Genomic DNA, 288,358 nt, shown 5'->3' with positions numbered 1-288,358 from the left:
AAAAATGAATAAATGCAATCCCCGCTTTCAATTCATACTGTGCATCCTGTAATAAATATAGATATTTACTGTGCCCCCTCTATTAAATAACATCTTCCCTTTATTAGATATATATACTGTGCACCTCTCTATATACCCCCTCAGTATATAGGTATCCACAACACTGGAGCCCTTCCCCCAGTATATAGGTAGCCAGCACACTGCAGCCTCAGCACATTAAAAAAAAAAATACATACCACCTTACGATGCTCCCCGTTGCTCATCTTCTCACCTCTTCTTCAGCTGTAGCACAAACCTGCTCCGTATGTTCTGGCTGCACGTACACTATTATGTGATAGTACACACAGAGCTGTGTCACTCTACTAGAAGAGGGGAGTGCCGGAAGGTGAGTACTGGGGGCTGTGGGAGGTTGCTGGCGCCTTCAGGCCTAATGTCTGGGAGCAAACTGTTCTAGTTGCAGCAAATCAGAGTTTAGCTTTCATTTTATAAACTTCTGTGGTAAAATGAAAACTGAGCACTGATTCGTTCCATATAGACCTCCCTGGGGCTATGACAGGGTACCTTGACATGCAGTAGTATATGTAGCATATACATCAGGAGTAATAATTGTTGAACACATGAATAATGTTCAAAATAAATATATTTCTAAAGGTACTAATGACAGGAAACAAGCCATCCATTCCACACAGGCAAAGAAACCACAGTGAACATGTTAGTTAATTATGTGAAATAATGAGAAGTGCCACATTAAAAAGGTATCAGTAATTAGATAGCAATTAGTAAATAAGTAAATGGTATCAAATTGTTCAACTGATAGCCTGTAAAAAAGTGTCTCATTACCAAGGTACCACACAAGAAACATCTTTTGGTGGGTACGACCAGGGAGCTGCCGCAGGACCTACACAATCTTATTGTTGCTAAACATTCTGGTGGTTTTAGCTGCATAGCAACTCATAAACTACTGAAGGTTACAGTGAGCACTTGTGGGGCCATAAAGCAACATAATTTCACTATAAACCTTCTATGACCATATGATCCCTGCAAGATTTCGGACAGAGGAGTGAAAAGATTTGTCAGAAGAGCCAAGGACTACTTGTGGAGAGCTAAAGACCTGGAATCAACACTCAATCTCCAAATTCTGTATATCGTGTATGCACGCTCACCAGGCAAGACTTCATTGCTGAATAAAAAGCATGGTCAAGGGCATTTAAAGTGTGCTCAGCAATATTTAGAAAAGCCTGTGATGTCCTGGGAGAATACAGTCTGGTCAAATGAGATCAAAACTGAACTCATTTGATGCTATAATACGCACTGTGTTGTAAGGCCAAAAAAGCGCTGCATATCACACCTATCACACCATACTAACAATACAGTTTGGAGGTGGGAACATCATGGTGTGGGGCTGTATTTCAGCATACACCATTGTCAAATTTCTAATAATTGAAGGAAGGATGAATTGATAAATGTGCTGAGACAAACTTGATAAAAAAATCAGCATTAAGAGGGTTAAATACATTTACAGCCACTGCCAATGCCTTCTGGAGTACTTCGTTTTCACCAGCTGTGAGATATAAGAGAGGTGCAAATTGCATAGGTTAAACATTAACGAAAATTACTGGAAAATCATTTGTACACCTTGCAGGTGCCGTTTTCATGGGCAGTGGGATATTTAGAGAGCATTTTGCAAAGAATTTGACCATTCAAACAAGAATTCATCTTTAGAATATTTAAAAATCTATGTCTAATAACACCAATTACTGTTATTAGTAATTAGTGTCTCTCTTTCACCTCAATCCCCCTTAGATACTTTTGCATATTTTTCGGACTATAAGGTGCACCGGATTATAAGGCGCACCTTCAATAAATGCCTGCTGAAACGTCTAGGATCATATAAAAGGCGCACCTCATTATAAGGCGCACCTGATTATAAGGATGAATGACCAGCAGGTGGCAGACCTGTGCACAGTACAAGGCAGCTGTTGTCTGTCAGTACGGTGCATATATAAGGTGCCGTCTTATCAAGAGAAATTACTGTTGGTTTAGTGATAATCATAAGCTTGGCTTCAGAAACTGCTAACAATCAGCTTCTATCTCTAGGTGTAGATGCCACTGCTGGTGAAATGTAGAATTACACTATATAGCTAACCATCTCTCTGGTCTCTATAGTGATGTATACTCTCAGTGGAGGTCATAATAGCCTAAGCAGGACCGATGCAATAGTGTTGCATCTACTCAGCCTCTGCCAAATGGTGATCCCATTGAAGTAACTGTCCCTACAAGGGACCATCACTGGGAGAATAACCCTGAACATGAGCACTACTCCCACTTTCACAGGGGGTGTAACCAGAAAACATATCCCACTGTATCAGCATACAGTGCTATATATCCTAGCCCTCCATTGTAAAGACATATGGGGAATCCACCTTGATATCCTTACAACAGAGGGCTAAAATGTGGTAGGAAAGTAGCCTGAGGGTGTAGTCAGACGTTGCAGTTAAAATTACATCGCAATCAGCTTTGAAGAGGTTTTAGGTGCAGTTTTGTCAATTGAACAGGTGAAAGACATGAACTGAACGAGTGAATGACATTTGTGGAGCAGGTTTCCCCTTCAAAATCAAATTCACTCATTCAGTTCATGTCTTTTTACCTGTTTAATTGACAAAACTGCACCTAAAACCACCTCAAAGCTGATTGTGATGCAGTTTTAACAGCAACGTGTGACCACAATAGCTACATTAGATTGTATTATATTCTTTGGTGTATTTAAAATACCTGTATGAAAATCTGTCGCCTTGTTTTTTTTCCCACACTTTTACTGTCGAGGTGTGTTCTGTGCTTTACCTGTACTCAAGATGTTCCAGTTTGTCCAGTAATTTTCATAGGCAAAACAGAATGACAGACAAGAATGATTGCTGCTCTCTGCAGCTGACACATAACACTACTTCAGCCTATATATAAGTTCAGATATTTATATAAGCCTTTGTACAGACAAGAAAGAAGAAGTATTTGTGGTTTTGGGAGAGATCAATGTCTTTATAAGAGCTTGTCTGTCCTTTGCCAAAGTCTCTCAGTAAATCCTATATACATTTTTATATTTGAAAGTTGTAACTTAATATCTTTGAATTGAAAAGGTTTAAATATTCCAGAAATGTATGAGAAAGCAGTTGTGTAATTCTATCTGATCATCCTGAACCATCCTGAGTTAGTGCCCTATTCCCACAAGGCACCAATGCATCAGACAACCAAGACAGAAATGCTAACTGGCCAAATACAGCGGACTTAACTAGGCAGATGGTTAAAAATCCAAGGAACCTACCTTTATGTTTTGGAGTGTGGGAGGAAACCCATGCAAACACGGAGAGAACATACAAACTCTTTGTAGACTCTTTGACCCTGGGACTTGAACACAGGACCCCAGTGCTGTAAGGCTGTAGTGCTAACCACTAATCGTGCCACGCTGTTTTAAACCTTTTTTTTTCCATAAAAACAAGGACATAAGAAGCTAAAAGAAGAGCAGATCCTGACAGTGGGGACACTCATCTGTATGTCAGAGTGCTTGGTGGACAATCCTTCATCCTGGTGGTAGATGAAGACAGTAAGGAATATGGGCAATATAGAGTATTTTCCTTTCATCTGTAGTTGTCTAGAGGTAGCCAGAGCCTTGTAGACTACAGTGACTGACAATTTTAACGGATGTGTTGCTAAGACCAGATTAAAGGTCCCAGTAGTATGGAACACCTTAGTTAGGAAGCCACCCTCCCCCCACCATATATATAAAGGCTGCAATGTATTATAAACTGTTTTATATAAAATAAGAGATATAGGGATATTAGAAACAATGGTATTTTTAGTTTTAGATTCATAGGTTCATAACTGAATATCTTCATTAAACCACTTCCAATTGTGGCCCACGACCAACCAAATAATAATACCACCATACTGTTACTAAATAAAAGTACCGTAAGACCAATATTCCAAACAACACTGCAATGCCCAAATGATACCCCATATAGGTGACACAGCATTACCACAACATAAAGAAAAAAAACAACATACTGTATATATTCGAGTAAAATTTTCAGCACAATTTTCATGAGGGGCGGTTTGAGGTGCTGCTTCTTCCCCAGACCGCCCCTCCCACACCATAGTCCAGTGGTGGCGAACCTATGGCACTCAGAGTCATTTCTGTGGGCGCTCAGACCAGGACAGAGTTGACCAAATAGGACCAAATCTTCCTGCAGTCCGAGGAAAGAGATTCTGCTCTCAGAGCTATTTTATAGCTGTTTGGAACTGTATGAAAATTGAGAAAGTGTATCGCGGTTTAAAACACTTTTTAAACTGTATAGCCGGCGCAGGGAGGTACGCGCTCGGCGCTTACCATGCGCACGACCACATAGGAAGTGAAGGAGAGCCGTACGCATGGTAAGCGCCGAGCGCGTACCTCCCTGCGCCGGCTATAAAGTTTAAAAAGTGTTTTAAACCGCGATACAGCGGTTTAAAACACTAACAAAAATAAGCACCGGCACCAGCTCACCCTGAGCTGGTGCTCAGTGTTTTCTTCTAAAACCTGCCACTTCAAGTGGTAGGTTTACTTTAATATAGCAGGTGCGATGTTTGTAAGTCAGCAGTAGATCATCAAGATGGTGTCAGTTCTTGCTAGATTCCTCTCTGTTGAATCCCATGGAGGTAGGTTGTCTGCAGGTGAATTAAAATAAAAGTGTATGCTAAAAAAATGTTATACATAGGACACAAATCTGGAAAAATTGGACATGTGAAAAACCACATAGGAAACAATGGGTCTGTTTCCTATCTGATAATCACGGGCAGTGTACGGAAGTCTATGGTCCGGTGTATAGAAAAATATCATGTTACATTGTTTCTGTGATAATAAGGGACTGCCATCACCTTGGTAACAAGTCATTTTCCCCTGTAATCTTTATTCAAATGAACAATGGAGAGGTTGATACAACTTTCATACTTTTTGTATCACATTTTGGTAATGCAGGTCTCATGTCTGTCACCACTAGAGCTCTAGTTCCGGGCACAGAACATTCGGCTACACTTACACTATGACGTGGAGAAGTGCAGACGCGCATCACGCATACGCAGCGGGTGCGCGCACGTCTTGCAGCCGGGCACTGTCACGTAGCAGTGAGGCGACCTGTGAGCGGCGCCCGCGCCACATTTCCTATGTTTTGGATTTCCCGCCCGGCGCAGTCAGCTGGAGGTGATGTGTGAGGTACGGAGCCGGCGCCGCACTAGTGCTCTATATTACTGGTAGTGTGCGGATAGTGTCTCTATGAGGAGGCATGGTGTCACCAGTGTAATGTATGGCCGGGGGGCTCCCAGTACATGTCTGTCCACCGGTCTATATACACGTTACTTCACTCATTTTCAGGGCTTGCTCCATTTTTATGAACTCCCCCTTGCACTGTATATTGCACTAAAATTACACGTGAAAACAACCAAAATCCATAAAAGTTCTGCTGCAGCTGCTCTGCGCTGTCCTGAGACATCACTGCTGCTACCACAGACACAGGACCTTTCCACTATTTACATCATGTAACATGGGGTTGTGAGCAGGGCTCTAGCTGATGTCTGACATAGGAGGCTCACAAAACAAAGCTTTTGTTCCCTTTTATTTAATTTATCCCCAATATATTGTGTTGCACTTTTCAGACAATGTAATTACTCTGTATTCCACTCTATTGTTATATCCGTACCAGAGGAACCTGTCACCCCAGGAGTTTTAGTTCTCCTGCACACAAACCTGCCTGGTCCGTCAGACGGTGTGTGCTGATGTCCTATTCGTTCTTGTTGTGACCCCTATCACACAGATGGAGCTACGGAGGACACCTTTTATGATTAAAGGAGTTTTCTAGATTTGCATATTTTTTGACTACTTTGCCTAAGAATGAATTTATACTTGCCTCTCTTTGGTGCTTCTATCCAATGAAGCTTCTCCCATCACACCAGCCTTTGGCTCTGGAATTTATTAAGCTGTAATAGGTGGGTGCTGTCATCGTATGCCAGCGATGATTGTAGGAGCTGCACTGGATCTGCTAGGGATAAGTATACATTAGTTGTTGTTTTTTTCACAACACCCAGGGATACACATCCATTGCATTTTATGGGAGGCATTCGCTCATAATCATTGTTATTTTCCTTTCCTGAAATGCTAAGACTACGAGCTAAACCTTGTGTCTAATTGTGTACTTTTGTGTTAACCAGCAGATCCCCTGCATTATTTGCAGCACAGAACAGAGCGATGTGGTAGAAAGGGCGCATGTTAGAGCAAGTGATCGGCACTGTCTGTGTGAAGATGAATATTTCTGGAAGCAGCTGTGGAAGCCCAAGCTCTACTGAGAGTCTTACACCTGGAGACTTATTTAAGGAATTATGGACAAAGCTGAAGGATTGCCATGACAAAGAGTTGCAAGGTGACAAAGAACTTGATTCTGATAATTTCATGTATTAAAGGGGTTTTCCCACAAAGCATGTTAGGCCCTATCCACAGAACAGGGGTGTCAGTGATAGGAAACCCCCCAGCCCCCCGGATCACGAGAACGGTGCTTGGTAATCTCCATCAGCTCCATAGAGATGAACGGGGCAGCCTGTGCATGAGCGACTGGCTGCTCTGGTCTTCTTGGAGAGCTGATGGGGGTACATCAGACCCCCGTTCTCATAATCCGTGGGGGTCCCATCACTGAGACCCCCTGAAATCAGCAACGTCGATAGGGCCTGTAGGTCGTGGACTGCCTGTAAAATGGTAAACCTTTTACAGGCAGTCCCCGACTTACAGGCGACCCCTAGTTACAGACGGACCCCTCTGCCCACTGTGACCTCTGGTGAAGCTCTTTGGATGCTTTACTTTAGTCCCAGGCTGCGATGATCATCTGTAAGGTGTCTGTAATGAAGCTTTATTGATAATCCTTGTTCCCATTATAGAAAAAATATTTTGAAACTCTAATTTTGTAACTCAAATTTTTTACTGGAACTAAAATTATAAAATTTACGGTTTCAAGTTACCGTATATACAAATTAAACTTAAAGGGGTATTCTCATCTGGGCATTCACATTCAGTTTCACTAATCTTCCATATATAAACATTTCTTCAATTAGATGTTATTAAAAAAAATGTTCCTGTGTGAAGATTATTTCTCATAAATGTAGTCATATGGTCCCTTAGAAACGAGATGGCTTCCTCGGATACGGCCACCTCTGCTGGAGAGATTGCACAAATAAACAAAAAGGTTTTGTATATGAAGTGTCCGGGAGTTACTGCATGTCCCTGATCGCTGAATCCAGGTGGTCCGGCAGGACTTTATAGCGCAAGTCTGGCCACTGCTGCCAGAGTGTGAGGTGGTCGTAACCGAGGAAGCTATCTCGTTTCTAAGGGACAACATGGCTACATTTATGAGAAAATATCTTCACACAGGAACATTTTTTTTAATAACATCCAATTGCAGAAATGTTTATATATGGAAGATTAGTGAAACTGAATGTGAATGCCCAGACAAGAATACCCCTTTAAGAACAAACCTATGGAGCCTATCTTATATGTAACCCGGGGATTTCCTGTATTTTATTGGATGCTTATCAGGAATAGAATATTTTGTAATTGCCCCTGGATTTGTGACTTTTTCATGCTTTGTATGTCAGAAAATTGGTGCTCTAAAAAACTAAGAATACTGTGCAGAAAACTTTCCGCTGTAAGAGAGAAAAAAAAAGTGGTTTAATATATAAATAACTACGCAAAACCGCATGACTGCACAATTTTTATTTTTTGATTGTTAAAGGGGTAGTCCAGCAGAAAGCCCTGCTTTGATTTCCATTTGGTGCATAATTCATGAGTTATAAACAAATCCTCTACAGCATTCTGTGAAACATCTTGCTGCATAATTACTCTAATAGCTGTGTGTTTCCTGGTAAAACTTCTGTAAAAAACAAAAACTGTGTCTATTAATCGTAAAAATGCTTTAATTTTATTGCCTTTTTAATTTTATGTTATACATGCATTTACAAATAATGACATAAAGTGTGTTCGGGAGACAATCATTTTATGTGTAACAAAATGCAGCTAGCAATTAGATATCACTACAATCAGTAGATATTTATTTAATCTACAGATATACATGTTCTGTTTGGATGTGGTCACTCTGCACCAGTTTGATTTGCTGTATTCACTTGTGTCCAATGCAGAAGATTAATTGATTTGCTACTAAATCCGGTTGAATCTTGAAAGTGTGAATGACTGTCTTTTTGTTTTATGGATGCCTTGCCACCTGTTAAAAGGAACCTGTTATCTTTCACAACCCTCTTGCCCCTTGACAGCTACCAAGAGCATCCTTTTGGCATCTGTGAGGCATGTGTGTTTATATATGTGTATATTTTTTTATGCATGGGGCTAAGTGGGGTATGCCACTTCCTGATACAGCCAGTCCCCTACTTAAGAACACCCGATTTACAGACGACCCCTAGTTACAAACGGACCTCTGGATGTTGGTGATTTACTGTACTTTAGCCTTATGCTACAATTTACAGATATAACAGTTATTAAAGGCGTCTGCAATTAAGCTTTATTGTTAATCCTGGTTCTTGTGACAATCCAACATTTTTAAAGTTCAATGGTCACAGAGACCAAAACATTTTGGCTGAGGTTACAATTATAAAATATACAGTTCTGACTTACAAATTCAACTTAAGAACAAACCTACAGAACCTATATTGTACATAACCCAGGGACTGCCTGTATACACTAGTATGTATTAATTATATTAGTGTGATGTGAATGAAGCCTTGTCTCTAGTGTTTTTTTTCATTGCCTCTGATATATAACTAATTTATTTTTTTTATTTTAGAGCTACTAATGAAAATTAACAAGCTGAAAACACAAAGATGTTTGTAAGTTTTAAGGCTTGTAATTATATAAAAAAATATCATTTAAGTTCCTTTTTCAATTCTTCCATTCTTATATTGTATTTCTTATTCTTTACTATCAAACATATCAATTTATTGAAAATCCAAAATATAATTTTGTATACAGTGACATTCAGCAAATACTTGATCAAAGATTACCAATTCCTAACCATAGAAACTAATCCACAAGGTCATATAAGTACAATACATACATCATATTCAGCTCAGGTTCCCAGCTTTCTTATTCTTTATCCCCTTAAAGACACTCGCTGTAAAAGTAAGGCGCGGTGTGGGTGCATTGAGAGGGTTCACGGGCTGAGCCCTCTCCATAGCTAGTAAGTCTTTGCTGCATATTGCAGCAAACGCTTACCGGTATCACCCGTGATTGGGCGCATAGGCACCGTCATATTGGTGAAGATCGTCGCTCCCCATGACGTAATTGGGGAGTGGCGATCGATTGCCTTGACAGCATCGTGTCTTCAAAGACCCGGGGCTGTCTCGTTTTAACCAATTCAGAGCGGAGGAAAATCCTCATACTGTAGTATGGCAGTATATGGTAGGATCAATCAGACAACCTAGGGTTAAAGTACCCTAGGGGGTATGAAAAAAACTTAAAAAAAAATTATATTAAAAAAACCCCCTAAAAATTCAAGTCGCCCCTCTTTCCCTAGAACTAATAAATATAAACAGTAAAAATCATAACCACATTGGGAATTGCCGCGTCCAAAAATGGACGATCTATCAAAATATAATTGGCACTTTTTTGCCAATTTGAAAATTATTAAAAATTCAATAAAAAGTGATCAAAAGGTCGTACAGTCCTAAAAATCCTAAAAAGTCCTAAAAACTTAATTAAAAGTTGCACAAAATGACACCACCCACAGCTCCGTACACTCAAGTATGAAAAAGTTATTAGCGCCAGAAGATGGCAAAGTCCAAAGTTATCCCCGTGATCGCACCAACCCAAAGAATAAAGTAGACATGTCATTTGGGACGCACAGTGAAAAATCCATGCCCACAAGAAAATGGTGCAAATGCAATTTTTTCACCATTTTCACTGCATTTGGAATTTTTTTTCCCAGTACACAGTATGGAATATTAAATACCATCACTATGAAGTGCAAAACAAGCCACCACAGAGCTCTTTGTGTAAAAAGTTATAGATTTTGATGGTGGGGAGTAAAAAATGCAAATGAAAAGACAAAAAATGCCAGGTTGTTAAGGGGTTAAATTATATTGCAGTCTTGGTAGGCCCAGGAATAAGCTATCATGTTTGTCTCTCTGCAGCCAATCAGTACTACATATGCACTTACTAGTAATTAGGAACCTGCCTGATGACCTGTAGATGTGAGCTATCTTGTACAAAAAAAGGCATACTATAATAAGTGTATTATATGAAAATATTCTAATAATTTGTTCTATTGTATTTCTATTAATCCTGTGCTTATAAACTTTGCATTTCACATGAATTCAGTCCATGATGATATTGATGATGAATATTATGAAAGCTCTTCATTTTGTGACTTAATGCATACCACACCAAATGCCTGAATTATTGTTTGCTAGAGACTCCTGACAAGCGCCTCATTGTAGATACAATAGCTGTATATAGGCATTCTTGTTCTCCCTGACCCTTGCTGAATACCTGAGGTTTAATATTTCAGTGCTGATAACCAGAGCGACAATGAATGCCTTATGTTTTTCCAAACCTTCCCATTCACTCAAATGAGCTCAGAGAATGGGTCACAAACCATGATTGCCAATGCAGTTCTTTGCCAAATTATCATTCACTTTACTTGAAGCAACCTGGAAAACATATTTTAACATATCGAGAGTTTTTTTATTTTATTATTAAAATTTATTATTGGGCAATGATTAGCAAATGGTAAGTAATTTAATAACATTTTTAGGATTTAAAGTGTAGTGAAATTTGTTGGTTGTGAATTCATTTGTACAGGGGTTAAATTAGTTTTTATTTTTGTTTGTATAGTCAGTAAAAAGTCTGTGTGTAATGTCGCTTATGCAGATAAGTTTTCCAGGAGGGGCAAGGAAAACCAGGCCTCTTTTACTACCTTAGAGAAGGTGATCTAATCGAATGGCGCACTCTGGGGTATTGGTAAAAAGTTTTTATTGATGATCGATTTACAAGGTCTTCAAGTCACAACGCGTTTCGGGGCACAGGGACCCCTTTGTCAAATGAAAAAGACTGATGTCACAGGTGATAGAGGACCTCTTTTTTTTTGCCCAGGGACCATCTGTAGACATAAACTTTTTTCAGGGACCTGTGGTTGGGGGATGCGTGCTAGTGTCATAGTTTCGTAGCCAAAAATGTATGTTTGCATGCTCAGTTCACTATACTTGTAAATGTAGTTGAGTGATATCTTTGTCTACATAGGGATGCACAAAGACTTGAAGAATTTTACACTAAAAACCAACAGCTAAGAGAGCAGCAGAAGGCGCTTCATGACACTATCAAGGTCCTTGAAGACAGGTGTGTAGCCTTTAAAAATATCCATACATATACAAATAATTATCTACAGTGGGGCACATTTCTAAATGCTGTTAATGGTTAATAAAGTACTTCTAAAAAGCTAAATCAAAAAAGTATAAAAACAAATGAAACAACTGAAAAATTAAAGGTGAAATCCCTTCTTGCAAGTGTGCTACAAAAGGCAAAGATCGCCAGCCAATGAATAAGAGGGCGCTTATAAATAGTATTTAAAGGACTTAAAGGGAACATTTGCAGAGAGAACAACTTTCTCCTTTATGTACAAAGTGTAGGGATTACTATATGGGAAAAGAGACAGATGTCATAGGAATAGTGAATGAAATAAACTGTTTTGGGAATTTGAAAGGCCTGCTTTTATACCGTATATACTCGTGTATAAGCCTAGTTTTTCAGCACATAAATTGGGCTGAAAATACCTAACTCGACCTATACTCGAGTCTATAGAAAGAACACTATACTCACCTTTCCGACGCCCCCTGCAGGTCCTCTTCTTGCTTCAGATGCTCCGGTGCCTCTTTGCGTCCTTCAGCTCCTCTTTGGCTGGCAGGCTATATACTGGGGTGGGGGTGGGGTTGACTATATACTGCAGGGGCTGGCAGACTATATACTGAGGGGATGAGCTGGTTTAAGACTGCAGGGGCTGGCAGGCTGTATACTAGAGGTACTGGCAGGCTATATACTGGGGGGGCTGGCTAAATACTGCAGGGGCTAGTCGGCTATATGCTGTACTGACCTCTAGTTACAAACTGACCTCTGGATGATCATTAGGCTTCAATAAACAGCTATAGCAGTTAGCAAAGGTGTGTGCAATTAACCTTTATTATTAATTCTGGTTATTATGACAATCTAACATTTTTAAAATCCAATTGTCACAGAGACCCAACAAAAATTTGGCTGGGGTTACAATTATAAAGTATACAGTTTCAACTTGCATACAAATTCAACTTGAGAACAAACCTACAGAACCTATTTTATACATTACCAGGGACTGGCAATATACTGGGGGATATGGGCTTGTCAGCTTTATTCTGGCTGGATGCTGTGACCAATGCATTTCCTATTTGGGAACCTTCGAAACTATGAATCTTGGACATTTTTTTGTGTCTGGCAGAGTGCATTTAAGAAAAGTTTTGAAGACAGAAGTTGGGGCGACATTTCGAACCTTAAACATATTAGAGAAAATTAGGCAAATAAGAGCTGTTTTGAGTGAAGCGTAGACTGAGAGCAGTGTAAAGTCTGGCACAGGGTGGTGGCGTTTCCAATAAATAGTGGGTTTATTGAGGGGAGATGTCTTAGAATCAGAGAAGCCTCCAAATAATACAAGATTGGTCACAGGGCAGACACCAGTGGGACCCAGCTGACTAAATTGGCGTATTATTGTCAACCAAGTTCTGCCATTGTGTTCAGTTGCTTTCTTTGATATCACTTCTTATCTGGCTTGAATAGTTGAAGTTGTCTGTGTAAATACATGTGCAAAGCAAGTTGTTAGTTTGACATATGAAAGATGCATCTTAAAGCAATAAGTGTATCGGTGAAATGGTCATTTTTGTCTGTTTCATGTAGCTTTGGTGCTGATGATATGATTGTTACTCTTTTTTTTCCTCTAGATTACGGGCTGGGCTTTGTGACAGATGCGCAGTAACTGAGGAGCACATGAGGAAGAAACAACAGGAATTTGAGAATATCAGACAGCAGAACCTGAAACTCATCACAGAGCTTAGTGAGAACTCCCTTTCCCATTTATTAATAGTGTCCTAAACAACCAATACTGTAATATTAAGTCAATTATATATAGTGCACAGGATCAGAACTGTTTCCGGTAATAGTTCTACTTCAGTTAAATTCAACTCTTGAACCAATGGCTATAAGCACACATTATAGACCAACACCAAGTTTCCTAGAATGTGCTGTAACATGTTTATTGATTTCTTAATGCAGTGGACGAGAAGAATGCATTACAGGAAGAAAACAAAAGGCTTTTGAAGCAATTGGAACAAATGCAGAAGTCTGCTGAGTGAGTATCTCAGTATCAAGTTATACATCAGGGCAGATTTATAAAGTGTCTCAAAGTTAGATGCACAGTTAGACCAGGCAGTCTTATGCTACACCATCAAAGTGTATAATGCTGTGTGAACAATCTTGCATAGTATAAAACATTCTTGTTATACGACTGCTATTAGTTTATACTAGAAAACTGCCTAAAACTGGTGCATTTGCATAATTTTTGCCACAAAGACTTTTCCCAATGAAGCCAGCGCCTTTTTGGAACACACTCTTTTCTTGTACTAGTCACATAATGTATGTATACGTCCCCATAGACGGCAATGGCGGTATGGCGGCAGTATGATGCCACACATGTGTGGCACTGATCCGCTCCATACACGGGGAAAAGATGCATGCTCTATTTTTTCCCCTTCTGTGCTCCGCAGTTTTCTATGGAGGGAGGTAGGTTTATGCCGCCGTGTGAATGCACCCTTAAAAAATGATGAAATAATTGAAAATGGGACATTTGCATAACCCCTTTTTCCATACAGCCGTGGCCCTTTTTCCAAGGTCACTTCCCATTTTTGTTATACTGTACTTGTCATAAAATATATAGATCAAGGCCAAATTACAGCAAAATGTTGTCAATAGCAGTAAAATCTGAACTTTGTGTTTTATAATAATTCCTTTTAATTATATAGCGCTTACAGATTACGCAGCTTGCCAAATATTTATAAGTGTGACTTCAGGCCAATTTTTTTGTCCCTATGACAATTGGATTTTCAAAATTTATGGTTGGCATGGGACAAAGGATTAACGATAAAATTTTAGTGAAGACGCCCATGATAACTCTTATGCACTGTAGCCTTTCATTAAATGAGCATCATTTGTAACTAGGAGTTGTCTGTGAATCAGGTGTTCTTAAGTTGGGGACTGCATGGAAAGGCTGAAATATAAAATTAAAAAATGAAAATGATGCAACGCCCTGATACATTTAATAAAAGTGACACCCCACATTTTGTAAGAATGCCCTCAAGCACTGCATTTTATGGGCACTTTCCCATGCATCATTTTATAAAATGAATTCATGCAAAAAATGGCTGAACCTTGGACATATGACTTCTCTCCGGTTGGTAAGGAAGGTGAAAATATTGTTCACTACTTTGGTGTTGCAACAAGCTATGATCTTCCTTTCTGATGTTGCTTTGTGTCACCTATTCCTCCAGGTATCAGTGAGCACGTCTTTTCATTATACTTTATCATAGTTTAGTCCCTTAATAATAAAAAAATATTGATGAAATAACTGCGTTGTGAATTGGTCATGGGTTTGTAGAGGAAGCTGACAAATTTAGTATTCTAAGAGAGCTAGACAGATGTAACTTCAAACAAAATAATATCAATTAGTCTCCACTTGTTGGATAATCCCAGACATTGAAAAGTATTAATCCTAACAGTGTAAAATGCTTTTTGTCCGGTCTGTTTAAGGGGCACAGGGGAGGGAGTTTGTCTATGGAAAGGCGGGAGGGGTGGTGTGGGATTGGGGAATTGTTTGTATATCTTTAAAACTGTTGAAAATCAATAAAAAAGGGTAGTGTTTTTTTTTTTATTTAAACAGAAAATGTATAGTTCATCATCAAAGTTTGCTTTGCACACATCTGAGTGATTATGTGACGGAAATATGTCTTAATATTTAGGTCAGAAAAAAAGAGGCATGAAGAAGTTGTTGGAGCAGATGATGGTGTGATCCCTGATTCACCAGTCTGTTCATTCCCTATAAATGTGGTCAGCAGGATGCGCAGAAAAAAAATAAACAAACACGTGCGGTATACAGAACATCTACAGGATGATTCCAGTGCATCACAATGTGCAAATAGTAAGTGAGAGTCTCTGAACCATAGAATAAAAAAAAATTACCAAATAAATGTGGAAATGTTTTATCTGAACAGAGCTGCACAATATGGTGGCGCTATGTAAAGCATTATAATTAATATTAATGTTTGACATACAGAACAGGAACACAGCATTTTCTTTGTGTACATGGAATTTTGAAATAATACATGCTTTCACACGTCTTTTGGTGTCTTTTATTTTTAAAGAGTGGCTTGCTGTTAGTTATGCTGTGTATCTGACGTAACAAAGACACTTTAAAATAAGAGTTAAAAAAAATAAACTTCCACAAATACAAGTGGGACCAAAGACTCCGTGTGCTGTCACATGTTAGCGCTTTGACTCAGTTTAGAAATCGAATCAAAACGCATGGGGTGGGCCATGGCCTATTCCATATGCATTTCTATCCAAACGTGTGCAATCGGCAACCAGTTCCCGGTGTCTTGTATTGTCTAAGTGCCGGACACCGGGTGCTGGTTACTGATCACATGCGTTTGCATAGAAAGGCATATGCGATCGGCTGTGGCCCGCCCCAATGCGCTTTTGACCACACCCTTAAAGGGAACCTGTCAGGCAAATCTAACCCCTAAAACCCAAGTTCCTACTGCATTTTCTGTAGTGAGTGTCTATGTTGATGATATTGAAATGAGTCGGTGGCTCCTGTGATTTTATAAAATGACCCCCTCTGCATTTTAGTTTTGTGAGTTGAATCAGCTGGGTGTTCCTGAGCTGTCCTGAGTCAGGCTGTAACGCTCCCCTGCTCTTCTGTCCTCTTATAAAAGCACCTCCTGCTAAGCTGCAACACAGACACCAGAACCAGTGGCTAACAGAGGGGGTTGTCTATGTCCTCTACAAAAAAGGCTAAGTTAGCTCTAGCACTGCTTGCACAATCGGTAGTATATTGTGCTATATGTTGTATGAAGTTCAGTTGATAATAAAGCATTTGTCTCTTCCTGCATTTGGCAGTGTTTCTTAATAAACTTCCCCTCTATACTTGCACAGAGAGCCGATAGATAAAGAGAAGTTGTTTAAGAGAAGCTGTAAATTAACCCACTCAAAATAAATGCTTCTTTACAAACTATGATTAAAAAGCATTGCCCTTATCCCTAAATCTTTCCTTTCTATGGCTGCAATGTGACAAAAGTCCTGATTCACAGGTCTATGGGTGCGTTCACATGCGGCAGTAACGCATCAGAACAGCTAAGAGATTTGCCTGATAGCTGTTAACATGACATTGAAAAATGCAATGTTATTTGAGGTATAATCTGGCAAATCTCCTCTTAGCTGTTCTGGTGCGTTTAAAAATGCATGCATTACTGCCACGTGTGAACGCACCCTATAAGTGCTATGAAATTCTTCTCTGTGGAACATATAGAGCTCTGTTACATGTTACTTGAGCACTTAGTCATGTGACCTTGATGACATTGTCACACATTGTCAAAGGTCCTGTTATATCTGCAACGTCTACCCCATGTTTGTATTTGATACCATGAAATCGGAACAACCTCCATTGGAAATGGGGAGAAGTAGAAGTCCATGGAGGCTGAACAGATTACATGCATGGTGTATAGTTTGCTAATGTTAGCAGGCTAAAGGTCACATGACTTGCGGGGAAAAAAGGCAGGACAAACTTTTTGATGCCAGGGAATATAACATAAAGTTGACTTCTGTGGATGTGAGGGAAACCATTTTTAGCTAAAAGAAGGGTGTCAGTTACCTAATAGGGCTCTATAGGAACCGGTCACTAGCTGTATGTGTGAAAATGTGGTGACAGATTCCCTTTAAAGTTACTACTGATACTCTTTTTCAACGTTAAACATTAAATATCACCAGCACTATTTTTTTTTTTAATATATAAAATAACAAAATGTTTTAAGGGGGCTTTTTGAAGAACTGAAGGTAAACCTTTATTCATGATGTAAAAAGTTAGGGGTAAAATCTAAGAGCATGCAGCCAGATTTCTAAGCTGCTTTGCTTATTCATTGAACTTGTACACAAGAATAACATTAGCGCAATGCAAATTGTCAAGTGGAAATATTTGGATGAGAGTAAATCTGATCGCTCTGCTCAATGCAAATATAGATCTAAAAATAATTCAAGTATTTGCCTGTAATAAAACCAAGTGGAATTTTTGGGAGATGAGTGGAAGTTGACATTAATCACTGTGACAACTTCCGGTGACTTGATACTTGTATAACATTCTGTTTACTAAGAGACCACTATAACCACTATTGCAGGTATTTTCCAGCAGTTTTAGTCTTTGGCAAAGGCAAAAAGAGTATTTTAAAAAGAAAGCAAGAAATTCTCAATGATTCGCTGCAGTTTCTGGTGCAACCCAACTTCTCTGTCTTCCTTCCCTATCAACAGAATATAACAGCTTCATTATTCATTGGCTGCTGCTGTGACCCATTGTAATCATATTTAATTGCTGATGAACTCTTAAGTAAACAGACCTTTCAATTAGTTTTGTTTATTTTTCTCCCTCAGATACTGGACAAAGGATATTTACGTCCACCCAAGTAAATACAGGAAAAGAAGAAGCCATCTTGGTTGCTGATACCTGTGCATTACAATTATCCCCTCTTCCCAGTAAGTTTTCAACTGTAAAGTTGAAAAGATATATAATCGTATAAGGTGGTGTTTACCAGTGTGGCTTTGGTTAAATAAATGTAACTTTTTCATGCTCTGTGTCCGATATATTGGACTCAATGGTGATGGCAGCTCAGCTCGTAATCAGATATGAGCCGAACAGCTGAAACCCCAGTGCAACACTAGCGCTCGCAGTGAGCTCCCATCGTGGTGTTTAACCTGTCAAATGCCGTGGACAGAGAACCATCGTATAGCCACCACATCGTACTGACCCATTGAATAAAATTAAGATGTTTATTAGGCTATATGGTGAATGCCAAAAAAAGTCAAAAAATCAATTATAACGTTTTATGCTTTTCTATTCCTCTACCATCCCCCCCCCCCCAAAAAAGTTATGTTTTCAACAGTGGGGAATAACCAACCCCAAAATCAATGGAAAATACATCTCATCCCTCAAAAAATTGCCCACACTTGGCTCCACTAATGGAAAAACTAAAACTTTCTAGCCTACAAAAGGCCGTCAATGAGGAAACTAAAATCCCTAAAGTTGTATAGGATAAAACTGTAAGCTGCAGGGCACTCCTTCCCTACTACGGCTCGCTGTGCAGTCGTACAACAAGTAACATCCACAAGTGGAGTGTCTCCGACCTCTGGAGAAATTGCATAACAAAAGATGGATTTTCTCTTTTTATATTTTCCAAATGTGTACATTTTAGGGCTAAATGAATGCGTTACCGACAAAATTGGACCATTCTAAATTTCATCTCCATTTTGTTTAAAAGGTTTAAAAATCCTCCTAAAATCCGTTTTAAATAGTTTGAATGGTGTACTTTTGGAAATGGGTGGATTCTAATAATTTATATTTCAAACTCATTTAAAACAAAAATGTAAATGCAGAAATTTGGGGGGGGGGGAGGAATAATAAACTGTTCCATTTGTAAGCTGTCTAACGTCATATAGGAATAAAACAACTTTTTAAAAAATGAGGAAAACTTAAAGTTGAGATATGGGCAATGTAGTAACTAATTTGGGTGCTACAACTATCCGTCTCAAATGTAGATAATTTCAAATTTTGAAAATGTACCTTTCGCAAAAGAATTAGCAAACTTTATTTTTTCATAAATAAACGCAAAACATATCAACCAAAATTTACTACAAGCATGAACATTCTCAAAATCATTTTAAGTTGGTGTTCAGAGTTATAACCATATAAAGAGACATGCCAGATTACAGAAAAGAGGCGGAGCCTCTTTTTGAAGGGGTTAAAGTGACTTCTTTTGTTTTGACTTATGAATACTCTAGTTGAGTACAAAGCCTTTGGCTCATGGTTGGAAAATGCACCAGACTATACATGCTGTACATACTGCATGGGCAAATTAAAACCTCATCAACAAGTTTTTTGTGCATGGCATAACAGATTTTCTGTAATGTGCATGCTTTCGCCACTGTTTTACTTACTTACTTTGAACAGTATTTGCAGTATATTGTAAAAGCCAGAATGTGGAACCCCAAAACAAGTACAAATGTTTCTCTTTATACTTTGTTTTTAAAGGATCTACTCTTGGCTTTGGCTTACAAATGCGTTTAATTGATGATTGCTTGATATTTTGCTGAATCCAGTGAAACCTCTCCAAATGACATACTTTTTAAGACCACCCCTATCCAGACTAGATACATTTTTAAATAACACCATATATTATACAAAACTAAAAGGATTATTTGGACTGTTAGCCAGTGGATAGCCTGATGACTCTCAATTTTTGTCTGCCATATTTTATATATATTGATCACCTTGTTTAAGGAACACCTCCCCTAGAAACTACTTTTCAATGGCTGACTAAAGGCTTTACTGTAATGTGTATATATGTGTGGTTATTTTTTATCTTAATTATTTGTATGTTAATGTGTAGTTTGCTGTAATAATATCTATGATCTTTAATTTGTGTTTCACCAGCAAAGCAGGAGATGGCCGACTTAACTCCTGAGAAACCGGTCTTTAATTTAGCTGCTGTGGTAGCAGAGACTATTGGCCTTGATGCTAATTTGGAAGAATCTGTAAGTTCTTGATTATCATGTTCCAAACTACTATTATCCTCTGCTTTTTGTTTGCTTTAGTTGGGGTAACCATACATCTTAAGCCCTTTGCCCACAAGCGAGTTTGGTCCAACAAAGTTGTTCTGTGTACGGAACAAATCCGAATAATGTACAGTTAATTTCTGGTTCTGGCTTTTACCAGAATATTTTTTTTCTAGCTATCAAACCTACTGTAGAATTGCTGCACTGAACCTGACATCTTTGTTCATTGATTCAGTGATTCTAGATTTGGTTTGGCAATTATTAAGTGCACAGACCGTTTGTTGGACCAAACTCACTTGTGGGCAACAGGCTTTAAACCTATTCCTTCCCGACTCCTCTTTATACCTATTCCCACACAGTTAAGTTTGAAGTGCACGGATATCAGATGCTGCCAAACACTTCTATCATAAGCTTATGCTTAAGAACAAGGAATGGGGCATTTCTATAGGCTTGATTGTCAAAAGGACTTGTTCTGTATATTAAATATTATATACAGATGGTCCCTGAATTAAAGCGAACCTGACACCACATTTTTCACAAATACAGCTAGTGGCTGGTTCCTATAGAGACCTCATAACTGACACCCTTCTTTTAGCTAAAAATTGTTTCCCTCAGATCCCCACAAAGTCAGAGTTATAAACTGGCCTGGTATCTATGCATATTTAGGGTGTTGAGGGATGTGGCCTACTGCCATGTGACCAGGGTGACATCACAGGTACTTAAGCCTCTTAACATTAGCAAACTGTACCCCATGAACACATCTCATCACACAAAAATTGCATCAGCCTGCATGGAATTCTACTTCTCTCAATGCAGGCTGCTGTGATTTTATGTGATATCGTTGGCTCTGATTTCATGAGATGTATGCTGGGTGTACAGTTTTCTAATGTTAGGCTAAAGAACCTGCGATGATGTATCCCTCCTAACATGACATTACTGCTGCATGCAGAGATAGAAAGGGTCGGAGCTGCTGGATTCAGCCAGAGGAGGCCACCCCCACATGCTATAGACATGCTTAGACACCAGGAAAAATTATAAAGTTGAATATATATGGGACTCTGAGCAGAACAATTTTTAGTTAGTTAGTTACTAGGACTCTATGGGAACCTGCCACTAGGTGTTTTTGTGAATAATGTGCTGACTGGTTCCCTTTACGAACAGCCAACTTGCAGACGACCCCTAGTTACAGATGGACATTTCTGCCTATTGTGATCTCTGGTGAAGCTCTCTGGATGCTTTATTTTAGTCCCAGCTGTAAGGTGTTTGTAACAAAGTTTTCTTGATGATCTTTGTTCTCATGGTAACACAAAATTTTGAAAATCAAATGGTCACAGGGACAAAAAAAATTTGTCTGCAGTTACAATTATAAAATATACCTGTTCTGACTTACATACAAATTCATCTTAAAAACAAACCTTAAGAACCTATTTTGTACGTAACCCAGGGACTGCCTGTATTACATTACAGATGTTTAAAATAAAATAAAATTATACAGAGCATTATGTGAATTTGGTTGAAGCCATGATCTAGTCGATGTTTATTATAGAGTAAACCGAAAACTAATTCAATCCCAGTACATAAATACTTTCATTGAGTTTTATTTTTGCCTGCTAAATGTTGTTTAACATATGTCATTAATAATGTTTTTACTTGTGCTTTTATGAAAGCAATCCCAGAGTGTACTAAACAATTTAAGGACCGATGCCGGGGCTGTTCAGGTACTCGATAAGCATGAGGAACACTCTCCAAGTGAGTTAGAGTAAGTTCTGTGTGCTGATCCAGTTTACTAATCCATTGCTGCTTTGTTTATTACCCTTCGACTGCTTGGTGTAATATATGTTGTGATATTTCTGCTACTATATGTCCTCCTAGACGAGGATTTCTTTTCTGATCTTCTGGAGTTTTTTGTTTTGTTTGTGGTTATGAAATTTTTAATGCTGTTCGTTTTGTTAACTTGTGTTGCTGAGACCTGCTTTGCCGTGGATCAAAGTTGAAAGTGCTTTTGACTATGTTAAAATAAAAACTTTCTGATCTGTGGTACTTTTGCCATAAGTACAGCTTTCTGAAGCAGTCATGTAACTTTCCATTGAATGGTTCTCAACCTGAACACGGGAGACATCATTGGATTGCCAGCTTTGCAGTAATCCGAATAAAGAACCCCTCTACACAAAACGCTGGGCACCTCTGTGCTCTCATTACAAAAAGCATTGCCAGGGAATAAAGGCTAAATTGCAGTTCATATATCCAAACCAGTTCCCTACAATATGCTTATGAGATGCAAAAATATTGAAATAAAGCTGATATTGATATACTGGCTTGTCAGTAATCCCATTGCATGTCACTAGACTTTATTCATCATGCTTTATGGATATGGAGCTATCTTTTAAGGTAACACTGAGTCTTGCTTATCTCACCCTTAATATGGTGAAAAATGTAGTAATGATATAATTATTAAAAAAAAATCCACAAGAAAAATTATTTAGTATAGGAAATGCATAAAATCCATATCTGGGCGTTTTCATGTTTTAAAATTGTGGCTTCTGAAATAACAAAATTCAAACATAAAAGCAAACATTGGTGCATTGGATGCATGTGGTTACATAGTTATGTGCTCTGTTTTGCAGCTTTGACTAATGAGTTATTTTTTTGGCCCAGGTTCACTGAGAATACACAGAGTAATCCACATGATGTGGAATGGGACACTCAGCGTGTTTCGCCAGTATTTGGAATGGCTGCTCCGAAAATTGAGACCACTACGAATACTGATAATGGCTCTTCTCTCCTTCCTATTGGAATCAGTCTGAAGTCCTCATATTCTAACAAGTCTTCTGTCCATGTACTGACAAAGGCTGAAGATGCTTCCTTGGTGTCAGAATACAGGGCAGAAACAAGCTCAGTGATCAGCCAGTGCTCGGGGAACAATCAGCAGTCTTTACGCAGGAGTCCAAGTGACTCTGTGATCAGTGGATTGACTACTACTGATGCTTTTATGAGCAAAGACCATGTGACTCGTGACGCATACAAGCAAACTGCAAGCAGATGTGTCAAGCGGAAAAAGGTAGAGAGTGAAGGAGATACAAACTGTGAAACTGCATCTGTTAATAAAGAGAATGACTTTCCATTGAAAAATGTCAATGGCATTTCCCTCGACAAGCCCCTGGACCTCTCAGATAGGTTCTCGGGTCTGTGCCCTCAGGAGAAAGGCAGAGAATATCCTAGAAGCAAAATGAAACAAACTTCCATACAAGAAACTTTTAAATTGGGCACCAAAAGTTCTTCGATGGGATGTAGTTCTCCGGGGAGTTATTTTCAGTCGAGGGAGGGCTCTCTTCAAACGTTAAATCATAAAAAGACCAGAAAGGGCGACTGTTCTGCGAGCTGGATACAAGATGATGGTGAAGGAGTAGAGGAAGATAGCCAACTGTTTGGAAATAAAGAGGTATTGTTGTTTTTTTGTTTTTCGTGGTACATGACCTTTGACAAACAATTAAAGCGATGCTGTTTTGTAGCAGTCCTTATAAATTCATATAGAATATATATTCTGCTCTATGTGACTGATGTTCTTCTATTACACACTATTTCACACTGTGTCTTACAAGCTATTCACAGATTCATTTAGGCCTAAACAAAAGACCTACTTTCCAGAGTTACACCTCCCCGGTGTTCTTGAATTGCAATGTGTCAATGCAGCCTCAAGTAGCTAGTGATCATGCCCCCCTTCTTTGTTTTGTCAAATCTGATTGATCAAGATCTCACTGCAGCTCAAGCCGCAACTCTTTCACACACAATCCAGATATTAAAATAGTGGAGTTTACTGATGAATAACCTAAAGAACCGAGGAAAAAAAGCAACATTTTATAATTTCTGTCTACATTGAAAATAATTACCCCTATAACCCTGAAAGACTTTAAAAACACTGTATATATTTTTTTGGGGAAGGGGGGGGGGGGTAATTATACAGTTGTTTCACTTATATACATATTTATTTACTGGTCTGTAACTTTGACAATCCTTTCTAGGAAACAGGAGTTCATGTGCCAAAAAGGCCTAATAGGTCCATCGACAGAGGGTACAAACCAGCATCAGTACTGCAGCCAAATCCTCACCTTCTTCAAACCAGAGACACCGAGAAAGGTATATCCATCCGTCTTGCATTTTCCCCTCAATTGTTTTTTATGGGAAACTCTGAGTAAGAATATATTATTGAAATGAGCAAACCACTCCTGGTTTGCGCATCAAAAACTACATCTGAAACCCTGAACGTGTGAAAACACTGTAATCTATCTATGGATCTGCATTGAATTGAAGTTTAAAAAAGGCTCTTCCCGTTTTAAATTGATGTTAAAAAGAATGAGGAGAGAAACAGAGTGTATCCTTTATATCTCCCAGTAGAAAAAGCTTTATAGGGATTTATCAGATCCTGGGAGTTCAAACACTGGAATCCCCAGAGATCAGGACGACCGAGGACAAGAAAAGTTGCTGCACATGTGTGACCGGTGTTTTCAATAGACCTTGTGTAGGCAAGATTTCAACTAAATACACCTACACCTAGGAAGCGCTAGTCTCCGTGCACTGTGACGAGCACTCGCACCCACCAGGTGGGTGGGGAGTGGCTAGCTATGTTAGGTGTGCATAATTAGTAGCTGAAAGAGTGCCGGGCCACCTGTGTGACGTCCACAGGAGCACCCGGCGCATATTTTAAATCTAGATTTTTCGCCGGAATAAACGCATTTCAACACTATTCAACGTATGTTCCGGAGTCCGGGCCAGCAAGTGGGTGTATTTGTTTGAAATCTTGTTTACCCCAGTGGTAAATTTCCTTCAGTTGCCTAGCAAAATAAACAGCAAAGTTGTCATTCAGAAAATGAATAGCGTCCAGTGTAACAAAATCTAGGAAGCGTCTGGGAAAATATAGCTTTACTAATGTCCCATGACTGATTTGTATCTGATGGGTGTTGTGTTATGCTGACTTTGTGTTTGATATGGTTGAAATGAAGGCTAATTCGGCTCTTGGTGCCTCTCTTCATGCTCCTCTTCAGCTACCATCACAGGGTCGGGAGGTTAGTATTTACAGAAAACCTAAAATACAAAAGTCCCATTACTACGTGACATACGTGTATGAAATGTAAATGGTTTAGTAGCTTCTCTTCAGTCTTCACAATGTTAAAGGTGGATTACCACCTTACATACTTGGTGCCCTATTATACTTTTTCAGGTGGTTATCGGTAATAAATGCTCACACAAATGCTTGTTGCCAATAATCATCTTATAACCCACTCATCACCTGCTTGATTTTATCAGAATAATAAAAAAAATAAATAAATAATTGTTTCCTTGCTGCACGTCTGCTGGTTGTGCTGCTGGCCAGAAATGACAGCACATCGCTCTGGCAATCCTTTCTTCTTCATCTTCTCTGCATGAGTCTATGAAAACTGACAGGAACTGAACAAGCTCTGCTAAGCTCCAATTCAGAAGTTCTTGGGGTCCCATAGACCCACCCATATATAATCAGAATAATCATTTTGCTAGGTGCCCTGTACATTTTAGTGATTGGACTTGGTGGTGGTGGGGGGAATAAAATAAGAAAAATGTTTGATGAAATGGATGGCATGGTAGAAGTGCTTGGAGGGGCGTAATGCCATGATCTGCTAACCCCAACCCAAAAGGACATCTGACACATGTACGTAAATATACGTAATATTGATAAGTACGCCTGCAGTACTGATCATGACCTCTAGAAAGCGCTGGTGGTGCTTTGTATAGGCTCATTTAAGTGCTAGTTTTCCTTCAAAAATAATTTAATGAGTGTTTTTTAGAGGACTTTTTGAATGGTCAGTGTATCATGCCAGATCCTGTATCAGTGAAATATTTTCTGTGATGGTGCTAGAAGACCATAACCAGGATCATATGTAGGTTATAGAATATCTACAAAACATTATCTTTTTCCTATCTTTCAATGGTCATTGAAGTTGTTGCAAAAATAGAACATTAATTACAATAATATTTTCTTTTTAAGACCTCGCTTCTGTAGAGAACGTGCAGTGGAGCATTGACCCAGGAGCAGACCTTTCTCAGTATAAAATGGACAATACTGTTGTAGATGACAAGGTAAGGAAATTAAAAAAAAAAATCCCCTTTAATTTACTAATGGCCTATTCTCCGGGTAGGTCCTGTATAACCAATCATTTGGGATTCATGCACTTAAATGGGAGTAGCAATGCAGTATTTTGATACCGCTGCTTTCTGAGACCTCTCACACTGACGTTTTCTTGGGATTGCTCATAAGTATCAAAAATGGCCATGGGGCAGCAAAAAATCCCTTTAAGGCACATACTATTCAGCTTTCACAAATAATTTAATATATCTCCTTTGACAAGGATGAAAACCACATCAATCCTGAATTTGAAGATCTGGACTACACCTATGTCAGTGACAGTATGCTGTTAAAAATGAAAAATCAGAAGAACGCAGATGACAGTCTACGTAAGTCATTTCCATCTGGTGATGTTTTTATTGTTGAAATTATAATTAGCTGATGTGTTTGGTAATGGTTTATTTTGCAGATGAGGAAACGGAACATGACAGTTTTGTAGAAATGTTTGACAAGACTGAATGTGATGAGTATGTGTCGTATGCTCAAGATCCAAGCTCTACCCAGAGGATGGACTGTAGGGAAGAACACTGCGATGGACCTGTAATCCTCAACAAGGGATTGGTGAATGGAAAAGGTCAGAGATGCTAATTAACCTGTTAATTGTTTTAAAATACAAAAAAATTGCTAACTGTTCTATTTTGTTATTTATAAGTAATACTATAACTTGCCCCAGGCATTATGTGTACAGCACTTCTACATCCACACACTTGGATACCTCTGCTACATCCAATCATGCACTCAGGTCTTTAGTGCGTCTGGTGACTCTGGTATAATTTATTGTCATATTCAGGTGTTCCATATATGGATTATTTTTAGACCCATGTAGTATCTGCACTAGCAGTATGATAAGCAGAAGTTATTGTATTCCCGGCCTATATTATACAGTGGGGAAAATAGGAACTTGATCCAAGGTCAACTTTGCAAGTTTTCCCACCTACAAATAATGAAGCAGTCTGTAGTTTTTATTGTTGGTACAATTCAACTGTGAGTACAATCTAAAAAAATCCAGAAGATTACATTGTATGATTCTAAAATAATTTAATTACAGTCAATGAAGTGTCGCTGTAAAATAGTGCTGAGAGCAACATCTTATAAGTGGCCTGTGACTGTGGGAAAATGTAATGGATTTGGTCCTGTTTGGTGAACTCTGTCCTGGGCTGATGGCCTGAGTGCCCACAGAAAGGGCTCTGAGTGCCACCTCTGGCACCAGTGCCATAGGTTCACCATCACTGGTCTAGGGGCAGTCTCCAGGCCTGAACCCAAACAGAAATCTTTGGAGGAAGCTGCAATTTAATGTTGCCCAGAGATACCTGAAAGCTCTCTATAGAGTACTGGGCCAAAATCCCTTCTGCAGTGTTTGCAAACATATCACGGCCATGTTAATGTACCCTTGGTCCTAAAATACAGGAAACACCTCTGTAATTTGTTTCCGTACCAAATATCACTTTCTGTTTTTCTTGTTATTTAAAAATCATACAATTTGATTTTCTGGATTTTTTTTTTTTTAGATTCTGCGTCTCACTGCAAAAGTTTACCTACAATAAAAATTAGACCTCTCAATTCTTTGTAGGTGGATAAACTTGCAAATACTTGGGGTTCAAATACTAATTTCCCCCACTGTAGATGTACTTTATCAAATACATTTAGTGTTGGTTATTGCACTTCATACACATGTATTATATTTATGTAATGTAGCAGAACCTAGTATGTGGATATGGTACATATGTCTTTTTTCAGTCTGTGACTGTATTTTTTGTGTGTACTGTAGATTGCATAAAATTTGTATTGCTTGGTTAAGAAATTAAGTATTGTGCTATAGTACGTAATACTATATTTAGTTTTTGCTTTGGAGTATTTGGGCATGATGGCTCTAAATAAATAAAGATTTTTATTATAGGTAATAATCATCTCCTGGGTAGGCCAGGAATATCTGTTTTAATAATATTTTTGTTCATCTTGACTTTTAAAATACTATTTTTAAAATGCGTATATCAATCTGAAGTGCTTTGTGGGGTGTAAACAGAGCCCCTCTGGGTCAGGGAATAGTGCATAATCTACACACACTTAAGATCCACCCACTGCTTCATCTACACCATCATGCAGACATCACTTGTTGCTCCCGCAAAGTCCGGCTATAACTTTAGCAGCCTCAAAGTGCATGCACAGAACCTGAGGAAGATGAGTGATGTCTACCACACAATATGGGGGTAGCTGCGGGCTGTTTTGAAGTGCTGCGGGATGGGAGTCAATTATGCCCCGGTGTCTGAGCTTCGAAGGCCTCTCTTAAAGGGGTATTCCAAGGAAGACAAAATGGATGGGAACACACCTCAATAACGCATTCTCGCAGAAATAATTTTAACCGGTCACTATCAGTACTGTTGTATTTTTTTGGTTGCCATTGGAAACAACCATAAACTCAGTCCTATGACCCTGAAGGTCTTCCTGTCTGCACAGATTCCTCTCCGATGAACGCATAGCTCCTGTACTGCAGGAGGGGGAGGAGGCACTTTCTGTTCAGTAGTGTATAGAGAAGACAAGATAAGTGTCTTGATCCAGGGCGTTGGGGCATTGCAGTGCTATGTGTATGTTTGGTTAGGTGAGATAGCACAGCTGATTTTGTCTTATATTCATCTCATGACTCTAATCTGTCTCATGTCTCTTTTTCTATGTGTCACCAGATTTTGACCACCCTGAGTAACAATGCCTGCTGATAAAGGGTTAAACATCCCCCCTCCATATCATCGAAAATTAACTGCCACTGTACCTTAATTACAGACATTTTTCTGATATACAAATTAGCTTTTCTGACTCTTGTCTCCTGGCTCTGACTCTTCTCCTTTCTCAGGCTGGCAGTGAACCACGCCCCCTTATTCTGACTGACAGCTCTGGGTTTCTTCAAATCACTGCTCTGTCTCTTGTACTGGGGGGGCAGTCTGCTAATATTCAACTACAGACATATAAAGCTCTGTGTACAAATGGGAAATATTGTGTCAAGTTTTTTACACTGTGCCTTGAGTTAAATTAATTACATCAAATCACAGCATCCTCCATGGAGGATGGAGAGGTGTAGAAGTCCAAGAAGGCAGCTGTGATTTGGTCAGATACATGCATGGGGTACAGTTTGCTATTATTAAGAGGCTAAGGACCTGAGATGATGTCACTCTGGTCACATGACATGAACTGTAAGCAGGCATTAGGCATGTGGAGTATTAGATGGGAGGGGCCGGTTAATAAAAGATAAAGGGTGATTTGTGTGGATGTAAGCGAAAAAATTTGAGCTAAAAGAAGGGTGTCAGCTTGCCAAATCATTCACTGTCCCCAATGGGGCTCACAATCTAATCAACCTAGCAGTATGTTTTGCGGTGTGGGTGGAAATCTGAGGACCTGGAGGAAACCCACGCAAACACAACATACAAACTCTTTGCAGATGTTGACCCTGGGACTTGAACCCAGGACCGCAGCGCTGCAAGGCTGTAATGCTAACCACAAAGCCATTCCTTTAAATGTTTTACTCGATTTATTCTCTTGTGATATATTACTTGGTGTGCCTAGTTTTATATTCTGTTAACAATGTGGTTTTATTTAGGAAAATCAGACAAAGAAGAAGCTTACTATAAGCAGAAGGCATATGTAGAGCCCTATGTACAAGATGTTGAAATGTAAGTTAATAATCAATATGGACATAAACTATAGTAATTTAAAGACAATGGGGGAGAAATATCATTCTGTCTACCACAGAAAACTAGAGTTAATTTGCACCTGAAATGCCGTGCCGCATTCATTGAAGGTTTTAGACTATTTTTAGGCAGTATTCCAACTCGTCCAAAAAAGGGGCATCTCCTCAGTAATAGGGCTGAACGATGCATTGAAATTTCAATACCTTTACAGTTTTCACAGAAGCAGAACGGTTCAATAATAGGATTTCATGCTGTGTGCGGGAAAAGGAGAGATCAGGGAGATTGTGTGCAGCCACTGTGGTGGTGCTCAACGTTCCTGCACTGCCCAGATCTGTTATTCTTTGACCTATTATTTGATTGCAGTGTTTTAGCACACACTTACAGTGCTGGTGGTGCTGATAAAGTTCCCCACTCGAACCCTTCACATTGCTGAGCAGCCTCCAGCCACCCTGAAGCTGCAAAGATAGAGCGTTCAAGGCTGAATAGAAGCCTTCACTGCAGGAGCTGAGCAGGAAGGGGTTAACCTTCCTCCAAGCTCCACTGCTGAAGAGAACATCCCCCAAAGCAGTGAGGTGTCCTAACTGGCACATGGGGGATGAGTGCAGACCAAGGCTTCCACAGTCTACCAGTGGCTCTGCATACAGCCTGTACTAGGTCTCAGGGAAGCAGGGCAGCCATCAGGTCAGTATGCGTTTCAGGATCACACTTAACTCCTTCAGGAAAACCATGTTTTTAACCTTGTTTCCAAGAGATATTAAGAGAATAGTTCATAGCAATATTCGGCATCCCCCGAAAGTGGCATGGGGGGTGCCCATCGTGAGGGAAGAGGGAACGACTCACTTAATCTCGCTCGGATTTAAGAATAAAAACCTAGTAGTCCTGAAGTGTTAAGGAAGTGTAATCCTGGAAGGTATAAAACATGTCCCACCTCATTGCCCTGCTTTGCATAGGTTTACATTGATAATACTGTATTACAATAAACAAGCAAATTGTATGGTTGCTTGCTTGTTCATAGTGGAACTAGGAAAAAGTAAAAAAAAAAAATACAAATTAAATGTCCCACTGCCTCCATTAGATAGGAAAGTCGCATATAATGGGGAAAAAGTGAAAATCCTCACATAAACCCTACACATATATTATTGGCAGGTCTGTAAGGACCCGAACAATAAAAATGTATCATTATAGAACCTGCACTATGAACGTCATAAAAAAAAGGCCAAAAACATCTTGTCACCCCAAAAAAGTGATGCGGCACCATATGCTCCGTGTGCCCTTAGCCGGGACAAGATTGCGGCCATATATATTTATATATCCCCCTACGGTCGTATATATGTTCCCATACGCTCGTGTGAATGCAGTCTTACATGTTATTTCAATTACATGTTATTTTTAGTTATCAGGATTTCAATGCTTAAAATATTTCTGCTACTTGTTTTGAAACAAATAGTTTTGTGCATTTGTTTTATAGGAAATTTTCTAATATGTCTGCGCATACAGTGTTAAAGGGGTTGTCCGAGTTTTGAAAAAAAAAACTATAGGTGGCCGGGAGCAGGCTGCTTAAAACAATAAAGATGAACTTACCTTCCGGTGCCCTCCAGAATCCAGTGCTGCTGTCGCTCCGGTCCGGGCGCCATGTAAACAAACATGGCCGCCGGAGCAGCGCTGGATACCGGAGGGCACCGGAAGGTAAGTACATCTTTATTGTTTTAAGCAGCCCACTCCCGGCCACCTTTTTTTTTTTTTTTTTTTTTTCTTCGGAACTCTCGGACAACCCCTTTAATGTGAACATTTACTAAAGAACATAGAATTTATGCATTTAAGAATTTATTTTATTTTTAGTTTCTCTGCCATTGCATTAGCAACTTTTCTCTTTACATACAAGTTATGATTGTCTTGTCTTGGAGTAAATCTCAATAGCATAAAGTTTTCCTGTGAAGGGAGATGCTTTTAATCATCTTGTTAAATGTCAGTCTTTCGCATTTAACAGGTGAAACGATAGCAATGATGCCATTGTGCATCTTGTAAGTTCTGCATTATCTTAATAAATACAAGTAGTGCCTTTTCATTCTTTCTAGGAAGAAGCCTGTAGTGGATTTCCCTCATATCGAAGTTGTGCGAAATAAAGAAGAGAGGAGGAAACTGCAGGGGCACACTTGTAAAGAATGTGAATTGGTACGTAAATAGATTGTCCTTACCTGACATTCACACGCTTTTTTTTCCCTTTCTACTTCGAGAAGGCTTAACCCCTTAACGACCAGGCACTTTCAAAAGAGATATTTAAAAGAGATATAAATAATAAAAACAACACTGCCCGCATCCCTTAGTGGTAACGAGCAAGCTAATTAGGACAGTCTATCACCAGTCTATTACCATCTGTCATACAACCGATTAAGACTGCCCTGCTTCCCTGGGCAATCTGCGGTTTCAGGACCTTTGGCGGACTTTCAAAGGTCCTAAAATTGTTCTTGTGTACATATTTATTGAGAACAGGAACAAGGATTTTATGAGTGAAGTCTGTTATTATAAAATTTGGTGGGTGATTTGGGTGGCAATGGGCCCCCATTGAATGAATTGAATGCCCAAAATGCCTTTATTATAATACACTACATGTTTTACCTGTACAATTTTCTCAGTACTATGCAGACCTTCCAGAAGAGGAAAGAGCTAAGAAATTGTCAGCCTGCTCCAGGCATCGATTCCGCTATATCCCACCTAGTACGCCGGAAAACTTCTGGGAAGTGGGATTTCCTTCTACCCAAACTTGCAAAGAAAGAGGTAAGTTTTCTTCTCTCAATGAATATTAAAGGGATTTTTATTGGGAATGTATCTATGTTTCCTACTTTGATCATGTATGGAAAGTTCTCCTACTTACCATATCAGTGAATGGCAGTGACTTGCCATGGCTCGAGACACATGGGAGAAGTTCACTGCGGGTCATTGAAGCAGCAATGCAGATTAAATTGTCTTATCACTATCACTTTAGCACATGTGCCTCCATAGATCTCTTCCTACACAGATATGTGTCTAAGCATAGTTTGTGAGTTTTTACATAATACAACTCAACCAACAGACACCTAGAGAAAATTTTGTAACTCGGGAGGGGAAACCGTTTTCAGAAGGTGAAGCCAACCCAATCTGTTCCACAGAATTTTAACTCTTTTGTGTCCTGAAACTTATGTATTGCAAACCTGCAGTGTGATTGTCTGCAGTGCTAATATACAAGAGCAGAATAATGCAACAAGTATTGACACTTGCTTATTTCCTTCTAGGAGGCAGACAGTTCTATCTTGTAGCGATAATTATGCATTTAAGTAAATTGTATCTTTTTCCATTGGCTTGGAATTCATTTTAAAGCTTTTAATAGTGAAATGGTCCCCCTTTAAAGGGGTTTTCCATCTAAACAAGTTAGGCCCTATCCTTTACGTGGGAAAACCCCATTAAAGGTAAACTGGTGCAGTGGACATGCTCCTACATCTCTAGCCACCAATTGGGCCATCGGTCACAGGTGAATGAACTGTAGACCTTTTAAAGTGCAAAATTTGTGATAAAGGTGTAATTAAGTCATCTTCAGTAGAAATTGGTTAATATTAGCTCTAAAGTGGCTGACCTGTTTAATGGCAGACTTCCACCACTGCTGTTGTTCTGTAAACTATGGACTGACAATGCTGCTGGGGACAGGTCTCCTTACATCAAAGTCATATAAGATACAAGCAGCGCTAAACAGCAGCGCTAATAACTGTAATCATGTTTGCAGTTTGTTTAGTGAAGAAACAGGGACTCCTTGCATCATATATGGTTATGATGTACGGAGTACCCTTCCCAGCAGAATTTTCAGTCTGTGACACAGGACTCTGCACAGTCCGTGGTTCATGGGCCAACAATGGCAGTGTGATACTGCTATAGGATGGCCACAGATATAAGACACAAGTGTTCTCACTAAATCTTAACATCTAAGAGCAGCTCTTGGGAAGATTGTAACGTTGTGATTAACTGTGCTTAGTTTTCCTCCTATAGGTTACATAAAAGAGCAGATGTCCCCCTGTCAGAGACCAAGGAGAAGGCAGCCGTACAATGCAATGTTTTCCACAAAAGGCAAAGAACAGAAAATTTAAGGCACATTGCTCCTTCTTTCAGTGTGTGGTAATTTTGTTATAAATGTTTATATTCAAGCAATTTTATAGTTGCATTTTAGTTCATAGTAAGCACAGGCAAGGATGTATATATTTAAATTATATTGAGACCTAAATGCCAATGCAGCTGTAAACGTTATAAATCTGCTCACCACTAGATTGAAGAAGGGGGTCAAATAGCTGCACGGCCCAACACAAGGACCGTTCTCAGTCGTGGGAGCATGGCCTCCCAAGTACATGGAGCAACAGTACTCGTGTATCCATCACTCTATCCACTAGATGGATATAATGGAGTACAGCTCTCCGTCCCTTACAAGTGAATCAGGTCATTGCCACATTGTTGCTTGGGGGAAAACCCCTTTAAAGATGCAGACTGTATACACTGCACTTAGTGGGCTCTGTAGGATTCATATGTAAAGCTTGCTAAGCACTATACTTGATTGTATGAATAATGTACGGTTTATTAATGCTAGATTAAACGCAAGCTGAAATATTTAATATGTATATTTTTACTTTTATAAATGTGTTCTTTGTATTTTAGCACCTTTATGATGAGTATAGGGTGCTTTGCACTGGAAAAAATACACAGGACTATAATAGAAATAAATTGTAATTAATAAAATTGTATTTTCTTGTTCTACATGTGTGCTTTTTTTTTCATTGTCATTGGGAATCCCCATGCATAATGCAGAATACTAGAGACAGCGGGGATAACCAGAGTTAGTCATGTACAGTAAGTGCACAAAGGGAAAGCAATTGTTTAGCTGGAAGCCTGCAGGTTTCTGTCTGTAACTAATCTGTCGCAGGTCAAATATATATATATTCATGCTCTATAACGTGTTCTGTAATGTTCGGGGAGCAAATTAGCCAATAATTCACTTGAAAATGCAGGTTTTGGTACATGCTTGAACTAGTATAGGCTGCTGGATGCACCGTGACCCTAGTAAATTAAATACTTTGGTGGCCTGTTCCAGTTTTAATGCTTTCTGATTGAATATTGCAATATTACAGTTATTATTTTTAAATTCTAGAAAATGTCAGGGAATATTAGAATTCAAATCACCAAAAGTCAAAGATACAATATTTAAAAAGATTTGCTGACAAATGCCTTTAACTCATGACGATGGAAGCTTATTAGTGTATTGAATGCAGTGGAAGCCTGGGATCGAGGGACTCTGGGGGCAAGGCTCCAGGTCCCAGAAAGAATGATAGGAGGTAGAGACAAAGGAAGAGAGGCGTAGCTATCGTGTGATATCGTAATGGTCAATTAATGTAGAAGAGTAAGTGAAGACTCTCACCTTGATGAAGATGGTATAGGCATGTAATGAAATAGCTACCAGCAGCTGCCACTCCTGGGAGACCACGTTTGCCAAGGACCAGGATCCTGGAACGATGTGGAATGGAGGAAGAGCCCGACGAGAGGTTCAGGAAGGCGCTTGGTGCAAACAGCAGACGTAGAGATCCAATGGATAAAGGAATCTCTTTTATTATTGTTAAAAATATTTATCTCATAAAATGAGCATATGCATAACGTATTAAAAATACAGTGCGACGCGTTTCAGCTCTGGACTAGAGCTTTCATCAGGCATGATGAAAGCTCTAGTCCAGAGCTGAAACGCGTCGCACTGGCATGATGAAAGCTCTAGTCCAGAGCTGAAACGCGTCGCACTGTATTTTTAATACGTTATGCATATGCTCATTTTATGAGATAAATATTTTTAACAATAATAAAAGAGATTCCTTTATCCATTGGATCTCTACGTCTGCTGTTTGCACCAAGCGCCTTCCTGAACCTCTCGTCGGGCTCTTCCTCTATTAGTGTATTGAAACACTGCTGTGACACAGACTGGGTAGAAATGTATGCCTACTGCTTGGGCACCCAAGGGTGATGGTGGATCTTATGTGCCTGTGTTTTATAAAAGAACACAATAGAAGTCAAAGGACTTGATTATCTGCTTGATCTCGTAATTTTCTTCTTATGTTTGGGATAACATTTAGAAAATTTGTAAACCAATTCCCAGTTTTCAATGGATCAGCAATAAACTTCAATTCACATATGGTTGTCCAGAAATTAAATATGTTCAATTGAGAGACAACTTTAAGAGACATTTGTAACCAAGTATACAATCTTGTTTTTTTTTGTTTGGTGTGAGGCTTAAATCTAAATGGGTGTCCAGTTTCTGAAAAATGAATGTTATTGTTTGCATTTTCCAATATATTTTCTGTACCCATTCCCCAGTTTCCTAGATCTCTCTTTGCTGGCATTCTACATCTATGTGACATCACATGGCCACAGACTGATTTCTATCCACAGGAAGTGAACATTGAAACTTCCTCTAGAATAACTTCAAGCCAAGATCTAGAAAACGGTGAAAAAGTAATACGGAAAGTATATTGGAAAGTTCTAGAATATATTCTTGTACAAAAAATATAATTTGTTTGCATAACTAAACCGATTTGAGATGTTTGATGCTATTGATTAGGCTATAATAATAAACGGCATCTGTAGACTTATCTCAAAGTCCGTCCTCTGTTTTCTTGGTTGTATGCTTAGTTTAAGTGAAACTGCAAATTAATAAAGAAAAAAAGCTCTTGCAGCTCACCTTTCCATATGTTTGGAGTCCTGATTTTGGTTACTGGCTTGTGGAATGGAATGAACGTAAGTTTTGGCACACATGGGAGTGCACAAGTGAATCTGTCTGGACTACAGGTGTGGTCATCACCGAATAGGAATAGAGTAAAGGGAAATTGCAGCACATCCTCTTGTAAAAAGTATCAAACTTTTCTTCGTTAAAAAGCATCATGCAGTAGTTGGACTAAAGCCTACACGTTTCGAGCATATTAGCAGGCATATGCTCGAAACGCATAGGCTTTGGTCCAACTACTGCATGATCACTGTATCATAGATTTCTTCTTTTTTTTTTTTTAAGTTTTCATATAAGAACAAATAACAAACAAGTACATTACTTCAATAAGGTGTCCACAGTAAAAGGACGAATCATCTGTACAACAAGATATGCAAGAGAGCAACGTACTATCCACGATACAGCAACAAAAAAGACCCCTTCCCCCCCCCCCCCCCTTATCCAATGAGCTGCTATTATTTTCCCAACTTGGTACAAAGCCCTTTGTATGCCTGAGAAAATTGGGTTGGTTATGTCATCTACATTCAATATGATGGCTACTCTTTGGGGCATCGCTGTGGTTGATGGCTCCAAAGTCCATAACTTATTTTATTTTCTGGTTACTGAGTTCCTTTTGAGCTTATCTGTGGTACTTCCCAGTGGCACCAATTAATATTTAATGCAAATTACTAAAAAGTTGGAGAAAAAAATCTACAAGATAAAGGATAAAGAGTGGTACTTAGGTCCTAACATCCGGGCACCTTTTAGTTTGGACGTAGGGGGGCCCTAGTTGTGTGAACAGCTCAGAGCCCATGGGACACTTAATCCGCACTGGTCGTGTTAAGCTTATTTTTCTACTGTTGTCCTCTAATAATCCTACTTATGTTGAGTCTAGAAAGTATCTTATCTCCTAGATCCACCCATTCAAAGTATATACCTTGCCAAAATAGTTATGAAAATAATGTAGAACATCCTCCCCAAAATTGCCATTTTTAATTTGCACAATAATCAAACTAGAACATTTTTTCCTAAATGTGCTAGCAATGTATTGTACTTGGTTTTTCACCCTAAAATAAACCACTTATTTCTACAAATAAGGGAAGTGCTATACACTTTTTGTAAGTACATGTCTGCGTTGACTCAGAACGCTATTTTTTTCTGTGGGGGAGGCTCAGCATCTCGATATTCCCTCTCCTCTTCCCTCTTCAACACCCCTTCCCTTGGAAATAAAAATTAGATTTAGCAAACTAAATTGCTGCCAAATATTTTCTTATTCTCCTTATGCTTTTTCTAAATCAAAAGATTTCTCCCGTAAGGTTTTATCCAGTAAATTTGGGCAATTTAAAAAAAAAAAACTACGGTATCTACGGAATCAGAAATCCAAAAGTGGTATTGTTTATTTCTTTATTCTCCATGCTGAAAAAGTTAATAAAATCTCATCAATAATCTAGATGCCCAAAAATGAAGTCTCTATAAGGTGCATCACATCCTGCAAAAATAAGCACTCGCATGTCCACATTCCCCCAAATTTTCACATTTTTAAATCTGTACAAGGTGACAATGCAGAACTGCTCTGCTTGGTGACACCCATGATCAGTGCTAACACCGATCGTGGGTGTTCACCCATCAATTGCCGCATGCGTGTGGGCACCGCCATCTTGGCTGATTTTTGCTCCCCGTGATGTCATTGTGGAGAGGCGATCCATGGCTATGACAGCCTCTGATCACACAAAGAGCCGAGACACTGTCTTTTTCCACTATGTATTACAATGTGTGATTTGCACATTGTAATACATTATGTGTGAAATCCCCATATACTGCCATACTGTAAGGAAACAAGCCCTTATACAGCTCTTTACATGGAAAAATAAAGTTATGAATTTTTGAACATGGGGAGTGAAAAATGAAAATGCAAAAATAAATAAGGGTCTGGTCGTTAAGGGGTTAAATAAACCCAAGACACATGTTTTAACTAATACAAAGTACAATCTGAAAATTACCTGGATGTATTCCAAAATTCTAAACACTTAAAGTGCCGCATATAAAAGTTGGAAAAAAGGGCTGTGTTGGGTGCAAAATGGTGGTAAAGGAAACCATCAGAAATCTACCTATTACGGCAGATATGATGGTAGGTTCCTATTAACCTATTAAACCCTAATCTATCATTGTCGACGTGCACCCATGTATCGCCACTGATAACAGAGAAAATAGATGTATATATATGTATATACAGAAATACACAATTCCCAATAGAATGTTTTTGCAGAATGTAATGGACCATCCTGAGCACAGGTGTAAACTTAAGCTGTGATTCACAATACATTCGTGTATATAGCACTAACGGTTGTTATGATCAGTGTGTCCAGCAGGTGGAGGCACAGACCGGTTCCTCTGCACTGTGTTTTCATGAGGATATTGTTTGCCAAGATTTGAGGAAACATCAAACCCTGATGGATATTTGCAATATTTGTATCTTAAAAATTGTTATTGTGTAAGGTTTAAATAAGATTTTAGCTTGTAAATACATTAATATATTACTATATCATTATTAGCGTATGTGTAGGTTACATTTGTATACATAGAACAGCTGCTCCATGGAATACAGGAAAGACATAGTATAAGCACATCAGCACATCCGTGCAGCAGGCGAGCTCTATATGACGTCAATCTACTTCTCAAACACTTTGTAACACCGCACCAATATATTACTATAATCAGAGTAATGCAGTATTGGCAACGTTGCAAATTCAACCAGAATAACTGGCTCAGGATTCCCCCAAAATTGTGCCATATGCCAGGTAGTGTACTGCCCTGTTCTCTATGATCCTCTTGTCTGCAATCATGGAGCAATTGCCTCTTTGTTTAGCTTTAATAGGCACAATATAACTGCAGCCGTCTTAGTTTAGATCAGTGGTTCTCAACCTGTGGGTCGGGACCCCAGCGGGGGTCGAACGACCAAAACCGGGGGTCGCCTAAAGCCATCGGAGCCGCAATTTTACTGTGTTTTTACTGCGAGTTGCATGGATTGGGGCCACCACAGCATGAGAAACTGTATTGCGGGGTCACAGCATTAGAAAGGTTGAGAACCACTGGTTTAGATGGTTATGTATTCCATGTTCAGATTTGTCTGGTGATACATACAACATGTGGTATATAAGTTGTTATATTTATCTACTTTGTATCTTCTATGATGATCCTACATTATATCACTATATATTATGTGTACTTTAGTGATACATCTTCATATCATTGATGATTGTTGGGGTGTGCCACCTGGTTGTACCCAGGGGCTAATCAAGCCTTTCTGCTGCCTAAGGAGAACCATATAGAGATGCCCCCCCCCCTTTCATATATGTAATATATCAGGGAGAGTGAGGACCAGATCCATCATATTGGTTTGGTGTGAAAATAAAGCAATGCAAAATAGATAAAGTGTGCCGCCATGTAGTATAAAATGTATACAGCGTGCCACCATGTAGTATAAAATGCATACAGTGTGCCGCCATGTAGTATAAAATGCATGGCGTGCCGCCATGTTGTATATAATACATGAAGCGTACCGCCATGTAGTATATAATACATAGAGCATGCCGCCATCTAGTATATAATACATAGAGCGTGCTGCCAGGTAGTGTAAAATCCATACAGCATACCGCCATGTAGTATATAATGCATACAGCATACCGCTATGTAGTATAAAATACATACAGCATGCCGCCATGTAGTATAAAACGCATACAGCATACCACCATGTAGTATAAAATGCATACAGCGTGCCGCCATGCAGCATAAAATGCATAAAGTGTACCGCCATCTAGTATAAAGCCAAAATTTGCTATTATTTCAGGGCTTATATATCACTGACCAATACTGCATAAACATACAGCATATATACACACATACTGAGTATACAAACATCAAATACACATATACAAACAGTATATACAGAATATATACACACTGCACATACATACAGCAAATTTACACTATAGGGAGTGGGGGAACTGCTCCATACTGTTGCGGCGTGCAGGGGTGTGTGCCGGCGGGTGGGTGCAGGTGGGAAGGTGGATGTGGCGGACGCCGGGTAGGTAGAAGTGCTGGCGGACGGGAGGATGTGGCGGCCAGCGGGAGGGTTCATGTGCCGGCCTGGGGGTGGGTAGATGTGCCGAGCACGATCCCCCCCCCCCCCTCGACCAGCAGGAGGTGCACTGCCTGAGGTGAGATTCTCAACTAATGGCAGGTGTGCCCAAGGTTGTACCTATTGGCTCATCTGGGATATTCCCTTTTATGCATTTATTCTTATGAATAAATCATGCCAGGCTGAATAAGGAAAGAATACATCTACAGAAGGTAATATTACAGAGGTAGATACCAATAATCCACAAAGGCTAAAATTAAATCCACTGACTTACATGTGATGTCTGGTTGGAGTTTCTTCTTAGGTATTTTCATTTAGGCCAGACCCCTTCTTCTTCCAGCCATGACTCACTTTTTGTGGAATTGATAAAATGTACATCTTTTTCTTCTTGTTTTCTGTCATCCTCCAGCTGTACCCAAGCCTACTACCAGAAAAGATACTGTGCTGAGTTCCCGTATTGGAAAAAAGAACAATAAGTTGGAATTATCTGTCGTTCACATGTGTCCCTGGGCTAGCCACATTATCCAGGCCTCCTCCAGTATCAGATGCAAGGGGATCCTTACGTCCCTGACAGATGTGGAAGCATTACCGGGGGAAAGGGTCACTGTGACGACCCAGGTAGGTCTCAGCACTAAGACCACTCTACACCTGTGCTACAAGGACATTACACATTACAAGAACAGGACAGCACGGTGGCTTAGTGGCTAGCGTTAAAGCCTTGCAGCGCTGGGGACCTGGGTTCAAGTTCCAGGGTCAATATCTGCAAATAGTTTGTATGTTCTCTCCGTGTTTGCGTGGGTTTCCTCCAGGTCCTCCGGTTTCCTCCCACACTCCAAAACATACTGGTAGGTTGATTAGATTGTGAGCCCCATTGGGGACAGGGACTGATCTGACAAGCTCTGTGCAGCGCTGCGTAATCTGTGTGCGCTATATAAATAAAGGAATTATTATTATTGTTACAAGAATGCAGGGCTTGTTGCATTAAAATGGATCTACTACCCCCTGACATTTTTCTCCATTATCACTGCCTCAAGAGTTACGTCTTCCCTGGTTCAAGTGGCTTTGTGTATGATGCAGACTGGGTATGTAAGTATAACAATTTCTTTGTTTTGCCTTGCCCTGCTCAGACGTCCATAGTTAAAATTTGACAACATCTAAGTGCAATTATCATGTTTCCTGTATTTGTGGATTGCCCTTGGTAGTCCAGTTTCTAACATGCTAAAAATATACTTAAAGTAAATCTACTACCAGGGTCAAGGATTGTAAACCAAGCGCACACACATACATACATGCAGGCAGGATCCTCTCTTCTTTTAACTCTTCTTTACAAAAGAAAGAAAAGGTTCAATAAACAGCTATCGGCTTATTTTCATAATTTTACAGCAATTTTTTTTTATCAAAACAAAGGCATAAAATGCTAAAAGAAACTGTTAACCCTTAGTGCTCACACAACAGTGCTTATGTAACTGTTTCACTGCTGGTCTACTACTTATTCCATGCTACAACTGTTCAGTGCAAATCCATGTAGATTTTATTAGGTTTTAATTGTTTGGGTTTTTTTTAGTACAAAGAAAAATGTTTTCTCTTTTATGATATTCTGATGTAATACATTTTTCATACTTTGGTGTAGTGAGCTGTGTATGGTGTCATTTTTTGTGGGATGAGCTGATGTTTTCTCTGCTACCATTTTGGGGATTGTACAAACCATTTGATCACTTTTTATTCAATTAGTTGAAATAATGTAATAAAAGTGGACATTTTTTTATATCTTGATTTTAATATTTTTTTACTTTTGGGACACAGTATCTTTATAGCAGTATATTTTTTTACTGTATGTTCAGAGCCCCTAGTGTACTTTAACCCTAGGGGTCTGTTCATTCCTACCATGTACTGAAATACAGCTGTATTACATACGACCCCTAGTTACAAACGGACCTCTGGATGTTGGCAATTTACTATACTTTAGTTCTAGGCTACAATAATCAGCTATAACAGTTATCACTGGTGTCTACAATGAAGCATTATTGTTAATCCTGGTTCTTATGACAATCCAACATTTTAAAAATCCAATTGTCACAGAGACCAAAATAATTTGGCTGGAGGTTACAATGATAAAGTATACAGTTCCGACTTACCTACAAATTCAATTTAAGAACAAACCTACAGACCCTATCTTGTATGTAACCCGGGAACTGCCTGTATATGCCGATTTTGCTGGTGACCCACTGTAACACATCTCCAGAAATGACAGGCTCTGGTGTCTCACCTAGACTCTGGGCTGTCATGGAGACAGATTGTGAATCCTCTTCAAACATCCTTGATGGCACGTTACTAGTACATCTTTATTGTTAAGGTTATTTGTAGAGTTGCTTCAGCTTTTATTTTTTATTTTTATTGCTGTTACAGTGTTTGTGCTTCCAATACCAAAATTTGATTGTAAGCGCCATAAGAGAACTGAGTGATGTGAGTGCACTTTATAGTGGATAATAAATAGTGATAACTGATAAATAATAAGTATTCTGCTTGGTATTAGCTACATGCACACAGCTTTATAAATTGGTCCTTGAAGCCTTCCACTAAATATTTGCACTTGTGCTTTCCAAACATAGTATATGGGCCATCTGCTGAAATCCAAGGCCTATGCCGACAGCGTGGGAGGGCAGCTCCTGGAAGTTACATTTCACTTCAGTTGTTTAGAAATGTAGAGTAATACTGGTAACACTGATTACTCCAAATATGGTTTACAATTGTGGAAAACGATATTTCTTTGTAGTAAAATATTAAACATCTGCTATTAAAACACTGTTATCATTATCGTACATGATATAGTAAATGTTACAAGTGATGACACATGTAGAATGATAACACACCCAATGCACGGTATATGTATCACCTTTTATCCTACAGCTGAGTGGGAGAGCCGGCATCTTTTTTTGCGGGGTGGGTATACTTGGCTAGCACCTCTGTCTATAGCATGCTTCCACTATAATTACGTAAGGTCACTCTCGTGGCATGTGACTGTCTGTGGAGCACATTGTGACACATCTCAATGATTTCTAGCCTCTATGTGCTGTAATTGTAATTAGCTATTATACTAGCAGGGATGCAGGGGTCTGTTGCTGTGGGTAAAAACTTTACTGTCCAGCGGAAAAATTAACATGTTTCTAAGACTGTGACACTGCCCCTGCAACCATTAAACTTGACTAATCTCTGGCAAAATATGACTCTTCTTATTTTCACATGACTTTAGATGATATTTTTTCTATAGGTAAATGGGAAGGATTTCACTTGTAAGAGGGAATTCCAGAATGAATCTCATAACCTACCTGTGGGGGCAAGTATTTTGGCTACATCTGTTAGATTATATCACCTGTACTGTCTCATCTGATCTATCTGGTCTATTTAAAATGTAGACTCCACCTTCATCTCCGAGGCAATTCTAAGAGATGTTCTTTTATCAGCTCTTCCTCAGGAAGGGACATGACAGTTTTCTAGTGCATTCACCCAGTGATTGATTTTCACATTATGTTTTTTTCTCAGAAAAATTGTAGAATAACCTACCATCAAAAGTGTTGAGGACAGAATTTTGTAAAGAAAACTAAATTAAAAAAAAAAAAACATAAAAAGGAAGAGTGTAAATTTCCCTGCCATTATCAAAAAATTCCATCTAAAAAAATGTAGCTTTTTAATTTTTTTCCCACATTATTTCAGTGACTGTGGGGACGGTACAAAAATATTGCCATATTTTATTATCTGTAGTTCTCCTGTATCTCTTAAGTTCCAATCCTAATTACACTTTAGTGCTAAGCGTCCATAACCGGACATCACTGAGAGGGGGATGTTCACATGCTAATGTGGCCTATCCGGCCCCTCAGTTACATTTTGTAAGTGGCTTATCATTAAACCTTGTTACTCTCCATAAAAAATTGTTACAATGGTACAAATACCTCCAATTCGTACCCCGTTCTCCATCACCCCATACCAGACATAAGGTGGCTATACCCAGCAGTGGAATTGTTATGCAATTTAGTGAGGTGATACCTCACGAAATTTTCTTTTTTTTTTTGGCTAAATTAATGTATTTTCAGAAGAATTTATACATTCAGAAAGAATACCATGCCAATGTCACGGGTGCCCCTGCGACATACGTCTTGGGTCGCAGGCACACCCATGTACCCGGCTCTGTAAAATTCAAGTTAGAGATTAGAAATTAGAGAAGGCTTGTCTGATGCCCTGTGCGATTATCCTGATTTCCCTTTGTGACTTCGACCTCACTCCTGTGCTGCCCGTCCTGACCTTCCGCTACGTTACGGCTCTGATCTTGTCTCGACCTCCTGCATGTCCCCGACCACGAATTTGCCTTACGATTCTGTACTTCACATTGGCCACCACCATGGACAAAGTCGCACCTGTGGAACGACCTGGTGGTACCTCCGGAGAGAGGGGGTATCACCGGAAATCCAGGCTTTAAAAGTCTAGCAACTCCTCCCCTGCCCTGTGTATTTTCAGAGAGACTTTACAAGACTTGCAAATTTTATGGTTAATTAATCAACATAACACCCAGTGAATAAAAAGATCACCACCTCTCTTTTTTCTTTTTTAGCTACACCACGTGCAGAATACAAGAGTGTCAGGAAAAGAAGGGAGTCCGATGAGTAATTAGCGATTACTACCCCCTCTCCACGACAGCACCACCAGAGAGAATAGCATAGAAGAGCACCATTAAGGTAGCGACAATAGAGTATAACATCCTACGCCCCAAGCAAAGCTCCTGAGCACTTGCCCCATCCAGACAATAGTCATGAAAGAAAACATGGGCGAGAGGACTATGTGGCTGCTCGAGAAATCTGGCTAATTGAGACCTTTGGATGGTATTGTTTCCAATTTTCCACTTATTCTAGTACCTACTTAATTGTCCTTTTGTCCTCTGTATTTAAATTGAGGTGACAACTATAGGGTACGTTTAACCGTTTTTGCTGATGTTTGATATGTGTGGGCCTATGAGAGCCACTTTTGCTCAGCACTTATAAATATTTGGGAACTAATTTTCTTTAATTTTATTTATACCACGATAATTTGTACCCCGTTTGTTTATTGCCCTTACTTTGCCTATGTCATTTAAACGCTACTTTTTACAATAACAATAAACTATGAGATATTTTTCTATTTGGGATTGTGTGGTTTTCATGTTTTTGGTGTTGTCTCTTCAGTGTAGAGAGGCCTAAAATTCCCTTTTCCCCCCTCTCACCTTAAGAAAATGTTATCGTCTATATTCTGCCACAGTCACTTACTGTACAGTCTGAATGTTCAGGCTGCGGCGCCTATCAATCAGTGACTTAAAGCTGCCATTGGTCATGTACTTCATAATGAAATAGGTGTAGTGCTGTATGACAAAGCAGGAGGCTATAGTAAGGAAAACACTTTATGATTTGTCCTCTCTGGTATGAAACAGATTAGTTTGTATAATAAATTGTATCTGTCATGGATAAGATGACTGAAGCTTTGGCAGAATTGCACTAGGATGACAGATGAAGGAACTGTCGCTCTCACTTAATGTCTTCTATATCTTCCCCTTTGATGACAATTTTTGAGGCCTGCTGTTACACCCAAAGACAGCAAGACCTGAAATCGAAGAGCGATACAGTCCTCATCGCCCATAGTAAGATGCAGATATGTCAGTTTCGCCTTCTCAACTGTCTTTACCCAGGAAAATCCCCTGGTGGAAGACACAAAGAGGAATAATGTAAATTCTTTTTATAATGTCAACAGTTTAACCCAGGAAGAGGTACGGCGCCGCCTTGCAACCACTAAGATAGATAAATCACCTGGGCCAGATGGCATACACCCCCGGGTTCTGCATGAATTATGTACGGTGATAGACAAACCGTTATTTTTAATATTTGAAGATTCACTGAGGACTGGTTATGTTCCACAGGAATGGCGCATAGCAAATGTGGTACCAATATACAAAAAAGGATCAAATAGTGATCCTGGAAACTACAGACCCGTAAGTCTAACTGCTGTGGTGGGGAAAATATTTGAGGGGTTTATTAGAGATGCTATCCTGGAGTATCTCACTGTGCACAACCTTATAACCCAGCGTCAGCATGGGTTTATGAGAGATCGGTCCTGTCAGACTAATCTCATTGGTTTCTACGAGGAGGTAAGTTCAAGACTGGATCTGGGGGACGCTGTGGATGTTGTATATTTGGACTTTTCAAAGGCATTTGACACCGTGCCACATAAAAGGTTGGCATATAAAATGAGACTGCTGGGAATAGGAGAAAATCTGTGTATTTGGGTAAGTAATTGGCTTAGTGATAGAAAACAGAGGGTGGTCATTAATGGCACATTCTCAGATTGGGTTGATGTTACCAGTGGAGTGCCACAGGGGTCAGTATTGGGGCCACTTCTTTTTAATATTTTTATTAATGACCTTGTAGTGGGTTTACACAGTCAAGTTTCAATATTTGCAGATGATACTAAGCTGTGTAAAGTAATAAATACTGAGGTCGATAGTTTAGCATTACAGAAGGATTTGTGGAAGCTTGAGGGATGGGCAGAGAAATGGTTGATGAGGTTTAATGTAGATAAATGTAAAGTTATGCACTTGGGCCATGGAAACAAAAAGTATAATTATGTTCTAAACGGTCAATTACTTAGTAAAACTGAAGCTGAAAAGGACTTGGGCGTATTGGTGGATGGTAAACTTAATTTTAGTGACCAGAGCCAGGCGGCTGCTGCTAAAGCAAATAAAATTATGGGATGTATCAAGAGAGGAATAGATTCTCATGATAAAGACATAGTTTTGCCCTTATACAAATCCCTGGTCAGACCACACATGGAATATTGTGTACAGTTTTGGGCACCAGTGTATAAAAAGGATATAGTAGAGCTGGAACGGGTGCAGTGGAGAGCAACCAGGATTATTAGGGGAATGGGGGGACTAGAATACACTGACAGATTAAAAAATTTGGGATTATTCAGTTTAGAAAAAAGACGGCTGAGGGGAGACCTCATTACAATGTACAAATACCTGAACGGACAGTACAAGGATCTCTCCAAAGATCTTTTTATACCTAGGCCTGTGACCAGGACAAAGGGGCATCCTCTACGCCTAGAGGAGAGGCGATTCTACCATCACCATAGACCAGGGGTCCCCAAACTACGGCCCGCGGGCCACTTGCGGCCCGCGGACCGTTTCTATCCGGCCCCCGTCCCATCCAGCGCCGAGCCCCGGGATCCGGATTTGTTATTTGGGGGCCCCCGGGCTGGCGCTCCAGTACGGCAGTCAGGCCGTATCCAGTTCGGCAGTCGGGCAGGGGCCTCCGTCCATCCGGACAGGAAGCTCCTGCCCGTCACTGAATAGTGCTCGATGCGGCCGGAAACGGGCGCTCGAGCACTATTATTGCAGGTGGAGCGATGTGGCCGGAAGACAACCCCAGCGCACATCGCTCCTTGAACCTGGATGCGCGGCCGCGTGATTACGTCATCACCGCGCACCGCGCACCGCTTCCTGGCCGGCAGCAGCCACAAGAAAGAAGACGCAGGAGCCACAGGTAAGTACAGGGTTTTTATTATTTTTTAAAAACCGCAGTAGAAACATTGTGCCCTAATATATGAAATTATGGATTATGGGGCCATTATAGAAAATAATAATGGAGGGGCAGCATAGGGAATAATTATGAGGAGCAGGATAGGAAATAATTAATTATGAGGAGCAGGATAGGAAATAATAAATTATGAGGGGCAGCATAGGAAATAATTAATTATGAGGGGCAGCATAGGAAATAATTAATTATGAGGGGCACCATAGGAAACTTGAAGTGGCAGGTATAAGAAGGACATACCGAGCACCAGCTCAGGAGCCTATTTTTGTTAGTGTTTTAAACCGCTGTATCGCAGTTTAAAACACTTTTTAAACTTTATGGCCGAAGCTGCTTCGGCGCAGGGAGCTACGCGCTTGGCGCTTACCATGCGCGCGGCTACTTAGGAAGTGAAGGAGAGCCGCGCGCATGGTAAGCGCCGAGCACGTACCTCCCTGCGCCGAAGCAGCTTCGGCCATAAAGTTTAAAAAGTGTTTTAAACTGCGATACAGCGGTTTAAAACACTAACAAAAATAAGCTACGGCGCCAGCTCACCCTGATCTGGTGCTCGGTATGTCCTTCTTATACCTCCCACTTCAAGTGGTAGGTTTCCTTTAATGGTGGGGGGGCAGCATAGGAAATAATTATGAGGGGCAGTCTAGTAATTAATGGGGGGGCAGCATATTTAATAATTAATTGACCCAATTAATTCATTAACTGGGCCAATAAATAAAATAGTTCACAAAGGGGTGCAGTATATTAAATAATTAATTGAGGGGGGCCCAGTGTATTACGGATGCAGTCGGATGTACCGCTAGCGCTGTAATTTCTTATTTTTTTTATTTTTAAACTTCAGTCCGGCCCTCCAACGGTCTGAGAGGGACAGTGATCGGCCCCCTATGTAAAAAGTTTGGGGACCCCTGCCATAGACAAAGGTTCTTTACTGTAAGAGCAGTGAGACTATGGAACTCTCTGCCGCAGGAGGTTGTTATGGCCGACTCTATGTACAGGTTCAAGAGAGAACTGGACGACTTTCTGGAGAGAAAAAATATCACGGGTTATGGGGATAAAACATTTATTTAATTCTTGAAGGTTGGACTTGATGGACTTGCGTCTCCTTCCAGCCTTATATACTATGATACTATGATTTCTCTGCTAGCCACTTGATTTTTGGCCTCCCTTACCTAGTTACCCTTATACTCATTTAGGGGGAGTTTTATCTGCGCGTCTACACCAGTTTTCTGTCGTAAAAGCACAGAAATTAACGCAAATTCTTGCGACTGCGCTACTTCATGCCATGTGGGCGTAGAGGGGACTGTCCCATACCCGTGTACTTTTTAAAAACCTGCAAACTTTAGTTAAGGTTTTCACACAAAGCTACTCCAGGTTGGGCCTTAATCATATGCGGGCGCACAATAAATTCCCCCCATAGTTTCCATCCTATAATCATGCATTGATTCAGATTATTGTAGAAATGACAGTGGGGGAAATACAGTATATCTGTATAAAAACTATGGATAACATGCAAGTTTCATATCAAATTAAGATGTAATAAAAATATATAAACCGTATTTCTGGAAGTTGTTCTGTCCGATAGAAGGTTAACCCATTGCTGTGAAGGTGGTGCTGGGTCCTTGGGAATAAAATATGGAATATATTTTATTTAGGAGGTAAGCAGAATAACACATAATATGTAGTTTGTCTCTAACATATTTTAGAGTGTGGCCTATACAAGCAGAGCCCAGGTTACATACAAGATAGGTTCCTTAGGTGTGTACTTAAGTTGAATTTGTATGTAAGTCGGAACTTGTATATTTTGTGATTGTAACTCAAGACATTTTTTTTCTGTCCCTGTGACAGTTGGATTTTCAAAAATTTGTGCTATTATGGGAAGTCAAAAAGGCTTCATTACAGACACCTTACAGCTGATCATTGCAGCCTGGGACTAAAATAAAGCATCCATAGAGTTTCACCAAAGGTCACTGTGGGCAGAGGGGTCGGTCTGTAAATAGGCGTCGTTTGTAAGTCAGTTGTCCTTAAGATGGCGACCGCCTGTATGTGTAATATGTTCTGCCCATTAGGCATGTTTTATCACTTTTAGCTCTCTTTAGCTGCTAATTGGGCTGGGCACCGACCTGTTAAATTGTCGGCCACTTCCTGTGACCCCTGCTAGATCTTTGTGCCTCATAGCCATAGAGAAAGCTTCCCATTGCGATTCTTGTGTATCATCCGTTGTGACCTTCTGCTACGTTCCTGACCTCGATTCTCTGCCGCCTGCCTTGACCTTATGCTATGTCCTCGACTTCGATCCTTTGCTGCCTGTCCTGACCTTCTGCCTGACCACGACTCAGATTCTGCTTGCCGATTCTGTACCTGGCCTTGGTCACCAACGCGGGCAAAGATGCTCCTGTGGAGCGACCTGGTGGTTAATACCGGGTGCCACTTAGACTCCACTCCCAGGTGTTGGCTGACTCGCGGTGGTTCAGTGGGTCCACTACCACCGACCCTGGTTCTGGTAGCTTCATACTGGAGCGGTTAGAATTTCTATGAAGGCTCTGTAAGGAGCAGGGCTGGTATCTGCAGGCAGTGTGTCTGGACAGCAGGTCTCAGACACATCTGCTCATCACTCCATATTAGAAAGAACTCTCTAGAACTTTCTAGCCACAAGTGATTTTATGAACCTCCCTTGGGAGGGAGCAATTTCCATTATCCAACCAGGGACCTTCTTACAATATGGAATTAACAATTATTAAACATGACATCCTATTGGTCAGAATCTAAACATTTCCTACCCATGCAGATGTTATGCAGGTGCAATACCAAATATAGACAGAAGATGGAATGAATGAAGGAATGAATATATTATGTTGAGGTCAAAGGACATGTTCTTAAAGGCAACTTTCTATTGAAATACACAGACTGCAGAATTAGCTGGCCATGCTCACCTACATCTGGAGGGCCATGGAAGCGGATATAGTTCCCAATGTAACTACCTGACAGGCCGTTACATATCCATACACAATCCTCATAGCATATTAAAGGGGAGATGTTTAACATGATAACCAAATTGTGTTTCTAGGTTCCAGGGCTCAGGAGATATAGGCATTTGAAATGTGCCCCCTCCAATCTATCAGCTGAAGGCAGAATATAGAAGGAGCTATAGAAAAGACTTCGCTACAGTTTGCAGAATTGTAGAAGTACATGCACCCTCTGCATTTGTAACTTGGGGAAAGGGTGATGGGATGTACATAGTTATAACATATTTTGGCATAAGTCTATTCCGTTCTAGTACTTGACAAATGACAAAAAAGCTTATTTTTCACATTTGTAGTAATTTATTGGCTATTTCTATTAAAAAAAAAAAAAGAAAAAAGAAAGAAAATATGTAATTAATAAAACTATCCTATAGAAGAAGCGCATAGCAGAGCTGCAAAAATTGCCCTGGACATTCTAGCACCAATGACCCTCAGTCGCGAAGGGGTTAAAGCAGTGGCATCACTTGAGTGAGTGCTAACTTCTACCTCACAGGCCTGAGATGTCATGCACATCTGTCACATGGCCTGCTTATAGTTTAACCCTTACTTTGCCACCTTTTACTCTTTTTTTTTCCGGTCAAGTTCTAAAACCTGTAACTTTTTTCATTTTTCCATGAAGGTTGCTGGTTTAGGACTTTTTTTTTTAGTGGAGTGAGTTTCACTTTTTGGTGTTTTCCATCTGTGGTGGTAATTTATCAATTGAATTATAGTAACTTTCTGGAGAAGAAAAAAAAACACCCTTTTATTTCTTACTTCTAGACAATCCAACTTGAAACCCTGGCACACCAACCTCACCGAACGTCATTGGAGAAATCTCTCTCCAAGGAAAACCTCATACAAGCAGACGGTCTTCACCCACAAATCTGCACTTTGTTTCTGCTAAAAAGACAACGTCCACCTCCACCCACCTCTTTTATTTCAGAATATGGGGGGGGGGGGGGGGCAGGATATTAGGTAATTGACCAGTATACATCTATTAGAAGTTCTGCATCAGTGTCTTGATATGTAAAGTGAAGCCTCCTGTCTTTTACCTCATGAGCTGGACATTCCTGGCCATAAAGCGGCCATTTTATGGACAGGAATGTCTGGCTGATGAGGTAAAAGACAGAAAGCAGTGCAGTACTATTAATAGATGTATATTGGTAAATTACCTAATATACTGTCCCCCACTTACACACATTACAAAAAACATGAGATAAAGTAGCCAACCCCTTTAGCCACTGCACAGTCTTCTCTGCTGCACTATCGCCTTATCTTACTATTTCCATTTGCTTCAGAACTTCTTGAACAACCTGATCATCGGGAACTATGTTCCTATCTTTCTTCAGACTTGCTCTTTGACTTCTGCTTTCCCCCTCCCACTGTGTGACATTACAGCAGGCAGAAAGACGGGAGGAAGCTCTGAGGTAGCATCTACAGCCTAAGGCTACATTCAGACGATGTATGCCCGCCATACCGTAGTACGGCGGGCATACATCGGCGCTGTGGAGAGGAGCAGGGGATGAGCGCTGCTCACCCCCGCCACTCTCCATAGGAAGATATAGCGCACAGCGCCATATTATGTAGAAAGATAAGACATGTCCTATCTTTCTACGGGCAACAGAGTAGTACGGTGCCGCACGTGTACTGCACCGTACCGCCATACATGTACTTCGTCCCCCATACATGTGTGTGAATGCAGCCTAACAGCTTGTGGAAGCTAGGGCATGGAGGGGATTTGGTAACACCCCCCAGAGCCCTTCTGGCTCATAATAATAATAATTTTAAAAGTTGATTTTAGAAGGAAGGAGGCCATGTATCTATGAGCAGGTGTCCCTGGTGCATGTTACTACCTCTGTGTGAGGTGCAGCTCATGTATCTATATAGTGTACATGATATTGTGCAGGATATGACAGGCTGTGCAGTGACATTGCTGCCATTAGCCTGCACTATGCCCATGCTGATAAGGAGGACGGAGCAGCCCTTGAAGGAAGTGGCAGCCCCTTGCAGCACACTACACGGGAGGAAGGATCCTGTGACAGAGATCCCGCCCCGCTCCCAGCGCAGCCGCCCTCCCGCCCGTGTCCCGGTGCACCGCTCACATGCTGCTACACTCCGCGCTGCCCACACATGCGCCATGGCCACTGCCAACTGCAGTAATGGGCTCATGCTAGGAGGTGCCATGCAGTCCCCAGGTGCCCACAGCCTGGAGCACATTAGGAGGCAGCAGCAGCTCATGGACCCCCGCAGGAGGCAGGCTGCCCTCTCCTTCCTCACCAACATTTCTCTGGACGGGCGCCCCCTGCAGGAGTACAGGGCAGTGCAGGAGGCAGGTGCAGCGGAGGACGGGGTGCAGTGGCCGGGTACCCCACTACCTGCCACCCCTAGAGCCAGCTGGGCCTCCCCACAACTTGTGTGCTCGGCGGGAGTACTCCGGGAGGATGAGGAGGAGGACGTGCACGGCTCAGGACTGGAGCTGGCAGAGGCGGAGGACGCCTTTAATAGCGTGCCCATCACAGCTGTGGCCACTGTCAGCAGGGGGCGCCTCAACTCCTTCACCTATGGCATCCTGCCCGCTGCCCTCACCAGGGCGTCCTGCCAGGACCCGCTGCAGGGGCTCTTCTCCAGCGCCATGGACATCCCCCGGTCCAGGTGAGGAACCTTTACTCTGCAGCATGATGTCACTGGGTGTGTATGACGTCACAGCACAACCCCCTGGTCTGTATATGATGTCACCTCTTCACCGCCCAGATGTGTGCATGACGTCACTTGTTTAGTGAGTACCAATCATTCTCTCTGGGGTGAACTGGAGGCAATTTATACTGTGTAGTGCAATGTATATGGGATATAGAGAGAAGTCCTCTTGTTCCTTATGTTCCTCTGTAATAAAACTGGCCATGTGACTTGGAGTCTTTACCTGTCTAATTAAAATCCCCCAAAAATCATACAATTGGTTTAAAATATAAAATGTCATTGACTGTACAGTATGTAATAAATATCTGAAAAACTTGGGTCTTACCCCCTGTACCCACAGGATGGGGCTCCCCTGACCCATACTGGAGAGGTGGGTGTGCTTGTGTCCCACGCTCCATACATGTCTATGGGAAATAGCTGTCACTGTTTGCTCAAGGTTTTTTGCCTAAATCCAGATCAGCAGTCATGTGTGGCCACCCGCTAGATGGGGGTTAGGCAACTCCTCTTCTTCATTTGAGTTTACTATAACATGTCAAATTATACCCATGGTTATCATGGATTTAAGACCCCTTCCACACTAGCGTTTTTCACGCGCAAGTTCTGCGCGTGCTTTTGACGCGCAGAACTTGCATTGCACTCTGTCCCATTGTTTCCAATGGGTCTTTCCTCATTTGCGTTGTTTTTCACGCGCGTGCTTGCGTTTGTTTTGACGCGCGTCAAAATCGCAGCATGCTCCACCGTTGTTCGGAACGGTGCGAACAAAATAGCATGTGAAGAACAATATATATGTGTGTAAAGAACACATTGCAGATGTTTCCATACATCTGCAATGTCTTCTTCACACACATATATATTGTTCTTCACATGCTATTTTGGGCGCACCGTTCCGCGCGTATCTCCCGACAAGTAAGCAGATGTGCCGAACATCTGTAATCTATTCTTCACTGTGTTCTTCACTGTGTTTTTCACTTAAATGATCCTGTGTTCACTGTTTTTATTCTATTCTTCACTGTTCTTCACATCTGCTAACTTGTCGGGAGATAATATACGCGCGCGGAACAGTGAAGAAAAGATTGTAGATGTTTGCATACATCTGCTAACTTATCAGAAGACATTCTTTTTCAATTAAATAAAGCATTTTATTCCCGAACCATGGTACCTTTGAAAAAGTCCCATTGACTTAAAAAAACGTGCGTGAAAAACGCACCGAAAACGCAAAAAAACGCGAACGACACGCACGTGAAAAACGCAAAAACGTAATGACTCCAAGGAAAAATGGAACAAAAACGCAGGCAAAAACGTCAGTTTTTTCACGCATTGCACCCTGACGTGAAATGCAACGCTAGTGTGGAAGGGGCCTAAGGGTTTTGCCCATGAAAGAAAGTTTTCAAATTTTAATCCCCTATTGATATTTACACAATAAAGATCATTTTTACTTAACAATTTTACTCAGTCTTATAGCTGTTTTAGCTCCTATAACTCAGTGATGGTCAGTGTAAGATTCCAGAGTGTGGGCGAGGACTTTCTAAGAAGACACTTCATGATCCCTCTAGTGCTGTGAGATGCTGTGTGGTGACAATGTGGTTAGATTATCAGGGTCCAGGTTTATCTACACTTTCATTTACCTTTTGAACATTTTACTTGTATCTGACACATGGAAAAAGAGAGATGAGAGATGATAAGATCCATATAAAACACAATGATACACTCCGCTCTGCTAACTCACTTATAACACACAGAATCGGCTCTGCTATACACCTCCCTACTCTGGATAAAGACCTTATCTTTCCTGTAGCTTGTAGAGTAAGTCTCTGCACACAACTGCTGGGCAGCAGCAAGTGCCTGTGTCTGAGCTGGTCTTATAATGCAGTGGGGAGGGACAGGAGGCAACAGAAGCTATTCATGAAAAGAACCCGACTATAGTTAGAAGATTTACAGTCGTATCCAGGAGCAACCAACAGACCAGGACTGGCAGAGACAGGTTATAATTATATCTGTGAAATGCTGTATTTTTGTTAATAACAGTGAATTAGAGAATGTGTTATTTTGTTATCTTGAGTATATTTAACCCCTTGGAGCTCTGTGCAGTAGCTTTACGGCGCAGAGGTGCAGGGGGTGTAGAAAGAGGGCTCACAGGCTGAGCCCTCTTTATACAGAGGTGAGGTTTGTTGCATACTGCAGCAAACTCCCCCCCCCCCCCCACTAATAACCCGCTATAAACTCTTCCGATGCAGACAGCGGTGCGTGGGCAATCTTGGATCCTTTCGTCGCTCCCCCGAACGTCATCGGGGGCCGTGATCGTTTACTATGATAGCCTCGGGTCTTCGTCAGACATGAGGCTGCGTGGTTTCTGCAGATTCGTTACAATGAGCCAGTGGCTCATTGTAATGTATACTGTGCAGAAATGCAATATACTGCAGTACAGTAGTATTGCAGTATATGGTAGGGACGATCAGACCATCCAGGGTTCATGTACCCTACAGGGTTTAAAAACTAGTAAAAACAAAGTTTCAAAAATAATAAAAAAGTAAAAAACCATGTTTTGCCCATCTCCTCTGTAAACCTGCATACTTAGCCTGGTCAAATGCCTCATGTGTTGTGAATGGAAGAGTAGGCAATGCCGCTCTGAGGCTCCAGCTCATCTACCTAAAGGAAAAAGGATTGGGCAGATCAAATCATACCCAATAATTATTTCCCTCGGAAGCAGATGTCGTAAGGACTCCATACACAGTAAATGGTTGGCTGGACCCAATATTTGGTGGGTTAGGTTGATGTACAAGTCAATTTCATGGAAAACCCCTCTAAATATATAATAATAATAATAATAATAATATATATGTATCTTTTCATGGTAAGGAGGTTGAGGAGGCAGCTCTGATTATTACTGGTACATAATAAACTTCTCATTGGGAATGCGCCAAGTGATTTCACTGTTGAGTAGAACATGCGAGGGGAGATACTCCATGAACTGTGACCCGCTCTGCAGATGTAGTCGGCTCATTACCAGTGCTGTGCACTCCAAGAATCTGCAGAGCCATCTTAATTTGTTGATTTACATACTCTGCAGGTCATAACTCATTTGTTTTCTTTAACCCTTTCTGGGTTTTGTTGCTTCAGCAGTTTAAAAACAGAATTGATGCTGCTCCATGCAAGGGTTAATGTTGAAGAAATCTTATTAATTGTTACAATGGTTCTTGCAGGACTTTCCGTCTGTTTTCTTCACAAATAATGTTGTACCTAATGCACCAGAAATCCTCATCGCTATAGCGCTGTGTGTATTGGGTTATGATTCAATTTACACCAGATTTATCACTCTCAATAACATCCAACATACCTTGCATTTTTTTAAAAAAATCATTTATACCTTGCATTTTTTTATGAAGTTGCCTATAAAGGTGTAGTGGATATTCAGAGAACAGTTAGTAGCCACCAAGAGAGGCACCGTGACTGTGGTTATCTTCTTATATTTGTTTTCTATGGCCACCTTCCTTCTAAAAATCAACTTTTAAAATGTATGCTAATGAGCTTGAAGGGCCATGAGGGTGTTACCAGAACACCTCCGTGCTGTTGATTCACAGGCTGTCACATAATATTGATAATGGCCTATTGTATTCTTCACATTTGCAGACCACTGACCTCAATGGAATTGGTATACAAATAAAACAGGTCTCGTTTATTTATTTTTTTCTCGTGATGCTAAGGAAACCAGTGTTTTGCCTCTTTGTCTATTATTTTTATTCTTTCACAAAAGAAAAACAAATGCCATACAGACCCGGGAAATAAACAGATAAAATACAGACACAAAATGTACTAAAAACTTTTTTTTTTTTTGACGCACAACAAATACGCATTTGTTTGTTCTGAAGCCTCTGCTTTGTTATTTTATCTGTGCGCTTAGGGTTATTGTCTTGTTGGAAGATAAACCTTTGTTCCAGACCAGGTCTCCATATCATGATGCTGCCACCACCATGTGTCACTGTTGGGATTGTATTTGGCAGGAGATGAGCAGCGCCTGGTTTTCTCCACACATACCGCTTAGAATTAACACCAAAAAGTTCAATCTTTATCTCACTAGACTAGAGAATTTTGTTTCTAATATTATGGGAGTCATTCATGTTTTTTTTTTTGCAAACTATGCAGGCTTTCGTATGTCTTGCACTGAGAAAAGCAGTCTGTTGGCACACTCTGCCCTAAAGCCCTGATTGGTGGAAGGCCGTTGTGATAGTGGAGCTCAGCCATAGTGATTTTGAGGTTCTTCTTTACCTTTCTCACCAAAGCTATTCTCAAACAATTGCTTAGTTTGGCTGGAAGGCCAGGTCAAGCAAGAGTTGTAGTCGTCCCAAACTTCTTATATTTAAGAATTATGGAGGTCACTGTGCTCTTAGGCACCTTGAATGCAGCAGAAATTCTTTTGTAACCTGGGGCAGATCTGTGCTTTGCCACAATTCTGTCTCTGAGATCCTTGGGCAGTCCCTTAGACCTCTGTGCTCTAAGATGGACTGTGTGGTCTTACATAGACAGGTGTGTGCCTTTCCTTATCAAGTCCAGTCAGTTAAATTAAAAACAGCTGGACTCCAATGAACGAGTAGAACCATCTCAAGGACGATCAGAGGGAAAAGGACAGCATGTGAATACTAAAGATCATATGATATTTCAGTTTTTCTTGTTTAATTAGCAAATTTACCTGCATTTTTTTTTGTTCTTGTCCAGATGAGGTGCAGAGTGTATATTAATAAGCAAAAAATTTATATTACCATTTGGCTGCTATGAAACAGAGTGAAAAATTTAAAGGTCTCTGAATATATTCCATACCCACTTTACATGCAGCTCCAATACGTTTTTTACAGATCCATTACCATAGAAAAGAGGAGCCATAGCCACAGTTTTTTGCATGTGTGAAAAACTCTGTAAAAACTGATCAAAAACGTGCCGCTACTTTAGTCATAAAATAGACTTGGGTCTTTATGTAAATAAAGCACAGGTGCTTTAGGGGTGTCACCAGGGCCGCCACTAGGAATTTTGGGGCCCCCTTACTGGAAGATTTTTATGCTCCCCTCCACCGGCGTCCATTCCCACATTGATACATAACATTGTATACACCATTTTTTTAAATTTTTTAAGCCATAAATACCTAGACTCTGCAAGTGCCTACTCAGTATATAGATAGCCCCACCAGTTCACAGCAGATGCCCCCTTTGATGAAATATCCTGCCAGATGCCCTCCTTTGATGAAATATCCTGCCAGATGCCCCCCTTTGATGACTTGTCCACCCCACATGCCCCCCTTTGGATGACTTGTCCACCCCACATGCCCCCCTTGGATGACTTGTCCACCCCACATGCCCCCTTTTAATGTAAAGTACATAGCAGGGCCCTGTTGAAAAAAAAAATACTCACCTTTGGATTCTTCTCCCTGGCCGCTCAACTCAGTCTTCTCTTCTTCTGGCCTGGGCGCATCACTAGGAGGCGGCAGTGTCGTGGTTGTGTTACATTATAGTGTAAGGGGAACACAAAGCAGGAGGCAGGCACTGCTAGAGTAAGGTGTTCTAGTGTAAGGGCCCGTGCTGCACCTACACCACTGCGTCATGGGGATGCGCCCAAGCTGGAAGAGGAGAAGACGAAGCAGCTGGATAGCGAAAAAGAAGCTGAAAGATGAGCATAGGGTTTTTTTTTTTCCTTGCATAGGGGCCGTGTACTGTGAGCCCCTTGGGCCGCCCTTTAGACTGGAAACCTGGGGGCCTTGGAAAACAGTCCCATTAGGCCCCCCCCCCATGATGGTGCCCCTGGGTGTCGCCAGAGCTCTTCCGGGTTTTCATATCTGTGCAGTGGTGAAATTTTGGCGCGAGACACATATGGAGCAGGAAGGTGGGTTACAACTGCTTTCAGGGGGGGAGGGTAAGAGAGCCCAGATGGTACACCTGGTAAAGTATACATATTGTTGAAGTTGGTGTGGGTACAGTAACATCTTTCTTGGTCCTCCTGATGCTGTTAGGTTAATTTTCGTTTCCTATAAAAGTTACAACTTATAATATGTAGTACTTTACATCAGGTAACACCATTTTACATTATAACAGTCAATATCCCATACAAATTACGAGAGCCATTCCAGTAGGTGAGTTGATAAGAAGTAGGAGAAACTGTAATCAGGATTTCAATTTCCAAAAAGAAACCTGAGACTTGGGGGCTAGTGGTTACCCCGAATGGTCACTCAATAGAGCAAGGGAAATAGTCTCACTCAAAGAAAGAAGGAAATTACTTCCCCAAAACAGTAAGACAAATATTCCTGTAATGTTATTGCAATGTAGCTTACAGTGTAATAAAATTAAACATATTATTCTGTTGTACGAGAATAAAAAATTGGAACACATCTTAAAGAACGCATGTGGGATAGTAGCCTAAAGGTGTTGCACCCTTGGTAACATCCAATCACCATCCATTCTTTAGATGTGGTTCCAAACAATGTTGCACATGTTCTTTCATTACAACTAAAAAGGCACAAAAAACTTTTTTCTTGTTAAACAGCATCTCACATGAAATAGTGACAATGTTTTGTATGTCAGAAATTGTACCATATGTTATATTTTTGGGTTGGGTTCCAAATCAGAAAATGTAAAAAAAAGTATTGGAGCTTATAAATGAGGTTGGAAATCAGGAAGTCGGAAATGTTAGCGGAGCTTCGGCACATTTTCGTAAAATGCACAAATTGCCCCCCTGGTGTTAGCTATTTGCTTACTTGTGTTTAATTCATTATGTGCAGTTGCTATAAATTTTTAATAACATATGATATGATTAGTAACCTCATATAATTGATTACTGAACTTTAACTTATAACTTGAATATACATCTGTCATATGTTTTTTTTTTTTTTTTTTTTATCATGTAATGAAGAATTATTAATATAGCCACTAATATAAGAACCGATCCAATAGTGATTATACAGGCGGTCCCATACTTATGGATACACAACTTACAGACGACCCCTAGTTAAAAAAGGACCTCTCTGCCCCGTGACCTCTGGTGAAGCTCTCTGGATGCTTTACTTTAGTCCCAGGCTACAATGATCAGCTGTAAAGTGTCTGTAATGAAGTTTTATTGATAATCCCTGGTCCATTATAGAAAAAAAAATCAGAGAAATCCAATTGTCACTGGGACGAAAAAATAAATTGTCTGGAGCTACAAATATAAAATCTACAATTCCGACTTCCATACAAATTCAACTTAAGAACAAACCTAAAGAACTTAACCTGGGGACTGCCTGTACTTATGTATTGAAAATGGATATATGTAAATATGGAGTATCTGTATCATCACTATTGAATATATCAACTAATATGTGTTTGGATACATTTGTTTATTTTCATGATAGCAGCCAATATAGGGAATGAGATTAGAATATCATAGACGCATGACAACTGTTGCAACGCCCCTTTTCCCAGAAAAAAACATCAAAACAAACCAGTCCACTAAATATTCTACATAAAGCAGCTATTTCTATTTATTAAGAAAAAAAAAACCTCCATGCCACCACAAGAAAAGTTCTTTTGTCACAAAACACTAAATTACAAAGAAAAAGAAGTCGTGATGAGACGAAAAAAGACGCATTGAATTTGGTTTGATGAGGGGACGAGGGGCGTTGTACATTCAATGAAGTAAGATCAATCTGAAAAAAATAGTAATAAATAAAAGTAAATACAATGTAATAAATCTTGTAACACTATTCAACTACATCAAAAGGGAGAGACAGATGTTAAAGCAGACTTAAAGGGGTTATCCGAGCTTAGGAATAATTTAGGGCCAGGCTGGGGGGGGGGGGGCTATTTAAAAATAATAAACTTGTACTTCCCTCCACCTGCTGATGTCCTGCACCACAGTCCGTCTGATCTGTGCACTGGTTTGTTTACAAGGGCGCACAGGGAGCTTTAACGCTGAGAGATGGGGACGGATGGGAGGAGCCGGCCGGAAGCTCCCTGTGCACGGCTGCAGTGCCCCTGTAAACAAACTGTTTTTTTCTCCGACCGGCCCCTCCAGCCCCGGAAAAATCCCAGTGGGTCATATGGGCCCCTGTGTGTGTATGTGTGTGTGTATATATATATTACACTCACCGGCCACTTTATTAGGTACACCATGCTAGTAACGGGTTGGACCCTCTTTTGCCTTCAGAACTGCCTCAATTCTTTGTGGCATAGATTCAACAAGGTGCTGGAAGCATTCCTCAGAGATTTTGGTCCATATTGACATGATGGCATCACACAGTTGCCGCAGATTTGTCGGCTGCACATCCACGATGCGCATCTCCCGTTCCACCACATCCCAAAGATGCTCTATTGGATTGAGATCTGGTGACTGTGGAGGCCATTTGAGTACAGTGAACTCATTGTCATGTTCAAGAAACCAGTCTGAGATGATTCCAGCTTTATGACATGGCGCATTATCTTGCTGGAAGTAGCCATCAGATGTTGGGTACATTGTGGTCATAAAGGGATGGACATGGTTAGCAACAATACTCAGGTAGGCTGTGGCGTTACAACTATGCTCAATTGGTACCAAGGGGCCCAAAGAGTGCCAAGAAAATATTCCCCACACCATGACACCACCAGCCTGAACTGTTGATACAAGGCAGGATGGTTTCATGCTTTCATGTTGTTGACGCCAAATTCTGACTCTACCATCCGAATGTCGCAGCAGAAATCGAGACTCATCAGACTAGGCAACGTTTTTCCAATCTTCTACTGTCCAATTTCGATGAGCTTGTGCAAATTGTAGCCTCAGTTTCCTGTTCTTAGCTGAAAGGAGTGGCACCCGGTGTGGTCTTCTGCTGCTGTAGCCCATCTGCCTCAAAGTTCAACGTACTGTGCGTTCAGAGATGCTCTTCTGCCTACCTTGGTTGTAATGGGTGGCGATTTGAGTCACTGTTGCCTTTCTATCAGCTCAAACCAGTCTGCCCATTCTCCTCTGACCTCTGGCATCAACAAGGCATTTCCGCCCACAGAACTGCCGCTCACTGGATGTTTTTTCTTTTTCGGACCATTCTCTGTAAACCCTAGAGATGGTTGTGCGTGAAAATCCCAGTAGATCAGCAGTTTCTGAAATACTCAGACCAGCCCTTCTGGCACCAACAACCATGCCACGTTCAAAGGCACTTAAATCACCTTTCTTCCCCATACTGATGCTCGGTTTGAACTGCAGGAGATTGTCTTGACCATGTCTACATGCCTAAATGCACTGAGTTGCTGCCATGTGATTGGCTGATTAGAAATTAAGTGTTAACGAGCAGTTGGACAGGTGTGCCTAATTAAGTGGCCGGTGAGTGTAGGTCTCCAGATTAGAGCTTACTATATAGATACAGGGTCAGAACCAATCTTACAACATAGATATCAGCACCAAGTTAACAGAACCAACCCTACTACATAGAAACAGCAAAGGAACCAAGCTTAATACATACAGTAGGAACAAAAGCACTGTAGCTAATATAGTCTCAGTGCCCCCACAGTAGCAAATGGTCACAGTGCCCCCCACAGTATCCACAGTGCCCAACCAGCAGCCACAGTACTGGAGACCCCGAGAGCATAAAAATAATAATACTGAAGACACCAATGCAAACAAAAAAATAAATCTTCTCCTTCCGTGGCTCTTCTTCTCTCATGCCTGTACCGAATTGCAGCTTCTTCTCTCCTCCATGTGCCGCTCTGCTCTGCATCCCGTGCTGGTTGTATCTAGCGGCATCAAGACCCAAAGCAGAACTGTGCAAGGAGCAAGAGGGGACCTGGAAGCAGTACAGTACTGCTGACAAGTGTCTTCTGCTCATGTCCTTAACCTGAGGAGGAGTTTCAGTGACACAGTGCATCAGTGAGAACTTCTCAGCTGCACTCACCGCCACCTGGCCTCTTGCATGAGTTATGCAAGTGCCCATTGGACTCCTACTGTCAACAGGGTGCGTACCGTAACTGATAGCTTGACAGGTCACATGCACCCCTGATCGCACTTTTAGTTGAGATGAATATGTGCTGCACTTTATGTACATGCTGAGTAGTGTAGCTCTTCTGCTAAAGATTAGAGTTGCAAGAAAGAAGAAATGCAAGCATTTATGTCAGTACTGCTAGAGTGACCTGGAAAACAGGACTGTGGAGTCAGAGTTGGTGACCATTTTGGTGGAGCTGGAGTCTAAGTTTTGGATATTGAGAAGTCAGAGGTTTGGCTTATCAACTCCACAGCCCTGGTGCTATCTACTGATTAATTGGATTGTACACAAACAGTCGGTTTTCTATGGTCTCGTAGCCAAATGCCTAGGAGCACATTTATGGAGCAGGTCTTACTCCTGACCTTGTTTGTGGCAGAGGCAGTATGCTGTACTATTATTGACCTGTGAACTGAGCTCATACGCAGATGTCACAAGGGACTCTTGGGTTATGAGTGTATGGAGAGAATGTACACATTTTTTATAGTTCATAATTAAGAAAGCCTTCAAAGTAAAAACCTTGTCTTATGGGCCCAGGACTAGTGGCATGGTCTGTTATGCCCCAGCTACTTGTAGGTTACTGAAATAGTAAAATTACAGGGGTCCCGCTTCACACACAGTTTATACGGTACAAAACAAAAGTGCACATCCAAGGAAGACTGCTGTGTAAGTGCAGATGTTTTTCAATGTAGTACCTAGAACACCCAGTAGAGGGAGAAGTAGTTCTTTAAACAGGCGATTTGGGCAGTATATTGGGGAGATCCATCCCATTATTGCACACGTGCAGTAGACATAAACAGGGGAGGGGAAGAGAGGAAGCATGTCATCTGTGATCCCGCCCCGCAGCCAGCAATAACAAGCAGTGCCTCGCTGCTGCTGCTGCTACTGCTGCTGTGTGCGGCTCTGCTGCTATGAAGCAATCCTGCAACCTTTGCTGATATTTAGGAATAACTTACAATGGCCACTGCCACCAGCAGTAAAAGCAGTCTCAATGGCATGATAGTGGGGTCCATGCAGTCTCCAGGCTCCTATAGTCTGGATCACATTAGGAGGCAGCAGCAGCGCATGGATCCTCGCAGGAGACAGGCTGCCCTCTCCTTCCTCACCAACATCTCACTGGATGGGCGACCCCTGCAGGCAAATGGGGCAGCAAGGGAGGGCACTGCATGTGCAGTAAGCAAGATTCGACAGACTTCTCCACTTACAGACAAGGGATCTATGCAGAATACTTGTATGAATACATTACCTGCAACTCACCAACTCCTCACACAACACAGCAAGGCAGCATTATTCTCACCATCAGGACCCTTGTCTTGCTCAATGGGTGGGAGGCAGGAGATGATGGAGCATGAGATGCAGGGAAAGAAACAGCACTTCGGTGAATATGAGGAGGAAGAAGAGGAAGATGCATTCACCAGCACTGCTCCAACAGCAGTGTCTACAGGGATCCCTGTACCACTATCTTGTGCGGGTAGCAGAGGCCGCCTGAACTCGCTCACCTCTGCTATTCTGCCAGCTGCTTTTTGCAGGACCTCTGCTGCTTCCGTATTTAGCTGCAGCGACCAAATCCAATGTGGAAGCAGTAGTGCCTTTGAAATCCAGAGGTCACGGTAAGCCACTATTTACAAATATCTAGAAGTGAACCCCTTAGTGACCAAGCTCATTTGCGCCTTCATGACCAAGGCCTAGTTTTCAAAACCACCATGTGTCACTTTATCCAGTTATAACTCTATAAGTGTTTTTGAATTTATTTTTCCGTGACATTTTGGCTGATATGTTTAGCATTTATTCGTGGAAAAAAGTGAATGTGTTAAACGTTTGGAAAAAATTTGCTATTTTCAAACTTCAAAATGTTTTTGCTTCCCAAATTAGTTACTAACTAACACTTAGCATATCTCGGCTTTGTGTTGGCGTCATTTTATAAGTGTCCTTTTGTTTTATTATGACGCTAGAAAGACCACAAATCAAACAGCATTCTCTCAAATTTTTAAGAAAATTTTAGAATATATATTTTTAGGGACAATTTTATAGCGGTTTACAAAGTTCTGTTAATAGAACCCCCTTCCCCGTATCACCCCGTTCTATTAACTTCACCCCTCAAACTATTCAAAACTGCAGGTAGGAATCTTGTTAACCCTTTATGTATTTTACAGAAATTCAAACAAAATGAAGGTTTGATTTGAAATTCACTAATCTTTATCATTAATACATTTATTTATTCGCAAAAGTTAACCACATAAACTGAATAAAAGTAGAAAATGCACCTAAGATTATATTGGGCAGTTTTTTTTCGAGTAGGACGACACCCCACATGTGGATGTAACCTGCTGTCAGGGCACATGAGGAAGCACAGAAGGGAAGAATCCATTGAGCTTTTGTAGGGCAGAATAGTTTCAGGTGCCATGCGAGTTTGTAGACATTGCAGCCAATTGATATATATATATATATATATATATATATATATATATATATATATATATATCACTCTGCACACCATCTTGACAGAAAAAAAAACAGAAATGTAGATTTTTTTTGCTAATGTATGAAACAGGTAAAACTGAAATTTCACATGGTCATAAGTATTCAGACCCTTTGCTGTGACACTCATATTTAACTCACATTGGACAATAAACCGATTATACTTGATTATGAAAGGCGCACACACCTGTCTATGTAAGACCTCACATCTCATAGTGCATGTGAGAATCATGAGGTCTAAGGATCTGCCCAAGGAGCTCAGAGACAGAACTGTGGCAAGGCACAGATCTGGCCAAGGTTACAAAAGAATTTCTGCAGCACAAAAGGTTCCTAACAGCACAGTAGCCTCCATAATCCTTAAAAGGATGGTATGACCGCGACTCTTCCTTGATCTGGTCGTCCAGCCAAACTAGGAAATCATGGGACAAGAGCCTTTGGGAGAGAGGTAAAGAAGAACCCCAAGATCACTGTGGCCGGCCTCCAGAGATGTAGTAGGGAGATGGGAGAAAGTCAACTATTACTGTGGCCCTCCACCAGTTGTGGGTTTATGGCAGATTGTGCCAACAGAAGCCTCTCCTCTGTGCAAGACTTATGAAAGCCGCATACAGGTTACAAAAACTCTCTCAAGCATCTCTGGTGAAAATGGCTTCCACCAACATTCACCATACAATCTGAGGGGACTGGAGATGGTTTGCAAGGAACAGACAGAGTACCTTCAAATCCAGGTGTGAAAAACTTGCATCATAATAATAATAATAATAATATTCCCGAGATGTCTCATGGCTGTACCAGCTCAAAAGCTGCTTCTACTCGATACTGAGCCAAAGGGTCTGAATACTGATGACCATGAGATATTTCAGTTTTTCTTATTTAATAAATTGTCAAAAATATCTGCATTCCTGTTTTTGGGGAGCAGAGTGTACATTAATGGGCACAAAAAGAACTTTTTTTTTTTAATAATTTTTTATTAATTTTAACATAAGACAACATAACAAGTATTCCAATATTGTACTATGACATATGAAGCACACAACAAGACTTTTGGTTCTTGTGTCATCTGGTAACTGGCTCGATCTTCCTCTTATATATATTATATATATATGTGTTGTTTGTATTATTCTTGACATACACGGTGGTAACAAATTTGTATAGTTGGTAGGAATAACATATAAATTGATCTAACCTTTTAGGGCTTTATTTAGGTCCTTAACAACATTTTTAGGGGGGGTGGGGTGGATGGAGGGTATAGGCAAGCTATGATTCCTGATACTGGTGACAAAAAAAGAACTTTTTTTTAATCTATTTGGCTGCTATGAAACAGTGAAAATTTTAAAGGGGTCTGAATACTTCCCGTATTTACTCAATATAGGTAATAAAGGTAAGATAATTTATTAATACCAATAGGAAATTTTAAGCATGACATCACCTTTATTTGTTCTTATGTTTTATATGTAAAAACATGTGTATATAATCAAAGTATTACAAGGTCAGTTCGACATTCGGGTATGGCTGCCTAACCTGGACATATTGCCGGTCAAACTGCCATTCTGGAAAATTGACTTCTCCCCTGGACTGCCCCTCCCAATCCCAGGCTACATGAGGCAGTCATCGACTCCTAGTCCCGCCCCCTCATGAATACGCCGGGCCGCTTTGAGCGCGGTCCTGTGTTCCTATTGTACTTCGTGGAGGGTTCCGATAAAGCTAGCAGTGTATCACTGATAACATTTTTAAATATTGACATTGATTACTTGGAAATGGTGATAACTACATCTAAATCAGGAGAGTGGCGCCTATAATAGGTGAAGTTGCTAATGGGAGGTGAAAGGTCCTTTTTGTTATTGTCGGTACAAAATGATTACAAGGTTCGGCATAGGCAGTATATTTATCTTGGGCAAAGGAATAACTGTACACAAACTACATTTTCTAACCTTTGCAGAGAGCCAATGTAGAGGTTGTCTAGAGCTCTGTTAGGCTATGTCCTGGTAGTATCCAGGGCCTGCTGCCACCAACTGGTGTTGTCTCTATGTTCTGTTCTAGTAACAAGTGATCGAGGCTATAGAATCTGTACATTAGGTTGATCACATTTAGTAAGCAGTGGCCCATAATCCCTGTCAAGCTTCTTGTCTTCAGAGCAGACCGGCCCACCGGATTCTACCAAGTCTATGTTCAAGCCCCCTCTTGATGTTAGCGCACATTTAAATATACATGTGGGAAAAGCCATAATGATTGTTATGCAAATAATGAGACCGACATTGCTAAGCAGTTACCTGTAATCTTCTGTTATGATACTGCATCGGGTTCTGGCCCAGCTTGCAGAAGGTAAAACCTTCCAGCATTGTCCCATACTGGCTCCTGTTCAGAGATGCTAAGCATTGCATTCCAGAGTGTTAAATACTAATCAATAAATATTCTTGCAAATATTTTAATGGAGTTCCACAGTAAGTTCATGGTAAGAATATTGGAATTTTTTTGATCTTATGGCAACAATCATTTTTATTGGGTTATTATCTAGACATGTCTACTAAATACCGTACTAATGTTGTGAAGTGCCTGCAGTTGATAGGTTAGATAGGTCTCTGATCTCTCAAAACCTTTTTCTGTGTTGTTTAATTTGGAATATCAATTTTTTTATTTCGCTTTATAGATGTATATATATATTATGTGTGTATATGTCTATATCATTTATTTTTTGGATGGGGGGGTATAGTTATTTACTTATTTTTTTTAAATTAAATTAGCCCATGTTATGATTCGAGTGTGGCTGGTTGTTTTTTATTTATGATGCCATACAATAATTGTGTGTATCTGACCTTTAAAGTTCCTGCTGATCCAGGGATCACTTCACTCAGCCACCTGCAGTGTAGAGAGCTGGCTCCTTTATTCTAAGGATTGTGGTGGGGGCCTAGGCTGTTAGCCCCCCACTGACATGGCAGCAATATTCCTTCATGCAGCAGTGAAGACCATATGGAGAACCATCCCAGTAACTAGTATCTATAAAAGCTTTTATTTTGTATAAGTAATAAAACTTAACTAAAGATCTAAATTTAAAGGGGTATTCTGCTGGCAGCTATACCACAGTATAGGACAGTGGTGGCGAACCTATGGCACCGGTGCCAGAAGTGGCACTCTGAGCCCTTTCTGTGGGCACCCAGCCTTCACCCCAATTTAGAGTTTGCTGCATAGAACTCAAGGCTTTCCCTTGTGATCCAATACAGCACAGGAAGTGCAAAGCTCAGTGCTATTTTATCCTTGGCTGCCAGGACTACAGGAGGAGCCAGAAGGTATGGATAGAGACAGATTATTGTTGAAGCTCCTGCTCTGGGAACCCTAATTCTTCCTCTTCTGGGGACCCTGGCGGGAAGCTACAATCTAAATTTCTCCATCATCTTTCTATTGTATTGGTGAACTCAGGACGCCATTACAATTAAAACCTGCAATAAGTTACTGCTTAAATTCTCATGTTGAAACTTTGTGACATAAGTGGGTTTTGGTTGTAGCTTGGGCACTCTGTCTCCAAAAGGTTCCCCATCACTGGTAAAGGACATATCCTGCTAAATGAAGTCTATTCCATCATCAAAAGAATAGAGCAGCTGGTTACATATGCTTCCTGCTGCTATAGTATTTGGCTGGCAGAGTTGGAGCAGCAGCGCACGTGTCGAATATGTCGCATCATTCATTGTCGGGTGCCACAGACACTTATTTTGGGATTGGTGAGATCCCTCCACACAGTTCTGTGGATAAGGCATATCCCTTACCTTTTACATCTACCGGTAAATGGAGAAACTCCTCTTACATAAACTCAGACTGCGTTGCACACAAACAGGTAAAAAATGTATTATTTCTTTTGAAAAGTGGAGACTGTAAAGCTATTAAAAAAAAACAGGCCTGCATTGTAAAGAGCATATTAAAACTTGTAACCATGTGACTTGGAGGCCCTTATAGTGCAAACATGTTGATGCTGCACAAAAAATTTTTTCAGCAGGTAACATTTTAAAAGGGTATTTTATTTGTAGAGGAGGAGTATATAATTTTTAATGACATTTGATATTTAATATGTGCTGTATAGCAGAAACGCTGCAGTTGGTAGACTGGTACCATGTCTGGAACAAAAGTGAGATTTTAGGTTAGGCCATCAACCCCAGTCAAAACTTGGGGCTGGAGTACAGATGCTCAAATGTGCTTTTGCAGGCAATGAGTAAACCCATAGAAATAAATTGACACTAACCTGCCTTCAAAAAGTTGGCTGGAAGGTGGATGTCTTTACATACTAACTCTAGGCCACTAGTCTAAGGCTACATTCAGACAATGTATGCCCGCTGTACCGTAGCAGAGTGCATGGAGCTTCAGAGGGAAAGTACTTTCTTTTTTAATTGTGCCCTCGTGGGAACCTCATACAGGGCGATTCTGGGCACTAAACCACCGGTCCATAAGGACCTGTGGGTGGTTTAGTGCCCTGAATTGCCCTGACAAGTTCTCTTTAAATATTAAGTAAGAAGATTTGTCTACATAAAATGTGGATATTTTCGGCTGCGGCTAATAATGCTGACATTTCACCATTACATCAGCCTCGCAGTGTAGAAAAACATCAGGTGACTTCAGGTGTACTTAGCTGGCATTCCTATTTTTATGACACCTTTCTAACCCAGTTATGCAGAGCAGTAAAACCAGTTTTCTTGGTTATGATTTCTTAGAAGCTACATATACCATTAATACATTATATCAATAATTTCCTACCTTTCCTTGTGCATACATTAGTAACCCCTTATTCCATATGTATGAGATAGGAAATAAGGTATAAATCAATCATTTGAAAAAAAAAATAGAAATACTCACCTCTGCTCCTCTTGATGCTGATCCCAGTGCCCTCCTTCACTAGTCTTGACATACCACGATCCCTTAGAAAATAAACGTATAATTAGCAGCACAGAGCACGGGGACAAGATGTCCGGCACTCCAGGCTGCTAATTATGCTTGTCTTGGCCAACTCTCTCTACCATGCTGGGAGCATGGGAGAGGAAGGTGACATCAGGCGAGAGGCATTCATAATTGGCAGCCTGAAGTGCCAGACATTTGTCCCCACGCTCCTGGCTGTTGATTATAGGTTTCTTTTCTAGGTGATCTGGCTTGTCAAGACTAGCGGAGGGTGACATCGGGATCAACATCAAGAGGCGCGGAGGTGAGTATCTTTTATTTTTTTTTCAAACGGTTGATTTCCTTTAAGATGCCTTACAGCTCTATAGATCCCATTGTACTGCTCTGACAAATAACTGAAGACTGGACATTTCCTTTGTATTATTAATAAAAAGCGGTTTTAAGAGCATTAATCTATATATTTAAATGAGACTCGGCCAGTGGCGTAACTAGGAGAGGCTGGGCCCCATAGCAGCCCCTTCCCCTTAAAAAAAAATGGACATATGTAGGCTGCATTCACATAAACGTGTGCCTGCCAGGCTATACGTTCTTGTGAATGTACCCCTACACGGACATATTTATACAATTACACAAATTTATACACTGATACATATACACCTTTATATACTTATATACACACAAATAAAGTTCTACACGTGTATAGTTGCACCCATATACATACAAGTATACACACACATTTATGTACTCATATACATTTATACACTAATACAGAGTGTATACAAACTCTCACAGTATATACACTGACCATATATACACATACATGCAGTATAAAAAGACCAAATAAACACATACTGCATATACATACAGATACATACATACTATATGCACAGCATATACAAAAACACATATATATATATATATATATATATATATATATACACACAATAAATACAGCATTTGCATCTATGCATATATACACGGTATATTCATATATATACACACCTATACACAGTATATTAATAAACACAGAATATATATGTATACGCAATATACACAGAATATGCATATATACACAGTATATACACATACACAGAATATACACATACACAGAATATAGATGTATATACACATACACAGAATATGCATATATACACAATATACACAGTATATACACATACACAGAATATGCATATATATATACAATATACACAGTATATACACATACACAGAATATACATATATATATACAATATACACAGTATATACACATACACAGAATATAGATATATACACAGTATATACACATACACAGAATATAGATATATACACAGTATATACACATACACAGAATATAGATATATACACAGTATATACACATACACAGAATATACATATACAGACAGATAAATACATATGTATTTACTTACCTTTTAGGATGTGTAGGTGGCAAGAGGGGGGGTATGGGTGTGCGCGGGGGGGGGATGGGGGGTGCGTTCGCCAGGCGGGAGGGCGAGGGGGGTGCGTTCGCCAGGCGGGAGGGCGAGGGGGGTGCGTTCGCCGGGCGGGAAGGAGAGGGGGGTGCGTTCGCGGGCGGAAAGGAGAGGGGGTGCGTTCGCTGAAGCGGGAGGGAGAGGGGGGTGCGTTCGCTGGGGCGGGGGGCGTGGTCATCAACTTTGCCTCGCTATGCAGGGGGTAGGCGGGCCGCGGTCACCTGTGCCGGTGGACGGGGAAGGGAGGTGGCTAGCGGACGGGCGGTTTCAGGGACTGGGCAATCCAGGAGTGGTGGGTGGCCCAGGAGAGAGGTGGGCGGTAGCCGGGACACAGAGGGAGGGGCCCGGGGACGCGATCTGCCAGGTACCTGGCAGTGCACTCCCGGACCACTTGGCAAAGCACTGCACACAGGGTCCGTGCATCCCCGGGCCCCTGAACCTCATGGGCCCCGTAGCAGCTGCTACGGCGGTAGTTACGCCACTGGACTCGGCAGTGGAATTGCATTAAAAATTTTATTATTTATCCATATTCCATTGGACATAAAGAAGAACACTAATGGAATATATATATATATATATATATATTTTTTTACATTTTTTTTTCCTTTGACCTGCAATGTAAATGTAAGCCTGGACATTGCATTATTGCAATAATGATTGTATGTTCAACCAATATTACATGCCCAAAGCAACCAAATGGGCAAGTCACAAAGTACATAACAACCCCCCTGGGAGGCGCAGTAATTATAATGCAATCTGCACTTCGGGACAGAACAACAAACTCCTGTAACACATAATTTGTATGCAGATCCATAGCTCATGGAGCTACAGAAGTGAAAGCAGTGGCCTCTTATTGAGCTTGTACACCTTTCTATTCACCTCTGCTCTGCCTTGTCGTTCCACACTGGGTGCCATGATACTATTACAGCGGTTACAGGTTTCTTCTATGATATAATAAATCATTCATAGTTGTCCATGGCTATAGAGGTATTTGCAGTGTCAGAATACTGGGGCAGATTTATCAAAAGTGCCTTATCAACAAAATTGCTGCAGTATAAGACTGTCTAGTCTTTTCACCTCCTATTAGTTGCTTATTTCATGCCAGAAACCTGTGACAAAATTCTCTCATGTGTGAAGACATGCCCCTTTCACAGGCCACTCCCCTTTGTCACACTACTTGTAGCAGTGCTTGAAAACCCTTTATAAATGTGGTGTGCACAGTTTTTAGTTACAGCGGAATTGTATCAAAATCAGATTTATAAATCTGGCCCAAATGGCGTAGAAGCCCTGAAAATAAATGCAAATACTAGCAATCTTCCAGAACTGCCGATTATTTCCCCCTCTACTCCAGCTCCCCTTCAGGGGGTAGGAAGGGGCGTGAGGCCGGGGTGTTCACTTTCAAGTGATTGCATGCTGCAGAATATTTCTACTCCAGGTAGAAATAAATGATGCGCAGTCGGCCCTGGATACATAGAGAGGTAGAAGTGGCGCTGAAGAGGCCGCGACATGAGCGCCTGTGCACGATAGATAACTCCCACTGTTCTTATGATAAACTGGACAGATTTTCTTGTTAGCTGGTCTGAAACGAACATTAATATCAATGTAAAAAAATTCAAAAATGCTCTGCACTCCTATTGCCATGAGGTTTTTGAGGACAGGGGTTAATTTGGTGCGCTGTTACCCAGTACCAGAAGATCTGCTGTGTAAGCACCAGCATACATAAATGTTGCAAAGATAGCATGAGTATATTACATTCAATGCTGGCACATGTAGCCTTGATTTGGAGAGATTGATAAGTGCTAACATTAAAACCCACAATAAAGGACATTGGGGCAAATTTTTTGCTGATTTCACTGTGGACATATTGGGATAAGACGCTTGTGATGGCTCGCAATATATCTATACTTGTTCTATATGAATTCATTTGTTTCATTCATAAGACTTCCAGATATAAATTATGTTTAATTTTTTTTCTATGATACAGTCTGTTCAACTTTACAGGGACCCAGTAATTAAAGGGATCCATTCTCACTGTAAACCCACCTCATACCGTGATAACATAAGACCATATACTGTATTATTGTGGTATAATAACCCCGTTTTCTGATTTCCAAATTTCCCAGTATCTCGTCTTTTCTGAATATTTTACCATCTTTTACCATTTTGTGTATCAAAATAAAGCTAAGTCTTTTACCTCCATAGAGGTTGAACACAGTGACCGCATTGATGCAGTAAAGCTCTTGCACTTGTTCCATCTTTCTACGACAACATTGTCACTGGAGATCTTATAAAGTCACTGACATGCTTTGTTCTCTAATATTTCGTGCCATTTAGACTTGGCTGTACTTCATGAGACATGGACAAGCGCTGGCTATTGGATAAATAAATGGCTTTGTGTAGCTGAAGGGAGAATGGAAGGATGAAGATCAGAATTTTGGCCAGGGAAGAGGAGTTCTCAGGGGACTTCATTTTCAGCCCATTCCATAATGATGATGAAAAGAAACTAAATTGGGAATTGAGCATTTGTTAAAGGTTTTTTTGGTTCATATTAAAAATGGACATTGACACATAAAAGGACATCTACCATCAGTTTTACTACATACATTAACATTTACAGGCTCAGATATATGCACCTAAGTATTGGACTCCTTTAATAATTGAGTACCCAATATTATTTGGTGTATAAATTGAATATATATTCAAACAGTTTGGTAAAAAATAATGTTCTGTGCTATTTGTGAAATCCCACATGCCACAAGGATTTGGGAAACCACCAATAGGCTAATTCTTGTGTCCTGTACTACCCTAACAGGTTCTGTGTTATTTGAAACAAAATGTAGCATGTTTACATTTTTTCTCTATAGTTCCTAAAATAGTTACCGTATATTCCGGCGTATAAGACGACTTTTGAAGACAGAAAAATCTTCTGTCTTGACTGCACTCCAAATTGAAAGTGAACAAACGGATGGGTGCTTTATTAACCCAAGTGCAACGTTTCAGACCCTATTCAGGATCCTTTTTCAAGGCTTGGGTGCAGCCTCTTTTCTCTTTGGATTATTATTGTCTGGTGTGTCAAGACCAGTATTTTGGGATCTGCACCCACAGTTTTTTCATGCTTTTTGGTGCTGCTGGACTTCTAATATTTTTTTATATGTAAACTATATTGAGCAAGATCTCCAACATCCACCAGCTTGATGATGTCATTGTAGAGGTGTGGAAGAGGATTCCAGTGGCCGTAACCTGTATAGCTCTAGTGACCTACATGCCCAAAGTAGTTAAATAAAATCTACCATCAAAATCAAGCCTGATAAACCAGGGGAACCTACTGTCATATATTCTCTGTTGTCCCATGAAAAGACTGAATGAAATATTTATAAATATATAAGCTGTGCATATTTTTGTGTGTGAATAGTGGTGGATACAGAGCTGTTACAAATACTTTCTCTTGTTAAACAAGTATCACTTTCTTATCTTTGGCTGCATTAGTTCATACACTACTCCTACCTTGCTATCATTTTCCTATTGACAGTTAAGAAGTAAAAGACTTTTTTAATGACATAGGATGCATCTACCTACATCTCCCCTAACATTTTAAATAATTTTGCAGCATCCAGTCCAGTCACACAGTGAATTTCTAATGTATATGTAAATGCACTGATAGAAGAGTTGGCAATCATTGTATGCAGCTGGGGTTATCAGGACCTTCGCTATCTTTCCCAAGAGTCCTCTCAGATGCTATGCTTTGTACCCAGAAATCTGAACCTAAATATCACTAAGCTCAACTTCTCTACCTCTGTCATATCCTATTTTTTAGAAAGGGCAGCAGAAATCCCCTTTCAAAATGTTGATCTATGTAAAGTAACTAAAATACAACAGTAATACAGGTGCCATTATTCTAGGACATTTAATATAGTGACATTATTTGTGTTGAGCCCCATGAAGTCCTGTGTTTAAATAACACTCCATTCCGTAGTGCAGTGTGCCTTATGTATCTTTATTTTCCAGATGTTCTGTGCAGCTTTTCATTTATGTGTTACCTTTTTTGCTTACTTTTGCAACTTTTTAGGCACAAAAGTACACCTGGTCCAGGGCACGTGTCGAGGAAGGATTTTTTTTCATGGACCCTGTTTTAACATGTCCATTGGAAGTATTTCACATGAGTAAAATAAAACTTTGCACATAAACCTGTTGAGCATTTTTTTTTTTATTTCATAAATTTTGCATTCACATTTTATTGAAATGTATTGGTTACTTCTTAGGGTGCAGTCCCATGTGGTGTTAACGCATGCGTTTTCGAACACCTCACAACAACTGAGAAGAGCAGATTTTTGCATAATTACGTTGCTGTCAACACTGTGTTTACAAAAAAAACAACATGTTTACATATAGTTAACACACATTTAGTAAATTCCACATTGACAGCAATGTTATAAGGCAAATCCTCTTCTCAGTTGTTGTGATGTGTTTGAAAACACCACGTGTGACCGCACCATCAAATGTCGTCATCTCCCTTGCGGTTGACTAGAGTGCTTAAAAATGCAGGCCATGGCTTCAAATCCAAAATTTACAGTAATGTCCACTCCTGTATATAAACCCCTTTACATGTCCATGTGGATTTGAGACATTTTCAAAAACAGGAAAAACTAAAAATGAATCACCCGCCAAAAGTTTCAATAGTACACCAAAGAAAAAAACTAAGATACATGCCTGCCATTTACGCTTATGTGATTTTTTTTTTTTTCGCATGAGTTGTTCTACTTTATGACTATTAGAATACAACTTTTTGTGTTTTTTTATTTTAATGCCCTATTTTTAGACATAAATGTGTTTTCTTTTCACTGATTTATGTCTTTGTAAGGAGAGGAAAAACTCTGTGGCAGTCTGAGCATTAGTTGTGAAAAATAATAGCTCTTTGTGCTGGTATAGGCAGACATGGATGATTTGACCTTGAATCTCTTGTCTGAGCACCCGCCTGCATACGCCACTTAGAAAAGCTGGTAGTGGGAGTATTTTGACTGTAAGAAAATAAAAAAATATACGTGCAAATTTAATGTTTCATCTAATATTAGGTCTGAATGCATTTGAGTTAAATCTTGAAAAAAAACAACTTTTTCACAACTGATTCGAAAAAAAAAAAAAATGAATCTGGAATCTGGTAATAGGTCTCCTCAGTTGTTGTTCACCCCCTGCCACTTGCCTTTTCATTTAAGTGGTTCAGTTTGTGCTGTTTTTTTAACTCTTACTAGGCTTTTATACATTATACATTTTTATAAAGGTCACAGCCTCTCAGGAGATGTATCACTGGGCTCCCCATGTGAGCAGCAGCTGGCACACAAACTGAGCAGCTCACTTCATTCAGTTTTGTTACTTGAGGCTGCCTTGTTATAACATAGACATGTGTTTTCTGCGATGTTTCAGGAAGACATATCCATTTATTTGTCAGTCATTCCCAAAATCCATCTTGAAAACAGATGATTCCTGATCCCCGTGCTGTTACTGCTGAGAAGGGAGATACAGACGTGCATGTTCTTTACATTCATGCCGCATAAGAAATTAGAAAATAATTGGAGCTGCGTATGAGGTGTATAGTTGGGCCTCCTGAATGCCCTCTGCAACAGATCTGCAGAAAAACTAGGTGCAGATTTTCAGGTGGCTTTTGAGAGAGAAGAAATCTGCTGTGGATCTGCAATAGAAAATTTGGTAACTCCAGATTTGAATATCCGAATATTATGTCAATTTATGTAATATATCATTAGGCAGCTTCTTAGGAGAGTTCTATGACTGTACCTGGAGCTCCGCTGCCTGTCAGATTTATTAAAGGGACTTTGGGCCTTTAATCTGTCTGTAATGTCCTTCAGTTCCACTTGCTGTCTGGGGCTTTTACTTATTTTTTAAGTTAATAAAAAGTTACATGCTGCAACTTATGCATTTTGCATGTCAGCAGGGGACTGTAGTAACTATGTGACCTTTTAAAAAAAGTTGCAAGTCTTAAACCCTTAAAGCCGTTTCCCATGAAAGAAAATTCTCACATCTTAATCCCCTAGTGATGTTAACACAATAGATATCATTTTAACCCTTTAAAATTACAATGTTGCTGTTTTAACTCCTATCACTCTCTTGGCTGCTCAGTGCATAATTGCAGATTGTGGGCAGGGAGTCTCTAAGCAGACATATTATGATCCATCAAGTTCTGTCGGGTAACAATGTGGTTAGATTTTCAGGGTACAGGTGTATATACACTTTCATCTGGCTTCTGACATGGTACTAACACACAGACACATAGAAAGAGAGCTGCATGAGAATACACAGAGGCTGATAGACCATTACACTGTTACACTATCAGCCTGCTACATCTGTGTTCTTACAGATATGTGCCTGCCTCCCCCTTCCCCTGGATCACTTATCTCCTTGTAGTTTGCAACTTCTCTCTTCTCACAAATCGGGAAGTGAATTTTTGATAGTCTCTGAGCCTGTAACCACACCCCCTGCACGGAGCTCAGAGACACTCGGCAAGCACGGCAAAATCCAAGATGGCGGCCCAACCCTAAAGTCAAATGTTAAAGGGTTGTGTTTAGGGGCAACTGAAATTGTGTACACTAGGACTGATCGAGGCAGGTTGGACTTATATCTATGAAATTCTGTATTTTTGTTAATAACGGTGAATTAGAGATGTTATTTTGTTATCCTGAGTACATTTAAGAAACTTGTCTTCGTGGGAAATACCCCTTTAATGACTTTGCCATTTTGCACCTTGTGGCCCTTTTTTGCAATACTGACATGTCACTAGTGGTCATAACTTTGGAATGCTTTAACATACCCAGGTGATTTATTCGTGACACGTTGTACCGTATATACTCGTGTATAAGCCGAGTTTTTCAGTACAAAAAATGTGCTGAAAAACGTCCCCTCGGCTTATACACGGGGCTATTAAAAAAAAATGTCCCACTTTAAAAATAAACAACTTATATACTCACCCTCCGATGTCGGAACGGCTCCCCCATGTCCCCAGTGTCAGCGCTTCCCGTCTTCTTGCTTCTGTAATGGACGCGTCCATGTTTTCTTCCTGGCCGCGCATACTATGACGTCAGCAGCGGCCGCGTCATAGTATGCGTCTGCTAGAAGAAAACATGGCCGCGTCCATGCCGGAAGAAAGAAGACGGGACGCGCTGCGATCGGGGACAGGCAGTATACTACTAGGGGCTGCTGTATACTACATGGGGGCTGGCAGGCTGTATACTACTAGGGGATGCTGTATACTACATGGGGGCAGGCTGTATACTACTAGGGGATGCTGTATACTACATGGGGGCAGGCTGTATACTACTAGGGGATGCTGTATACTACATGGGGGCAGGCAGTATACTACTAGGGCTGCTGTATACTACATGGGGGCAGGCAGTATACTACTAGGGGATGCTGTATACTACGTGGGGGCAGGCTGTATACTACTAGGGGATGCTGTATACTACATGGGGGAAGGCAGTATACTACTAGGGGATGCTGTATACTACATGGGGGAAGGCAGTATACTACTAGGGGATGCTGTATACTACATGGGGGAAGGCAGTATACTACTACGGGATGCTGTATACTACATGGGGGCAGGCTGTATACTACTAGGGGATGCTGTATACTACATTGGGGCAGGCTGGCTGTATACTACTGGGGGCAGGCTGGCTGTATACTACATGGGGCTGGTGGCTGTATACTACTGGGAGCTGGCTGACTATATACTACAGGGGGCTTTCTGGCTATATACTGGGGGGGGGGGTTTGACCAATGCATTTCCCACCCTCGGCTTATACTCGAGTCAGTAGTTTTTCACAGTTTTGGTGGTAAAACTAGGGGTCTCGGCTTATACTCGGGTCGGCTTATACTCGAGTATATATACGGTACTTGATGTTGTTTGAAAAAATTAAAACAATATAGTACTTTAAATAATTTGGTACTTATTTATGGAAAAAAAAATTGAAATTCAACATTTTTTACTTTTTGGAAAGTTAGTCATATCGCCAAAACAACTTGATAACTAACATTTTCTATATGTCTGCTCAAAAAGAAAGGAAAAATAATCTACAATAAAATGGTCACTTGAGGGAGAATGATGCAACTCATTGGCATTGTTTGATGTGTAAGGCCTCCTGCACACGATTGTATGCAGCCTGTGGAAACGGCCCCGTATGTCGATCCGACGGTCTGGACATCTTGTACAGAAGGGGAGTCCTTGCATTATACCAAAATATGATGCATGGACTTCCTGTCTGATGGCGGGACTTTGGTGGTGGCACTGTTACACTGCTAATGTTAATACATAGCAGGGTTTTAATTAATTAGGTCAAGCATAGAACTAATAGGCCTTTATAAGGGTGTTGGCAGAATCCACATCATTACAGGTTAGTTATGTGATGCTGCTCACAAACACAAAAGGGTCTGTGTAGTCATAAAAGCTGTGGATGTGTTAACAGCCGCCACTTAATCTGTCAGATGTTCTGGATGTTCAAGCCCCGATTACATAAGATCTGCGCGGCGCTGACAGCTTCTAGTGTGATACATGGAAAGGGGTTGTTGTCTTTGGGCCGAGCCTACACTTATCTACAAGCCTTATTGTCCATGCATGTGTATAATTCCCATACAATGCGGAGCTCACGCCTCCGGCTCACTCCCGAGCTGCCGCACCTCTTGGCAGGTGTTGTGCTGTGATAAAAGCTGTTCCAGCTCACATGGATATATTCGGGATTGCCACACACTTCCTATGATTAGACAGTTGCTAAGTGACAGAAGAGAGTTATAAGTATCCACTTAGTGGTGTTCGTCTCGAATACTTTAGAGTTACCATAGAAATGTTTTATCTTCCTTACATAACATGTTTCTTGTCTGAGAATTGTTATTATAAAACAAATTGAGGTGTTATTGGTGTTTATTCACTTCAGATTTCTACAGACCAAAACCAAGAAGGACATGTAATAAAACAAAGCCACAAATACATGACTTGTCTCTTGTTGGTGAGCTGGTTATGATCCTGTGTCACGTAAGGCCTGCTTGTACAATGTGATCAAACTAAAGATTCAGTTCAGGGGACACTGGAAATAAAGCCATATTTAATTAAAATCCCCAATGCTCCTGTGTATCTGTGGAAGCATTAATGGTAGGGAGTACAGCATTTGACACTGAGGGACAAATACTTATTGCTGTGGTAATAGTAGGGAGTACAGTATGTGACCACCAAGGGGCAATTATTTATTATAATAGTAGGGATTATATTATGTGACCACTAAGAGGCAATTATTTATTGTAATGGTAGGGAGTACAATATGTGACGACTGAGGAAAAATTATTTTTTGTAATGGTAGGATGTACAGTGTCTGATTACTGAGGGGAAATTATTTCTTGTAATAATCGGGAGTACCAAATGTGACCATTGAGGGGTAATTTATTGTTATAGTAGGGAGTACAGTATGGGACCACAGAGAGTAGGTGTTTGGCTGCATTAATATCCATCACTAAAACACATTTGCAAACAGGGATCATTATGGGTCACTAGAGTTGGTGCTATAGCATTGGGAGACTTTATTGCCAACCTACTCCAACCCACAACTGATTAATAATAATAATAATTCTTTATATAGCGCACACAGATTATGCAGCGCTGCACAAAGCATGACAAATTGGTCCCTGTCCCCATGGGGCTCATAATCTAACAGTATGTTTTTGGAATGTGGGAGGAAACCGGAGAACCCAGAGGAAACCCACGCAAACACGGAGAGAACATACAAACTCTTTGTAAATGTTGACCTGGGTTGGATTTGAACCCAGGACCCCAGCGCTGCAAGGCAGAAGTGCTACTCAGTCAACTGATTTATTATGTAAATTCAGAAGTGCTAGATGGATGTATGAAATGCAACTTTTCAAAAAGTTGCAAATGTAGGCACGTCCACTCCAGACATTAACTCCTCATGTACTACATTTTTTGAGCTGTCAAAGCCACTTTAATATATCTGATGTATAAATGAGTTCCTATACCACTTTAACTATTATTACATCTTTTTTTTTATGTTTATTTTTATACATCTATACGAAAACCCTCCACGGCTACCTGTGTACGTTGCATGTTAGTTGTGTAAAAATAGCTTTTAAACTGGATTTACCAGATAGTAGAGAAACGGACAGATGCACTTGCTTCATGCTTATGATAATGCCTCTGCTTTCAGGAGGAAATGGTTACAATTCCAGTTACTTTTACCGCAAACTAATGACTCAGCAGGACAAGAGGTTTGGGGGTTTAGCAATGTTTTATCTAAGTTTTATGGCACTCATGATTTAGCCTAAGAATGCAGCCAAGAAAGCTAAAAAATTATGATCTGGATTCCAAAAGAATAAACTACGGTAAATTAGTGCATAAAATGGTCTGAAGTTACAAAATATTTGTTTTTATATTTGTTGAGCTGCTGACCCCCTATTTGTAATGAATGCAGTCCAGTATGTGGGATGCTGTGTGTTGAAGCTCTTCGACTCTACTTCTCCCATTTGACCTCGTCTTTCCACAATTTACTTGAATATCCAAGGCAGCGAGCCAATAACTGTTTGTTTTCTTCCATGTTGACACAAAGCAGACATGTTGCAAGTTTTTGTGAAGTTGTTGAACTCTGTGTTTCCAAGTCACAGACCCTTATCAGGACAAGAGCTAAATATAGTGTTAACACACAAACACTTACAGTTTAATGATATGTAGGAAATAAGCCAATTAAGCCTTGTTTTCCTGTGTATTATCTCCAGGAAAATGTAAAGGATAAGTCACTAATGACAAGGAGAACATGGCTATCCTGGCTGAATCTGATGGAGGAGAGAAGTTTCTGTTTTTTGAAAGCATTTTTGGGTCTGGGAAAATAAATCCTTTTTGTATATCAGTTCAACGCTGTGAACTTCTGACAATTAAATGTGTGCATCTTAAGCTTTCATTTTTTAGGGGTGGAAATATGTCTTTGTAGTGGACCTACCGTTCTCATCACCTCTCACTTTTTAACTATCGGTTTTAGTTTTTCGGTAGAATTACATTACACTGATGCATCAACAGTTAATTTTGAATAAAATTCAGCAGGTTATATTTACACCTGATTTCAGCAGGTACCATTAGACTTCCCTTTGGTAATAGCAGGAAAAAAATAACTAAAATGTTTTTCGCCATAAATAACGGACAGGGAAAAGGGAACTGTATTTCTTTCATCTTCCCTTTTTTGTTTCTGTTACCATCTCCTAAACCAGAATATAATGGAAAATGCTGACGAAGGTGTGAACTGTGCCTAAGTCAGACAATTTATTATACTTGCTGTCGGAAATCCCATCAAAGACCATTACAATCTGCTTTTGCTTAGCCTGAAGTGGCTGATTACTGAGGACAATGTACATTTCAATAACAGTGGAATTGTACATAATAAAAGCATTAGGCTTAGTGTCCCTTTAAATGGATGCCACCTCATGTAACAGAGTTTCCACATTTATCGTTGAGATTACATCAGACTTTTGTGCCTCTTTGCTGCGATCAGGTCTCCTATTTTGGTTTGTTTTAAGATGAGTTATACCGTGAAAAGGTAGCAGATCGCATGAATAAAGAACAAATACTTAGTGTTAAAGCCAATCATTGTCAGTTCAGGAACTAGTGCACATAGTCCAGCTGAAAGCATGTGTTGACAGGATAGTACAAGTGAGAGCAAAATAAAGATTTGTATTGAAAGAACAAGCCATTTGTCAAGTTTTGTCTGGATCAGATCCGTTCTGTGTTCCACATCACAAGTGCAATGCAAACAAATTTGTCTTCACCTTCTTATTAAACAGAGGAAAATGTAATAAGTACACAATAAATGTCATAGTAAATTCATCACTAAGTGACGGAAATAAATTGGGTGGTGTCAATAATGTATATTGTAGTCACACACTACGTAAATATGGGGCAGAGGTGTCTATGATAAGCTGACAGAAAGACGCCTGTTCTTATAATAGCCATCACAATAGTTCTCCTAGGTGAAACATTTTAACTCATAATAAGTTAACAGTAAAACAAAGCAGGACTTGCATCTTCTTTTCTCAGCAACTCCCATTCTATCCCACCCCATCCCATTTTGGCCTCTCAATACTATTATGCATTCAGAGCATAGGCGTCTAATTGACGGTCCTACTCAGTGATTGACAACTGCCATGCACACAGATCCGGTAGATTGGCAGTCATACTGAGTAGGAACACCCACTGGTCTCACAAGCCCACAATGAGCAGATGTTTCTTAGAAATACAGATGGGAATCAGTGCTGTTCCTTCTGCTCTATATTATGCTGTTAGCAGATGAGCCTCCACTTTCATTGTAATGGGTTATTTTTTTTTAAAAAAGGAATGAACATTCCATTGTGTTACACCGGGGCTGGGCATGTTTAGGACCTTTTTAAGAAAAGAATAAATAAGATAAACAAATTGTTCTTATTTACAAAACGCCCTCGCTTTGGTTAGAAAAAAAAACATACGGGTTTCAAACTCAACCTGAGACGCATATTTTTTTTGTTGATACTTTCAAGTGTAACTGTAAAATTATAATGATTTTACAGAATTATTATATGTGATTCCCACTTTAAAAACAAACAGAATAATGCCTACTTTGTGCTGCTCACTCTTTTCTTTCCAAAGTTATGGGATTTTCTGTTCTGAAAGTGTTTGACAAAAATCTTTCTCACCAGAGGTGAAGAGGGTGGAGACTAATGTCTGTCTATGCCCTCAAGCTGAGGCCAGTTAGCTTGCCCACAGATTCCATGATGCCTTGTGTTCTCTCGCAAAGTAATTTAGCATTAAATCCATTTAGTTTTCCACAAGTAAATGCACTGAATTCTGCACAGTGCACTTACAGGTTGTATATGGTGACAGCCTGGCAGCTTTCATCACATGGGGGAGCAGGGAACATGTAATAAGTGGAGGAAATCATAAGTAAACCAGTTACATGAAGTCTATAGCGTGTGCTGTGTGAGCACTAAGGGTTAATAGCTTATATGCACAAACTGCCCACTGCAAGGTGGGGGAAGGGCTGCAGCACCAGGTGAAGAGAGAGAGAATGTTCTGTAGAATCACAGACTGGGATGGAGGGACTGATGGGAAACAGGAAAGATCTTGTATCTTACTATTTTGTTCAGGAGACATCTGTATCCAAAGTCTTGAACACATCCAGCTTTGCTACATACACAGAGAGATCTCTGTCACATGACCACCTTATCTGTGAGCAGGAAGCAGCAACCCCTCCCTTTCCAGGAGTCAGTAGAGTTTGTAGGGTTACTATGGATTCACAGGGAGTGTCAGCATAGGCAGAGGAAGAAGCTACTGCAGCACTGAGGTAATCTGAGGGGTATAACAAAGAAACTGATTCATATAGGTAACAAACATAATAGGAAAAGTTCTTTTACATCCCAAGATCTATTGATTTGTGGAAAAAAAACTTTACAGTTACTCTATAATTATTAAATCTTTGAAGTATGTTATTATTCTTCTCATGCATGACTTTGTATTTTTTATATTATCCTTTCTACAGTACTTTGCATTGTATCTTCTGCAGGCGACGTCTGATCTCTCAGCGGTCTTCACTGGAAACGCTTGAAGACATCGAAGAAAATGCTCCTTTACGGAGGTAAAATTTCCTACTGTTTCTGATCTCGTCTGATCTTATTATTCAAATGTCAGGATTTATAAAGAGATTGTTCATGAATTTCACTAGTGTCCATTTCAGGTTCAGGTACCTGCTGAATTCTACTGTAATGTTTTTGAGTAAAGGATCAGTTCTTCACATCCTCCTTTCTTTGAGGTTCTCCGAAATAGTGGTATTCTTAGCACAGGTAATCTGTATTACTACTGCAATGCAGAAACATTACAATGTGCTCCTTCTGAAAACAAATGGCTTACATATAAAAAACATATTCATTCCCATTCCAACCAATGAAAAGATGGACAATCCTTTGTGCTCTGTGCACCCGTTGCTGGGTTTAAAGGCCTAGAAGCCTATAGGATCCTTAGTACAGTGATCAGTGTATATATAGAACAGAAATACGCATTTGTCATTTTATAAATATTTACAATATACAGATTGTCACGAACCAAGTTGGCAAAATACACAGCGAAACCGAACTCTTTTGAATTATGGTAATAAGTAAATATTATATTGATAATATTATCTTTCAATTTAAATTCAGTTTTTTCTGCCTGCATTAAATGCCAGCTCTGCGGCACAGCTTCACCCTACTACCTGGGCATCTTGATCTCTCTGTAGTTCTACAGGAAGAGGGTTTGAAGGGAGGAGGATTTGTAACTGCGACTATAATTTGATAAAATGAATAAAACTTCTACTTTTCTGTGTTCCACGTGCGCTCGCTTTCTATTGTTGGCATTACAATGAAGAAAAGGAAAATCCTCTGCTGTTAGTGATAATATTACAATGTTCAAGAGTTGTGATTGTTCTCTCCTGGCCCGTGTGGCTTTGTGCCGTACCCTGCTATTGTCTGTGAAATGTGACTAGACTGCAGCCATTTGTCTGATTTTTTTTTTCCTTCCTGTCTTTGTGTAGAGATGCCATGAAAGATCTCACTTTAGGCTTTAATTGCCTTATTTTTCAGATGTCGGACTCTGTCCGGTTCACCCAGACCAAAGAACTTTAAGAAGGTCCATTTTATTAAGAACATGAGACAGCATGACACAAGGAGTGGCAGGTAACACCACAAACACACATTTCCTCTGTTTGTAATCTCGAGGAGCAAGGTAGATTACATTGCCTTATTGTTTGTCTCTTTTGAGAAATAAATGAAACTTAAGCCAAGGTTCACGTCATTGCAGATTCTGCAAGTAAATAACAGTTTCCTGAAAAATGGAGCATAGGTTACAACATAGAGTGCACCAAAGATGATAGAATTATGTAATCCATAGCCACAAAACTAAATAAAAAGGCACAAGTATTCTTTATTTTTCAGTGGTTGAAATATAATAACTTAGATATATAACCAGTTCAGCCACACCTACTGTTTCAGCTATTACTACCTGCCGTCTGTGTACCATGAGCTGCTAGTTTTGTGCTATACCTGGCCTCTCAGAGGCAGCTTAAAAGCAAACCTGTCATTAGGATTTCACATTTTTGCCTAATGACTGGTTCCCATAGCCTTTACAATACTAATTCCCAATCTGCTTTTTTAGTTAGCACTACTTGTGCTTTTACCGCTCTCCTTCCTCCACCCTCCCTTGTGCCAACATGAGTGGACCGTGTGCTGCTAGCAAATCTCTGCCTAAGGGAGGGGGAGTTGTGAGAGCAGTCTGACGACAATGATGATGACACTTGGATCTGTAGCCTTATAACAGATGACAACCCCCCTTCCCCCCCCCCCCCCCCCGACACAACCCTGTTTTTGTTTGCAGGGATCCAGGTATACTTTTATGTACTTTCAAAATGTGGATGTAAGTAATCTTTAGGTGACAATGTAAAATCCTGATGCCAGGTTCCCTTTTGGGTAAAAATTAGTGGAGACATAAAGTGGGAAATTTGGTCATGGGTTGTTACCTTGTGCTAAATGAATATCAAAGTATTGCGTTCTGATCAGTTATCAATTTTAAAAGCTGGAACAGAAAAATTTCCTTGATGGTCATAGTGGTCATAGTAACCAATGGAACAACTTCTTCCTTATTGCTAGAACTGTCTGCCATGTTGAACATACACTGGTGTAGCACTTTAATCACTTATTTCACATTTTACTCGCCATTTCTCCTCCTTTACAGTAAACACGATGCTGCAGTGATCACAGTCTATGTTATCTAGACTGGTAGCAGTTAAGGGCTTCTCCAGCAGTGTTATAATAACAAAATAGCCAATACTGGCCTATTAAATTCCCCTGCAGCTACAGCATCAGTTGTAATATTGCATCAGTGATCACTTGGCATATCACCATATGACTATTTTAATTTCTGTAAGGATACATATTATGATCTTGGCTTTCTCACACATGAACATTTGATGTGATATAATCAATGTCATGTCCTCAGATGTATCTGTTATATTACAAGATCAAGTTGTAGGTGGTATCCATTGTACTGCATTCAGCCGCAATCTGTGCTTGCCATTTGTTTTTATGACCTTTTTGGTAAAAAAACAATATGTAGCTTAGCTCTAAATGCTCCAGGGGCATCACTAGAGCCCCTGCTGTGTATTACATAACCCGCCCTGTGTACTCCATTGCTGATTTTTCTAATTGTCAATGTTATATGATCAGAGCCTATGAACACATCCACCTTGTCGCTGTGTTGACACATCACCATCACTGCCACTGAACCATCCTTATTTATTCACATCCGTCTTCCCTGATTGATTTTACAGAATTGTCCTGATAAGTGGGAGATCATTTTGTAGCATATTTTCGGTGCTGCCATATCGAGACTGCACACATTTTGGGTAGGTACCATTATTATACTTCTCGTGACCGCATGGTATAGAGCAGGAGGAAAAGTAGATTGATTTATAGTTTTGTGGGGAAAGTTGTAGTATAACGTCATGTATTTGTTTCATTTCCAGCACTGTCTATGCTTAGGTGTCCAGTGGGGCACTCAATTTGCTATAAGTATACATGCAGTGAGATATATGTAAAATATCATCTTCTGCTCAATCATTTCCTACCAAAAGATGTATCAACTTGTTCAGCTCCTCCTGCTCTATAACATGCTGCCTACTGACAGAACACTATATATAACTGTGCTCAGCCCTTCCTGCTGTATAACCTATTGTCTGCAAATCAGTCTGTATGTTCATTGTGCAAGACTCAAGATGTGTTTTCTTTCTCCAGTCAAGCAACTTAAAATGATTTGTGCTTTACAGGTTTAAATTTTACTTCTACAGAAACAGACATACAAATTAAAGGGGTTATCCATTTTCAGCAAATAATTGATATTGTTTGTGTAACAGAATTTTCCAATATACTTTCTGTATCAATTCCCCATGGCTTTTTAGATCTCTGCTTGCTGTCATTCAACTGAAAGCTTCATTGTTTACTTCCTGAGGATAAAAAAAACAGTCCCTAGTCATGTGATGTCACACAGGTGCATGTATCGTTGTAGCACATAGTTCTGATTACACTCTGTGACATCACACGACCATGGACTGGTATTTGTCCACAAGAAGGAATGAATACATCTTCCTGTTGCATGACAGCAAGCAGTGATCTAGAAATCTAGAAAACCGTGAGGAATTGATACAGAAATGATATAATTTATTTGCTGAAAGCGGTAATCCACTCTAACCCCTTAGGGACGTGGCGCTTTTTCGTTTTTGCATTTTCATTATTCACTCCCCACCTTCAAAAATCTTTTTTATTTTTCCATGTAAAGAGCTCTGTTTGGGCTCATTTTCTGCGTAACAAATTTAACTTCATAGTGATGCTATTTATTATTCCATGCCGTGTACTGGGAAGCGGGAAAAACATTCAGAATGCAGTGCAAATGATGAAAAAACGCATTCGCACCATTTTCTTGTGGGCGTGGATTTTACAGCTTTCACTGAGCGCCCCAAATCACATGTTTTTTTTATTCTTTGGGTCGGTACGATCACGGAGATACCAAATTTATAGGTTTTATAATGTTTTCATACATTTAAAAAAATTAAAACCTTCTGTACAAAAAAAAATTCTTCATTTTGCCATGTTCTAATACCTGGGTGGTGTCATTTTTTGCGACTTTTGATGACGTTTTTAATGCTTTCATTTTGAGGACTGCATGGGCTTTTGATCACTTTTTATAGAAATTTTTATATTTTTCAAAATGGCAAATAAGTGGCATTTTCGACTTTGGGCCAATTTCCATTACGGGGTTAAACGCTGGGAAAAATCACTAATATATTTTGATAGATCGGACATTTTGGGATGATACCTAATGTGTTTATGATTTTTATTGTTTATTTATATCAGTTCTAGGGAAAGGTGGGTGATTTAAACTTTTACTTTTTTTTTACTATTTTTTCATAATTTTTTAAAATTTTCTATAGCGCCCCCTGTAGAATGGGATCTCTTGAAGTATAGTGAGACTCCTTATGCAGTGTATTTCTGTTGAATTAGCCCCCAGATGTCTTCACACTGTGCCACCTGGATACATATACATACAGCTAGGGCTGTGGAGTCAGAAAGCCAAACTTATGCACATGGAGTAGAGAATAAGGTGTAGGGAGGAGAAGGAAAGGAGGGGATTCATTTTTTTATGTGCTCTGGGGTCTCCAGTATTATGGGTTTTATGCTCCAGGGCAGTGGCGTAACTACCGGCGTAGCAGCCGTAGCGTTTGCTACGGGGCCCGTGAGCTTCAGGGGCCCGGGCAGTGGCACAATCACAATGTCTCCAGACTGCGCTGCATTTCCATACCCGGTCTGAACGCCGCCCGGGCCCTGCTATACGGCGCATTAAGGTAAAGATCAATCCCATGGCCCGCCCCCTCTTTATCCCGCCCGCCCCAGAGTTTCTGACCCATCGGGCCCTGCCCCGCTGCTACTGCGGCCGCCCACTAAGCTGCTCCCACGGCTGCCAGGCCGGTACGGCCTGACCGTTCGCAACGCTGTTTCCGCGGGTGCCCGGTCCTCCACAATGCTCCCGCGGCTGCCCGGCCGGCATGATGCTCTCGCGGCTGCCCAGCCAGCACACTGGTCCGGGAGCTGCCCACCGGTCCTCCACACTGCTTCCGCGGCTGCCTGGCCGCCACGATGGTACCCTGGTCCCGCGCCCGACACACTGCTCCCGCAGCTGCCCATCCGGCCTCTACACTGCTCCTGTGGCTGCCTGCCCTGCATAATGTACTTATGGCCACGCGGCCGGTAGCCTGGTCCTAAGGCCACGCGGCCGGCACACGGCTCTCGCAGTGTGCCACCCACCCTCCACACTGCTGCCCGGCTGGCATGATACTCTCACGGCTGCCCGGCCGGCACACTTCTCCTGCAGCCGTCCGGCCGGCACACTGGTCCGGGAGCTGTCCGCCGGCACTCAATGCTGTTCCTGCGGCTCACCGCCCTCAATGCTGCTCCCGCGGCCGCCCATCCTAGCACCCTGATCCCGCGGCCGCCCTTCCTCCACACTGCTTCCTCGGCCGCCATGTTGCTGCCGTGGCTGCCCGGCCGGCTCACTTCCTAGGCTGGCAGGATGCCTAACCGACCCACCCCACTACACATCAGCCGGTCTGCAAGAAATGTAAGTCCCTAAATATGTGTGTATAGTTAATGATTGTATGCTATATATGTGTATGTGTGTGTATATGCTGTGTGTGTGTATGGTGTGTGTGTATGCTGTGTGTGTGTATATGCTGTGTGTGTGTATATGCTGGGTGTGTGTGTATATGGTGAGTGTATGCTGTGTGTGTATGCTGTGTGTGTATGCTGTGTGTGTATGCTGTGTGTGTATGCTGTGTGTGTATGGTGTGTGTGTGTGTGTGTGCGCTGTGTGTGTGTATGGTGTGTGTGTGTATGGTGTGTGTGTGTGTGTATGGTGTGTGTGTGTGTGTGTGTGTGTGTATATAGTGTGTGTGTGTATATAGTGTGTGTGTGTGTGTATATGCTGTGTGTGTGTATATGCTGTGTGTGTGTATATGCTGTGTGTGTGTGTATATGCTGTGTGTGTGTGTATATGCTGTGTGTGTGTGTATATGCTGTGTGTGTGTGTATATGCTGTGTGTGTGTATATGCTGTGTGTGTGTGTGTATATGCTGTGTGTGTGTGTATATATGCTGTGTGTGTGTGTATATGCTGTGTGTGTGTATATATGGTGTGTGTGTATATGGTGTGTGTGTGTGTGTGTGTATATGGTGTGTGTGTGTATATGGTGTGTGTGTGTATATGGTGTGTGTGTGTGTGTGTGTATATGCTGTGTGTGTGTATATGCTGGGTGTGTGTATATGGTGTGTGTGTGTGTATATGGTGTGTGTGTGTGTATATATGCTGTGTGTGTGTATATGCTGTGTGTGTGTGTATATGCTGCATATACTGAATGTGTGATTATATGCTGTATGTATATGCATTTTGTGTGTGTATATACTGTATATATGCACAGTATGTGTGTATATAAACAGTATGCATGCAACTTTGATGCATATATACTGTATGTATGTACAGGGAGTTTGTATATACTGTATGTATTAGTGTATAAATGTATATATGAGTATATAAATGTGTGCATATGAGTGTATACGTATGTTTGTGTGGACGAGTGTATAAAAGTGAGTGTAGAATGTTATGTTGTGTATTTAAATGTGTAAATGTTAGTGATTGTATAAACGTGTGTGTATGTATGAATATTTTTAAGGGGGGCCCAATGCAAAAATCTGCTATGGGGCCCTGCTTCTCCTAGTTACGCCACTGCTCCAGGGGGTCTCCAATATTATTGTCTGCTATGGGGTCTCCAATATTTATCTGCACTAGGGCTCTTCAGTATTATTCCTTTCATGCTCTGGGGGTTTCCAGTATTATTGTCTGCTTTGGGGGTCTTCAGCATCAGTATTTGTTAGCTCTGGGGTTCTCCAGTATTGTTAGTCTGCTATGGGGGTCTTTAGTATTGTTAGTCTGCTATGTGTTCTCCTGTATTATTATGTGTTATGGGGTTCTCCAGTATTTGTCTGCTCTGGGGGTCTCCAGTATTTCTCTGCTTTGGGGTCTCCAGGATTTTAAGCCTTCTATTTGGTCTCCAGTACTATTATTGCCTACTCTGAATTGGGGTGGTATTCATTGCTGTACTGTGGCATTTATAATTTCTGTGTTGGCATTTTGTGCGGTACTGTGGTTGTTGGTGCCTCTAGGGTGCTGGCTACTGATGTTGCCCCTAAAATTGAGTAGTATGACAGTGTGGCGCTTTGACCAATAAATGTTGTTCACTGGCCTAAATCCTTAGATCAGGAAGATAACAGACATTTAAAAGAAATTTCTATAAATTATTATATGTTTTTGGCATTGAAGTGGATACTTTTTAATCCAACTTCATCAAAATAGCCTCCGGCTCCACAACTTTGACTCCACAGCCCTGGGCACAACACATTCCCTAATAAAGTCTCATACAGTGCCCCCATTTATGAATAGACAGTACCTCTGCTATAGAGTACTGCCCCTTCATGACTTTATTTACAGCCACCAAGCTATACAGTTTCCACAAAAATGTATTTACAGCACTGCCTACTGACTTACTATAAAGCAAGCCTCTGCTGTACAGCTTTAGAGTACACCCCCCCTCAATAAAGTGCCCCTATACATCACCCCCTCTATAAAGTATTCCTCCCCCTCCATGTTGCCTCATACTGTGCCAACCCAGTAAAGCCCACTCACTCAATGCCCTCCTACAATGATACAATGCCCCATACAGTTCTTTCAAGTACAGACCCCCTACTCCATATAGTCCCCCCTTACATCACCCCCTCTATAAAGTATGACACCCTCATACTGTACCCCAATACAGTGCCTTCCAGCACACTCCTATACCTGATTAAAGAAAAGCAGGGCTCTAGGTGCTGAGGAAATGTCCTGGGTGCACCAACTGCCTCATTAGCATATGGATTAAATTGGAAATATCTCAGAAATTGCAGAATGGACTGAAGTGTGCACTATGTTGAATATCACAGTGCATTTCTTTACAACATGCTGCCTTGAGTCTCTAATGCTTGGCAGAGGTGCTAGACTCCCTTGGATAAAGGTAGCTAAAATAGTTTTTTCTTCTTTTTTTTTAATGCAATGGATCACAGAAAAATGTTAGCTGTTTTTGGTGAGGAAACACTGTCCTAAGCAGACAAGTGTAACGTCCATTTATCACAGTATGACAAGCCAACATCTGCTGGGTAGCAGCCCCTTTTTTACAAGCCTAACCGGAGAATGTAGCGAGCATTTGCAGAGTTTTGTGTGTGTACTAGCAGACATTCTTACACGCGCCGCATGAACTTGTGTCTGGAAAAGCAGCAGCAGTAGAAAACATACAGGAAATTATGCGAACTGCTAATCCATTCAGCGAGTTCTTGTGGTTTATGTTGTAAATAATTTACATGGACAGGACATTTGTGCTACTATAAGAGAAACATGGCTATTTCCTTCCACAAACAGCACCATACACAGGCTGCGTGTGGTATTACAGCTGCTGCACACAACCCATGCACATTTGTGGCGCCATTAAATATAGGATTTTTTTAAAGACTGTAAATGAGCCTGAGGGGCTTCACCCTCCATTAACACCTATGGTGCCTGGAGCCCCTCAGGCTCATCTGCATACAGTCTTTCATCCTGGTGGTAGATGCCCTTCAAGAGTCTTCTGAGTCTGTTTGTACATGTCGTTCTTTATGTGTATGTTAGGGTAATATTTATTTTTTTTTAATTTTTCATACCATCATGCATTCACTATCACGCATTTAGTGTTTAACAAAAATTTTAAAAAAGACATTATAACACTAGGGGCATCTAATGTAAGGCAAATGATAGCAGAGAAATACTTGTCTAGGTCTAATTTTATCTGAAGTAACTTTTAATTATGATATTTTGGATCATTTATGTGGGTTTTTTAGTAGCTCGTCAAGTTTTCCTTATAAACACTGTGGTTGTGACTCACAGGTTGTCAGAGGGCAGCAAAACAGCCACAACGCTCAGTTACCATGAAAACTAATGCTCAGGAGAAAATCTCCCTGATTTCCAGAATGTGAAGTGTAATTCTGTACAGCTACGAGTTTATTATTTGGTTGAAAGGATGTTATTGGCAACTGTCTAGTACCTATATCCCTAACCTAACAAATATGGTTAAAGGAAATCTACCATCAAAATCCATCATGATAAACCAGGGACACTTACTCTTAGATCCAGACACCGTGATTGTGGTTATCTTCTTATATTTGTTATCCACGGCTGCCTTCCTACTAAAAGTGTTATAATGATGCCAATGACCCCTCAGTGCTGCAGCTTCACAGGTTGTTACAATGAGTAGATCAGGGAGGAGGGATAGAGCAGGGGGAGGAGAAACATGTTCTTCTCATTGTAACAGCCCATCCCGCTCCTGTTCTCTGTGCCCTGATCTCACACCATTGCGCCAATTCACCTGCTCCATCAGCATGGTCATGAAAAATCTAGAAAATAAAAGCGTTTTATAATATAGGATATATAATCTGTTTTAAACCCAAATGTTTCTTCAGTCTCATGTTTTTCGGTTGTGATCTTTTAGCTGGTGATGACTAAATCATTTGTTTTGTTCGCTTTGCTAAATATTTAATCTGCCAGCTAAATAATTCATAGCCTGATGTTGTAACTTTACCAGTGAGTGCCTGGCCGCCATCCTGCTGTGTGTTTTACACTTTCCTGGGCGGCCTGAAAATGGGAAAACTAATATTTGTCTTGTGTTTTAGCGCAATGGTATAGAATTCAGCAGACGCACATTCCTGAACAGGAAAGTAATGGGATCTGATGCAATTTATTCAAGGTCACAATTATTTAAACATTGCTTTCTTCCTTCAAAGGTAGTGCTGGTAACACAGCGACTCCCTCACAGCAAGATTAATTCATAGGAATCAACATACATTTATGTGCCCGGATTGTGGTTATCATCACATGATCTATCTCATTCATACTTCACTGACACATACCGGGATCACTTAACTAAAGTCTGTTTTCCTTTTCATGGTATCAGTGGAATATCATTTAATAATAGAACGCTTTCCGAGGAATCCGCTCAAAGTGGCCAGGTTTATCGATTATTATTTGTCCTTTTCATTGAAATACTCTTAATTTGGGCTTTATTCATCCTTAGTTTTGGACACATTAGACACTTGCTTCGGAAAATCAGTGTACACACTGAGAGGAGGGGATTTATTACGACTGGGGGCATCTGGTCCCCGCCACCAGCTTCTCCATTTTGGTAGATTGTGAGCCTGGATTAATTCTATCCCAGGTCCTGCCTGTCTTAGACTTTCGATTTAGCCTGCACCAGCTATAGCAAATGCTACTGACCGGGGTGTCCTGGGACCACTCCCCAGCCCCTCCAAACCTCCACATCCCCTAACTAGTCACCTGGTGTAATGGTTACATGGCGGGATAAAAACTCACAATTCTTGACTGTGTGTGCCTTTTATTGCAACTTTTTCATGGTGTGCACGCTTGAAAACTGGCAGCCATTATAACCCCCCCACTAAATTTGTTCATAGACCCTTATTCACATTGGCGGCCTGCAGTAGCCAGCCTAGGAAAGGGCTGAGACGGAGTATTATAACTGCTTTTCTATGCATATCATAATTTTTTTTTTCATAATTCGGAGTCTAAGGGGAACTAAAGACTTCGTTTTAAATTCTTCCCAAAAATGTTTTGATCCCCTAAAAATCCCACTCAACCCCCAAAAATAAACCTTCAAATGGCTATGGTAATAAAAAAAAGTTATGACTTTTGGATAGAGATGGTTAAGAAACAACAAAAAAACGCTATTTAGCTCTAAAACATGCTGGTTTTAAGGTGTCACTGTGGAAATTGTGTCAAAAAAAAAATAAAAAAAATAAATATATGTGTGTATATATGTGTGTGTGTGTGTGTGTATATATATGTGTATATATATACACATATATATATATATATACACACACACATATATATATATACACATATATACATACACATATATATATATATATACACATATATACATATATATATATATATATATACATATATATATATATATATATATATATATATACACATATATATATATATATATATATATATATATATATATACACATATATATATATATATATACATATATATATATATATATATATATATATATATATATACACATATATATATATATATACACATATATATATATATATATATATATATATATACACATATATATATATATATATATATATATATACACATATATATATATATATATATATATATATATATATATATACACACACATATATATATATATATATACATATATATATATATATACACACATATATATATATATATACACACATATATATATATATACACACATATATATATACACACATATATATATATATACACACATATATATATATATATATACACACATATATATATATATACACACACATATATATATATATATACACACACATATATATATACACATATATATATATATATACACATATATATATATATACACACACACATATATATATACATATATATACACATATATATATACACATATATATATATACACATATATATATATACACACATATATATATACACACATATATTATAGAGAGAGAGAGTATGCTGATGCCTGGGCAACAAAAATAGACTGTAAGCTCTTGCTATTGTTCCATATAACCATGTTCTAACTTTGTAATGTCTTACTTTGTCTCTATATGGATATATACAGGCAGTCCCCGGGTTACATACAAGATAGGGACTGTGGGTTTGTTCTTAAGTTGAATTTGTATGTAAGTCGAAACTGTATATTTTATCATTGTAGTTCCCGACAATTTTTTTTTTTTGCCCCAGTGACAATTGGAGTTTCAAATTTTTTTGCTGTAATAGAACCAAAAATTATCAATAAAGCTTCATTGTAGACAATTTTAAGCTGATTATTGCAATCTGGGACTATTTTAAAGCATCCAGAGAGCTTCACCAGAGGTCACAGTGGGCAGAGGGGTCCGTCTGTAACTATGGGTTGTCTGTAAGTCGGGTGTCCTTAAGTAGGGGACCGCCTGTATATGGAAAGCTCTGCAGAAATGTATCAGCACTAGTTTAGGTAGTAGTTTAAAGGATTTATCTTACTCTATTGTGTTTGCACACAACTAGAATCATTGTAAAGAAGATCAATTTCATATATTGTCATTATGTTACGTAACTTAATATTTCTTTGTAAGCTTTTATTTCCTTCTATTAGATTCATTAAGATGATAGGAACCTGTCAGGTGATTTCTGCTGCTCTGTGTTAGAGCATCTTATGAGAAGCTGGGTTCTTGGATATAGGTTTATTTAAAGCCAGATTTCTGAGTAAAAAGTAACGGCCTCAGAAGGATTTTTGGAATACTCCAGTCACACACATTGAATTACATCTCTACCTGTATCAGGGCAGGATGTACAGGATGTCAATCATTCTCCCGGGGTAGCCGGACTCTTACCTTCTCTCCTAGGAGTCCTGCTCTAGATTGTATAATCCTATAAATCACGAAGCTCGTCGTCTTTCCCTCTGTCATAGCCACTGTCATATATTGGGTTGTATATGATATAAATGTAAGCCATGTGTTCTCACACTGTTGTTATCAACCTAGGGACTTAAAACTGGAAGGCACAAGGCAGCGACATTCCTCCGGTGGAATGAATACAAGGGAAATGATTCTTGGCCTTGAAGGAGTAGAGCTTGGAGCTGATGGGAAGGTGAGAATGTAAGCATTGCTTGTAAGATTAAGAAACATCATTTGCACACAGGTTCCAGGTTGGTTTGGAATAGTTTCAATGTTTCTTTCCCATCTTGTATTCACTCATTCTCATCATTTTTGCATTCCCTGCTCTTTATGAGTTACAATTTCTGATTATGTAGCGAAATCCACTACGAAAGGGGCAGACGAACCTGTCCTGTGGAAACAGACCTGTATGTTGGTCCAGTCTCACAGTCTGAACACATTGTAAAAGATAGGAGTCTACATCTCCTAGAAATGTGATGCAGTGAGTTCAGTCTTTCAGCTGAATTGCAGTGTAGACATGTCTTACATTTCTTGCAGTACCGGTGCTGTGTTCAGTCCATGGAGTTGGGCCAACATATGTGTCTGCAGCTGACCTTGATCTAATCTCTATAGTTTAAGACCTGTCTGGAGGAACATGACCAGACATGCATTGGGATGGTAGAAAAGCTCATTACTATGTATTCAAGCCCGTTACCCACAAGTGAGTTGGGTCCGATTAAACTTGCACTTTCCGCATGTGGAATTTTCAAGATCACAATTATGCAAATTTATTAGAAAGCAATCTTTAGTTTCTCTGGCAGAAAATTCTGTTAACTATAGAAAATTCTCCTTTTCCACTCATTTTCAGTAGTTTGAGGTTCTGAGTCGATTGAATCCTATTTACCTTTCTAATCTTCTAATCTTAGTAATTTGGTAAATGCACTCTGTGTCTAGCAAGACAATACACTGAGTTATGTTATTATGAAATGGTAAATTCCTAATGCTTAACCAAAATCATGGAATTTTATAACACAGCATACAAGGTCACCGTGGATTTTCTCAGAGCCATTACATCTACTGCTTCTTCTTTGGAGTTCTCGTAGTAGTCGTAGTTGTCCCCATCTGTATTTCTAGGCTATTAAAAATGAACTAAACAACAAGGTTCTATTATAGGGAGGGACCCCGGGAACGCGCCCTGGGGCCCCATCACTTTACTTATAAAGGGGCCCTCCCCAGCAATGTTAGGAGTGATGAAAGTAGCGGTGTCACTGTGCCACACGTGTGCCTGCCTCGAAGCTGTGATAGTGAGTCCCCACCCCGCCGTACTCAATTGGATTCTGCATGCATGCTTTGTTGGAGCTCCGCTGTGATACCCGATTCCCCCTTAATACCTAACACTGGTTGGCTGAACTGGTTGCCAGCCAAGTCCTAGCTAATCAGTGTTAGGTTTACTTCCTCACGGATCCGTCGGCCAGAGGAGGAGAGCGAACTCTCAGGAAAGCAGTGGCACGTGGGACTGGCGTGGTGACTAGGACTAGCAGTCAGCCTAGATGCTGGCTCAGGGGCAGTAGTACTAACCCCACTGCCACTGTGCCAGCTGGCTGGCCTAGCAACATGTAAGTAGGAGAAAATTTAGAATATTAAATTTTCAATAGTAATGTGTACTACTGGGCATCACACACAAACCTATATGTGAACTGTGGCATGTAAGATGCTAAGTGTTCTCTTGGTAGAATTGAATAATGTCAGTAGGTTTCCATTAACTAAATAGAAACTAAAATACGTTTCACTTTGGCCATTATTGTCAAAGTATACACAATATATAACACTAGCGCTTATAACAACTATTGTATACATCTATAGCCGCACCTATCAGTGTCCTCCGTCACTTAGTCCAGTTTTATCACTGTATGAACCACTACAATAACTAAAAATGAATCTACTCCTGTTTCTTCCTATACAGTAGGGCAAGAACATTTACATTGTCTTTAAATATTTGTTGGAAAGTAACAATGGTTTCTTCTCTCCAGACTGTATCATATACACAGTTTTTGTATCCAACCAATGCCTTTGGAGCCCGTAGAAACACAATAGACTCCACTTGCTCCTTTTCTCAGTTTCGGAATGCAAGTCGCAACCTGACCCTCGGAAGAGCCAACAGTATCCAAGGGAGCATTGATACAGGTGATCTGATCACATATGAGACATACCTTACTCTGCTGGAATTACACTTGAGCTATCAGTTTCTGCACTTTACTTGCCTTATAACATTTACTTTTTAGCTGGATATATCATAGGCACTGTGTAAGTAAAATACTAATTCAACAGTGTTATGGAGGATGACCCTACTAATACAACATCATCTAATCCTTGTGTCATGTTCAGTCAATAAAGTTGGTTTACTTTGCTGCTTCTGAAGGAATTAACAGTAAATCACCATTGCTTCAATCCACAAACCAGTAAAACATATGATAAGGGCAATGTGTCTTAATGCAAGTGGGAATTTTGCCTTCCGTGACATTGGATAATCCTGGATTCTGCCAGCTTGAGTTCACCGGACTAACCACAGCCATTTCTTCCCAACTCTTCGAAAGTGAACTGAGCAGCATTACAATGAAAAAGTCCCCACATTTAGAATAAAAATGACCTCAAGCAACTCTTGAAAAATGAATGTTGTGTCTTTTGGCCACCATATTTGTGGCGTGCAGGGTGTGATACGTCCTCACCACTATGTCATTTAGGCATTTGGCAGATTTATCTATACGCGGGCATCTAACTCCAGTTTCTTTTGTCTTTTGGGTCTTTTGTTGTATTTTGCACATCCGTTTTACTGTAGCAACCTAGACAAATTGGTAAACGTGGTTTCATTGTGACACATGAAGAGTTAATGTCTGGAGTTGATTTGCAACTTTCTAACTAAAAAGTTGTAACCAGTTCCAAAGTTTTTCGGCACTACTGGAGGAGTAGAGCGAATGTGCAGATAAGCTGCACTTAGGACTCTGTCCACCACATCTGGAGTCACATGATTCGTGAGTAGGTTGCCCAAAGTAACAAGTGGCGTGGTTTGGCTCACAACAAACTTGCAACTTTTTATGGAGACATTGTAACAACAGGAAACTGATGGAGCTTCAGTGAACCCCCCTCCCTCCATATAAGTTTATTTAGGCTGATTCTTCTTTTATGGCTTTCACCATACAATTTAGCCTATTAAATAATTTGCCTTTAACTGTTGTGTCTTTATATTTTTGTTTGCACAGGTAGCGAAATAGGAGACTTCACAGAGTATGATCCAAACCTCCTGGATGACCCTCAGTGGCCATGTGGCAAGCATAAACGGGTTTTAATATTCCCTTCATATATGGTGAGTGATTCTGCGTCACTTCATTCTACCATGTTTTGTACATTTTTAATCGGTTTTGGTTACTTTTTTACAATGTAGATCACCAGAAGGTAAGGATATGAATAGAGGAGCCACTAACACAGCATCCTCCCACAAATGTTAACGTCCACAAAAAACTATTTAAAAAGTCAGTGCTCTACTCCTACAGCAATAGGCAGTTCATGCAGTCACAAAGATCCATCCCTGACCTGAAAAGGTTAGTGAGATCGAAGATTCATTGGTGATCCTGTATTCCCTCACATTTCCTATGGAAAACACCACCCCAATCCACCTTGGTGTCCAAGACTAGCCGTAGGACGTATACATAGGAACAAATGGATCGTGCGGATCACCAAAGTATAGAAATAAATGATTTACTGTTATACTCGCTAACAAAGGATTGCAATTTAATCTTTCTTTCCTGACCTGAAGGGGTTGGTTACGGTCTGATGTTACCGGGGTTAATCCAGTGACTATTAATCAGCCTCAACCTTCCAGAAATCTATTTGACGCCTTCACAAACATTTCAAAACGTAGCAGTAATTTTTTTTTAAAGGGTAAGTTCCCGTGTGGCTGTGAAATTTTTGCAAAACTGTCTTTTCTGCAGCTCGACCAACATGAGTGTCACACGGTTGTTGGCGCATAATTAACCCTTTCGTGACTGAGCGTTCATACCTGAATGTCCAGGTCAATTTTTGACATTCTGCTATGCGCTGAGACTTTATCTCGATAGGATAGTTTTATTAATTACATATTTTTTTCTTTAGAAAATGAGCCAATAAATGACTACAAATGTAAAAAAAATAAGCTTTTTTGTCATTTTTCAGATTTTTTCTAGTAAGTAGTAACTTTTACCAAACTATGTTATAAATATGTACAACATTATTCCATCACATTTTCCCAGGTTCAGCTTCAGATGCAGAGGGTGTATGTATTTATGCAATTTTGCAAACTGTAAGCTAAGTCTTTCCTGCAGCTTCTTCTACATTCTGCCTTCAGCTGTCAGGCTGGAGGGGGCACATTTCGAATATCTATATTTCTTGAACACTGGCACCTAGAAACACACTCTTAAAGTTACAATCGGAACTCTTTGAAATGGAAAGCTGTATATTAAAATCAAAAACAAGAGTGGATATCTCTGGTTCTGTGAAGCGTTTCTAGGTGCCATGGTTCAGGATATCTGGACATTTGAAGTTGGACACTGTCATGATGTTTTTCTGCACGGGGCATGTGAAAATAGGAAATATATAGCCATGAAGGTCTTAATGTTGGGTTCTGTAGAAGACAGATGTAAGGCATAGGTATCTGCCAGAAGTTTCCTACATATTCCCTGCTCAGTCACATGAAGCATGACTGTCCCACTGACCAGGGGATGCTCATGGATGGGCTGTTCATACAGTAATGAGTAATGGCCCCCTTGATCTGCAGGACGTGGGAAGTCACAGGAGTCCTGCTTCCGGTATTCTCAGTGGAAGCCGACCTGCAGTAGCTTAGCATGACCAATGCAGGGTAAATGGAGCTTCCTGGCTTCAAACACCATACAAATCCTACTGATCATTGTGAGGCCTGGTGTCCCTATTTGATGACACCATGTTAAAGGACTTGTTTTTCATTCGCAATATAGAACATAAAATGGTCAAGGTTTCCAATGGATGTTTCAACTTTAAAGCCGCTCTGTATTTTCTGCTCCAATTCTGATGGACTTTGAGCCATCTTTACTTTGAATGCACGGCCATTTATGTACAAAACCACCTTGTCCCTCATTCTCCTGATCTATATTTTAACTTTATCATGACCAAGGGTCATTGCTACCTGAATGTTCAGATCAATATTTAGCAATTCTGATCTTCTTTAAATGACGGAATTTGTGGAAGGACAATACACATTCTATCAGCATGGGGTATGTGCAATTGGGATCTACACTCACCGTCCACTTTATTAGGTACACCTGTCCAACTGCTCGTTAACACTTAATTTCTAATCAGCCAATCACATGGCAGCAACTCAGTGCATTTAGGCATGTAGTCATGGTCAAGACAATCTCCTGCAGTTCAAACCGAGCATCAGTATGGGGAAGAAAGGTGATTTGATGCCTTTGAACGTGGCATGGTTGTTGGTGCCAGAAGGGCTGGTCTGAGTATTTCAGTACCTGCTGATGTACTGGGATTTTCACGCACAACCATCTCTAGGGTTTACAGAGAATGGTCCGAAAAAGAAAAAACATCCGGTGAGTGGCAGTTCTGTGGGCGGAAATGCCTTGTTGATGCCAGAGGTCAGAGGAGAATGGGCAGACTGGTTCGAGCTGATAGAAAGGCAACAGTGACTCAAATCGCCACCCGTTACAACCAAGGTAGGCAGAAGAGCATCTCTGAACGCACAGTACGTCCAACTTTGAGGCAGATGGGCTACAGCAGCAGAAGACCACACCGGGTGCCACTCATTTCAGCTAAGAACAGGAAACTGAGGCTACAATTTGCACAAGCTCATCGAAATTGGACAGTAGAAGATTGGAAAAACGTTTCCTGGTCTGATGAGTCTCGATTTTTGCTGCGACATTTGGATGGTAGGGTCAGAATTTGGCGTCAACAACATGAAAGCATGGATCTATCCTGCCTTGTATCAACGGTTCAGGCTGGTGGTGGTGGTGTCATGGTGTGGGGAATATTTACTTGGAACTCTTGGTACCAATTGAGCATCGTTGCAACGCCACAGCCTACCTGAGTATTGTTGCTGACCATGTCCATCCCTTTATGACCACAATGTACCCAACATCTGATGGCTACTTTCAGCAGGATAATGCGCCATGTCATAAAGTTGGAATCATCTCAGACTGGTTTCTTGAACATGACAATGAGTTCACTGTACTCAAATGGCCTCCACAGTCACCAGATCTCAATCCAATAGAGCATCTTTGGGATGTGGTGGAATGGGAGATTCGCATCATGGATGTGCAGCCGACAAATCTGCGGCAACTGTGCAATGCAATCATGTCAATATGGACCAAAATCTCTGAGGAATGCTTCCAGCACCTTGTTGAATCTATGCCACGAAGAATTGAGGCAGTTCTGAAGGCAAAAGGGGGTCCAACCCGTTACTAGCATGGTGTACCTAATAAAGTGACCGGTGAGTGTATATGCTGTATGGTTAATACACACTTTTGGAAATTTGAGAAAAGATATACTGGTTTATTTCATCTTTGCTGGCAAAAAAATAATAAAATAGAGCATACTCATTTTGTGTCTATTCCCGTGTTCCCTAATTCGTGCTTTCCTTTACAGACCACTGTTATAGAATACGTGAAACCATCTGACCTCAAGAAAGATATGAATGAAACTTTCAAGGAGAAGTTTCCTCATATTAAGCTGACTCTCAGTAAAATAAGAAGGTAACTTAAAAAATTCAATCCTCTGGATAACAGGGAAAAAGTTTTTTTTTACCAGCTCCCCCTGTAGATGACATTATATATGTAGCTTTTGTATGCTGAAATATCATCAGCTGTAGAAATTATAAGCAGATGTTACAGACAACCATACATTTTACACAAACCTAAAAATGAGAAAAAACTACAATTGAAACATGTACATAGTAGGCAGTCTGCCATCTACAATCTCCTGAATAGATGACATGGCTTCTATACTTAGAGCCATAGCAGATACATATTCTTCCAGCACCTGGCAACAACAAAGCAGCCTAGACGTGGCCGTACTCCGCAGATTGTGGTCCCCTGAACTGATAGATGCAACCAGGAAAAGTAGATGAGCAGACTAGAAGACACTGTCAAAGAGAGAGATCAGGACAGCAGACTGCAAGTACACATCATGTCATACAGTTATGTCCATGTCTCTACAAAGATGAGGACACATAAAACACTCTTTGACAGATATGGGGTAAAAAAAATGGTCCTGCATGGTGCACAATTGCTTTATAACATACGGCAGAATTGGCGCAGGCTATAGCTAGTGCGCAGGAATGCCCTGTGCCAATCAACCGGGCTCGGCCCCCTTCATGTCCACTTGGCATGGAGGTGTTGTAAGGGGGAAAAAAATCTCAATTCCTGGTTGTACGCTAGGATTTGGGCACATGGCTTCCAAGTTATTTCTGTATCCTCCCTACCATGAAATAGAAATATGTTATCACAATTTTTGAGCCAGATTCAGGAGATATATTTCCTTAAAGATCCCCCAAACAGATATGGTAAAGAACATCTTCAGCTTCCTAAAACTCATCTTCGTTATTTGGTACAAAATGTTTACCACTATTTATGGTCCTGTTTTCTTTTACCCTATACTAGAACTTTTACCACATGGATTCTATTTTTTTATCCTACTATTTTTATTAAATTGGATAGTATCAAAATTTAAAAGCATAAAAACTTTTTCCTAACTCTACACTAAGCTGAAATAAGCAATTCCCTAATTTACTCTATTAGCTATCTGTAGCCGTTTGCCTGCTAGGAGGGGTTTAACTTTGTCCTCCTGGCTGCTCTCCCTGCCTTTGATTGCATTGGTTGCCATAGGAATCCGTATCAGGACCCTTGAGATGAGAGGAGGGTAGGTGGATTTTGTCGGCAGCGGCACTAGGAGAGGAGCTGTAGCTGCTGGGTGCGGGAGAATATCAGTCCTTGTTTTGTTGGCAGCATGTAAAAAAAAACTTCAGGACCTTGATTGATGTCACAGGCATGTGACTGATCACGTGCTTCAGGTCATCCAATTGCAAACATGCTGCAGTCTGGACTGAAGTCTTTGCATACTGCCCAATGGTATGTAGCAGTGCTGGGTGTGTTTGAAAGTTTGAATACAGCAGATTCGGGGCAGCTTCCATAGACTATAATAAGCAACAAAAAAAACAATAACAATAAAAAACAGGGATTGAGTAAAATAAAAACAGTCTTTTAGAGAGTGGGTCCTCTCAGAGAGGTGGTCTTCTGGAAAAGATCAAATACATTTTCCAGGATGGGATAAAGAAAGCTTTGCTTCTTTTAGAAACCTTGTAAGGCAGCCCCTTTAAAGGAAATGTACCATTTTCTTTTATGTATTATGAAGCAAACATACCTTGAGAATGCTGTAGCTACATTGATGCAGAGACATATCCCTGAACTGAGTGGTTTTGCTGAAAAAAGAATTATAAAATTATGATAATGATCCCAGGGGCTCTCCTCACCCTAATTATGCACTGCTTCAGCCTTGTCCTGCCCAGCATAAGCCGGTAACATGCCATCACTGTGTTGACAGGCAGAAGTAATCAATCGTTGCACCATCCCCCAGCTGCTGTGTATGAGTCATCCAGCTCAGATTAGTTCTGTCTGAACAATTCAGGCAGCTCCTGTGTACATGGAAGTAATGTGTTTATGTGCAGAAACCAAGCTGCACCCAGCTTTCCCTAGGTCCTGAATTTTATAATTTTTTTGTGAGCAAAACCACTCAATTCAGGGAGCAAACCACTCAATTATTTTGTTTCACAATGTATGCAAACAAATGGTAAATTTCCTTTAACATCAAGCATGACTTTCAAGAAGCCTAATGACCTGATGCAAGATACTTTGTTGATCACGTGCTTCAGGTCATCCAATTGCAAACATGCTGCAGTCTGCACTGAAGTCTTTGCATACTGCCCAATGGTATGTAGCAGAGCTGGGTGTGTTTGAAAGTTTGAATACAGCAGATTCGGGGCAGCTTCCATAGACTATAATAAGGTAATCATTCACTACAAGGTAATCATTGGGAAAATTTTAGAGGGAACATTTACACTTGCACTTGTCAGACTGACTCTTTATTTCTCCCTACCCAGCCTTAAACGAGATATTCGGAAGTTAGCCCAGGATGATTGTGGCTATGAAGAACCCACAGTGGCCATGGCATTTGTATATTTTGAGAAGCTTGCATTGAAGGGAAAGCTGAACAAACAGAACAGAAAACTCTGTGCTGGAGCCTGTATTCTTTTAGCTGCCAAAATTGGGAGTGACCTCCGAAAACATGAAGTCAAACACCTCATTGATGTAAGTAGTTAAACAAATGGTTCATGTAAGTTTAGGAGCTAAATGATCATTACATGACTGTACACTGTAGCCATTTGTTTTTGGAGGTTGTCCTCATATAGCAGACACAGAGAATCTACTACATAAAAGGCATGAGTTTGCTTTTATTTTATTTTTTTGACCCATCTAATTTATGAGCCCCAAACTTCCAGGGCAGTAGTTGAAATGTCTGTTATGGGAAGTGGTGTTTAAGGGATATTCCCACAAAGACAAAATTCTTAAATAAATTTAGGATAACAAAATAACACATTCTCTAATTCACTATTATTCACAAAAATACAGAATAGCACAGATATAATTCCAACCTGTCTCTATTAGTCTTGGTGTTTACAATTTTGGTTGTCCCTGGATACCATATGACTTTGGTCAGATTCTTCTCATGAATATCTTCTCTTGTCTGCACACTGCAGTGCTCTCTGCCTCCTGTCCCTCCCCCCTGAATTACAAGACCAGCTCAGACACAGACACTTCCTGTTGGCAAGCAGCAGTATGCAGAGACTTACTGTACAAACATACAGACTTTACCAGGGGCGGACTGGGAAATTAAAGAGGCCCTGGAAAAAATTCTAAGAGCGGCCCTATGTTGTGGGTGGAGTCAAATGAAGTAGGCGGGGTCATGTGATGTGGGTGGAATTTGCAACTACTATAATACAATGTATTACACTACTATGTACAAGAATATAACTACTATAATACTGCCCCTATGTACAGGAATATAACTACTATAATACTACCCCCTATGTACAGGAATATAACTACTATAATACTGCCCCCTATGTACAAGAATATAACTACTATAATACTGCCCCCTATGTACAAGAATATAACTACTATAATACTGCCCACTATGTACAAGAATATAACTACTATAATACTGCCCCCTATGTACAAGACTATAACTACTACAATACTGCCCCCTATGTACAAGAATATAACTACTATAATACTGGCCCCTATGTACAGGAATATAACTACTATAATACTGCACCCTATGTACAGGAATATAACTACTATAATACTGCCCCCCCATGTACAGGAATATAACTACTATAATACTGCCCCCTATGTACAGGAATATAACTACTATAATACTGCCCCCTATGTACAGGAATATAACTACTATAATACTGCCCCCTATGTACAGGAATATAACTACTATAATACTGCCCCCTATGTACAGGAATATAACTACTATAATACTGCCCCCTATGTACAGGAATATAACTACTATAATACTGCCCCCTATGTACAGGAATATAACTACTATAATACTGCCCCCTATGTACAGGAATATAACTACTATAATACTGCCCCCTATGTACAAGAATATAACTACTATAATACTGCCTCCTATGTACAGGAATATAACTACTATAATACTGCCTCCTATGTACAAGAATATAACTCCTATAATACTGCCCCCTGTGTACAAGAATATAACTACTATAATATTGCCTCCTGTGTACAGGAATATAACTACTATAATACTGCCTCCTATGTACAGGAATATAACTACTATAATACTGCCCCCTATGTACAAGAATATAACTACTATAATACTGCCCCCTATGTACAGGAATATAACTACTATAATACTGCCCCCTATGTACAAGAATATAACTACTATAATACTGCCCCCTATGTACAGGAATATAACTACTATAATACTGCCCCCTATGTACAGGAATATAACTACTATAATACTGCCCCCTATGTACAGGAATATAACTACTATAATACTGCCCCCTATGTACAGGAATATAACTACTATAATACTGCCCCCTATGTACAGGAATATAACTACTATAATACTGCCCCCTATGTACAGGAATATAACTACTATAATACTGCCCCCTATGTACAGGAATATAACTACTATAATACTGCCCCCTATGTACAGGAATATAACTACTATAATACTGCCCCCTATGTACAGGAATATAACTACTATAATACTGCCCCCTATGTACAAGAATATAACTACTATAATACTGCCCCCTATGTACAGGAATATAACTACTATAATACTGCCCCCTATGTACAGGAATATAACTACTATAATACTGCCCCCTATGTACAGGAATATAACTACTATAATACTGCCCCCTATGTACAGGAATATAACTACTATAATACTGCCCCCTATGTACAGGAATATAACTACTATAATACTGCCCCCTATGTACAGGAATATAACTACTATAATACTGCCCCCTATGTACAGGAATATAACTCCTATAATACTGCCCCCTATGTACAGGAATATAACTACTATAATACTGCCCCCTATGTACAGGAATATAACTCCTATAATACTGCCCCCTGTGTACAAGAATATAACTACTATAATATTGCCTCCTATGTACAGGAATATAACTACTATAATACTGCCTCCTATGTACAGGAATATAACTACTATAATACTGCCCCCTATGTACAAGAATATAACTACTATAATACTGCCCCCTATGTACAAGAATATAACTACTATAATACTGCCCCCTATGTACAGGAATATAACTACTATAATACTGCCCCCTATGTACAGGAATATAACTACTATAATACTGCCCCCTATGTACAGGAATATAACTACTATAATACTGCCCCCTATGTACAGGAATATAACTACTATAATACTGCCCCCTATGTACAGGAATATAACTGCTATAATACTGCCCCCTATGTACAGGAATATAACTACTATAATACTGCCCTCTATGTACAAGAATATAACTACTATAATACTGCCCCCTATGTACAGGAATATAACTACTATAATACTGCCCCCTATGTACAGGAATATAACTGCTATAATACTGCCCCCTATGTACAGGAATATAACTACTATAATACTGCCCCCTATGTACAAGAATATAACTACTATAATACTGCCCCCTATGTACAAGAATATAACTACTATAATACTACCCCCTATGTACAAGAATATAACTACTATAATACTGCCCCCTATGTACAGGAATATAACTACTATAATACTGCCCTCTATGTACAAGAATATAACTACTATAATACTGCCCCCTATGTACAAGAATATAACTACTATAATACTGTCCCCTATGTACAGGGATATAACTACTATAATACTGCCCCCTATGTACAAGAATATAACTACTATAATACTGCCCCCTATGTACAAGAATATAACTACTATAATACTGCCCCCTATGTACAGGAATATAACTACTATAATACTGCCCCCTATGTACAAGAATATAACTACTATAATACTGCCCCCTATGTACAAGAATATAACTACTATAATACTGCCCCCTATGTACAAGAATATAACTACTATAATACTGCCCCCTATGTACAAGAATATAACTACTATAATACTGCCCCCTGTGTACAGGAATATAACTACTATAATACCGCCCCCTATACAAGACATTTCCATAGAAAATATTAATCTACAGTGGTGTGCAGAGGATCAGTACACAAACCTGTTTAGATACACAACACTCAACCCTATAACTTTTACATTTTTCCATGTATATACCGTATATATTCGAGTATAAGCCAAGTTTTTCAGTACAAAAAATGTGCTGAAAAACCCTAACTCGGCTTATACTAAAGTCTAGAAAAAAAACCAAAAAGTGTACTCACTTTCCAATGCCCCCCGGCAGGTCCTCTTCTATCCATCAATGCTCCGGCATCAGAGCCATGACCCTGCGCGGTCAGCAGGAAGCGGCTGACATCATAGTGCCTGCGACAGACTGCAGGGGACACGGAGCCGATGCTGGACCATTGATGGATATAAAATGACCTGGCGGAGCATCGATGGCTAGAAGGTAAACTGCCGTACGGGGGGGGGGGGGGTGCTTGTAGGGTGCACGGAAGGTGGGTACACTTTGTTTTTTTTCCTACAGGCATTATATTGGGGACAGCGACTGCAGGCTATATACTGGGTGGGCAGGGCTGCAGGCTATACACTGGGGGGAGCAGGGGCTGCAGGCTATACACTGGGGGAGCAGGGGCTGCAGGCTATACACTGGGGGGAGCAGGGGCTGCAGGCTATACACTGGGGGGAGCAGGGGCTGCAGGCTATACACTGGGGGGAGCAGGGGCTGCAGGCTATATACTGGGGGGAGCAGGGGCTGCAGGCTATATACTGGGGGGAGCAGGGGCTGCAGGCTATACACTGGGGGGAGCAGGGGCTGCAGGCTATACACTGGGGGGAGCAGGGGCTGCAGGCTATATACTGGGGGGAGCAGGGGCTGCAGGCTATATACTGGGGGGAGCAGGGGCTGCAGGCTATATACTAGGGGGAGCAGGGGCTGCAGGCTATATACTAGGGGGAGCAGGGGCTGCAGGCTATATACTAGGGGGAGCAGGGGCTGCAGGCTATATACTGGGGGGAGCAGGGGCTGCAGGCTATATACTAGGGGGAGCAGGGGCTGCAGGCTATATACTAGGGGGAGCAGGGGCTGCAGGCTATATACTAGGGGGAGCAGGGGCTGCAGGCTATATACTGGGGGGAGCAGGGGCTGCAGGCTATATACTGGGGGACAGGGGGTGGCGGGCTATATACTACAGGGGCTGGCGGGCTGTATACTACAGGGGCTGGCAGGCTGTATACTACAGGGGCTGGCGGGCTGTATAATACTGGGAATGGCGGGCTGTATACTACAGGTGCTGGCGGGCTGTATACTACAGGTGCTGGCGGGCTGTATACTACAGGGGCTGACGGGCTGTATACTACAGGGGCTGGCGGGCTGTATAATACTGGGAATGGCGGGCTGTATACTACAGGGGCTGGCGGGCTGTATACTACAGGGGTTGGCGGGCTGTATACTACAGGAGCTGGCGGGCTGTATACTACAGGGGCTGGCGGGCTGTATACTACAGGGGCTGGCGGGCTGTATACTACAGGGGCTGGCGGGCTGTATACTACAGGGGCTGGCGGGCTGTATACTACAGGGGCTGGCGGGCTGTATACTACAGGAGCTGGCGGGCTGTATACTACAGGGGCTGGCGGGCTGTATACTACAGGGGCTGGCGGGCTGTATACTACAGGGGCTGGCGGGCTGTATACTACAGGGGCTGGCGGGCTGTATACTACAGGGGCTGGCGGGCTATACATTACAGGGGCTGGCGGGCTGTATACTACAGGGGCTGGCGGGCTATACATTACAGGGGCTGGCGGGCTGTATACTACAGGGGCTGGCGGGCTGTATACTACAGGGGCTGGCGGGCTGTATACTACAGGGGCTGGCGGGCTGTATACTACAGGGGCTGGCGGGCTGTATACTACAGGAGCTGGCGGGCTGTATACTACAGGGGCTGGCGGGCTGTATACTACAGGGGCTGGCGGGCTGTATACTACAGGGGCTGGCGGGCTGTATACTACAGGGGCTGGCGGGCTATACATTACAGGGGCTGGCGGGCTGTATACTACAGGGGCTGGCGGGCTATACATTACAGGGGCTGACACCTGCTCTGTATTGAGAGCTCAGCCTGTGAGCTTTCTCCATACAATGGCAGCAGAATTACTAGTACATACCCAGACATTACATATATATATAACATAAATATGTCAATAAAATGTAAGAAGATACTTTACACATTTCTGCACTTACTATTTATGGAGAGAGAGAACGAAGTTCTTTGTGTGGAGAATCAATGTGCAGGGAAGCAGCTGCCTGGCAGGGCTGAGATCTCCATACACATGGCTTGTGTTCCTCCCCAGCCCTCTCCGTCCCGTCTAGCAGCCTCCTGCTTCCTGGTTATGGGAGGAGGGGCCGGAGCAGTGCCCTGTGCCTGACCTCAGCAGAGCTCCGTGTAGCTGTAATCAGCTGTCTGCTAATCACAGGGGCAGCAGCTTCCATGCGACTCTCTGCTGCTGACCCCAGTACAGTGCACGGGCTGCCTGTAGTGTAGGTGAGGCTGCTCTCTGTGTGCTGATTGTCAGCCTACACTGCACTGTCTATGTCACATTCTCCTGCACCCACCGGCCCCAGATCACTCAGACAGGTCGGCCCACCGGGATTTTTCCCGGTGGGGTTAATGGCCAGTCCGCCCCTGGACTTTACTCAGTTTTATTGCTGTTTTATCTCCTATCACTAGTGAGTGTACACTAGTCAGTGTAAAATTCCAAAGTAAGGGGGTTAAAAATGATCTTTACTACATTTTAACATCACTAGGGGATTAAAATTTGAGAACTTCCTTGAGAATATTCATATATATATAATATAATGGAACTATATTGATCCTGAAATGTTCAACTGATAATATGTGTCTCTTTTCATTTTCTCCATAGAAACTGGAAGAAAAGTTCCGTGTAAACAGACGAGAGTTGATGGCATTTGAGTTCCCTGTCCTGGTTGCCTTGGAGTTTGCACTTCACCTCCCGGAAAATGAAGTTATGCCCCATTATAGACGCTTAGTCCAAAGCTCCTAGCACAGGATACACTTTGGGAAAAATGTCTTCCTTTGGGACATTGACTGAGCTTACATAGCCACCACTGCTACTGGACCTGCAAAATGACTGGGGTGCCCTCTTCACCGACACAAAGTAGCCCAGCGCGGTAGTAACTGGTCACGGAGGCCATGGAGCGGATGTAGAAGGGTTATTCTGACAATTTTATGTTATCTTCTTTACCCTTATCGATGGGGTCTGACCACTTATAACCTCATCTCAAGACCAGGGTTACATTTTGACTTCATTTATTTATTGTGTGCTCTTCAGCAGTGGATGGAGTTAAAAGGAACCCCTGTTCTTGTCATTTGTAAAGGTTTATTATTTAGACCTCGGTCCAGAGCACAGGATATGTCATAGAAATGCCAGAATTACATTTTAGCCCATAGAAAGATTGCATTTAGTTGCAGGAAATTTTTCACAAATGGCCTTTGTATTCTCCCCCTGCTGGTGCACAATGTGCCGGATATTCCAAGAGGCTCCATCTTGGTGAGGCCGGATACTGGTCCTTGTAGAAGCGATAGCATGCGGGTGGCATTGGGAAATTCAGAAAGCTGAAGGGAAGTTCCCTCCCATTGTTTGTAATTGATGGATGCACTTCTTATACCATATGTCAATGGTTACATTGGTGCACCTCTGGCAATGCATCCACCCTCCTCCCCCTCCCCCCATATTCCATACTGAATATAGATGACAAGATGAAACCGTGCTGCTCCTCAAAAAAGTACATTTTTTATTTTGTATTTTCTTTTTTCTTTGGATTCACAAGTGGACTGACATTCAGAAAGCGGAGGACCCTATTTCTAAATGGCGTCAGATATTCCTCACTGTGTCAAAAACAGATGTGCCAATGTCTTTTCTTACTTTCTGTTTTGTACAAGGACTGTGTTTTGTGTCTTTAACACTCTGACATACTAGGCACCAGAAAGTGAACCTTACGAGAGCGATGAACCATCTTCTTACCATTAAACCTTGTGGCACCGGGCATGACACTTGTGGTCCAGCAAAGCGATTCATTCCATCAGTGTATGATCCAAGGCGGAACATTTTCCCAATTTGGTATAAAGCCACGTCATTTTAAACTATTGCACTTTTCCACTATGGAGGAATTGCGTCTAGTCGCACAATTTATCGAGATTCTGTGCTCTATGTTAGAGTGCATTTTTAGCACGTTTTCTTGTGCTACATGTTAAGCAGTGTTTGAATAATGTTTAGCAGCGGCCTGTTATAATGCTGTGTAACAATACATTCATCTCGGACATCGCCTAAGTGTGCTTCTATGTAACCTAAAGCTTCTCTAGCACCAGACAAAACATGAATACAAGTGCTATTGTAATGGATGTTTTTAAAGTTGTCTTATTTGGCAGCCTCAGTTATACTTGACTTTTATATAACAGAAATAATATAGACAGATGACTGCACAGCCAGTCTATGAGACGTTCTCTAGTAGCACCACAGATCACAATCTTTAAAGTGTATCCATCTACCGCTCCTTCAGTATTTGGATTACAAGGTCATGAGATCTTCATGTCTTGCTCCTTATACTTGGTGGGACCATTAGTGACAATGACTACATCATCATACGGGATGGCTGGTTACACTTTAAATCCACACTGCCAAATATACTCTACTTTATCCAAATGCTTAGATTCTTAGGGACACGGGGTTTTATTTTTGTATGTTATATTTTCTAAATGTTTGATCATTGTTGAACACTTCACGATTAAGGGCTATGATTGGGCGTCAGACGGAGAACACTATTCTGCTCTATTGTGGCACCTTTGGCTGTTCATTAACTTAGGAATGATCAGAGAATGTTGTGAATTAACCCCTAAATACAGTATGTTGAACTGAAACTGTGCCTTTGACTGATATATCATTTTAGGTTTAGTTCACTTACTCTTTTTCGCTACATTCACATCTAAGTATTTACTTTTTTAAATAAAGTGAGAACTATATTAAACTGAAGTTTCATGAATTTAATGGGATAAAAAAGTTACAGTTCAAAAAAGAGGAATTTCTGCATTAATTTCATAACCGCACTCAATATGAAGCACAGTGTGAAAGACGGAAAGGTAAGTAGTTACGGAAATGGCAGGAGCTTTTTCAGGGTCTTGTGCAGTAAATTCCTCATCACTTACAATATGATTCAGATGCAGAGACCCTCAACTTTTGCCCAAAGGAGCCGCTTTGAATTTTGAAGTCCAGCCCCCATTATGGTATAAGATTATTGGCTCCCTCCACTTACTGGCCGCTAAATGTATGTCCCTGCTGCAGCCCCTTTAGCCGGTGACATCACTTACTTGAAATCTGTGTGTTACACAGACAGGACCGGCTTGAATAAAATATCAAGACCCTAAACCCTGGTGGCATTCCAGAGAGCGCCTCCTGGAAATTTGTATATTTGATAAAAGTATTTTTAATTCAACTGTAGTTAAAACGTGTTAGTGGAGAAGAAGCAACAGATGGGGTAAGTTATAGGAGTCTACAATCAGTATATCTGATGGTACATGTCCTTTAAGCAGTTTGTATAAATCTGCTTTCTGTCCTGTATCCACTGATGGCCAATTCCTGTTAGGACCCTTAGGACTGGGACCTTCTGTAGACGGCAGCAGAGAAAACACCTGCATCGTTCAGCTGTGATTTACCTGCAGGGATTTGCAGTTGCCTCCGTTAGGGTGCGTCCACACGTTCAGTTTTTCAGATGCAGTTTTTGATATCCAAACCAGGAGTGGAATAAAAGAGGATGAGTAGCTCCTCTCAATGATATGTTCATTATCGTCCACACCTGCTTTTGGCTTCAAAAACGGCAACTGAAAAACTGAGCATTGGAGTGCACCCTCAGATTTTCAGATGTCTAAACCAGGAGTGGAGTGAAAATAGAGTAGCACCTTCTAATGATAACTCCTCTTATCAATTTCCTTAAAGTTGTAAAATAATTTAATCATGTCATCAATATAATCCAAGCATGTTTTGCAAAATATGTATAGACTGCCAATTGACATTTAGGTTGCATTCATATGTAGAGTTTGAATTGTGTTTACAAATGCAATGTAAATACCCTGGATTGCATCTGCGTTTCCAGTGAAAGGCATACGTGTACATACTGGGTGCACTTACTGATCGAATGCCTTGCAATAGAAGCCAGTTGCAATCAGGTTGAGCCCTGGGTGTTTCCATTGTGTTTGTAAATGCACCTGTTGAGAGGATACTGTGTGCAGCAGCCTTCATGGTAAAATGGCTGCTAGGAAACCACTGCCAAGGACAGGCAACAAGCACGAGAGACTTGTTTGGGAAAAAGGGTTAACAAGTGCTAAGCATGTCTGGGAACTCCTTCAAGACTGCTGGAAGACTATTTCAGGTGACTACCTCTTGAAGCTCATCAAGAGTATGCCAAGGGTGTGCAAAGCAGTAATCAAAGCAAAAAGGTGGCTGTGTGTTTTCAGTTGTTTCACACTGAAGGCAGCAAAAAAAGTGTGAATGTGCAATTTTTATAGCCTGCAAAATACAGAACAAAATAGGTGTGTCCAAACTTTTGTTCTGTACTGTACCTGTCCCAGCTTAACCCCTTAACGCTCTGCGCCGTAGCTCTACGGCGCAGAGGTATAAGGGATGTATGAAGAGGGCTCACGGGCTGAGTCCTCTTCATACAGAGGTGGGGGTTTTTGCATAATGCATAATGCGCGGGCGCCGCCATCTTTTTTTCGATCGCCACGCCCCCGAACGTCATCGGGGGGCGGCGATCGGTTGCCATGGTAGCCTCGTGTCTTCTTTTGACACGAGGCTATCTGGCAGCTGCAGATTCGTTACAATGAGCCAGTGGCTCATTGTAATGAATGTGCTGCAAAAATGCCATATATTGCAATACAGAAGTATGGTAGCAGCGATCTGACCATCTAGGGTTAATGTACCCTAGATGGGCTAAAAGATAGTGAAAAAAAAAGAAAAAAAAAAGTTTAAAAAATAAAAAAAATTAATAAAAATATTAAAAGTTCAAATCACCCCCCTTTCCCTAGAACGGATATAAAACATAATAAACAGTAAAAATCACAAACATATTAGGTATCGCCACGTCCCAAAATGCCCGATCTATCAAAATATAAAAACGGTTACAGGCGGCGGTGACCTTCGAGGCGGGAAATGGCGCCCAAATGTCCGAAATGCGACTTTTACACCTTTTTACATAACATAAAAAATAAAATAAAAAATGATCAAAATGTCGCACAGACCTCAAAATGGTAGCAATGAAAACGTCGCCTCATTTCGCAAAAAATGACCCCTCACACATCTCCGTGCGCCAAAGTATGAAAAAGTTATTAGCGCCAGAAGATGGCAAAAATTTTTTTTTCGTTTTTGTACACATTCGTTTAATTTTTGAAAATGTATTAAAACACAATAAAACCTATATAAATTTGGTATCACCGCGATCGCACCGAACCAAAGAATAAAGTAGAGGTGTTATTTGAAGCGAAGAGTGAAAGTCGTAAAAACTGAGCCCACAAGAACGTGACGCACGTGCGGTTTTTTTTCAATTTTTCCACATTTGGAATTTTTTTTCAACTTCGCAGTACACGGCATGTTAAAATAAATAACATTACAGGAAAGTAAAATTTGTTACGCACAAAATAAGCCCTCACACAGGTCTGTACACGGAAAAATGAAAAAGTTATGGATTTTTGAAGTTGGAGAGCGAGAAATGAGCCGAAAAACCCTCCGTCCTTAAGGGGTTAAATATAAATACAAGTTAAGTACATACCCATCTTGTACGTAACCTGGGGACTGCCTGTACTGCTAAAAACCATGTGTGCAGAATTCAACCTCTACAAGACTAAGGCTGAACTTTGCCTCCTGCTGCAGGCACATCATGTTAAAAACCAGCTGCCCAAACAAGTGGTTGGCTTGTATTCACCACCACTTGGAAGAACATTAGGAGTCAAAGTCATTACTAAAATGGTCAAATTGTAAATAAGAATTTCCTTACAGGTTTATAGAATAATCCCACATCTTTGAGACCTAATTTATTAGTGACAAACTTTCTTCATTATAAAAGGTACTTGATTATTTTTCTCTAGATAGAGTTTTTTGTGTCTAAGCCGCTGTGACCAGTACAACCAGCATAGGGAGGGGGGAAGGTTGTGATTCCTGGAAGGCAGTCATGACATCCTGAATATTCCACTAGGAGTATATCCTAGTGTTACACCAGCATACAATCTTCCTCTATATCTCCACGTGTAAGCTCATCATAAACATGACATGTTAGCGTGTGCACTGAGGCTCGCGCCTTCTGCCAGCACGTTTGCCGCTGAAATTACACTTGTGGTTAGAGTTTCTTCCAAAAACATTTAGTTCAGCTATGCTGCTCTAAGTAGTGGAAATTCCCTGCTTCCAAAGAAATCCTGCCAGCAGAGACGGCCTATATTCCTAACAGCGGGAAGCTGCTTATCCCTCACAATGTGCAATGGAAGTAACAAAACTAGGATTTTCTATTACATGTGCTACTCTAAACCAGTGTGCATGGTGTAGTGGTATGATGGGCTTATGACCTGTGTTGTTATTCATAAGTGTTATAATACAGTATTAGACTCACACATAAGTAGTCTGTGCTATCTAGCATCGTTCTACATTATGAAACATTACATTGTTATCCAAGTCTTTTCCAGCGCTGCACCCATTCTCTGGAATGCTCTTTACTACACCATGTTTTGTCATGCAGGTCACACTTTCACCTCACCTTCTTGCTCTGATTCATGCAGCATTGTTATAACAGGAGAGATATTAAATAAGGTAAACTTATCGGTGACTATATTCTACATGATGTAATGGTTATGGAGCTTCATTGTGATGAATTAGGTCCCCATTGGCCAAATGCCAAACTTTGGTTTTCATTAATATTTGATTGGTTGAGTAAGAGAAACTAACAGTTTTATCATTATTGAATGTAGAGCTATGTACCTAGACATCTACAATCAATAAATAATACTGTGATTATTGGGATGTATAAATGTAAAAGTGGTAATATTACATTTGGGTCGTTACAACACCACATCCTGAACACTGGATCCAGTTTTAGGACTTACATACTAAAAGGGAGTAAGATAGGTTCCTATGATGAGCAGTACACATGTGCAGTGAGTGTAGTACAGCAAATGATGGCATTCACACTAGTACATAGAAATATGAAATATATTTTAATCTGTACATGTATGTAGTAAAATATGATATTGGACAGTGGAAGATTTCAATGCATAAAATATAAATAAATGTTGTTTCTCAGAGCTGGACAAACCTAGAGCCCATACAGGAGCACCTCAACCATAAATTATACAGAGGATAGTGAAATAATCATACAGGGCCCCGGTCTATGCTACCATTTCCCATGATCATAAGATTAGTTTAAAAAAAAAATACATAAAGTATACACCGGCCCAAATGTACCAGTGTTATCTGGTAGCCAAACATAGACTGTACGGTGACAAGATTTTAGTATTTTGTTAAGATTAAATTTTGCAGATCCTGGTAGAATTCTTTATAGGTTAAAGGGATTCGGTCAGCAGTTTTGACCATACTGCAGACAGCAGCCCTGGAGATCTGGGCAGTCACACCTTTGTGTGTTTTATTGGAAGTGACAGGACTGTGCAAAAGCTGCAGACCTGGGTTATAACTTCATATTTCAAAGGCTCTGGGCGGGTCTTTCAGACTGAAGAGCTTTCTGCCCGTGCACTGTCCAGCACCACAGCCCCTCCCTATGCTACCAGTAGGAGCTTATCAGGATTTTGATTGGATACTTACAGCAGTTACTCAGTAGAGGGGAGGGGCTGTGGAGCAGTTCTTTGCAAAGAGCCAAAAGCTCTTCAGGCCGAAAGACTGCCCCAGAGCACTGACAGGAGATGCAAATCTGAATTTAAAACTTTTTGTGCTCCTACTTACTAAACACACAAATGTATGAGTACACAGTACTCCAGGGCCTAAACAGTTTATTTGAAGTCTTAGTTTGTTTTTTCATGGAAGCTATTGGGCTGTAAATAAACAGTAATAAATAGTGGGTTGACACTTTGCCTCCTTGTCCAGACACAGTTATACAAGCTGCAAGTGATAATATGTCTTAACCATTTTTTTTTACCAAATTTTCAATTAATGCACATTTAATGCACTAGAAAATGGACATTAATAATATGCAACAAGAACCTCAGGGAGTGGACAGAATCCACAGGGGTTAGAAAAATTATGTTCTCCAAAAACTGTTACACATGCTGAAGACTGACATATTCATATTCTGTTCTGAAGTTTCCACACGAGTATCAGACAACACTACCGATTTCAGCAGCACAGAAACCGTCTAATGTGAAGGGCTTCTCCCGAGAGGTAAAGATTGGACGCGTTCTCTCTTCTGATTTCATGAATTTTCTCCTATACTTTTCCAGCATTGGGTCTCATGCACATGATTCTATGTTTTTCCAGTTTTGAGCTGTATTTTGGCCGTAAATACAGGACGTTTTTCGCCCCTATGAGCAAGAGGGATGGCAAATGATGGCACCTCCTACTGGTTCTGGTCTCCGTGGATATTGCACATATATACGGGAGCATATGGCGCACAACTGTATGCAGCACGTAATTTATATGTTTCCACACACTTCTATGGGGTGTACAGAAATACATGAGAAAATAGGACATGATATTTATTTCTTTACGTCTCGCTAACAGTACGGTAAGTTATCTTGATCAATGCATCCATTAAAATAGATGGCCATATTGCCCATTGTAATGAATTGGGCCACATGCTACACGTATATACGGCCCTTCTCATACATTTGTGTGCATGAGGCCTGAGCAGGTTTAGCTATTGCACTTGAAGATGTTAAATATTTCACAGTTGTCTAATGGTCATATCGTCTCTATGGAAAATCCATATCAGATGAAAAATATGTGAACTTCTACTCATGAACCCATCTTCTCAGTGTACAGAAGAAGCGCCTCTCCAAGAGCACAAGTCAGAAAACTAAAAAAAAAGGGGAAAAAAAAAATTAGAACAAAACAAATAACACAAAGGTCACCAAACTGCTTCATCTATTGAATGTAGATCACTGCACCTTGTGATTTATCACTTAAAATTCCTGTCTGTTTTACGCACATGGAGGCTGCTGTGACTTCATGTGGTCAGATATTGACTTTCCTAATAAAGCTCCTTACTTTAAAATAATTGTAGATGTAATTTGGAGGGAGAGGTGTCTGGGCACTCGGCCATTCTCAGCATGTGAACCTACGTCCAGCTTTCATGCTTCACTGCCGTCTACATGAGACTTATCATGAGAAGAGATCTTGTGACGTGTAGGATCCTAATGCAAAGCGTAATCCATAATCCTTGGGTGATTATTTTCATTCAAAGTGTAACAAAAAAAAAATGCAAAAAAATTGACTTTGATGTCAAAAAATGTGCCCCAAACAGAAAATTATTAGTTTCACCCCTCCTAAATGTAGTAGATGAACAGAGCTCATAGTCACCGCAGTCATATGTCACATAAATAATTCATAATAACACATAATAAATCACTAGAACTGAAATAAAATACATAGCTGAAAAGCAGATTTTTGGTTAACATGGTCACAACTTGCAAAACATACAAAATAAACACATAAAAACCCCATGTTGGTCTAGTACATTCTATTCCTTCATTTATTTAGATATTTACCTGGTACCAGCAATCTGCCCCAGGTGTTTACCAGGAGACTGCATGTAGTGGCCGCCTACTGCCTCATGGAACAGCGAGTTATTCAACACCTGTTCACACACGGTGAGCCTTTTTTCCTGTTCACATGGTGCAGTATTTCATGGCATCCACTGCTTCTGTCGTGCGGTGCTGGTGGGGACCCAGGGCTCAGAGCCATGGGGGCTATACCTGCCAGTATGCGTTCTGGGGGGCAACCGGGTCTTGGTCCCTGCTGGGGCTGTGCTGCGGCGGTGGATGCCATGTGATGCCGCACACAATAGCGCCGTGATGTGGTTAGTGGGCTTATACAATTTGATCAAAATGTAACCAAGAACCTGGAGTTTATTATATAATGTAGCCTAGATGCAGTAGGTCATTGTGTGATGTGTGGATGTGCGGTCCAGTTCTTTTTCTCTCCCCATGTTGGTTAAAAAGTAAAGGCACCCCTGCAACCTATATATTTCTTGAAAGCAGACAACCTGGCGATTGCATTTGTCTTGAGAGTTGACCGCCTGTACCACCCTCATGCAACTTTGTGACAAACACATTATAAAAAAGAAAAAAAAAAAACAGACATTTTCACCTAAAACTCACATCAAAGCTGAGGTTTACACACAAATGGGGATGTAAAAATAACTCTTATATATAGCACAATACACAACATCAAGAATTTACACTCCCAAAGATACCAATAGAAAAGCCATTCAATATTTTATTGTAATCCACAAATGTGTAAAAATATATAACGTCACTTTTAAAGAGAGACATGCGCCATTGTATTACCAGTGCAATAATGAACCCTCCCGTGGTTCATAACAATTTCTGTGACAAGGTCTTAAAGGAATCTACTATGAGAAGTAGATCTGATGGTAGATTGCTCCTGCCTGCCTCTACCCTAATCTGTAAATTAATAATCCTGAAACCGAAAGTGTTAAATATTATTTTAGTTATATGTAAATTAACCACAGAGGCTACTGGGGCGTGTACTAGCCTGGGCGGGCATTGGGAACCAAGGTTAGTACACACCCCAGTAGCCTCTGCAGTTAATTTACATATTAATAAAATAAAGTTTTTTTTAACAAGTTCGTTTCCAAGATTATTAAATTATGGATTAGGGCAGAGGCAGGAGGAATCTACCATCAGATCTACTTCTCATAGATTCCTCATGGTAGGTTTCCTTTAATGCAAGTATAAATAATGGAGGGATGGTGTGAAAATACTTTATTCAGGAATGTGTGTGCGTTTTACGGGTTACAAGACACTTTTTAAAAAAGTTCTAGGTTGCAGTGTTCTCTAGCTACATTAGATGAAGGGGATTGAATGTTTATTCTCTCCCTCTATTATGTTAAACAAAAAAAAACCTTACAATGAGAGAGCACAGAGATCCACCACCTTTATATGTAGACTTGACTGATGAACTTCTGATTGCCAGTAGCCTCCATAAGGGAAGGCTGAACTGTTTATCCAGTTCACTGCATAGTCAGTATACAGAAGGATCCTATGCTCCCCCTAGTGGTGGTCACACATAGACAGAATTTTATCAGCACAAAAATTAATATCAAAGCACTATAAAGTGTATATTAAAGGGATACCATCACCAGCTTTTATACCAATAAACTACGAGCTCCCTCAATGGGGTATAAAAACACTTTCTAGCTTTCCCACTTTTATTTCTTATACAAATAAATTGTCTCCAATGTCAGATGCAAATGAGATGAGAAGAGTCACTTTTAAGGCTCTATAATACCTATAACCATTGGCGTACCTATCGCGGTCGCAGTTGAGACCGGGCCCATCAGAATGGAAGGCCTGGGCCGGGGCGGTCACTAATGCCTCTGTCTGTCGCGACCCAGGCCCCCCCGTCATGCATTGGCTGGCGGAGTCCTAAATGATGTGCGGAGGCCGGGGAGGGGTGGGGGGTGCCACCGAACATGTCTTCACTCTCCGGCATTCTGTATCGGCAGCTGACCCTTCCTCCCTCCTGCCCGCTTATAACGCTGGCCGCTCTTCCCCTAGCTCTCCGCTCTCTACCGACCCCCTCCCCCCCCCCACAGACGACACAGCCGACAGACTCCTGGATGCCCCGTCCACTGAACGGCACGGACTCTGGAGCACCCGCCCACCCCTCCGCTGAATGCAACAGCCGACTGTAAGTTCCTCTATGTATGTGTTAGTGTTGTGTGTGTATATGCTGTGTATATGCATGTGCTGTGTGAGTGTATGAATATGCTGTTTGTATGTATGTGCTGTGTGAGTGTATGAATATGCTGTTTGTATGTATGTGCTGTGTGAGTGTATGAATATGCTGTTTGTATGTATGTGCTGTGTGAGTGTATGAATATGCTGTTCATATGTATGTGCAGTGCGAGTGTATGTGTTGTTTATGTATGGTGTGTGCGGTTGCGCTGTGAGTGTATATGGTGTATGAGCTGTGTGAGTGTATGTGCTGTGTGAGTGTATGTGCCGTTTGTGTATGGTGTGTGCGGGTGCCCTGTGAGTGTATTGATGTTTTCTGTGAGTATATGAATGTGCGTGTGAGTGTATGGTGTGTGCGGGTCCGCTGTGAGTGTATATGGTGTGTGTGCGCTGTGTGTATATGCTGTATATACTGTACGTATGTGTATTTGTGTACATAAATGTGTGGGTATAAGTGTATACATGTATGCATGTAAAAGTATAGAAATGTGTGTAAATGTATAAACGTGTAGAAATATGTATGTATATTTTTTCTACATTCACACGGCCATTAGGGGACGTATATATGGCTGCCATATATACGTTCCCCATTGGCCGGCAATGGGCGCACGGCGGGGTACCTTGCTGCACCGTACCGTTCCGTACCCGGGGAAAAGATAGGACATGTCCTATTTTTCCCGTAATACGGCGCTGTGCGCCATGTACCTGTATGTAGAGGGATGGGGGCGAGCAGCACTCACCCCCTCCTCCTGTACCGTGTGCCAAGGTGTGCCCGCCGTGCTACAGTACGGCGAGCACACGTTCGTGTGAATTCGCCCTAAGGGCAAGGGGGGCCCCATGCAGAAGTTTGTCATGGGGCCCAGCCTCTTCTAGTTGCGCCACTGCCTATAGCCATTTATAATCATCTTGAAAATCAGACCTACAAAGCCAGAGATATATCGGTAAGCAAGCTGCAGATCCAACCCTGCCCATCTCATTCTGTGGCTCACAAGCCTGATGCAATCTGAAAGATTAAGATTTTCATCTTTTTTTTTTTTAAAAGTATTTATTTTTGCAGTTTTTTGAAATTTTATACAATTATAATAAACAAAACCGAAGAACAAGATTGTCTGTCACATATTTCCTTCCCCCCATTACAGGATTATTATACAACAGCCATGATAACAGTCAGGTTCTTACTGCGTTTCAAAACTAACTGAGGGATATTACACAGTAAATGACAGCAGAATAATGCAGCCAGACATCTTGATACAACACAAATAACTATTGACACATAGACAATCAGTCACACACACACACACACACACCAGCACGCTCAGTCTCCTTCATCATGGAGAGGAGTATATATCACATGGGATTATAAGGCTGTATGGGGAGTCGTGCACCATCTGGACCAGATGCGATCAAACTTCTGGGGACACTTCCTGTTGACATACAGGGACCGGTAGTGGGGAATGACACTGTTAATGAGTAGTATCCATCTTTTTAATGGAGGGGGCTCCTGGTCCTTCCAGGTCATCACCACCACTTTTCGGGCGTAGTATAAGACAAACCTAAAGAAAATTTTGTCATAGTGGCCATTGACAACTTCGTTTATGATGCCGAGGAGACACACAGAGGGAGACAGTAACCGTGGGAAATCAAAGTGTAGATTAAGGAACTCCAGCACTTCGGACCAGAAGACATGAACCCTAGGGCAGGACCAGACACAATGCAGGAAGGATCCGACTTCAGCCTGACAGCGAAAGCAAAGGTCATTGGGCATTGCTCCCATACGGAATAATCTAGCAGGGGTGAAATATACTCGATGGAGGAATTTAGATTGGATCAGGAAGTCCCTCGCACTCACTACAGATGTGAAGTAGGACAGTTCGACCTCCCTCCAGTCATCATCTGACAGGTCAGGGATATCCTGTCTCCAGCGTTCACAGGCTCTATCAAACGGTCTGGACTTTTGCTCTTGTAGGAGAGCATAGCACTGAGTGAGCGGCTTAGGGAGGTCCGGGGTACTCATCAGAGTCTCTAGTTTGGAGAATTTCACTGCCAGGCTGAAGGAGCCGAATTGGGCTTTGAATGCGTGTCGCAGTTGCGTGTAATGGAAGCTAGCCGTATTGGGTACCGTATGTCTCTCCCTTATCTCGTTGAAGCTGAGTAATTCTGCCTCCGGGGATAAGAGCTGACCTACAAATTTCACCCCCGCTGCCCCCCACATTGTCCAGCCTGGGAGGGAGAGGAAGTGAGAGAGCCACGGATTGAGCCACAATGGAGTCCTAGGCGAGAGAGGGGGAGAGCTGCTCGGGTCTACCAGGGATTGTGCCCTACGCCAGCACACCGCTACCGTACGTAGGGGAAGTGGGGTATCAGATGGGGACTTGTATCTGTACAGCAGGTTTGTAAGGGCCTCGTAGGAACCCACCAGGGCACCAGCCAGTGCAGTAGCTGCGTTACCCATGTCTATATCTATCCACCACTGGGCATATACCAGCTGGGAAGCCAGGTAATAAAGATATAGATCCGGGGCAGCCAGTCCACCCCTAGACTTAGGAGCCTGAAGCAGCGCTAAACTGAATCGTGGGGCACTACTCTGCCAGTAGAAGGACCTGAGAATGCCGTCTAAGCGTTTAAACAGACTCTTAGGAAGCAGTATAGGACAGGCATGGAAAGATTTTCATCTTTAATAGCATACCAAAAGCATGGTACTGATTAGAATGTGATTTGGAGAAAAATTTTAATAGGTAAACAGGAAAGTTTTAACATACAAGAGTAAAAGCTAGAAAGATTATTTCCTTCTCTACTTGAGGGTGCTGGTAGGTTACTTTAGTGAGAGCTGCTGGCAGTGCCCCATTATAAAATGTAGAGACCGGTACTAGACTACCATTGAACACCGTAAACATCACTGTACGCACAGAAACTACATAGTGTGTACAACGCCACCAAAAGTTTTCCTACTTTGCAGTTGAAGAGCTCTACCTAGTATGTGTGACCTTTGTAGCTTCATGGCTGGGAAAGAAGCCAAGTTACAAGTCATGTAGATTAGAACAGATCAGAGCTCCAGGATTGTATTGCTTCTTGAAACAACAGAGAGGAGGCCTTTCTCAAGCAAACCAGAGTAATGGGGTCCGCAGACCTCACAACTGGTCATATAAAAGATTTCACATTCTCACTGCCAGGAGTGACATTCAGGTGACTGGCCTTTACAACAAAGGATGCAACTCCTAGGAGATAAAGACAATAATCTTCCATAACCAATAAAAAGGAACCTGTTAGTAACTTTGTGGCTGGCCTTTTCACACCCACATAGCATGGAGGCGACTTATGTGAATAATCCCAATTCCTGGCGGTACACACCAATTATTGCCAGAAAACTGGCGTACAAGCCACAGTGCATAGGAGACCGAGAATATATATGGACTCAAGTCACCTGGATCCTGTTGTCTTTTTCTTCCAGAATCACAGGAATGTAGCAACCAACAGCTGTAAGGTAAAGGGGGGCCCCAAACCTACTGACGGGTTCCCTTTACCTCATGTTTTTCGTAGTGTGTGTGAAAGAGGGGGGGGGGGGCAGGATATTAGGCAATTTACCATCTATTAGAAGTTCTGCTCGGCTTTCTTGATACGTAAAGTGAAGCCTCCTATCTTTTACCTCATCAGCCGGAGATTCCTGACCATAAAATGGTCATGTGATTTCTAACTTTCCATGAACAATCGCCCTGCCAGGACCTTATGCTACTGTTCATGAATATAACATCAAGATCCTGGCTTTGGGGCGATAGTTCATGGACATTTCTGATTTCAGCAAATCAATGTTATTGTTTGTATTCTAAAAATGCATACAATTTTCCATTTTTCTCTATCAATTCATCACAGTAGTCTAGATCTCTGCTTGCTGTCATTCTACAGCAAGCTTCTATGTTAACTTCCAGTAAACACAGGTGCACAGCTCGTTAGTATCATAGAGAGTAATCACAGCTGTGTGATATAACGAGCCGTGCACCTGTGTGACCCCAGTCAGATTTCTCTCCACAGGAAATAGACAATGAAGCTTTCTATAGAATGACAGCAAGCAGAGATCAACAAAATGATACAGGAAATATAATGGAAAATTTTATAACTTATTATAATACAAACAATAACATGAATTTGCTGAAATGGGAACACCCCTTTAATAACCAAATTTCTCCTCATTATGCCAATACCCCATGTAGTGGTAAACTGCTGTGTGGGCACACGACATGGCAGTGAATGGAAGCTGCGCCATTCATAGCAGATCTGCATTGTCTCATTGTACAGATCATCTAATTCTTTGGACTCATGAAGGCTTATTTTTTTGGATAATATGCACTTTTTTGAGGCTCATTGAGCAAAAAAAAAAATTCAATTTTTGGTAATATTTTTATGGTAAAAAGAACGGTGAAAGAAAAGCTAAAAATCCTTTAGAGGATAATAAAGTTATCTTTATTCTCTGGGTCGACGACAGCGATACCTCATATATACAGAATTTTTTTTTATTACTGCCCAATTTGTAGCTTTGCCATTTTTTTTATTTTTCAGTTGAGAGAGATGGTTGAGGGCTTATTTTAGCAAGAAGAGTTGTTCTTTCTAGTTCTCATTGTGGGAAATGTCATATTTTGTTATGCCTTTTTAGAACATGTTTTTGTGATAAATGATCTTATTTTGCGAGTTTCTCAGGTTTTGCTACAGCGTTCTCTGTGTGGGTCCAATACCGTATTTTTCGGATTATAAGGCGCACCATCACTAAATGCCTGCTAAAACTTCTAGGTTCGTATATAAGGCGCACCGAATTATAAGGCTCACCTGATTATAAGGATGAATGACCAGCAGGTGGCAGACCTGTGCACAGTTCTAAGCAGCTGTTGTCTGTAAGCACAGTTCCAGGCGCACTGGACTATAAGGCGCACCTTTGATTTCTGAGAAAATCAAAAGGATTTTTTGTGCACTTTATAGTCCAAAAAATACGGTAATACTTTGCATTTATTCTTCTGATTGTTACGGGACACGGTGATACCCAATATGTGAGATTTATGTGTTGGAATTTCATTATAGTCATAATCCACACAGTTGTCACCCTCAAAATGTGGATGATACTTAAGTTTATAATTTCCTTTGTGTGTTCAATTTTACTGTTCTATATGGTAAAAAAAGGATAAAGAATAAAACCAAGTTCCTAAAATGGCAAACTAATCCCTGTAACTTCTCAAAATTCACTTAAATTGTTTATGCACCCTGACTTACAATATTTTTTTAATTAAATCCAACAAGAACTTTGTATTAGTGTTAATGGTACCGTGTAGACTAGGAAGGTAAAACTAACCGTTGGCTTCACAACTCCCTTTTCCCCACAAAACATACAAAAAGGTTTCCAAATTACAGAAAAAAGAAGGAAGTAAATTTGTGTAAATGATGGTCAGGGGGTCAGGGGACTTGAATAAATACTTTTTTTTTTTTTTTTAAGATGTTTTTGCCCATTGTCAGCAGTAGAATTGCTACTTACCTCTGGGTTTCCATCTGGACAACCCGCAGCAGGAGTCTGAAAGAAATGTGGTCACGTCTCAGCCCCTCTCATTGCATACAAGTTTATAAAAAGAATCCATGTCTAGCAGTCGTGCCAATATTTAGAAAACCACAAGGCAAATCCTCTGCACAGAAAATGCATTATACAGAGCTGCCTAATGTCATCCATTGACAGGACAGGACGGGAAGCCCTGAAGGAGGTGGGAAGGAAACATAAAAAGGGAACATATTTATCTCTCTCAAAAAAGAAGAACAACTAATTTAGACCTCCAGTGGGTATCATGCAGGGAACATTCTCATTATTTGGACCCGTACATAATACTCATTGGCTATTGGATGGACCTCAAAAACTATCCTGCCCAATATACACGGATACTTTCTTCTTGTCTTCTAAAAGTTCCAGAATTTGAAATAAGGTGCAGAATTGTGTGTATTGATACAAGACTTCTATTAGCGATTGCCACAATACAGCAAGAGCAAGTAATAACATGGGATCAGCTTTAGGGCTCATGTTTCATGTGAGTGAAGGCTGTTATTAATTTACTGTTTTCTTTCCTTTTGTTATCTTTGGTAAAGTCCATGACTATTTTTGCTTGTGGTTGTGGAGCTGTTACTAGAAAGAGAACATTTATTATCAGGTTTGTCTGCGGTTTTAACATCACCGCTTCGCTCTTTCCTAAATATGTTATTAATATATGGGATGTGATTGGTATCTGATACTTTTCTCCAGTCTAATTCTATAGCATTTTTTAGTCCTTTTTGGTTTAATCACACAGGCGTTTTGACATGGATTAGGATGTGTGAGAGGGTTGTTGGCGATTGTGTTACTCGGAGAGGAAGAAACATCCATCAGTCACACGTCATCACCACCTCTCTTCAAGAGGGGGAAAAAAAAACCCAAGTGTTATCTTAGGGTTGTAATTAGCTTCTTGACAAGAAAACATAGACCCTTTCTGACACTTTCAAGTAACTCTTTGAAGTATCGGAATTGCACTCACTGCCAAGTATGGCTGACAAGTTGTCGGTCTACCATCACACAAAGGCTTCTTACAATCATCAATATCTGTACTGTCCCCTTCAATATGTAAATCCTGAAAAACCCCTTTAACTTGCCATTGTTTTTGCCCAGAATGCATTTGGATTAATATGGTGGCATCTTTGCAATGTTTCAAGCATAAGCAATTAACATTGGTCTTTCCATTGAGTGCATGAGTCCTAAATCCCAGGACAATGAGGTCTGAAAGATTTACATAAATGTCTTGATATGAGTCTACTAGTTCCGTGTGATCAGAAATAAGGCTGCTGTATTCTAGGAGTGACTGTAAAATCCATATAACATCTTCCTTACCATGTAGCCAGAGGAATGTTCAGGGATATTTCAAATACAAACAGTGATATAACTGCAGTAAGACCCTAAAATAAAACAAAAGAAAAAACAAGTATCATATAATTTTTCTGTATACACACACAACTTGGAAGGTGCTGGAAGTCCAGTAAAGTGTTCGCACTCAATGACTGCCTGGTATCCAACACAGCGCCGCTGACTTGTGCTTATTATACATCCTCCAGACACAAAGTGAAATCCATCAGCAGCTGAACAGCAGTTATGGTAAAATCTATACAAAAAAACTTTGTAAATGAGGCTACCTCTTATTGTTTTAGTCTAGCAAATACCTAAATTTATAATAAAATCATCATTTTACAGCAGCTTTTCTTGGTACTATCAAAGCACTGATTGGACAGGTTATACCAGCTATAACATTATTTCTGTTTTAGTCTTATTTCTAACAGTGTGACTCCTGTTTATTATGGAAATGGATTTCCATATTCAGCTTAGTTGCTAGGTGTGGGGGTTTTCCTGTGTCATTCATTGTACTTTATTTTACTGTTTTGTGTTAAACTCAAAGGGGTTGGCAACCAATACAAAACTTTGCCAGGGTAAGTAAAATGAGCCTAATAGGGTCACCCATATCATACTTAGTCTGAAAAAGTTTCTAAGTGGTCACTGGGAACGGCAGGTCCAGTGACCTGATGCAAAGTACATGTGCATGCCCCGCTAATCATGGATATTGGTGTGGGGTGTACGTACAGTGATGACTCCACGGCCCCCTTCATCCACCACAGCATGACATAGGATGGAGCCCCTGAAAGTCTTGAGGCCGGTGGGTCATGTGACCAGTCGGTTTCCGTTAGTACACAGAATCTTTACTAGGGTGACCCTATTAGGGGCTTATACTTACCCTATTAAAATTTGAAGGAGTGACCAACCCTTTTAAAAAAAATTTAATATAAAAACATACTGAGACATATTTACTGAAATATGAATAAAAGGAGAGATGCAGGGTTCTCTCTGATTTATGCTCTCTATTCAACAGACACATATTTGGGAAATAGAGTAGAACTAGATCATTTTCCCCCCTGCAACGCAAGGATGAGCAGATTGGTCTCTTGTGTCCTTGCTTGACTTCCTGACCGATGCCAGGTCACAGGTTGTGGCCAGGAGGGATCATGTGCCTACTTGTTTAGAAAACACAATTAGACAAGTTGGCAATCGAAAAGCAGAGGGAGTGATTTGGCATCTACTAAATGCGGAAAGGTGCCAAAGAATTTCTCAGATGTTTCCACTAAAATATTTGCACAATGGTTACTTGAACTGTTTTGAGAGGATCTAGGAAAACAATTTTTTTTTATTTTATTCTAGGAGATTCAATATTTATGCTTGTTAGTGAACAGTCTAATCACTTATCTGTGTCAATTCCTGCAAGAACTTTATTTTGAAATCCACTACTGGGTCCAAAACAAGAAGTGTGTTTCCCCTGGGTCTTGTAGAAAACAAACCTGAGTAATTATTCATAACAAGATGGCCACTTTCTCAGCATTTTTAGCTTAGGTACAAAGAAGTCTAAAATTATCCTTTTTCATGTTCAACCAAATTCAGCAGGATCTGCTAAAAACATCTCATGTCTACGGTCAAGATTTGCCTAAATTTAACCACACACATTAGTGATCAGCAGAAGACATGTCAATGGACTCCAACGGACACATGCAAGCCTGAATGACAGGATCGGGCAGTCAACTTCTCTACCCATATCTACTGCCAAGTATCATAACAGCGAATACTGCCCCTTGTTCACACAGACACTTCCATTTAAGAATTGTGTAGCCAGGTGGCCCAAGAGGCTTGGAGGGCCTATAAGGAGTCACTTTCCCATAGGAGACTAGTACTTTAAAACCATTATATTTAGGGGCTTGGCACAGACTTTGCACCACCACCACTAGCTCCAAGCTACCCCACTGGTGACAGCGGTCATATGTCCACAGAACAGACGTGGCACCAGTATGGCCATACACTGAGGATCTGTGTCCTGTGTTTACAGACAAAAGTATCGCTAAGCTATGGACATACAATTACGATCTCCATCAAAATCCATCATGGTTAATCAGGGACACTTACTCATAGGTTCCAGGCACTGTGACTGTGGTAATCATAGAATATTTGTTATCTATGTCCTCGTTCCATCTAAAATCAAATTTCAAAATTATGCTGATGAGCCAGAAGGGCTTTGGGAGGGGGTTACCTCCTAGCTCAATGGCATAGTTTAAAAGTGGATTTAAAAAGTAGGAAGCAAACAAACCCCTTAGGCACCCCCATCTTGGATCTGACTGGCGATGCCACTGACGTCATTGGTGGGTGTCAGCCGGATGCTATTACATCAGGTACCTAAAGCAGCCTGCTGGTTTTTGCAATATATAAAAAATACAGTGAACGTTTTTTTTCTTAAAATTTAAAAAATACATTAGGAAAACCTAAAAAAGTTCAAATCCCCTTTACCTAGAACATATATAAAAATAATTGCTGTGTAATAATTACAGTTATTCTGGTGGTAAACCCTGTTAGGTAAATTAAGGCCAAATGCAACACCAACAAATTATAAAATAATTAAAATACTACAAAATAATAAAATGTAATGAAAAAGTTATACAGTCCCCAAAATGGTAGCAATGAAATGATCATAATGTTCCGCAAAAAATGACACCTTGCACGGCTCCATACACCAAAGTATGAAAAAGGTATTAGCAGAAAAAAGACTTGTTATTTTAATTTTTAAAACCTATACAAATGGTATCCCTGCAATCGCACCGACCCAAAGAATAAAGGAAAGGTGTAATTTGGAGGGAACCGTAAAAACTATTTTTACTAATCTTTCTCAAGTGAAATCAAATAAGTTCAAGTCGTATAGATACAAATTATAATCCACACTGCTCTCTACATGTCTGTTACTTGCATCTGGTCATAAAACTTACTCAAGCACAAAGTAAAGAATGAAAGGGATAGTAAAAACATACTGGAAAGAAACCCTTGAGCAGCCTCACTACATTTTAAAGCTCTACAAATTGGGAACGCTGCCAGCAGCAAAAATGTAATTCATTTTCAAGTCCAGATAGCAAAAACAAGATAAAGCGTATACCAGCTGTTGACTAGGTTTAGTTCATTCACATTCAGCATAAAAGGGCAATTAACTATGCCCAAGGGATGAATAAGGCCTTAAAGCCAAAAAAGATCCAGTCCCAAAACTCTTGCCACTATGTAATAAAGGTGAAGGGCTACTGGGGGCCGAGAGGGGCATGTTAAGGGATATATACTACAAGTAAATCAAAATGAATGTGTGGATAAACTGAAAAATGAAGAAAGTATACAGGAGGTACAGCTGCAGATATTATACTCATTGTTCATCTTGGGATAGGTTATTAATATCAGGGTGGTGGAGGTCAGACGCATCACAGACATATTTCTGGCTATATCTGGCACAGGGACACGATTATAGTGGTGCAGTACTATAGCACCAAACTAACAGTCCTGTAAGCTTCAGTGGTACATAGCACAAAGCAACTGCTATCCTATTTTCACATATAGACAGCGGTACAGACTGCATCCCAATGCTTCCCGAGCATGAACTAGGAAGGAAACCCGAGGAAATTGCAGAACTGTGTAACTGCAATAGAACTGCTATAGAATGGTCTGTGCTCCCATAGAAGGTCTGTGCTCCCATAGGAAGGTCCCAGCATCAGAAAAGCTATCGCACCCAAAAGTTTTAAGTAAGTAGAAAGAAGAAAATGAAACATAAATGAGATTCATTACTCCATTGCTAAGGTACTGGTGGTCCCTACCAGTCCTTGTTCACCTTCCAGGACTGATAACACATAAACGTACAGGAATTACCAATGGGGCCAATGACATATAAAGCAGCTAGTTTACTTTCAGAAGACAACCCCTAGGTATAATATGTGGTGATAAAGTCATTTCACCTTTTCTTCTGTTCATTTCCTCTTTTGGAAAATTCTTGGAGAATTTGACTGTACAATGTATAACCAGTTAGATTTCACATGCAATATTTTCTGCTGGTATACAACCTGATCTTAGACAAAACAGGGGAAATCTAGCGCATGGGACCTTACAGAAATCTACCAGAATTATTAAGAGGCTTAAAGGGGTATTCTCGTCTGGGCAGTCACATTCAGTTTTATTAATCTGCCATATATAAACATTTCTCCAACTGGATGTTATTAAAAAATGTTCCTGTGTGAAGATAATTTTCCATAAATGTAGTCATGTTGTCCCTTAGAAACGAGATAGCTTCCTCGGATACGGCCACCTCTGCTGGAGGGATTGCACAAAGAAACAAAAGGTTTTTGTATATGAAACGTCCGGGAGTTATTGTCTGTCCCACAGCTGTCCTGAGGTAATGAATGCCGAAGCCAGGAGGTCAGGCAGGTCTCAATAGCGCATTTCTGGCCACCGCTGCCAAAATCTGAGGTGGTCGTAACCGAGGAAGCTATCTGGTTCTAAGGGACAACATGGCTACATTTATGAGAAATTATCTTCACACAGGAACATTTTTTTTATTAACATCCAATTGAAGAAATGTTTACATATGGCAAATGAATTAAATTAAATATAAATGCCAGATGGGAATACCCCTTTTAAAGGGCTTTGCCCATGAAAGAAAACGATAAAATTTCAATCCCCTAGTGAGGTTTACACAAAGATAAATAATTGTTAACCATTTACATTACAGTTGTACTCAGTTTTATTGCTGTTTTAGCCCCGATGGTCAGTGTAAGATTCCAGGGTGTGGACGGTGACTCTCTAAGCAGACACTTTATGATCCATCTATTTCTGTGTGGTGACAATGTGGTTAGATTATCAGGGTACAAAGTTTATATTCACTTTCAATTTAGCTTCTGAACATTCACTAGTATCTGATACATACAAAGAGATGAGACGGATCAAAGATAAGAGATGATGACATCCATGAGATGCATATTGCACAGGATTTTCTCCCCTCTGCTATCGCAGCCATTACATACAGTCATCTGTACTATATACCTCCCTCTCTCTGCCCTGGATAAATAACTTATCAGCCTGTAGCTCGTAGTTTTCCTCTCACTGCTTCTGCTGGTAGGAAGTCAGTGTCTGTATCAGTGTGAGCTCATCCTGGACTGCAGGGATCAGGAAAGATGGCTGCTGACCCTAAGGTCAAAAGATACAGGGTTGGGTCTAGGGGCAACCAAAATTGTGTACAACAGGACTGATAGAGACAGGTTGGAATTATATATGTGAAATGCTGTATTATTTTTAAGAACATTGAATTTGACCACTCCTGTATATCATGCATAACATTGTTTTGTTCTGTATTGCTGATATTGTTTTGGAAATTAAATAAAATATTGCTTGACAAAAAAAAGAAGCCTTTAATAATTGTGATGCATCTTATCCAGTGGATAAATAGATATTACAACTGCCACACGATACCCCTGTGGAATGTTCACTTTCAGCAAATAATTGATATGGTTTGTGTAACGAAAAGTTATATTTCCAGTATATATTCTGCATCAAATCCTCAGTTTTCTAGATTTCTCATTTCTGTCATTTAACAGGAAGCTTCATTGTTTACTTCCTGTGAATAACGATCCATGGTCAACAGGAAGTAAACAATGAAGCTTCTTGTTAAATGACAGAAATGAGAAATCTAGAAAACTGAGGATTTGATGCAGAATATAGTTAAAAAATTGTTTGACTTTAAATTATGCAAACATTAATTATTTTGTGAATATGGACAAACCTTGTAAGATATTCCCCTCAATGTACAAAACTGAATATAGACTATATGGTTATTATATGTATTACAAATATATGTACAGTACATGGATGATACACTAGTTAGAGCCGGGAGATTTCCCTCTATTTACTTTCAATGAACGTCCTGTCCTTTGCTCTGCTTTTTATCTGGAGTACATATATTACAGCTGGAGGGTGCATATAATGTTGCACAATATTATCTGTGAATTGGAGTTAGGTCTTGGAAAAAACACAAACATGCACAGAGAGGACCGCCAGCTGTCTGTATTCTCAGACAGTGAGTAAATACTTTCTTGGGCATTCAACACAAGCATCTCCAATAACTAACCAATACAGCAACTGCTTGTGAGCAAGGGGGAAAAAGAGCCAACTAAGAGTCGGGATATTGGGGGGGGGGAGAAATAATTTGAGAATTACTTTGAAACTTGACCCTGGACCACTCAAGTCACACTCTGTAGAATTTTTTTATGGTGCTCAATATGTATTAGCAACCCAAGACGTTTTTCTGCAGATGCCTGTATTTAACCCCTACAATAGAGTCCATTGTATCTGAAGCTATTGTGAACACATACTACAACATGGAGATGTATCTCTGTAAAAACAGGAGTATGCAACCACTTGGGGTCAGGGAAGGCTGGGGATAACCTCTCTAACCAATGCAACGGTGAAACCTTTATTTTATAATACTGTATACTGAAAAATGCTTTTTGGCTGTATATTAATTTGATGATTCAAAAGATCAGACAGGGATCCCTAGCTCTTTAAAATTATGTAAATCTTTTCCAAGAACTTAGGTGATGGCTTTATGGTGTACAGGTGTATGACCCCATCCAAACCATGTCTTTGTGGTATTCCTATCTATTCATGTTCCATAAGGTCTCTACTAGCACCAGCACATTTTCCCAGCTTGGCAATTCATCCACCCTTGTCCCGCAGAGGAATAAAACAGTTGCTTTATACAGCAAAGATAGAAATCATTACAACATCTTGTTGTTCTTGGAATGTTCCTTTAAGGTCACAAGATACTTGAGCAACTTCTCTTAATATTTCATATGTTAGATCAGTGGAATTGTACTACAGGAAACTAGTTCTGATATCAGAGGTGTCTGGCTCAGTTCCAGCTAGAAACACATCACTGATCGTCTATCCTCCCTGTTGTAAGACAGGTGCAATCAAAAACAGATTATTCATTCTGTTCTTAGATTTTTTAATATAAATGTGACTCGTCTACCCCCTTCCTACATATGACCATGGTGCTGGTTTCACTTACAAAACCGGAGCTTAACACATCACTTTTGTGGACGAGCTGGCAGTTACCCAAAACAAGGATAACGTGTAACACGAGAATGCTATATGTGCTTTCATATCGGACCGCGCTGTGGGACAAACTACTGGAATATGTAACAGATTCTTCCAGCAATGTTCATTAGGGCAATTGCTTATAGAAGGGTGAAGGAATTTGTTTATTTTACCAGACATACACCGGGATCATTATCGTGAAGGGTCCTAAAAGGATAGAATTTACAAAACATTTATAAAGATCAATTTCTATTTGCACCCATTTACAGTTTGATACAACGCATCAGGGTAAAGCTTCCTACTGAGCTCATCCCTCTATCAGTTTACTTTTGCAGTCCAGATTTTGGGCCTTGGCACTTCACTGTAAAAGATACCCATGAAGCAGATGTGATTTTCAACTATTTTAAGCTGTATGTCCTAATGTGCAAGGTGGCCTCCCAACTCTCAGATGTCTTGAAGGGGATGGCCAGGAATAATAATTGACAGCCAAGAAATGGTTAATAGGATTATAGTCTGTACATAACTTAAAGGGAACCTGCCATCAGAAAATGGCTCATAGACTTCTACCAGTATGTGGTCTAGCAGCTGTACACCTTACAGTTCATGTTTCTTTCATGGCCCAGCATGGTTCCATCACCCAGAAAATCTACTTTGAAGTGTAATGTAAATTGCTAGTGTAAAGTCAAGGAGGCGGAGATTTTAACAGTGAAGTTGAGCTCTTCCAATACTTCCTCCTGTGACTAACATCATGCACCAGACTTCAGGAGATCTGGTTGGTGATGTCTCTGGGTGCAGGATCATTAATTACAGTGAGGCTTTCTGAGGCAGGAAAAGTTTGAATTCAATATTAAACTCTGTGCTTCCTTGACTTCATACATAGTTGATTTTCTGGATGATGCCACCACACTGAACCATGTAAGAATTATGATCTGGAAGTTGTTTAGCTGCTTGCCAACATGCTAGTAATAGTTTATTAGGTATATTTATGCTGACTGGTTCCTTTTAATACTTCTGTCAAAACTGCAAAGATAACTTCTCCCTTGTTCCATTTTGGCTTCTAAAAATGCCAAATATGAACTGTAAACTAAACCATTTGAAATGTTGCTGTGAACTAAATATATGAAGAAGCAATATCACATTTGTTTTCTAGAACATTTGTTTTGGAAAAGTATAAAATGCAAAGTCCATGAGAGTCCATTGCAAAAAGAGAGGAAAAGGTTAATGATCCAGCCCCAACAAGGTGACAGACTTTGAGCTTTGGTAGAACATTACATGCACTTCTAAAAAACAACTCCACCCGAAATAATTAGACAGCAAGTGAAGGGCAATGTGACAGCGGTAGTACCTCTACTAGATAATGTCCAAGAAACACATTTCCCCTTCCTATGACTAACTCAAGCCAGTCTGCACAATGCACAAACAAATCTGCTTCATCTGACTCAGCTATAAATTTATATGTTCGGAAAAAGAAGAAAAAAAAAAAGAATGCAGTTTCCTGTATCCTAACAAAAGCTAAAAACACAGCAGATTATTGGTCTGGTCTTCACGAATGTTCAAGATTCTCAGAATCAAAGTGACTCCTGTAGGGAAAACCCCTGTAAATGCAGATATCATTATAGCCAGTGTTGGGGGATCAGTGCACCAATTCTGAAGAATTAACACTTATTTTTGCTTGGGACTACATATTACACTCTATCATCTACCTATAGCATCTGTCTAATAACCGATTGGTCATATTTTCTACTTGTAGTTTATATTCTTCATCCAAAGAGCACAATCTCCTAAAATGTGGGAATACTCCTCCTGGGAGGGCTTTATGTGGGTGCTTTGGGTGACTACTTATAGCTTGGAGGGTGGCAGTAACCAAAGTACCTTTTCTACATAGAGTGGTTACTTTATTGGTAGCTTTATTGAAATTGGTTCCACATAATATGTGAAATTCAAATTTACATCATTGTGATTATAATAGTGCAGAAATGTGATTTAGGTAAATAGTAAAAAAAAATGGATGAATTTTTAAACGGACTGAAAATGCTTCAAATGCTTAAAAACAGACCAAAACCGCCACCTGTGGCATCAGCCTAAGGCTACATTCTGGCACATGTCAGCGCCGGGGAGAGAAGGAGGTGAGCGCTGCTCACCCCCACCCCTCTCCATAGGGATATATGGAGCACGGCGCCATATGCTAAAGAAAGATAGGACATGTCCTATCTTTTCACGGCTACGGGACGGCACGGTGCCGGCCTATGAGGGGCGCATATCCAACGTATAAACCTCACCGTATTTACGCCCCCCATACGGCCGTATGAATGAGGCCTAAGGGTTGTAATAGAACACAGACTTTTACATGGAGTGTCACATGGAGTTGTAGGGTGTTGCAAATTGGTTAATATGCATTACATATAGGCCTGAGATGGCTACACCTTGCATCCTGTACTATGCTATGTTATGGACAGGCCCGGCGTCAGCACCCGGCCAACCCGGGCAAGTGCCGGGGCCCCGGGGTACTGGAGGGGCCCACTCGGGCCCCCGGATCAATTGTACCAGTGTTGCTATAAGACACTGGTACAATTGATCACCATCCGGATCGATCGCTTTTCTGCCTCTATGTTGCGCTGGTCGGGAGTGCAGCATAGAGGCAGAATCTAAAACTCACCTGTCCCGGTTCCCACGATGCGGCGCTCCGCAGGGTATGCGACGGCTTTGAAGCCGGCGCACATGATGACGTCATCGGATCATGTGTGCCGGCTTCAGAGCCGTACGGGCGCGTACGGGAGGCCCAGGCCGAAGACAGCTGCAGGCGCTGCTCCGGGGGAACCAGGAAAGGTGAATTTTTTCTTTTTTCTTTACCGGAGGGGAGTCAGGGTGTCCGTGGGGGACGGGGGGGGGGGGGGGTCAGTGTGTATACAGGGGGAGAGGGGGGGGGGTGTTAGTGTGTCAGCAGGGGGGGTCATTGTGTCCACAGGGTGAGGGGGGGGGGTTCAATGTGTCTGGAGGGGGTCATTGTGTCAGCAGGGGGGGTTCAGTGTGTCCGGGTTCAGTGTGTCCTCAGGGGAGGGGGTTCAGTGTGTCCGCAGGGGGGGGGGGATCAGTGTGGCCACTGGAGGGCGGTCCACGGAGGGGCCCACTAAGGCTCTGTCGCCCAGGGGCCCACTAAAACCTAACTAACTAACAGCGGTTTTTCATGAATTGGATTATGTACCTGGAATAAAGACAAGTATCTCTGGACATATACGCTGGATGTAATCTCTTTTTGCCATGCATTGTATAAACGCTATTTGTAAACCAGATCGGCTAAGACTAAGGGTTCTTTGACATTTGCTCGAAACGCTTGAGCGATTCTTTTTATTCTACAATGCTTGCCAACTTTTAATGGATTGAAAATAAATATGAAAATCAACTTTAAACTCAGAGTGCTAGAGAGGACTTTTTTTCCCCTCATCATTGGATAGCTGAGGAAACCAAGCAGATTTCTTCTCCATTGCACAACAGAAGCTAAGGTTATTTGTGATTGTTAAAGCTCACCTTTCAATGTTGTCAGGTGCAGTTTTCGCTACTTTATGCAAGTTCTGATGTAATTTACAGTGTGTTTCTCAGTTCATGACTGCTGGCAGGTCCCTCATTCCCCCTCCTTTCAGCAGGGAAGAGCAGAGGATGACGTCAGCTGAAAGATGGAGGGATGAGGGACTTGTTGACAAACTACTTTGTATAAATAACACGTGCTGCTCGCTGCTCTTTCTGGCAGGGTGCCAGGTAAGCTTTCAAAGTTCATTTTCTGGGGAACAATGCATTTTTTAGCTAAAGCAGTATGGGCATGAGTTAGTTTAGTGCTATTGGAGCCTTTAAGAATAATTAGTGAAAATCTGGTGACAGGACACCTGTCAGCAGGTTATACCAGCAAATTATCAGTACATTGCCTTTTCAACCTATTTGTCTTTTCCGGTCACTGTCAATGCAAGAATCATCATTTTCACCCTGGAATTCACATGCAAAATAGGTAGGTGTCAACACAATTAAGTTGCTGGTAATCCATCCCCCATCTACTACTCCTAGTTGCGTCTCAAATCCAACACATGCACGGGAGAGGGGGAGACATGCAAGTGTTTTTAAATGCACATGTGCAGGATTTGAGATTTGTGACGAACGCTGAATGGGTGGCTCTCAGGGGTAGCAGGGGGAGTATTTGGACTGCAGGTTAATGAATATGCCAGGCAGCTCTCTGCATAGCATGGATTTGACCCATGCTGATGTTCAGTGGGATAACCTGGTGACAGGTATCCTTTAAAGCTGTGCTGGTTGGAAAATATCCACTAACAAGTGTATTAGGTCTCCATCAATGTCTATGACACATATGCATATGATAGATAAATGGAGAATAAAATTGGAGATTTTCTTTTTTTAAACATTTTTTAGCAAAAATTTCCTAAACCGAAAGGTACATGGGTTTAAACAGCTTTAAGTGAAGGGAGATTGCAGTGTCCTTGTCAGAGGGAGCTCTAACTTTCCCAGTTTCATCCTCAAAATGATAGAAATACACTTTCACATTTAGGGGAGCAATTAAGGGGGAAGATCTATAGAAAAAGAAGAATGGAAAAGTCTGTCTTTTATCCATCAGAGAGAACCAGGTTAGACATTTTCATGTCATGTTTTGAGCAAATAAACCTTAAAAAATATGGGTGAACGTCACAATTAACAACACCATAGACTGAGCAATAACAATGACAGGGGATACCACTTCCTATAGCAACTATTAACACATAGTAAATCTGTACCACACTTCCACATAGGTCTTCTCCGTGTATTTAAAGCTGTAGAATAATGAAGCACATGGCTCGACAGGAGTCTGTGTGTCTATATGGAAACAAAGGGAGCGGAAAGACATACTCAGGGCAAATCTAAAACTAAATTGTTCTCATACTTTTGTATTGCTGAAATCTGTTGGACAGGTCACTGCTTCCAAAAAGTGTAAAAGAAACTTGTTTGCTTTGTTGAACTGAAGCACGCTGCTTGTATGAAGTAGTTTAACCCCTTCTTATTTAACACGGCCTCCTGCATACTCAAGGGTTAAAGCAATGGCAGATCTTACAGACAGCGTCTATTAATAGCACATAAGTGACCGAGTGTAAAAACATTCCCCATTTCCTAAAGCTTCTGTGGATTCTTGTGCCTTTCAGAATATTTTGTAGCACGGAAGGAGCAGAGTCCATGCTGCCCGCAAGAGAGGCAGAGGCTGGGACTTCATATAGGGTTCACACTGTTTTAGCAGTGATGTCATGGAAAGAACAGGCATGATAATTACACAGACTGGAAAATCATGGTTCTGAGGGGATTTGCAATCTCCAAACAAATACTAGGTTTTTTTTTTTTCGGTCAAGAAAAAAAAGAATCATTCATAGAAAAGCCTTCATCTCGTAAAAAGAGCAAACACAACAACTTGTATGACATAAACATTGCTCCCATGAAACGAGCCCAAAAGTCAAGATGGACAAAAGGAACGCTTCAATACTTTATAGCGGGAACTAAAGAAACAATTACTTTTTCATACACAGAGTTTAAAGGAAATCTACTATTTGCTTTTATGCATTATGAACCAAACATACCTTGAGAATGTGGTAGCACACTGATGCAGAAGCATATCTTGCTTAATCCCTTAACTAATAAAATTATTATTATGTCCTCTAATCCTAATTATTCACCGCTCCAGCCTTGTCCTGCCCAGCATAAGCCGAGAATATGTCATCACTGTGTTGTCCCTGACAGGCAGAAGTATCAATCGTTGCACCGTCCCTCAGCTGCTGTGTTTAAGTCATCCACTTCACGTTGATAAGTCCTGTCTGAACATTTCAAGCAGCTCCTGTGTATATGTACGGCACCAAGCTTCCTAATTGGTTTTTGAGCAAAACTATTCAATTCAGGGATTAAACAAGATATGTTTACGCATCAGTGTCGTTATAGCACTCTCAAGGTAAGTTTGGTTCATAAAACATTAAAAAAATGCTAGATTTCCTTTAAATTATTTTAAATAAAAAAAGTGTACAAGGACATATTTACACGGAGCATTTTTAGTGCCATTTCTGCATGGTTCTTCAATTCAAAGAAATGCTTAGTACACATCCTGCGCCAGAAAGTGGCATTTGAGTCTTAAGCCGCAGAGTCACCCATTACCTTTTACAACCTGTAACTAATGCTGTTAGAGGCGCACGGCTGTGATCGGGACAGTATACAGAGATCTGGCAGTGATGGAGCACGCTGCAAGTGAATGGAAGTGTAAAGCCCTTTAATATTTTTACATCTCTGAAGTTCTGACTGTTCCAAAGCTGTGGATGTTGAATCTCAGCATATGGGATACTAAATTCTCCCTGACATATTTGCCTCTTTCTATTAAGAACCCTTTGTTTGTTCAACCCTTACAGGGAACCCATCACCATGGACTTCATTTTCACTAAAGACAGATTACAGAAGACCATTACACCTTTCTTCTTTCTCTAAGCATTTGCATTACAATGTAATTGTGTGTTGTAACTTACCTTGCACCCTGACAGAATCATCTGTGTAGTCCCATGTGACTTATCTGTGTTGCAGACTGCTCAGCTCTTGGCCCCCACCGTTCTGCTCCTGTACAGCTCATCCCCTCTGCTCATTCACAGAGCTCACAGCCTTGTGACATCAGTGGGGAGGGAGGAGTTGTACAGGAGAACAAAAGTGGGGGCTGAGAGCTGAGGAATGAGCAGTCACATGTTTTTTTAAAAGCATCCAAACCAAAGCCCAACCCCTGGGACTAAACAGGGGATGCTGTCAATGTGCAAGATAAGTTATAACACTTGGTTATATTGTGGTGCAAATGCTTGTGAACCTCATCTGAACAGGTTTATGGGTACTTTTACTTAAATAAAAAATACTCGCTTCTTAAAGGTCCCATCACCATTAATGTTGTCATGTCATTCCATTATTTATTACTGCAAAAATATAATACATTTTTCCAGTTATAATGCCCAAGAACGTCTCTATACATAATCCTATACGTTTCAGAATATGAATGGAATACTTTGGCTTTTACTTATTTAGTTTCTGTTATGCCCTTCAATAATGGAAGAGCATATGAAGTGGACCTTTTTGATGTATACTTCCCACCTACCCCCCAAAAAACATTTGCTTGATGTGGCTTTTTCAGAGGAGAGATGCAGGGTATCTACCATTGATGATTACTAAAACATAACTTATTTAATGATGATTAAAAATAATAATCGATGCAACCTATGGAGGTGGATGGTAACTACAGTATATCAGAGGACAGGTTGGCATCATTGCATTTCCACCCACTTGTTCATACTGCCCCCCACCACCACCACTACCACCAAGTACGTTCACAAATTAGCAGAAAACCACATCAAAATTAGGTGTGTTCACACCTAGAATAGTAGATACTGTGGCAAAGTATAATCTATGCATAGTGATTCCTATTTATAATCATTCAGTAATCAAGAAATGCTTGTAAAATATTCATGGACTGACAGCATGTAACTCGTTTTATCCATGCTGGATCATATAGGAGATAAACTGTATCCATTGATTACCATTGTCTAATATAGCACTGCATACCAGGGAAATACATCAAATGGAGCAGGAACACTATACTTCTATATACAGTATATCATTTTCTGAATGTCACAACTTAACAGTGCAGTAAATGTTCTTAAAAGATACAATGCACTAGATATCCTAATAATCCTTTGCCAAATTGTTGAAAAATGCCTCCTTGTCCGGCACTGCATTTGTAATCTTGTGTTGTAATAAGGACCTGACTGATACAAATTACTTGCATGACTTTCTCATGTTAGTGTGATGGCCTGCCCAATGCAGTTTCATTACAAAATATTACTCCTATTAGATTGCATGTGTCCCATTGAGCCTGATCACATCTATGCGCCATCTTCTGTCTATATCTGGTACTGCAGCTGTCCCACACCTGCCTGGGAAGGAAATGTGTACATGTTGACCAATATGATGTCATGTTTCTTAATGTTCATTGTATATCTTAAGAAGGTTCCTGGTTGGATAATGGAACTTGCCACCCCTCACGCAAACTTCATAAAACCCCTTGTGGCTGGGAAGTTCCAGAGACTAGCGAGCAGGGAGAGACAGAACCAAGAAAGAGTGAACACACTGTTGCTATAGAACCTGCATTACAAGTTAAAGGGGTTGTCCGAGTTTTGATAAAAAAATATATGTGGCCGGGAGCGGGCTGACTAAAATAATAAAGCTGTACTTACCTTCCGGTGCCCTCCCGTATCCAGCGCTGCTGTCGCTCTGGTCCGGGCGCCATGTAAACAAACATGGCCGCCGGAGCAGCGCTGCATTCAGCTTCCGGCCAGACACGACAACCTTCCGGCCCCCATACACAATGCTGTGTATAGGGCGGATAGGCGTACCCGGCCACGTCCGGAAGCTGAATCCAGCGCTGCTCCGGCGGCCATGTTTGTTTACATGGTGCCCGGACCGGAGCGACAGCAGCGCTGGATACGGGAGGGCACCGGAAGGTAAGTACAGCTTTATTATTTTAGTCAGCCAGCTCCCAGCCACATATATATATTTTTTTTTTAAACTCGGACAACCCCTTTAAGGCAATGTATATTTAGTGATTGTTTGCTCATCTGGCTAAAGGTATTAAGCATATATTATAAAACCAAACACAAACTACAGTGAGCACAGTAGTAAGAGATGGGCACACATGAACAGTACACTACAAATATAAGATCATATCAAAAGGGTCTAACCACGTGATTTAGACAATAGACAGATTCAAGGATTTATTAAAGAGATATGGCACCAGAAAATGTTTTACTGTAAGTTTTCATGCAGAATTTAGATTTTTTTTTCCCCCCAGTTTTCAACGTTCCAATCTAAATTTGATAAAAAATATTAAAAGTCTACAATCTGCACTCTATGCCTAATAATAATCTGACACTTGCCAATTCGGTGACTTTTTCAGTCGCCTCATCTAAATAACAAAAATAACTGCTGCATAGAAAATGCAATGAGCAGAGTCAGTGACTTCAGCCGGTGTCTTACCTTGGCAAAGAAACTCCATGAAAGATGATGTGTAGGAGAGAGACTACTTCTTAACTTCACAGTCAATAACATCAACAGGAAACCAAAAATACCACTGCAATAGAAAAAGTAAAACTGAAATTATCTGGTTATTTATGGGACACTAAAATAACATTGACAGGTCTTTGAATGAAACTGCTCCACAATCAAAAGTGCTGTCAAGGTTTGGCGAGTCCTCTTCACATGGGAACATAGGGCTATAGCACATAAACACACCCGATCTTTGAGTTGTGGAGCGTGTTGTGCCAGATTTTGTTCCAGGATGGAAATCCTATCATCAGTTTTGTATGCTCCAAGTAGCTGCTGCATAACCCTGGGACCACTGCGCTACACTATAATCGCATTCTCAGTGTAGTGTACATGTAGGGACTCCATCATACGTGGCTGTGGTGCATGAAGCACCATCCTCGGGGCAGTGCACAATCTGTGAAATATGTCCAGAATCTGCTCCACTATCTTCAGCTATTCCATAGAGCGTGTATTAAGCAGGGTGCATCCTTGACCCTGCAGCTCCATACATTAAGGGGAATAGGACCACCATTCCCTAGATCAGTTTGGATCCTAGTTCTTGGAATCCAACCTACAAGCATGTTGTCCTGTGGATAGGGAACATGATCAAATTTTGGCAACTTCTTGTGACTGCATTAGCAGCCAACCATGTATTTGGAAACCTGGAGAGCCCCGTTCTCTAGAACTCTCCAGAGTCGGAACCAAGCAGTGAGCCAATGGTCACTAATTGGGTAACCACGCACCCTTCAGCCAGTTTAAATGGCATTACAAGTGGAGAGGGCTGACAGACTGGACTGAGACTCCCCATTATATATTTAATAGGAAGAAATTCAGGAGCCAGAAGAGCCGCCTCTTTTTGTGAGTCTAACCATCTCAACAACAAGACTTCCTCACTATCATGCACCTGTGTGACATCACATGATCATGGACCGGTTTTAATCCACAGGAAGTACACAATGAAGCTTCCTGTTAAATCATAGCAAACACAGCTCTTGAAAATAGAGGATTTGGATTCAATACAGAAAGCAAATTGGAATTACACAAAAAATATCATTTATTTGAACAACTCATTTAACATTAAATATTTCCCTTAGGCTTCAGCTCTAATTAAAAGATACATTTGCATGATGCAGCCATGTATCATGTTGTAGTAATTTTGTGACAACCATTAAATATACTGTAGCTGCTACTTTATAAAGGGACATCATCTACTAGGCATAATGAAGATTACCTGGCACAACAGCCACTGTGAAATGTATGGAAATAGAGGAAAGGAAATTCCAAGGCACTGATGAGGTCGCCTAGATGAAGAAGAGAAAATACAGCATAAACAAGCATAGAAAGAACAAAGGACTTGCAGAATCTCTAAGTAACCATAAAAAAAACCCAATGGACCAAGACTGTGAAGGTAGAAAATAACCAGTTTTGTGTCAATAAGCAGGATAGACCATTAGCTTCTCATTCTGAATAATATTATTAAAATACAGTCATCAGACCCGAGACAAGCAGAGATCACTATATACTGAAACAACCAATAACAAAAGGAAGCACTTTACCAAGTACTTCTAGTCAGGGCTGTATTGGCACTGTGGATGCAGTGCATAGGGCAGCTGGTAGAGCGCTGCAATGGATTAGCATGAGCGCACACATGCACTTTTCTTCCTGTCAACAGTACAGGACACAAAACCTGAATGCAGCTTTACTCCACCCTCCCTGACTGATCTGTCCTGTAGGAGTCGGGTCCTGCTCTGTGTTGTCCAAACCATGGGGAAAATGACTGCTCTCAGCCCATTGTGTTTTGTGGATAAACTGCTAGGAAATAAAGGTCCATGTGTATATGGGGTGATTCTAATGTGAAAGAGCTAAACCACTTCTGTCTCCCCACTGCCCCCGTAGTATCCTAGGCTATGAAAAGAACTTAAAAGGTTATTGAATGTGTGGTTATGGAAGTATGAGTCTATATGTATAATGTAATTACATGTGTGTACATTTAAACTGGACAAGCAGGAGTGTATGTAAACTGGATTTACAGGAGTGTATTACATGCATACAGTGTGCATACAGTATTTCCTTTATACATATTGTGTTTGATTTATAGTTCAATGTATATACTAGGGGTCTATTTAAAGAATGTAGTTGCGGATTTTACATATGTAATTTCCAAGTAGAATTTAGATTGTCATTTCCAATTGGCATTTTAAATAATTGTCTGTGGTAGAGGAGAACTACAAGGATAAATATTGATAATGAACAGAAGCGTTTCATATTCCATCATCTCCTATATACTTTAAATGCACTAAAGGTACTCTACGGTCATGCTTCGCTTGTATAACAAAATATATAATACAGATTTCATTATTGTTTTAAAATAGACCGGATAGCTATAGTATCTACTTACCAGTAGGATGCGCAGCAAAGGCCAAAAATAAAACACTGCAAAACAGGAGTTGGAAACATTATACTAACATAGAATCATTTTGTTTTCTGTCATAATTCTGATAAGAAATTACAAGCGGCCTGGTGGCTTAGTGGTTAGCATTACAGCCTTGCAGAGCTGGGGACCTAAGTTAACGTGGGTTTTTCTTCTGGCTTCCTCCCACTCTCCAAAACATACTGGTAGGTTGATTAGATTGTGAGCCCCATTGGGGACAGGGATGATTTGTATGCGCTATATCTGCGCTATATAAATAATGGAATTATTATTATTGATCATGATGACAGACTTGTCTAAGTTGTCATGCACACAACTGTGTAAAACAAATAGGCTGCAAACAGGGGAACGTTTGGCCAGATGGAAAGTAGGTGGAGTGTTGTTCACCCACCCCCATCTCCATAGGAAATAGGATCTGCTTTATAATGTGCAGGGACTTATTCTAGGAGCGATGAGACATGGTGTGCTCACACCATGACCACACACAATGGGGACCGCGAGTTAGCCGCCATCTCTGCGGCTACATCACAGACCTCATTTACAGTCACTTGCGTGAGGCCTTACATCGTCATGCAATCAATTGATGTAAGTGATTACAACAATCAAGCAAGCCGATTTTAATGGAAATTTAAAGAATGTGTAAGTCTCAAGGCTTGTATATTATACAAGTTATATTATGTATCCTTTAGTCTTCTTTCAAAACTTGTTTTGAATGTTCAGGTTCCAACCTATATACTGAGCTATGCCTTTTAATCCCGATTCCTCCTGCTGAGCAATGTATAAACATAGCAAAGGCCATAACAGCCTACGCACTGTACTACATCCGCCCCATGCCTTCACGGAGCGCATGCTCTGGATGTCTCTCCAGTTATGCCAGTGTCCATATAAAAACAGTTACATCAATGGGGAAACATTGTTGCCCATTGTTATACGGATAAGTTGGGAGCACTGGGATACAATGTGATGTAAATTTAGCTGTATGTACAGTAAAACTCTAGAAATAGATGAATTTACTTATGCATAAATGTTTTAGGAATACAGAAAAGTACTGGAAAGTAAAGCACCACTGAATAAATGGTGCAATATAGAAAATACAAAAAAAGCTGAAGTGCTATCTCCTGAATGATTCCAAGTTTTAGGGCTGCACCAATCTAGATAGCCCCAGCCCTATCTCGCACAGGTTTTCTGCCCAATATACTAAGAAGCTCCAGTGTATCTAGTCCAGTTCTACATCAGATCCGGCGCTGGCCCACTCCCCGTGCCTTCACACCCCCTCTGCTTGAGGAGGATAAAAAGTTGTAATTCGAGGCAGTGCACCAGAAAGGGAGATGGTCAGTATACAACCAACATAATGTTGCACTCAGCATTGTGTAGAACACTTTCTAACCTTTCTAGACAGATCATTCCCTGTGTCCCAAGCAATCTACTGATTTTAGAGAACATTCCATTTTTATTTTTATGTAAATGAGTGTATCGGTTTTCTTTTCTTTATGCCACCAAACATTACCCAGTACTGACTCTTACATAAATCATATGCCCCGCAGTAGAAGAAAGTTGTAGAAAGAAAAAAAACGATGCACAGGCAGGATTAACCCCGTCCTTGGTGCACCAAACAAGTCATATGCATGAAGAAAAGAAATTATCTTGAATTGACACAAAAATAAAAGATATAGAAATCTGATGAGGTGATATGGAAGCCTGTAGACTCCCTTTAAAAGGACAAACCCAACAACTGTGTAATACCATGGAACTAATTTACCACAACCTTGATTAAAACATAGTCAGTTACATACAGATCAACACAATAAAGAAAATTGTGTCTACATGAACTGAATTATGATTCACTGGTGCAAGAAATCCATTACAATATAAAAGACATAAAAGCTGATGAATAGGAGAGTGGCAAGGTGAGCAGAATGTGAGAGTCCTTATTACACACTTAGCATGCCGATTCAGTCTGATGATGAATAATCACAAATTAATACAACAGAGCTAAACAAATACCAAATGTTTTTCAGGCCCCGTTTGTACATTGAAAACTATGCATAACATCAAAAGAAACAGCAAAGTAAAAACCTGAGATCGACTCAACAGAAAAGATCTTAAACATGAGATGTGGAGTTGTGGGCTGTTTCCTTATACAGAGTATTATAATCCGCGCACATTCCTGTGGCTCTAAGCAATCACACAGTCCGTCATCCATTAACAAGAAATCCTTGCAAATTGATTCAACTGCTGCCATATCACCTCATAACTTCATTCTACATGAGTGCAGGGGCAGCCAGGAAACCCAGAGAAAACAGTTATGGAGTCACAGCTAAATATTCTAGAAATCTTTTCCCATTGGGCATTTAGAAACGGAGAACAACTCAAAAAAAATGTAGCTTTAAAGTAACAAAGAACTGAGCATGGCCATGCCCTTACAGATCCTGCATTTCAGATACCCCATGATTTATGTAGGATGCACCAAGAGATCCCCATTAATGCTCTTAAATAGTATTTTCATCAACCCTCATTTTGTTTGTCACGCTATCTCTGTGAGTGAATACCTCCTGTCAAAGACCTCCAGAAGATCAGCACCGCTGGATACATCACGAGGCTCCAGCGTAGAGGAGAAAATAATCGCAATTAATGGCGGTCTGCAAGGCATTGCCAGAAAATTTGTGAAGAAAACCTGATAAATGTCCCCCATGGAGTCTCACAGATCTGTGCTAGTATAATTTATTGCAGGGTCTCCTTTCTCTGTGGTGGCTCCCAATCCAAACGAAGTGGAGTCCCTTGGAAAACAGAAATGACGTCCCGTGTCAAAAGAGGCCACTCATTCGATGAAGCGGGTCCCAGAAGTATTGGGAGACAACGCAGGAACCAAGTAACATAAGTATGTGGTTTTATTTATCCTATTTTTAGCATCTGATAGGTGTCAAAATATTTGGTGAAGTTTGAAACACTAACATATCCATGTAGTTTTGAGACCGTTTTCTTGTGACACACTGTAGTTTGTTAATTGAAAACTGAATTTTTGTCAAATTTCCGTTTATCACCCACATTATTTAAAGTCTGAAATGTTCTGCTTTACTTGCAGTTAGACCCCCAAAATAACCTGATAAAGGAGACATTGCAGAAAATGTTGTACTGGCATGGTTTTTATATACATATATCTAATGCAACACATATAAACAAGAAAGTAATAATGATGATCTTGCCGCCATCAGGCAAAATCTCACTAGGTTCCATTTTAGCAAACAAAAAGAGCCTGGGCGGACAGAAAATAATGCCACTTCAAGGGTAGCCAGTGGCTCGGGAGCCCGCAAAAGAATGATATGCTTTGAAAACCTGGACCCAGAAGGGTTTGAGTTTGGTGCAACTCTATCAAATATGTAGCATGTCACCTGGACACAATACACTATGGTGAGTTTGTGTGTATACAAAAAGGCTTTATCCCAGTCCTCAGGAGTTACTGTAATGTCTAGATCTCTTTCCCATCCTGCTACAAAGGGCAAGTGTGTTGTGTTGGACTCCTGGACCAGTAGGGAATAGATCTGTGAAATCACATGTTTCCGGGGGAGCAGTGAGTAGGAACATACCCTCAAATGCTGTGAGAGTGGATTCAAAGGATGCTTCTGACCGTGGGGTTCTAAGGAACAACTTCAATTGAGAGTGTTCCAACCAGCATACAGTCCTATGAAAAAGTTTGGGCACCCCTATTAATCAAACATTTTTAGTTATCAAAAAAAAAAATGGGCCTGGTTCCCCGTGCAAAGTTGCGCATGCGCGAGTGTGCCCGAAAGCTCGGTGAAGTCACTGGCTCTCCAGCATTTCAGAATCAGCCGCACGCACGGTCGCGTGCATGGTGCACCGTGCCGTAATCTGGTGTGCGAAATGGCTTTTAATATAAGGTATAATACCCTCCCTGATCTGCAGCCAGTTACACACTCCCTCCTCCTGGGTGCGCACATCTGTGCACCACAGGAGGTAAAGCTTGTTTGTAGCAGCCGACTTACAGTGCACAGTGCATCTAGCACTGTGCACACTCTGCTTGGTGGGAGCGAAGCATCATGGGACTTGTAGTCTCAATGCAGAGTGCGGCGGCCATCTTGTTTCCTCGGTTCCTGACTGCAGGAATAAAGAGGTAATTCTTTGCAAAAATAGCTATTAACACAAAATTTAAGTGGAAGTTGTTGTAGTAGATGGTGTAGTGGGTGTATTTATCACACCCAGGAGTTTGTTTTGGAGGTTCAGGGACCGTACAACCCCTTTAAGTGTTTTACAGTTAAAACTAAATGGAAGTGCAATAAAGAAACTGTAATTACGGGTGTGGTGATAACAAAAAATCCTACATATTTAGTGGTTTTTTTTATATTTTATCAATGGAAATAAAATCATGGAACGGATTTCCAACAACTATAATTGCTATTTTTGAGAAATAGTAGACATACCTGAAAAAATAATTTATATATTGCTGATCGAGGTCACTGCAGAAAGAAAAAAAAAAAGCACAGGACTACATTATTGTTCCATATAAGTAATACTTTAGGGCAGAATGATGCCCTAATAAATGGTAAATTATAGCATAAGTTGAGGGGAGTGCACCAAGCAACATTCCTAAAATCTGGTGTATCACAAACTAGGCCAATAAATAGTTATGTGTAGATTCAAACTTTTATGGGCCAATGTTGAGGAATTGGCCTTTATAAACAGGCATGTTTGTGTGCTGAGCTTAAAATTTATGGAGACATTGAAATGCTCATTGGTCAGCAGCGCTTCTTCCTTCATAATGCATATAATGCATCCATGCGCCACCCGACGTGTATTCTATTGGCAGTGCACCCCCCGTTTACATGGAAAGATATAAACCAGAAAATATTTTCTATGTAGAAAAGAAACTTATTCAATCAATCCGGCTCACCTGGTGTTGCATGGTTCCAAAAGGCTGAAGTGCTGGCAGCACACAAACAATAGGAGAAGCTTGTGGAGATGAACCAGCAAGTCCACAGGGATGAATTCTCAATAAAACTTTTTCTTTATTTCTTCCTCATAAAACCAGTAACAAACAAATTGGCAACATCATAGAGTAGTAGATCCACACATCTTATGCGTTTCAAGTCCTTGCGACTCTTAATCATAGTCGCATAAGATGTGTGTATCTACTACTTTATGATGTTGCCAATTTGTCTGTTACTGGTTTTATGAGGAAGAAATAAAGAAAATGTTTTATTGAGAATTCATCCCTGTGGAATTGCTGGTTTATTTCAACAAGCTTCTCCAAGTACTTTCTATGGTGATCATCTAGCAAACAACCATCTGCTTATTTATTAGCGGATTAGTGTACTGTTTAGCAAGGCCAATGATCAGGTGAACGAGTATTGTGCAATACTTGTCTCTATTGGAGCTTACAATCAATTAACTATGAATCTGCCCCTTTATCTAACATTACTCATTGGGCATGTGTAAGGAAGATCCATACTACTAACCTTAGTAAACTCGACTTATGAGACTTCTGAAATACTTTGTAACATCCTGATTAAAGGAAGGAAAAAAAGAGAAAATTTGCACAATGAACATTACATAATTGTAATTGTTATTATACAGTTAAAGGGGTTAGCCACTTTCAATAAATCCTTTCCTTTAGACAGCTCTCTGCATGGATATGTACCCGTATGTTTGCCTCTGATAGCTTCAGCCTTTCCTTGTTCACACAATGCTGCCGTCTGCATATACACCAAGCTTCCTCTCTCACTGTGCTCTAGGTGGTCCTCGTGGTGTCTCCCACTGTATCTCTCTTTTCACTCTCTATCACTGACAGAGAAGTGGGGGAGCAGGATGAGTCATAATCTCATGCTGAATCTCCTCCTATTCATCAGTGCTCAGACATGTAAACAAAGAATCACTGAAAATCTGCAGACAGCACAAAAGTAGCAGGAGTGTTGAATCACTTGATGAACATTCAGTTATTATTATTATTATTAAGGCAGTGAAGGCATATGGACAGCTTATGTAAAAGTGTGGCAAACCCCTTTAAAGTGCAACACTAATTTGTAGGTGAAGAATAGCAGGATACCACTTCCAGAAAAAGGATAAATCATCTGGGTATATCTACTTAAAGGGATGTAAAAGTTATAGCTTGTGCAGAAGACAGACTTTTCACATCCTATTAACTTATTCCCCCATATACATTTATATATACAAGAAAGGCTGGTGACAACAACTTGTGTCAATGTCTTGATAGAATTGAATATCTTACCACTATTTCTGTTGGTTGCCTTTTCCTACAATGTGTGGACTAGGTGAATCACTGTAAATTGTGTGGCATAAGTAGCACTCTCTATGTACCCTACAATTGCAATGACTTACCTGAACAAATCAGGTGAATGAGGGCCCAGAAGTAACCGTCCACATCAAACTTCAGAAAAAAAAGATAACATTTCAGCACAGGTCAATATACATCTACCTAATATATAAAGCTGAGTGTATGTATGTATGTATGTATGTTTGTATGTTTGTATGTATGTATGTTTGCTAAAGAAATCTGCACCATTGCATTTACAACCACCAAATTTTGCGCAGCCGCTCTCTGTGACTCAGGAAACGTCATAGACTAGGTTTTCAACCGAAGTTTTAACCCTGTGCTTTCCAAAATACAGTCATTAACCACCATATACAGGAGCAGTTGTCTGCTGCTGCGGCAGTTAGAAGCTGAGGCATGATTGGTTGCTATTTTGCCACTGGTCATTAATATGAGCTCTAAGCTTTGATTGGTTACTATAGGCAATAAGTATAAGACAGCTTATTGGTGAGGTAAGATGGAAATGGATACATAGATTGGGGGAGATTTATCAGAAATGTCTGAGGTAAAACTGTTCTAGTTAACCAATCGGATATCAGCTGTAGTTTAATAAAAAGCTGTTGGAAAATGAAACTTTAGCTCTGATTGGTCACCATGGGCAACTAGAACAGTTCTGCTCTCAGACACTTCTGATAAATCCCGACGGTCAGAGAGCGGGACGGTCAGAGAGCGGGACGGTCAGAGAGCGGGACGGTCAGAGAGCGGGACGGTCAGAGAGCGGGACGGTCAGAGAGCGGGACGGTCAGAGAGCGGGGTGGTCAGAGAGCGAGACTGGAATTTCTAAATTGTGTGCTGTCATGGGAACAAGGATTATCAATAAAGCTTCATTACAGACACCTTACAGCTGACAGTCTCAGCTTGGGAGTAAAGCATCCAGAGAACTTCACCAGAAATCAGAGAGACCTGCCTGTAACTAGGGTTCATCTTGTAAGTTTTGTATTCTGTATAATGAAAAAATATTCATTGTAAGCGATCAGTTATATGGATTTAACGCATGTGTAGGACCTTCTTTACATGCGTGGCATTGTTTCCATTGTAATCCATCTTATGAAAATGGCAGAAGTTTCATTTGTATTGGCTTTGGTCAAGTTACAATTAAAGGGTCAGTTCATTTAGCACCACACTGCTTTATAATAGACAAAACTCTCCTCGCTTGGCCTCTGATGCAGATATAAATGAAGTCTTACCTGTTATACATCATTTTCAGTCCAATTATAATTTTTACAATGAGGTTGAAGCACTGATTTTGGCAAATGTGTTGTTTCTAATAGAATATTGCCCCAGCAGAGTATAACAGAGGCACAGAAAAAGGTGGCTAACTTCCCTCCCAGTCCCATCATAAAAATGAAAAAGAATTGCACAAAAAACCAACAGGCCATAATAAGAGTGACTTTTTGTGAATGCAGTTCGGCGTAGGACCACCTAACTGCGGAGGGTCAGGAGTCCCTGAGAAGTGCGATTATTGTATTGCATGAAGAGCCACAATGTAAATGTAATTGCTCATTGTCTACTGATGTCCATAGATTTCAATGGTTTGGTGATTTTTAAAAATTAATTTCTTAGAAACGGACAGGTTACAATATTAATTATCTGTAGCAGGGTTTTATATCTTAAATTATAAATCTCACGTATTACATTCAATGATAACCCCTGCATATGAAATGCAGCGTCTGACCACCACCAAGATTACACAGATAAGTTCCTTCATTCAACAGATATCCTGCAGCAACGCAGAAGCCAACCCTTTCCCTTACCTTACTGATCCACAGGCCTTTAACCAGATACTTAACATATTATTATTGCTCTCCATGACATTTGTGGAAATTAAAGACAAGAAATCAGTATTCTGATAATCTTTAGAAACTGCAGGGTTGTAATTGTTGCTTAATTATGGGAACTCCAAGTGGTTCGCTTTGCGTTTATACAAAGCACAGAATAAACATGGTAATTTAGCAAAAAGGTAATTTGCCGGGTTTCAAATGAAGAATTCCCTGCAGTACGACATGCAGCTTGGATAATTGCCACTTCATGTGGCGTAGCAGGCAAACACTCTGCCTCTATTTCTGGGGAAAACACGTGAATAAACCTGTTTTTATTGCTGCGAATGAAAATAAATATTGCAAGCTTTGCTAGTGTGTATTCAGTCCTAAATCAAACTAATTTTATAAAAATGGTACACAACAACTGTGTCCGTATCTGCAAAGCAAATGTAGACACAAGTATATCCTGTATATCCGGCACTGGATATTTCAGCCTGCAGCTTCCTTTTAATCCGTATAGATGCAAAGGTTTTGTGAAATTATACTAATAATAAATAACAAAACATAATGGGGCAGATTTATCAAGCTGTCTGAAAGTCAGAATATTTCTAGTTGCCCATGGCAACCTATCACAGCTCAACTTTTATTTTACCAGTGCTCATGCATATTTTAAAGGGAAACTGTGATTGGTTGCCATGGGCAACTAGAAATATTCTGACTTCCAGACAGCTTGATAAATCTGCCCCAATGTAACAATCATAAAAACACCTAAGGGTTAAAATAATTGAAGGATGGATCTAACAAGTATTTTGGCTGTGTAATCGGTATCAGAAACCCAAGGCTGAGTCTCCGGTTCCTGCAGCGGATTTCCATGATGAATGGCCTGAATAAATGTGTGGTCACTCACAACAGTTTCAGTGCAATACACAACCTGTTTGATATCACACTCCTACACCAGCCTACTATGGGCTCATTCACACTGACATTTCTGAGGTCTGTGTGCTATGCATTCTTTTCTGAAAATTGTGCAGAAAAACTCAGCTTATACGATAAGTTACCAGTATTAATGTAAATTGCATTTTATTCTACAAATCCTGTGGTTACCACTTCCTGATATTTTATGCATTGTCTTTGCCTTTGTGTTGTCTATAGCTTTGGATAGCCAAAAGTATGAAAATCAGAAACCACCCCTCTACCCCCAAGACAAGCACAACTATCTTGTCCTGTCCTACCGTACTTTACAACTTATTTGCTATAAGGAAATAGCTACATGGAGCTAAAATTAAACAAATATATCGCAGTAAAACTATCGTACTGTTACAAGGAAGTCAGATAAAGGGATAACAAACAGATTGTATTATAATTTTCTATAGGAAGTGATACAAGTGCATTAAGATGATTAAATCTTTAGGGCTCATATACACAAGCAGGGAAACCGTCTGCTCTATGTACACAGTGATGTCTCTGCACATTATATTAGAGGTAATGTATACCGAGTCCGCAGTCATTACTAAATTAAAGCTTCTCCTCTGGAGAGAAGACAATACAGATGGCGGCTTCTGATATATGATTTGTAAGTTCCATTCCACTTGGAGAAAGGAAATCAGTCTTTGTACATTTACAAGCCTAAGATAAATACTGTGGAACAAAATAAAATCTCCATTTCAGGGATCTCTGCTGAAAGTTAATCTGTGGGGGCATGAGGTGTATTAAAACAGCCATCTGCCAGCAGTATCAATGTGATCAGATCACAGCACCTTACACTATGGGCGACACAAGAACCACAGTGTGAAAAGTACTGAGCCAATTCTAAGCATTAACTCAGTTTCAGAATTTAACCCTATATTCTGTTGTTAGCCAAAATGATTTCCTATAATCTAAGCGTTTCCAAATTACAGGCTTTCCAAAATTATTAGATCTCTTCTTTGGATTTCTAAATAGTTCAGATTTTGGTTCAATAAAGTAAAACATTACATGAACAGACTGTACCTAGCATGCTATCTGCAGTCAGCATGTTGTAAAGCAGTAGGAGCTACGCAAATTGTACAGTGTTCTGTCGGCATGTTATAAAGCAGAATGAACCAAGCACATTGTATAGTGCTCCATATGCAGGAAACATGTTATAGAGCATAAGGAGCTGAGTAGGTTGTATGTAGTCTTATATCTGCAGACATCATGTTATAGTGCATAGTGCGCTTATTAGATGTACATAGTGTCATATCTGCAGGTACCACTTCATTAAGCAGAAGTTGAGCTGTGTGAACAAAGTATCCCATATGCAGACAGCATGTTATAAAGCAGAATGAGCTGAGCAGAATGTACATAGTGTCCTATCTGAAGGCAGCATGTTATAAAGCAGCAGAGTGGAGTAAAGTGTTATATTGTATTATGGTTGGAAAAATTAAAGCATAACCTTTAAAGCTATAATTTATTATTTTTAGCAGCGGATAGTGCAGGTGATAATATTAGACTTTATAATATGGGAATGGAAAGTATTATATTCATGAAGGTTTACATTTCTACTACAAAAGACAGACAATGGTGGTGTACTAGGCTCTACAATGGAAAATAATAATAGTACAGAAGTTATAACAGCACCTGTTGGTCATGTATTGGAAGACACCCAGCTGAGACAAGAAGCAGAGCGACACTAGAAGGTAAAATACAGGCATAATAGTTATTTACAGAGATACAGATTCATCATTACAATGGAAAGTGCACAACAGCAAGAGAACAATAGCAACATTGTTCACCATAGGAGCCAGACTATACGGCCACATGTAACCTAATTTGATGTAAACTAAAGTTCTAAAGGCCAAAAACCTACATCTTACACTTCATACATTTTATTGTAAAGTCTATAATAAGACTCGTTTGCCCAATAAACCTCACACAGATTATTGCCACATCCTAAACTTAACTTTTTGTTCTGTGAGCAATTTTTTTGTTTTTCTATAACAAATGGCTATGGTCCAAGTAACAGACAGTGGTTTAATCTGTAACCACAGTAAGAAGCTGAAACACATGTCCTGTAAAATGGAAATCACACAGAATGTTATTATATTATTAAAAAGGTTTTCAATGTAAACCAGGTATCCAGATAAGAAAACCATTTCAAACAGCTTATTGTGAACACGAGTTAAAGGGAAACCCCTCACATTTTCACATATATAGGCAGTGACAGGTACCTATAGAGCCCTATTCACTGACTGACACCCTTCTTTTAACTAAAAATTGTTTTGCTTACATCCACATAAATTACCTTTAATATTATATTACCTGGAATCAGAGAGGGGGGGGGGCGTGTCCTGCTCATCTGGCTCCTCCCATCTAATCCCCATGCCATATGCTTCCTTACTGGTCACAGTTCATGTCATGTGACCAGAGTGACATCATCTCAGGTCCTTTAGCCTCTTAACTATAGCAAACTGTACCCCATGCATGTATCTGCCCACATGAAGTCACAGCAGCCTCCATGGACTTCTCCTCCGCTCCATCCTCCATGGAGGCTGCTGTGATTTAATGTTATCACATAGATGGTGTACAGTTCGCTATTGTTATAAGGCTAAAGGACCTGCAATGATGTCACTCTGATCACAGGTCATGAATGTTAATAACAAAAGTGCCGTTAGGCCAATTTATCCCTTTTGCGCTATTAAAATATAACCTTTATTTGAAAAGTTAAAATATCTGACAAAGAACACTATATTTCAATACAAAATATCTCAGTGGGATTTTAACATTATCAGTTAGTGGGAGTTAGAGATATATTGTTGGTATGCCTGTTAGTGGCTATTTCCTTTGTTATCACAAGTAAGGCATATTTCTTATCCCTCCAGTTTACTGACATTTATAAAAATGAATAGGACGACGGAGGGCGACTGACAAAGGTGCAGGTCCTGCTTGTTGGACCCCAGCAATCAGCAGATTCTAGCACTCTTTGGCGCCAAAATCCGCAGAGAGAACTGAACCACTGGAACTGATCGTTCTCTGCTTAGTGGCCGAGCTGTGTTACTGCACTCAACCTTCTATTCCATTTGAATGGAAACATGGAATGCCTTATCCCAGGCCAACAACTATCCAAAGAATGGAGACCTTTCTTTGGCACTAGAATCACCTTATCAGAGTTGTCCACAGTGTCAGGCCCCAAACAATATAATATTGATGACCTCTCCTATTAAATAGGCTTTCAATATACCATAGAGAGTATATAACATTATGTTCTTTACATTTTCTTTAACAAGGTGATGGATGATCTTCTATACATAGTCAACGGAACAGAAATTAGTGAAAAATAAACTGAATAACTGACAAATAATAATAAATCTTTCTCACATCCACAAAGCTCTTCATAATGCTGCACCTTCCTACCACTCTTGTCTCACTCTATCGTCCAATCTGTGCTCTTCGATTCTCCAGTTATCTTAAGATTATTCTCTTCTTCGAAGCTCCCACATCTCCAGGACTTCTCTAGAGCTGCACCAATTCTCTGGAATGCCCCCGGTCTATCAGACTAATACCCAACCCCCAAAGCTTCAAACATGCTCTTAAAACTAATTTAGTTAGGCAGGCCTATCACACACACTAACTGTATGCAACTTTAACTCTTTATTAACCAATTCTGTGCACTTCCCCTGTCTGTCCCACAGACTTTGGACATTAAATAGAAGATGGCGGCTGGTTCAAGCAGCAGCATTTTTATTTATTAAATTATCTTTATTGCATTCCCTTATAAAAATGGCTGGACCATTATATAAGCTCTTATGTCATCCCCTCATCCTCATAGACTGTAAGCTCTTGTGAGCAGGGCCCTCACTCGTATTGTTTTATATGACTGTTATTACTCTGTAATATCTAATTTTATTTGTACATATTCCTCAGAATCTGTAAAGCGCTAAGAAATTTGATGGCGCTATATAAATATTATCTAAAAAGCACATATTTCACAACGCTTTACAAACAAATGTTTGTTTCATGCATATTCTAAATATATAAGAATTCCTAAAACCACGTAAGTTGTTAGAAAGTAAAATTATATCCAGATACTCACCTGCACAAGCGTATGTAAGAACTTTGCTAGAAAATATATAAATTAAAAAAAATTATTACACAACATTTATATTTCTATAATTGCAGCAGATTTTTAAGTTAAAGTATCACTTTATTTGTTCAAATTGGATAGAAACTTATTTTATACACAGCTCACAATTGTTTAAGAGAGCAAAGTTTAGTGCTAGGCCATCTCTAGCTGCTGTCCTATCGAGTATAACTAGTGCATCAAAGGGGCATGTGACCCAACCTAAAATAGGGGTACATGGGACTCTGCTTTCATGAATAATAGGAAACTCAGCAGATAGACCCGATAGTAACATAGCTTGTAATGCCCACCCAGGTAGTAAAAAGAAAATTTAATTCAAAGAAGGAAACTGGGTTACTTCTACTTTTAAACAACCAAGTAAGATAAAATGAAAGGAAATCGTACCTCTCTGTAAAAAATTCTCTGGATTAAATAGGTAACAACTTCAGAAGCGTTGTGCAGAGTCAAAAATATCGGAATTGGCTGCAAATAAATGCAAAAAGTTACACACAAATGCATTACATGTGCAACATCAGTAGCTGTAAACTCCATTAGGGAGATCTCTTCTCTTTTTTACTTCCTATATTAATAGGTTTAATTTTTTTTTTGTTTACAAATATGTACAATTTAATATTCCACGCAATGTACTGAGAGACTGGAAAAAATTCCAAGATGGGTCAGGTTGCAATTGCCAGGGGCTTATACACTAAAGTTACATCCATGATTGTTGTTTGAGACCATTAAATACAGGTAAGTAAGAATGCAAGTAATAAACAAGAGTTTACATACCAGCCTTGACAGACCTCTGGATCCTGCATAAATGATGCCCACAAAGAACGCTGAGGCCGGAAGCCATGACACAATGTCAGCCCTGGAAACAGTTAAGAAGAGGCCATGATCAGGTTACAATGGTGAGAATGCCTGCACCATAACAGATCTAGGAGAATAAAGCAATCCTGAATTTAAAGATGTGAAACATTGTAATACTTTGATGGAGAAATTCTCATAGTAGGAAAGATCCATGAGGCACAGTCAGCAAAGGTTAGGCTTTCACCAATACAAATGCCCAATGCTGGATAAACTCTGAAGAACAGAAACCAAAGCTGCAGGGTGAGTCATTTGGACTGCAGATTGGTAATGGCATTTAGAAGAGAGGTTCTTCCATGGAATCCAGTAGACACATAGGGAGGGGGACTTCTGTCCATCTTGCTAACAAGATTTCAGAAAAAGGAGAGGATATTAAGAAGCAACTACTTGCATTCTTTAACATGTGCGGCGTCAGTCCTTTCAGAGTATTTGGAATCTTCTGTCCAGCCTCCACCGTCCCTGAGCATTTGTTATGGCAAGTCGATTGTCACATGGGTGAAGTAAGGTGCTCTGCTCCCTCAAAGTATGACCCATCTGACAGCAGAGAGACCAATTAGCTTATTGGGTATTGGAATTAACTTGAAGCTCTGCATACTGGCCTCTCTCCAGATGGGTGCCAATGGGACTCATTGTTGACCCAGAATTCATATTTAAGCATCTGGTAATACCTCTGTATTGTAGTATATGCTTGGTTCTGGCAGGACCAAATAATTATATAGTAATTGTAGTTTGAGGACTGACAACAAGCCTCTTTTCTGCTAGCCACAGTTAGGCCTAAAGGGGTTGTGAAAAGGAGCACTACACCCAATAACTGAAATTCAGTGATCTCTTAGAGATCATGTGCTCAACCGGCCATAGCCCGGGCAAGCACACCCCTCCTCTCTCCATAGGAAACAGTGATGCATGGTTGCAAACACGGGGAAAGATAGAGCATGTTCTATCCTCTCCCCATGTACGGTGCAGTGCCACCATACAGTCACCATAGTGGTCAATTGGGTTGGAAATCCGGTGGCAAACTTGCAGCCGGATATACAACCCCACAGCAGTCATGTGTATACGGTGAACTCCACAGTGAAAGCTTGGAGTTAGCCATTTATTACAATACAACATCTGTGCTAGTCCCATTGAAGCACCTCCTCATTATTGTGTACAGTATTCCCATAAGTTTTGAGAATGACACAAATATTATATTTTCACATGATCTGTTGCCCTCTGGTTTTTATGTGTGTTTGTCAGATGTTTTTATCACATACAGAAATACAAGTGCAATCATATTATGTGTAACAAAAGCTTTTATTGACACTTATAATGAGTTAATGCAGCAATTCAATATTTGCAGTGTTGACCAATCTTCTTCAGGACCTCTGCAATTCTCCCTGGCAGCTCTCAATCAACTTGTGGACCAAATCCTGACTGATAGCCGTCCATTCTTGCACAATATCAATGCTTGCATTTTGTCGCAATTTGTTGGTTTTTGTTTGATGATTGACCACAAGTTCTCAATGGGATTAAGATCTGGGGAGTTTCCCGGACATGGACCCAAAATCTCTATGTTTTGTTCCCTGAGGCATTTAGTTATCACCTTTGCTTTATGGCAAGGTGCTCCATCATGCTGGAAAAGGCATTGTTGATCACCAAACTGCTCTTGGATGGTTGGGAGAAGTTGCTCTTGGAGGACATTCTGGTACCATTATTCATGGATGTGTTTTTAGGCAAGACTGTGAGAGAGTCGATTCCCTTGGCTGAGAAGCAACCCCACACATGAATGGTTGCAGGATGCTTTAAAGTTGGCATGAGACAAGACTGGTGGTATCGCTCACCTTGTCTTCTCCGAACAAGCTGTTTTCCAGATGTTCCAAACAATCGGAAAGGGGATTCATCCGAGAAAATAACTTTACCCCAGTCCTCATCAGTCCACTCCCCCACTCACACCTGCCTGCTGCCATTCCTAAACAAGCTCTGCACTGCTGGTAGCCCCATCTCGAAGCTGAAACACTTTTAAGAGACGTTCCTGGGGCTTGCTGGTCCTTCTTGGGTGCCCTGGAGCCTTTTTGGCAACAATGGAACCTCTCTCCTTGAATTCCTTGATGATGCGATAAATTGTTGACTGAGGTGCAATCTTTCTAGCTGAGATACTCTTCCCTGTTAGGCCAGTTTTGTGCAGTGAAATGATGACTGCACGCGTTTCTTTAGAGATAACCATGGTTAACAGAAGAGAAACAATGATGCCAAGCACCAGCCTCCTTTTAAAGTTCATTTTCTAGGCAAATATTGACTTTACAATTAATTGCTGTTAAGCTGATTACTCTTTATTACATTCAGGAGTATATGCAAATTGCCATTAAAAAACCTGATGCAGTAGACTTTGTAAAAATTAACATTTGTATCATTCTCAAAACTTTTGGTCATGACTATATATTAACCCCTTATCACCGACGCTTGTTTTCAGCTAAGTGACCAAACTATTTTTAGAAACTGACATGTGTCACGATAATTGGTTATAACTTTGGAACACTTTAACATATCCAGGTGATTTTGAGCTTTTTTTCTGAAGACACATTGTACAGGTTAGTTGTAAAATTTAAGTGATAAGTTTTACGTTTCGTTCTGAAAAAAAAAAAAAAAACATTTTGAGGCACAACTAAATAATAGTAAAACCCCATAAAATTACCCCACTATAGAAACTACACCCCTCAACGTATGTAAAAGAACTTCTATTAAGTTTATTAACCCTTTAAGTGTTTCACATGGTTAAACACAGATGGAAGTGAAATTTAGAAACTTTAGAATTTATTTGGGAAAATACATTAATTTAGGCCAAAAATGACACTTTCATCAGTTAAATAATGAAATGCTTATTATTTGCGGAGTGAGATACAATGTAGAGATTCATTTTGGGGGTGTATAGCTTGTTCATGAGATTTTATTAACCATATAAGGGGGAGGGGGGGCACTAAGAAAACCATCAATTTTTATCATGGATTTTTAGCACTTCTTTTTCACTGCTCACCATAATGAGAAAATAATATTTAATCTTTATTCTCTGGTTCACTACAATTACAGTGATACCTCTTTTCAGTCGTATCATATTAGGACGGGTAACTTGTTAGTACATTTTTTTTGTGTGGGGGCGTTTGAGGAAAAATTGTAAATTACAGGAGGTTTTTCATGTTTTTTTTTTTCACGTAGTTCACAGAGTGGGTTCAATATTGATTTAAAGTAAACCAACCACCACGGATCTACCTATTAAGGTGGTTCAGGTGGTAGGTGCCTCTATTGTACGCGAGGATAGCCCTTTTAAAGGTCACCTGTCATCAGGTCTCTGCCACTTGTCCTGTCACTACTACCTGTTGGAGCAGCTCACAAGGTTCCCATCCCAGCCTTTAGCTAGTTATTTCATACATTATTCATTGTAAAATCATCTATTTTTTATCATATAAATGAGGCTGGTAACATGGTCAGAGGCAGTGATGTCACACCTGTTACCCCTCCCCTCTCCTCCCCCTGCTCATGTCTGTGTGTAATGTATAGTAAAGCATTGCTAGTGTCTGTGCTGCATCTGCTGACATGCTGCATCCTCCTAATATACAGGTGAGAGACACAGACATCAGCTACACATGAATCTGACATGTTCTGCTGTAACATGGCTGCAGCCTGGAGCTGCTGTATCTCTCCTAAACACACACAAACATGCACACACAGGCTGCAGGGGGTGTGGCTACCAGCACCAGGAAGCACATCATTATACAGTCTCACATCATTATACAGGCTGTCAGTCATGCACTGGGGGTGTGGTTGTGCCTCCCACTCATGAATAAGCTAGACAGCTTGAATATGCTAATGACTCATTGGACATTTCACAGGTCATCTGCATACAGCTTTAGGACCTCATTACTTAGGTTTACAGGCATGTAGAGGGATAATGAAGGGATAGAGGCAATGCTCTCTAATGGCAGTTTATGAAAATATATTTAGTTTAGGGGGGTTATTTTGCATGACGGGTTCTCTTTAAGGGCTAATCCTCACGTACCCTGTATCTTTTTCTAACTTTTATTGCCCTGATATGCTAATTTTTTTAAAGAGGCCACTAAGGTGTGGAGTAGCTGGAGCTACATGACGCGGCTACCACCCGCCCTACTAGCCTCTTTGATCCTCCTACCCACATGTCTTCGGTGCGCAGCTACGAGGATCCTTCGTATGCAAAGCCAGAGTTCTGCACATGCGCAGTAGCTCCGGAGCTGTGACTGTGAAGCCGTGGGCCTGCGTTCTGTGCATGCACAGAACCCAGGCTTCGCGGACGAGAGCACACAGCTTCTCGTAGCTGTAAGCCGAACGATCACTTGTTCAAGCCCTTACACTGCAATACACTTGTATTGCAGTGTACAATGTAAGTAACTGAGCATGCTCAGCCAGGTCCTGCCAGGAGGTGGAACCTGGTGTGACGAGGAGCGAAGAGCGAGCAGCCTCGGGGCACATACCAGACCCCAGGGCTGCAGCAGAAAGGATTGGATCCCCGGGGGAGAGAAAGAGGGTCCGCTTACAAAATTACATGCTTGACCGTGGCATAGAAGCGGTTAAACGCCCGGGATCAAAGTTTATCCGAGCCCTTTTGTTAGTTCCGGGTCTAAGCTACGAGCTAGGTCCACATCATTTTTTTTTTTTTTTTTTTTTTTGCATACTGCTGATGGACACTTTTTTGAAAAAGAAAACATGCAAATGAGCCCAAGGGGCTCTAGGGGGGTGATTCCAGAGCCTCTCAGTGCTGCAATATCACAAGCTGTTACAATGAACAGAGCAGGGCTACCCTCCTCCTGCTGTTGCTAGATTACACAGGCAGAGGGAGGAGGGAAAAGACAACATGGGGTGGGCGAGACATGTTCTGCTCATTGTAACAGCCTGCAAACTGCAGAATAGAGAGGCTCTGGCACAACCTCAGGAGCCCATGAGGTTCACAAGTATAGTTTTAAAAGTTGATTTTAGAAGGAAGGAGGCCATGGATAAGTGTCCCTCGTTTATTAATCCCAATTTTGATAGTAGATTTTCTTTAAGTTAAATTTGTATGCAATTATATTTTATAATTGTAACTACAGACTTTTTTTTTTCCTCCCTGTGACAATTGGATTTTCAAAAGTTTGTTCTGTGATGGAAACAAGTATTTAAAATAAAAAACTTTATTACAGACACGTTGCAGCTGATCATCGCAGCCTGGGACTAACGTAAAGCATCCAGAGAGCTTCACCAGAGGTACAGGGGGCAGAGGAGTCCGTCTGTAACTAAGGGTTGTCTAAGTGAGGCGTCCTTAAGTCAGGGACCGCATGTACTTGGTATAATGACCAATTTGTTCCTCTATGTCTAATATTGCCTATTTATGCACCTTCTCAGGTGAAATATGTTGGAGCTCAGTTTTCTTCCAACTTCCCCTTTTCCCATTTTAAATTAACCCAATTTCAAATTAGGTCTCCAAAGTTTGTGGGGAAATTGTTCTCTAATAGGAATACTGGCAACCTATCTGTACATGAATGGCAGCTAGTGCTGATACATTTAGAGATTATGCTATAAAACAGAAACAGTATTTTGCAAACACCTACAATAGCACAACAATGTTTTTTGCTTTTCCTTGAAGCAAAGTAAACTTCTAATTCACTTTATTAAAAACACTAGAACCAGCCCCTGGCAACTATCTCAAGAACGGATTTTAGATTCTTTTTCACTCACAATCACATGTTTGCTATTCTTCAGTTCTGATTCAGCTAGTTCTATCCCACAGACAAAAACAAAGATAACAATGTGCTGTAATTTAATCTCCAGGAAATAGTTTTTACAGAAATCTTATGCAAAAAGTACTACAATTGTTGATATAAAACAATATTAAAAAGTGTTGACATAATAGATTTTCCATTTTAAATAGATTGGAAACATTGAAACTTTACAATCCGATACAAAACCAAAGACAAAATAAAGAGTCTGACCAAAGATCTGATCCTCAACAGACTTCAGAGAAAACAAACCGCAGAAGCAACCCTGTAAGCAGGGATCCTGAGTAATGGAATATCAGTGCCTTTGTGTACTTCCATACTCAGTATCTTTGCAATATTTACTACCACATACCATTGTTCTGAACTATGTCCTGCTAATCAATGGAATTCTGTCATCTGCTGCCCCCTGGTGGCTGATAAACAGAACAAATCATCTGAAAACCATTGTCTACAGCAAATGCTTTATTTTATATATTTTTTTTTTTAAAGTAGGTCTCATTCCATTTCTATGATTACAATGTCGAATGTAAACTGACACTTAAATATTATAAAGTCTACAGCTATCTGAACTTCATTTGTAAAGTTTTAGTAGCCTCTGCTGAAATTGCAAAGTCACTTATCAGCACAGTGAGTACGGCACTGAAAACCATTCTGAAGCTCTTGTGAGCAGGGCCCTCACTCCTATGGTTCCGTATGACTGTTTGTAATGTAGTATTTTATTTGTATATGTCCACTATGATTTGTAGAGCGCTACAGAATATGATAGCACTATATAAAGATTATTAAGAAGGATAGCCTTTCATCAAATTATGTCTTGCCATGTGTTATCAGCTTTTATTCTGAAGGTACCCTTTCCTTTAGTAGGTTAAAGGGCAGGGCTGCACCTGTCTAATCTGATCCTTCTGGCCTGTCGTATGTAGTAACTGTGAAGTAAAGTCCTGTCTTGGGAAGTATGCAAGCTCCTAGCACCTCCTAAACTACAGTCATTTTTTTTTAACTAAAGCATAACAACAAATAAAAACTTTGCAGGACACTAGAGTTCTCTGTGCAGTCTTGTTTGTATGACTAGCATATCCGTCCATAACAAGAGAATGGCACTCATACTCCAACAAAGAGTTTTTTTGGCATTGACTGTACAAGTTTCACTGTGTAGTCTTATACTAAACCTCCATGGAGAAATAACACGACAGTATTCAGTGATATACACTGGGGATGTATGGGCAATGAATGCTACCCTATGTTTATATAGTGGTCCGATACAGATTGGAAGATAAGTAAAAACATGAGGTTCTAGATTGATAATTACAGCACAAGCATCACTATTTGAGCACCTCAATTTGTAGTCATTTTTACAGGCATATAATTATTCCTAAATATATTGAGGTAAATTAATTTTAACGTTAATGTTATTTTTCCTGCAGAGAATATATATTTGGAAAGGTTAACCAGTGACACTTGTGTTTCCATCTGGGCACCATTAGGCATCTGTTTTATATCCTTTATTTACGGTCTCCTTCGTCCAAAAATCAAGTTCTAAAAATATGTAAATGAGTCAGGAGTGCTTCAGGGGGAACAGCAGGCACTTCATGCTCCAGTTTCACAGCCTAATACACGCGCCCCAGAGAAAGCTTCCGCTTCCTAAATGTGCAAAAAAAAAAAAAAAAAAAGCACTTCTGACTCGCTTAGAAGATGAGACAAAGGGAATGAAAAGAGGAGCTTGTACACAACAACCCTCTGTTCACAACGGCCATAGGTCTTCGACTCTTAAGATAAAGTCATAGGTGGGACCTACACGCCATATTAGATGTTACGAATGCATATGCCTTAAATGAGTTTTCCAGAGTAAGGACATTAAAGTCCTATACAGTGTAGCATGAACTGCAGCTTATTGTAGTGAGTGCACAACCACACCACCAGCTAGGTCCCCTCCATGCCCATAGGTGTGTAGATGGCATGAATGAGAACTGTGATCATCTCAGGGGTTCTACGTCAGTTTTCTATCTAATAAATGTATCAATATATGTGGTTTCTTAATGCAATGGCTGCTAAATGCATGACTTATTAATATTTTAATTGGTTTCTTTTGTATACTTAACCCTTAAAACCTAAAGGAGCATCTGACAGCTGAACTGAATTACCAGCTGGATCGCTTCATCAGCCACTTGGTCAAGGAGTAAAATTGATGACAGGCCTCGTCGAAAAAGAAACACACCACAACTATAGGATCTTTATCTTATGGTCTACAATTTATTACTTGTATCATAGCGAGGACAGGTTTATTGCCATTTTTTTCTGGATAATATAAAACAGGAGTACATTATGAACTGTGTTGCACTTCTTCTTCATACCGGTTTTCCTGTTATTTCTGATAACTTTGCAAATATCTTGATCACACAATACACTTGGCCATATGCAAGTAAAGTTTCAGGATATTATATTGTGCAGAGATAGAAAGGTCAATTTACCTGGAGCTGCAGTTAATCTCCACCCAGCCCAGCTTCCAACATATGTGTAGTAGGACGCCACCCACTAACGTCTGCCATCTGGAGTAGGTAAAAAAAAAATATTTAAGATAATAGCAAATCATTTTTCTGCTGGCCTATTTATTGTGCAGCATCTTTAATATCGTGGTGCTGTAGGGGTTCACATTCATTACAGGAAAACAAGCATAACGTAGAAAAAACAAACTAGACTGAACTGGCACAAATGTAAGGAGGACGCTGCCCATAAGGACTCAATCTATATGGGAGGGTAGGAGGAAGCACTAGGCGAGGGGGCATAGCAGTGGCATTATTGTGTTCTGTAGACGATGGGGTTTCAGGTTATTTTTTAAGGTTTGGAGGGCAGGGGACAGTTCTGGTAACGAGTAGCTAAGTCCTGGAGACGGCTGCGAGTGGATGCTAGGTTAGATAAAATCTTCTTGTGTAGATCAGAGACTACGTGTGGAAAGGTACTAGGTACTCATGTCAGAGATATATGGAGGGGCCAGGTTGTTGGCAAGAATAAATGACCAGTGCAGGTACAGTAAGTGACAAAATTGCAACAAAAGATAAAAGTTAATTAGGGAAAAAGGAACAACTATAGGAGGCTCCAATACTCTGTTGGGCAGCTCTTGCCTGGAAGTTGTGCGGCACATTTGCTCACAGATGATTCACCTGTAAATCCTGTGCATCCAGAAGGTCCCATTAATGCTTAAGAGGAGATATGAAGTCTTATTTTTTTGCAATAAGAGTTTACAATTGATTCATTTGTAGATTAAAAAATGCAGAATCCTAAAAATGTATTAGCCCTTTCCTGCAGAGGAACTGGATAAAAACTGATATTTTGCCACTTGTTCTGTAATCAAAACTTTTGCACAGTTCAACCTACAGCATTTACATCATGATAAAATTATTCTGTAGGTTAGTAGGATTAAAGGAAACCTATAAAAAAGCCGCAGTTGTGTGCAACTCCCCTTTTGAAGGAGACTCATTCTGAGACCTGTAACTTGTATTCCTCATTCAAGAACATTATTAGCATTTGTTAATTGCGGGTTAAGAGAACAGTTTAATTTGTACTATTCTCAGGTGCATCTGTATTTTTCATCACTTTTCCTTACATTTTTTGGAGCTAGGAAGTACTAAAACGGCTGTATGCTCACCCTTAGGCTGCATTCACACGAACAAGTTATTTCTACAATACTGTATCTGTATGTGCACATATGTCACCGTAATTCACAAAAGAGGCCTGGAAATGGCCTCACTAGGACCCATTGGTCAAGTACTTGGGAGCAGTTTATTGTTTCCCATAAAACTAATTTCTTATTTATTCTCTTTAAAATTCGTAATGAACTAGCAAAGAAAAAATAAAAAATCTACAGACAGGGAAGATGTGGTAGCGTCCCCCAGTGTATTGTCACTAAATGTGGCCCAGAGGAGATCGCAACTGTTTCTCGTACACAGAGTATATCGGACACCATTGGCGCTCAGACGTATGGGTGTGCGTGGTGATGCATGTTGCCCAAGGTGTGGAGCGGATGAGACTGATGCGATGCACATGTTCTGGTCCTGCCCTCACTTGTCAAGGTTATGGGAGGATGTGCGCAGACTTATCTATGAGGTTTTTGAGGTGCAGGTCCCGAGCGAACCCAAGGTGTGTGTGCTTGGTTGCGTAGGTCAGCTGGATGTTCCTCAGAAGGAACAGTTGGCGGTGGCAAAAATTCTGAATCAAGCACGGAAATCCATTGCCAGCCATTGGTTGGATGATTCCCCTCCAGATATAGGCGAGGTAAAGGGTATATTGAATAACACTATCCGTATGGAACTGAGAGTGTATGTAAAGAGAAAGGCGGTAGCTAAGTTTCAGAAGCAGTGGAAGAAATGGGTAGACTGTCAAGGGATAGCGTCTGAGGAATTGATGCATTGCTGGATGAGAGCTAGACCTGGTGGATTGATGGGACTCTAAAGATCATTGCTTAGGAATAAGTGGGTAAAGGTGGTACTGAAATAAAAAGAAAAAAAGCACTCCTATGAGGGGTTTAGCGTAATTGATGGAGGAAGGGCCGGATCGCACGGATGGGGGGGGTTGTTCTTGTTTTGTGGGAGTAATTTTTCCTGTACAAATCGATGCAATATTATTAGACAGTAATTGTACAAACATGCCATTGTCATTTATTGCTGTTTATTATTAAATGTTACCTGATTTTTAAAAAAAAAACAAAATCTACAGACAGGGACTCATATCTGGCAGAGTAATTATATAGATTTTTCTTTGTGGCTTAGGTGTTTTGTGTTGTGTTTGTAAACATATAAACAGTGGGGCTAATTGTTATATCTAGTGGGATATGAAAAAAATTCAGGGGTTAAGCAGGATGCTTTTTACCCCATTCAGAGGTGGTACGCAAAGTATCCAGTATCTTTTTCATCGCAAGTGGGTGGATGATGGCTTCTTTTCAACACTAGATGTCACTAGTGGGTAATGTTTACCGTAAGTTGTTTGAAGTTGTTACAATATTATGAAATTGTTACTGGACGTAATTGTCTGTTTATCAATATCTCCAAACTAGTGCCACTTTGTAGCTTTCCACAGTAGTCACTTCAATTAACACTCATGTGATTGGGCACATAAGATATCATGCCTCTCTCACACACACACAGTCACACAAAATTCGGCCACTAAGCTGCAACTAATTTTTCAAACTCATCATTGAGTCCTAAGTCTACTAAATAAAAACAGTAAATCCCTCCAATGCATCATCACGAAAGTGCAAACTCCACTTAGCAGGAAAACAAATGATGTAACTAACGGTCCATATTCTTTGCAATTACATCATTGGGAAAACACCCACAGCGTACGCTGAGCGTATACCGCTCTCTCCAGCCCGACAATATTAACAATTTTTAATCAAGTATTTCGTAGCGCTTCACAAATCAAAGAAATGGAGGTAAAAGGGATGGCTCCATCTGCCAATGCAAGTCTATGAACATGTTCAGCGTATTTAGACAGGGATAAGTAAATGTTAAACTTGTCTAAAAAATAATGTGTGAATGTAGCCTAAGAGACTCAAAGAAATTTCCAATAGATGCTTCATGTAAAATATACTTACCCTTGAAAAAGGGTAGGGAAGGTGAATTTCAGAATAGACAGAACATACTGAAAAACAAAGACCAAGTTAATATTACAGACATCAATAAGTTATACGATACAAAGCTTTCGAGACATTACACACACAATACATAAGATAAATGTCACAAACCTTCTGCTTTAAAGGGCACCTACCACCCCGATTCTACCTATAAAGGTAGAAGGGGTGGTAGGTGGATGGATGGGACGTGAGGATAGCCCTTTTTTGGGCTAATCCTCACGTCCCGGGTGTCTTTTAGAAAACTTTATTGTAGCTATATGCTAATTTTTTTTATGCGGCTACTGGGGCGTGAAGTAGCCGGACATGAGGCTACTAGTCGCGGCTACTCCACGCCCCAGTAGCCACGTTACTCCGCCTACCAGATAATCTTCGGCGCGCAGCTACCGCGCTGTATCGCGGTTTAAAACACTTTTTAAACTTTATGGCCGAAGCTGCTTCGGCGCACCATGCGCGCGGCTACATAAGAAGTGAAGGAGAGCCGCACGCACGGTCGCGCACTTTGTGCGCCGAAGCAGCTTCGGCCATAAAGTTTAAAAAGTGTTTTAAACCGCGATACAGTGGGTTAAAACACTAACAAAAATAAGCTCCAGCACCAGCTCACCCTAAGCTGGTGCTCGCTATTGTCTTCTTACACCTGCCACTTCAAGTGGTAGGTTTCCTTTAAGTTTTTTGTGGCATGAAGGAGTAGAAAAGCATCAACTATGTAATGGATTTTTGATTTTTTTTTTTTTTTTGTGTTCACCGTATAGCCTAATACTTTTTTTATACTATGGGTCAGTAGGATGACATGGATAACATACTTAGATATGTTTTCTTACATTTTACCAAATTTCTCACAATAAAACCTAATATGCGGAAAAATCTATTGTTTCTGCATCGCCGTCTTCCAAGTGGCATAACAATATTGTTTTTTTGCGGGACATGCAGTACTTTTACCAGTATCACACCACAGACAGTGCTGCGGCTCGGGGAAGAGGCAGCGCCACCACAATGGGCCATAAAAGAAACCGCATAGAAGCTTTTCAAACTGCTGGTTTATTAGGCCAATTTTTAATGACAGGATCCCTATAAGTATCTCTGGTTTATCGTGAGGTTTAGGCTGATCACAGTAATTCTAAAGATGTATCACATTTATCAGACAGTATTAGTGAATCTGCCCCAGTACAAACACTGCTACAAAGGTAAATGTTAGAAAGCGATAAACCTGTACATTACTACTCTGGCTGTCCTCCCAGAGGCAGGGACTCCATATACACACATATATACAGCTGTCCTCACAGAGGCAGGGACTCCATATACACACATATATACAGCTGTCCTCACAGAGGCAGGGACTCCATATACACACATATATACAGCTGTCCTCACAGAGGCAGGGACTCCATATACACACATATATACAGCTGTCCTCACAGAGGCAGGGACTCCATATACACACATATATACAGCTGTCCTCACAGAGGCAGGGACTCCATATACACACATATATACAGCTGTCCTCACAGAGGCAGGGACTCCATATACACACATATATACAGCTGTCCTCACAGAGGCAGGGACTCCATATACACACATATATACAGCTGTCCTCACAGAGGCAGGGACTCCATATACACACATATATACAGCTGTCCTCACAGAGGCAGGGACTCCATATACACACATATATACAGCTGTCCTCACAGAGGCAGGGACTCCATATACACACATATATACAGCTGTCCTCACAGAGGCAGGGACTCCATATACACACATATATGCAGCTGTCCTCACAGAGGCAGTGACTCCATATACACACATATATACAGCTGTCCTCACAGAGGCAGGGACTCCATATACACACATATATACAGCTGTCCTCACAGAGGCAGGGACTCCATATACACACATATATACAGCTGTCCTCACAGAGGCAGGGACTCCATATACACACATATATACAGCTGTCCTCACAGAGGCAGTGACTCCATATACACACATATGTACAGCTGTCCTCACAGAGGCAGTGACTCCATATACACACATATATACAGCTGTCCTCACAGAGGCAGGGACTCCATATACACACATATGTACAGCTGTCCTCACAGAGGCAGTGACTCCATATACACACATATATACAGCTGTCCTCACAGAGGCAGGGACTCCATATACACACATATATACAGCTGTCCTCACAGAGGCAGTGACTCCATATACACACATATATACAGCTGTCCTCACAGAGGCAGTGACTCCATATACACACATATATACAGCTGTCCTCACAGAGGCAGTGACTCCATATACACACATATATACAGCTGTCCTCACAGAGGCAGTGACTCCATATACACACATATATACAGCTGTCCTCACAGAGGCAGTGACTCCATATACACACATATATACAGCTGTCCTCACAGAGGCAGTGACTCCACATACACACATATATACAGCTGTCCTCACAGAGGCAGGGACTCCATATACACACATATATACAGCTGTCCTCACAGAGGCAGGGACTCCATATACACACATATATACAGCTATCCTCACAGAGGCAGGGACTCCATATACACACATATATACAGCTGTCCTCACAGAGGCAGTGACTCCATATACACACATATATACAGCTGTCCTCACAGAGGCAGTGACTCCATATACACACATATATACAGCTGTCCTCACAGAGGCAGTGACTCCATATACACACATATATACAGCTGTCCTCACAGAGGCAGGGACTCCATATACACACATATATACAGCTGTCCTCACAGAGGCAGTGACTCCACATACACACATATGTACAGCTGTCCTCACAGAGGCAGTGACTCCATATACACACATATATACAGCTATCCTCACAGAGGCAGTGACTCCATATACACACATACAGCTGTCCTCACAGAGGCAGGGACTCCATATACACACACATACAGCTGTCCTCACAGAGGCAGGGACTCCATATACACACATACAGCTGTCCTCAGAGGCGCGTCATTACCTTATTGGTGAAGTAAAACGCCAAATATAAGGTGCAGAATGTGAGGCCCACGGCGGGCCCCCGAAAATACATCTGTCACCGCATTACACGTCAGCGCTGGGCGCAGCGAGCGCCTGAACTTCGCCCCAGTACATGCACATCCTGCACCGGCACAGGAAGCGGCTCAGCTGCGGGCGGCCATGACACCTCCACGTTTACCTGGAGCTGCTCCAATCAGAGAACCACAGTGCGAGGAGAGAGCAGAACGGGAGAGCTCCCCCTGCCGGCCACTGCCAGCTAAGCCAGTCACAGGCTTCGCACTGAGGAGGAGTCAGTCACTTGTATTCACTACTAGAGGAATAACATGGCGATTCAGGAAATACACAGAAAGTCCGTGCCCGGATATTCTCTTATCCTACAACTTCCCATGTTACCTTTTACTGTATCCAGTTTCCATTTCTTATCCCCATTATGTGAGAGAATAATTATTTTATCACTGATTTACCAGTAAGGGCTTGTTTCTTGCAGGTGGAGCTGTATTATTCAGTAACACTATTGTACTAATGTACTATACAATGTTTGTTTTCTACATTTCATTTTTTTACAATGCAAGAAAATTCCTTATGCTTTTCTCTTTGAAGACTGAAATAAATTCTCCAGGACAATTGTTATTGCTTAGAGACAGTTCTGTAATATACTGCAAACTTCTGGTCTGCAAAGGAAGCAGGGCCTGTACAAAAGTGGGTTACCCCCAGAGTAATTGCTTTGTCTGGATTCAGGGGTGGTCTGGGTGGTCAGGAAGAAGAGCTAGATGAAAACCTACTCACTTTAAAGCGAACCTGTCACCAGGAATGTGATACGTAGCTGGTGACAGGTTCCAATGGTCTCTGCTATGCTGATATTAAAAATGCTTTTGTCAGCATTCTGAATCATTTCAGTAGTTTATAAAACTTTCTCTCACATTACCTTCCAAACTCATCCAGGTCCTCCCCCCCCCCCCCTTGCCGTTATGTGTATTGAGCAGGCAGGGGAGGGAGGTGGTTGGTGTGGAATAGAGGAACAATGCATGAGGAGACTAAGGCCCCTTCCACACTTGCGTTGCAGATCACGTCACAGTTTGATCAGGGTGCGATCAGGGTTTGGTCAGTGAAAAACACACATTTTGCATCAGAGTGCAATCAGTTTTCAGTCAGAGTTTGTTCAGTGTCTCAGTTTTTCATGCGCGTTTTCAATGCAATTTCAATGTGTTTTTCATGCGCAGAAAATTCGCGTGAAATGGACTCAGGACTGAGCTCTATCTTTTCAATGGCAATTGATGCATTAAAAAACGCATTGCACTTGCAAGTGTCTCAGAGTGCAATGCGTTTTTGATGCGTCTCCATAGACTTGTATGGTGCGTTTTTCACGAGCATGACTTGCAAAAGTAGAGCATGTCGAGATTTAAACGCGCGTTAAAAAAAACGTGCGTGTGTGTGTGAAAAAAAATGCAAGTCTGAAAAGACTCATTGATTACAATGGGTCAGAGTGCAATGCAAGTTCTGCACGTCAAAAGCACGCGTGAAAAACGCAAGTGTGAAAGGGGCCTAAGGCCGGCGCCACACAGGGCGCTTTGTCTGCGCTTGCAAACGCAGACAAAGTCGCGCCCACCGGGGCGGGCCTCGGCCCGATCGCATCGGCGCTTCTATGGAAACGTCTGCGATCGGGAACGAGTCGCCGGTGTTTTGCGTTAATTTAACGTGAAACACCGGCGGCTCGTTCACGATCGCAGGCGTTTCCATAGAAACGCCGATGCGATCGGGCCGAGGCCCGCCCCGGTGGGCGCGACTTTGTCTGCGTTTGCGTTTGCAAGCGCAGACAAAGCGCCCTGTGTGGTGCCGGCCTAAGACACAAGCAGATGCCGTAAACAAGCCCCTTGCCCACCAGGTACTCCCCAAATGCTGCAGGCAGGGAGAAATGTAATGGGAAATTTATAAACTACTGAAATGATTAAGAATGCTGACAAACACATTTTTAAAAACATCATAGCATACGTTATTGAAACCTGCCACCAGCAAAAAATGACATTCCTGGTTCTCTTTAACAGCTGGTAAGTTGACAATTTTGCTGTGTAGCAGTGAAGTACTCATGAATTTGGTATTGCACTAGCAATAGGCCCCATAGAGAAACTTGGAATGTAGCCTACACTACAACATGACACTTTTAACAGCAGATTACAAAAAACGGAGATGGTACAGTATGAATATAATAAAAGCAGAGATGCCACAGTACACAATCAAACAGCTTTGTAGCAGTTCAGGGATAATGTATACAGTGATGTCATAGTACATGGATAATAAACACAGCAATTTCACAGTATACAGATAATGAACAGTGATGACATAATAGGGATCATAAAAATACTTATACAGGCAGTCCCCGGGTTTTGTACAAGAAAGGTTTGTTCTTAAGTTGAATTTGTAAGTCGAAACTGTATATTTTATAATTGTAGTTCCAGACAGAATTTTTTTTAATTTCTGACAATTGGAGAATCAAACTTTTTTTGCTGTAATGGGACCAAGGATTATCAACAAAGCTTCATTACAGACACCTTACAACTGGGTCTATAGTAAAGCATTCAGAGAGCTTCACCAGAGGTCACAGTAGGCAGAGGGGTCCGTCTTTAACTAGGGGTGGTCTGTAAGTCGGGTGTCCTTAAGTAGGGAACCACCTGTATTAGAATACACGAATAATACATAGAGTTTACATCTCACCTCAAATGTGATGTCACAACACTGGGCCATGAAGGAAAAATGTTCTGTTAGGAAAATTCTACTTGATAATGAACTGATTTATTAAGTGATTTATTAGGTATTTCTGCTGACAGGTTCCTTTTAATTGATATGCACAGTTCAGTAATAAAACTTCACATGACCACCTGAATCGCCCATATTTGGTTGGGGCCCCTTTAAGGGCAAAGTGGTGGTGGGCCCCGGGGCACATGCCTATAATCAGGCCCTGCTCATCTCTCTTTCTATGTGTCAGATTCTAGTGAATGTTCAGAAGCTAAATCAAAGTGTATATAAACCTTGTACCCTGATAATCTGACCACATTGTCAGCTTGCGGCACAAGAGGGATCATAATGTGTCTGCTTAGAGAGTTGGCGCCCACACCATGGAATCTTACACTGACCACTACTGAGCAATAGGAGCTTAAACAGTAAAAGTGTAACAGAAGAGCGCATTTGTGTGTTTTAAAGGGGACCTGTCACCAGGGACCTCATTTTCATTGTAAAAGCCCATGACACCTGCAGTGCAAAAATGCCTCTTTGCCTTTTCTAAGCATTTGCATTACAATATAATTGTGTGTTATAACTTACTCTTGCATCCTGACAAAATCCTGGGGTAGTGACAGGGGTTGGGCTTTGGTTTGGATGCATTTCAAAAAACAACATGTGACTTGTCTGAACTGCAGGCTGCCTCCATCTTTGTGCTCATGTATAGCTCCTTCCTCTCACACTGATGTCAGCTCACCAGGCAGTGACCTCTGTGAAGAAGTAGGAGGGAGGAGTTGTACAGGAGCACAAAGGTGGGGGCCAAGGTCTGAGAAGTGAGTAACACAGACAAGGCACATATTGTTTTTTTAAATGCATCCAAACCAAAGCCCAACCCCTGTGACTACCTCAAGATTTTGTCAGGGTGCAAGGTAAGTTATAACACACAATTATATTGTAATGCAAATGCTTAGAAAAGGCACAAGGGCATATTAGCACTGCAGGTGTAATAAGCTTCTGCAACCTGTCTTTAGTGAAAATAAGGTCCCTGGTGACAGGTTCCCTTTAAACCTAAGTGTTTAGCTATCCTGTTCATGACACCATTATGAACAAAGGGGATGGTGGCTTGCTGTTTATGAACATATAACGGGTTCTGTGACATCCCCTTTTACAGCAAATGAGCCAGTAAATAGTCATGAACAGGGATGTGTAATAAAAGCACCATCTGTTTCTGGATGGGGAACAACTAAACTGTGGTAGCATCTCATGTAGTTTCAGGTCCTCTATGCAGTCGATAGTTACAGCGTCCTTCTGTAGACAATAGTCACTAGTTCCTTCTGTAGCTAATAGCCACAGGGCCTCTATGTAGCCAATAGCCACAGTGCCCTTCTGTAGCCAATATTCAAATGGCCACTTTGTAGCCAATGGTTAAAGGGCCCCTATGTAGCCAAAAGTCGTAGGGCTCCTATTTCAATAGTCCTATTTATCCACTAGTCACAGGCTCCTTATGTAGCAAATAGTCACAGGACTCATATTTAGCTAGTAATCACAGGACCCCTAGTTAGCCAATAGTCACAAGGCCCCTATTTAGCCAATAGTCACAGGGCCCCTATTTAGCCAATAGTCACACGGTGCCTATTTAGCCAGCAAACACAGGACCCCTAGTTAGCCAATAGTCACAAGGCCCCTATTTAGCCAATAGTCACAGGGCCCCTATTTAGCCAATAGTCACAGCACTCCAATTTAGCCAACAGTCACAGTCCCTTCTCCAATTTAACTGCACCTAATTATTTACTTACCTCTGCCGACTTCTGTGTCCACCACCCTTGCTTCTCACGGGACGGTTGTGGATGTAAGCGCAAGGGCCTGATGACATCATGCCACCACACTTCCTGGGTCAGAGCGTTACATGTGTAGGGCTGGACCCCCGGCCTTGTTGCACCTTTTGTCAATGGCATCTTTGTCTTAAAGACGCAGATGCCATTGAAGGTGTTACAGATTTTTATCTAGGACTCAAAACAGTCCTTCATGTTGTACAGGTGACTTTCAAATTAAATATTTCATGGCCCCCGGTACCAGGAGGAGAGAACAAACCCAAGACACACGTCAGTGTATGTAAAGATCTTCTCTCTTGTTTATTTCACAACCACAGTTGTATATCAAAAAAAGGACAGAAAGGTCATCAAAGAGGCGTGAATAGAATAATGCAATGATATTGGCCATAATTAATTCACCAGCACATTCGGTAAGACATTCTCCCAAACGGTTAATGAATTGTGCACTGTATTCCCAGACCTTGTTCTAATTTTCCCTGAGAAGAAAGAGATAAGCTGGCTCCAGAACCAAGATATATAGAACTAAAGAGGAAGGACAGACTGGATTCTCATTAAATGTCAAAGGGAATTAGCTGGCAGGCGAGCAAACAGGTTACATAAAATGAAGTTTGAATCATGACATTAACTGGACAGTGCTTGACCCCCGGCGTGACCCTTGGCTAATACTTAAAATGGCGGACAGTCCCTTATTCTGGGATTTCTTAAGTCAAGATGGCGTCCAAAACCAGTGCGATCTCCTTAAAGGGCACCTATCACCACAAATTTACTTATAAAGGTAGATTGTGTGGTAGGTGGATCAATGGGACATGAGGATAGCCCTTTTAAGGGCTAATCCTCACGTCCCCACACTTTTTTGATAACTTTTATTAGACATATATTCAAATTTACTTATGCGGCTACTGGGGCGTGGAGTAGCCGCATCTGAGGTTACACGAGGCGGCTACTCCACGCCCCGGTAGCCTCTTTTCCCCTCCTACTCACCCATCTTCGGCGCGCAGCGTAGAAGAGCAGGCCCGCGCCTGTTTCGGAGCAGTGACCGCGCAGGCGCGGGCCTGCTCTTCTGCGCATGCGCAGACGGTTGGATCGCCGGACGAGGGCGTGCAGCTACACGCCGAAGATGGGTGAGTAGGAGGGGAAAAGATGCTACCGGTGGTGGAGTAGCCGCCTCGTGTAACCTCAGATGCGGCTACTCCGCGCCCCAGTAGCCGCATAAGTAAATTTGAATATATGTCTAATAAAAGTTATCAAAAAAGTGTGGGGACGTGAGGATTAGCCCTTAAAAGGGCTATCCTCACGTCCCATTGATCTACCTACCACCCAATCTACCTTTATAGGTAGATTTGTGGTGGTAGGTTCCCTTTAACAAAGGTCAGCTTCCGGAATAGTACTCGAGCACATGGTTCTAGCCGCACCAAGTACTGTTGTTATTATGCGGGCAGAGGCTCCCCCAAAAAACACAAAGAATCTGCTTTTTTAATAGGGTCACCCATATTGTACTTGCCCTGGTTCCCCCCACTAATCTTTTTATACTTTACGCAAAACCTGAAAAGCAAAATTAAATTTTGCCCATTGACAGGACATGTTCAGACATGTCTACATGGAGATACACCACGTTATAGCAACAGGCTGCCAGAAACTGGTGACCTCACCAGGGCAAGTGCTGTCTTATCGTGACAAGACAACGTCACCAGTGTCCATAGTAACAACCTGTGACCGATTATCTCTTGCTGCTGAATCTAAGCCGTCCCCCATGCACGGCATCTCTCCAAGACTCGTACACTAGAGAGCCCATATGTATAGGCATATATTGTCTGCGCAGCCGCCATTTTATTGACGCCTTATAGATCCTCAAACTATGACATCGCTGTATAAACAAGCGCCTGCACAACGTGTCCTCGGCATACGAGGCTCCTCGCTATCTCTAAACATACTACTACTTATAGATGAACCGGACTAATGAATGATTTCTATGGAGGTTGTGGTGTGTGACGAACTATCTTAGGAGACACTAGGAGTGAGTTCACAGTGAGGACATTTTCCCTCTAGCGGCTGCAGTTGACATTCTTCGACGATGAGAGAACGTCACGTCACACGGATTTGACAGTCACGTGGAGTAGTTGAGAGGCGGGGCTAAATTTACCGTTCCCAGCAGGCATTGCGCTACTTGGTAAGACACCGGCAGCAGAGACGAGATTGAGTCCAGTGACAGTGACGGATACAGCGGAGAGTCCCGGATCTAAGGTCACCCCGCGCTTCTGATCGGCATCTAACGTCACCCCGCGCTCTACCGACTACAGCGGCCGCTACTGATCACTGACAAGTCCAGGCACATCCCGACCTTCCGCTCAGGACACGTACACCGGGCCAGCACCGTCCTCCACACCGACTGTAGTATCAGCCATCAGCCGTCTCCTAACCAGCACAAGCCCAAGCCTTTATGAGAAGATGGAGCAAGTGGGGATCATAACACCCGAGAGCCGGCCGGTAAGTGCCCCTCCCCCGCAATGTCCATGCCCATATACAGGCAGCGAGGGCGACCTACCGGGGCCCCCCTGCTCTTATGTCACAATGTAAAGGGGATCCTTGCATCACCTGACTGTTATACTGGAGCTGTTTAGATTGATCCCTAAGGGGAAATTATGTCACCACAGTTCGAAATATAAAAAAAAAACATAAAAACAACATAGAAATAAATACATCCACACTATTACACCAAGATAAAGTATCGTCTACGGCCCATGATCTGATTAGATGGGCAAGAATGACCTACAGTACTGTCCACTAGTTTTGGGTGGCGAAACCTCTTACTGAAAGTGTCCTGTAGTGCAGCATTAGACTGACAAAGTGAGTTCATGATTATTAACTATATCAGCAAACTTCAATAAAGTTCGATTAAAAAAAAAATGCATTTTATAATTTTGTTTGTTCTGACAAACTGGCTCCGTGTGCTTGTGGGATTTTCTGTGCTGCACCCAGAATCCCGGATCTAACATCGCCCAGCGCTCCTGATCGGCATCTATGGCCACCCCTTGACTTCCATTGGCCTTGGGTTTAAGAGTTGTGACACTAAGCTCTGAGACTAGTGGTCATGCTGGGTATTGCAGTTTGTCATGACCTAGTGTAAATCATATACAGGTCCCCACCCTCTATTATGACAGCTTACACCCTAGTGACATCTCTGCTCACAACTGGTTTACTGACTATGTTGGATACTTAGGTCTGTTGTATGTTTAGGATAAGTGCCTGGTCACTAGGGGAACAACCCCTGTACCTCACCTCTAGAGGTACAACCTATCTGATTGGAGCAATGGTCATTTTTACATTATGTAAGTCTGTACCTGTCCTATTGGCCTTAAAAGGAGCTGGCCCATTAATTCAAGGGGGTTTGGACCCCTAAGTAGTGAGCAATGATACTTTTCACTTGCCCGGCAGATAGGAGATACGTGGTGGTTGTGGGACTGCTGGACCTCACACCCAGGTTTCCTCCTGACTTAGTAAGTCATCCCATCACTGAACACTTACCTTCTGAACCAGGGCTATATAGTGTGGTGAGTTTCCCTGATCGTGATGTCACTACACAGCCATTATTTAGAAGGTTTCTCCTGTCCTGGAAAACTCCCTTTATGTCATTGTTGTCCTGTGACTCATCGCTGGTTTGTCTACAGTGAAGTTGTCACTGGAGACTTTTCAATAATCTATTGTTGAGATTTCACTTGGTTTACAACTGGTTTTTCTGCAATGATGTTAGTAATTAATTGAGTCACCTTTTATTAGAGGAGGTTACTGACGTCATAGTTTTTATTACATCTTAAAGGGATCTTCCAGGACTAGCCAATAGAAATATGGCATAAAGAATAACTATTGTCATCCAAGATGACAACATTTACAGCCCAATAATATCTAAAACTGGCCACTCCTATGGGACTAGGGACAGAGCTCTGGTAAAGGTAAACTTTGATCTAACTTGCTAGAAGTTTCACTATAAAAAAATTGATTTGGCAATGTGTACACTATTCTCTATGAGCCAGAAAAAGGGCTCCTGATGACAGGTTCCCTTTAATGGATAATGCAGAGAAAGCTATTAATAACAGATGTAGGGTTACATGGGATATAGAAATGTATAACTTCCCTTTTATTACTCTAGGGCAGGGGTGGTGGACTTTTGGCACGGGTGCCAGAGGTGGCACTCAGAACCCTTTCTGTGGGCACCCAGGTCTTTACCCCAACACAGAGTTAGATAATACTCGAGGCTTTCTCATGTGGTCCAATACAGCCCAGGAGTCGTCATGCTTGGCGCTATTTTAAAGTGACATCCTTGGGTGTCAGGACCACAAGTGGGTTTTGGTTGTAGCTTGAGCACTCTGTTTCCAAAAGGTTCGCCATCACTGCTGTAGGGCCTTTATAGACCAACTATAAAAACCTCCGTCTGAGCTAATCGCCTTATGACTGGCTCAAAGAGCAAAGATTTTTCTTGCTCCTCCTGCAGCTTTTCATGTTGTTTCAGGACTGCTTAGCACAGGTCCTACAGCCTGTGGATACACTAAAGGGTTATCTGGGCTATCGCTAGCTCCGCTGTTATGCCTGCCCCAATATCAGGGGAGACTGATACATTTTCACACACATTGATTCACTGTATTAGTATGGGAGCTCGTTTTATGTTATTGCTGCTTGAAATCTGCAATGTAAAGAAATTACCCTCTGATCAGGACAGGACAACCTTTTTACAAATCTATAATGATGTGAAGGCGGAAGTATTTGGAGAGAGAAAGATCTGGGCCGCCCCTCCCCAGCCGCTAGTAGCAATTTGTCACGTAAAAAGATGATTTCTGTAACATGGGAACCAGTTCCTTTCATTACTCAGTGACTTAGCCAAAAATCTAATGGAGTCGACCCTTCTCCATTTAGGTATAATCTACATGTTCCTCCCTTACAGAGCCCATGGGGGTTGCCTACAAAACCTGCAAACCAGTGCTCACTGGCAGATGTCATGAGTGAGGAGCTCGCCAGAGAACTTGAGCTTGAAGAAGAGTCCTGTGCGTTCCCACCTGAAGTAGTGTAAGTTACACATTCACTCTTGTGTCAGATCTACCTATTATTATCCTGTAATGGATGAAAGAAATAAACATAGAAAAGCTGTCCGCAGGCTAACTGTATCTTTGTTAATAACATTGATAGACTTTAAAGGAGATCTACCACCAGGATGAAGGATTGTAAACCAATCACACTGACATGCTGCTCTGTGCCCCATCTGGTAGGATCTGCTCTTCTTTTACCTTATTATGCCCTTGTTTTTAGAAAATAAAAGCCTATTAAAATTATGCAAATGAGCCATAGATGTTAAAGGGGTTTTTGCCACAAAGGAAAGTTAGGCCCTTTCCACGAGATAAGGCCTTACCTGCTGATCAGCGGGGGTCTCTGTGCTGACTGACCCGTCGCACTCCTCGGACTAATGGAGCAGATGGCCCTGCATGACCCCTCTGCTCCATTTAATCTCTATGGAGCTGCCGGAGATCTTGGAGCGTGACGCTCGGCAATTTCCATCAGCTTCATAGAGATTAATGGAGCAGAATGGCCATGCGCTGCTGTCTGCTCCATTAGTCTGACGAACCCCTCGTTTTTGCATTATGCGGAGGTCTCAGAAATGGATAGGGCCTAACTTTACTTTGTGGGAAAAAACGTTTAATCGTGCCTGGAGCCCCTCGGGCTCATTTGCATAATTTAAAGCCTTTTTTTCTTAAAAACAAGGCATGCAAAGTTAAAAGAAGAGCAGATCCTGCCAGAGGAGGGCATATACCAGTATGTCACTCTGCTTGGTTTACAATCCTTCATCCTGATGGTAGATGTCCTTTTAAAGGGGATATTTTTTATAGAGGTCATTAAGATGCAGGGATGCCCCTTTAATGTCTTCTCGATCTTTTTCCCACCCTAGTTCAGATGATGGACCTTTCCTAACAGCTGAGAATATTGATACGTCTAGCGATGAAGTACTGGCGCAGATGCTACAGATGCAGTTTGACAAGGAGTATGATGCTCAGCTGAGAAGAGAGGAGAAGAAGTTTAATGGTGACAGTAAAGGTACAGAGACCTAGCCACATGTGTATGAAGAGATGGGTTATTGACAGGCATTACAGCGGCTCTTTTTTTCTTTTAGTTTCAATATCTTTTGAAAACTATCGAAAGGTTCATCCTCTGGAAGAAAGTGAGAGTTCTGAAGATGAAGTGGATTGGCAGGACACCCGCCATGACCCTTACAAAGCTGGTAGGAGGCAATGCATTATAGGGACCTGTACTTGGCCCCTGTGAATTGTAACAACCAACAGCCAAAGTGGGGATAAAGAATGAGCAGGTGTGTTGGGTTTCAACACTTTTTGTTCATGTGGCAAACGAGCTTCCTCGAGAGATGTCTTGCATCCACCTCTCCTCTCTCCCACTGGAAAGAAACGTGGATGCTTGGCGTAGTCGTTGGACAGTTGTTGAGAGGAGGAAGTTATCAGGGAGGACAAACCACACTGATATCATGACAATGTGGGAATCCTACCCTCATCAGCAGGATAGAAGTGCTCTTATAAGATGTATGAGAGATCCCGGACCCACAGACCAGCCTGTATTTATCCTGCCTTAAAATATTAACACATTAGTTATGTAATCGTCTATGTCTGTTTAAGGACTTAACACTGCTGTTTTGGATTTGCTGCCTCTCTGGAGTTGAACCTGACTACTAATCTTTGTGGGGGGCAGAGTGTTTTATTTTTCAGTTAAAGAAATTGTCAATACAATAATTAACAAAACATTGCGTGACATATGAAAAAAGGAATGTGATGGGGGAAAAAATATTCTGTATAATTTGAAGTGGTTGTCTAAAGTTTCATTGTTATCCCCTATCCACAGGATTGGGGATAACAATCTGATCAGTATAATGGACCCCCACAGTTCACAAGAACGTGGGCGCCGTTCTCACTAAATGATGGAGTGACTGGTTGAGCATTGAGCCTTTCATTGTCTGGAGATAAGAGCGCATCATACCCCCCCCCCCCCCCCCCATAGACTGTGCATATGGTGGGGGCATGAAGATCCATCATCAGTCTAAGAAAAAAAAAATCTTTACTCTCCTTCCGGCTTCTTCTCCCTGACCCCAGAGCTCCATCTTCTCCTCTTCCCGCCCGGGCGCATCATTATGAAGCAGCGGTGTCACGCCAGTGTGACGTCACAGTATATGCGCCGCACCATAATGATGCGCCAGGCCCGAAGCGGAATGGACAGGAGCCGCAAGGCCGGGGAGAAGAAGTCAAAGGCAAGTATAGATGGACTTGTAAAGAGGGACTCTTCTACCCTAGGGCTTATACTCGGTTAATAATTTTTCCGAGTTTTTTTTTTTTTTGTGGTAAAATTAGGAGCCTCAGCTTAAATGTGAGTATTTACAGCATGAGGGAGAGTAATGATGCAGAGCGCACAGAGTCCGGGCCAGCATCCACATCTTCTACACTGTCTGGGAGATCTGGTCTGGACAGTAGTTGGGGTGGAGGGTTTCATGCAGTTAGGGAATGTACCGTATATACTCGAGTATAAGCCGACCCAAGCATAAGCCGAGGCAGCTAATTTTACCTCCAAAACTGGGAAAACCTATTGACTTGAGAATAAGCCGAGGATGGGAAATGCATTGGTCACAGCCTCCCCAGTATTAGCCTGCCGGACCCTGCCCCATAGTATATAGCCAGCACCTGCCCCCCAGTATATAGCCTGCCAGCCCCCTGCCCCAGTATATAGCCAGCAGCAGGGGAAGCCGGATTATAATTTTTACTATATTTTTTTACTCGAGTATAAGCCGAGTTTGGGTTTTCAGCACATTTTTTTGTGCTGAAAAACTAGGCTTATACTCGAGTATACATGGTAATTGGTTTTCCTAATAAATGGGATATAACAGCAGGTTTGAACTCCATCATTAAATTTATTTTTATGAACAGTACAAGATATATAGTAAGTCCTTAAGCTCTCACATCTGGGCACATGTAGGTTTGGATGCTGGTGGGGGCCCTAGTTGTGTCAACAGCCCATGGGACACTTAGGGCGCAGTCACATGGTGTGTTTTGGTTGGGTTTTACTTGCGTTTTGAAATTCATTACAACAGCTGAGGAGAGGTGATTTGTCAATAACATTACTGTTAACATTTGCAAAACGCAATGTTAATGAATGCGTTTTGTAAATGCAAATGTTTATAGCAATATAATTGGGCAAATCGCCTCTCCTCAGCTGTTCTAATGCGTCTTGAAACACAAGGAAAACTCAACCAAATTGCACCGTGTGACCGCGCCCTTAATCCGCCACTGGGCGGGGTACACTTGCTTAACCTGCCACACCATCATTTGGAACAATCTTTTGAATTTAGACATCTCTCTTACCTGACAATTAATTTTGTCTGTAGATAAGCCCTCCACAACACCAAAGAGAGGATTTACTGGAAGAGGCAAGGACATCACAACAAAACATGATGAAGTGGTTTGTGGCAGGAAGAACACTGCCCGCATGGAAAATGTAAGTATTTCCTTATTTTGCTCTGTTCATGGCCATTTTATTTTAATAAAGTATCTGATTGATGGGGGGGGATATTACACTTGGGCCCCCAGTGATCAGCTGATTCCAGCATCATTAGGTCATGGATTAGCTGGAGGATCCGTTTAATGATGCATTGTAGCAGAACATAAAAAAAAAATAATAATAAAAACAGCCGTCCGATGTCTTGTTTGTTGCAGTCCTCATATTGGCCTCTATGGTTGACTTAAATTTTCTCTTCTAGTTCACACCAGAGTTTCAGGTTGGGGATGGGATTGGAATGGACCTAAAACTGTCCAACCACGTTTTTAATGTATTGAAGCAACACTCCATTTCTGAGCAGCGCAAAAGTGCCAGAGTGCATGATAAGAAGGAGGTCTCCACCGCTGTAAGTAGGCCTGACTTCTACCCGACTTCTCTGTGCTCTACTGTTTTATTGCTGCTCTAATACATTACCTTTTATGTTGTTTGTGCCGCAGGAGAAAGTAGTGGACCCAAAGACAAGACTGCTGCTGTATAAGATGGTGAATGCTGGGATTCTGGAAACAGTCAATGGTTGTGTGGCCACTGGGAAGGAGTCCGTGGTTTTCCATGCAGATGGAGGACGGTATGTTATATCCTAAACTGAAGGAATGAATGATGATGATGACCTTTATGCTTGAAATGTAGATAGGCATATGATGTGATGAAACCTGGGGTGCACATGTGCCCTGCACCCTTCTTCTCTGTATTAAGTGATAAGCGCTTACACGCGTAGTCATTTTTTGTCTCCAAGATTACTTTACAGTTTTTTGGTTGACTCTGATGGAGAGTTATTGCAGTATTTGGTGGTTCCTTGAAGTGTTACTGTATGAGAATGTCCCCTCAGACAAAGGGTTGGGAATTAATGAAATATAAGACGCAATTCTATTTCCCTTTTAGTATGGAAGATCAAGAAGTGCCTGCTGAGTGTGCCATCAAGGTATTCAAGACCACCCTAAATGAGTTTAAGAATAGGGATAAATATATCAAAGACGACTACAGATTCAAGGATCGCTTCAGCAAGCTTAATCCACGTAAAGTCATCCGCATGTGGGCAGAAAAGGAAAAGCATAACTTAAAGAGGTAAGTCCTGATATAGGAAGAGAGGAAAAAATTGTGAGGGATTTGTCTAGAGCCAGGCGCCAAAAGTATGCACAAAATGGGGGAGAGAGATAATGGAGTGGAGTTGCAGCGTCAAACCCCGGGGCTGGATGTGGATCCAGATGTGTTGTGTAGAGATAGAGAAAAAACGGGGTCAAAGAGTTAGACGCGCTACATCCGAGGTGTATTATTGATTATTTTTATTGGAAATGTGACTACGCGTTTCAACGCCGTAATGGCGTCTTCATCAGGTCAAACACTGCAGTGAGTCCTGCGGTGTCTTAAGGCAGATGCTGTGCTGCCTAAAGGTCCAATCCGCTGCGTTCAGTGTGGCGGGGAAGAGGGCTGCGTGCTGTCACCGGCGCGGGATGGACTCATCCATCCATCCCGCGCCGGTGACAGCACGCAGCCCTCTTCCCCGCCACACTGAACGCAGCGGATTGGACCTTTAGGCAGCACAGCATCTGCCTTAAGACACCGCAGGACTCACTGCAGTGTTTGACCTGATGAAGACGCCATTACGGCGTTGAAACGCGTAGTCACATTTCCAATAAAAATAATCAATAATACACCTCGGATGTAGCGCGTCTAACTCTTTGACCCCGTTTTTTCTCTATCTCTACACAAGTCCTGATATAGTCATGGACAAATACATTGATGGCAACAGTTTGACAGCTGGTAGAAAAGGGCAAATACACCTCAGTTGTTTTGTACAGTAGCTGTCAGGCTACACACACAGATAGTGTTTGGCACTGTCTATCATGTGGTGTTTTCACAGTCCCATGTATTTAAATGGGTTCACAAACTGGGCCATGGAAACTTTATCTATTGCCATTGCACTTGAACGAGCTTCTTACATAGATTAAACTACAGAACTGTTGTTTGCAGTTCATAAAATTTACATGTTCATGTGCGGGTAGCCAGTGCATCTATTGCTATGCTATCTGCTGGTACATGTTGTTCATGATATATATTTCTTAATCTTTCTACAGAATGGCAAATGCTGGTATTCCTTGTCCAGAAGTTGTCCTTCTAAAGAAACACATCCTGGTTATGTCCTTTATCGGAAAGGATCAGATACCTGCACCCACACTGAAAGAGGCTAAGCTGAGCTTGGAAGACTTCAGAGCAGCCTACTACCAGGTTCTTAATGTAAGTAGCCAATTTACCTTCATATACAACCTTTTGCTATACTTGATACATTTCACATTGCTTGCTGGATAATGTCCATGATTTTGTAGTCAAATCTGCCCTATACTATACAATGTAATGCAAGTGAATGTGCTTCCGGTGTGGCTTCCTCAGGGGTATATGTCATGTATTTATATGTACATATAAAATAAGACATAACAGAGCAATAACATGGCCAGTTGAAACTATAAGAATGAGGGACCTGCTCCCAAGAGCTTACAATCTATGAGGATGAAGGAGTGACACAGAAGGTGCTTTTACCTCTACATACATGAATAGGTTTCAGGTTAAGCCATAGAGTAAGCACCCACCCGTACAAGTTCTCAAGTTTTCATTTCCACTCTTTCTACCTGGTGGTTTTTGAGCCTTTCATCAAATGTAGATTAGGTTTGTCTATGAAAAATAATCTCTAAGTTGTAATAATGATTGTTTCTTTTAAAGTTGATGAAGCAACTCTACGAGAAGTGCAATCTTATACACGCAGATCTGAGTGAATATAACATGCTGTGGCATGACGGGAAGGTAATTATACTTTGCTTCAGTAAAATGTGTTGCAATGAAACTAATGTAATATAAGTAGATGTTTAATTGGTGGTATGATTAAATATTTTGCATAAATTACTTGTGTTTACAGACTGATATTTCTAGCATAGACCAGGTTATCAATCTTGATTTACCAATAAACCAAAGCATAAAAGAAAGTGACTCAAATGTTCACTACTTTCTATTTACAGGTCTGGCTAATTGATGTGAGTCAGTCCGTGGAGCCCATGCACCCTCATGGATTGAAGTTTTTATACCGAGACTGTAGGAATGTTTCCCAGGTAAGGGAGGGCTGAGATCAAAGATCTTTGGATACTACATTGCTGTAATTTTATGGTTATTCTTATTTGAACCATTTAAGGCATATCCACATGTCCAGGTGATATATGCCCCATCTGTTAGGTTGTTTAGATTGTGAGCCCCATGGGGACAGGGACCAATTTGACATGCTTTGTGCAACGCTGCGTAATCTGTGTGCACTATATAAATAAAGATTTATTTTATTTTTATTCATCTCTGAAATCTAGATCTAGGGTAGAGGTTACTTATAACCCCAGCTGAGAAATGGCTTCTATTTTATGACACATAAATATATATACAGTATGTCAAAAATACCTGATAGGGGCAAAGCCCTACTCTGAGGCTGGCACCTATGGTCTGAACATAAGGTCTGTAGTCCTTTAATTTTATTTGATTTCTTGAATGGAGCAGTGGTCACATTGACCAGACGGCAAGATGGATAGAAGCACAGTGAGGTCTCTCAAAATGATTATCACAAGTCACATAATGGCCAAGAACAGTGTTATTGCTCATGTACATACACTAGAGCAGTGGTGGCAAACCTAAGGCACGTTTGCCAGAGGTGGCACTCAGACATTTCTGTGGGCACCCAGGCCTTCACCCCACATAGTTTTGCAAGATAGAACTAAAGGCTTTCTCCTGTGGTCCAATACAGCCCAGGACGTGCCATCCTCAGCGCTATTTTAAAGCGACATCCTTGGCTACCGAAGGAGCGAGAAGGTGTGGATAGAGATAGATTATCATTGAAGCTCCTGCTCTGGGTCCTCTTATTCTTCCTCTTCAGGGGGACCTGGAGAGAAGCTACTATCCAATCTTCATCATCTTTCTATTGTGTTGGTGAATTCAGGACACTAATGCGCTTTAAAACCTTAAGCCTTTACTTACTAAATTGTCATGTTGGCATTTTTGCAACCTATAAGTGGGTTTAGGTTGTAGCTTGGGCACTCTGTCTCCAAAAGGTTTGCCATCACTGCACTAGACTAACCATTTCTCCAAAAAGAAAATGGATTGCCCTGGATAATATAATATAAAAAAATTATATATATATTATATAAACAGGGTTAGCACTGATGCTATATTCACAACCTAAGGCTACATTCACACGGACGTATGAAAACGGACGTTCCCGTACCATACTGGTTTCTGTACGGGTTATATACGGCCACATTCATTTCGATGGATATGTATCCCGTTTATATTGCCGTTTTTGAGACCATAACGTACAGTACCGTATACTAGCTGTATAAAAATATACAGTATGTCCTATTTTCTCACGTATTTCAGTTCTGTATGCCCTAGAAGTCTATGGGGACGTATAAAATACGGGTTACATACGTGCTGCAATCGGATGAAAAATGTATGTGTATATGGGCTCATATGGCCTGTAAATATGGGACTGGAGAAATCATACGGGCGTGTGAATGTAGCCTAATACAGACCAGACACATCTGGGCCTTGGTATACTAACCTTGCCTGAGTTGCAAATATGGAAGTCGCTATGCAGGAGCGCTACTAAGATGCAGTCACTAAATTGGCAATGGACTTCTTTCTTGTAGTCATCTGATATGTATTTCTTTTCCAAAAAAAAAAACTAATGGAGAATTGTTGCTGCTTACAATGGTGAGCACAGAATGGACTGTGTCACATTAGTCATTATTTTTTCTTGTCTTTTCCTGTATAGTTCTTCCAGAAATGTGGTGTATCGGAGACGCCTAATGAACGCGCACTTTTTAATCTAGTGTCCGGACTAGATATTGCATCTGACAATCAAGCGGACTTTATGGCAGAGGTAAATCATCTAACTGTGGGGTTTTTTTTCTGAATTATTTTTCTGGAGCAGTGTAAGACTGGAGTTGTACATTAGACCATCTTTTAGTCGGTCTTGTTTACTATGGTGCACGGCTGAATTTTTCTCACCAACGAAATCTTCTGGTGCCCAAGGTAGCCAGAGAAGTCGGAAAACTGTCCGCAAATGGTCTGAGATGCATTTCAAATGTGGCGATATGCATTTCAAATGGAAATTGTATGAGAATTCTGGAAGAGACAGTTTGAATTATTACTGCTGGTCAATAGTCTGGATTGACTTTGGAGCTATAATATGGATTATGCCTTTGTCCAAATGCCTTAGGGCTGATGCTTGTGAAGTTACTGTGAGGGTCAGTTTTTCAGGTGCAGTTTTTGATGTCCAAACCAGAAGTGGAATAAAAAAAGGAGAGTAGCACCTCTCAATTATTTGTTCTCGCTCATTTTGATCCGCAACTGCTTCTGGCATCAAAACTCCATCTTAAAGTCTGAACATATCAACAACGCCATTCAGTTCAGCAAAAAAAGATATACTGATATATACTGGCTCAATGGAGGCCAGAACACAACTTGGTTCACCACCCAGTTAATAGTGAACTAATGAAACATTTTAACATCACATACAGTATATTGTGCCAAACACACCCTGCAGTGGGAACTTACCCTTTTAAAAAAAGTAAATGTGAAAAGTAAAAGATCTTCCTTTTTGTCTTCAGATTGAAGCTTTGGAAAAAACAAATGAAGATCATGTCCAGAATCATAGAAAGAAGATTTCGATGTACCAAAAAGATGAAGACGGCCCTCCACCAATTTTTGATGACTAACCCCAATATTACATTGGAGTTTAAATAAAAGCAAAAAATAAAGTTGAATAAAACAACTAGCCAGCTGTGATCCCACAGCATCAGCGCAGAGGTTACTGTCCCAGCCTAATGCAGGTTGGAAGAGCTGAACCAGATCAGTGTGCACCCTCCAGAGCAAAACTCCTGATCATGTTTTTAACCCATGGTGTGAACACAAAGCGAGACTGAAACACAAGCAGTGAAAAGTGCCTTGTGTGTTTAAAAAAAAAAAAAAAAAAGTTTAGCTTAATTGCTTATAAATGCTTGAAATTTGGTGTTGAATTAAAGGGATGAATAGAGTGTTGTTTATTTAGGGTGGTTCACAAAAACTCTTTTATTGAAAGGAGATAATTGATGGAGTCTTTTACCTATGACCAGACATGAATTCATTGTCCTCCAAGTAACCTGAACTAGAAGGATATTCTTTATATCTAGATTAGTTACCTGCAATAATAGTGGAATGTGATGTAATGTGTAAAAGCAGGGACAATAGGCTGTCATTATATTATACCGTGTCACGCTTTCTTATATTCGGTATGCTTCAATAATTGTGTGGACTAATTTTAAAGGCTTGTAGTAATGAATCAAAAATAAAAGTCTTGAGTCTTAATAAAATGATTTTGTCTTATGTTTTTGGTATGATTGGTTCCTCCAGAGTGTTTATTATACAAGGCTAATATACGCTAATGCATTTAGATAGTGGGGGAATGGCATATTACTGAGCTAAACATATGGAAAGGGTGATGTTGTGAGCAATACTTGGGTAGTATTTTGGACATGAAGGGATAACTCTGTCGGCCAGTATATCAGCGCAGTATATGTTGCATCCAGCAAGAAATGTTGGATAAAATAGAGCAACAAACTGCACTTTTTTTTATCCTGTAGGCCAGTGATGGCGAACCTTTTAGAGACCGAGTGCCCAAACTACAACCAAGACCCACTTATTTATTGAAAAGTGCCAACACAGAAATTTTACTTGTGATTTATACTCCCTGCTCAATCACAACACCTTCCCACTCCTCCAGTAGTCCCGGGTAGCGCTGTCACTTTACAATAGCTCTGTGCACAGCAAGTCCTGGGCTGTCTGGGACTGCAGGAAGATACCTGGAGTTATCTCTGGTGATGGCCTGAGTGCCCACTGAAAGGGCTCCGAGTGCCACCTCCGGCACCAGTGCCATAGGTTCGCCACCGCTGCTGTAGGCCATAAGAGGCTATGGGTGCCGGATTTCGCTGTATGGCATCCACCCATGGCCTCCTCTCAGCGTACCCTGTGGGAATTTATCCAGCACATCCCAGTAAGTCCCAGTAAATCGCTGTGCTGCAGATGCACCATTAATGGGAACCCGTTATCACTAATAGGAGGGATAGTGAGGGGGACAATACTTCCAACTGACACGTTTTGAGAGAACACTGTCCTTATTCATAGCTTATAGGCTACATAGACTACAAGTAAGTATAGCGTTCTGTCCGAAACCGTTCAGCTGGATTGATGCCTTCTATCTTGCCCTTTATGTTTTTGTATGAACTATATGTGATTTTTTTTGGAACTTTTACTTATCGGTGATGGAATGTCTTTCTAAATTCTTGCAAACTTTTTAAGTTTTTACCTTTCACCATGTAATGATTTCCAAAATGTAATAAATGACAAACTGGCGCAGAGCGAATGAGGTATGAATTGCACATGGATATGATGAATTGCCTTAGCTGGTATAAATCTGTGTGCCCCCTACTGACAAGTGTCTACCTGCGCCAAAGAGTACCAAAGAGGTTTTTTTTTTTTTTTTTTTTTTTTTTTTGACAACTGGATACAAACTACCAAACACCAACCTGTGGGTTTTGAAGGTCTAAGTGTGGATATCTCCGTAATTTGTCTCCTAACCATGAGTGTAGTTGCGTCTGCCAAAAAGATCCCTTTGGTTGTTTGTTGTGTAATCGTCCGTCCGAAGATGCTCAGATTTAATAATCGCTGCTGTAAATCCCCAGGATTAACACCCCGTGACAGAGCTATTCATTGTGACAGGTCAGCATGGAACCACGCCGGCAGCTTCGCTGAAACTGTATGTCAGACGTACTGGTGACGTCAACTTAAGTACAGGGAGTTCAGTGGGACAAGAGACCTCCACCAATGTGTTCTCAAAAGCTTTGGCTTCTTCCTAAGGGCGCGTTCACACGTTCCGCTTATGAACGCGACGCTAGCGCACAGTGGGCGGGGCTCGGGCCGATCGCATATGCGTTTCCCGGGAAACGCACGCGATTAATAACCCGATCGCATGCGTTTCTCTGGAAACGCATATGCGATCGCCCCAAACTCCGCCCCCTGTGCGCTAGCGTCGTGTTATGAACGCGGCGCTAGCGGAACGTGTGAACGCGCCCTCAGGGCTAGGAATGATCAGTAATGATTTCCATCCCTGTTTGTTTCCCTTATTACAGAGGAGGGTAATGAAAATAAACAGACGACCCCTAGTGAGAAAACTACAGACTAACAAAACCAAGCGTCAAAGCTGAAGAGCTAACATCGCCTCAGGTTTTAAAGGGAACCTGTCATCAGCATTGTCAAGCAGTGTGACTCCATTGTGTTATTGTTTCTTTTATGTCCCAGTGTGGTGGCATGTTATATAGTTTTCTCGTTTTGTTTGCTATAGCATGCTAAGCGTCTTATCTTGAAGTTGTATGAGTGCCGCCAGCATTGCTGCAGGACGGAGTTCATCCTGCGAAAACTTGAGCAGATAATCCAGCTCACCTGGTGATGCACAGTTTCAAAGGTTGAAGTGCTGACAGCATGTCCAAATGAAGAAATTTGCAAAGAATTAACCAGCAAGTCCACTGGGCTAAAATGTAAAAACCCTTTTTTTTTTTTTCTTCTTCTTTATAAAACCAGTAACGGACAAAATGGCGTATTTACAGAGTAGTGGGTCCACACACATTGCACAAATCAAGTCATTCCAACTCTTAACCCCTTAAGGACGCACAGTTTTTTTTTGCTCATTTCTCGCTCTCCACCTTCAAAAATCCATAACTTTTTTATTTTTCCGTGTACAGACCTGTGTGAGGGCTTATTTTGTGCGTAACAAATTTTACTTTCCCGTGATGTTATTTATTATAACATGCCCTGTACTGGGAAGCAGGAAAAAAATTCCAAATGTGGAAAAATTAGAAGAAAAAAAACGACTTTCACTCTGCGCTCCAAATAACACCTCTACTTTATTCTTTGGCTCGATACGATCGCGGTGATACCAAATGTATTTGCCAGGTACCAGGTTTTATTGCGTTTTAATACGTTTTCAAAAATTAAACGAATTTGTACAAAAAAGGAAAAAAAAAAAGTGCCATCTTTATGAGCATGCTCTATCTTTCCCTGTGTCTGCGGTCCAGCGGCCGGCGGGCATACCGCCATGTGAATGCACCGTGAGGGAGATTTATTATTAGTGTCTGAGAGCAGAACTGTTTTAGTTGCACATGGCAACCAATCAGAGCTCAGCTTTCATTCTCCTACAGCTGTTTATAAAATTATAACTGAGCTCTTACTGGTTTCCATGGGCAACTACAACGATTTTACCTCAGACACTTCTGATAAATCCCCGCATATGACTATATTCACACTGCATAGTGTATTTGCCATATCCTGGTGGAACAAAAGAGCAGTATTATGTTTGTAAGAAAGTAGAGGAGATATTGATGAAAAAAATCGCACACTTTAGTATTGTCATCTTAAATGTGTGCGCCAGGTTGGGAACATATCAACATTTAGGAAAGGATGGGGTATTTCCACTATGACTCCAATAAGGGATGTGATTTCAATTAGGGAAGTGACATTTGTGATTCATATGTCCATCATTCGCTTGTTGGATGAGGAACTTCACCCGCTGATGCCATATGGGCCACAAAACAGCAGACCATGGTTCCAGCTTAACAGCAGACATCTCAAGAAAACAGGGGTAATTTTTAAAGCAACATAAATGCCCTGATATACAGGCAGTCCCCGGGTTACGTACAAAATAGGGTCTGCAGGTTTGTTCTTAAGTTGAATTTGTATGTAAGTCGAAACTGTATATTTTATAATTGTAGATCCAGACAAAAACATTTTTGGCCCCAGTGACAATTGGAGTTAAAACATTTTTTGCTGTAATAGGACCAAGGATGATGAATAAAGCTTCATTACAGACACCTTACAGCTGATTATTGCAATCTGGGACTATAGCAAAGCATTCAGAAAGCTTCACCAGAAGTTAGAGGGGTCTGTCTGTAACTATGGGTTGTCTGTAAGTCGGGTGTCCTTAAGTAGGGGAAGGAAAGGGGCAAGATATTGCTTCATTTCACTTCTCCCCACCATTACCTAAAATTCCTGGATCCAGGACTCTAGCCATATATGTAATATATGTAATCAATTTCACTAGTGGGCACCCCAGGCCGACACTGCCATATCCTGTACCCACCTGGCTTTCATAATGTCACACTTTAGTAATCTTTAAAAGATTTCACTCAGCAGTAGCAGATTTATGATGATGTACTTGGCCTACAGTATGGGACATCCTATCGGATAGGAAATGATTTTGAAAATCAATTGTTTTCCAGTGGTTAAAAAAAAATATCAAAAAGAAAAAGTCAAGAATTTTAGGCATAATACAATTAATTAATTATTGCTCTAGGAGTAGAAGCAGCTCCTTCTAGTGGTGAAAAGAAGAATACATGGTTACAATGTAGTGGTTTTCATCTGAAGTTGCTGAGTAATCTAAGGTAAAATTGGAATCTGTAAATGTATGATTTTGATAACCTGGTGAAAAAAAATGATTACACAAATAGTTAAGCAAAAATAAGTTTCTTTACTTCAAACATTTCAACACATAAATTCAAAGTGTTTTTTCTGTTCCATAGTAGAAGACATCATAGTAGATACAGTTTCTCAAATTCAGCTTGTCACTATGATAACTGGGATCTGATGAGTCTATTCCATATTCATGGTATCTTATGCATCGTACTTTCATCGATTTGAATATACTCAATAAAATTTAGACTCACGATTTTAACTGGATCCCAGGGCAGAGACACTAACTTCCTTAGACGCCGAGCAGCGGTCTCGTAAGCGCCATGTTAGCTGTGACGTTTCGAGGGACACGCCCCCTTCCTCAGACATGACTCGCTCTCTACCATTCACGTAAGTTATAGTCACCGAAACCGGAACCTCTTAAACATACACCTTGATACACACAAATAATTAAAAACATTACATCTGTTATATGTTATATACAGCTTAGCTATTAGATATTTCTCTCATAGGAAGATATTAAAGTTGCAATCTTCATTTAACCCTTTCGGGCTTTTTGTCTCCAACTTACAGATCCAATACACCTCTCTTTGTAAAAGGCGTTTCCTTATTTGATCTCTATCATTTCCAATTACCTCTTCTAGCACCATCCATCTCAATTCTGATACTTGATGTCTACATTCTTTAAAATGTCGCGCAACTGTAGTTTCCCCATATTTTTTCTTTTCTAATGTATCTCTAGCTGTTTCTATTTCTTGTTTCCCATATGTTCTGATAGCTGACCGATGTTCATTCACTCGAATTTTAATTTGCCTTGAAGTTTGCCCTACGTACATTTTGCCACAAGGGCATTTTAGTGCATAGATTACGTTTTTACTATTACATGAATGCCAGCCTTTAATTTCTATATTTGTGCCATACAATGGGTGTGATACTTTTTCACCTTTAATAATCGAGTTACAATTTTGGCATGACAGACATGCATGAGTTCCATTTTTCCTAGCCTGTAAAAATTGTTGTCTGTTCTGTTTATTTTTACAGATATCTGCACGTATTAAACGATTGGCAAGTGATTTGCCTTTCTTGTAAACAAATCTAGGTTTACACTTAAACAAATTACCATACTGTGGATCGTATTTTAACATACTCCAATGTTTTAGAATAACCTTTTTGATCATTGAAGAGTGATTGTCATATGTAGATATAAATAAGTGATCTCTGTCTTTTTTCTGATGGACCTTCGTTTGTCTAAGTTTTTTCCAATCTTCCTGTGCTACTTGTTCCCTTACTTTAATAAGTTCTTTTCTACTATAACCTTTTTCCACAAATTTATCCATCATTTTTTTACTATGTATATCATATTCTATGTCATCATTACAGATGCGACGCGTTCTTAAGAATTGACCTTTAGGGATCCCCCTAAAGGTTCCTGGATGGTGGAAACTCGATCTGTTTAAAAGGTTATTTTTATCTGTTGGTTTAGAGTGCAGCGTTGTGACAAGTTTGCCTTCCTTCAGTATCACGTTAACATCAAGATATTGTATATTAGTGGAACTATATTCAGCCGATAGCTCTATCAATGGATGACATTGATTCAGATATTGTACCCATTCCTTTAGTTCGGATTCTGTACCCCCCCACGCGACAAACACATCGTCCACATAGCGTAGCCAGAGGACGACGTGTTTGCCAAGCGGGTGTGTGAACAGGGTCCTATCCTCAAAAGCAGACATAAAAATGTTAGCGAAACTAGGGGCAACAGGGGACCCCATCGAGGTCCCCTGTAGTTGTAAATAATATTCTGTTCCAAATCTAAAGTAGTTTTTTTTAAGTATTATTTCCAGTAATGTCACAAGAAAACCTATCATAGAATTAGACAGCATAGGATTGTCACATAATTTTTCTCTAACGGCATGTATGCCCTCATCGGTCGGAATATTTGTGTACAGACTCTTGACGTCCATAGTGCACAAAATTTGTACACCACTGAGGTCAAGAGTCTGCACACCCCTTAAAAATTCACTTGTGTCTTTCAGGCATCTTGGTAGTTTCTGTACTATAGGTTGTAGGAAGCTGTCTACATAGATAGCCAAGGGGTATAATAGGGACTCAATCCCCGAGACTATTGGACGTCCCGGGGGAGTGTCTAATTTTTTATGTATTTTAGGGAGTAGATACAGTATTGGTACCCTTGGATAGCTACTAGTCAGACTTCCTTTAACTAATTCAGTTATTATTGCAGAAGTAACGGCGTCTAGCACTTGGTCGATTTCTTTTTTAAAAATATTAGTAGGGTCTCCATTTAGTTTTCTGTAAACATTAATATCAGCTAGTTGGTTTAGTGCTTCATTAGTGTAAGCTGTTTTATCCCAAATAACTGTTGCCCCTCCTTTGTCCGCTCTTTTAAGGACTATACTTTCATCATTTGCCAAATCTTTAAGTGCTTTGAATTCTGCTCTAGATAAATTATGTTTTTTCTTTTGTACATTATCCCATTTTTCATAAATTTCCTGTATCACTACCTGTTGGAAGCTATCGAAAATTGAGGAAGTTACATCTGGGTCAAATGTACTACGTTCCCTGATTTTATTAGGGATAATTTCTTTTTCTCTACTTTGTAATTTTTTATCCTTAAAAAACATATTCAATCTTAAGCTTCTACAAAATTTATAAAAATCAACAGTAAAGTCAAATTTTTGTGTCTCATGCGTTGGTACAAAACCCAGTCCTTTATTGAGGACATTGGGGCACATTTACTTACCCGGTCCAGTCGCGATCCAGCGGCGCGTTCTCTGCACAGGATTCGGGTCCGGCTGGGATTTAAGAAGGTAGTTCCTCCGCCGTCCACCAGGTGGCGCTGCTGCGCCGAAAATAATCTTAACGCCCCGGAATGCACCATCCCATAGCAGGTGAAGGTGAGCGCTTCCCAAGCGACACATTTCGGTTTTTAAATGCGGCGGTTTTTCCGAATACGTCGGGTTTTCGTTCGGCCACGCCCTCCCCGATTTCTGTCGCGCGCATGCCGGCCCCGATGCGCCACAATCCGATCGCGTGCGCCAAAAACCCGGGGCAATTCATGTACAAGCGGCGCAAATCGGAAATATTCGGGTAACACGTCGGGAAAACGCGAATCGGGCCGTTAGTAAATGACCCCCATTGATTTCTGTTTGTGTTAATACTTTATTCGAGATATTAACCACCAAATTCATTTCTTCTTTGTTCTCTTCTTGTTGGATAAGTCCCTGTTCCCTCTCTCTGTTGTTGATTCTTGAGATGAACTTGTCGCTGTGTTTTCGTCTTTGTTTCTCTCTAAAAAATTCTTTTGGGAGGAACGTAGTTTCATTCGATCATTTCTTTTTGTATTTTGGTCATCACTCTCGGATGTTCCTTGATCTGTACTGGTATCCCGTTTCTTCCGTAATGCATATAGGCGTCTGGTTTCTTTTCTTTCCTCAGACCAGGTATAGACTCTATTGTTTAAATAGTCCTGCATATCTCGGTGAAATTTCTGTAACTTTCCTTCTAGGGTAGTAGTTCTTTGTTCATCGATCATGTTTCGGATAGTTTCCATAGTAGATGTATATTCGCTCTCCCCTTTCTCCTTTTTGAAATCATTTTCAATATTTGCAATTTCTTCCTGTAAGTTCTTAATTGCTTTTTGAAGATGTTGTATTGTGAGTAGTATTAGATCAAGGGAATAGCGATTGCTAATGGCAAACCATCTTTGTAAGTACATCTGATCTTCTTTCAGGAAGATTGGTCGTAGGGGACTGCGCATTCCTCGTGGTATTCTTTTGACTTTAACATATTCTGTGAGAGTAGAGGCATGAAGTTGTAGACTAGTTTCTTTCTTTTTAAGTTGTTCTAGTTTTTTGGAAAAATTCAATTTGGAGTCTCTTTTGGCTTGATCTAACGTTAAGCCAGCTGTTTCTGCTGATTGCAAAATTGACTCACGTTCAGCGTCCGTGAGTGAGTAGGTCTCTGCCCTGTTTTCAGTGATACAAGCTAATTCTTCAAATGACATTTTCGTTCTCCACTCCTATTAGAGGAAATCAACTTCACAAGGATAAAAAATAGTATGTGGAGTATTATAGTAACTTTAGAAATAGTGGTCTAGGGCGGGGGAACCTCCTTTTCTCCCATACAAACGCATTCCATGAACAATGTCCAATATAATGACCACACAAATAGTTAAGCAAAAATAAGTTTCTTTACTTCAAACATTTCAACACATAAATTCAAAGTGTTTTTTCTGTTCCATAGTAGAAGACATCATAGTAGATACAGTTTCTCAAATTCAGCTTGTCACTATGATAACTGGGATCTGATGAGTCTATTCCATATTCATGGTATCTTATGCATCGTACTTTCATCGATTTGAATATACTCAATAAAATTTAGACTCACGATTTTAACTGGATCCCAGGGCAGAGACACTAACTTCCTTAGACGCCGAGCAGCGGTCTCGTAAGCGCCATGTTAGCTGTGACGTTTCGAGGGACACGCCCCCTTCCTCAGACATGACTCGCTCTCTACCATTCACGTAAGTTATAGTCACCGAAACCGGAACCTCTTAAACATACACCTTGATACACACAAATAATTAAAAACATTACATCTGTTATATGTTATATACAGCTTAGCTATTAGATATTTCTCTCATAGGAAGATATTAAAGTTGCAATCTTCATTTAACCCTTTCGGGCTTTTTGTCTCCAACTTACAGATCCAATACACCTCTCTTTGTAAAAGGCGTTTCCTTATTTGATCTCTATCATTTCCAATTACCTCTTCTAGCACCATCCATCTCAATTCTGATACTTGATGTCTACATTCTTTAAAATGTCGCGCAACTGTAGTTTCCCCATATTTTTTCTTTTCTAATGTATCTCTAGCTGTTTCTATTTCTTGTTTCCCATATGTTCTGATAGCTGACCGATGTTCATTCACTCGAATTTTAATTTGCCTTGAAGTTTGCCCTACGTACATTTTGCCACAAGGGCATTTTAGTGCATAGATTACGTTTTTACTATTACATGAATGCCAGCCTTTAATTTCTATATTTGTGCCATACAATGGGTGTGATACTTTTTCACCTTTAATAATCGAGTTACAATTTTGGCATGACAGACATGCATGAGTTCCATTTTTCCTAGCCTGTAAAAATTGTTGTCTGTTCTGTTTATTTTTACAGATATCTGCACGTATTAAACGATTGGCAAGTGATTTGCCTTTCTTGTAAACAAATCTAGGTTTACACTTAAACAAATTACCATACTGTGGATCGTATTTTAACATACTCCAATGTTTTAGAATAACCTTTTTGATCATTGAAGAGTGATTGTCATATGTAGATATAAATAAGTGATCTCTGTCTTTTTTCTGATGGACCTTCGTTTGTCTAAGTTTTTTCCAATCTTCCTGTGCTACTTGTTCCCTTACTTTAATAAGTTCTTTTCTACTATAACCTTTTTCCACAAATTTATCCATCATTTTTTTACTATGTATATCATATTCTATGTCATCATTACAGATGCGACGCGTTCTTAAGAATTGACCTTTAGGGATCCCCCTAAAGGTTCCTGGATGGTGGAAACTCGATCTGTTTAAAAGGTTATTTTTATCTGTTGGTTTAGAGTGCAGCGTTGTGACAAGTTTGCCTTCCTTCAGTATCACGTTAACATCAAGATATTGTATATTAGTGGAACTATATTCAGCCGATAGCTCTATCAATGGATGACATTGATTCAGATATTGTACCCATTCCTTTAGTTCGGATTCTGTACCCCCCCACGCGACAAACACATCGTCCACATAGCGTAGCCAGAGGACGACGTGTTTGCCAAGCGGGTGTGTGAACAGGGTCTTTTGAGGGTCCTATCCTCAAAAGCAGACATAAAAATGTTAGCGAAACTAGGGGCAACAGGGGACCCCATCGAGGTCCCCTGTAGTTGTAAATAATATTCTGTTCCAAATCTAAAGTAGTTTTTTTTAAGTATTATTTCCAGTAATGTCACAAGAAAACCTATCATAGAATTAGACAGCATAGGATTGTCACATAATTTTTCTCTAACGGCATGTATGCCCTCATCGGTCGGAATATTTGTGTACAGACTCTTGACGTCCATAGTGCACAGATGTGACCCTGCAGCTACACATTTTTTACCTGCCTATTGCCATTAATACCCACCATTTTCACAATAGAGGACACATCTATCTTTCCCCTCTAGATAGGTCGGGTACTTGTTGCATCACAAGAGACTCTTTTCTGGACACCTCCTTCCCCCCCTCCTCCCCCTTCCCCTGTATTAGGGTCAGAGGGCCGTTGGTAGGGATAGGCTCCAGACGGGGCGGCAGCCATCTAGGGCTGCGGCTCCGTGGCGAGATTCGAAGGGTTGGACAGGGACCACTCATCTTTAATACTAGGGTCTTATAGGGTACCCCGCACTCTACACCCTGGAGTGCCCCACCCCCACCCCTTCTTACCATTGTCTCATTCTCTCGGAGTTTCCGCACCACACATCTTCTTTAAGCATCGATACATTATCACAGACGGTATCTTTTCTGCATGACATTCGGCATCCCGCAATGGGATAACCTCTGCAGAACCACATATACCCAGAAAATTGTGAGTGCCACTCTGCATCATCGGTGCCTACACCCATTATACGGCATCATCCTCACGAACACTGGTAACTGACACATCTATTTTTGTATTTAATATTTTTAAGGATATTTTGCATTAAAAGCTAAGTTTTATATTGGTCCTCCACTTTCCTTGTACTCTTCATTACTGGTTTGGACATCAAAAACTGCATCTGTAAAACTGAACGTGTGATCGCTCTCTTACACAATCCAACAGAACGTGTGACAGTACCCGACACGTCTTCAATTATGTTCAGTTTATTTATCGTTTTTTTTTCTTTTTTAACGGAGATAATAGGAAATGCAGACGGTAGTGTGAACTTAGCCTAATATCGCTGTAACATGTCGGACACAACCCAACCCCAATAAATGGTTCACGCGCCACAAACCAGAGACTATCCAACTTATGAGCCCAGGCCTTATCCTCCGCACTGAGGAGCTGAGCTTTGCAACCGCTCACCCCCTAGATCTGGGATAATAATGGACTGCCCCATACGCCGGGCGCGCGGTCATGTGACACGCAGCAGTCGCGGAAGAGGCGGGTCACGTGACGGGCAGTCATGTGTGTTCCTGTAGAGGGGAGGGGGCGGCGCATGACACTGGGTGCCAGAGCAGAGGAGAGTTCCTGTCCTCACTAGTGTGTGTGGTGATGCTGTGATCCCCGACTTCCCCCGCCATGGACAGCGGCGACTTCTACCTGGAGCTCAGTGACAGACCGGTCCTGTTTGAAAAAGCCACCAATGTCAACAGCGTGTTCTTCGATGAGGCCAACAAGCAGGTGACAACATCTGTAGACTGCATAATGTTACCATAGAGTGCACATTAGTAATGCTACTAGTATGTACAGCTACTACACTGTGTACAGCTTCCATCCAGGCCAGACACAGCTGCTACACTGCGCACAGGCTGCTATTGCATATTGGATCACAAATACAGATATTTATTAAGTAATCTGTTCTCTGAATTTCTTTTGGTATATGATATAAGACGTCATGTTTAGTTTAGCAATAGCCAAATACAACTCTGAATAACAAGAACTGTTCTCTTGAAGGTATTTGCTGTGCGGTCTGGAGGAGCCACTGGGGTTGTGGTTAAGGGGCCAGAAGACAGAATTCCCATTTCCTTCAGGTAACCTTTACTTTCTGGTTATTATGCATGATAATATAAGTCAGTATACTACTTACTAACCAAAGCAAATTAATCTTGTTAATAGATGGATGGTTCAGAGATGACCAGGTTTCGGTCATACAAACGTGATAACAGATTTTAAGGCATCTCTAAAGTCATCTAGCTAAATTACAACTAAATAAATAGATTGCTTTCTGATACTACACTTATGGCCTGTACTACGTACAGACCATATTTCATAATTAAACTACTAGCCCCCTCTGGTATCTAGGTATCTAGAGCTCGCTCTTTTATATAAAATGTCACTCATTTACCTATATGAATATATCTCCTCATAAAGGAAATCTACCATCAAAATCCATCAATGTAAACCAGGGACACTTACTCATAGATCCAGGCACTGTGACTGTTGTAATATTCTTATGTTTGTTATCTAACTTTTACATTTTTTTAAAATCAACTTTTAGAATTATGCTAATGAGCTTCAGAGGCACTGTTGAGTGTTTACAGAGCCCCTAAGTGCTCCAGCTTCACAAGTTGTTAGAATGAGCAGAGTAGGTCTTCCCGCCCGCTGCACTTCCTGCTGGGAGCGTGAGATATGTTCTGTTCATTGTAACAGCCTGTGACACTGCACCACTGAGAGGCTCTGGTAACACCCCCCAGTGCCCTTCTGGCTCAGTAGCATACTTTTAAAAGCTTATTTTAGAAGGACGGAGGCCATGGATAACAAATACAAGAAAATTATCACAGTCACAGTGCCTGGATCTATGAGTAAGTGTCCCAGGTTTATCATGATGGATTTTGCTGGTAGATTTTCTTTAACCCCTTAATGCTCTGCGCCGTAGCTCTACGGCGCAGAGGTATAGGGAGTGTATGAAGAGGGCTCACGGGCTGAGTCCTCTTCATACAAAGGTGGGGGTTGTTGCATATTGCAGCAAACCCCCACCGCTAATAACCGCGCTCGGTGCTTGCACCGATCGCGGCTATTAACCCTTTGATTGCCGCCAGCAAAGTCGCCATCGGCATTTAAAAGACGGCGGCGGGGGGCGGCGATTGGTTGCCATGGTAGCCTCGGGTCTTCGTTTGACCCGAGGCTTAATGGCTTCTGCAGATTCGTTACAATGAGCCAGTGGCTCATTGTAATGAATGAGCTGCAAAAATGCCATATATTGCAATACAGAAGTATTGCAGTATATGGTATGAACGATCTGACTATCTAGGGTTAATGTACCCTAGATGGTCTAAGACAGTGGTGGCGAACCTATGGCACGCGTGCCAGAGAGGGCACGCACAGCCCTCTCTGTGGGCACGCGTACCATCATCCTGTTCCATTTCCCTGTTAATCACTGCAGCTCAGGCAATGCAGGAAAATCTGCCGCTTGCCGAGAGCTTCAGTGATCTCTCATACTGTAGTCTGCATCTGACCTGCTCTGTGTTCACAAGTGCTGCCTTAGACACAGAGCAAGTCAGTGCCCGCCCCTCCACTCCCTCCCCCTCTTCCCCTTCCCTCCCCCTCCTCCCCCTCCTCCCCTGCAGCCGGGAACTCCGTGAGAATGAGGGCAGAACATCCAGAGCTTACACAACGCCCGGTGAGTACATGGAAGCAGCAGCTGTTCTGTGTGTGTTACACAGGCAGCAGGCAGCTTTGGGACACTAAACAACTACAGGTCCTTATTGTTTAGTGCCCCAAACTGCCCTGTATGACAGCTTCCCATGGTCACAAATCTACTGTCCCTGGCTGGATCCCTTGTTGCTGTGCCATGCTGCCAGTGATGCCAGGAAGCACTACACTGCCCTCACTGACAGCATGGCACAGGTGCCCAGAGCTCCAGACCAAGGGAGGTAGATATATATGGCCACAAACATGTAACATATGTGGTGATTTGATTGAAAATCCGCCTGCCTGGTTCCCTGTAACTTTGCTATGCAGTACTCCCACCCTTCACCCCACAACACACACTTTGCCCTACAAACCCCCCTCCGCATTGAATTCAACAATCCTTCATATTGCCCCTGATATTTGGTCACTGTATGGGGGTAGTGCTCTTCACTGTATGGGGGTAGTGCTCCTCACTGTATGGGGGTAGTGCTCCTCACTGTATGGGGGTAGTGCTCCTCACTGTATGGGGGTAGTGCTCCTCACTGGATGGGGGTAGTGCTCCTCACTGGATGGGGGTAGTGCTCCTCACTGGATGGGGGTAGTGTTCCTCACTGGATGGGGGTAGTGTTCCTCACTGGATGGGGGTAGTGCTCCTCACTGGATGGGGGTAGTGCTCCTCACTGGATGGGGGTAGTGCTCCTCACTGGATGGGGGTAGTGCTCCTCACTGGATGGGGGTAGTGCTCCTCACTGGATGGGGGTAGTGCTCCTCACTGGATGGGGGTAGTGCTCCTCACTGGATGGGGGTAGTGCTCCTCACTGGATGGGGGTAGTGCCCCTCACTGGATGGGGGTAGTGCCCCTCACTGGATGGGGGTAGTGCCCCTCACTGGATGGGGGTAGTGCCCCTCACTGGATGGGGGTAGTGCCCCTCACTGGATGGGGGTAGTGCCCCTCACTGGATGGGGGTAGTGCCCCTCACTGGATGGGGGTAGTGCCCCTCACTGTATTTGCTCCTGCTTAGTGATATTATTGGTGATATTGGTCTGTTTATTATAAGTATGGTGGTATTTATCATGTTGTACTGGTAATGGTCATGATACTACTTTATTATATGTCCCTTATAGAGGGGGATTGTCGGTAATTTTAGGCTAAATAGCCGGGTTGGCACTCTGCAATGATAGCGTAGACTTTGGTTTGCAGTTTGGGCACTTGGTCTCTAAAAGGTTCGCCATCACTGGTCTAAGATATAGTGAAAAAAAAAAGTTTAAAAAATAAAAAAAAATTAATAAAATATAAAAAATTCTAATCACCCCCCTTTCGCTAGAACTGATATAAAACATAATAAACAGTAAAAATCACTGACACATTAGGTATCGCCGCGTCCCAAAATGCCCGATCTATCAAAATATTAAAACGGTTACGGCCAGTGGTGACCTCCGAGACGGGAAATGGCGCCCAAATGTCCGAAATTCGACTTTTAGACCTTTTTACATCACATAAAAAATGGAATAAAAAATGATCAAAATGTCGCACAGACCTCAAAATGGTAGCAATGCAAACGTTGGCTCATTTTTCAAAAAATGACACCTCACACAGCTCCGTGCGCCAAAGTATGAAAAAGTTATTAGCTTCAGAAGATGGCAACATTTTTTTTTTTTCTTTTTTGTACACATTCGTTTAATTTTTGAAAATGTATTAAAACACAATAAAACCTATATAAATTTGGTATCACCGCGATCGCACCGAACCAAAGAATAAAGTAGGCGTGTTATTTGGAGCGAAGAGTGAAAGTCGCAAAAACTGAGCCCACAAGAACGTGACGGTTTTTTTTCAATTTTTCCACATTTGGAATTTTTTTTCAGCTTCGTAGTACACGGCATGTTAAAATAAATAACATTACGGGAAAGTAAAATTTGTTACGCACAAAATAAGCCCTCACACAGGTCTGTACACGTAAAAATGAAAAAGTTATGGATTTTTGAAGGTGGAGAGCGAGAAATGAGCGAAAAAACCCTGTGTTCTTAAGGGGTTAAAGGGAACCTACTTTTTCAAGTAGTTCCCGATGCAGATCTCCCATGGCTGCAGCAGCTGCATCCCATTTTTGCCCGTTTCAGGGATGCAACTGCTGCCAAAATAAACCTCAATGTATCTTTATGCAAACAATTTTTACTGGTGGCGTGTAGTTACCTAAACAAGTGCAAGGCTACTCTACTCCCCCAGTAGCCTCCCATAGTCTTACTGTGCGTCTCTGGCAAGCACAGTAGCTCCTGTTCCAGTGCCGGAGACGCGCCTAAGCTTCCACACTGCTGCGTGCTGCTGGCAGACGAATATGAGATACTGCACATACCCAGGAGAGTCGGGCGCGTCTCCGGAACAGGAGCTACTGCGTTTGCACAGAGTTCCCTCACTGCCAAAGACGCGCAGTAAGACTATGGAGAGTTGTGGGAGACGGGTATGAAGTGGTTACTGGAGGAGTGGAGTAGCCTTTGACCCGAGAGCTCGTTTAGGCTACTACATGCCTCCAGTAGCCTTTGAAAATAATCTGCATAAAGATGGATTGACCCCTTCCCGCTGAGGCCCTTTTGTGAAAAAACGCCTTTGCGCTGTATTCTTGTGGGCTTGGACTTTACGGCTTTCATTGTGCGCCCCAAATGACATGTCTACTTCATTCTTTGGGTCGGTGCATTTTCAAAAATTAAAACCACTTGTACAAAAAAAAATTCTTCATTTTGCCATTGCTAATAACTTTTTCATACTTAGGTGTACAGAGCTGTGTGTGGTGTCATTTTTTGTGACTTTGGATGACTCTTTGAATGCTACCATTTTTAACACTGTGCGGCCTTTTGATCAATTTATATTGAATTTTTTTTATTTTTTTCTACTTATTTTACGTTACGGTGTTAAACGCCGGGAAAAAACGTTATTCGGCCATCAGACTTTTTCGGCCGCGGCGATATCTAACATGTTTATGATTTTTACTTTTTATTTATATCAGTTCTAGGGAAAGGGGGTGATTTGAATTTTTAGATTTTTTTTTTAATAGAATTTTTTTTAACTTTTAAAAGTATATGGCATTTTTGCATAGTTTTTATTACAATATGCAGCAACTGCCCACCTCGTATGGAGAGTGCCCAGGCCGTGAGCCCTCTCCTTACTCCCGCAGCCGGCATGTGATGTAATACTACGTCACATGTCGGTAATGGGTTAAGGTTTATTTTGGCAGCAGCTGCGTTCCTAAATACGGCAGAAACGGGATGCAGCCATGGGAAATCTGCATTGGGAACTACTTGAAAAAGTACTTTCCCAATGGTAGATTGTCCGTTTGTAAATGAGGAGAAAAGAGTCATATTTTGTCTGAAATTTGTCAAGTTTAGAGGCTGCAGAGGGAGCCTCAACATGCTTCTGGTGTCATTAAAGATAAGACTCTCATCACTGAGACTCTTAGGACTCTGAGGAGCTGTGATTTACAGAACCGGAGGCAGTTTAAGAAATGGTCAGGAACTCAATCTTTACCTCCAGCTTGTATTTCCAAACATGCCTTAAACTGAGATTTCCAGGAAGGGGAGATACATTTTATGGAGGTTATAAGTGATGCCATTCAGTGTAAAGGAGTTATCCAAGGACATTTTTGTCTTATCCACAATATAGGCAATCTAGGCACCATTCTCACACGATCACTTATGCTCTATTAAAGTGAATCTAACAGCAGGATGCGGCACCCCAAACTAATCCCATATTCTGTTAAATTCCTTTATACTGAGTACAGACATAATGACCCAGATTAAAGAGTAAAATGGAATTTTAGGGGTTTTTTTGTAAATGAGGGTTACAGAGCACCCTGGGCATTACCCTTGACCCGTCCCCTGCTCCTGCATGTCGGCCGCATCACGTATACACCTTCTAATTTCCATGGCCGCTGCTTCTCATCCCATTGCAGTGTTTTATGTAATTCCCCTTTGCCCAAATTAATCACATCTGAGATAATACTGTGCTGGTGCAGAACATTGTCTATGAAGGGATGCAAAAGATTGTGGTTACTGAAGGTGTTGAAAGGTTGTTTCCTAAGCTTCATAAAAAGAGTAACAAGGAGCAATTATACTTTATTAAGTGATGTAGCTAAATTACGACTAGATTACTTTCTGATACTATATATACTGTATAATTTCTCCTCTTTAAAAGAAATCTACCATCAAAATACATCATGATAAACCAGGGACACTTACTCATAGATCCTGTGGTCATCTTCTTATATCTGTTATCCATGGCCGCCTCCCTTCTCAAATCAACTTTTACAATTATGCGTTTACAATCCACAGTTTAGAAATTACTTTTTGGCATGGAAGTGAGGAGGGGCTGCGTTGCAGTGGCTTGTGGAGTAGCCTTAGCTCCCAGAACTCACAGAGGCTACTTCCTAAGTAGCCTCTGCAGCTAATTTGCATATTTAGATTATAACATTTATAACCTGATAAACAGTATTCTAATAAATTATAAAAGATGTGCAAGGATTATCCACTCCCCAGAAATCTACCTCTGGTACTACAGTACTTAAAAAAAAAAGTTGTTTCCAGACGGTAGATTTCCTTCCCCCACTTTCGAATAATTTCCTACACCGTTGAATTAAGGTTTATGACTATCAGTCTCTTGACCCTGGTGAGTGCTATGCTGTATACTGCTATAATGTGATTACTAGTCCAGATCACATCCAATCACATGATGCCACTTACATATCCCTAGTTCTAATAAGACAGAATACAGTGCAGCATTGTATGCTATACAGGAATAATCGCACATCACTGTACATCCTTTCAACAAGGATTTCAGAGATGCGTTGTTATCGCTTTTTGCTTTTCTGTGCAGGATGGAAGACAAAGGAGAGGTGAAGTGCATTAAATTCTCTCTGGGAAACAAAATTCTGGCTGTACAAAGGACCAATAAGACTGTGGTGAGTTTTTTTTTTTTTTATATCGTAACATCTATTCCAAAATATTTTTGCTCCATTTACCAGAAAGCTTGACGTAAGGTTAATATATACACCTACCTAGCTCTATATGTGTATATATTCTGTATCCTGCTGCAAATCCCTGGACACATTTGGCTTCTGATTACTACTTTTTTTTTTAACTGTATAGACTTTTGTATACAAGGTAAGGCTACGTTCACACAAACATGTGGGCACGCATCCGGTGCCATGTGGAGGAGGAGGGGTGACCCCTCCCCTCTCCATAGATATGCAAGGCCGTACACATGGGGAAAGGTGTACAGAGCAGCACGGCGCCGCATGTGTGTGGCATCGTATCGCTCTGTGCGCCCATTACAGTCTATGGGGGACATATGTGCGTCCGTAAGCTGCTGCCTGTATATAGGTCCCTCAAACATTCGTCTGAATGGGGTCTTATGCTCTTATGTATTTATGAACAGGTTACAGTTTTCTAACATTGCTTGTGTCTGGCTATACAAAACCCTACATCAAAGCCTTGCATTAGCGATACTTGTGGATGAAGAATTAAAAATCTATAGAAACGGGAGCAGGGTGATGTATTCTTGAGAAATCATGAATATCCAGATCTCCTGGTGGGGTGCATAGATCCAGTCTAAAAAAAAACAAAACAAAGGATCCAGAATTTGTGACAGTCCGCATACAAGCAAACCTGGTTTATACATAATGTATTACATTAGCTTGTAGGTTCCTTTAGATTCTACATAAATGATCAATAAACAGCAGAAGATAATGTGCTTCGGCCCTTTATTATAGATAAGACATACATTACATTTCATTGTGTATTTTAGTGTTAAAGGGGTTGTACCAGATAATCCAAAAAGTTTAAGTCAAAACGCATGTTACTTAACTATTGCATTGCCTGCTGGTTCTTTTGTACCAGTCTTTGGCTGTGGTGGTCATTTAGTCAATCACTGGCCTCCACAATGGAGCTGTGACAACATAAATGATTACATATTATTTATGCTTGTATTGATTTTCTTTATAATGTTTTCTATTCACAGGATTTTATCAATTTAATTCAAGATTATTCCCAGCTGGAATATTCTCAGGAATGTAAGGTAAAATGGCGTTTGTTGATTTCTCTAGATTTCCAACTATTATACAGTGTGCAGTCAGATTAGATGTACAGCACTAGCTTTATCTCAAAGTTTGGCAATATGTTTCCCTTTTACATGAAGCCAAACTACAAAATCGTGGTTGGAGTTGCTGGAAAAACCTTAAATCGGCAACATGATTCTGATCCCATGCTGCAAAATCCTTTATAAATCAAATCCACTATTTATTGGTAATGTAAATTGCTGCTCCGTATGGGTCTCCAGTTATAAGCCAGGAACATGGGGGGACAGATTTTTCATATGTTGGCACTAGGTGTGCACCCTCCATCATACCCCTCCATACCCACTTGGCATGTAGGTGGCTTAAAGGGGTATTCCCATCTGGGCATTTACATTTAATGTAATTCATTTGCCATATGTAAACATTTCTTCAATTGGATGTTATTAAAAAAAAATGTTCCTGTGTGAAGATAATTTTTCATAAATGTCGCCATGTTGTCCCTTAGAAACAAGATGGCTTCCTCAGATACGACCACCTCACACCTCACCTCAGAGGTGGCCGTATCTAAGGACATAGTCTTGTTGCTAAGAGACCATATGAGTACATTTATGAGAAATTATCTTCACACGGGTAATTTTTCTTTTTTTCTAATAGACGAAATGTTAATATATGGCAGATTAATCAATCAGAATGTGAATACCCCTTTAACCCCTTAATGACCGCCCTATCGGGATTCTACGTCAGTCATTAAGGGTACTTCTTCTGACGCGACGCCTTTCTACGGCGCCGCGTCAGAAGAAGATTTCGGGACACCGGGTCAGTATAGTGCCGGTGTCGGGCTGTGATATCACAGCCCAGACCCGGCACTAACACCCGGGATCGGAAAAACTCTGATCCCGGGTGTTTAACCCCTTACACGCCGCGGTCGAGCATGACCGCGGCGTGCAAGTGTGTCCCCCGTGGATCGGACCCCCCCGGTGTGCTTACCGGGGGATCCGATCCCTCCTGCCGCTGCCCCGGGTCCCGACGAGTGACCCGAGGCTGTCGGCTCCTCTTCTCGCCGGGTCCTGCCTTCCTGGCAGGACCTGGCTGTAAGTAACTGAGCATGCGCGGCATGCTCAGTTACTTACACTATACACTGCAATACAAGTGTATTGCAGTGTAAAGGCTTAAATAAGCGATCGGATGATCGCTTATTCAAGCCAAGAAGTAGAAGATGTAAAAAAGTTAAAAAAAAAAAATTAAATCTTTTTATAATATAATTAAATAAATAAAATAAAAGTCCCATAATCTCCCCAGTAACACATAAAATGCAAATACAGTAAATAAAACAAAAAAAACATACATATTTGGTATCACCGTGTCCGTATTAATCTGTACAATAAATCTAAATCAATATTGAACCCGCTCGGTGAACGATGAAAAAAAAAAACTACGAAAAACTTCCCGTAATATACAATTTTTCATCAAACACCATCACAAAAAATGTTCTAAAAAGTGATCAAAAAAAGCTACGTCCCCTAATATGATACGACTGAAAAGAACAACTCTTTTCGCAAAAAATAAGCCCTCAACCAGGTCTGACAACATAAAAATACAGAAGTTATGGCCCTGAAAAGTTGTCAATAGTAAAAACAATGCGATATTCTCCAATATTGGTTTTGCTCAGGAAAATTGAGCAAAGATAAGAAAAACTATATAAATGAGGTATCACCGCAATCGTAATGAACCAGAGAATAAAGATAAAATATTATTTTTACATTACGGTGAGCGGGGGGGGGGGGAAATGTTAAAAATCCAAAATAAAAATTGATGATTTTGTTTGTGTCCCCCTTGAAATAGTTAATAAAATCTCATGAATAAGCTATAGACCCCCCTAAATGAATTATCTATACATTGTATCTCATTCCGTAAAAAATAAGACCTCATATGTTTGCATTACCAAAAAAAATAAAAATGTATAGGTAGTACAATGTGACAATACAAATCAGCTGTGAATGGCGCCTCCATTCATTCTATACTCGGCCGTGCGCCCATAAAGAAGTTTACCGTTCACATATGGGGTATCAGTACACTCGGGAGGAATTGGGCATCAAACGTTGCAGTGCGTTTCATCATTTAATTTATTCTGAAACTGTCAGTTTGGCCTAAATGAATGTATTTTCCAAAAAAATTCTATAGTTTCTAAATCGCAGGTCAATATTGTTTTAACCCATGTGAAACACTTAAAGGGTTAATGGACTTAATAGAAGTTGTTTTACATACGTTGAGGGGTGAAGTTTCTATAGTGGGGTAATTTATGGGGTTTTACTATTATTTAGGCCTTACAAAGTCACGTGGATGCTGAGTTTTCCCTCAAAATGTGAGTTTTGGCAATTTTCATGAAAATGAGAAAAATCGCACCTAAAGTTCTGCACCTCATAACATCCTAGAAAAATGACCGGAAGCATACAATATCATCCCAACATAAAGCAGACATTCCGTAAATGTAATTTATCAAGCTTTTTGGGTATTTTTACTTCCTATCTGGAAACCAGAACATTTCAAACTTGGAAAATGAAGAATTTTTACAAACTTTTGCCAAATTTTCACTTTTTTTCAGAACGAATCGCAAAACGTATCACTTAAATTTTGTAACTAACATGAAGTACAATGTATCACGAGAAAACATTCTCAAAATCACCGGGATATGTTAAAACGTTCCGAAGTTATAACCAATTATCGTGAGACATGTCAGATTTGAAAAATCGAGTCTGGTCATTGAGCTTAAAACTAGTGTCGGTGATAAGGGGTTAAGGGGGAAAATTGGCACAATTCCTCATCGTGAGTCAGAAATGACACCTTTTTTAGATCTTGTATGCCAGTTTTCATGCGTATAAGCCCTGATACATTTGGCCCATGGACTCACATTTTTGTTCCTCTTAGGGTTTTTTGTACTTACTGGTAAAGTTTTGTGGACAACCCATTTAAAATTGTGGCAAACATATAATACTTGCCCTGGTAAAGTTTCTGTATAGCGAACAGGACCGGTGGGGACTTCCTGTGACATCTCGTCCTACTGCCTTCTAGCAGACAGCGGGGGCCATGCTGTCATTTACATTCCCCCTCCATGACAACCACTCCCTTATCAACGGTTAGAGGGGCGGAGAGATGTCTTTGGCAACAGTAACAACTGCACGGCCCCCTCCATCTGCCGGAGGGTAGCAGGACAAGGGACGTCACAGAAAGTCCCTAGTCCTGCTGCCATCGGGTCATTTGTTGTATATTGGGTGGGTCCTTTTTGTACAGTTTGTCTTTTTATACTTTTCTAGTATTTCCCTGTATCGCACCCCCCTCACAGATGTACAGTGAATACCAATACTAAAACTTTATTTTCTTTCTCAAGACAAAAAATGCAAGGATACTGGGATTCTGCTGGACCAGCGCTACAGAAATAGTGTTCATAACCGACCAAGGAATCGAGTTCTATCAGGTATAGCTTTTGTTATTGCATATGTGTAGGTGACATTTGGACTGTAGCATTGTTTATAGGGGGATGTTGTAATAATCCCTATGGCATAATCCCTATGGCTTTTTTTTCAAAGCGTTCATCTTTTTAACAAAGATAAATGATTTTGATCTGCTATTGGGGTTGGAAAAATGTTGAGAACAAGCCTGTACTGCTGGGTTATGTACAGATTACAGCATAATAGCAATATTGTATTGTACTTGACTTAGTTTGGTATACATATGTTTCACTATAAAGTGCTGTATATTGATGGCTTGTCTCATGCCACTGATGGCTGATGGCAGCTTCTGAGTTCAGTGATACTAAAGACATTTTGTTTTGTCTATTCCAGGTCCTGGCAGAGAAGCGATCTTTAAAACTTTTAAAGAGTCAGAGTATCAATGTGAATTGGTACATGTATTGTCCGGAGAGCTGCGTGATCCTGCTGTCCACCGCTAACCTCTGCAATGTGTTGCAGCCATTTCACTTTAAGGTGAGCTGGTTGATCTCCTACAGTACGTCTTTCTAGTGTATGAATACTGACGACTGAAATATAATTTCTTTGTACTGTCATAGAGTGGAACAATGGCAAAAATGGCAAAGTTTGAAATCGAACTCCCTGCATCTACAGCCAAGGTGGCAAAGATTTCCGAAAGAGATATAGCAATGGCAACTATGTGAGTATAAAGTATAGGTAACAGCACACAAAGCGCCTGTATAATGATCAGAGGTGCGGCCGCAATGAAATGAGGTTTGTCGTTCAGCTTTTTCTATTCAGTGAAAGGCCAAGTTTTAACTTCACTGTAGCCTAAATTACTAATGTACTGTTCAGGTGCTTTCTAGAATTGAGAAATTGATAAGTGTATATAGCCAGAAATGGATAACGCTGTGCACCATGTGGTTGTCAGGTTGAGTAACTGTTGTTTTGTTCTTTTCAGATATGGTCAGCTTTATGTTCTGTTCCTAAGACATCATGCAAAAGCCTCCAGTAGTCCAGGAGCGGAGGTTGTTCTATACCACTTACCTCGGTAGTTACTGTGATCAGCCATAGTCGCTTCTTGTACTTAATCTATATTCTCATAGGAAAAACGGAGCAATAGAATAATTTACGGCATACAGTAGTAACCATGATAAATGTTAAAGGACCTCTACCACCAGGATGAAGGATTGTAAACCAAGAACACAGACATACTGGTGTGTTCCAACTCTGGTTGGATCTGCTCTTCTTTTAGCTTCTTAAGACGATATTTTACAAGAAAAAGGTTTTAAACTTTATGCAAATGAACCTTCTGAGGGGATCCGGACTCCATACATGTCAATGGAGCCAGGAGCCCCTCATACTCATTTGCATAATTTGTAAAACCTTTTCTAGTGAAAAAAAAAGGTAATAGGAAGCTAAAAGAATAGCAGATCCTGCCAGAGGGGACACACACCAGTATGTCTGTGTGCTTGGTTCACAATCCTTCATCCTGGTGGTAGATCTCCTTTTAATGCACAGAGCTTTTTAATTTGCTTTCTAGAAAGCATAAAAAGCTGGTGTTAGCAGGTTGGCGACTGTTTACTGGCAAACAGGACTATGAATGCAGCTCTATAGCATAGGTAATGTACAGTTGGAACCAGAAGTTTACGTACACTATATAAAAAGACACACATGCATGTTTTTCTCATCTGACGTGAAAGAATAAACCTTTTCCACTTTAGGTCAATTAGGAGTTTAAAAAATTAAATACAGGCAGTCCCCTGGTTACATACAAGATAGGGTCCATAGGTTTGTTCTTAAGTTGAATTTGTATGTAAGTCGAAACTGTATATTTTATCATTGTAGATCCAGGCAAAAAAAAAAAAAAAATTCCCTAGTGACAATTGGAGTTTCAAAATTTTTTTGCTGTAATGGGACCAAGGATTATCAATAAAGCTTCATTACAGACATCTTACAGATGATTATTGCAGTCTGGGACCATAGTAAAGCATTCAGAGACTTCACCAGAGGTCACACGGGGCATAGGGGTACATGTTTAACTATGGGTCATCTGTAAGTCGGGTGTCCTTAAGTAGGGGACTGTCTGTATATTTACCATTTTAATTACATACATTTCATTACTATTTGGGACTATTGCTCTTAAAGTGTATGACTTGGGTCAAACGTTTTGCATATCTTTCCACAAGCTTCTCACAGCATTCAGTAAGAATTTGGGCCCATTCCTCCTGACAAAACTGGTTTTAGTGAGCCTTGTTTGTTGGCGCCTTGCTTTCTCCTGCCTTTATAGCTTTCCCTATAAATCTTCAATAGGATTTGTGATGGCAACTCCAAAACATTTACAGAACTTTGTTATACTTAAAGGACATCTCCCATCAGTTTAGTCATCCTAGTAGGATGTTCCTGAGGAACATTGTTCCTCTGGACTTCTTTTATTATAACTATATATGCCACGGTATATCGCCCAAGCGCCCCAGGGAACCTAATATTTTAATGTATGCGCTAGCGACCACACCCTTACACTATCTATGCCTAGATAGTGTATGTAAACTTCTTGTTTCATCTGGAAATACATAGATGTCTTTTATACATACACTTTAATGTAGTGTTCAGCAGGATGAACATAAATTACACAATATAAAAAAATGGGGGTTAAAAATTGCATCTGTAAATGTGTTCATCAGAGTTTTTTATGTACCGATTTCTTTCTTTTTTTATGTCTTAGGGAAGGTCCATGTAAAAAGATGCACATCTTGAAACTTAACAGAACTGGAAAATTTGCTTTAAATGTTGTAGATAATTTGGTGGTTGTCCATCACCAAGATACAGAGGTAGGTAGGGTTTTAGGTGAAATAAATATAGATATTCATACAATAATGTGTTAAGAGAATAATCTCATTCACTCTCTTGGCTTATTTGGTGCCAGAAGCCGCACTTTACAGACATTGTCCTTTCTCCCTGTCACAGAGCTCCCAGAAGTTAACTGCTTGTCTTGCTTGTGCTTTTTACCCCCCAGACATCTGTAATCTTTGATATCCGCTTACGGGGGGAGTTTGATGGCACTGTGACCTTGCACCAGCCAGTACTTCCTGCTCGTTCCATACACCCTTATCAGATCCCCATAGCAGGTACCAATGTCTGCCACCCAGCTACCAACACTGAGGGTAATATAAATAGTATTTAGCAGCTACAAGTGACATTTGCCTTGTGGGAAATGTTGTCAACAGATCATTTAACAGAATTAACCTGTTAAAGAGGACCTGTCAGCCATAAAAAGGCACGAGGAGCTGCGTACTAAAGTAAGCAGCTCCTAGTGCTACAACAGAAGCAGCAGTGTTACACTGCTAGTGTTATCGGAAACCTCCAATAACTCTAAGAAACACTGCCGCTTTATACAATAGAAACGCCGGACCGCTCTGTAAGCGGTCGGGCGTATTCATGAGGGGGGATTAGGGGCGGTGACTGCTGCATGAAGCTCTGCTGTCACCACCAGCCTGTGGAGTGGGAGGGGTGGTCTGCTGGAAAAGCGGCACTTCAAACCGCCCCCTCATGAATACACAGAGCGGTCCGGCGTTTCTACTGTACAGCGCAGCAGTGTTTGCTAGTGTTATCGAAGGTTTCCTATAACGCTAGCAGTGTAACACTGCTGCATCTGTTGTGACAAGTCCTGTTTAACCAAAAATCTCTGCTGTTTCAGAGTAAAACTTGATTCATTGTAATGTTGAAGCCTATCTGTAATCTCAAACCAAACTGCTTATGTGTTGTGTACTTCTATACCTGCAGGTCCATCAGCTGTGGCCGGACAGATTCCTATACCATGTAAACTATGTATCCTTTGAACAAAAATCGGGTGTTTCCTTACATGTGCAGATTTCTGGGCGCATGTTGTCTTCTGTTCTGCTATTTACACCTTTATATTATGGGTTGTAGGTTAAATTAAAGCCTGTCCAGGAATAAAGTACTTTTTTTACCCCTCGAATGTAAGCTCTTGTGATCATGATCCTCACTCCTATTGTTCCATATGACTGTTTGTACTCTGTAATGTATTATTATATTTGCATATGTCCCCTATGATTTGTAACACGTTGCTGAATGTAATGGCGCAATATAGATAGAGATTATTATTATATGTGGTTAGGGGAGGAGGGTGTCTGTAAAAAAAAACTTCTTATAATATCCTTCGCAAACCTATTTTAGTGCCTGCTACAGCCTGAAACTCCTGCTGTAGGGCAGAGGTAATGGGTGGCTCCATGAGAACACAGAAAGAATTGAGTATGAGTAATCTATTATTTTTACAGCCTCTCAAGAGTGATACCGTACATACTCGTGTATTAGCTGAGTTTTTCAGCACAAATAAAGTCTTGGAAAAACCCCACCTCGGCTTATACACAAGTAAAAAAATTTAAAAAAACTTACATACTCACCTTCCGGCGCTCCCCGTGGCTCCTCTTTTTTTCATCTCTCTGCTGTATTAGCTGGCAGAGGCACAGCTATGCACTGATTACATTATAGTGTGTGCCGGCCTCCAGAGTGTTTGGATGCCGTGGGGATCGCTGGAAGGTGAGTATGTAAGTTTATATTTTTGACTGGGGGCAGGCAGGCTGCGCGCTGCAGGGGGCTGGCAGGCTGCGCGCTGCAGGGGGCCCTCAAAATTGATAAGGAATATGATAAATGGCATGTGGTAGGGGTTTATTTCACAATTTGCAAATTGTGGCCCGGCCTACTTCAAGTGATACTCCTGCCTACTGCCATTTATAGAATTATCTGGACCTCATCTTATGAATTTTCTTAACTTCTGGAATAGATTCCTCTTCCTGGATAGTTTTTCAGCCAGACATCATCATCAGTGCTAGTGAAGGTAGGACTCCATTTTATATACGTTCTTGAGAAGTTCTGAGCATTAGAAGCTCATGGAAAGCCGGCTACTGACCATTATAAGTCCTGGCTCCTACCAGACACCAGTCAAGGGAGCCAAAGACATTTTTTTTAGAATTTCTCCCGGATAGATCATGATGCTAGTCACTGGTCACCGAGCTGACCCGTATCGGTGAGAGCAACTTGTTTGGTGTAACGCGCTGTGTGTGTGTGTTGAAAAATACATCCCAAAAACTGAGCAGTGGAACTGAACTAACATGCTGAGTTCAGATATCTTGTTCCATGTTCAGGAAAGTCATTCCAGCAGGTACATGGCAAGTTTGTGTGAGGGCCTTAGGTCCCAATTTTTCCAAGTTGAGTCCTGTTTGAGTTTGTGACAGTTCCAACTTGTACTGCTTTGGGGAAATCATAGCTTACCCTCCTGTTAACCACTTCATGACTGCTATACAGCTATTTATGTGCTAACTGCACACAACCTGTACAGATAGCACGTTTGTAGATGTCATGATCGTGGCAAACAGTTGAATCTCCTGATCTTTGTCACGTGTGTCGCCTCTCCGTGTGGGTGGGGAAAAAATCCCCTTGGGATTGAGTTATCAATAGGCAGGAACTTCAGTTTTTTGCACATTCTTGGGAGCTGTTTAGATGTCTATTCTACATCACTTTATTAAGGTGAGATATGCGGATGGATATGCAACTTAACAAAATTTGGCACAACTAATTATCCTTTTTCTTTAACCCCTGACCTCCTTCCTCTTACACAGGATACCTCTGGTACTTGCGCATTAAACTTGCGCCCATTGTCCACCTGCTCACAGACAAGGGTCGGTTGATGGATTTCCTGCTTCAGCGCAAAGACTGTAAATCTGTGATTTTATCGGTTTGCTCTCAGAGTAAGTGCTGCTTCTATGTGATAGGAGGTGTTCACAGACCAAGGAATGTGTTCTCCTAATGGGGATTGTTTTCCAGTGTTATCTGAGAAGGACAGAGCCCCCCTGCCTGTCATTGCTACAGTCTTCGACAAGCTGAACTGTGAATATAAGAAGTATCTAGAGGCTGAGCATAGCTACACTTTGGTAAGGGATGCGTTGCCTTCCTTCATAATGGAATCCTTTACACGATTTAGTTACCATGACCCTTTTATACTCACTTTGTGTTTCTGCGCTACAGGCTGTGGAAAGCAGTCAGGGGAGAAGTAATGCACTTGTGAAAAGACCTGTGCGAGGCCAGGCTGTCATAGATCAGTCCGACATGTACACCCATGTGTTATCTGTCTTCACAGACTTGAAAGTGAGTATTTTGATGTCCGATAATGAGACTCCTGAGGCTCTGATCAGACCTATTTTCTAATCTATGGTTGGTGTATTTGCAAAATGTAAAGCGCCAATACATTCAATAAAATGGGCTACATACCACTTCAAATGGAATCCATCATCCGTTCTGACCATGTGAAGCTGCAGATGGTGTTGGGCAGCAGCCCTGTAGACACAGTGTAACCATACTATTCTGTTTTGTTAGTAACAGGACAAGGAAAAATACTTGTATATTCCTGAACTTTGTATATTTCCTGAATTTCTGCACAGAATATAGCACAGCCCCTCCATCTGAGTAACTGCTGTAGTATTCTAACAGAAGCACAGCAGGAACTGTGCTGTAATCAGTGAAGTGCTGTCACACACAAGTGCCCCAAGTCCAGCTACTATCCAGGAATCTAAATGCATTTTTTACAGTCCTGCTGCTAGTAACCACACACAACGCTCATACCTAAAACTGTGAAGCTTGGTTCAAAATTGTTCACATATTCCCTATTAAAAATGTATTATATATATCAATAGCTTTGTGTCACCTATGAGATTCATAAAGACATTTTATTTTTTTCTGTACCAATTAGGAGGTTCCACACAAGTTCATCATCGCCGTTCTGATGGAGTACATCCGCTCTCTAAACCAGTCCCAGATCCCTGTGCAGGTCTGTATGCAATGCTTTTACATTGAAAGACGTCCAGGACCTGTCGTTCTGTCTAGGATGTCGGCGGTATTATTCTTTATGCTAATGATTAGTAAATTGGGTAAATCTGGCTTTTATAACATTATTTTAGTTGACGTCTAGAATTTTTCAACAAGAAAGGTTCAGCATTACATTTCTTTTACTAGTCCTAAGTGACCTTATTTATTGCAATCCAGAGCTGCAGTCACAATTCTGCAAGATTCTGGTATTCCTTACGTCAGTTAGGACCGCTTTAATTATTTGCATTGTGAGAAGTGTTTTTATATGCCACAAAAGACTAAATAATTCTCCACTACCACTTACACAGTGCCACCAAATCTACAAAAGATTGTATCCTATAGAGCAGTGATGGCGGACCTTTTAGAGACAGACAACCAAAACCCACTTATATGTCGCACAGTGCCGACATGACAATTTAAGCAGTAACTTATTGATCCCTGCTGTATCACAGGTTTCAATCGTATTTGCATCCTGAGTTCACCAATACAATAATAAGAAGATGGAGAAATTTGGACTGTTGCTTCCTTTCAGGGTCTCCTGAAGAGGCAAAATCAGGGGACCCAGAGCAGGAGCTCCAATGACAATCCATCTCTATCCACACCTTCTCGCTTCTGCTGTAGAACTGGCAGCCAAGGATTTCACTTTAAAATGGCGCTGAGCATGGCACGTCCTGAGCCGTCTTGGACCACAGGAGCCTTGAGTCCTGTCTGGCAAACTCTGTTCTTGGATAAAGACCTGGGTGCCCACAGATAGGGCTTTGAGTGCCACCTTTGGCACCCGTGCCATAGGTTCGCCACCACTGCTATAGAGCGATCCTAATAGAGAAGAGGGTGCATCCATCCACTACTAACCTGATATAACATTATATCAATCTAGCACAAGATAAGTCTTTGAAAAGCCTTCTGCCTACATGGAGCCTAATGCTTGTTTCTTTTCTAGCACTATCTATATGAGCTGGTGATCAAAACGCTGGTGCAGCACAACCTCTTCTACATGCTTCATCAGTTCTTGCAGTATCATGTACTCAGCGACTCCAAGCCTCTGGTATGTAAGAAGTCTTAGCAGTCACCAGCCTTTATACCATTAAACGACCTGGGTAGGGCATAAAATATCCTTTCTATTAGATTAAACATAAAATATTCATTCTTTTCTATGTTTAATCTGCTATAGAGCACAAGAGGTGTGTCTGAAGTGATTCTTCCCCTTCAGCCGTCTCAGTGTGACTCTTCTCAACTTTTATATATGACTTTGGAGGCAGCTTTTTTTTTTAATTTAAATAGGTAAACAGGCCAGTATTAACATAAAATAGGTATTTTATACCACGAGAGGCTGCGGGTTTAGTGGTGGTAAATGTTTGGATCCATTTTGTACCACATATGTTCCATAAGTGACTAGATATTGAATAATCATTTTTTTTATATAGGGCCTTCATGTTCCATAGGACTTTACAAATCATAGGGGACATATACAAATAAAATAAAACATTACAAAGTGCAAACAGTCATATGGAACAATAGGAGAGGGGGACTAGATATCATTCCAGTGATATACATTCTGTAATTTGTGCAACTCTTGTACGAAAACATGATTTACATTCTTGCTCAGTTTTGTTTATGACTTTGAGGAGGTGTAATTTATTAATATCAGTTTTGTGCATGAAACAAAGTGGCAATTTTTGTCAAATTTATGTATGTAAAAATTTTAATTAAATAGGAAATCTAACATTTTTTTATGCATTGTGAACCAAACATACCTTGAGAACACTGATGCAGAAACAAATCTTCGAGTGGTTTCGTTCAAAGAAAATTCATTCATGTACACCATGTATGTGATTACATGAAATCTCAGCAGCCTCTGTAACTTCATGTGATCAGATACATGCATAGGGGAAAATTTTCCTGTTATTAAGAGGCTAAAGGACCTGAGATGATGCCACTCTGGTCACATGACATGAACTTTGACCAGTAAGAAGGCATGGGGAGGATTAGATGGGAAGGGCCGGCCGAGAAGGACACGCCCCCCTCTGGTGACAGGTAATACAAGATAAAAGGTGATTTCTGTGGATGTAAGCAAAGCAATTTTTAACTAAAAGAAGGGTGTCAGTCAGTGAATAAGGCTCTATAGGAACCTGTCACTGACTGTATTTCTGCAAATGTGACAGGTGCCTTTAAGTTTTCCTGGGACTCATGGGGTTAGGTTGAAGTACGCAAGGCCTCCAATAGATACAATTTATACCAGACACTGCATATTTATATTTAGGTAAAATTTTGTGCATGCGATGCAACTTAGCAATGTCCTTGGGTTACATTTTGGTTTTTTTTCTTTAGCTTTTATACATAAAAATTACACTACTGAATGTTAGTGTTTTTTTTTCTTTTTTTACAACACTAAGAGCCATGCTTGAAAATTCTGTGACTGGCTAAAGGAAAGAGAAAGAAACCAAATTTAATGTACCATATATTTAATATGCAAGGTTTTCTGTTTTCAGGCCTGCCTCCTGTTGTCTTTAGAAAGCGTCTATCCTCCAGCACATCAGCTTTCTCTTGACATGTTAAAGGTAAAATAAAGCCAGATCCTTTATGTTATAACTGAACAAAGTTGTCTCTACACATTTACAGACTACAGAAAATACCCAAAAACCATTGAAGTCTGATCTTCTGTCCCGCTCATTGTGACCATTACATTAACACATAATAGATGCTTACACAGGTAGTTTAACCCTTTTATAAAAAGTCTATTTCACTGATGGCAGCCCCAGGGTCTGGTGAGTAGTCTTGGCTGCGCAAACTTCTCCAAACGCTGGACCATGCGTCCAGGTATTACGTAATCCAGTGCAATTCTAACGCCCCAATTATATACACATTTTATTGCACTGTGTTGGCTCAATAAGAACAAACAGATGATCAGTTGTTTAAGCCAACCTGCCAAAAAAGGGAATAGTTTCTTTAAATGGTTAAATAAAGGTCAAAAAACCACCATCATACACTATAATAAACCCCCCACCCCCACAAAAAAAAAAACAAATTAAAAACCCACATTTTATATCCCTGCATCCGTAACAATCTGTGCAATAAATCAGAAACACTATTAGACCCACTTGGTGAATGACTTAAAATAGAAAAGCCTGAAAAACTTGCCAAAAAAAAAAATAAATTATATATATTTTTTTTTAATAAAATCCCTTCACAAAAAATGCTCTAGGTGATAAAAAAAAAAGTTAAGCTTCAAAATAGTACCACTGTAAAAGAACAACTTGTCACGCAAAAAGTGAGCCCACAACCAGCTCTGTGAACCAAAAAAAATTGTTGTGCATCTGAAAAAATAGCAATACTAAAACAAATGTGATTTTTCTTAGTTTTTCTTTACTAACATTGGAGAAATATAAAGAAAAATATATTAATGAGGTATCCTAGTGATCCATAAAATAAAAAGACCTCCCCCCCCCCCAAAAAAAAGCCCTCATATGGCAGAATTGACCCAAAAATGTAAAGATTTTATAGCCTTAAAGTGACAGTACAAATTGGCTCTGAATGGCGCAGCTTCCCTTCAATGCCCTGGGGTGTGCCAATACAGCAGTTTACCACACATATGGGGTAATGGTATAATTGGGAGAAATTAGGTGTCAAACTTTGTGGAGCATTATAGTATTTTATCCTTGTGTCCATTTTTTTGAAAAATACATTTATTTAGGGAAAAAAAAAAAATTGCAATTTCAAAATTTGAACTTTCATTTTGTTTTAACCCCTGTGAAACAGTTGAAGGGTGAACAAACTTCATAAAAGTTTTGAAAAGTAATGGTAGCCACGATCCCTGGAGCATTTTAACTTCTGACAGGCGCTGCTCACGTGGCTGCTTTGTTGCATCTATAGATTCTTGGCTCTATAACAAGGAGAATGTTCTTTAGTCTATTGTATGTCCTTACATGAGGGCTCATCCTCAGATACTTGTCTGCTGCAGTTTTACAGGTCACCAGAGCAAATCCTGTGACCTGTATTTGTAGATCTGCAGTTGTGACAAGCCTTTAATACTGACCCAGGGGGCAGCTGTATTAGGCCCTTTTCAAACAGTGTATTTACACCCAGGCGTAGCATAGGGAGGAGAGTGGAAAGATAGAGCAAGCTATATATTTTCCTGTCTACGATGGGCAATACATAAAGATGGACATATGGCCAATTGAAATTAATGTGGCTGTATGCTACCTGTACTGAAACGGTATGGGTAGCATACAGCCGATATTATCCATTCATATGAAAGCTGAACAGTAATCTGAAAATGCTCTAAAGGTGCCAGAAAATTGAGGCACACGTTGCAGATTGTCGTGCAGAAAATCCATATCCAACATTGCAAGGTTTTTATGTGCTTTTGTCTTTCAGATGTCTTTTTAGTGTATTTTCTGCATGCTCCCCCTCCCCATTAGCCTGAGGGAATTCTGTATCAAAACTGCATGTAGATCAATGCAAAAACCCAAGTGGACACACAAGAAAAGTTACATGATCATTTTATTTTCTGCCCCAAGCAACAATATCCGTGCAAAAATAAGGCATCGCCCACCTTTTTCCAGTCAAAGTCACTAAGGGACATGTATCTTTATTTAGATCCATTTTCTGGGTTGTTTTAAGGTGTATTTTTGACCGATATTTTGTCAATAATTGTAAAGTTCTTTAAATTTATGAAAATATATATTTTTTTTTTTTTACAGAGACTTTCTACAGCAAATGATGAAATTGTTGAGGTTTTGTTATCAAAGCACCAGGTTCTGGCAGCACTAAGGTTCATACGCAGCATTGGAGGACATGACGGTGCCTCTGCTCGGAAATTCCTTGATGCAGCTAAGCAAACCAGCGATGACATGCTTTTTTATACAGTCTTCCGCTTCTTTGAACAAAGAAACCTGCGTCTTCGTGGTAACCCTAATTTCACACCAGGTAATTGTCAAATTGATCTCAGTTTGTATTGTAGCTTAATGGGGTATTCTAGGAATATGCACAAATGGGTCATTAAAATATTTGATAGTGTGTAATTATTAAAAATTTAGCTCCCCTTAGCAGAACAATGGTACTGGCCCTTTAATCAGTCCTGTGATTTCTCTCCCGTGTCTCCTCTACAGAGACAAATATGGGTGCTGGTCACATGTCCTGCAGGTCATGTGATCACCACTATGTGTGGCTGTAGTACGGCCAGTACTGTGGTGAGATGTCATCTAATTTAGGTGACGGTGGTTACATATCATTACTACAGAGCAGGATGGTTTGTTACATCATCACTGGGAGCTGTTAATGAGAACTGAAGGATCAAGGGACTTTGAGAACTCCTCCTACTTAACAAAGCCCATAATATTTTGTGAATCATAATCACAAAATGGAGCTTAGTTTTCTTAACATTGAGTTTTGTTGTATTCCCTTATTTATAGCATTATGGATGTTTGTAGCCAGCGTTCATACTCCTGGAATACCCCTTAACTCTTAATATGATCAATGGTTTGTCAATTTTACCACATGGCAATACTATAGAAAATACCATATTTACCCCACATTCAACAATAAATGAAGAGCAGACCATTTGTTTGACTGGTTTTAATAACAAACACTATACATGCCAAGTTTAGTTTCCCTTAGAAATAAAACCAATGAAAGTTACATCTTGTGTGTCCATCTACTCAAGAGTTTCAGTAAAAACACTGATGATAGGAGATGCGCATGACACAGGGCCGGTTTCTTCTCAACTCTTCTTGCCTTCCATCTAGGAGAACACTGTGAAGAGCACGTGACTTTCTTCAAAAACCTCTTTGGTGAGCAGTCCCTGCTGAAGAGCACAGCTTCCTAGCCGTCATATAAAAGCTGTACAAAGTTATTTATTCCTCTATTAATAAAAGTACAGGCACCTTATGTATAAAGTAGTCTCTGCTTATTTGTCTTCATCTTGGCATAGATTTTCTTGTAATGAATTAGCAAATTAATTAGTAAAATATACTATGTGATTCTCAGAGAAATTTACAAATGTAAAATTAAAGGGGCAGGGTAACTTGCATTGGTATTTGCATTTACAAAACATCTGGTTTCCCCATAAATTAATCTATGAAAAAAAATGTAACTTCTCTATACAATTTTTTAAAAAAACTCAGCGTATATGTTTTAACACTGCTGTCCTGGTAGAGTCCATTCCTGAGTCTGACTCTGAGCAAACATTTCAGGGTGCCCTTTTCCATTGTAGATCCTAGTGGTCAATAAGTCGCTCTTGTTCTGTGCCTCTCTGTCTCTGGAGTGCAGCTTGTACTTTAGCTTTGTTCACCCGTGGCCCTTAGGAAGGGAAAAAAAAAAGGAAATATTCTGAATATGCAAGATTAAATGGATATTTTTCAGAATTCATTTATTGATCAGCATGGTTGGTATGAGCGGCAACTTTATTTCTATTCAGTCAGCCTCATTGTCCAGGCCTGTATGGTAACCTCAGTTCTCCACATGGCCTGTTAGGATCCTAGTCCATGAATGGTACCAAAGTTCTACTCAAGCACCTGATTACCTATCAGATCAACATCCTGGAATATCTTTTCCACACCAAGTACAGAGCAGTGATCAATGGCCTAAACTTGTAATACTGTGGCTGAGTGGTTAGCATTACAGCCTTGCAGCACTGGGGACCTGGGTTCAAGTGACCCAGGGTCAACATCTGCAAAGGGTTTGTATGTTCTCTCAGTGTTTGTATAAGTTTCCTCCCACACCCCAAAACAAAATGGTAGGTTGATTAGATTGAGCATCATTCGGGACAGTGAACAATTTGCAAACTCTAATGGATGATAATAGTTCCTTTATAAAGCACACACAGTGTCACATGACATACTATTACTACGTGTTATGGTGACAGCATTTCACAAACCAACCACTGCTCAGGCATCGGGAGTCCAAGCTTCATCGATATATGTTATGCAAAGTATTCTGCCCATGCTTGCAGTATAGTCCAGTGGTCATAACAAGGATTTCTTGTGGCCATTATTTGCTTTGTAAGACGGCATTTTACAGCCTGATGGACGATTAACAGAAGGAATCCTAGCCCTGACCAAGAGAAGTGCGGCATTTGTGTATGGCATTTAAATAGTTAATTCTGAGACTGGTAACAGAAGAGATTGTGGATTTGTAATTTGGTAATTTTTTTTTGGGGGGGGGGGGGGGGGGTTGTCCGCTGTATATTACTCCTGTGTGGACAGAGACCATGTTTATTTAGCGCAAAGCTGAGAAAATCTGCACATGCGCTTTTGATGATGGTTTATCACCAGTTTCTTTGACATTAAAATTGTGGTTCCACAACTATGTACGGTACATATACATCTGACAACAGGAAGGGCCCTTTATTTTAGGTCATTTATAAGATTCTCTGTAAAATGGTTGACTCACAAAACAGCCCTCAGGTCTTCAGTGTAGGCTAATGAAATAGACAAAACCCCCTTGTGAAAACAGTTTAGTGCCAAATCTATATACAATCATTAACAAAGATTCGTTTTGTACAGTTTCATTGTTTAACAGTGAATTTTTTTTCTCATATAAAGTCCTATGCAAATGAGCTGAGAAGTGCCATTTACTGGTAAAGGAAGCATCCCTGAAGACACCCATATCCTGGGCTCTATAGTACCTAGTAATATGCATTTTGTATCACCTTACAGCTATGCAGCTCATTTCTCCCATCTCATCAGGCAGATAAAGGGGGGAAAAAAGCTGAATCCTAGAAAGTACATTCCAATCCCTTCCCGAGTTCACTGGTGTAAAATCTAATGATATAACCACTTTATTGCAGGAATTGGACTGAAGGAGGAGAAGGGGAAGAAATGGGACAAATATATAACATAATGATGTTCTCTTTCCTACATATTCTTTTGTGAAACAATAGACAAAACAGTCATAAGTACAAAAGAAAAAAAAGGATATACCTAACAGAGCTGTGGGAATAAAGATGGAGGAGTCAGTCTCAGTTGTAAATAGATGTATACAGACTCCAGGAATCATTTTACCGGGCTAAATTCTTATCCCTATTGAATAGAGCCTTTAGAAATAAAGTAGGCCATCATTGGTTTTAAACGCTTCAATTAAAGTAACGGTTTTATTTGCACATGCACATCGTTGTCCCATTTCTTTCCCTTAACCTTCAGTCAGCGAGGTGTTCATATAGAACCAGGTTTATTATCCTCATACATTGCTGGAATTGGTCTTCACTAAATACAGCTACAAGAAGTCCAAGGCCGAATGTGACGGATTATGTGCAGCCAATGGAAGAGGTTGGTATGTCAACCCAATCTCACCGAAAGCAAACCTTGTACAGGAAGGAAGTACATTTTACAAAAAGAAGAGGCAAGGCCTTGCCCCTGTCAGCTGACCTAAGAGTAGCATCTTCACACCATTACTGTTCAGCACTGCAAGAAAACTACTGTAAGACTCCGCTTAATAGGATTGCTTAGCGAGACGTGCATCTGATAAGCAGGGGAACAGATTCATTTTTCTCATAATATATCTTATACCCTTTCTTATACAAACTTTGACTATGGAAAGAAATCTGAAGCAATTCATCTTTAAGCTCTTATTAGTTTTTCTATCAAGTTATGGAAATAGCATAACAGAACAAACAGACAAAAGCAAAACCTTGTACAGAGTAACTTCATACAGTTTTAGATTCAGCGTTATACATGAAAGTACATTTTTCTTGGGGTTGTACAGGTATATGCTTAATTTTTTTTTACAACGTAAATGTCCATAAGGAAACAAAAATGAATAATTATCCAATACATTGTTTTCTGAACTTCACATCTAGTGGTCAGTGCAGCTCTAACACTCACCTATGTAACTGAGAAGAACTGGCAGGAATATGAGGCCATGGGCAGCTCCCAGCAGCACCATGGACAAGTACATTCGGAAGTAGAAGACCTTGAATATCTGAGACTTGGACAGGCCCATGACGCCAATACCCAAAAACTTTGTTAGCGTGATTCCACTGAAGACCTGGAACACACACCGGGATTACTAACAGTGACAAGATTACATTAGCTTTGCATCCATTACAAAACTCTGCTGCGTTGGTTAATAAGAATTTCCCAAAATACTCTGGGATGTACTTACCGAACTCCCTATATGCGCCAATGAATCTTGTGCACGTTGTACTCTACTTCCCTTTGTACTCACTGAAAATGCCCTTGTAATATGACTACAAAACTCCACAGAGATCCCACAGCACTGCAAGTGAAAGACAATTCTAATTAGCTTTGCCCTTTTACAATAGAACTACCAAACAAGCTTTTCTCAGCTACCCAATGTCTTCTTGCCAAGTGGGTTTACTTATAAAGCAGCATGCAAATACACCATGCAAATACAGTCTAGACCTGCAACATAATTCATTCTCAGGCATGGGTTATTTATTTTGCAGCACATACAAGTTCCATCTGCTATGCTCCTAATGTAAAATGCTTCACCTACTGGGGTCAGTGCATAATAGTTGTTGGGATGCTGCAGAAGAATATGGGTAATACTAGACTCTAATAAGCCCAGCAGTGAGCAGCTGAGATGGGAGAAATTAAATTGTAAAACAAATGTGCCGTTTATGTATCGGATGAGGAAAAATTCAAGAGAACTGGTCACCACATTTGCACATATACAGCCAGTGACAGGTTCCTATAGGGCCTTATTTACTGACTGAACCCCTTCTTTTAGCTAAAAAAAAAAAAGTTTCCCTTACATACACAGAAATCACCTTTTATCTTACATTACCTGGCATCAGAGGGGGTAGGGGTGTTCTGCTTGGCCAGCCCCTCCCATCTACACCTCCTTACTGGTCACAGTTCATGTCATGTGCCCAGGGTAAAAATCTCAGGTACTTTAGCCTCTCAACAATAGCAAACTGTACACCATGTATGTATCTGACCACATGAAGTCACAGCAGCCTCCATGGACATCTTCTCCTCTCCATCCATGGAGGCTGCTGTGATTTCATGTGATCATATACATGGTGTACAGTTTGCTATTGTTAGAAGACTGAAGGACCTGCAATGATGTCACATGACATGAATATAACACAAGGCACCGTGTAAAAAAATGAACACAATATTTCCTACAAGTAATTAGAGCTTTATATGTCTGTATTTAAATATTATAAGAAAAACATCTAATTAAGGTACAGGGCTCCAGTGGCAGCTAATTTTAGGTGATATGCAGAGAACTTTAACCCTTTATCAGCAGGCATTGTTTGTCAGGGTGGCCAAAATCTGGTGACAGGTCTTCCTTGACAGCCTCTTTACCTCAGATCCATATCGCTTGCCTAGTGGAGTTTGACTATTTAGATGCAAGTTGTGGGGAAAAAAAACTCACCATAACCAGATTCACTAAGGAAACAGCATTTAGACTGATGTTCCAGAGCCACATGACCCCAAACATGTTGATAAGAATCATTGAAATGGTGATGCACATCAGAACAGCCGACCAAATCTCGAATCCCAGCAGGATCACCGACACGAAGAATATAGCAGCCAGTGACAAGCAAAGGTTGAACAGTGTGTCATCAACAATAGTCAAGTACTGCTCATAAAATACATAGAAAACGCTGCAAATGATGGAGAGAAAAAAAATGTGGTAATTTTTCAGTGAAAATGTACAAATGCAAACATACATCATAGATAATAGAGATCTCTCTCCATCTATTATATTACACTGAAATAAAAGTCCACAGAGTCATATAACCTATAACAAGGTGGGGGTGCACAAAGTCCAGAGCCTGGGTAAAGAATACATTATAATATATATAAAAAAAAAGTTAAATTTGATTGTAAAACAGGAGACGTTTTGGTGCATTACCACCTTCTCAAGAATACACCGAAACATTGCCTGTTTTGGAATAAAATCTGTTCCTTTTCTCACCATCTGGGATTGGATTGCTGCTTAAGTTTTTGGACTTTATACCTAATATATTAAATACAATTAAATGAAATTCAATGATCACAATCCAGAACAAACAGGTCCTTAAAAACTACCTGTAAGCAAAGACACTGTAATTCTTGCCCGGGGCGTCCATGCTCTCCGTGATATTTTTAGCAATCATTCGTGCTTTTCGTAAAGCATCAATGAAGTCTTCCGAGTTATGCAGGATTGTGTGATAGGTCATAAAATATGTGGCCCCAACGTCTGTGTCATTGGAGAGCAGGTTAACAGCAGAGCTATAGGCTGCATGTCCACTAAAAAAAGAAGAAAAACTGTTTTATATAAAACTACCACATTCTTGATATCACAGTAAGATTAAGAATTGATAAAATCTAGGTAATGTAACTACAGCATCAAGACAATCTGCATCTATACTCTGACAACTTCAGCTCAACTTTAAAACCATGAACTTACCCTTTACCACACTTCGGGTTGGGGTTGTCAGACAGAAACATAGGCAAGTATTTCATAAACTCCTCTTCCAATGGCCTCCGTTTGCCTTCTGGAGTCAAACTACGACACCGAACACACAATGGATCCACAACTAGAATAAAGGGACAAGAGAAGTGAGAGAATAGAACATTTTATAAAGAATAATAGTTTTTTCTCTTCTCGTGGCCTGGTTTTCCATTTGTGACCACTGTGTCCAATAAGTGTCCACCTCGGGCACTGAAGGTGGTCTGGATATCACAAGATAGAGCAAGGTAGAAAACTTCCATCTCCACTCAACACTGGGCAGGTCTGCAGGAGAATAAATGTTTTGTTCTCTGCAGGAATTTGTGTTCTTAAAGGAAATCTACCATCAGAATCCATCATGACAAACCAGGGACACTTACTCATAGATCTGGGCACAGTGACTGTGGTGATCATATTATGATCATCTTATTTCTGTAATCTATGTCCTCCTTACTTCTACACAAATTTTTTAAATTATGCTCTGTGTGCTGTAACTTTCTCTGTTGCAGTGAAATTACAGCAGGCAGAGGTAGGGATGAACTGCTGAGGGAGTAGGGGAGACAGTGTAACAGTTTGCTAGGCTGAGGCATGGAGGGGCTCTAGCAACACAGAAAAGTTCTAGCTTATTAGTATAATTATGAAAGTTGATTAAGAAGGCCATGTATAACACATAAGATTACCAGTCACAGTGCCTGGATCTATGAGTGTCCCTGGTTTATCATGCTGATTTGGATGGTAGATTTCCTTTAATGTGTCACTATGCCATCAGCAAATATAACTGAAAGCACAGACAGACAAAAACAACATTCATGAGCACGAGATCATTTATAGCCATAGTTAACTTTTGTCATTCGCCTCTAGGTTCTTTTAATTGATTTGCTCATCTCTTGTAGATAAGTGGAAACTGAATCTAAAGTTTGTCTTTAACAGAATGGAATTTTCTGGAGTTTGATGACACAAAGGTTACAACGATGGACTCTGCACATCAATATTTATTTTCCCATTTTTCCTTTGAGTAATATAAACTTGAAGCTAGGTAAAACTTTCTCAATCGGAAAATGTGCTGCCACTGGGACTATACTTGGCATCTGTGATAGTTATTAACATGTCATAAAAGTCAGAAAGCAAAGCTAGTTACAGCCTAACATCATAAGTTCCCTTCATCGTCCTACACTTAAAGGAAATCTACCATCAAAATCAAACATGATAAGCCAGACACACTTACTCAGACTGTGGGAATCTTACATTTGTTGGCCTCCTTCCTTCTAAAATCAACTATTAAAATGATGCTGAGGAGCTACCGTAGCAGCCGCTCTCCGATACGGCTTTACAGGCTGTTACACTGTCTCACCCCTCCCCAGAAAATAGATCAGGAAATACACACTGCACAAGTACTAATGGAGCAGGGGGAGGGTGAAACAGTGTAACAGCCTTTAAAGCCAGACCTGAGAGGAGCTAAAGCGGCAGCACTGGCTCCTCAGCATAATTTTAAAAGTCGATTTTAAAAGGAAGGAGGTTATAGATAACAAATATAAGATTACCACAGTCACAGAGCCTGGATCTATGAGCAAGTATCGCTGGTTTTCCATTTTTTATTTTGATGGTAAATTTCCTTTAAGGCTACCTGCAATCTCAGGTCGCAAACAATATATCTATGTGTCATGCAGAAAATACTGCCCAGACCTCCAAAATAGGACTGGCTCTATAATTTGAGACAGTCATGCAGATGGCCATGGAAACCACACTCCACTGTATGAACCCATACAGTAAATACATGGGGACAGGTGCAAATAAAGTTTATGTGAATAAAGCCCAACACTATACTTTGAGCAATGCTGTCTACTATTACGTGGCAATAAGGGAAAATGTGTTACTATATAACTACGAGACAAAATGAAGTTTGCAGACTGATTACGCTTTGGCAGCAACTTCTTGGCACTGGTGTCTACACGTTCAGCTTCGTAACTGTATTTTCACTTTATATGTAACGATGACATTCGTTTTATAGTTCAAACGCAACTTTTTGCACATAGCAACCCTTCCAATTACTGTAAGATGTAGAATGATACAATAATACATGCTCTATTCATTGGCAAAGTTACCTGAAGCATTGCAGAACCTTTCAGTGTTGTTATATACTCGGCAGCAAGTAGACTGAGGCTTCACCCAATCAAAGTAATCATCAAGCCAAGAGGATGGAGAATAGCCAATTTTTGTGCTAAAATATATAAAAAAAAAAAACAAATGAGAATGCAGTGTGGGGAAAAAAAAAAAAGCCCTACTTCTCCATATCTGGAGTAAAGAATGGTACACTACATATGTGCACTAAAAACAGCCCGAGTACAGTTCCTGAATTTCTGCACTTACTAGTTGTCCATTTGCGCAGCGTTGTAAATCTGCTGTACAAGTGAGTTGTTATTGCAGCCGGCACCACCACACACCATGGACTGCCCCTCCTTAGACTTGTAGTCATGTCCTTCCTCCACAACAAAGTACACGGGCGGACCACTGTGCATGTATTTATTTAGAGAGTGAAAATACTTAAGCACATAGGAATCCTACAATGAAAATGGTATTGATGTAATTCAAACACATACATTTAACAACTCCTAATGTAGAGTGTCAAGTGTAATCTTACATCTGGCATAGACAACGACTGATCCAACCCGATGTCTACCTTATTAACCACAGCAATACTGAAGGAAAGCATTCCTACGAAGATCGCCACCTGGAAGACAGATTAAGCAGATGCGGCCCTTAAGTCTGGTTACTCCCTTTGATTTCTTACTATATGAATACATCATCACATAGAATACATACCACTATTGGTCTTATCGAATCTTTCATTACCACTGGGGCAAAAATCTTTTTGAAGAACATGAAAATGCAACCTTTGGGTTTCTCAGATACCCGGTTTCTCTTACACCCTGGGATGCAGCAGAGGATATCCAATCGATTTTTCTATGGGCAAATTGAAAGTTGGGTTAATCATTGAATAAGGTTTTGCACAAGAGAAGCTACAAGTTTCTTCACTACAGGGATCATCTGAGTTTCAATAAAAATTAAAAATATAGAAACATATCTATAACACAGACAGGAACATTTGTCTTCTTGTTGTGTGAGCATCTATTATAACATGTACCAGGGTTGTAAGGTATGTGTGAGCTCCAGTATGGACCTGCGCCCCTCAATGGAACAGGACATGTTGGGAATATGGATATCTACTCCACACCACAGCTGTAATGATTACGCTTACTATTGTTTTCATTCCAGCAAGACTCATTATTAACACGAAAAATTGAAAGAATTGTGTAATGCAGGTTTGTATTACACTTCGCTCCATTAAATTAGACAACAAATGTACATAAGCCACAGATGAATGCACTACATCCACAAGTTCTGCTGGTCAAGGACATATAGTAATGTTACATGCTACGGATTAAGGAAGTAAATTTGCCTTAGGCAGTTTTGAAAGAAAACCAGAATGAATAGTTCACCCAAAGGAACAACAACTTTAAAGCTACATGCAACTTATTATAAAAGTGTACATAATTCTTTATATAGTAAGATAAAATGATATATGCCTGGTAGGAGATGGTGTAATGTCTAACTAAAGATGCAGTTCAGTGGAAACGGGAAAAGGCTGTGCAAAATATGCCACCTAATAGTGGTCATATACTTAGAATAGGCAAGGTAAAGATGCACCAGATTTATCATCCAGAAATCTGCTGTAATATCTAATGTAATCACGTCAGACTTGTGTTAGATTGTCAATGAGACCACCAGAGACCCTGAAAACATAGAGCCCACTTTATTGTTTGCACCCCTTTCAACCTAACAGATCAATGGAGGTGCCGCACTGTGTATTTGTGGGGTGGAATAAACTGGGGATGAGGCCCTAAGCGCCTTTTCCCGTGCAAGTTCTAAGTTTGTGACACGGGACTTTCGTTGAATACCGACCCATTAAGGTCAACAGTTTTTTCCAGAAATCCACTTTTTTCAGCTTGCGCTTCTGCATGAGAATTGCAGCATGATCAACTTTTTGGGAGACGTGAAAATTTTAAGTATGTGGGTCAGTGAAGAAACTGACCCCAAAAAAAAAATCATCATCTGCTCTATGATTTTATAGAAATGAACAAAATTGATGGCAAATAATCAGTTTGTCATAGATACAACCCAATTTTTATGCACAGAAAGGACCCACATTTTCAGGGAACTAAAGGTAAAAAACCCCAAAAAAACTGAAAAGCAACCATATACACATACAACTGCTCGTGCCCAAAATATCAACATCTTTACCTCTTGTCTCTTGATATCCATGCCAAGTAAACTCACAAAGAGGGTGATCTGGAGCAGAAAGTCAAAAAATATAGCCATCCCAGCAAACAAAGAAAAGGTGCGCACTGCAGGCATGGATGATAAGGCTCCTAGGAAGATAACACTTTACATTTTAATGTGACTGTATTTATTATCTACTAAAGGTTTAAAAGAAAATAGATGGCAATCAATCAATAATTTTAGTGCCTATAAGAAAAACTGAATAAGCTGAAAAAGTATACATTTATTAAACATTACCATTATATCAAGTAAGTTAAAGGTGGAAAAGATGAGTTTTTTTATTGTTTCATTTCTATATTTAAAAAAAGGTTTTTGGAAGGAACATTGAAAATTTACAATCCAAAAAGATGCTTTATCCTATACAGTTTTAGTGTGGGATAACAATTTCACTTTCAAAAGTGGTAAAAATTACCTAGGAAGAAAGCCACTGTTTCAGAGAATGAGGAAAGGAATATGCTTGGGGCTACATCACCCAGGACTCTGCCAATTTGCTGATCAAGCTTTTCCCTGTAAAGTCGTTCATCTCTCTATAAATTTAAAAAAAAAAGACACAAAGTTAACCGAAATGCTGCAATACTTAACAAATTAAAAACAAAAAAAACAAAACAAAAACACTACTGAACCTGTAAAGTCTGCACAATGATGTATATATTGTCAACTCCAACAGCAAGAACCAGGAAGGGAATGACCTCTATTACTATGAGAGTGAGTGGAACACCAGCATAACTGAAGATCCCAAGGGAACAAGCCACAGAAGCCAGAACTATCAGGATGCCAGCGATACCCAGCGAAATTTTGGTGTCCACCTGGAGAATGAATAAAAACATGCTAATATACATTATAAATTTGCCATCTTCATATAACAAAATAGAGAGAAGCAGTTTAATGAAACTTCTGTTTAACTCATAATTATATCTTCAAGGAATTCACCATCCAAATCAAGCATAATAAACCAGGGACATTTACTCATAGATCCAGGCAATGCGACAGTGATAATCTTAAATTTGATATCCATTGCCTCCGTCTTCTAAAATCAACTTTTAAAATTATGTTAATGGGCCAGAATGGGCCAGGCTAGAGGCATGTTACAGAGGCCAGGTGTGCTCTGGCTCCACATGCTGTTACACACTTGGCAGCAGTGAACAGCACGGAGAGGCTCCGATAACAGACACACAACCCATGTGGCTCATTCGCAAAATTTTAAAAGATGATTTTTGGAAGGAAGGAGGCCATAGATAACTAATATAAGAAGATTACCACAGTCACTGAGCCTGGATCTATGAGTTAGTGTCCCTGGTTTATCATAATTGATTCTGATGGCAGATTTCCTTTAAACCAGGAGTAGAGGACACACACCAAAATGCTTTCGCACGGGGCAATTCTCCCCAAAGTCAGGGAGATGTAGAGAAACATCAGGGCGTAGCTGATGAGAACGGTGGTGACATCACTATTGCTTTCCCGGTTTATTTCGTCCTCAATGCTTCTCTCGGTGGAAAAGGCAATTGATAAATTTGTGTTGTTGTAACTTTGCACAAACTTGATAAATCTAAGGGGAAAAAAAACAGACAACAAAATATAAGATAAATACCAGGAGAATAAATGCTCAAAGCACTTCATATAAAGCAAAATAGACAAAACCAGTATTCCTGTGTTATAACCTAAAAGGAACCAACAACCTCATGTGTGTTTTTGTGAGATTCAGGAAGTACAGGCTATCTGGGGCCAAGGTTACTTTGGATCAATGACATGACATAAGATATAGAATATACGTACTCTTTCTCCCAGGCTTTCGCTTTATTGATTTTGTCTGTGTCATTGTGAAAGTTGTTTACAGGGAATGTTATCACAAGTGCTGTAGCATTGTTGTAATTCTCTCCTGCAATAAAGAATTGTCATGAAAGTCTGCATTAAACTCTGTTCAGAAAAGAAATGTTCTGTAATGGTAGATTTCATGCTTAAAGGGGTAGTGCAAATTACTTTATCAACTATCTGTAGGTGATTAAGATCAGTGGATGCCTGACACCAGGCAGCACACCTTTCAGATGAGCCCAATGACTTCTTCCCAGACTACCAAGTACACACCAATGGATGTTGCAGTGGCTCTTGTGAATCTGTAATACCCCTTTAAAGATAACCATCAAAATGCAGATAGTGTTTAATAATAGAATTTCACAGCAAAGTATTCTTCTCACCCTTTATGCCAAAGCTGAGAAAGGAATGTACAGAAAGTATAAAAGAAAAAAAATAAGAAAACTTCTGAGTTTCTGTTCCGCACCTGGCCTTACATATACTGTTGCAAAATACTGCCCTAAAGTGTTTATGTTTTGCCACATACATTTTGACTGTGCAGCACACTATTAGTGAATGTGGATACACCTTTATCCAGGTGGATTGTTCAGCAACAAACGCTACTTCCTTTAAGTAGTTGTATCATTCTTAATTCTATACATGCCGTGAGTCTGATGTTAAGTGTACAGTACTGATAAACTATGAGGTGTCCCTGCAACCACACCAGAGGAGTAGGCGGTAAAACGTTTCATAACCAGGAGAAGAAAGCTAGGAAACATGCACACGAGCATATGTGAATGCCAGTTGTAAACATACAAAAGATGTGCAATACACAAATCATACCATCATATCCACCAAGTACAAGCCAAGGGAAGATAGGCCCACCAAATGTACCCAGGCACGGATCATGAAGGACAGAAGTGTCATTTAGTGATGCCGGAGATCTGTAAAGATATGGGATATAGAGGTTAAAAGGTGATGTTTACTGTACATCTGCTTTGTTGAATTAGGGAACATTTACAGTAGGTTTTAATATTCTAAAAGCACAGAAGCTGTATCCATTGAAAGGGGAAGGTAAATTCTGGAGGGACTAGCAGACAAAGGGCAGTTTCACACTACTGTACTCAGTCTGAGAATATAGGACTGTGCAGTGCCCTGATGCAGGGACTGACTGGTGTCCAGGACTTATTGCATCATATAGAACTGCGATTCTGTACTGGACACTGCTAAATCACCACTTCTGCAGATTTAAGGGGGACAATTAGGGTAAGTTTGTACTAGTCCAGTACTCATGAAGGAATACCGCAGGGAAAAAAACACAAAAACATCCAAATAATGCAGAAGACCAATATATGTGCTCTGAATGATCACTTACTGCACACAGTATAAGAAGTGCGTGTGGTAGTCAGCCATAACAAAGAACTCATCACTGATGGAATGGTTCAGCACTGAGTAGCTGTTCTGGAAGTAGTTCAGTACACTGAGGATAGTACAGTTATTATTGTATGGTGAAAGAGGAGCCAGGCAGATGTCCTTCAGCATCACAGTCTCATTTTGGTATTCTGCAGCTAAATCTTCAATGGCATTCTGTAGTTCCAAAACCTGAGGAAATAAAAGCTAATTACAGTAACTGCTCGATTAAAGATAATAAAAAGCTGGATGTAATAGGGTGTAAAGACCAGGGTCTCTGCACTCTGCTCATTATACCTAAGGACTTACACTAAAATGAAACCATGTGATCTTGTGTTGGTCGCCAGATGCAATGGTATAACTGCAAAAATCTTTCCTTTTAGAAGGACTTTGGCAATGTTAAATATCAGCAGTTGTGGATGTATACAGACCAGACCATCACATTTGGGACCTTATGTTAGACGCCAATGTCAATAATGCAAACCATTTACAGATGGTTGTTATACATGCCATTGTGTGGCTACGCTACACTGCCATTCAGGGGCTATTGGCTCCAGTGTGGGGGATTTATGCCACTTGGTCTATTTCTACAGACAGACCAAAGGGGAAAACTACACCCAGTGGAAAATGTATGCAAAAGTCTACACTGGAAATGTGCAAAACCAGATATTAAGCCCTTCCAACTGACACAATTTTTCATTGTTTCATTTTTGCTCCTTTTTTTGGAGCACATTACAGCCTAAGTGCACCATATTTATCAGGGTCGCAAGATGAATGATAATTATTATTTTTTTAATGCTGTATCCTTATTTCATTTTTACTTCCAAGCTACCAAAATCCATAACTTATTTTTATTGTATTATTTACAGATATGTCTGAGGGCTTGTTTTCTGTGTAACAAACTGTACTTCCTAGTGTCAGTATTTATTAATCCATGAAATGTAACAGGAAGCTGCAAAAAAAAATTTGAAGGAAAAAAAAAAAAAAAAGGCATTTTCTTGTGGACTCGCTGTAATGGTGCGCTCCAGACACCAAGACCTCTTTATTGTTTAGGTTAGTATTTACTTATTGGAATTGCATACAGTCTAATTTTTTTGTAGGACAAGCTGGTGTTTTCATTGCTACCATTTCTACTGTACAAACTTTTTTTTATGTGTTGCGAAATGTCAAAATGGAGCAATTTGGACAGTTGCACTATTTTCTGTTACAGGGTTCACTTCTGAGAGAGATCTTTTAAAATTTGGACGGATCATGACTTTTGGGACACAGTGATACATAACAGGTTTATGATTATGTTTATTTTTTTATTTCAAATATAGGGATAGAGGGGTGATTTGAACTTTTAGTTAGTTTTTTACTGTATTTTTAGACCCCCTAGGGCAGTGATGGCGAACCTTTCAGAGACCGAGTGCCCAAACTACAACCAAGACCCACTTATTTATCGCAAAGTGCCATCACAGAAATTTAATTCGGGATTTATACTCCCTTCTCTGTCACACTTTTCATTCATATCATCACCCTGAGGACACCAATAAAGCAGAAAATAGAAGAAATTTGGATGATCATTGCAGCTTCCCTCCAGGGTCCAATAAACAGGAGGAATTATCAGGGCCGGAGCAGGAGCTACAATGATAATCCAGATCTGTCCACACCAACCAACTCCCTCCAGTCGTCCCAGGTAGTCCTGTCACTTTAAAATAGCTCTGTGCACAGCAAGTCCTGGGCTGTCTGGGACTGCAGGAAGATACCTGGAGTCATCTCTGGCGATGGCCTGAGTGCCCACAGAAATGGCTCTGAGTGCCACCTCTGGCACCAGTGCCATAGGTTCGCCACCACTGCCCTAGGGTGACTCCTTCCATACTCCAGTATATGGGGATTATATTATAATCAGGCGATCCCTCTCCATACTCCCTTTGCTGCCTGCAGATATACAGCTGTTTGTGGCAAGAGGTTAAAATGTAGTCAGCAAAAAAATACATAGGGGAGCTTCATCAAAAATGTCTAAAGACTTATATGCTGCACCCGGTTTATTTATGCCTCTGATACAGGATGACACGATGTAGTTTAAGACTGTTGTACTTTGCATCTAAAAACTAGTATCGCGTACACCAAAAAAAATGTATCAAAAATTTGCCCCATTTGAAATATATGGCAGACTTTTTCCCCATAAAACTTAATGCCCTTTAGTTGTATTAGTCTTTAAACGGTCTAAAGCCATTAATAAATGTGACACAAGGCACTTTAGACTTCTCAAAGTCTAATATTATGTGTGTACGTGCTGTAATTAGGTAAAAAAAAAAAGTGCTAGCTTCCACAAAAGGAATAAAAAAAATAAATTGGATACCTGGGACAGAACATCAAAGGTTAAAGGTGGGCCAAATGGCACATCACTTCCTGATGGATACGGGTGATAGATTTCTCCTTTACTAAGGGGAGCAGTGATGATGAGCTGCTCTGTGCGGAAGAATGGCCCAAAGTGTGTATCAAAGTAATCCTTCTCTCTCCGGGCCTGGCTTTGTGGATCAGACCATAGCTCTACAGGATCTGTAGTAATGCGCATAAACTTAAGCCCCGCGCAGCAAGCGGCAATGACCGCAAGGGAGAAGAAGATCACAATCCAGGGGTTTCGGACGCAGAAGGATCCCCATTTGGTAAAAGCTATTCGAAGACCGTTCTCAAGCCGTTCTCCGATTCTGTCACAGCATGAAGGTTCACCTGCACATAAATACACATATTATATACATAAAGAATACAATAAGTACAATGTATTCATAGACACTGGACTTTATTTTCACATATGATTTGACATTAAATGCACAAAATATAGTAATACAGTTTTGTGGCAGGGATTGCTGAATATACTTGCATAGCACACATACATTCACATTTCTAAGTAGTAAATCACTACTCTACATTTCAGACATACCTGTTATGGGAGTGGAGTTGACAGAATAGGCTAAAGTGCTGTCAATTGGGGCATATTCTGAAACAATCTTCCTTTTCCTGGAAAAAACAAAGTCTGATGACCACCCGGAATAATATTTCACACTTCAAAGTGGTACATTGGACATGGGAATGCAAGGAATACAACAGAGTGGAGGTTCCCAAACTTGAACACCAGGAACTAGGTAATCAATACGAGAATGGGTAGTGGAGGAGAATGGTGTGAGAATAGGTTAGAAGATATTGTATCTATAGAGATAATACGCTTTGAAGTATCAATTGGAAACATATAATGTTAGGACAGCTTTCCTAATCATGTCACAGCGAACAAGGATGAGTCCATGATCTAAGCAGTGAAGTGTGATCACTCCATGATCAAAGGGATTCCTTCCATGATTCAGGCGCTTGTTACATGAGTGGGGGCAATGATTGTGATTTTCTATTTTAGATGGGCATCTAAAATTTTCTGGGTGTTAAATTGTATGAGTTGTCTTTTGGTAAAACACAAAAAAAATTAACCCTATTTCTTGGACTAGAAAGCTATGCGTTTTTTTACAGGCCACAATTACCAAAGTCATCAGGGTTTGGCAAAAGAAAACTAAAGCCATGTGTATGAGTCCATAGAAATACATGGGGATGTGTGCTACATGCTGAAACAATGGCTAGAACAGGTTATACTTTTGTGTGCAGGATGTGTGCCAATAAACACTTTTTAGCAAGACATAGCCTTGCTAATAGAAAATCTTGCATCTTTTGGGGCAAAGTCAGATCTGGAAGTGGCCCTTGTTTACATTCCTTTGGACTTTGGCTAATCACAGCGGTGATCACCTTCTGCTGCACACATAAGTGCTATGCACCCGGCTGGTTTCAATAACAATAAAAATTTGCCTGCCAGACACTGAGCAGGGTGCAGAGCAGTCAAGAGGGAACTCTGCTGGGATTGTGTGTAGTGCACATATCATTTACTAACAGGCTAAAGGTCGGAGTAACATGCTTTGGTAAGGACTGCATGGTAGAACGTGGAAGGATAAGGGAAATATTTACAACCTCTGTTGTGACTTCCCTAGCAGTCAATATATAGCTTATCCCATTAGTAGCTTTGTATATATAGTACCTGGTAATACCAGGAACACAGAAGCTTCCACCATCCACTCCCTAAACCGAATTGTTAACTCTGTAGTTAGTTTAACGCCAATTATATTTTTTGTATTTTTGCTGTTGAAATCTTGGGTATATCTTATAACACAGAGAGTCTAAAAAATATGGTAATACATAAAGTGTGGTGGTGTGCACCTCTTTCCTTTGTAAAACTGTTCACAACATTATACCAATAGAGGGACCACATACAATAATGCTTATATCACAAAGTGACTGTACAGGATTTATATACATGGCATATAAATAAATGCACAGCACTTTGCTGTAGCAAGATGGACACTGTCCATTATATACACTTAAGTCATGCCTGCCATGGAACTACAATATAGCACAAACAATTCTTTGTGGATTACCAATGCTGTGTGTTTTATTGCTGTACATAAGTGCAATCTCTAAACAGATATAATGTCAGTCACTCAACCTGGCTCCTCTCAACCTTCGAAGAAGGTCCACTGCATCACCAAAACATTATATCTGATTATAGATTGTAATTAATAATAAAAATCCACAGCATTGGAAAACGCAAACAAAAAGTTTTCATTCAATTTTGTACTGCTGAACCGAAAATTGTACCTGTAGCACCAGGCTGCAATGACAGCTGCACAGAAAAGCAGTAAAAAGGAACCATAGAATAGCCACATGATGACAGCCATTGCATCAAACCCCCATATCAGCCATGGCTGTGCAGGGGGTGGAGGTTCAGGTCTCTCCCCACATGTTAGGGTGCAGTCTTGACAGCTGCAAGGGGCTCCATCTTCATCCACAGACTCATTGCATCCTTTGGTTCCATTATTCATGGGAATCATTCCGAGGAGAGGTTCATCTGTAAAGGCAAGCAATTTCATAATGAGGATTTTAATGTTAATGAGGCTCCAAAAAGAACAATTCAAAGTTCAAAGTCTACAGGCTGTCAATTTATTATTTGTTCTTAATGTCTTGTAGCTGTATCAATTAAATGAAGATTTATTTTTTACTGTAAAAGCAGTGCCCAGGATCAACTAAATGGAGATAAAGGGAGAAATGCCCTAAAATAATAAATAGCAGTATTACTTATGATAAACCCTGTCTCTTCCATCACCATTGCCCTGGAACTCACCACTAGGGTATAAGTGCAATGGTCATGATTTATACATCACATGGCTTACCTCCTACAAGTCTCACCTCTGCCATCATGGACTGGTGCCAATGAAGTAGCAGGGGGATCAGATATGACATTTCCCCCCTCAAGCTCATTTTAAGGTTGACCTTAAAAGGGTCAGTCTACTTTAGAAATCACAATTACAAATTCAAAATGAAATATATTTAAAAAATAAGTAATTTAATGATCAGAAGTAAATAAGACAACTGCTGTACCAGAAAATATGGGAGTGATGGTAAAAGGAATCTGTCCGTTGTCCTTATTAAACATGTATTGGATCCAGTTAGTGGCATTACAGTCTTTTGCTTCTCTTCCACACATCAAACCCAAGGCTTTCACATTACTTGATGGGGCTTCCACATCTTTGCAGGCATTGTACATTGCTGAAGAATATGACAAAGAAAAGGGTAAGTAATGAAGACAATGATACTCATTTGTGTACATGGAAAATTTCCCATCCAGAGAATTGACCTAGCGTCTGTTTGGAGTGCTTACCATTTGCAAAATTTTGCCCAATGTAATACTCCATGGCTGTAATGCTTTGGTTAGCTTTGCGTGGATCTTCGACATAGGGTTTTGTTTCTGTGACATTCAGAAACTCTGACTGTCGAGGACTGCAGGTCAGCTCACAGAACAAAGTCATTAAATTATAGAAGCAAGAAGGACACCTACAAAATAAAGGATAAATTATAGGATTTAAAGAGAGGACCTGTCACCCCCCAAAAAGACCCCCACCAAATATGTCCCCATAATGCTCCCCCAAGCCCCTTTCTACTTATGCCATTTTAAAAAACAATTCTGTTGGGGGAGCAGGTTTTAAGGATCCGACCTCTTATTTGGTAAGAGGTCGGATCGATTAAAACCAAATGGCATAAGAAGAAAGGGGCTGGGAGGAGGATTATGAGGGCATATTTGGTGGGGGTGTTTTTTTTTGGGGGGGGGGGGTGACATGTCCTCTTTAAGATTTGTGCTTACACAATTTTAAAACTCATCCACATATAAATAATATGAATAAACTTTTGTTATTAAATATGGGAGTTTAAGGAAGAAGGAAATAATATAGAAAAGCCCTTTAATTTGAGTAAGAAAATGGAATTTAACAAGTTCTCTTTCTTTGTCCACAAATTCAGAGAAAGGAGGTCAGTGCATCAATAGAGTAATATGAAAACAAACACTCAAAGTAAATTAAAAGCATAAAAAAAAATCCAGAGATGATCTTGCCTCATCATATGTGGCATATTAAAGGGTGGTCCAGGATAATTTTATGCATTCTAGGGTGGAAAAACCCCAAACATCTATACCGGATGTTCAAGTTCAGTGTGGTACCTCATTACCGCAGGACCCTGTAAACATTGGCCCAGAAGTGATGCCACGTTGACATCTGTATATCAGTACAGCCTAACACAAGTCTTTAGCTAGAGTCTGTAGTGGGTATGCACTGCTAACACCTTGTCACAGCTGAGCCTCTGTACATACAGGCAAGATAGGTGGTGAAGCACTGGACTGTCGAGCCCAAAGAAGTCGAGTGTAGATAGGTTGTTCACAACACTATCAGTCTTGCAGAGTAAGAAGATGTCAACCTCCTGCTGAATAGCCAGGGCTCGACTTTCTCTGTATCAGACAGGGCACAGCAGGGAGGCTCTACGCTGCAGCCAGTTGTTTTTCCACAGAAGGATTGTCAAAAAGGAATTTTTATTTATAAATGTTTACAGATTTGTAATATGATGTGCTGGGCATTCCCCATGTTCCTCCAAATTCACTATGATACCAATGCTGCAGTCATGATACCCCAAGCATGGCCTGGCACGGGTAGCATGTGTGACATTCAACTCCCTTTTGAAATAAATCCTTTGCTAAATATTAGTCAAAAATATCACTTCACATAAATGTTAACATTATACCAAAAAAGGAAATTTTCAAAAAACAGAAGTAAACAATTCTACACTAACGGCCAAATAAAGAACAATAAACAGCAGAATATGGAAGTGAAAGCAAATACTTGATGAACAGTAAATTCTAGTGAACATGGGCAGTTAGTGCCAACTTAGTCGATTATATCTCTACTTACCTGGATAAGAACTGTAAAGGAAGCTGAAGGTTGTTGTTCAAGGTGTTGAGTTGCTGTACATCACAGCACAAGCTCACGTTTCCATAGTATAACGAGGGGCAAAGTTGCTGAAAAATAAAACCACTTCAAGTTATTAATCAATCAATGCTATAAACTGAAACTGTCTAGAGATGAGCGACTATACTCGTCCGAGCTTGATGCTCGTTCAAGTATTAGCATACTCAAAACGGCTCGTTGCTCGGGTGAGTATCTCGCCGGCTCGAGATCGAGCATTTACTTAACGAAACACAGTGAAGAACACAATGAAAACAATGAACACAGGATCATTTAAAGGAAGAACACATTGAAAGAACACAGTAAAGAACACATTGCAGATGTTCCGTACATCTCCTAACTTATCCGAAGACATTAGTGCCGAATAGTGTGTAAAGAACAATATGTGTAAAGAACACATTGCAGATGTATGGAAACAAAAAAGTTTTTTCTCTCCCAAATCTATATGCTAAAAAAATGTAAAATGTTGGAGAATAATGAGCTCTTTTGATTGGTTGATCCCGACAGAGCATGGTGATATATATATATGCATTAACTGCTAGCAAAAGCCACAGAACAGTTGCACTTGACTTCAATGGATATAATACATATATAAATCAACCAGAAATCAACCAAAATGTCAGACATTCCATTTGATACACATCAACATAGACATAAAACAATTGAATAGACACACAGGGGCACATCTATTATAGTTTTTCGGCTACCACGTTTCCTGAAGTTAACCTACTCAATCATTGCAATGTACCTTAAATTTTTCCCCTTTGTGATACATGTGATGAGTTACCTTTATTCTTACTTTTGCAACTTTCTATTTTAGTCCCAAATTGTATCTTCCAAAGGTATGTCTGGCTCTAGCATGCTCTGTTTTGGGAATTATTAGGTGCAAGAATGCGACAATTTCAGAGCCCAAAAGTCTGACAAGTTTAACAAACATCTGGGCCACAAAGATAAATCACTTTGGTACGCTGCTTGGTTCTGCACCTAAAAAGTCTCACAAAAAAGCAATAGGAGTGATACATGCCCCCCAAAGTGTTGGAATTGAGATTAAAAAATATGCCACCCCACGACCCCTGACACACCAATGAAACGTGTTCATAGGATTTGACAGATACCTGAAATAGTTCATGTCCCTCCTCGGGTAGAGGTATTGGGGGTCCAAGGTATTCACAGTTGTACCTCTTGCCTTCTGGCGATTCTTCACATTCTCCATACCAGACACAATGTTGGGAGGATACCTACAATACAGAAACATTTGTTACAACATATTATATAAAAGTAACTTATTTTGTCTCATACAAAACCGGATCAGCTTCTACTCTCATAGGTATATTTGGTTTCTACAACAGCAGATGCTATTGGGAAGAAGGACGAAATGTTGAAATGCCATATGTTGGAATGCCCAACCCTTTGTTTAGGTGCAAGGGGTAAGGAAGTTGGGCCCAGCGTATATGTGTATAGGAAAGTCAGGTTAAACCAAGAGTTTGGTTAATAGCTTCTATAAGTGTATTGCTTTATATTGTAGATGGTTATGGAACATGATCTTGTGGAGATGGGAATATACCCTATAAGACAGCCCTCAAACCTAAATCCAACCATAATGCAAGAATATACCACAGGCAAGGGATGACAACAACATTCCCTGTAGACATGCACCTTTATCTAGCGAAGCCATCAGGCCATGTCTGATAACTTAAGTGTACTATTGACCCCATACAATCCACAACTATAAGGTCTTCCAAGGTTTAACAAACCGACATGTAAACATTCAGACATAAACAGTGAGGTTTCTTTATCCTTAAAGGACATCTACCACCAGGATGAAGGATTGTAAACAAAACAGACTGACATACTGGTGTGTACCCCTCTGTCAGGATCTGCTCTTCTTTTAGCTTCTTATAGGGCATAAGAAGCTTAAAGGTAAACCAAGCACACTTACATGCAGGTGTGTGCCCCCTTTTATTTTAGCTTTTTATGCTCTGGTTTTTACAAAAAAAGGCTCTTAAAATGAGGCAAATTAGCCTGAGGGGCTCCAGGCCCCTAAGAAGTTAATAGAACCTGGAACCCTACGGACTAATTTGCATAATTATTAACATCTTAAAAACAAGGGCATAAGCAGCTTAAAGAGGACGAGTCACCCAATTTATCGGCACTAGGAGCTGCTTACTAAAGTAAGCAGCTCCTAGTGCTCGATCAAACGCTGCAGTGTTAGAGTGATAGCGTTACCGGAAACCTCCTAACACTGTGGCGGGGTACAGTGTAATTGTCGGACTGCTCGCAAAGCTGTCCCACGTATTCATGAGGGGGCGGGGTTGGGGCGTGGCTAGGGGCAGTGACTGCCGCCTAGCGCGCGGCAGTCACTGCCGGCCTATGGAGCGAGCGGGGCGGGGACATGAATACATCGGACAGCTTTGCAAGGCGTTTGATCGAGAACTAGGAGCTGCATACTTTAGTAAGCAGCTCCTAGTGCCGATAAATTGGGTGAGAGGTCCTCTTTAAAAAAGAGCAGATCCTGCTAGAGGGGGCACACACCTTCATGTCAGTGTGCTTGATTTACAATCCTTGATCCTGGTGGTAAATGTCCTTTTAGTAAAACAAGAAATACCAATTTTGTATAATAGAAAGAATAAAAATAATAAATTACTACAAAGTTACTGGGGGTGAAATAATGATGCACATTCAACAATTAAAAGACATAATAAATGTCTAATACAGGAATAAATAAGGAATTTCTCTTATACCATAATTTGATCATATACCGTAGCTACCTATGGTGAAAATTTAGACCACATTTAATTTTTTAATCACAATTTTCAATTTGGTGAAAAGCTGTGCCTCCTCTATGGTAACAATACCTTAACACAAGCTCACACACTCAGTTTATAGGCCCATTTTCTAGAAAGAAAAATTCTAGAATCTTAGAATAAAGAGGCCATTTAAAAGCAAAGTAACCCTGTAGACATGACAGTCAGAAGAGCGCACAGCTCCGTGTAACCCTTGTGGTTTTCACTAGTCTCATTTTTGCTCGGCTCCACAAATTCAGAGACCCAGGTTATCATTTAACCTCTTACACAGCCAAGTAAAGATACCTCCAGTAGTTTCTTGTATTGTTTTTAACGGAATGTATGCCAGTGCCATAGGAGGTCCATATACCAAAGTATATGAGAGGAAACTGAAGGACTTGGAGGATAACCACAGAAATAGGAAAACAAATATATCAGCAACATATACAACAGTACATGGAAAATCTCCAAATTGGGATGACTACACATGTGGCCCAACTGGTTCCCTTCACACCGGAAGGACTGGTTGGGCCTAGTAATGTAAGGTAACCATACGCTTTACACAGGTTAGCTAAATTAGTGTGTAGGACATGATCAGCAGGCATTTGTCTTCATATGCCAATAGATGCAATAGAGTCAGCAAATACTTACTCTCCTCTTACTACAAAAAGCACTGGCACACTTGGCAAAACCGAGCGTGTCTGCTGAAAGCATATTGGCCGATTTCTAGTCTAATTGGGTATATATATATATATATATATATATATATATATATATATATATATATAGATATATATAGATATATAGAGATATATAGATATATAGAGATATATAGAGATTGATATATATATCTCAATCTACTTAGAGCAAAACACCGCTAAAATAAAACTTCAGTATTTATTATTGCATATTACAGTGAATTCTTTTTATGTTTCCCAGAAAGAACTTTTTCAAAGTTATTAGGAGATAATTTAACATAGATGCTTTATACATTTGGTGATCTTAGTGATTACCGGACCAAAAGAGGATGTGTCATTTGGACTGCACAGTGAAAGGTGCAAAAGCTAATCCCATAAGAAAATGGCGCAATTTGGAATTAGTTTCCTGCTTCCTAGTACATTGCATGGAACGTTAAATAATGACAGGAGGAAGTACAATCTGTCCCGTAGGTAAGCCCTCTGTAAATAAATATCTGTATATTGAAAGAAAAAAAAATTATAGATTTTGGTAGCAAGAGAGTAAAAAACGGAAACAAAAAAAAGGGTCTGCAGCATTAAAATTAGAATTGCTATTCATTAAGTATGGTAGATTTACTATTCAGCATTAGACACTGGTAAATCTGCTCCAACGACTGTAACTTGTCTTAGTTCAAGATACATTAAATAAATTTGTACAACAAGCAAATAATTTTTTTTTCTCAATTTACACAATGCAGGGATTACGTTCCTATGATTCTGACTCACCCCTGAACCCTGGCAATATGTTTGGTGTGTGCGATTCCTAACTGGGGGATCAGTAGCCTAGAAAGTGGGATGGGGCACTCCCTGGGTTGCCTTATAAGAGGATATTGTGGAGTTAAAGAGGACCTTTCACCCTATAAATAACCTCATTTTTAGCAGTGTTACACTGCTAGCTTTAACGGAAACCTCCGATAAAGCTAGCAGACACTGCAGCGCCATAGCTTCAGAGCGCAGGACCAAGCTGAGAGCAGGCCGGCATATTAATGAGGGAGTGGTACAAGGAGGCGGTGACTGCCGCACGAAGCCTGACAGTCACAGCCGACCTATGGCGTGGGAGGGGCGGTCTGGGGGAGAAGCAGCGCCTCGGACCGCCCCTCACATGAATACATTGGACCGCTGTGAGCTCGGTCTGTGACATCCAAAAGATACACAAAGAATGGCTCTTCTGTCACTGCTTGAATACAGTGAAAAGATCTGTATGTACACATAGCGATGTGTACGTCAGGCTTTTATATTTCCAGGTACAGGGGGTACCTAGTAATAGCATGTTATTGCTGCTTCTTAACTGTCAGAGGTAACCACTTAACCCAAAGAATAACAGTAACCTAAATAAAAAGGGGAGGCCCATTTATAGCACATCAAGCACAACCAGCTTCAAAAATACTGTATATCTAATAATAAGTAGTAATCTTGGAGATTAAGTTAAATATGTCTCTTCAAACTGCCATACTAGGACTAATAGATAGTCAAGACATAGAAAGAAAACATGGTAGATTGATTCTTAGATTTATGAATCTGGCTGGTGTTTGTTTGGTGCGCAACTGGGGATCAAACCCCCCCCCCCCCCCACATTGGAGGCATGGTATAACCTCTCACTTTTGATTAAAAACTATGGGAAAGAATTCGGGCCATATGGAATTAGAGAGAGCAGAATTTTCTTTTCTCCTCAGCGGACCAACGGAAGGGGAGGGGGGGGGACTGGTGTTTGAATTAGAGTACAGGCAAATTGAGTTATACTGTTATTGGTACCAAGATACTATTATACCAAGATGGTAGTAATAATTCTTTATTTATATAGCGCTTACAGATTACACAGCGCTTCACAAAGCATGTCTAACTGCTCTACTATTATCAGAGCTTACACGTTTCCTGTGCAAAACTATAGGTTTTCATCTTATCAATGACTAGTTTCAACACAACTACTTGGAAAAAGAAGAATCTGGTTATTTTGAAGCGATTGTCTACTTTCTCCCCAATATTCACCAACTTTACAGTTGTATTTTGACCACACAACGCTGCAGACAGTGTTAAGCATGGGCCCTGGAGATCTGTATATGATACCTTTGTGTGTATTACTGGAATCAAAATCTTAAAATTTGTATTTATATTCCAGGATAGTAGTTGGACGGGTATTTGCGAGATCTTTTGACTGCATTTAGAACAGCCCGTCCCCCCCTGAGTTAACTGCTGTAGTATACAAACAGAAGCTGATACAGCAGATCCAACTACAACATAGAAAAATAAAATTATTTTTTAGAGCTCTGGTGCTAATAACACAAATAACTATAAATACAAAACTTCATACTTCACACCGTTTTCAGTTCTGTATGAAAAACTGCAGATTCTGTACCACACACACACACTGTAAAGCAGCACATTCTTGGATCCAGACTGCGTAGGAACTTCATTAGCCATTCACGAATGAAGTCAGAATCTGTATCACGGATGAGACACAAAGTAGTACAGCAGTTCCTCACCAACCCCTAACCCCCAGTTACAAACGGACCCCTATGCCCACTGTGATGTCTGGCAAAGCTCTCTAGATGCATTACTTTAGTCCCAGGTTGCACAACAAATAAAAAACCGCACTAAAGTGTCATGTGCATGATGCCGTAGGTAATACATGTAACAGTGTTACCTTAGTGCAGAAGTAGGTACTCCAAGATGATGCATAAAATCAAAACGTCCATTTATGAGTATACACTCATACCCTGATTCAGACGCTAATACACCCACAGGCTGGAGGTCAGGGATACCATTCAGGACCACTTACTCTATATGCTCCCAAAAACAGCTATCCCTGTTGGACCTAAGCATGCCCCCTGTATACGCCAAATTCCCTTAGGAATGCTTAGGTCCAACAGGGATAGCTGTGGACTGCCCTTGTAAGGGCGGGAGTATTTGGGAGCATATAGAGTAAGTGGTCCTGAATGGTATCCCTGACCTCCAGCCTGTGGAGTGTATACTCATAAATGGACGTACATGTTACGTTTTAGCACATTTATTACTCTATTTCCCCATATGCTATTATGTTAAAAACAAACCTAAAGAACTTATGTTGTACGTAACCCAGGGACTTCCTGTACAGTCACATTTGGATGTACACTAAGGTCAGGGGGAAGACAGCCTGTGCATATTAACTGCATATTGGTAGAGCAAAAAATAAAACTGTGGAAAGTTATTTCTGCAGAAGGTTAAGAATCCACAGTATGTTAAATGTTATTGCTACAGATCCATTGTGTTGGTTCAGACCCATAGTACTATCAAGTGTGTGCTTGATGTCTTATACCGAAATACCAAACATTCATGGGTGTGTACGAGTAAAAGTATGGAATTTTGAGCCAAGTATAACAACCTGGAAATATTCAGACAATAAAAAAGGTTGTTTCTTAATACTTTATTTAAAAAAAATACTTATTTAAGAAACACTTTTTACTGTAATAGGTTTACCCAACACTCAGAACTTCAATAGGGTATAAAGTGTCCCCTCTTGTCAGTGTTTAAGAAGGGAAACTGGAATTTTGTTATTGCTATATTAAAAGGACACAAATTGAATTTAAAGAGGACCTGTCACCTATAAATTGGGCACTAGGATCTGCTTACTAAAGTAAGCAGCTCCTAGTGCTTGAACAAACGGCGCAGTGTTAGAAGGATAGCGTTACCAGAAACCTCCGGTAACGCTATCTAACACTGCAGCGGGGTACAATGTAATCGTCTGACTGCTTACAAAGCGGTCCGATGTATTCATGAGGTGGTGGTCTGAGACGCTGCCTCTTCCCTGGTCCGCCCCGCTCGCTCCATAGGCCAGTGGTGACTGTCGCGCGTCATGTGGCAGTCACCGCCCCTAACCCCGCCCCCTCATGAATACTTTGGACAGCTTTTCGAGCGGTCCGACGATTACATTGTACCCCGCACAATGTTAGATAGCGTTACCGGCTATCCTTCTAAAACTGCGGCGTTTGTTCAAGCACTAGGAGCTGCTTACTTTATTAAGGTTTATTTCACCCTATAAGAACTCTTTCCCATTGTCCAATCGGTTCTAGGGATACATCACCTTTATATGAAATTTTTCATTAATTTCAGGGAGAAATGGGACAAAGTTAAATTATACGAAAAAGCTGAATTTTTTTTTTTATGAGAAATGCAATGGCGGCCTTTGACTGCTACCGCTTTGCAGGGGTTTTGTACATGTTGGTTTAACACTATGCTGGAGGGTCTACTAAGTCCGGCACTAGCCACTATTTTCCAGTTGGCTGCCGTCAAAGACGAGATGTTCAAGGCCAGGTCACTATTGTAGTCACTTGCCTCAGAGGTGACCTCTATACACACACAAGGCAATGACAAATTGCTGAGGTCACTGTATAAGTCGGTCATGATTAGTTGTTGTAGCGGTGACATGCCCTTGTACTGTACGTCATCCCACATCATAAGGTCTGCAGCAGCTGAAGGCAAAAATATTATGTTATTCCTTTTATCCTGAAAACCTAAAGGGAAATATTATACACAGCAATCACATTTAAAGCCTTGGAAACTTTGGTTTCTACTTTTCTAACCTTAAATCATAGGACATAAGTTATGTGCTCCACAGTGGGATGTATATACAGGCTGCACAAATATAGAAACCAAGGATAACCCTTCATTATAGGGGTTATCCATGTTTTAAAAAATACTGAGGGCAGTGCTGGGGCGGGCAATTTAAACATAATAAACATGTACATACCTCCTCCGGTGCTGCCGGTGTCCCGCGCCGTGGCCGGTCTTTTCTGTGCGCCGGTTTCATAACAAGGGCGCACAGGGAGCTTCCGGGCGGCCGGAAGCTCCCATGCGCACCATCTCCCAGCGCTTACAACGCTGGGAGATAGGGACGGATGGGAGGACCCGGCCACATCGCGGACCGGAAGCTCCCTGTGCGCGGCTTCCGTGCCCCTGTAAACAAACAGGGGCACGGATCGAAGGGACGGCGGCGCGGGACATCAGCGGAGCCGGAGGAGGTAAGTGGATGTTTATTATTTTTAAATAGCCCTCCCCAGCCTGGCCCTCACCAGTTTTTAAAACCCGGATAACCCCTTTAAGGATGTTAATGCAGCTGTGATGCATCATATTAAGGAACTGTGATAATTTACAGCAAAATTATTATTAAGTGACATGTTCACATACTGTTAACATGATACTGTCGTTAAATAATAAATTTGCTGTGAATTATTGTCACAATTCCTTAAAGGGAACCTGTCACGAGGGCCCTCATTTTCACTAAAGACCGGTTGCAGAAGCTTATTACACCTGCAGTGCACATCTGCCTCTCTGCCTTTTCTAAGCATTTGCATTACAGTATAATTGTGTGTAATAACTTGCCTTGCACCCTGACAAAATCCTGGGGTAGTCCCAGGGGCTGGGCTTTGGATGCATTTCAAAAAACAACATGTGCCTTCTCTGTGTTACTCACTCCTCAGATCTTAGCCCCCACCTTTGTGCTCCTGTACAGCTCCACCTCTGAGGTCACAGCCTGGTCAGAGTGACATCAGTGGAGAAGGGACAAGCTGTACAGGAGCACAAAGATGGAGGCAGCCTGCAGCTCAGACAAGTAACATGTTGTTTTTTGAAATGCATCCAAACCAAATCCCAGCCCCTGTGATTAACACAGGATTTTGTCAGGATGCAAGGTAAGTTATAACACACAATTATATTGTAATGTAAATGCTTAGAAAAGGCAGAGGGGCAGATTTGCACTGCAGGTGTGATGGGCTTTTACAATCTGTCTTTAGTGAAAATGAGGTCCCTGGTGACAGATTCCCTTTAAATGCTGTGGCCGGCCGAATCACAACATCTTTTCGCCTTCTAAAGTAAATCAAAATCAAGCCAGGGGCACTAACTCATAGATGCAGGCACTGTGACGGTAATGTTCTTAGATTTGTTATCCTTTGCCTCCGTCCTCCTAAGATCAGCTATTAAAATAATGCTAATGAGCCAGTAAGCTTCAAAGGCTGTTACATTGTGTACATTAGTATAACAGGTTATTACATATTTCTGTAGATCAAAATACTATACAGCAGTTGGACTTTATTAATCAAAATACTAAATAAAATGGCAATCCCAGCAGACAAGATGCCAGCATGGACTGCTACAACATGTATGATGAATGGTCAGCTGAACTGTGAATACAGCTGTGCGGGCAAGGCCTTTTCACATATTGCAGATTTAGTCAGCATTTTAAAGCCACAAGCAGGAAATACAACACATACATGTCAAAACACTATATTATAAGTATCCCATTTCATCCTGGTACATAACTGGTTAAAGGATGGCTCATACACCCCCATGCCCTGGCTGAGACAGCAGTGACCAGGCACAAACACTGTTCCCATTGAGTCGCAGATCTTTAGTAGTCAGCAGTGACTGCGGGCACATGACAGTCAGCTGCGTTACGTGCATTCATTACAGTCTCCAAACCCCCGAGTCCTCACACTAATTCCCCATAGACACACAGGATTATATCCTTTCTATATATTCTATAGTTTTATTAATATATCCAGCAAGGTCTTACCAAAGTGTTATATTGTCACACTGCAACTACCCTGCCAGCTCCAGCATGTATGTGCGCACTTGGCAGAGCAAGCATGTGAATGTCACTGGGCACAAATTATCCACTGCCAAAAAGACTTTGGAAGTAGCTGCTCATCTGCAGGAATGACTGAGTGGGCAAAAAAAAAAAAAAAACTTCACACTCTTTCTCCAACATCTGCGGGAGAGGTAAAAGCAAAGATACTTTATACGCATAAGATTAGGGTCCTCAGATGAGGGACTGCGGTCAGTACAACGGAGGTTTATTGAAACAAAAAACCCTTTCCCCTACGTATTTATGACAAGGAGAGACACTACTACTGAGGCAGCAGCAGGACAATGTGTGCAGATGTTACGAGTATATGTTTCCTTCCTGTGTCTAGGTCTGGGGTCCACAGATTTACTACCGTATTTTTTGCCCTATAAGGCGCACCGGACTATAAGGCGCATTAGTCCGATGCGCCTTATATATGTAATAATTACATATATAAGGCGCATCGGACTATAAGGCGCGGGGTCCGGGGGCGTGGCGGAGACCCGACGTGACGCGGCGACGGGACGCGACGCCGAGACGCGACGGGGAACGCGGGGAAGGTGAGGGGGAGGTGGAGGAGGGCAGCGGACCATACTTACATAGGTCCCCGCTACCGGAGACCGGAGACAGCAGATCTCCCGCTGGAGATCTGCTGTCTCCGGTCTCCCGTAGCGGGGACCTATGTAAGTATGGTCCGCTGCCCTGTGCCCAGCGCCATACATAGGGCGCACCGGACTATAAGGCGCACTTTGGATTTCCACGGAAATCCAATGCTTTTAAGTGCGCCTTATAGTCCGGAAAATACGGTACATACACACCTCGTGTCATCTGTTTTTTCTTCAGTATAGTGTAAAGTGCTCGAGCGCATCTAGAATTTATTGCACAGTTTTTAACTGCACCCGTTCAGTGGTGTAACTAGGAGAGGCAGGGCCCCATAGCAAGCTTAAAGGGAACCTGTCATCAGAAACTGACCTATTAAACCACTGCCAGTATGTTCTCAAGCAGCTGAACAGTTTCTAGGTCATGTTTCTTTCATGGCCCAGCTTGGTGACATCATCCAGAAATTCTACTTAGAAGTGAGGTGCAAGTTAGATGCATATAATCAGGGAGGCAGAGAATTTAACACCAACCCTCAGTTAATACCCCTCCCATGTAGTTGACATCATTCAAAGAAGTTGAGGAGATATGATCAATGACGCCCCTGAACACAGGACCATAAATACAGTAAAGGGGACATTCTAAGGCAAGGAAAGTGTGACACTGTTAAACTCATCGCCTCCTTGACATCATAAAACCAATGTCAAAGTTGATTTTCTGGATGATACCGCCACACCAGTCCATGCAAGAAACAAATCTTGAAGCTACTCAGCTGCTTGACAACATATTGCTAGAGGTTTATTAGGCCAATGACAGGTTCCCTATAAGAGCCCCCCCCCCTTCCCACTTAATATACATATTTGTATTCTTACACACACATATATTATATAATATATATATATATGTATATATAACAAATTGATACATACACATACAGTTATTCACCAACACACATTTAAAAACTAAATGTGCACATATATAGCAAATAAAATAGCACATATACACACATACTGTACCATATACAAATGTACAGCATATATACACACATACTGACCAGATACTGATCTGATACTGTATCTAAGCCAAAACCAGGCCTAAATAGTATAAAACAGATACCTCAAGCATCCAACGCATCTATGTTTTGCACCATCTTTTGGCTTTGTCAAACTTGTCTCAGAAAGCTGTTTAGCCCGGTCAAAGTAGTCTGACATATTGCATGTGCACTGCGAGCTTAAACTGGTTGTCCAGGAATAAATATCAACTATCAATCCGCAAAGATCAGAGGAGCAGTGCACATATTCAAGTAGTCCCGCGAGCCGGTGAACCTTTCTCCTCCGGTCTGATGAAGTGCCACCATTCACTGTCTGGCCAATGAAAGACTGCAGCACTCATGCCATTGCTGACCAATGGAGAAGGGAGGTACTGCACATTATAGGTAGGAATAATTCCAGACAACCCCTTTAAAGGACACCTGTCATCAGGTCTGTGTCACTTGTCCTGTCACTACTACCTGTTGGAGCAGCTCACAAGGATCCCATCCCAGCCTTTATCTAGTTATTTCATACATTATTCATTGTAAAATCATCTATTTTTTATCATGTACATGAGGCTGGTCACATGGTCAGAGGCAGTGATGTCACTCCTGTTACCCCTCCCCTCTCCTCCCCCTGCTCATGTCTGTGTGTAATGTATAGTAAAGCATAGCTAGTGTGTGTCCTGCATCTGCTGACATGCTGCATCCTCCTAATATACAGGTGAGAGACACAGACATCAGCTACACATGAATCTGACATGTTCTGCTGTAACATGGCTGCCTGGAGCTGCTGTATCTCTCCTAAACACACACACACACATGCACACACAGGCTGCAGGGGGCGTGGCCACCAGCACCAGGAAGCACATCATTATACAGCCTCACATCATTACACAGGCTGTCAGTCATGCACTGGGGGTGTGGCTGTGCCTCCCACTCATGAATAGAGTGGACAGCTTGAATATGCTAATGCTTCATTGGACATTTCACAGGTCATTTGCATACAGCTTTAGGACCTCATTGCTTAGGGTTACAGGCATGTAGAGGGACAATGAAGGGATAGAGGCAATGCTCTCTAATGGCAGTTTATGAAAATATATTTAGTTTAGGGGGGTTATTTTGCATGACGGGTTCTCTTTAAAGGACATCTACCACCTGGATGAAAGACTGATGCGCTTTTAAGGCAGAAATGGTTCAATCCCTTTAATAATGTTTCAGGTGCATTACCATCTGCCAGCATGGCATAATCAGCAAATGCTTAACACAGTCCTTGGGGCCTTGGTGATGCATCAGACACCTGTGATCACATTGTGAGGGTAATGATAAGAGCAGGAGTGCCCCCTTACATAACAAGTATAAAAAATGCAGGATTTATATGTAAAGGAGCGGCTGATGTAGGTAGAAAAGACCATAACTTTTTGTACTGAGTCCAAATGTACACACTATCCTCAGTAACATAGCCCAGCCCAAATGTGTATGTTACTCAGTAACACAGGAGAACTCTAACGTACTACTACTACCAAAATCGTTAGAGCCCAAGCGCGCACCCTACAGCCCGTACCACGTTAGAGCCCAAGCGCGCACCCTACAGCCCGTACCACGTTAGAGCCCAAGCGCGCACCCTACAGCCCGTACCACGTTAGAGCCCAAGCGCGCACCCTACAGCCCGTACCACGTTAGAGCCCAAGCGCGCACCCTACAGCCCGTACCACGTTAGAGCCCAAGCGCGCACCCTACAGCCCGTACCACGTTAGAGCCCAAGCGCGCACCCTACAGCCCGTACCACGTTAGAGCCCAAGCGCGCACCCTACAGCCCGTACCACGTTAGAGCCCAAGCGCGCACCCTACAGCCCGTACCACGTTAGAGCCCAAGCGCGCACCCTACAGCCCGTACCACGTTAGAGCCCAAGCGCGCACCCTACAGCCCGTACCACGTTAGAGCCCAAGCGCGCACCCTACAGCCCGTACCACGTTAGAGCCCAAGCGCGCACCCTACAGCCCGTACCACGTTAGAGCCCAAGCGCGCACCCTACAGCCCGTACCACGTTAGAGCCCAAGCGCGCACCCTACAGCCCGTACCACGTTAGAGCCCAAGCGCGCACCCTACAGCCCGTACCACGTTAGAGCCCAAGCGCGCACCCTACAGCCCGTACCACGTTAGAGCCCAAGCGCGCACCCTACAGCCCGTACCACGTTAGAGCCCAAGCGCGCACCCTACAGCCCGTACCACGTTAGAGCCCAAGCGCGCACCCTACAGCCCGTACCACGTTAGAGCCCAAGCGCGCACCCTACAGCCCGTACCACGTTAGAGCCCAAGCGCGCACCCTACAGCCCGTACCACGTTAGAGCCCAAGCGCGCACCCTACAGCCGTAGCGCAGCAGAGCACACAATGTGTACACACTAGAGCCGGTAACGCAGCAGAGCACACAATGTGTACACACTAGAGCCGGTAACGCAGCAGAGGCCACAATGTGTACACACTAGAGCCGGTAACGCAGCAGAGGCCACAATGTGTACACACTAGAGCCGGTAACACAGCAGAGGCCACAATGTGTACACACTAGAGCCGGTAACGCATCAGAGGCCACAATGTGTACACACTAGAGCCGGTAACGCAGCAGAGGCCACAATGTGTACACACTAGAGCCGGTAACGCAGCAGAGGCCACAATGTGTACACACTAGAGCCGGTAACGCAGCAGAGCACACAATGTGTACACACTAGAGCCGGTAACACAGCAGAGCACACAATGTGTACACACTAGAGCCGGTAACGCAGCAGAGCACACAATGTGTACACACTAGAGCCAGTAACACAGCAGGGCACACAATGTGTACACACTAGAGCCGGTAACACAGCAGAGCACACAATGTGTACACACTAGAGCCAGTAACACAGCAGAGCACACAATGTGTACACACTAGAGCCGGTAACACAGCAGAGCACACAATGTGTACACACTAGAGCCGGTAACGCAGCAGAGGCCACAATGTGTACACACTAGAGCCGGTAACACAGCAGAGCACACAATGTGTACACACTAGAGCCGGTAACACAGCAGAGCACACAATGTGTACACACTAGAGCCAGTAACACAGCAGAGCACACAATGTGTACACACTAGAGCCAGTAACACAGCAGAGGCCACAATGTGTACACACTAGAGCCAGTAACACAGCAGAGCACACAATGTGTACACACTAGAGCCGGTAACACAGCAGAGCACACAATGTGTACACACTAGAGCCAGTAACACAGCAGAGCACACAATGTGTACACACTAGAGCCAGTAACACAGCAGAGCACACAATGTGTACACACTAGAGCCGGTAACGCAGCAGAGGCCACAATGTGTACACACTAGAGCCGGTAACACAGCAGAGCACACAATGTGTACACACTAGAGCCGGTAACACAGCAGAGCACACAATGTGTACACACTAGAGCCAGTAACACAGCAGAGCACACAATGTGTACACACTAGAGCCAGTAACACAGCAGAGCACACAATGTGTACACACTAGAGCCAGTAACACGGCAGAGCACACAATGTGTACACACTAGAGCCAGTAACACAGCAGAGCACACAATGTGTACACACTAGAGCCAGTAACGCGGCAGAGGCCACAATGTGTACACACTAGAGCCGGTAACACAGCAGAGGCCACAATGTGTACACACTAGAGCCGGTGACGCGGCAGAGGCCACAATGTGTACACACTAGAGCCAGTAACACGGCAGAGCACACAATGTGTACACACTAGAGCCAGTAACGCGGCAGAGGCCACAATGTGTACACACTAGAGCCGGTAACACAGCAGAGGCCACAATGTGTACACACTAGAGCCGGTAACACAGCAGAGCACACAATGTGTACACACTAGAGCCGGTAACGCAGCAGAGGTCAAACACATACAATATACTTGGCAACAATGTATAACCCAGGTAGAAGTTACTGTGGTAACACAGCAGAGCCCGCACAGTCACATTCCCCGCCTATCACTCAGTATGTTCAGTGCAGGTGCTCAGCTGATCCCAGCCCTGCGCCGCATACCATGGCAGTGCTCGTATTCCCGCGCTATACCACAGGGCACTTACCGGGCCGGGTGCATGTAGGAGGGTGAGCGCGTAGACGCTGAGCAGGGTGAGGGACATGCGAGCTGCCATCTTTCCGCGGTCTCGCACTCGGCGATGCTGTGCAGGAAGCCGCTCCCTGTGCCGGTCGCTGCTTGGCTCCTGCTGATGACCCGCGCGGGGCCCTCCCCTTCCCGTCCCGCCTGTGTACACGCCCCTTCCCAGTCAGAGGGACGGGAGCCAATCAGTGCTGAAAGGGGCGTGTATTCAGCGCCAAACATCGCCGCCACGAGCGCCCCTACCCCGTCCTTCCTGCCCTGCTGCTGTTTCCATGCACTGGGGCGGCGGTATCGGTTACGCATCTGCGCGAGATTGTGTGGCGCAAATTGTACGATCTGCATCGGACGTGCGGTCGTAATTTGCATCTCTCATTTTCCGGGCCACGTGTGTGGAAGGATTCTCAGCCCTTTATCACTTTCTGCTTGTTTTGTGTGTACATAGTCTTTTCTGGATTAATTGCAATCTCTTACTGCTGTTCACATTGATTTACGTGTTTTATCCTGCGTCAGTTGCAATACATGCCTTGTATGTAGGAGCCGTCATAGGCCATGGACCAAGTATCACCCCCTACCAGTTGGTCATTTTCAATGGCCGCAGTTTAGAAACTAGTAGCCAGGGAGGTTGTGTAAGCTCAGCCCTAGATAATTCAATGGGACAAAGCTACAGTACACGTCTGTTCCCATACAAGTTGTGATGTGCTCGTTTTTGGGTTTTGGTAATGAAACCTCCTGCTGATCATATATTGATGACCTATAGTAAGACCATGTTGCCACTCACAGGCCAAAAGCCGACATCAGTTTTGTGAGTGTGGGCTGACACAATCAACAGTGTGAAGTGCAACTCAGAATATCGCTTCAGCAGTAGCTATGAGCAGACAGTTCTCCGGACTGGAAAGTTCTGTTACTTTACCAGAACCCAAATGTTCAACCCCATTGCTAACATCAGTGTTACCCTTGCAAATGCTGCTGCCATTTTATAGTGGATCGTTGCGCCACATGATGTAAATCCCAGAGTTGGAGTGATGCCAAACGTGACGTGTTTGGTCAGTTTTTAAGCATGCCTTTTCAGTCTATTTAAAAACGCATGCGTTTTTAACTTTTACCATGCGTTTGGCTGCTTTGAACCTGTTTATCTATTAAGATAAACAGCCAACGCATGGAAAATGGTTAAAAACGCATGCTTAAAAACGGACAAAAAACGGTATGTGTGGCATCACCTAAATGGCTGCGCTTGTACCTGTTATACGTTCTGACTGGTAAATCCCCCAGTACGCAGGGAGACATATATCATCATTTTGCTTTTGTCTGGTGCTTATTTGTGCCTGTTTTTTTCCCCCACTCATATTTGTCTAGATTTTTTTGTATTCAATCCTGTTCTTTTATTTTAATTTTTTGCAACTTTTTGTCAAAGTCAGATGTGAGAAACAAATCAATCATTCTGCACCACTACATGAAAGGACAAGGCTACAAACAGTCCAGGCTCAATACACAAAAGTTGACGAAATATCTCCAGCCAGGGAAATTTAAATACGAAATGTTATCATGCAAGAGATTCAGCAGCAGCTCTGCCAAATGTTCCCGAATATGCAGTCAAGCATATAATGTTAAGTTAGTGCTAGCACCCAAGTACCAACTTGTAAAAAAAATCCTTTAGGAAAGCCAAAAAAGGCTTTTATTAACCTATTAGTAACTTTTTTTTAATAACCTTTTAGTTACAACCTAAAAACAGACAGCACCGGATTTGTGCCATAATTGCAACATTTAAATATGTCCAACATCTGGGCAGTAATGACAAATAAGGTGCAACACTGAACAAAAACGAACATGGCAAAGTTTGTAAAACAGCAACAAAAATCGCAAAAAAAGTGCTAGAAAGAAAGATTAAAAAAAAACTAAGGGTGATGCCACACATGGCGCTTGAAACCGATTTTGGTCCGTTTTTAAGCAGTCCGTTAAAAAATGCATGCGTTAAAAAAAAGCATCAGTTTTTTTAAAACGAATGCGTTTTTTGGAAACGCATCCGTTTTTAATTGCGCAAATTTGGAAAACCTGTCAAAAACGGATGCGTTTTCAAAAAACCGAAGCGTTTTTAAACGCATGCGGTTTTTAACGGATTGCTTAAAAACTGACCAAAAACGGTTTCAAAACGCCATGTGTGGCATCACCCTAAAAAAGTTTGATAATGACCCCCCCCACCCCATAGACTAAGTTTGTTAAACCAAACAAATGCTTTTTCCTCTTGCTATTCTCATTCTGTGTGAGGTGGAGTCTGGAGGAGGGTTTGTGTATCACACCACTGTAATGTGAGCTCTGCCCTGAGCGAAGAGTTTGTGCAATGTTCTGCTTTGTTTGATTTTGTTACTACTCAGGTGAATTGTCACCAGTTTCGCCCAGTGGTGACATATGACGCTACTTGGCTTTATTTGTTATTGGTTGCATATAAGGTAAGGGGATATTGATTCAGAGAAAAGGTGTGACAAGAAGTCACAAAGAATCTGTAAAATAAAATCACTCCTTTCCTTATATGTATAGATGGGAGAGTTTGATTGCATAAGCCCCAAGAGCAGTGATGATAAAGGTTAACCCCTTCTCACCGACGCTTGTTTTCAGATTAATGACCAGACTCGATTTTTAGAATCTAACATGTTTCACGATAATTGGTAATAACTTCGGAATGCTTTAACATATGTAGGTGATTTTGAGATTGTTTTCTCGAGACACATTGTACTTCATGATGGTGGTAAAATTTAATGATACATTTTGCATTTAATTCAGAAAAAAATGAAAATTTGGCAAAATTTCGTAAAAAATCTTAATTTTTTTAAAAGTTTGAAATGTTCTTCATTACAGACAGGAAGTAAAACTACCCCCAAAAGCTAGATAACTAACATTTCTGGAATGTCTGCTTTTATCCGTCCTATTTCTAGGATGTTATGAGGCGCAGAACTTTAGGTGCGATTTTTCAAATTTTTATGAAAATCGCCAAAACTCACATTTTGAGGGGCAACTCCGCTTTCAAGTGACTTTGAAAGGCCTAAATAATAGTAAATCCCCATAAATTACCCCACTATATAAACTACATCCCTCAACATATGTAAAACAACTTCTATTGAGTCCATTAACCCTTTAAATTTTTCAAATGGGTTAAAACAAAATGGAAGTACGATTTAGAAACTTTTGACTTTTTTTTGGAAAATACATTCATTTAGACCAAAAATGACACTTTCATAATGACTAAAATGATGAAATGCTCTGCAAAGTTTGATGCCCAAATTCTCCTGAGTGTATCGACACCCCATATGTGGTGGTTACCTGCTATATGGGCGCACGGCCTGGCATAGGATCAAAGAAGCGTTATTCAGAGCAGATTTGTATTGTCACAATGTACAGGCTATAAAATGAGATACAATGTATGATAATTAATTTTGGGGATCTATAGCGTATTCATGAGATTTTATTAACTATTACAAGGGGTATACAAACAAAATTATGCATTTTTATTTTGGATTTTTAGTACTTTCCGCCGCTCGCCATAACATAAAAATAATATTTTATCTTCATTCTCCGGTTCATTACAATTGCGGTGATACCTCATTTATATAGTTTTTATTATCTTTGTTCAATTTTATTGAGCAAAACCAGTATTGGAGAAAATCGCATTGTTTTTACTCTTTAGGGGCATAACTTTTTTATTTTTCTGTTGACCGGTCTAGTTGAGGGCTTATTTTTTGCTAAAAGAATTGTTCTTTTCAGTCGTATCATATGAGGGCACGTATCTTTTTTTGATCACTTTTTAGAACATTTTTTGTGAGGGTATTGGATTAAAAATTGTATACTACGGGAAGTTTTTCATTTTTTTTTACGTCATTCACCAAACGGGTTCAATATTGTTTTATATTGTACAGATTGATACAGATGCGGTGATAACAAATATGTACTTTTTTGTGTATTTTTTGTGTTTTATATACTTCATTTGGTTTTTATAAGTAATTGGGCTGATTAGGTGATTTTTATTTAATCATAAATTGATTTTTACTTTTCTTTTTAAGTTTTTTACATTTTCTACTTCTACTGAGCATGCTTATTGCTTGAACAAGCTATAGGATGAACGCTTGTTCGAGCCTTTACACTGCAATAAGCATGCTCAGTTACATAAAAGGGGGGGCCTGCCAGGAGGCGAAACCCAGCGAAAAGAGGAGCCGGCCGCATCGGGGTACTTGCCGGACCCCAGGGCTGCGGCAGGAGGGATCTGATCCCCCGATATGCACACCGGGGGGGGTCCAATCCACAGGGAAACGCTTACATGCCACGGTCACGCTATACGTGTGTCGAGATCTACCTAGATGACATGTTGGTGTACTCTCCAGACCTCCAGTCCCACCAGGCACAAGTACGACAAGTTCTTGGTCGACTTTGTGGCAATAACCTCTACGCCAAGTTGGAAAAATGTCGGTTTCACCAGCACAGCCATTCCTTGGTTACATATTTTCCGATCGAGGCCTCCAGGTGAACCCCGCAATAGTGTCTGCAGTTCTTCAGTGGCCGCGCCCAGAGAGCCTACGAGCCATACAGAGGTTCCTGGGTTTTGCAAACTATTACCGGCAGCTTATTCCGCATTTCTCCACTCTAGTATCTCCCATCGTGACACTAAGAAGGGTGCCAATCCACTTGCCTGGTCTTATGCTGCTAAAGGGGCCTTCTCCAAGTTGAAGTCCGCTTTTGTCTCTGCTCCCGTGCTCACTAGGCCTGACACGAACAAACCCTTTCATCTTGAGATGGATGCGTCCTTCGTAGGAGCTGTAGCGGTGCTCACCCAGAATGGGCCCAAGGTTCGAACTTCCACATGCGGCTTCTTTTCTAAGACTTTTTATCCCGCTGAGAGGAATTATTCTATTGGGGACAGAGAGCTGTTAGCCATCAAACTTGCTCTGGAAGAATGGCGGTATCTTCTGGAGGGTACTCTCCATCCCATGTGTGTGTACACTGACCACAAGAACTTGCTGTACCTCCAGAGAGCTCAGCGCCTGAATCCCAGGCAAGCCCGGTGGTCATTGTTTTTCTCCCACTTCGACCTGCTGATCCATTTTTGTCCGGCTGACAAGAATGTCAAGGCTGATGCACTGTCCCATGCAATGCTCTGTGGCTCTCATCTCCCGCTACTACTGGTAGCTAGACATGGTCAAAGATGTCCAGGATTTTGTGGGATCCTGCTCCTCCTGTGCCCGCAACAAAGCCTCTCGACTCAAACCGGCTTGACTGTTACTTCCGTTGCCCATACCCAGTCGCCTGTGGTCCCACATGGCAATGGACTTTATCACCGATCTGCTTGTCTACTCGGGCAGTACTGTCATCTGGGTGGTGACCGACCAGTTTTCCAAAATGTCTCATTTTGTTCCGCTTTCAGGTGTTACTCATGGTTTGCCAGTTTGTTATTCAAACATAACTTCCGACTGCATGTTCTTCCGCTTCACATCATGTCCGATCGAGGAGTCCAGTTTGTGTCCAAATTCTGGCATTCCTTGTGTAACCAGCTTCAAGTCAACCTTGACTTTTCTTCTGCCTACTATCCTCAGTCGAATGGTCAAGTAGAGAGAGTGAACCAGACTTTGGGCTGTTACCTCCGCCACTTTGTCTCAGCCTGTCAAGACAACTGGGCTGACCTACTACCATGGGCTGAGTTCTCCTACAATTCCCTGGCCTTGGGGGTCTCCTGCCTTTCCTATCTGGACTAGGCGCGTGCAGCGTAGCTCTAAGTTTTAAAGGGCCAGCGCACAGGTGATTGCCGCTGGCCACTTCTGGGACGGTACTTAATCCAGTGGCTCCCATCATTCGCCGCCGGATCTTCAAGCCATTCCTCTGAAGAGAAAGCTTTCCAGTGTATCCAAACGTTCCTGTGTGTCTCCAATGTTCCTGCATTCCAGTTCCTCCTCCTGTGTTCCCGTGGTCCTGCTCCTGCGTTCCTGGTCCATGTGCCAGTCTGTTCCTGTGTTCCTGATCCATGTGCCAGCTCCTGTGTTCCTGACGTGAGTCCTAGTGTGCCTTCCTGTGCTGTTCTCCCGCTGTCATCCCGAGTACGGACTGTCTCCTGTATTGCTACCTTGGCTGCCACCGTGGGCACCTGTGGAACGACCTAGTGGTACCCAGTCACAGGAAGACCAGGTGCCAAATAGACTGCGGTCCCAGGTGTCGGCTAGTACCATCTCCGGCGGTGGTGCAGAGGGTCCACAGACTCTGAATCCTGACAGAGCCTTTCTGTAATAAGTTCATACATTAATGATTCTAAAATCATCTTTTCTTTATTATGTAAATGAGGCTGGGAAAAGTAAAGTTTTTCCTCTGGCTCAAAAACACAAACTGCACAGACCTGGTAGTGCGGATTCCCACCTTCCCACGGTTAAGTCACATAATTAGCTTTTTGTAATCCATCTTATTCATGTCCAGGAACTTGTAATAAAATTTTTGTGTATTTCATCAATTTAAAAGGGACACAACATTCATCTCCTCCTCCAATGCGTTTCAGACATGAACACGCCATTAATCATGGATATAACACTCCAAAAACATGTAGCATTTAAATGCATTGACAAGTATCACATGATTATGACATAATCACCGGCCAGCGATGCATCAGGTGTTAGATGGGATCCCTGATCTAACAACAAGTAAAGTACACATTGCCTGACCTAAGACCCCATGTACATGAAAAACAGATACATCTCTATAAAACATTGAAATATTTAGCATTGCATATGTTGTATACCCATAACCTAATTGTGGAAGCCCAATACATATTGATCATATAGGATTTAAAAGTAATGACAAATAATAAAAAATAAAACAAAGGAAAAAGGATTAAAAACAAGCAACTGTGAAAAATAGAAATGGATATACTGGAAGGGTTGAGGGGTGTAGAGGGGCAGTATTTAAGACCTTCGTATAAAGAGAGTGTAGGGAAGATAAAATGGGGCTCATTTACTAAGGGTCTGCAGACCGCATTTTCGGCGGGTTTCCCGGCGATTTCCGTGTTGCGTTGCATTTATTGGGTTTTTGGCGTATGCAAACATTTTGTTTCTAATATTCATGCCTAATGGAAACTCAATCCAAAAGAAGCCTCCTTGTGCCCCCACCTCTTTTGGGTTTGTTTACCCTTTCTATTACAAAGCCTATAAGGGATGCAATCTGTCCATTGTGTATATTTTGAATGTGTGCTGTGGCCCCATCTACTTTTCTAACCTCCTGATTGTTAACTTCATTTATGTGTTCTAGTAGTCTTATCTTAAAATTTCTAATAGTACAGCCTATGTATAGAACATTACTGATGGTAGACTTGTTAGCATACACCACATTATCACTATTACAGGTAAGATGTTTAATGTAATAATTTCTTGTGTTGGTCCTATCCTGGAACATTTTTGTCGGTGCGAAGAAAGAACATGTGCGGCACTGTTTAGAGCCGCAACTAAAAAATCCTTGGCTGTATAGCCAGGTTTTTTGTTGTCATTGATCATGGAGGGTGATAGGATATTACCTAAAGTACACCCCCTCTTAGCCACTACTTTGCAACCATCACTTAATATTTGCTCTAATTTTTTTGTCTTCACATAATAGAGGTAGGTATCTGAGGATAATACGTTTGATTTCATGAAACTGTGAACTGTATTGTAATGACATAATTGGAACATTAGGCTTAGATGTTTGCTTTTTGTTAATCCTTTTGTTAAAGAGGACCTGTCACCTTCAAAAACAGCACTAGGAGCTGCTTACTAAAGTAATCAGCTCCTAGTGCTAAAACAGACACAGCAGTGTTACACTGCTAGCGTTATTGGATACCTCTGATAACGCTAACAAACACTGCTGCACTGTACACTAGAAATGCAGGACCTCGTATTCATGAGCGGCCGCTCCAAGGCGCTGCCTCTTCCCCGGACTGCCCCGCCTGTCATGCGGCAGTCACGGCCCCTATTCTCCCCCCATGAATACGCCGGACTGCTCTCAAAGCGATCCGGTGTTTCTAGTGTACAGCGCAGCAGTGTTTGTTAGCGTTAACACTGCTGACTTTGTTTTAGCTCTAGGAGCTACTTACTTTAGTAAGCAGCACCTAGTGCCGTTTTTGAGGGTAACAGGTCTTCTTTAAGTAAGGTCTTTCTATCTCTTGATGAGGCTATGTTCTTAGCCCTATCAAGGGACCAATCAGGATAACCCCGAGCTCTGAGTCTTTGAGAGACTCCTGTACCTCCTGTTGAAAATGTTCCTTCTGTTTACAATTCATTCTACTTCTAATAAATTCTCCCACTGGAATGGCTTTTGTGGTATGTCTTGGATGTTCACTGTGATAATGTAGTATAGTATTACCTGCGAGTATTTGGCCCCCATTGGCACCCCCGTACCTGTAAGTAAAACCTACCAGAAAACATAAAATAATTATGTATCATTAAGTGATTAGTAACCTGTAAAATGTACTCCTTCAGATCTATAGTATAATTACTGTATTCCTTAAGGTGGAACTCCAATACTGTATAAACTGGAGTAAAAGCCGACCCGAGTATAAACCCAGGCCCCTAATTTTACCACCAAAAACTGGAAAAACCTATTGACTCAAGTATAAGTCAAGGGTGGGAAATGCATTGGTCACAGCCTACCAGTAAATAGCCAGTCCCCTTTAGTATACAGCCAGCACCCTTTACTATACAGCTTGCTCCCTTTAGTAGCCAGCCAGCCCCGAGTTTGCCCAGCAGATAAAAAAAAAGAAACTTACATACTCACCTTCAGGCGGTTCCCGATGCTCGGCGCGGCTCCCCGATATTCCCCCCTCCCTGCGGCTCCTCTTCTTTCTTCCCTCTCTTGTAACAGCTGGCAGAGGCGCCTCCAAGCCTCAGCTGTTACAGCAGAGAGAAGACAGAAGAGGAGCTGCGGGTAGCCTCATGGAGCTTTAGGAAGCAACATCAAGCATTGTGGCACCGGAAGGTGAGTATGTAAGTTTATTTTTTATTGACTCATGTATAAGCCGAGGTGGGGTTTTTCAGCACATTTTTTTGTGCTGAAAAACTGCTTAAACGTGAGTATAAATGATACTTTTTTTTCTAACCTCTTAAGTTTAGGAATACAGAAACACACATATGAAAAAGTGCTATAGGTATAGAAACCAAGTCTTCATGTTATTGAGCACTGTAAGACTGGGCAGCTTTATGATGTGAAGCGCTTAGTGAGCTGTTCCTAGAGAAAAGCTTGAGAAAAGCTTCAACCTCTCATCAACATTGTTGAGATTAAACCTGCTTCTACAACTTGTGCCTGGCCTTATTTAAGATGGTAAAATAGGAATCTTTATTAAGGGTATTATCGTGTATCTAGTGCGTTTGCTCCAGTTTCTTACATTCACACCCTTTATGACTCATTAGCTATCAGTTTATTGCTTTTCATCAATGTTGTATGTGTAATAGAATTTATGTTGCCATATAACAGTAGTAAACAGTATAACTCTATCTTTTGGCATTATCTGTAATCAGGGTAGGCGAAACCCCAGGGCAAAGTGGGCAAATGCACAGGGCCCTCCAGCCAGTGTGCAATGTCGGTTTGTGTGGGTGACTCAAGTAGCCACCGGAATCACCCACCACCAGTACAGACCTACGCCAGGTTCTGCAGGACTCTCGTCCCACTGCCCGGGCTGCTCCTGTAATAGACAGTTAACGTAGTATATCACGCCACACCTTATAAATGAGGTGCAGACAGTTTTTTTTACGACAGAATTCTGTTGTGGACAGATTAATAAATCTCCCCCAATGGATGAATAATAATAACTAGGGGTTCCTATATGTAAGAATTGTTATCCAGGTGGCATATACTCTAAGTGACTTGTATTTTTAGGGGCACAGTGTGCTGGGCAGAGATGAAGACATCTGGTGTCGAATTCAGCAGTGATAAATCATGTACCGAAGAAGTGGTAATGAAGACTTCTTCCTGATGGAGCAGATCATATTCTGTAAGCTTACTTGAAGCCACTAATGTCTGTGTCACTGAATGATTTTATAGTGTGAGACAGCGTCAGCCTGTGTAGTATCAGTCATTAGTAATGTTGTCAGAATTTTCTGATCAGGATGTGGGTACTTTTTAACAATTGTTTCTGATTTGTGAATTCAGTGGGATGAATATATGAGGAGTTGGGTGCTGGGGGATGGGGGCTGAATATCTATCTGTCTATCTACCTACCTATCTGTCTCTTATATATAATGTATCTTGTATCTGTCTATCTAGAAAAAAATAGCAGCAGTCCAGGTATCAGGTGAAATAAGCTGTGAACTTTTTTCAAGCTGTGACATTTCGGATGAGTAGCCTTTTTCATGCTTTGTTATTTCGTATTTCAAATTCATACCTGGACTGGAGTACTGCATCCACATCACCATCTATCTCCTATCAAATTCTGCATAAACTGTTAAATACCTTAAATACAGAATGTAATGGTTCATAAAATAGTTTTATTTTGGGGACTCACTTTTAGTTATACCCAGGGCCTCACTTTGTCTAAAACCGGCCCTGTCTGTAATACCAGTGCCAAGATATGTGACATCAGCACAACAAGTGGGATTTATGTAGCTGTTTACTAGTTAGTCAGCATTAGATCATGCTAGAATGGGGAACAACATGTGCTACTTTATGTCTCCAGAGTAGCAGTTGCTTTCCAATTGCTACAGCATCATCTGCAGGTGACTTTAAGGAACTGCAAATATGTTTTTCAGGATTTATATTTAGTAGACTTGGAAAAAGACATGTTCATCAAGTTCGGGCTGAGGGAAAGTGAGGTAAGAATACAGAATTCTATATTGTAACATAACCATCAAAGTTACTTTACTGTAAGAAGGCATCTAGTCTCTGCTCACCTTTGAAAGCGGATCAGGTTAGTCTGACAACTTCTATCCTTGGTATCACTTGCAATAGAGATTCCATGAATATTGGTAGTAGCCAAATGTTCCATCGCTATCACAAACAATAAGAGGGAGAGGGAACACGCCTGTCTGGTGCCATTCCAATTGCCTTTAACCGTTATCCTAGCAGTAGGACCCAAATACAGGGCTAATATCTTACCCAGGAACCTTGCCTCCATGAAGCCCCAGTGGACTCGTTCAAAAGCCTTCGCTTCGCCTGTACCTGTGACATGAGAAGGATAGTCTTATTTAAACTATCTCAGACCTCTCGGCCCAGAATGCAGCTGACCTGATCAGTGTGGATTACCACAGGTAGATGAGGAGCCAGCCTCTTCGCCAGAACCTTAGAGAATAATTTAACATCTAGATTTATTACACATATAAGTCTGTAACTGGCCGGTAGGGACTGGTCCTTCCCTGGTTTAGGTAACACACTGATGTGGGCCTCCAAAGTGCTTGACGGGAAACTCACACATCTCATGAGGGTAAAAAACTTTTACTTTCCTAGATTCTCAGAATATAGTAAGCCTGGGTAAGGGCATGATGGAGGCGAGACAACGGCAGCCCACATTTATATGCATGGTTGTAAATGAAGCTCTGAAAGTGCGTCCTATGCTGAAGATATTTTTGATCCAAGAGTGATTGCAGGGAATCCCTGGCTGGAGACAGCTCAGCCAAGTTAGTGGCTATTAAAGAGGATTTGTGATGCAATTCAAGCTCCTTCCTGAATCTGTGCAGTGATTCGAGATGAGCTCTCCTTTTTAAAGTGAGTTCCGTGTTAGACAAAGATGCCCCGCAGATCACCCCTGAGCTGTTCCCATTGCTGAGGTAGATGTACAGGATTTTCCATCTCCAGAGCCTGTAAGAAGGAGTTAATGCAGTTTCTGATAGCTCCCGCACATGGGGAGTCCCTGAGCAGATTGTCATTCAGCTGCCAAGTTTATGACACATGGATTGCTAAATAGTCAAGGTTAGATATATATCGGGGCATGATCAGAAAAGGGAATATTTCCAATTTCCTATGCCAAGGGGTCCCATTTGAGTGTGTTATGGTTTAGAAGAAAAAAATCTATCCGGCTGTAACAGCCGTGCACATGGGAGAAATTGGAATAATCCTGCCGGGGAATGAAGACCCGCCAGATGTCAAGCAGCTGAAGGGATTGGAGATCTCTTTTAAGGGCACGGACATGATTAAGTGGGGTTATCGGGGTAGGCCAAAAGGAGAGCATGTATAGGATGACCTGAGAGTAGAGGGCAAGGGCAACACACCAGAAAAAGACAGAACTAGACAAAAACTACAAGAAGACCCGACCCAACGTAAGGGAAGACAATGGTGCCACAAGACAAATTACAAATGGTGGTGAGTTAGCAACTACAATATCATGGGCAGACGAGGACCTGGCCACATTACCCCAGTGGGTAATGAACTAACTGTGGAAGGCACTACTCCCTCCTCCACGATGTGACCATGTATTACACAGTGCATATAAAATGGTGTTTTTAAATGTATCCAGCATTTAAGAGAAATATAAAGGTTGGGCAAAATAGCATGTCAAGTGACTAAGGAGCGCCAGAGTCCCATGAATGAACATAGCAATCAGTCAGAATCTACGTGTCGGGAGGTCAGGCCATTCCACAATATTCACTGCTGGAAAGTCCAGTGCCACAGATAAAGCAAGGACATTGCCTGGATGACGAACAGCAAATCTGCGATCCGCCTATCGCACCTGGAGGCGGAATGAGAAGCCCCCTGTATATGGTATGTTCCCCTGACACAGCTCAATTAAGAGCGGTTTGAGCAAAGTCAACCGGGACATATCGGGCAAGGTCATGGGTGCTCCCGCGATCCCTGTCTCGGATCGCTGTCGCACCCGTGCTCCTACTTGTACTCCCGTGGCCCCCGCTTCCCCGGACTCACCTGTCCCGGATCCTGATCTCCGTCGGACTGCCGTTCGCGTGTCCCCGCTGGTTGCAGAAAATTTAAAGGGCCAGCGCACCACTGATTGGTGCGTTGGCTGAACACGTCCACCTTATAATCCGGCACCTCCCTTCCTGCCTTGCTGGATCTTTGTGCCTCATAGCCTTAGAGAAAGTTTCCAAGCGAGTATTCCTGCGTTCCTGTGTATTCCTGCATTCCTGTGTGTCCCCGCTCCTGAGTCCTGTGTTGCTGTGTTACCCAAGTTCCTCCATGTTGCTGTGTTCCGTATGCCTGTGTTCCCGTTCCCACCTGCCTGGACCTCCTGTTGCTGACCCCGGACTTGGACTTTACATTGCATCTCTGCCGCCTGCCCTGACCCTGTGCCTGGACCTGGCTACGAGATTGTCATCCACTAAGGTACCTCGCCCTCGGCTGCCACCGCAGGCTAGTCGCACCTGGGAATGACCTGGTGGTATCCTGCCGCAGCAAGTCCAATCCGCTTTGCGCCGGGCTCTGGTGAATACCAGGTGCTGCTAGACTCTGGTCCCAGGTGTTGGCTAGTTTCATTAAGGCTGCATTCACACAAACATGATTTCCCCAGTCCCATATTTCCGTGCCGTATGAGCCCATATATACGTGACATTTTTCATCCGTATGCAGCACATATGTTACCCGTACTTTATACGTTCCCATAGACTTCTAGGGCATACGGCACCAAAATACGGGAGAAAATAGGACATGCTGTATATTTTTATATTGCTAGTAAACGGCGCGGTATGGTACAGTGTTAGGCTCAGAGGTCACACTAACATTTTACCAGAAGGGTAATAATACTTCTTTCAACTTTTTTGAGGAGTATTTTTAGTCGAGGAGAAGTATGAAAATTTCATTAATAAATATAAATAACTCCTATGCATATATAATGTGAATAGAAGAATATTTACATAAGAAAATAATTACAACCAATGTACCAAACAACCCCCCAAACCTTCCTGTTCAGACCATGGCTTTTGGCCAAGAAATACACTTTCAAATTTTGGTCATGCCTCCCGGAAATAATGCCGGATTGGTGGCCGAACAGCCAATCCAGCAGATTGACACCCCTTGCAACAAGCCATGGACATGATTGACCAGGTGGGTCACCCTGCCAATCATAGCCATGGCTAGTTGGCTAGTTTCAAGCGGCGTCAATCTGCCGCGCTGGCCCCCTCTGCTGTGGGAGTGCTCAGTTAGAGTGCTGTATGTATATGGGGGGCACACACTGGGCCATGGGGACAAGCAGAGCTTACTCCCAGCCACTGCAGAAGGTTTGCACTCCGGCCATGTGACCTTCTATTGGTTCACAAACTACTGCAGTGAAGAGACAGCACCTTGAGGCTGGTTGGAGGGAGAGGGGAAAATAGTCTGATACAGATTTACCCGCTTCAGACTATTTTTGCACAGTCAATCTGCCTGTACAAGTGTAATAGACACTCGTACAGGCGATCTCTACCTACTACACATGAAATGGTAAAACTGTCAAGTAGAGAAAATATAAACTTACTTGGGGAACAGGGGTACACTATAGAATTAATATTTATTTGACAGCTCACAGATGCAAAAACAATGCAGGCATTCAAGTAGGTGGGCAAGGGTCAGGTCATGGTGCTTGCAAATCTGAGAGAGCAGGGAGGGAGGTATTGTAGAGAGTGGGGGAAGTAAATAAATGCTGCCACTTTAAATCACGGAGGAGCAGACACTGGTTGCCTGCCAAGTGTCTGTCCAGTGGCCGCAGCATCAATCACACATAGCAGAGGGAAAAGAGAAGCAGTACTCTGCTCTGCACGGAGGGAGCAGCATAAGCTTCCTCCCCTCAGCAAAAGGCCACCCAGCAGTGACCCCTCCAGAGCCGCATCATTATGAGCCCTCTCTACCAGGAGACTGGTGCAGGACAGGAAGTTCTGGCCTCGGCGGTGCACACACACTCCTACGCTTTTTCATCCATATGCAGCACATATCTAACCTGTATTTGGGCTACATTCACACTGCCGTATGGGGGACATGCAGCCGATGTATATAGGGCATATATATGTCCCCCATAGACGGCAACGGGCGCTTCGGCGCCATACCGTTCCATAGCTGGGAGAAAGATAGGACATATCCTATCTTTCCTCGGAATACAGCACCGTGCCTCATTTTTCTCTATGGAGAGGGGCGGGGGTGAGCGGCGCTCATCCACTCCTCCTTAACCCGGCGCCGACGTGTTCCCGCCGTACTATGGTATAGCTAGTAAATGTTAGTGTGAATTTATCCTAAGATGAACCAGGCATGGATCACACGTGAGTTGGATGTGAGTCAAACTTTGCATTCACCGGATTCAAAATTGAAATTGGTAAATATCACATTAGCTGGATGCAAAATTTAAATGGTCAAATTCTGCATTAGCTGGATTCAACCTTGAAATGATCAAATTCCACATTTGCTGGCCACATTAGCCACAGTGAGCGTAAGGGTTTGTGGTGTACCTATTGCTTCTTTCAATGCTATGAGAATAACTGGGTTTGAGCACCCAGAGTACCTTTAACCACAATGACATTAACAGCTAGGGGTTCAACAAATGGGGGGGGGGGAATCACCCAAGTGGGCCCCCAACCGTACCAGTATTCAACCATACAGTGATCATATAATGGTAGTTACTGGTTATCCTCAGGCCTCCTTATTAATAATCATAGTATGTAATAACGTAGTGACTTATAGGAGACATCTCTGTGCTCATGCACATGTCCTGTCTCTTCCCTATGACCAGTTCCGCCCTGACTTCTACCAGCGGGATCTTGGAATTGTTAAAAAGAACCTATCGGGTTCCTTATGGGGCATTTATACTTATCCAGATGTAAGTCCGATGAGGCACAGAGGACTCACATCCGGAACTCTTGCGCCTTCTTTCTCGATGCTTCAATGAGGCTACAACACACTGGCTACATAATACATGCAGTGTACCTACAGCGCTTGTGTAGTGAAGATGGGGTGTACTACTCCGGCTTCATAGTACATGCTGCATACCTGTAGCACTTGTGCAGTGAAGCTGGGGTGTACTACTACGGTGTCAGTAGCAGCATCACATAGGCCCTGAGAGACCCAAACCGAGAAATTTTTTGTAATGTGCTTACGAACAGTAATTATACAGGGCGATTTGAAACACAAAAGCACTAGTCCGTAAGGAACTGTGTGTAGTTAAGAGTCCCAAATCCACCTGACAGGTTCCCTTTAAGTTTACAACAAGATATATTTATTGAAAGCCGTCACTTTTATGTTACAGATCTGTGCATGATGACAGATATGTAAGGAAAATCTTTGCTTTATATCCATCATAACTAGTACTGTGATGTGCACATATATACAGGGTAGGATTAATAGGACTGCGCTGTGCCCATATATACAGGATAGGAGTAGTACAAACCTATACAAGAAAGACCATACTTCCACAAATATATTATACAAAAGAAAATATAACTTTATTGAAAATATTAATCAAAATCTTTACATTGGAACAAACACTTTGAAGAAATGCCATCTTATGGACGAAGGCAGCATGCCGAAACGTGCGTCGGGGTGTCAGTCATCTTGGTAGAATGTGTCAATCCTTGTGCCAGATAATAACTGTAATTGGACCCTACAGTGTCCACTATTAAGTATGATTGGATGTTTACATGTTTATAACAGCTCATTGGTATTTGCCTGGCATTTAGATGGAGCCCACAAACTAACAAAAATATTTTAACAAAATCACGTCCCCCAGATGTTTATGTTGTTCTCCCGGCGTAAGCTGGCATTTCTGCAAAGTGTTTGTTCCAATGTAATAGATTTGAATGATATATATGTATATATGGGCATAGCTTAGTACTATTACTCAAACCCTGTATATATGGGCATAGCTTAGTACTATTACTCCTACCCTGTATATATGGGCATAGCTTAGTACTATTACTCCTACCCTGTATATATGGGCATAGCTTAGTACTATTACTCCTACCCTGTATATATGGGTGCAGTACTAAAAAAATAAAGGTTGATGGATATAAAGCGAAGATTTTCCTTTCATATCTGTCATCTGGGCGCAGTACTACTACTCCTATCCTTGTGGAAGTCTGGCCTTCCTTGTATAGGTTTGAACTCATTGTCCCCAGTAGCAGACAAATAGTCCCTACAGAGAGGACCACTGAGTTAATACTCTATTCCTC

The 288,358-nt window shown here is 41.0% G+C and overlaps 6 protein-coding genes and 1 long non-coding RNA gene across 16 annotated transcripts in view; 4 read left to right on the top strand and 3 right to left on the bottom strand.

Moving 5' to 3' along the window:
* RBBP8 (RB binding protein 8, endonuclease) overlaps positions 1–34,564 on the top strand; it is a 39,122-nt gene extending 4,558 nt beyond the window's left edge. Inside the window, exons 1-19 of one of the 5 annotated variants that reach the window (XM_072152082.1) lie at positions 5,079–5,239; positions 6,235–6,440; positions 8,862–8,904; positions 11,315–11,410; positions 13,036–13,148; positions 13,367–13,442; positions 15,106–15,284; positions 17,786–17,887; positions 19,842–19,942; positions 21,631–21,722; positions 22,619–23,402; positions 23,983–24,097; positions 25,980–26,071; positions 26,341–26,446; positions 26,527–26,691; positions 29,704–29,776; positions 31,870–31,966; positions 32,428–32,569; positions 33,795–34,564. In XM_072152082.1, the coding sequence (XP_072008183.1) occupies positions 6,287–6,440; positions 8,862–8,904; positions 11,315–11,410; positions 13,036–13,148; positions 13,367–13,442; positions 15,106–15,284; positions 17,786–17,887; positions 19,842–19,942; positions 21,631–21,722; positions 22,619–23,402; positions 23,983–24,097; positions 25,980–26,071; positions 26,341–26,446; positions 26,527–26,691; positions 29,704–29,776; positions 31,870–31,966; positions 32,428–32,569; positions 33,795–33,808 (2,544 nt within the window). In that variant the 5' untranslated portion in view covers positions 5,079–5,239; positions 6,235–6,286 and the 3' untranslated portion in view covers positions 33,809–34,564. Of the gene's footprint in view, positions 1–5,078; positions 5,240–6,231; positions 6,441–8,861; positions 8,905–11,314; positions 11,411–13,035; positions 13,149–13,366; positions 13,443–15,105; positions 15,285–17,785; positions 17,888–19,841; positions 19,943–21,630; positions 21,723–22,618; positions 23,403–23,982; positions 24,098–25,979; positions 26,072–26,340; positions 26,447–26,526; positions 26,692–29,703; positions 29,777–31,869; positions 31,967–32,427; positions 32,570–33,794 lie in introns of those variants that run through there. The other 4 variants (XM_072152078.1, XM_072152079.1, XM_072152081.1 and 1 more) reach the window with 4 other exon arrangements.
* Positions 24,843–32,048, bottom strand: LOC140132822 (uncharacterized). The gene is made up of 3 exons (XR_011855720.1): positions 31,990–32,048; positions 28,882–29,082; positions 24,843–25,042 (listed from the first exon to the last, which is right to left on the bottom strand). It is a non-coding gene; the product is annotated as an uncharacterized lncRNA (long non-coding RNA).
* Positions 34,565–53,282: 18,718 nt separating the features above from the next.
* CABLES1 (Cdk5 and Abl enzyme substrate 1) lies at positions 53,283–116,693 on the top strand. Of its 2 annotated transcripts, none has more exons than XM_072152076.1 (10): positions 53,283–53,938; positions 86,356–86,427; positions 87,407–87,499; positions 89,149–89,223; positions 99,091–99,196; positions 101,013–101,166; positions 102,240–102,343; positions 105,640–105,746; positions 108,149–108,356; positions 114,679–116,693. In XM_072152076.1, the coding sequence occupies exons 1-10, from the start codon at positions 53,424–53,426 to the stop codon at positions 114,817–114,819; spliced, it is 1,575 nt and encodes a 524-aa protein (XP_072008177.1). In that variant the 5' UTR covers positions 53,283–53,423; the 3' UTR covers positions 114,820–116,693. The 2 variants fall into 2 exon arrangements, with proteins under 2 accessions (XP_072008177.1, XP_072008178.1); XM_072152077.1 differs by lacking the exon at positions 53,283–53,938 and adding an exon at positions 64,783–65,545.
* Positions 116,694–121,002: 4,309 nt separating this feature from the next.
* On the bottom strand, positions 121,003–179,912 carry TMEM241 (transmembrane protein 241). 2 transcript variants are annotated; one of them, XM_072152075.1, is made up of 16 exons: positions 179,677–179,912; positions 176,646–176,692; positions 173,527–173,604; positions 165,228–165,309; positions 164,844–164,921; positions 164,412–164,437; positions 161,960–162,011; positions 157,610–157,658; positions 156,730–156,775; positions 155,695–155,730; positions 151,226–151,260; positions 150,059–150,128; positions 148,780–148,873; positions 132,619–132,683; positions 131,251–131,286; positions 121,003–122,833 (listed from the first exon to the last, which is right to left on the bottom strand). In XM_072152075.1, coding segments are annotated over exons 1-15 (831 nt in total). In that variant the 5' UTR covers positions 179,749–179,912; the 3' UTR covers positions 121,003–122,833; positions 131,251–131,285. The 2 variants fall into 2 exon arrangements, with proteins under 2 accessions (XP_072008176.1, XP_072008175.1); XM_072152074.1 differs by lacking the exon at positions 131,251–131,286 and having other exon boundaries at positions 179,677–179,910.
* Positions 179,913–186,345: 6,433 nt separating this feature from the next.
* RIOK3 (RIO kinase 3) lies at positions 186,346–198,875 on the top strand. The gene is made up of 13 exons (XM_072152073.1): positions 186,346–186,724; positions 189,174–189,295; positions 190,170–190,315; positions 190,392–190,499; positions 192,660–192,769; positions 193,032–193,175; positions 193,267–193,394; positions 193,709–193,891; positions 194,902–195,061; positions 195,542–195,622; positions 195,835–195,924; positions 197,625–197,732; positions 198,463–198,875. The coding sequence occupies exons 1-13, from the start codon at positions 186,686–186,688 to the stop codon at positions 198,568–198,570; spliced, it is 1,527 nt and encodes a 508-aa protein (XP_072008174.1). The 5' UTR covers positions 186,346–186,685; the 3' UTR covers positions 198,571–198,875.
* Positions 198,876–210,535: 11,660 nt separating this feature from the next.
* RMC1 (regulator of MON1-CCZ1) lies at positions 210,536–235,011 on the top strand. Of its 3 annotated transcripts, none has more exons than XM_072152069.1 (20): positions 210,536–210,773; positions 211,047–211,123; positions 217,582–217,666; positions 218,725–218,781; positions 222,165–222,251; positions 222,619–222,759; positions 222,843–222,943; positions 223,205–223,294; positions 224,969–225,074; positions 225,260–225,407; positions 226,027–226,071; positions 227,048–227,101; positions 227,883–228,011; positions 228,088–228,194; positions 228,289–228,408; positions 229,010–229,087; positions 230,066–230,170; positions 231,615–231,683; positions 233,826–234,051; positions 234,870–235,011. In XM_072152069.1, exons 1-20 carry the CDS (start codon positions 210,672–210,674, stop codon positions 234,947–234,949), a joined length of 2,007 nt encoding a protein of 668 aa, XP_072008170.1. In that variant the 5' UTR covers positions 210,536–210,671; the 3' UTR covers positions 234,950–235,011. The 3 variants fall into 3 exon arrangements, with proteins under 3 accessions (XP_072008170.1, XP_072008172.1, XP_072008173.1); XM_072152071.1 differs by having other exon boundaries at positions 210,538–210,773; positions 225,260–225,371; XM_072152072.1 differs by lacking the exons at positions 210,536–210,773; positions 211,047–211,123; positions 217,582–217,666; positions 218,725–218,781 and adding an exon at positions 221,943–222,048.
* NPC1 (NPC intracellular cholesterol transporter 1) lies at positions 234,685–271,476 on the bottom strand. Of its 2 annotated transcripts, XM_072152067.1 has the most exons (25): positions 271,270–271,476; positions 256,541–256,663; positions 255,372–255,478; positions 253,799–253,971; positions 253,519–253,686; positions 252,739–252,988; positions 250,991–251,067; positions 250,409–250,779; positions 248,030–248,256; positions 247,498–247,598; positions 246,640–246,742; positions 246,223–246,412; positions 245,490–245,672; positions 245,279–245,393; positions 244,828–244,955; positions 243,349–243,489; positions 243,167–243,256; positions 242,896–243,086; positions 242,631–242,746; positions 240,487–240,616; positions 240,126–240,326; positions 239,467–239,698; positions 238,225–238,338; positions 237,945–238,107; positions 234,685–235,422 (listed from the first exon to the last, which is right to left on the bottom strand). In XM_072152067.1, the coding sequence occupies exons 1-25, from the start codon at positions 271,336–271,338 to the stop codon at positions 235,340–235,342; spliced, it is 3,846 nt and encodes a 1,281-aa protein (XP_072008168.1). In that variant the 5' UTR covers positions 271,339–271,476; the 3' UTR covers positions 234,685–235,339. The 2 variants fall into 2 exon arrangements, with proteins under 2 accessions (XP_072008168.1, XP_072008169.1); XM_072152068.1 differs by lacking the exons at positions 255,372–255,478; positions 271,270–271,476 and having other exon boundaries at positions 256,541–256,659.
* Positions 271,477–288,358: the final 16,882 nt, after the last annotated feature.

Source organism: Engystomops pustulosus, chromosome 5, assembly GCF_040894005.1.
Source record: "Engystomops pustulosus chromosome 5, aEngPut4.maternal, whole genome shotgun sequence".
NCBI classification, from domain to species: domain Eukaryota; kingdom Metazoa; phylum Chordata; class Amphibia; order Anura; family Leptodactylidae; genus Engystomops; species Engystomops pustulosus.
Note: the sequence above shows the minus strand (reverse complement) of the source record. Positions and strands in the feature narration are given on the sequence as shown.

What these genes read in the sequence shown, in the direction of transcription:
- CABLES1 (XM_072152077.1), top strand. Translation starts at nt 64,893, where the DNA reads ATGGCCACTGCCACCAGCAGTAAAAGCAGTCTCAATGGCATGATAGTG. An exon ending in TTTGAAATCCAGAGGTCACG is followed by an intron (nt 65,546 to 86,355) that starts GTAAGCCACTAT and finishes TATCTTCTGCAG; the next exon opens with GCGACGTCTGATCTCTCAGC. An exon ending in CCAAGGGAGCATTGATACAG is followed by an intron (nt 101,167 to 102,239) that starts GTGATCTGATCA and finishes TTGTTTGCACAG; the next exon opens with GTAGCGAAATAGGAGACTTC.
- NPC1 (XM_072152067.1), bottom strand. Translation starts at nt 271,338, where the DNA reads ATGGCAGCTCGCATGTCCCTCACCCTGCTCAGCGTCTACGCGCTCACC. An exon ending in TACAGTGTCTTTGCTTACAG is followed by an intron (nt 239,699 to 240,125) that starts GTAGTTTTTAAG and finishes CATCATTTGCAG; the next exon opens with CGTTTTCTATGTATTTTATG. An exon ending in CCTTAGTGAATCTGGTTATG is followed by an intron (nt 238,339 to 239,466) that starts GTGAGTTTTTTT and finishes TTTCACTTGCAG; the next exon opens with TGCTGTGGGATCTCTGTGGA.
- RMC1 (XM_072152069.1), top strand. Translation starts at nt 210,672, where the DNA reads ATGGACAGCGGCGACTTCTACCTGGAGCTCAGTGACAGACCGGTCCTG. An exon ending in CCCAGCTACCAACACTGAGG is followed by an intron (nt 225,408 to 226,026) that starts GTAATATAAATA and finishes CTATACCTGCAG; the next exon opens with GTCCATCAGCTGTGGCCGGA. An exon ending in CATCATCAGTGCTAGTGAAG is followed by an intron (nt 227,102 to 227,882) that starts GTAGGACTCCAT and finishes CCTCTTACACAG; the next exon opens with GATACCTCTGGTACTTGCGC.
- TMEM241 (XM_072152074.1), bottom strand. Translation starts at nt 179,748, where the DNA reads ATGTATTTTCGGGGGCCCGCCGTGGGCCTCACATTCTGCACCTTATAT. An exon ending in GAGATTAACTGCAGCTCCAG is followed by an intron (nt 165,310 to 173,526) that starts GTAAATTGACCT and finishes AACTGTTTCCAG; the next exon opens with GGCTGACATTGTGTCATGGC. An exon ending in CATAAGTCGAGTTTACTAAG is followed by an intron (nt 155,731 to 156,729) that starts GTTAGTAGTATG and finishes TTCTTTCTGCAG; the next exon opens with TGACCTCGATCAGCAATATA.
- RIOK3 (XM_072152073.1), top strand. Translation starts at nt 186,686, where the DNA reads ATGGAGCAAGTGGGGATCATAACACCCGAGAGCCGGCCG. An exon ending in TAACACCCGAGAGCCGGCCG is followed by an intron (nt 186,725 to 189,173) that starts GTAAGTGCCCCT and finishes CCTCCCTTACAG; the next exon opens with AGCCCATGGGGGTTGCCTAC. An exon ending in AGAAGGAGGTCTCCACCGCT is followed by an intron (nt 193,176 to 193,266) that starts GTAAGTAGGCCT and finishes TTTGTGCCGCAG; the next exon opens with GAGAAAGTAGTGGACCCAAA.